The following is a 283095-nucleotide window of genomic DNA, read 5'->3' as shown; positions in this document are numbered from 1 at the left end:
ATATACTTTCTTTCAAATATAGAAAGCATATTATACTTGACTGCTGAGCTGAGTGCTGACCGATTCTGCAGCTGTCTTTTATCAGTGTAGGGACTGAGGGACAGTTTGGTGTTTGGAGCAGGGACAGTCTGCAAATCACTAGCTATTAGGTCCACAAAGGTCCTTTTAAGGACTGGTATAGGTGTACAGTATATAGGGTTGTACACATATAATATACTTTCTTTCAAATATAGAAAGCATATTATACTTGACTGCTGAGCTGAGTGCTGACCGATTCTGCAGCTGTCTTTTATCAGTGTAGGGACTGAGGGACAGTTTGGTGTTTGGAGCAGGGACAGTCTACAAATCACTAGCTACTAGGTCCACAAAGGTCCTTTTAAGGACTGGTATAGGTGTACGGTATATAGGGTTGTACACGTATAATATACTTTCTTTCAAATATAGAAAGCATATTATACTTCACTGCTGTAATGCTGAGTGCTGACCGCTTCTGCTGCTGTCTTTTATCAGTGTAGGGACTGAGGGACAGTTTGGTTTTTGGAGCAGGGACAGTCTGCAATTCACTAGCTACTAGGTCCACAAAGGTACTTTTAAGGACTGGTATAGGTGTACAGTATATAGGGTTGTATACGTATAATATACTTTCTTTCAAATATAGAAAGCATATTATACTTCACTGCTGTGCTGCTGAGTGCTGACCGATTCTGCAGCTATCTTTTATCAGTGTAGGGACTGAGGGACAGTTGGGTTTTTTGAGCAGGGACAGACTGCAATTCACTAGCTACTAGCTAGCTACTACTAGGTCCACAAAGGTCCTTTTAAGGACTGGTATAGGTGTACAGTATATAAGGTTGTAATACACGTATAATATCCTTTCTTTCAAATATAGAAAGCATATTATAGTGCACTCCATGCAGTGCCGCTGACCGATTTTGCCGCTGTCGTTTCTCAGTGTAGGGAGCGACAGTTTGGTTTTTGGAGCAAGGACAGTCTGCAATTCACTAGCTACTAGCTAGCTACTATTAGGTTCACAAAGGTCCTTTTAAGGATTGGTATAGGTGTACTATTTGGTGTGCAGTATATAGGGGTGTAATACACGTATAAAATACTTTCAAATATAGAAAGCATAGTATAGTGCATTTCCACTGTGCAGCATTGTGACTGCTGAGCGGTTCTGCAACTACAAAGAGCAACAAACACAATTAGAAAAAAGTATTATAACTAGTGTGATAGACCAGTGGCCCCCCAAAACGACAGATTGAAGCAGGGTGTTATTTACCTTTGTCCACATATACTGCGCTTCTCTAGAGACTTTTGCCACAGGGTCATTTAATAAATGACAGGCAGAGGAAGAGGCAGGCCCTTCTGCAGGGGTGGTAGGGTAAGGGCAGGAGCAATAGGCTTGAGCCAAAGTGGCAAATTGCAGAAGGTGCGTTCGATTACGTCAAAGGACACACCAGACTTGGTTGAGTGGCTCACTCAGCCTTACTCTTCTGCACCCTCGTCATCCTCTCGATCTGCACCCTCTTCTTCACTCTCTGCTGTGTGCACCCCCAAAGACACTACCACCAACACCACCACAACCATATACCCTCCGCTTGAGTCACAGGAATTATTTTCCGATCCATCACAAGACATTGCCAATGCGCAGCCACTCTTGGCATTGGATCAGGAAGAGGAGGTAGCAACAACTGCCACTCAGCAGTCTGACGACAGTACCCAGATCAGCCCAAGGAGGAGGTTGGTCCCCGGTGTTGTTGCCTACTCCGAGATCTCTAAATATAGCGGTGGGGAAGGTGGCGTTGAGGATGACGTGTCTAGTGATGTTACGTGGGTGCCCACAAGAGAGGAAGAGGAGGGGAGTTCAGAGGGAGATATGGACCAGCAGATAGGGAGGAGAAGCAGGCGGAACTTAGATTGCACAGGAGGAACAAACCAGACTGCTAATGTATGAGGAGCGAGGCATCAACCATGTACGGTCACATCTGCCGCTCCCAGGACACTGGGCACATGGCTCTGCAGTGTGGGCTTTTTTTAACGTGTCCGCTGCTGACAATAGTGTTGCCATCTGCAGCCTTTGCAGTCAACGCATAACTCACGGTAAGCCCAACACTCACCTAGGGATGACCGCCTTAAGAAGGCACATGAGCTGCCAACCCCCGAGCCCAGTGGGAGCAACGGAACCCACAAAGCTACAATCTCCTTCTCCTCTCTCCTCACAATTGTCCTACACTCCACCTTCCATCATGCCGTCCTCACGTTTTTCTGGTAATAAGGCAGGCTTCCGTGGGCCAAATGTTCGAGCGTAAAAAAATAATGACGCCGGATAACCCTCTTGCCCAACGGTTGACCGCTGGCTTGTCAGAACTGATAGCCCGCCAAATACTGGTGCACTCGGAGGCCTTTCGAAATTTTGTGGTCATTGGAACACCACAATGGAAGGTCCCAGGAAGGAAGTATTTCTCACAGAAGGGCATCCCAGAGCTATATGGCCATGTTTAGCGGCAAATGAATGTATCTCTGGCACACAGTGTCGGTGCCAAAATACATCTGACCACAGACACGTGGTCTAGCAAACACAGGCAGGGAAGGTATATAACTTTTACTGCCCACTGGGTGAACCTTCTAACGGCCGTCAAGCATGTAACCCGTGACACCCATGTAGATTTGGTTTTACCGCCATGGATTGCATGCAGGCCTGCCTCTTCTCCTCCTCCTCCTACTCCATCCTCCCTCTCCTCCTCAGCTGACTCCTCCTTTTCCACTGCTAGTGTCTCTTCCGCTGCGCCGCCCAAGATGCCCAGAACCTATTCAACCTGCCAGGTGAGACGTTACCATGCTGTGCTGTGTCGGTTGTGCCTGGAAGCCAAGAGCCACACTGGCCCTGCACTCCTTTCAGCTTTGCGTTCACAGGCAGATCAGTGGCTAACACCACTCAATTTGACAGTTGGTAAAGTGATGTGTGACAATGGTACCAATCTGCTTAGCGCATTGAAACAGGGCAAAATTACACACGCGCAATGCATGGCACACATCTTAAACTTGGTCGTGCAGCGATTCGTTGTCAAATACCCTGGGGTCCAGGACATCTTGCGGCAGGCAAAGAAAATCTCGGCCCATTTCAGGTTTTTAAGATCTTACACAGCCATGGCTCACCTTGCTGACATTCAGTGGCGACACAATCTGCCAGTCAGATGTGTTATTTGCGATTGCCCGACGCGATGGAACTCAACCTTCTATATGCTTGATAGGCTGCTCCAGCGGAAACGTGCAGTTAACGACTACCTGTACGAACTCTGTGGCAGAACAGGTTCTGGGGAGCTTGGTTTTTTTTCACCGCGCCAGTTGCTGCTCATGCGTGATGAATGCAGACTTCTGTGGCCATTTGATGAGATCACCAAACTGGTCAGTCGCAGCCATGGTGCCATCAGTGACATCGTACCTTATGCCTTCTTTATGGAGCGTGCATTGCATCGTGTCATTGATCAAGCTGTGGAGGAGCAGGAGCAGGAAGATGAGGAAGTCGCAATGCTGGATGAATTCCCAGGGGGGGCTACTCTATCTGAGACAAGTCAACAACAGGAGTCTGAAGAGGAGTCAGAGGTGGATGGTGCCGGGGCGGATGAGGAGGAGCAAGAAGAGCATGCTTTAAACCTTTCTGAGATCCCTGTTGTTGTCCGTGGATAAGGAGAGGAGAACGAGGAGGACGACATTATCCTGGATAATGAGCAGGAGCCAGGCCAACACACCACTTCCAGTTTTGTGCAAATGGGGGCCTTCATGCTCCAGTGTTTTAACAGGGACCCCCGTATAAAAAGCATAAAGGTCAAGGATCAGTGCTGGGTGGCAACGTACTTAGACCCCCGGTACAAACACAAAATGGTGGAAATGTTACCACCATCACAGAGGGCTGTCAGAATGGAGCACTTACAGGCCTTGCTTAGAGAAATGCTGCATTCTGCTTTTGCGTGCGCTGGCAGAGGAATTCCCACTCCCAGAGAAAGAGTTGCGGGTACCAATCCAACAGTGCCTGCAAGAAGAGGGTGGTTTGAAGATGTGTTGGTGACTTCTGATATGAGGTCATTCTTTCAGCCGACCCATCAACAGGTCTCATCCGGATCCAGCATCAGGGAATGCCTAGACCGACAGGTGTCCGACTACATCGGGTTAACGACCGATGTGGACGCTCTGAGAAGTGATGAACCCCTGGACTACTGAGTGGGCATGCTTGACCTCTGGCCAGAGCTTGCCCAATTTGCAATGGAACTGTTGGCTTGCCCCTCGTCCAGTGTCCTGTCCGAAAGGACGTTCAGCGCAGCAGGGGGGATTGTGACCGATAAGCGCACTCGCCTAGCTCACGACAGTGTTGACTACCTCACATTTATAAAAATGAATGAGGCATGGATCTTATAGGAATTCAACACATGTGACCAGTAGACCATGTATATGCATAACTCTATAAATTATTTGTTTAATCTAGCACACTGACCTTTTTTCTACCTTTGGCTCACTTCCTTGTACAAAAAAAGCACACCGTACTATATGCCCATACCCTCCTGTTTGAAGAGGTTGAGCGGTGTCATATTTTTGGGTCCCGCAGCGAGTTGCTGATATAAGTGCTGGTGTCAAAGCTCTCTATCTTGGTGCTGGTGTGGTGTCAGTGCTCTCTATCATGATTTTGGTGTGGTGTCAGTGCTCTCTATCACGGTGCTGGTGTCAGTGCTCTCTATCTCGGTGCTGGTGTCAGTGCTCTCTATCACGGTGCTGGTGTCAGTGCTCTCATGGTGCTGGTGTCAGTGCTCTCTATCACGGTGCTGGTGTCAGTTCTCTCTATCACAGTGCTGGTGTCAGTGCTATCACGGTGCTGGTGTCAGTGCTCTCTATCATGGTGCTGGTGTCAGTGCTCTCTATCACGGTGCTAGTGTCAGTGCTCTCTCTCTCGGTGCTGGTGTCAGTGCTCTCTATCTCGGTGCTGGTGTCAGTGCTCTCTATCTCGGTGCTGGTGTCAGTGCTCTCTATCACGGTGCTGGTGTCAGTGCTCTCACGTTGCTGGTGTCAGTGGTCTCTATCACGGTGCTGGTGTCAGTTCTCTCTATCACGGTGCTGGTGTCAGTGCTCTCATGGTGCTGGTGTCAGTGCTCTCTATCACGGTGCTGGTGTCAGTGCTCTCTATCACGGTGCTGGTGTCAGTGCTCTCTATCTCGGTGCTGGTGTCAGTGCTCTCACGGTGCTGGTGTCAGTGCTCTCTATCATGGTGCTGGTGTCAGTGCTCTCTATCTCAGTGCTGGTGTCAGTGCTCTCTATCACGGTGCTGGTGTCAGTGCTCAGTCTCTATCGCAGTCCTGGTTTCAGACAGTGAGGGTGATAGCAGCGGAGAAGCCAGCAGACAGTGCCATCACCATGGCTGAGGATCAGCACTGGACTGGCATCTCCAGACCACCGCAGTGGAGCCCTGCATAGGTGGGGGTAAAGGCCGGGCAGAGGGAGGGGCTCAAGCACAGGTTGGCACACTGGGACACTGGCACGGGACTGTGCTGCCCTGACTGTGGCACTGATCATCTCCTGCATCCCCTTCATAGCCTGCCCTGACCTTGCCTCTGCTCCATGGCCTTCATGCGCCCCTGAATTGTCAAAATTTCACAGATAAAAAAGGAATGCTTGTTGTCGTCGATCCCAGATTCACTGAATACTTTTGTTATGTCAGTGTCCATGTTGTGGGACTATGTGTGCACAGCTAGTAAGTATTTTGTGGCTGAAAATTTGACCTGGAGGCTTTTAAGGTTCGCCTGCCATTAAAGTCGATGGGGTCCGCCGCGAACTGCAAGGTTCGCAAACTTTTGGCCACGTTCGCAGTTCGCGAAACGTCCCATCGGAAGTTCGTCCATCACTAGATGTGACATTTAAAAAAAAATGATTCGGTTACATCAGCTTCAGGTGCTTGGTAGCTGGTGGTGATCCAAGACTGATTCATCTTTATGAAGGTCAGTCGATCAACCAAGTTGGTGGACAGGCGCACCCTGTGATCGGTTACAAAGCCACCAGCAGCACTGAAGGTGCGTTCCGAAAGAACACTGGATGCAGGACAGGCCAGTAGCTCAATTGCATACTGTGCAAGCTCTGGCCAGTGATCTATCCTCAAGACCCAGTAAGCCAGAGGATTTTCGGTGGGAAAGGTGTCCAAGTCTGACCTTGCCCCTAGGTATTCCTGCACCATGTAACTCAGACGCTGGCGATGGTTGCTGGAACCAATCATACCTTGGGGCTGCGGACTAAAAAATTGTCTGAACGCATCGGTCAGACGGCCACCTTCTCCACCGCTCCTTCTGTGACTGACCGAAGCCTCAGCAACACGTTGTCCAGGACCAGGAAATTGTAACCTCCCAGTCTCTGGGAACGCGTTGCACAGACCTTTCTGCAAGGCCTCCCGGAGATGTCTCATCCTCTGCTCCCTCTGCGGCGGCAAGATAAGATTCGCAACCTTACCCTTGTACCGTGGATCAAGGAGAGTGGCCAGCCAGTAATGGTCCCTCTCCTTAATCCGAAGAATACAAGGATCCTTCCGCAGGCTTTGCAGAATCAGAGAGGCCATGCAGCGTAGGTTAGCTGAGGCATTCGGTCCAGAGTCCTCTGGGTCACTAAGGACAACATGATCCGCAGCCACCTCCTCCCAGTCACGTACAAGTCCACGGGTTTCTTGGGATGGTAAATCATCCCTAAAAGACTGCTGATGCTGAGTGCCAGGCTCCACCTCCATGCTGACACAATCTTCCTCCTCCTCCTCGTCCTCTTCCTGTGTAATGGGTGGGACAGGAGGAATACTGAATGGATAAAGAGGGCCTTGAGAGGCAAGGAAGTCCTCACCTTCCTGCCTCTGTTCTGCCTCAAGTGCCCTGTCCATTATTCCACGCAGCGTATGCTCCAACAGGTTGACAAGAGGAACAGTGTCACTGATGCATGCACTGTCACTGCTTACCATCCTCGTGGCCTCCTCAAACGGTGACAGGACAGTGCATGCATCCCCGATCGTGCCCCACTGGTGTGGTGAGAAAAAACCGAGCTCCCCTGACCCTCTCCTGGTGCCATAGTCGCACAGGTACTCATTGATGGCCCTCTTCTGCGTGTGCAGCCGCTGCAGCATGGCCAACGTTGAGTTCCACCTGGTGGGCATGTCACATATAAGGCGGTTCTTGGGCAGGTTCAACTCCTTTTGGAGCTCAGCCAGCCGAGCACAGGCATTAAATGATTGGCAGAAATGCACACAGACTTTCCTGGCCTGCTTAAGGTCATCCTGTAAGCCCGGGTACCTGCCCAAGAACCACTGTACCACCAGGTTAAGGACGTGAGCTACACAGGGCACATGGGTCAGTTGTCCCTGTCGAAGGGCGGAGAGGAGGTTGGTGCCATTGTCGCAAACCACCGGTAATATGCACCTTACCGCTGACCGCCCTGTCCAGCGGGGCAAGGACATTGCCTTCCATATGCCAGTAGAGAGCTGGAATCGCCTTCCATGAGAAAAATTTTGGGGACCTGCCATTGAGGAACCGCACATTGCACAAACTCACGGAAGGGGGCCGAGTCTACCAACTGAAAAGGCAGCAGTTGAAGTGCTAGCAATTTAGCCAAGCTAGCATTCAACCGCTGGGCATGTAGATGGCTGGGAGTGAACTTCTTTTGACGGTCCAGCAGCTGGGGCAGGGAAATTTGATTGCTACAATCGGACGTGGGTGTACTGCTAGCAGAGTGCCCGCAAGTACTTGGCTGTGACACACCTAATTCTACACCTTCATTCCTCCCAGTGCAGGTTTCAGAGAGGACTGAAGGTCTAGTGGGGTTGGAGATCCCAGCTGATGAGGAGCAAGAAGAGGTCCGCTTTGTTCTTTGGTGTGGGTCTTTAAGGTACACTTGCCAAAGAGCTGAATGGCAGGTCAACATATGTCTGGTCAAGCATGTGGTGCCCAAGCGGCTGATGTTTTGGCCACGCGAGATACGCTTGAGACATATGTTGCAAATAGCAGCGGTGCGATCTGATGCACTCGTCTCAAAAAAGGCCCACACCAAAGAACTTTTAGAATAACGCGCAGAGGCAGCGCCCTGCACAGGCGGAGCTCTGCGGTGTGATTCAGTCGGTGTGCTGCCCCTAAGCTGCCCCCCGGAGGGCATCCTGCCTCGTTGGACATGTGCCGCCTCCTCCTCCTCCTCCTCCTCCTCCTCTCTCCTACCAGGCACCCACGTGGAGTCAGTGCCCTCATCATCCCCTCCCTCTTCATCGCTGTAGCAAACCTGGCAATATGCTGCAGCGGATGTTTTGTCAGCTTTGCAGGGGCAGGCCGAGAGGTGGTTGACGCCACGCCAGCTTAAGCCAGGAATGGTGGTTTGCGACAATGGCACCAACCTCCTCTCCGCCCTCCGACAGGGACAACTGACCCATGTGCCCTGTGTAGCTCACGTCCTTAACCTGGTGGTGCAGCGGTTCTTGGGCAGGTACCCGGGCTTACAGGATGTCCTGAAGCAGGCCAGGAAAGTCTGTGTGCATTTCCGCCGATCATTTAATGCCTGTGCTCGGCTGGCTGAGCTCCAAAAGGAGTTGAACCTGCCCAAGAACCGCCTTATATGTGACATGCCCACCAGGTGGAACTCAACGTTGGCCATGCTGCAGCGGCTGCACATGCAGCAGAGGGCCATCAATGAGTACCTGTGCGACTACGGCACCAGGACAGGGTCAGGGGAGCTCGGTTTTTTCTCACCACACCAGTGGGGCATGATCAGGGATGCATGCACTGTCCTGTCACCGTTTGAGGAGGCCACATGGATGGTGAGCAGTGACAGTGCATGCATCAGTGACACTGTACCTCTTGTCCACCTCTTGGAGCATACGCTGCGTGGAATAATGGACAGGGTACTTGAGGCAGAACAGAGGCAGGAAGAGGAGGACTTCCTTGCCTCTCAAGGCCCCCTTTATCCAGACAGTGTTCCTGCTGTGCCACCCATCACACAGGAAGAGGATGAGGAGGAGGAAGAGGAGGATGATTGTGTCAGCATGGAGGTGGAGGCTGGCACTCAGCATCAGCAGCAGCAGCAGTCTTGTAGGGAGGATTTACAGTCCCAAGAAACACGTGGACTTGTACGTGGCTGGGAGGAGGTAGCTGCGGATCATGTTGTCCTTAGTGACCCAGAGGACTCCGGACCGAATGTCTCAGCTAACCTACGCTGCATGGCCTCCCTGATCCTGCAAAGCCTGCGGAAGGATCCTCGTATTCTTCGGATCAAGGAGAGGGACCATTACTGGCTGGCCACTCTCCTTGATCCACGGTACAAGGGTAAGGTTGCCGACCTTATCTTGCCATCGCAGAGGGAGCAGAGGATGAGACATCTCCGGGAGGCCTTGCAGAAAGGTCTGTGCAACGCGTTCCCAGAGACTGGGAGGTTACAAACTCCTGGTCCTGGATAACGTGTTGCTGAGGCTTCGGTCAAAAGGAGCGGTGGAGAAGGTGGCCGTCTGACTGATGCTTTCAGACAATTTTTTAGTCCGCAGCCCCAAGGTATGATCGGTTCCAGCAACCATCACCAGCGTCTGATTTACATGGTGCAGGAATACCTAGGGGCAAGGGCAGACTTGGACACCTTTCCCACCGAAAATCCTCTGGCTTACTGGGTCTTGAGGATGGATCACTGGCCAGAGCTTGCACAGTATGCAATTGAGCTACTGGCCTGTCCTGCATCCAGCGTTCTTTCGGAACGCACCTTCAGTGCAGCTGGTGGCTTTGTTACCGATCACAGGGTGCGCCTGTCCACCGAATCAGTTGATCGACTGACCTTCATCAAGATGAATCAGTCTTGGATCACCCACAGCTACCAAGCACCTGAAGCTAATGTAACCGAATAATTTTTTTTGAAATATCACATCCCTTCAAGACTGCCTATGCTAATGCTGAGTGACTGTCCTGTTATGTTGATTGTCTATCCTCTTCCTCCTCTGCTGATATGTTGGAAGAACATTTCTGGTTCTGGGTGATGCCATCAGCCCAATTTTTCTGCCCCTGTTTAACAGGGGCGTTTAATTACAATTTTTGATGCAATGCTTTGCAGCAGGGCTAATTCCTGCAATAAAAATAGAGTATATGGGAGAGGCAGCACCAGTGCCTAAGGCCCAATTTTTCTGCCCCTGTTTAACAGGGACATGTAATTACAATTCTTGATATAATATTTCACAGGAGGGCCCGTTCCTGTGCCCACCCAGAGTAACTGTGTTGTGGCACCAGCACCACAACCACCAAAGGTCAATTTTTCTACCACTGTTCAACAATGGCATGTAATTACAATTCTTGATATAATCGTTCACAGCAGGGCGCTTCAGCACCCACCAAGAGTCACTTTGAGGGCTTACAATGTTGTGGCAAAACCAACACCTTGTTCTGCCATTTCTGCAGAGCATATAGGGCAGGCCCCTACTTTCAAACATCCAACTTACAAACATCTCCTACTTGCAAACGGAAGGAGACAACAGCAAGTGAGATGAAAAAAGATGTACGACAAAACAAATTATACAGGGGTGATAACCCTTCCCTATGTTTTCCAAAAAGCTTAAAAATAGTTTTTTTGACTGGAGCTACACTTTAAAAATGTACCGGTTGGAAATTACAAACAGATTCAACTTAACACAACAAACCTACACAGTCCCTGTCTTGTTTGCACCGCCTGTATACTGCTGTTCTGAGTATATAGGGCCTGGGGGCCACACGCATTTCCTTTTTTAATATGGGTACTGGGTTCCCCTTAATATGCGTACAAGACCCAAAGGGGCTGGTAATGGGCAGGGAGGGCTACCCATGTCATTTTTCTCAATGATTTTCAACCATATTGCAGGAACCAGATATAACATTAAAACCGCAAGCAGTTTTAAATGATGTTATTTCCGTTTAATGTCATTTTGTGCAGGGACTGTTCTAAACACAGGAAACATGTGGCACTTCACAAGCATACTACAGACACCCCCCAGGCACCATATTTAAAGGAATATTTCACTTTTTTTTTCACTTTAATCGTCATTAAAATCAGTGCTCCCGCCAAAACGGCCATTTTTAAAAACATTTTAGGCATTGACCCATGTCCCCTGGGGCAGGAGCCAGGTCCCCAAACCCTTTTTAGGACAGTATCTTGCATATTAGCCGTTAAAATTAGCACTTTTAATTTTGAAACGTTCGAGTCCCATAGACTTCAATGGGGTTCTAAAGTTCGTACGAATTTGGGGTCCGTTTGAAAGTTCTGGTGCGAACTGAACCAGGGGGTGTTCGGCTCATCCCTATCGAATTGTGAAAGATCCGATTTCCAGACTCCTCCTTATCCCAAAATGATTAATCCACATAAGGGTAACCATCCGTAGGCAAAAATAATAATTTTTTTTTCTCCCTTTGCACTTCTCAAACCTTCTTTAAAAGTGTGCTCAGAAAGGTTAATTTCTCCAATAGCCACATAAAAAATATAAAAAGGATGGTTTAATTGCGCAGACTTCATAAGTCAACCATCTTTTAATAAAAAAAAATTTAAACTCACATTTCAGATGAAATATAAACAGCATATAGATAATAGCAACATCCGGAATAAAGGATGGAAACCACTCTCGTGCTCCTTCAAATGTCACAGGTCCCTCTATCACCCAATGTTTCGTCACAAACGTGCGTTATCAGGGGCATCATGATGACGCACGTTTGTGACGAAACGTTGGGTGATAGAGGGACCTGTGACATTTGAAGGAGCACGAGAGTGGTTTCCATCCTTTATTCCGGATGTTGCTATTATCTATATGCTGTTTATATTTCATCTGAAATGTGAGTTTAAATTTTTTTTTATTAAAAGATGATTGACTTATCATGAAGTCTGCGCAATGAAACCATTCTTTTTATATTTTTTATGTGGCTATTGGAGAAATTAACCTTTCTGAGGACACTTTTGAGGAAGGTTTGAGAAGTGCAAAGGGAGAAATAAAAATATTTTTTTTGCCTACGGATGCTTCCCCTTATGTGGATTAATCATTTTGGGATAAGGAGGAGTCTGGAAATCGGATTTCTTTCACAATTCGATCTTATGTGCATATATTATGTGCACTGACGGTAAGAGTCAGTATTATCGGGTGTTGGTGGTGGTTCCTCCTGTCCCTTTCATGAATTGAAAGATAACGATTCAACTCTGACCGTTTTTTGTGGAATTCGTCCATCAATAATTTGAACTTTAAATTATTTTATTTGTTAAAGCGCTACACCATATTTTATATTTGTTTTCATATTGTATCCAGCAAAATTTGTGTTAGCTGCTGTATTTTCTTTGTTTATTTTCTTTTTGCTTTTAGCGCAACAAAATTTATTTTTTATTATATGTCTGGTCAAGCATGAGATATATGTTGCAAATAGCAGCGGTGCGAAAAGAACTTTTGGAATAACGCGCAGAAGCAGAACCCTGCACAGGCGGAGCTCTGCGGTGTGATTCAGTCGGTGTGCTGCCCCTAAGCTGGCCCCGGAGGGCATCCTGCCTCGTTGGAGATGTGCCTCTTCCTCCTCTTCCTCTCTCCTATCAGGCACCCACGTGGAGTCAGTGACGTCATCATCCCCTCCCTCTTCATCACTGAAGCAAACCTGGCAGTATGCTGCAGCTGGTGGAACATGACTGCCAGATTGCTGTCCTTCTTGAGCATCCCCTCTCTCTGTGCTCACGCTACTGCCTTCCTATAGCTGGGTATCATCATCAGAGCCTTCAAAACACTGAGCATCCTCCTGGAGCATGTACCCAACACTGTGCTCAAACAGTTCGGGGGGCTCCTCAGGAGGGCATGGTGGGTCTAGGGAAGGAGTGACTGATGATGACATTGAGACGAGGGAAGAGGATGTGTTGGCAGCTGCTTTGCTAGTACCCTGAGCCTGGGTGAGAGAGGATGAGGAGGATGAAGAGGGCTTGGTCATCCACTCTACCAAGTCTTCGACATGATGCGGCTCAGCACGTCCAGCTGCCAAAAATAAGGACAAGCATATCCCATGGCCATGTGCTGATGAAGATGCACCCTGTCCACGACCAGCACTGTTGTCTCTAGACACAGAGCCTGCTTGTCCTCTTTTATTGGCTTGTGACTGTCTGTCTCTCCTTGTTGGCCTTCCAGACATAGTAAAGGCCTGCAGGGAGATGGGAAAACCAGCAATTGGGTAGTGTATATTGTGCTGGAGGCACACAACACCCACTAACTCCTGCAGATGCCTGTATGATAGAACACCAGCAATAAAGGGTAGATACAGGTGTATACTGTGCTGGAGGCACACAACACCCACAAACTCCTGCAGATGCCTTTATTATAGAACACCAGCAATAAAGGGTAGATACAGGTGTATATTGTGCTGTGCTGGAGGCACACAACACCCACTAACTCCTGCAGATGGCTGTATTAGAGAACACCAGCAATAAACGGTAGATACAGGTGTATACTGTGCTCTGCTGGAGGCACACAACACCCACTAACTCCTGCAGATGCCTGTATGATAGAACACCAGCAATAAATGGTAGATACAGGTGTATACTGTGCTGGAGGCACACAACACCCACTAACTCCTGCAGATGCCTTTATTATAGAACACCAGCAATAAAGGGTAGATACGGGTGTATACTGTGCTGGAGGCACACAACACCCACTAACTCCTGCAGATGGCGGTATTAGAGAACACTAGCAATAAAGAGTAGATACAGGTGTATACTGTGCTGGAGGCACACAACACCCACTAACTCCTGCAGATGGCTATAATATAGAACACCAGCAATAAAGGGTAGATACAGGTGTATACTGTGCTGTGCTGGAGGCACACAACTCCTGCTAACTCCTGCAGATGCCTTTATTAGAGAACACCAGCAAAAAAGGGTAGATACAGGTGTATACTGTGCTGGAAGCACACAACACCCACTAACTCCTGCAGATGGCTGTATTAGAAAACACCAGCAATAAAGGGTAAATACAGGTGTATATTGTGCTGTGCTGGAGGCACACAACACCCACTAACTCCTGCAGATGGCTGTATTAGAGAACAACAGCAATAAAGGGTAGATACAGGTGTATACTGAGCTGGTGGCACACAACACCCACTAACTCCTGCAGATGGCTGTATTAGGGAACACCAGCAATAATGGGTAGATAAAGGTGTATACTGCACTGGAGGCATACAACATCCACTAACTCCTGCAGAAGGCTGTATTAGAGAACAACAGCAATAAAGGGTAGATACAGGTGTATACTGTGCTGTGCTGGAGGCACACAACTCCTGCTAACTCCTGCAGATGCCTTTATTAGAGAACACCAGCAAAAAAGGGTAGATACAGGTGTATACTATGCTGGAAGCACACAACACCCACTAACTCCTGCAGATGGCTGTATTAGAAAACACCAGCAATAAAGGGTAAATACAGGTGTATATTGTGCTGTGCTGGAGGCACACAACACCCACTAACTCCTGCAGGTGGCTGTATTAGAGAACAACAGCAATAAAGGGTAGATACAGGTGTATACTGAGCTGGAGGCACACAACACCCACTAACTCCTGCAGATGGCTGTATTAGGGAACACCAGCAATAATGGGTAGATAAAGGTGTATACTGCACTGGAGGCATACAACATCCACTAACTCCTGCAGAGGGCTGTATTAGAGAACAGCAATAAAGGGTAGATACAGGTGTATACTACGCTGGAGGCACACAACACCCACTAACTCCTGCAGATGCCTGAAAAAAGAACACACTGTCCCTGCCTATCTAGCTCTTTCCCTGCACGCCGGAACACACTACACAAGGCCGCCGTGCTGGCGGCCTTAGATAGTGTGGGGCGTGCACTAAAGCCCCTGAGCTATAATTGGCAACAGGCATCCTGCCTGTGGCCAATTATGGCTCTCCTCGCTGCCGGCGCTGTGATTGGCCAAGCATGTGGGGTCACAGTGCATGCTTGGCCAATCATGAGTCAGCAATGCACTGCGATGGCGCAGTGCATTGTGGGCCATGAGCGCCACAGGAATTTGGCGCGAACAGCCCACAGAGTTCTGGCTTCGCCGAACGGGCGAACAGCCGGTGTTCGAGTCGAACATGCGTTGGACTCGAACACCAAGCTCATCCCTACTGGTGACCCCACAATAGGGATAAAACTTTTTAGCAGAAGAGAGTTTAACAAGACACGTGGCCACTCATTAAAATTAGAAGAAAGGAGGTTTAACCTTAACCACCTCAATACAGTGCACTTACACCCGCTTCCTGACCAGATGAATTTTCAGCTTTCAGCACTCTCACAGTTTGAATGACAATTACTCAGTCCTGCAACACTGTACCCATATGAAACTTGCGTCCCCTTTTCCACACAAATAGAGCTTTCTTTTAGTGGTATTTAATCTTTTTCTTTGTTTCTGTCATAAAATTGTGCTAATTAGTAATTTTTCTTCATAAATGTTGGCCAAAATTTATACTGCTACATATCTTTTGTAAAAATAACCCACATTAGTGTATATTATTTGGTCTTTGTGAAAGTTATAGAGTCTACAAACTATGGTGCCAATCACTGAAAATTGATCACATCTGATCAGACCTTCAGTACATCAGGTGTATCTCATTTCTTGAGACACTAACAAGTCAGGAAAGTACAAATACCCCCCAAATGACCCCTTTTCAGAAAGTAGACATTCCAAGGTATTAAGTAAGTAGCATGGTGAGTTTTTTTTAAGTTGTCATTTTTCCCCACAATTCTTTGAAAAATTAAGATTTTTTTGTATTTTTAAGTTTCCTTTTACAAAATTGTCATATTATCAGGTTATTTCTCACACACAGAACATGCATACAACAAATTACACCCCAAAATACATTCTGCTACTCTTCCCGAGTATGACAATACCACATGTGTGAGGCTTTTACACAGCCTGGCCACATACAGAGCACCAACATTGAAGTAGCACCTTCAGGCATTCTACGAGCAAAAATGACACATCTCATTTCACAACCACCTATTACATTTTTGAAGGCCCTGGAGCACCAGGACAATGGAATTGCCCACAAAATTACCCAAATTTGGAAAGCAAAACACCCCAACGTATAATCTGTGAGACATAATGAGTCTTTTGTTTCAAATTACTTTTTATTAATTTTTTCAAAACATACGTCATATTACAACAATCAAACATACATTTCCATTCCCAACAACTACAACATCCATAACAAGAAAGAGAAAGAAAAAAAATGTTTTTTCCTATATTCCCTTCCCCCTCCCCTCCCTCTCCATCTCTCCCCCTTTTCTTTAAGTCCTCTATTTACAAATAATCCTTCAAACTCCTTGAGGTCCGAAATTCCTCCCATTTTTTCCATAGCCTTGATAATTGATTTTTTTTATATCCTTCCTCTTTTATCTGTTTTTCATTAACGGTTTTTCTCCGTTAATGAGTTCCCCATTTCTTCCTCCCACTTTTTTATTCCCTTTATTTCCTTAATATCTCCTGAGGGAAGTAATAAATTATGTATTTTAGATAATTTTTTGGACGCTTTATTTTTATCTATAACTATTTGTTCGAATTTAGTTATTTGTCTATTTATTTCTACCTCCATTGGTTCTATAAAAGTCCTAAGCTGAAGATATTGTAGTCATTTATTTTTAAATTCCTGCCCCAAATTTTGAAAACTTGCCAGTTTCCCATCCTCTAAAATCTGTATTACCCGTTCATGCTCCCATTTATTCCATTTTAGAAACGTTGTATCTTTCAATGTAGGCATACATTCTGGATTGGAAAACAATGAGGTTATATGTCCTATCATAGTGGACAGTTTACCTTTTTTTAATATATCATCCCATACTTTTAATGTGGCCTTTACAAAAATTGGTAGTTCATTTTCCTTTGGTCTTATTTTAGGTTTTATCCATGGCAATAATTTTATTTTTATCCCCACAATATCTTCCTCTAGGCTAACCCATTGTTTATTGTTCTCATTATGCTGCCAGTCTATTATTCTAATCAGTGATGCTGCTTGTAAATATTTAGTAAAGTCCGGTAATGCTAGTCCTCCATTTTTTTTTGATCAAATTTATATTTCTCTACTTAAGGGGTTGTAAAGGTTCGTTTTTTATTTTCTAAATAGATTCCTATAAGCTAGTGCATTGTTGGTTCACTTACCTTTTCCTTCGATTTCCCTTATAAATGTTTTTTTTTCTTTGTTTTCTTTGTCTGAATTTCTCACTTCCTGTTCTTCCTCAGTAAGCTGTTCAGTAAGCTGTTCTGGCTGACTAAACACCAGCTCGGATGATGGTGAGAAGATTACTGAGGAGAAACAGGAAGTGAGATATTCAGACAAAGAAAAAAAACATTTAGAAGGGAAATCGAAGGAAAAGGTAAGTGAACCAACAATGAACTAGCTTAGAGGAACCTATGTAGAAAATAAAAAACGAACCTTTACAACCCCTTTACTCTCTGGATTTTATGAGACCAAATAAAAATTCCCTCCACTTTTCTCAGTCCCCTCATGAGTTTTTTTGGAGGTATTATTGGTATCGTTTGAAAAATATACAACAATATTGGCAATATTTCCATCTTTACTATGTTTATTTTTCCTAACCATGAATAAGTTATTTTATTATGTTTTTGCAATATCTTCTTTATCTTATGAACTGTCATGTTATAATTCAATTCTTTAGATATTTTGGGATTTATATTCCCAAATATTTAACCTTTTCTTGTTTCCACTTAAATGGAAAATCCTTTTGTAATAATTTTTATGTTCTTTCTTCAAGCGTGATATTCATCAGCTCGGATTTGTCATAATTTACCTTAAAATTACTCAATTCCCCAAATCTATCAAATTCTTTCATTAAATTCAGAATTGTTATTATTGGATTTGTTATATATAATAGTAAGTCATCTGCATATGCAGCCATTTTATATTCCTTGTCCTTAAAGTGGTTGTAAACCCTTACAAACCACTTTGACCTACAGGTAAGCCTAGATTAAGGCTTACCTGTAGGTCCAAGCAATATCTCCTAAACCTATATGGTTTAGGAGATATTTTCCCGAAAACGGGTACCCCTGTCTATGGCGCATGCGCCGTAGACAGCGGCGCGCAGGCGCACTGAGTGCGGCATTTCCAAGAATGGAGCTGCCGCATGTGCCGCGGCTTCGCCGAATGACAGTTGCGGAGCTGCGAGACGCCACCAGCAAGATGGATGCGGCGGACTACAGGGGACAGCGGCAACTTCGCTGGCTCCTGTGTCAGGTAAGTGACACATAATGGGCTACTATGCGATGCATAGTAGTCCATTATGCTTTGCCTTTGCAGGGAATGAAAGAGGAAGTAAACCCATCAGGGTTTACTTCCTCTTTAATCATATCATCGTTTATCCCTTTGATATCCTCATTTTCTCCTATGGCTTTCATGAGATGTTCCATCACTATTATATATAACAATGGGGATAAAGGGCATCCCTGTCAGGTTCCATTTGATATTTTTATATACTCTGATAGTATGCCATTTGTCCTGACTTTAGCTCTTGAATTAGTGTATAGTGCTACAATCCTTCCTAGCATTTTTGGCCCCATTCCTATCTGTTTTAGTGCTTCTTCCAAGAACCGCCATCCCACCCTATGAAATGCCTTCTCAACATCTATGGTTAGAAGGCATGCTGGGGTGGCATTTCTCTGAGCATATTCCATCAATGTACAGGTTTTAGTAATATTGTCCCTTGTTTCTCTTCCTTTCATAAATCCTGTCTACTCCAAATTTACCGTATATACTCGAGTATAAGCCGAGATTTTCAGCCTCTTTTTTGAGGCTGAAAGTGCCCCCTCGGCTTATACTCGAGTCGCCGCTGTCTGACTGCTCGATCAGCGTATCGAGCAGACAGACGGCGGACATTAATTTTCAAAAGCCGCGCCTCCTTCTCCGCCTCCGCCTGTGATAGGCGGAACACTGAATTTCCCAGCAGTCAGTGTTCCGCCTATCACGCACATCCGCTCATTCTCATACTACGGACGAGTATGAGAGGATGTCCGTGATAGGCGGAACACAGGCTGCTGGGAAATTGAGTGTTCCGCCTATCACAGGCGGAGGCGGAATTTTGAATTGTAGAATGGCCGCCGAGAAGAGCGGCGATCCATCGGCACGGCACGGGACGGAGGAGGCACGGGACGGAGGAGGCACGGCACGGGACGGAGGAGGCACGGCACGGGACGGAGGAGACACGGGACGGAGGAGGCACGGCACGGGACGGAGGAGGCACGGCACGGGACGGAGGAGGCTCGGGACGACGGCGGCTCGGGACGGAGGCTTGGGACACAGGTAGGCTGGACACACACACAAGGCTGCACGGACACACACACACACACACACACACACACACACACACACACACACACACACAGGGATGGATGGATGGATGGATGGATACACACACACACACACACACATGGATGGATGGATGGATGGATACACACACACACACACACACACACAGGGATGGATGGATGGATGGATACACACACAGGGATGGATGGATGGATGGACACACACACAGGGATGGATGGACGGACACACACACAGGGATGGACGGACACACAGGGATGGACAGCCATGTCTCACCCTCGGCTTATACACGAGTCAATAAGTTTTCCAGTTTTTTGGGGGTAAATTGGGGGCCTCGGCTTATATTCGGGTCGGCCTATACTCGAGTATATACGGTATGTATTCTGGTATAATAGATGTTAATCTTTTAGATATGATCTTTGAGTATATTCTTATATCTATATTTGTCAGAGATATAGGTCTGTAGTTCTTACATAATGTATGATCCTTCTCTGTGACTCTTTTGAACACTTCATTTTTTTCCAGAAGTTTTTGAAAAATGTGGAAAAAAAATAAAAGCACTTTTTTTTTTACACAAAGTTGTCCATTTATAAGATATTTCAAACACATACCATCTATATAGCAAAAATTACACCCCAAAACACATTCTGCTACTCTTCCCGAGTATAGCAATACCACATGTGTCATACTTTTACACAACCTGGCCACATACAGAGGCCCAACATTGAAGAAGTACCTTCAAGCGTTCTACGAGCATAAATTACATATCTCATTTCATTCCTACCTATCACACTTTTGAAGGTCCAGGAGCACCAGGACAGTGGAATTACCCACAAAATTACCCCATTTTGGAAAGCAAACACCCCAACATATAATCTATGAGGCATGGGCTGCAAATAGGTACTCGGGTACTCTAATGGGCTGCAGATAGGTACTTGGGTACTCTGATGGGCTGGTGACAGATACTCGGGTACTCTGATGGATTGTGACAGGTACTCGGGTACTCTGATGGACTGTGACAGGTACTCTGATGGACTGTGAGTGACAGGTACTATGATGGGTGGTGACAGGTCCACTTTTTTTTGGGGGGGGATCAGTGTGATTGGTGTGTACTGTAAGCGGTAACGAGATGTTACCGCAATCTCCTTTTCGCACAAGATTGGTGTGTGAGGAGGAGAACCTGGTAACATCTCGTTACCGCGGCTTGTTTACATTTAGTGATCGGCTATGAAAGGATCACAGCTCGCAATCGCACCGTGCACAGTGGGGGTGGAACCATCTATGATCAGCCGTGACTTCATCACGGCTGATCACGTGGTAAACAGCCACACCCAATGGTTGTTCAGCCCCTCGGTGGCGAGTGGTGTCACGCAATCGCTTGCTTTCCCTGTTTAAATGGGAGGACGTCATATGACGTCCTCCCGCCACAAGAGCCACGCTGCCTGGCCGTCATTTGACAGCCGGTGGTCAGCAACCAATTAAACTACGTAGAGGGTTCTTTACTGTAAGAGCGGCAAGGATGTGGAATTCTCTTCCACAGGCGGTGGTCTCAGTGGGGAGCATCGATAGTTTCAAAAAAACTATTAGATAAGCATCTGAACAACCACAACATACAGGGATATACAATGTAATACTGACATATAATAGAGAGGGGTATTCCTGCGCCAACTTAAATGGCTATAGAGCATGTATTGCTGCACGCACTGAGGGAAATGTCTGAACCCAATGCAAATGGAGATAGAAAAGTAGTGGTGCGCTATACACATAAAATACAGAAATATAACGTGGTAAACATCCTAGTGTATCAGTATTACAGTAAAATAGATATCTAAAAGTGGGTGCTGGCTAACGCCGTGTAGAAAAAAAAAATACTGGCTAATCATAGGCAATTGGAAAATACAAACAAAAAAGAGGTTTCCCCATGGGGTTTTTTTTAGCAGCAAATGAGAAACAAACAAGAGTTATAAAAAAAAAAATTCTTGGTTTAATTATCCAAAACACTGATTAGTTAACATGAGGTACAAAAAGTATTTATTAAAACATGAGCTCTGGTATACATAGTGTGAAAAATTTATATTGGTAGAGGGAAGTGCATATACAATTTCACAGTTCAGAAAACAAATATATTAAATACAAGTAAATTCCCATAACATATAATTTGAATCACCATCTGGTATACAAGATACCCCAATGCATTTGACCTTGGAAGTATTGCAGTCTTCTTCGGGGGGGGGGGGGGGGGGGGAGAGGGAAAAATAATTTCCACATTTCCTATCCACCAAGGACTTTTTCGGCACTGACCAGAGACTTTCCTTTAACCTCTTCCTGCCCGCCCACTGTCATATGACGGCGGCAAGAAGCATCTGTTGTTCCTGGCCCCCGTGATATGACGGCATTTCCTTTGCGGCCACTATGGGGTGTGCGTGCCGTGTCGCTGGGGACCCGATGCACGTGTCCAGCGGCCGCGATGCCCCTTGTTATTAATTTGACTTTGTAATTTTGAAATGTACCTGCCTACTCACAAATAAACTGTCCTTTTTGAAGTAAAACACATAGGCAAGTATTTCTTTAACCAAAAAATAACTTTATTTAGGTGTCAAACAAATAAACAGGAAGGCAACGCTGGAGAAACTGGTCAATTTGGCGAAGCCTTTGGCCCCCAGGGCAGATATGAAATATTTTGAAAATGCAAAATTGGTGGCCTGAGGAGTACATATCTGAGAACAGTCTGGTCCAGAAGTCCAAGAGATCAGGAAGAGCAGATGCCATCTATGTCCCCAGGCTGTGGTCATACAAGAGGCTGCATCTTCTGTCAGACCGGACTGAACCCAGGCCATCACTCTCTGGCCTTCATTGGGCACTTCCCTCCAGACTTCCTTCCAGGCTGTGGCTCTGCTCTTGTAGTCGTGGCAGGAGGAGGAGGGCGATGGTCGACCTCCCGGCTGCCACTTGCCACAGCCTCCTCCCGGCTGAGGTCTTCCTGTGTATGAAAATGGGACATAGTTTTAGTTTTAGTTTTTTTGGTCATCAATCAGACAATTTTCAGGTCACTGATCAATAATCTAGTTAACATCATTAAATGTACGACAAGAAATATGTTCAACAATGCTATACCTGTCTCAAGCTGGGCCCCTCCACATGTTGCTGCCTGGAAGGCCCAGGTTGGACATTGAAAGCCTCAGCTGGGGGTGAAGGAAGCCTTGAAGGAAGACTGTAGAGTGGTGGCCTGGGTTCCCTCTGGTCTGCCAGAAAATGCAGCCTCTCGTAGTGCAACATCCTGGGGACATATATGGCACCTGGATCTCCTGATCTCAGGGAATGCTGGAACTTCTTGTGCTCCCTCAGATATGTACTCCTCAGGGCACCAATTTTGGCCTTCACATAGGTCATGTCTGCCGTGGGGACCATGATCTTAACCAAAGCAAGCAGTTTCTCCAGCGCTGCCTTCCTCTTTCTTAGGTCCTTATAAAAGGGGTTGTTCATCTGCCCCTGAGCATATCAATAATTAGCTCCATAAAATGTGTTTCCTTGAAAGGATCCATCTTGTCTGCAAAATACAACACAAGACAAACCCTAATAATGTCAGGCTAAACTCTACTAAGCTTGTCCCAACATAGGCCTATATAGAAGCAGTATAGGCTAGTGATGTACCAAGTTAAAATTGTACCTTCGTTTGAACGATCGGCGCGTCAGCTCCTCACTCTGCTCACAGATCGTACGTACAACACACGCGTGTTGCATTTTATATACAGTGCGCATGCGTGAAACTCTGCCTGCCCCTGACGTTCTTTCTAGACTATTCCTGCCCCTTCTCTTTTGGCGCAGTGGGGAGAGCACATGCAGGTGCGCACTAATAATTCCACTAACGAGGAGGAGGACGAGGAAAGCCTGGAGCCAGAAACGTCCCAATCCCAGAGGAGGAGATTTAAGGCCTCAAATATGTCTTTTGGAGAGATGTTGGAGATGGTGGACATATTGAAGAGGAACGACTATGAAGGGAAGTATGGACCTTTACCCAAACCCAAATATCAGAAAGGCCAAGATCATGACTAAAGTTGTGAAGAGTCTTCAGAAGAATTTTGGGGTACGACGATCCAAGGATCAACTAAGAAAATGCTGGTCAGGCCTGAAGGAGCACGATCAGTACAGAAGGATCAAGCGAGTTCTTCAAAAAAGTAAGTAGTTGTCTTGTGTTCATATTATTATTATTGCTTGCATACTGCTCCATATGCTTTGATTTAATGTTGTACAGTTTAAAATGGCCACTTTCATGTTCATGGGTTCAATCGTTCGTAAAAAAAACATCGTTCGTTAGCCCACTCCAAAAACAATGTTTAGCCAAGTTGCACTTGACTACATTTGTATAGTATTCCAGCTTTAGAAAGTGTCCAAAATAATGTTTTCACCTTTGAACTCTGCCAAAAACACAATAGTAAGACACTTCCAAGCAATGTTTCATATTACTATTTCTGCCCTCAAATATCTGTGTGCTAAGTATTCCTTTTTTACATTCTCATAGGAGAGAGAAGACTCGGGACGTCTGAGGACACCAGGGACCCCACACCTCCCAAAGAAGGGGAAATACCAACACCAGAAGCAGAGGAGGAGGAGGAAGGAGAGATTGGCGAAATTGGCGAAATTGTCACCACAACAGGTGAGTGTCGGAGACCACAGCTTCAGGTAAGCTAATCAATGTATGCCTGCATATTTATAATACATGGTGTGTTTTATTTTGTTTCTTTTTAGGTGATGTGGATGTTGTGGAAGAAGAATCACATTTTACCAGTGAAAGTGCCCAGATCCTCATTGGGGAGATAATGGGGTGCAATCGCGATTTAGAGAATATCCAGAAAAACATCAATGATGTTCAACAAAAAATGAAGAACATAATTGATGTTTTAGGGAGAGTCTGAAACACCCAAAACTAGCTAGCATACATTTTAAATTTTCAAAAACACTTTTATATTTTTAGAAAAGCTGAATTTGGAAGATGCACACAGTGTGTCAACATGTACTATCTCCAATCATGGAGGATCAATGTACGTGTTTTGTGGTTGCAACCCCTTCCTTGCTACTAAAGTGGCCGAGATGAAGAGGTTGCACCCCCAAAACACGTACATTGATACCCCATGATGGGAGATAACACATGTTGACATTAGGTATGGGAACAGGAGAAAACTGGACACTTTTTTATTCTCAATTTGTGTGCATCTTCCAAATTTGGCTTTTCCAGGGGTGTCACCCCATCTGATGAAGGCAATATCAGCACAGTTTGTACATACTCATGTCTGATATTGTCTTCACTTTTCAAAGTTGAACTTTGTAAGTTCCTGTGTTCTGTATGTTATGCTTTGATACATGCCTGTTTACACAAAAACGGGAAGTTAGAAAAATGTTACCCAAAATAATGTTTTATATAGACCAAATATGTTGGTTTGTTGTAAAACCCTTTTCTAAACACACATGTGAATGTACTTTGAGTAAAAAGTTAAGTTATCAACAATGTGTGGCTTCCTTTTTCAATGCGCAAAAGCAGTATTTGTAAAAAAAGTTGTTGTTTTCTGTGACAATGGGTGTTATTTACTAAAGGCAAATCCACTTTGTACTCCAAGTGCAGTTTCAGGTGCACTTTTGCACTGCACTTGTAGTGCATAGTCGATTTGACTTTAGTAACTAACACCCACAGTGATGTTTAAATTTCCCCAATCACGCCATTTTCATGACCCCACATATTTCTGCCATGGTGCTGAAAATGATCAATATTTTTGTCAGTAATGCACTACATACATTATCAACAAAAACAAGGTGTGTGTAGCAGACCCACAACATAATAAGATTATCTGAAGAGACTGTCACCTCATCTTGCACAAAGCCAAGTAGTAAATGAAAACAAAGATTATTGGAGTTTCAAAGAAAATTTTATTTAAAAAAATGCCTCTCAGACATTATCTGGCATCTCAATGGCCCCCCTACCCACAAAGTACTCCACATATCTGGATCTGACCTTGCGGGCGCTTTGGGGGGGCAAGCCAGGACGAGCAGCTTCAAGGGCCCTGAGGTTGACATTTTCCGGCAAGTCTGCATCAGGCCCAACTGAGGCCACATAGTTTGCTGAATGTTTTTTCAAAAAATTGGGCAGAACGCAGCACAAAAGCACAATATGATTTAGTTTATATTCCGCCATGTGGATTGGAGTAAAAAATAGGCAGAACCGGCTGGCCATTATCCCGAAAGTGTTCTCCACTACTCTTCTGGCTCTGGCCAGCCGCACATTAAAGATCCTCTGATCCGGGGTGAGGGTCAGCATCGGGAAAGGCCGCATCAGATGGTTTGCCAGAGCAAACGCCTCATCCGCGACGAAAACAAAGGGAATTCTTTTGACATTCTCCTCTGGAGGTGGCAAGCCCAGACTGCCACTCTGGAGATGCCAGTAGAACTCATGGAAGTCATACGTCGCTGACACCACCGCCAACATCACAATAATATTATACCCCTTGTAATTATAATAGTAGGACCCTGAGTTGGGGGGTGGGACGATGTGGATGTGTTTCCCATCAATTTCACCTCCACAATTGGGAAAGTCCCAATGGCTGGCAAAGTGGGAGGCTACAGTCTGCCATTCTTGTGACATTGAAGGAAACTGTGGAGTCAAACAAAAAAAAAAGAATTGTCATTTTGCACATCAACATTGCAAGTAGATTAGACACAAACATTTTTGGCCAAGATCAGTATAATGTTTTTGGAAATGAGTATTTAAAGCCTAAAGTATAAGGTCCCCTTATCAGATTCCTCACCCCCCCCCCCCCCCCAACTGATGGCCCATTACAAAAAATTAGGGGGGGGATGTTTTGGACAGGTAACCCTCTCCACTTCATTGAGAGCTGAATGCATAAATAATGTGTGATACTTTGGCCAGTCCCTCCTTACTTACACTATTGGCAGCCCACCAGACAGGTAAGAAGTGTCATAATACAAAAAAAAAGGAACAAATGGAAGCACATTTTGACATTCTGCTATTACCTATCAAGATAATAATAGGAGAAAAAAAAACTTTAAACAGTAGCATTTGAAAGTATTGAGGCAGGCCCTTGCACTACATGCTTTGGTGAATTCATCCATAAATCGGACCAGAAAAAAAAGGTAGGTATAGTGTGTATTGGGTTTGGCAAAGTCAGCAGATTGCTACCAGCTGACCTAGCAGTTGGGGAGAGGGGGGTTCCTAATGAGTGAAAAGAAAAACTCTGGCACTCTGCATGAATTTAAGCACACACATAACATTTGTACTCATTTTAGGGGGTGTTTAGGGCAAAGCAATACTATGGAGCTGACAAAATACATTGCTAAGTGACTAGGCTATAGGTTTATGGGCCCAGAAGAGCATGCTGGGAAAGTTAGTGAAGGCAAATATGCATGAAGGACAAAAAAGGAACTTGAAAAGCTTCCAGCATGCAGGAAGACAAAGGGGCACAACATATCAATTAGAGCATATTGCAATCATGGTAATTAGGGAATGAGGAAAGAAATCCAATACATTAGCAAACATTAAATACATAGAATGTGATGTTAAAGGAGAAAACTTACCTTAATATAGTCCTTCTGCAGGACCTGTATGATGGCAGAACAGGTCTCTGGAATAATGATTCCCAGAGCCTGGGGGGAGATGCCTGTTGAGAACTTCAGGTCCTGAAGACTTCTCCCTGTCGTCAAGTAGCGCAACGTGGCGATGAGCCTCTACTCCGGAGTGATGGCTTGCCGCATGCAGGTATCTTGCCTGCTGATATAAGGGGACAGTAAAGCCAGCAGACGGTGAAAAACAGGGTCCGTCATCCAGAGATAATTCCTGAAATCATCAGGATTATTCTCCCAGATCTCACAAAGCAAAGGCATGTGCGATAACTGGTCACCCTGTAGCAACCAATTCTTGGTTCACAAACTCCTCCTCGCCCTGTTCATGGACTGGGCTTGTGGCAAAGCTAAAAGCCCAACACCAAGCCCCTGCACAGCACGAACTCTACGACAAGTACGTACACGAAACATGGCTTAAAACGGTCGGCTGGTCAGAACAGACAACAGAAGGCATCGATAAACAGCAAGGCCTGAAAGAACGAACGGACAATAAGCACTGTAAATCAAAGCGTACTATATACCAAGATACAGTTCGCAATGACCAACAAATGCAAACTGACTACACGCACTGATAATCAGATATGCACGACAAGCACAAACTGAAGAGCAGTAACGATCTGAAACACAAATCTGAAAAGCGCGAATCGTCTCTAACCAAACTTCTACTAACACACGATAAACACGAGATCAGCAGAAGGAACCCAAAGGGTGCCGGACGTGCTGCTGAACTTTCCTTTTCTAGTCCCGTCATACGTGGTTTACGTCACTGCGTTCTTGTCAACCGGAAATTCCGCCAACTTTGTCCGACCGCATATATGCAACACGACCTCCGGACTAAATCCGTTGGAATTTATCCGACAGATTTTGTTGTCGGAATGTCCGACCGTGTGTACAAGGGAACATATTAACCCCTTGATCATCCCCTAGTGTTAACCCCTTCCCTTCCAGTCACATTTATACAATAATCAAGGCATTTTTATAGCACGGATTGCTGTATAAATGTGAATGGTCCCAAAAATGTGTCAAAAGTGTCAGATATGTCCGCCGCAATATCGCAGTCACAATAAAAATCACAGATTGCCGTCATTACTAGTAAAAAAGAAAAAAATAATAAAAATGCCAAAACTCTATCCCATATTTTGTAGACACTATAACTTTTGTGCAAACCAATCAATATACGCTTATTGCGTTTTTTTTTTTATACCAAAAATATGTAGAAGAATACGTATTGGCCTAAACTGAGGAAAACATTTGTTTAAAAAAAATTGGATATTTATTATAGCTAAAAGTAAAAAAATATTGTGTTTTTTCAAACTTGTCCCTCTTCTTTTGTTTATAGCGCAAGAAATAAAAATCGCAGAGGTGATCAAGTACCACCAAAAGAAAGCTCTATTTGTGGGGAAAAAAATTATATAATTTATTTGGGTACAGCGTTGCATATCCGCGCAATTTTCATTCAAAATGCAACAGTGCTGAAAGCTGAAAAATGGCTTGGGCAGGAAGGGGGGTGTTCGTGCCTGGTAGGCAAGTGGTTAAAAGAACCCCACATCTTTCTTTCTGGAGGTGGTCCTAGAGCTTGCCGCACACTGCCCCTCCCAAGGTGGGGGAAGCCAATTCTAGGGCCCAAAGACTTGCAGGGGGTGACAGGTTTAGTGAGATCTCCCCACAACCACTGGGGAACACCCCTTAATGGGGTGCGGCAGCACCTTATACTTGGCTGGATAACCAAACACAGTTCGTTCAGAGTGTATACAGCCTCTGGAATAGTACCAGTATGTCTGTTACATCTGTTTTTGCTCAGTGAATAATAATTTTTCCCTCTTCCCCCCTGAAGAAGACTGCAATACTTCCAAGGTCGAAATGCATTGGGGTATCTTGTATACCAGATGGTGATTCAAATGATATGTTATGGGAATTTACTTGTATTTAATATATTCGTTTTCTGAACGGTGAAATTGTATATGCATTTCCCTCTACCAATATTCATTTTTCGTACTATGCTCATGTTTTAATAAATAGTTTTTGTACCTCATGTTAACTAATCAGTGTTTTGGATAATAAAACCAAGAATTTTTTTTTTTTTATAACTCAGTGATTTTTTTATAACTCCTTTGTTTCTCATTTGCTGCTAAAAAAAAACCCATGGGGAAACCTCTTTTTGTTTGTATTTTCCAATTGCCTATTAGCCAGTATTTTGTTTTTTCTATACGTCGTTAGCCTGGTAATTGCCAGCACCCGCTTTTAGATATCTATTTTACTGTAATACTGATTGGGACATTTAGCACTTTATATTTCTGTATTTTATGTGTATGGTGCACCACTACTTTTCTATCTCCAATACTGACATATAATCACACACATAGGTTGGACTTGATGAACTTTTGTCTTTTTTTCAACCTCACTATGTAACTATGCAACTATGGGGTCATTGCATAAAAAATGTAAGTATAAGCATGTTTGTTATTTATATAAAAAAAAAAGCCCCAAGGCTTTATAACCACTTTAAGGCTTTACGGGGGCCAGACTGTGGTGAGTAGGAGTGGAAAATGCCCTATCATTGGTTATAATGAGAGGAATAATGCCCCATTGTTGATATAAATTAGAAGAATACTGCCCCATTGATGGTGTCAGTAGTGGGAATAGTTCTCCTTCGTTGGTGTCAGTTGGTGAAATAGTGCCCCAAGGGCCAGATAATGGCAAGCAAAGGGCCACAGTTTGGGGACCACTGCTTTAAGGGCATGATAGCTAGGGGAGAAATTCTGTGGTGCCCCCTTCCATTGGTGCATTAAGCACATACTTATTTTGCTTAATGGGTAAATCAGCCCTGGCTTTATAGCTTATATGGCTCTGCATGTAACAGAGAGGCATGAGGCACTGGATGTAATAGATAAGTATGAGACACTGTGTTTCAAAAAAGTACAAAACTTTACATGCAATATTCCCAATGCATACATTCCTGTGAAAATGGCTGTACTCAAGAATGGGTGCTGAAGCTGGAACCGTGTATAGTCAAAGGTAGTAATGTCACCAGCACATTAAGATCTCCAAAATTGGGTCCAAAACGTAATCAGTGATCACATAACTACAGCAGAAAGCAACGTTTCTGAGCCACGCAGGACCCCTTCATCAGGAATGTGACCTATGTTGAAGATCAGGGTGTGGCGGTGAAATGACTTCCTTTCACAAAAGTACTGTATGTAATTGGGCATGAAGGGTGGTCAGCTCTTGGAAGTTCTCAGTAAAAATACAGGGCACTTAAGAAGCTATAGGTATATGCACTGAGGAATACAAGGGTACTTGTATAAAGTTTGTGGGGACAGTGTGGGAACTTTAACCACCTCAATACAGTGCAGTTACACCCCCTTCCTGACCAGACCAATTTTCAGCTTTCAGCGCTCTCACAGTTTGAATGACAATTACTCAGTCATCCAACATTGTATCCATATGAAACTTCCGTCCTTTTTTCCACACAAATAGAGCTTTCTTTTAGTGGTATTTAATCACTAGTGGGTTTTTTATTTTTTGTGCTATAAATAAAAGAAAACGTACATTTTGTGAAAAAAATGCCTTTTTCTTTGTTTCTGTCATAAATTTTTGCTAATTAGTAATTTTTCTTCATAAATTTTGGCCAAAATTTATACTGCTACATATCTTTGGTAAAAATAACCCACATTAGTATATATTATTTGGTCTTTGTGAAAGTTATAGAGTCTACAAACTATGGTCAGGAAAGTACAAATACCCCCCAAATGACCCCTTTTTACAAAGTAGACATTCCAAGGTATTAAGTAAGTAGCATGGTGAGTTTTTTTAAGTTGTAATTTTTTCCCACAATTCTTTGCAAAATGAAGTTTTTTTTTATTATTATTTTTTTTTACAAAATTGTCATATTATCTGGTTATTTCTCACACACAGCATATGCATACAACAAATTACACCCCAAAATACATATTATTACACTTTTGAAGGCCCTGGAGTACCAGAACAATGGAATTTCCCATAAAATGACCCCATTTTGGAAAGCAAACACCCCAACGTATAATCTGTGAGGCATAATGAGTCTTTTGAATGGTTAATTTTTTTCCAGAAGTTTTTGGAATATGTGGAAAAAAATTAAAACGCTTTTTTTTTTTTTACACAAAATTGTCAATTTATAAGATATTTCTAACACATAGCATGTATATAGCAAAAATTACACCCCAAAATACATTCTGCTGCTCCTCCCGAGTGTGGCGATACCACATGTGTAGGACTTTTACACAGCCTGGCCACATAGAGAGGCCGAACATTGAAGTAGTACCTTCAGGCGTTCTAGGAGCATAAATGACACATCTCATTTCATTCCTACCCATCACACTTTTGAAGGTCCTGGACCACCAGGACAGTGAAATTACCCACAAAATGACCCCCTTTTGGAAAGCAAACACCCCAACGTATATTCTATGAGACATGGGCTGCAAATAGGTACTCGGGTACTCTGATGGGCTGGAGATAGGTACTCTGGTACTCTGGTACTCTGATGGCCTGGTGACAGGCACTCGGGTACTCTGATGGCCTGGTGACAGGTACTCGGGTACTCTGATGGCCTGGTGACAGGTACTCGGGTACTCTGATGGCCTGGTGACAAGTACTCAGGTACTCTGATGGCCTGGTAACAGGTACTCTGATGGTTTGGTGACTGGTATTTGGGTACTCTGAAGGGCGGTGACAGGTACTCATATGTACTGTGACAGGTACTCGGGTACTCAGATGAACTGTGACAGGTACTCGGGTACTCAGATGAACTGTGACAGGTACTCTGGTACACAGATGGACTGTGACAGGTACTTGGGTACTCAGATGGACTGGAACAGGTACTCGGGTACTCAGATGGACTGGAACAGGTACTCGGGTACCCTGATGGACTGTGACAGGTACTCGGGTACTCAGATGGGCTGTGACAGATACTCGGGTACCCTGATGGACTGTGACAGGTACTCGGTACTCTAATGGACTGTGACAGGTACTCTGTACTCTAATGGACTGTGACAGGTACTCGGGTACCCTGATGGACCGTGACAGGTACTCGGGTACCCTGATGGACCGTGACAGGTACTCGGGTACTCTGATGGGCCGTGACATTTACTCGGGTACTCTGATGTGCCGTGACAGGTACTCGGGTACTCTGATGTGCCGTGACAGGTACTCGGGTACTCTGATGTGCCGTGACAGGTATTCGGGTACTCTGATGTGCCGTGACAGGTACTCGGGTACTCTGATGGGCTGTGACAGGTACTCGGTACTCAGATGGGCTGGGACAGGTACTCGGGTACTCAGATGGGCTGGGACAGGTACTCGGGTACTCTGATGGGCTGTGACAGGTACTCGAGTACTCTGATGGGCTGGGACAGGTACTCGGGTACTCTGATGGGCTGTGACAGGTACTCGGGTACTCTGATGGGCTGTGACAGGTACTTAAATACTCTGATGGGCTGTGACAGGTACTCAAATACTCTGATGGGCTGTGACAGGTACTCTGATGGACTGTGATTGACAGGTACTATGAGGGGGGGGGCAGGCAGGCAATCAGTGTGATTGGTGTACACTAGGCGGTAACGAGATGTTACCGCAATCTCCTCCTCACACACGATCAGTGTGTGAGGAGGAGAACAACCCGGTAACATCTCGTTACCGCGGTTTGTTTACATTTTAGTGATCGGCTGTGAAAGGATCACAGCCGATCACGTGGGTAAACAGACGGCCAATGGCTGTTTACCAGCGTCGGTGACGAGCAGTGTTCCCGAGGAACATGCCGCCACCGACGTGCACGCGCGGCGTGCTCACGATCGCGCGCATGCGCCGTGCACAGTCGGGGTGTGACCATCTGTGATCGGCCGTGACTTCATCACGTGGTAAACAGCCATAACCAATGGCTGTTCACCCCCTTTGGTGGCGAGCGGTGTCTCCGTGACACGCCGCCATCGAAGAAACAGGGATGCGCGCGCACGATCGCGCGTATTCCCTGTTTAAACGGGAGGACGTCATATGACGGCCTCCCACCGCAATAGGTGCGCCGCCTGCCCATCATTTGACGGCCGGCGGTCAGCATCTAGTTAAAGAATTAAAAGTGTAGCCTGGCTGGAGTGCCTCTGCACAGTCTGGGCTGTCAGCCACCCACACAGTTGCCCAGCTCCGCTTTGTTGTAGCTGTTACCTCCCTCTTTTCTGCCGTGAGGGTGCAGATTGGCTGTTAGAATAGGAGATAGAAGATACAAGACACTGAGAGGTTGCATGGCTGGATGTCCCACTCATCAAACACAGGGGAAGAGGGAAGATAGATAGGCTGCAGGGTAGCCTGGGAAGAGGGAAGCCCATTGAGCCTGTGGGAAAGGCTCAAGGATTCATGGGAATGTAGTCCCCTGCCTGACTGTAAGAGAATTGTGTGGGATTACAAGTTCTAGAGTGGGAACAGTAGAGAGGAGTAAAGGACTGGCAAGCACAGGTTTAGGATCAGTCATTCTCATGTGGAGAGACAGGGTGAATCTGCTGGTGACTGCCCAGGTTCTCTGTGTTACCGGATTGGGACTGAACTGTTGTACCTGCCAGAAACCACAAACTGGAGTAACCACGGAGCATACCATGTAGCAGAAGGACCCACTATGCTGTGGGTGAGAACATCTGTACCCTGAACTTCTGCAGCTTGATGCCATTGCCCTCAGAGACTGCAGGAGGTAGCCTGATCATGTGTCCACTGTTCCAGATGGCCACATGAGAGGGGAGACGCCACAACAAACATATAGGTAGCTAGATGCTGCTGGCCAACATCTTTTCTACTCTCCTATTGAAAGTATCACCTAATTTTTCAACCCTCAGGAAGTTAATTTGAGGATTACTGCCTTTTCTGTTTGAATTACAAAAATACTCTGTTTAAGAGTGCTCCAAGACAGTCTTGGGCCCCAATGTTGGCTACAAATAGGTGCACCACTAGACAGTTGGATGGTGTAGCACCTTCTAGTGTGTGCTACTAGTAGTGGCAGTGTAGGAAAATATACTCTGACTCATGCCTAAAGCATGCGAGTCTTATTTGGATCAGGGTTGGATGACTCATCCTAGCAGCTGTCTGGTGCCTCCTCTGTTTTTGGGACATTGGAGAATGTTCTAGAGCTAGAGAGCGGAGGCTAGGAGGGACTGCTATGAATATTTATGGGCCCTCAGCCAATCCCCAGGTGTGGGCTGGCAGGGAACTGAGAATCTCCCATAAACAGACATGGACCATGGCAGCAGGGGGGTCAGGTGGAGGGTGGAAGATGGAAATGGAGTGCTGAGGACAGGCTGTCGGTGGCCCTTGAGGGACCCCTGCCGGGGAGGGGATTTACCTCGGACTGGAGCTCAGGAAAGCTGGCCTTTAAGGATCCCACCCTAGGGGGAAACTGGAGGGATTCATGCCGGGAAAGTGGGAAAGAGCAAGCAGAGACAGTCATAGCATCGCTCTCTGAAGACAGCGTTGTGCTTAACCACTTCCCAACCAGCGCATGCCAATGTACGTAGGCAGAATGGCATGGGCAGGCATATTGGCGTAAAGGTACGTCCAATCTTAAAGGCCGCCCTGCCATGACAAACGCACCGCCAGTGGCGCGCTCGCAAGCTGGTCGGGACCCCCGTGAGTCCGGTCGCGGGTCCCGTGGACTCGATCGCGGCGGACATACCCGCGATCGTCTCACGGGGCGGCTGAACTGGGAGATGCCATTGTAAACAGCATCTCCCCGTTCTGCCTAGCAACAAGTGATGCTGATCTCTGCTCCATGTGATTGGAGCAGAGATCAGTGTTCACTAAAAGAAAGCCCAGCCCCCAACAGTTAGTAACACACCCCTAGGAACACTTAACCCCTACACTGCCACCCACTGGTTAACCCCTTCACTGCCAGTGTCATTTACACAGGAATCACTGCATTTGTATAGCAGTGATTGCTGTATAAATGACAATGGTCCCAAAAATGTGTCAAAAATGTCTGACATAAAAATCGCTGATCGCTGCCATTACTAGTAAAAAAAAAAATTCTAATAAAAATGCCATAAAACTATCCCCTAAACGTAAACGCTATAACTTTTGCGCAAACCAATCAATAATCGCTTATTGTGATTTTACCAAAAATATGTATAAGAATACGTATCGGCCTAAACTGAGGGAAAAAAAAGTTTTTTTATATATTTTTGGGGGATATTTATTATAACAAAAAGTAAAAAATAATGCGTTTTTTTCAAAATTGTCGCTCTATTTTTGTTTATAGCACAAAAAATAAAAACCGCATGGGGTGATCAAATACCACTAAAAGAAAGCTCTATTTGTGGGGAAAAAAAAGACGTCAATTTTGTTTGGGAGCCACATCGCATGACCGCGCAATTGTCAGTCAAAGTGACACAGTGCCGAATCGCAAAAAGTGGTCTGGTCTTTGACCAGCAAAATGGTCCGGGCTGAAGTGGTTAAAGGAGTTGTAAAGTCTCAAGGTTTTTCACCTTAATACATTCTATGCATTAAGGTGAAAAACCTTCTCTGCTGCAGCTGCCCCCCAGAGCCCCCCTTTTCTCACCTGAACCCAATCTTTCCAGCGACGAGCACGAGCCAAGCAGCTCCAGCCACGGTCTCGGGTCCTCATTGGATAGATTGATAGCAGCAGGAGCCATTGATTCCCACTGCTGTCATTCAGATCCAGTGACACGGGAGCCTAATCTAGCTGTCGGTGTCAATGGACGCAGTAGCAGTACTCGGGAGCATCCCTGCACAGGTGCCCCCATGGAAAGCGTCTCTCCGTGGGGGCACCCAATGAAGAGGAGGGGCTGGGGATGCCACCAGGGGACCCCAGAAGAAGAGGATAGGGGCTGCTTTGTGCAAAACCCTTGCACAGAGCCGGTAAGTATAACATCTTTGTTATTTAAAAAAAAAACAAAAAAAACATTTACAATCACTTAGTCTTCATCCTTTGAAGGACTGGGCAAGCAAGCAGCCAGGTGGTCTGGTATCTGCTGCATCAGTTGAACTGGGCTCAGGGTCTAGATCAGTGATGGCGAACCTTGGCACCCCAGATGTTTTGGAACTACATTTCCCATGATGCTCATGCACTCTGCAGTGTAGTGGAGCATCATGGGAAATGTAGTTCCAAAACATCTGGGGTGCCAAGGTTCGCCATCACTGGTCTAGATGAAGGCAGAAGGAGTCTCTGTTTCACTCCATATTCTGCTACTTTATCCACAAAAAGACTGTAATGGGCAGTTTACTCCTCCTTTTGCCTTAGGCGGCCCCTCCCTGCCAGCGATCTTCTAGGACACAACACAGGTCCCAGAAGATTGGCTGGGCAATAGCAGTGTGCAGCGCGACTCGCGCATGTGCAGTGTGCACCCGGCCATGAAGCCATAAGCTGTCACGGCCAGGTGCCCACAGTTGCTATGACGGTGCCAAGGAGAGGAAGGGGAGAGGAGTGAGGCCCCGGCGGCCTCATCGCTCAACCTTGGGACATGTAAGTGTCGGTTTATTAAAAGTCAGCAGCTATGCTTTTTATAGCTGCTGACTAATAAACTAAAAAATGGGTGGAACTCAAGCTTTAACTCTAAAGTTCCCCTGGAGTGATCAACAGCAGTTGTACATGTGAACCAAGTTTGTGCAGGAGGAAGGAAGAAGAGGATTTTCCAGTGTACATAGTGAGGAGTTTTATCTCTCTGTTAATAGTTCCTGAACATTTTTCCAAGTTGGGCGTCTCATAATTTCCTACCCCATCCAAGTTATCAACCCCTAATAAAACAATAAAAGCAAGGCAAGGACTGTTTTCTGTGTTGGAGTGCATAAAGGAAATACTGTGTGCCTGGCCGTGTAGCAGTGGGGACTCCTAAATCTTGCAGCTCCTACATGGGGTGTGCTACATATGGGGATAAGGAGGAGTGTATGTATCCCATATTTAGGGCTCCCTCAAAAGTCATAGACTAGGAGGTGCGGACCTTACCATTGAGCCAGGTTTCGGGTACCCCGTAAAATTAGGTTTAAAGCGGAGTTCTGGCCGAAATATGACTTTTAAGATGAAATATCCCTAGAATACGGATGCCTCGGGCAATTTAACAAAGTTATGCTGTAAACTATGCACAGTTTTCTATCTGTGCAGTATTGTTTTCTTACTGTTTGAAGTTTCTGCACAGCACGGCTATCTCCAGTGTGGGCATCTGAAGCCACAGTGTCCTTTTTCCTGGATTCCGTGTATGCTGGCTACCCAGCATGCACCTGCCAATCTTGCGCATGTGCAGTGCAGTGCAAATTTGGTCAGCTTGGCATGGCACGGCCATGTGAGGGAGGGACGAGTGTATCACATGACTTTATCCATCTGCTGAAGGAATACCGATGTTATTGGGTAACGTGTGTGGATATCAGCCTCTACTGAGTAGGCATTGTTCGGTTCGGTTTGCATCCAGAACATGCGAACAGGCAAAAAATGTGTTCGAACGCGCGAACACCATTAAAGTCTATGGGACACGAACATGAATAATCAAAAGTGCTAATTTTAAAGGCTTATATGCAAGTTATTGTCATAAAAAGTGTTTGGGGACCTGGGGCCTGCCCCAGGCGACATGTATCAATGCAAAAAAAAAGTTTTAAAAACAACCGTTTTTTGAGGAGCAGTTATTTTAATAATGCTTAAAGTGAAACAATAAAAGTGTAATATTCCTTAAAATTTTGTACCTAGGGGGTGTCTGTAGTATGCTTGTAAAGTGGCGCATGTTTCCCGTGTTTAGAACAGTCTGAGAGTAAAATTACATTTCTAAAGGAAAAAAAGTCATTTAAAACTACTCGCGGCTATAATGAATTGTCGGTTTCGGCAATACACATAAAAGTCATTGAAAAAAATTGCATGGGATTCCCCCACAAGGCAACCCCGACCCAAAATTAAAGAAAAAAAATGCGTGGGGGTCCCCTCAAATTCCATACCAGGCCCTTCAGGCTTGGTATGGATTTTAAGGGGAACCCCGCACCAAATTAATTTTTAAAAATGGTGTGGGGTCCACCCAAAAATCCATAACAGACCCTTATCCGAGCATGCAGCCTGGCAGGCCGCAGGAAAAGAGGGGGGGGACAAGCGAGCGGCCCCCCTCCTGAACCGTACCAGTCCACATGCCCTCAACATTAGTAGGGTGCTTTGGGGTAGCCCCACAACCCTTGTCCGGTGGTTGTGGGGCTCTGCGGGCGGGGGGCTTATCGGAATCCTGAAGCCCCCTTTAATGGGGTACAAATGTACCCCTACAATTTCACAAAAAAAGTGTCAAAAATGTTAAAAAAGACAATAGCCGTTTTTTGACAATTCCTTTATTATTGTCTTCTTCTTTCCCCGCTTCTTCCTCTATCTTCCTCTGCTTCTTCCTCCAGTCTTCTCGTCTGGCATCTTCCTCTGGCTTTGTTCTCCGGACGATCCACATCAATGGGAGTCTCCCACTGTGTGACGCTTCTGTTCAGGTGACAGCTCTTATATAACGGAGTGGACCCACCCCCCTCTGACGCACGGGTACTTCACTATGGCATTTCCTCGTGGAGTCAGAGGGGGGCGGGGTCACCCGTTTACTTGCATATTAACCTTTAAAATTAGCACTTTTGATTTCTCCCATAGACTTTTAAAGGGTGTTCCATGGCTTTTGAATTTGCCGAGAACACCCCAAATTGTTCACTATTGGGCGAACAGGCGAACAGCCAATGTTCGAGTCAAACAAACTCATGTTCGACCTGAACATAAAGCCCATCCCTACGTGTGATTCGCTCGGTGAAGCCGCTACACCCTACACCTCCTTACAGGCCGGTGCTCCGTTTTTTTGGGGGCTGCAAACAAAAACCACTCGCCACCCCCCACCTCCCCCCCGGTCGGGTCAGTCGTTCGGTTCGTCAAAAGCCTGCTCTGCGCCCCCCAAGCCCACCCTTTTTTGAAGCCAATCAGGCACTAATCACCTGCTCCAAAGAAAAAAAAACTCTATTAAAATCCATGTGTCTGGTGCCCTGCATTAGGGGCCGGGCGCCATGGATTAGGGGAGCAGCGCCCATGCGCCCCGTATGGATGGGCCACCACTGATGCAACTGTTATTAGCCATTGTTTGCAGCTTCCAGTAGTTGCTCTGCGGGATGTTATTACTAGGACCAGGGAACCCAGACATCAGTGGCTTCTCTGGGGGGGTAGGCCCCAGAGGCGTACTAAGTGGGGGGGTGTCAGGCCAGCGCCCCCCCCCCCCCTCCGCAACTGAAGTGTCAGACAGCCGTGCCTCGGGTTCGCAGCCCACACAGAGAGAGCCCGAGGCACTGGCAGTAGGCGGCATTGCAGGGGGGGGGGGGTGACACCTACTGGCTCAGTGATCCGGGACCCGGCTCCCCTTCTCTCTGTGGTCGCGTCGCGCTGCCGTTCTGATCACTCTCGGGCAGCGGCTGTCACTCACAGCCGAGCAGAGTGAAGCCGCCTCCCCCTCCTCCATGCACAGCACTGTGTAGACAAGGAGGGGGAGGCGGCTTCATTCTGCTCGGCTGTGAGTGACAGCCGCTGCCCGAGAGTGATCAGAACGGCGCGACGTAAGTCACGTGACCACAGAGAAGAGGATTGTTGCGCCGGGTCCCGGATCACTGAGCCGACAGGTGACACTCCACTCGGGTGCTGCTCGCACCTCCCCCCCTGCAATGCCGCTGCCTTGGGCTCCAGGTACACTATGGGTCCTTAGGGGAGGCTGTGCACTGTAGGGGGGTTCTTTACTGTGGTGGGTCCTGCACTGTACGGGGGTCTGCTCTGTAGGGGGGGTCCTACACTGTAGGGAGGGTCCTGCACTGTAGGGGGTCCTGCACTGTAGGGGGGGTCCTGCACTGTAGGGGGGGTCCTGCACTGTAGGGGGTCCTGCACTGTAGGGGGGTCCTGCACTGTACGGGGTCTGCACTGTACGGGGTCTGCACTGTAGAGGGGGTCTGCACTGGGGGGGGGGGGTCCTGCACTGTGGGGGGGGTCCTGCACTGTGGGGGGGGTCCTGCACTGTGGGGGGGGTCCTGCACTGTAGAAGGGGTCCTGCACTGTACGGGGGTCCTGCACTGTACGGGGTCTGCACTGTAGGGGGGTCCTGCACTGTAGGGGGGTCCTGCACTGTAGAGGGGGTCCTGCACTGTAGAGGGGGTCTGCACTGTAGAAGGTGTCCTGCACTGTACGGGGGTCCTGCACTGTAGAGGGGTCCTGCACTGTAGAGGGGTCCTGCACTGTAGGGGGTCCTGCACTGTAGGGGGTCCTGCACTGTAGAAGGGGTCCTGCACTGTAGGGGGGGTCTGTACTGTAGGGGAAGATTTGGCACTGTAGGGGGGTCTGTACTGTAAGTGAGGATTCTGTACTGTAGGGGAGTCTGTACTGTAGAGGGGTGGGTCTGTACTGTAGGAGGGTCTGCACTGTAGGGGAGGATTCTGTACTGTAGGGGGGTCTACACTGTAGATGGGGGTCTGTATGGTAGGGAGGGGGGTCTGCACTGTAGGGGATCTGTGTAACATGCAGAGGGTCCAGAGCTGTGAGGGGCTGTGTAATGTAAAGGGGTCCAGAGGTGCAGGGGGCTGTGTAATGTAAAGGGGTCCAGAGGTGCAGGGGGCTGTGTAATGTAAAGGGGTCCAGAGATGCAGGGTGCTGTGTAATTTAAAGGGGTCCAGAGGTGCAGTTGTGGAGAGGGGGGGTACACAGTAGTGACAAAAAGATATTGAAGGATGCAGAGGTATGCAGGGGACACGGTGGGTGTTTTTACATTTTATGGTGGGGGGGGGGGGGTGCCAGATACAGGATCCGCCCCGGGTGCCAAATGCTCTAGGTACGCCCCTGGTAGGCCCTACAAAGGTTTACGTCTTCATCATTGGAAGAACCGAGCAGTGGTATGGTGGTTACAATACAAGTGATGTTTAATAATAATTTGTGCAGTTCCTGTTTGGACAAGTGGTTATTAGCTGCTGGTGTGATCTGTCACATAAATATATAACACATTTACCACTAAAACATTAACACAAGAAGTCTAAAGTGTACTTCCCTTGTTAATGCAATGCATCACTCCCACATCTCACATTTTGTTGCTTCCTTTGTTATTATATCGCTTTGCAAAGTTCTGTCACATAAAAAGACTATTAACCCCTTTATGGCTTCCAATACCAGCTGCTACATTTTCTTGTTGGGTGCTGGGTGGAAGCTTTCTAGATGTTCCGTGTGTTGTTTATCCAACGATAAAGAGCAGTGCTTAGTTTTCCCAAACTGTCCGATTATCGATGCTGGTAAGCGCTGGTTGTCATGTATTTGACCTTCATTATTTCACAAGACAAATATGACCAGCTGCATATTGTTGCGATTAGATGTCAGATCCTTATGTGACCTCAAGTGGTATTGTTGTAACACATTCTTTTCAAGAGATTACAATAGAAGTCAAATTATTTCTTCCCTGATTTGACCAAAAACCCTCTTTTTTTAACCACTTGCTTACTGGGCACCTAAACCCCACTCCTGCCCAGACCAATTTTCAGATTTTAGCACTGTCACTTTTTGAACGACAATTGCATGGTCATACAACACTTACACAAATGAATGAATTTTTAGCATTTTTTCCCCCACAAATAGTGCTTTCTTTTGGTGGTATTTGATCACCTCTTGGTTTTTTATTTTTTGTTAAAAAAAAAATTACAGACCGAAATCAAAAATAAAAAATTGTTTTATATTTTGTTAATACATTTTGCAAACAGGTAATTTTTCTACTTCATTGGTTTACGCTGATGAGGCTGCACTGATGGGCACTGATAGGCTGCATTGATGGGCACCGATGAGGCGGCACTGATGGGCACTAATAGGCGACACTGCTGGGCACTGATGAGGTGGCACTGGTGAGCACTGATAGGTAGCATTGGTGGGCACTGAGAGGTGGCACTGATGGGCGGCACAGATGGGCGGCACTGAAGGGCATTGATAGGTGCAACTGAATGACACTAATAGGTGGCACTGATAAACACTGAGGAAATGGCTCAAAATTCTTTAATAAACAAACATCCCAAGCGTTACAGACAGTTCAAATGATAGACGCATTTCAAACACTAACAGGTGCGCTTATTCATTACCATTACTAATGAATAAGCACACCTGTTAGTGTGTGAAATGTGTCTACCATTTGAACTGTCTGTAACACTTGGGATGTTCGTTTATTAAAAAATGTTGATGGATCTTGGAGTGCAGCCATTTCTTCAGTGTTGATTGTCTGCGGAGGTGAGCCAAGGCAGGCACCTGTGATATCATTGGACTTCCTGTCTCACCTGGAGCAGCGAGTTCTTTTGTTTGGAGGTGGCACTGATAGTTGGGACTGATAGCTGGCAGTGCTGGGTAGTGATGGGTGGCAGGGATGGGCACTGATCGGCACTGATAGGTGACATTGATAAGCAGCACTGCTAGGTGGCCCTGACGAGGCACTGATTGGCACCACTGATGGGCATTAATGGCACTCGTGGGCATTGATAGGTGGCACTGATTTCTGGCACTGTTATGCACTGGTGGGCACTGGTTCGTGGCACTGTGGGCACTAGCAGGTGGAACTGGTTGGCACAGATGAGGCGGCTTCACCTCTTCCTCTTCAGGACTGATGTCCCTTGCACAGAACGCAGTGATCGGCTTTTTTTTTTCTCCTCACGCTGTCATTGGCTGACAGCTGATCATGTGGTAAGGGGCGTAATCGACCCCTTACTCCGATCTTCGATCACTCGAGTCTCATTGACTTGGTGAGCACAGCGCACAAAGGGGAGGACGTCTATTGATGGCCTCCTAGCAAAGTAGGTCCACGTTGTAGTCGTCATTCGGCTATGGCGCAGATCTGAAGGGGTTAAAGGAAAATGTATGTGACGTCCTGTCGGTGCCATTTTGCTAACCCTGCACCCGCCCACAGTAAGGATACAGTGAGAAAGGGGCAAGCGGACATCTTGTTACACCCACCGGAGTTTTGCATTTTACACTTATTTATAACAGTAAACTGAGGTTATATAGTTAAATATAGAACTTAGAACTCCATCTGAATGTTTAGATGTTGAATGTTAAAAGCAGCTGTATCCTTACTGTGGATGGGTGCGGGGTATAGCAAGATGGCGGCGACGTCACTTCCGTCTGACGGGTCGCCTAATCTGACGGAACAGTGGCACTGATGGCCACTGATGAGGCAGCACTGATGGGCACGGATGAGTAGGCACTAATAAATGGCACTGATGAGGAGGCATAGATAGGAAGCACAGATGAGCACTGATGGGCAGTGATAGGCAGTTTTTTAAGGAGGTGGTAATAGGAATGTACTCTGTGTGTGACCGAATCAGCCAGAAGTGTACAACCTGCTTAGACCAATATAACTATGCATTTACCATACCTATGGGATCCCTCTAGGAGATGGAAATCAGTGTAGTAGACACTGCTACTCCAGTTATCTCCACTAGATTCCAGGTCCAGTGCTGAGTGGTTGCCCTGCTACATTGTAAACACAGGAGGTAACTCGTTTGGCTTGGGTGCCATTCAGATATCCCTTTGCATTTTCTCAATGAATGCAAAGTGTTGTCTGAATGGACGAGGTGGAGAGGCGGGCGGTGACATCACACTCTCCACCTGGTCCAATTAGAGAAGGCTTTGCATTCATTGAAAAAATGCAAATCATTCTCTGAATGGCGACCATGTTGAGCAGGTGAACTCATGTTAACAATGTAGCAGGGCAGCCGCTGAGCACTGGACCCAAAAGCAAGTGGAGACCACTGGAGTAGCGGTGCCTTTTGCAATGATGTCCAGCTTCCACAGAGATCCCACAAGTATGGCACATGCTGTACTTTGGTTCAAGCCGGACCAATGTAACTACCATATGTAAAATAATATCCATACCTGGAATTCTTCTTTAAAGCTTGCCACCTGCTGGCTGGAATTGATAAATTGATGATTTACTAAAGATTTTGAGAATCTTCACACAATAAACACAATAAACTGTGTGAATCTTCACTTCAATTATCCAATCATACAGAAAGCTAATTTTGGTTTGCTTTTTTTTTTTTTTAATCTTTAGCTATACAATTTTCAAAACAACAACAGCAAGACAATAAAGACCTACGGCAGAGGTAGGTAACCAGATACATGGAATCACAGGGTGTTTATATCCCCCAAACCCCAATTGTAACTATTGTATTATTTACATTTGTTATAGATGGCTATGCTGACACAATTTACATATGGGAGCTTATTACTGGGGACTGCTGGTCCCAGCTGTCCAATTCCATCCAGTTCCTGTGGGATATGCTACCTCAGCTCCCGTGGCCGGTGACCCTCCTGGCTCCCATGCTTGCACCCAGATCCACTGCTGGTCTGTAGGTATGATTGGATATATACCTATATCTTTATCATTTCCATCTTCTTTGTTTAGATGAATTTATTATAACTACCCCTATATCACTGTCATTTTAAATTTTTAATTCTAAATATCATTGTTATAGACCCCTGCTTTTCTTCTGCTCCTTAGAGTGGCAGTCAGCCACGAAACGTGTTGAGCTATTAGATGCTTTTCCTAATACAAGATAAACATCTAATCAATATTACATATGCAAGCTTTATTGGAGTGTACAGATTTAGATACAGATTTAGAGTCATCAGATGCCTTCCTTAATACAAAAAGCTAGGCTTATTGAAGTGTACCGATTTAATCAATACTTTAATTATTTTTACCATGGAGATACATGTCAATGAGTTTGACTTATATCCTTGCCTACAATATGAACTTACAGTATCTCACAAAAGTGAGTACACCCCTGACATTTGTGTAAATATTTTATTCTATGTTTTCATGTGACAACACTGAAAAAATGACACTTTGCTACAATGTAAAGTAGTGAGTGTACAGCTTGTATAACAGTGTAAATTTGCTGTCCTCTCAAAATAACTCAACGCACAGCCATTAATGTCTAAACTGCTGGAAACAAAAGTGAGTGCACCCCTAAGTGAAAATGTCCAAATTGGGCCCAAAGTGTAAATATTTTGCGTGGCCTCCATTTTTTTGCAGCACGGCCTTAACCCTCTTGGGCATGGAGTTCACCAGAGCTTCACAGGTTGCCAATGGAGTCCTCTTCCTCTCCTCCATGACGACATCACAGAGCTGGTAGATGTTAGTGACCTTGCGTTCCTCCACCTTCCATTTCAGGATGCCCCACATAGGGTTTAGGTCTGGAGACCTGCTTGGTCAGTCAATCACCTTTACCCTCAGCTTCTTTAGCAAGGCAGTGGTCGTCTTGGAGGTGTGTTTGGGGTAGTTATGTTGGAATACTGCCCTGTGGCCCAGTCTCCAAAGGGAGGGGATCGTGCTCTGCTGCAGTATGTCACAGTACATGTTGGCATTCATGGTTCCCTCAATGAACTGTAGCTCCCCAGTGCTGGCAGCACTCATGCAGCCCCAGACCATGACACTCCACCACCATGCTTGACTGTAGGCAAGACATACTTGGTTTGATCAGACCACAGGACATGGTTCCAGTAATCCATGTCCTTATTCTGCTTGTCTTCAGCAAACCGCTGGCTTTCTTGTGCATCATCTTTAGAAGAGGTTTCCTTCTGGGACAACAACCATGCAGACCAAAATGAATCAGTGTACGGTGTATGGTCTGAACACTTACAGGCTGACCCCCCACCCCCTTAACCTCTGCAGCAATACTGGCAGCACTCATACGTCTATTTCCCAAAAGAAAACCTCTGGATATGACACCTTTCTTTGGTCGACCATGGCGAGGCCTGTTGAGTATCACCTTTCCCGTGCTGCAGCTTAGTTTCAGGATTTGGCATTCTTCTTTTAGCTTAGGCCATCTTTATTTAGAGCAACAATTAATTTTTTTCAGATCCTCAGAGAGTTCTTTACCATGAGGTGCCATGTTGAACTTCCAGTGACCAGTATGAGAGAGTGAGAGCGATGACACCAAATTTAACACACCTGCTCCCTATTCACACCTGAGACCTTGTAACACTGAGTCACATGACACCAGGGGGAAAAAATGGCTAATTGGACATTGCACATGTGTTATGGCACGTGTTAGCATGCGTTGTGTTTAGGAAGCCCAGTCATTATGAATGGGCCGCTTCCAGCACATCACAGCAAATGGAAAACCGCACGTGACCCTTTTTTTAGCAACGCAACATACCACAGTACATAAGCTCCTTGATGGTAGGGACTGATGTGAATGTACAATGTATATGTAAAGCACTGCATAAATTAACGGCGCTATATAAGTACCACAAATAAATAAATAATAAATAAATAACTAGTATATGTATTATAACACACTGTGGTGCATTTTCTGTTGGGCTCTACTGTGCAATGTGCTGCGGTGCCATTCATAATGAAGAGCACCGCAATGTGTTTCCATATATTGTGGTAGCGCACATGTGTGAATGGGCCCTGAGTCTGATAAATTTGTTTTACCGTGCCAAACACTCAGGCCCCATTCACACCTGAGCGTAGCATTTTCAGGCAGAAAATCGTGCGATTTTACGGAAAATTTGCAGCGTTTTTTACCGTGATTTTGCAGCATTTTTTATGGCGTTTTTCCGCGATTTTGTTCAGGGCAAAAGATCACTAATGTACAAAGGAAGAAAAATGCCCAAATCTGCCTGATTCGAGTGACAAAAAAGGGTTCAGAACTTTGAGCTTTAGACATTCGGGTTCAGGCGACACGGAGTGGAGATGTGAACCTTCTCCATAGAGAATAATAGATTTTTTTTCCCCTCTAGCGTTTTGTAACTTCAGGCTTCAAGCTACGAAACGCTCAGGTGTGAATGGGGCCTATAATACTTTGCTTTTCATGGTACATGTAACAGCTAGAAAAATGATTTCTGCTCATTGTATACAGTATGGTATTTGGCTTATTGTGTGTTCATAGATATAAATTGATTTATTATACCCATTCATGTAGCGGTCACAGTTCTTGCAATGCAGAGAACTCTGAATTATTCACCCTGGTCTGATTCCGGTCTCTGCCACCTGCATAACCACAACCCACAGGAGGGCCAGATGGGTTGTTGGAAAAAAAACAGTTTGCACTCTGGCTGAGGAGGAACCCACACTACTACTACTGAAGAAATATACCGTATACTCACTGGCCACTTTATTAGGCTCACCTTGCTAGTACCGGTTTGCACCCCCTTTTGCCTTCATAACTGCCTTTAAAGTGTTTGTGAACCCATTTATATAAGACTATGCCACCCCTCTATTAGAGCCTGGCATAGCACACTATGTAAGTTGCTTTAAAAAACGAGTGTTCTAAATACTTATTTCGAGCGGTCTTCAGGCCGGTCACGTGACTCGCGGCCGCTTTACAGCTCCGATGGATGGCTTCTGGGGGAGGGGCCATGATTTCCCTCTGACGTCAGCCAGGGAGATCACCTGGCCGCTCGTTTCCTCCTGCAGAAGCTCTGTCTCATAGCTGTAAATCGGCCGCGGGTCACGTGACCGGCCTGAAGAAAGCTCAAAATTGGTATTTAGAACACTCCTTTTTTAAAACATCTTGCATAGTGTGCTATGCCAGCCTCCAATAGCAGTGACCATTTTGTGTTTTTTTTTTTTTCAAGAATAGCGGAGACAGGCACAGAGAGGGAACTGACAGGCAGGAAGGAGGTGGTGAGGGGTTGAGGGGGAGAGAGGAGAGCAGAGGAGACAGCAGCATACCTCCCATCATTTTGTCATGATAATGAGGGACACCTACTAGCAAACGTATGTAGGCATAGGATACGCCCCCTACCACGCCCCTTGAAGGGGACATAACCCACAAAAAAATAGGTTATTTAAATCCACAAGTGCTTTTTTTACCACTAATATTTCTTTATATTGGCTTTTAAAATTGGCAAATGCAGCAATTTAGAAATTTGATGAAAGGTTTAGCACTGGGAAACACTTTTTGAAAGATAAAAAGTGCATTTTATATACAACTATATAGATCAGACCAAAATGAGGGACAAATGAGGAGGAATGAGGGACAGAGGGACATTGCTCCTAATCAGGGACAGTCCCTCGAAATCAGGGACAGTTGGGAGCTATGCAGCAGCGTATGATGCTGGAACATACTCTGACCACGGGCCCTGATTTTCGTGGTCAGCGCAGAAAGGACATACAGGAAGTGGCAGGTTCAGGCAGGTTTTTTTTTTACAAATTAGAGGGGGGCAGATTATATAGCACAAGCATTGTGCTGTGGAATCTGCTTTAAGGGACCAGGATCTGTATTTTTTTTTTTTTGTGTTAAAGGGGAGTTCTAGGCTTAAAAGTCAGCAGCTACAAAAAGTGTAGTTGCTGACTTTCAAGAAACAGACACTTACCTGTTCCACAGTCCAGCGATGCAGCCAAACGGGGTGTCGCTCCTATCCCCCTTCTCTCTGCCGGTGCCTCCATTGCCACTCTGGGCACCTGGCGGTGACAGCTTTCGGCTTCATGGCTGGGCACACACGGTGCATGCCGGAGTGGACAGGCAATCTCCTGGGACTTGTCACGTGTCCCAGGAGATCGCCTAGAGGGAGGGGCCGCCTAAGGCAAAAAGAGGCGTCGCCTAGGTGGTCCCTGGGCGGAAGGAGGAAGTGGGACAGGAAGTCCCCCTCCTAATGAAGCCCCCACCCCCCAAAAAATGACATGCCAAATGTGGTAAGGGGGCGAGGAGTGCTTAAAGCGGAAGTTCCATTTTTGGGTGGAACTCCGATTTAACAAACACTTTAGTTCTTAATGGGATGGCATAGATTCAACAAGGTGTTGGAAACATTCCTCAGAGATTTTGCACATCCATGATGCCAATCTCCCATTCTACCACATCCCAAAGGTGCTCTATTGGATGAGATCTGGTGACTGTGGAGGCCATTGGGGTACAGTGATCTCATTGTCATGGTCAAGAAACTAGTGGTGAGATGATTGAGCTTTGTGACATGGTGCATTATCCTGCTGGAAGGGGCCATCTGTCAGAAATCATGAATCAGACTGAGACAGAAGTACAGTTAAATCACACTTGTTTAATAATAATAAAAAGGTAAACAGAGTAAACATAGTCAAAACATAGCCCGAGTTCAGGAACAAGTCAGACAAGCCAAAACATCAGGGAGCCAGAGATGAATGTAGTAGAAAAGCAAGCAGGATCTGGAGCCAGAAGGAATGTCAGCCAAGCAAGTCTTTAACAGGAACACAGGAGAGCGTCTCTAAAGATGTGACCAAGGCGAAGGCAGAGATCATCTGGGCTGGACAGCTTAAGGAGGCAGGACTGATGAGCAGGATATCATCAACAGTTGAGTCCCTGTGGGGAGAAAGGAGCTGGCAGTGGTAATTAGCCAACAGATGAGCGGTCAGCTTTGAGAAGGAAGGGCTGGGCCCAGCCCTGACACCATCAGAAGATGGGTAAACTGTAGTCATAAAGGGATGGACATGGTCCGCAACAATGCTCAGGTGGGCCATGGCATTTAAACAATGTTCAATCGGGACTAAAGGGCCCAAAGTGTGCCAAGAAAATATCCCCCACACCATTACCCTAACACCACCAGCCTGAACCGTTGATACAAGGCAGGATGGGTCCATGCTTTTATGCTGTTTAAACCAAATTCTGACCCAACCATCATTATATTGCAGCTAAAAACGAGACTCATCAGACCAAGCAACGTTTTTCCAATCCTCCCTTTAAAGTGTTTGTGAACCCATTTATATAAGACAATGCCACCCCTCTATTAGAGCCTGGCATAGCACACTGTGTAAGTTGTTTAAAAAAAGGAGTGTTCTAAATACAGATTTTGAACGGTCTTCAGGCTGGTCACGTGACTCGCGGGCGCTTTACAACTATGAGACAGAGCTTCTGCAGGAGGATCTCCTCCGGTGTGTACAGGGATCTCATTATCATGTTCAAGAAACCAGTGGTGAGATGACTTGAGCTTTGTGACATGGTGCATTATCCTGCTGGAAGGGGCCATCTGTCAGAAACCATGAATCAGACTGATCTTGGTGAGCCTGTGCAAATTGTAGCCTCAGTTTCCTTTTCTTAGCTGACAGGAGTGGCACCCAGTGTGGTCTCCTGCTGCTGTAGCCCATTTGCTTCAAGGTTCTATGTGTTGTTTATTCAGATTATATTCTGCATACCTTGGTTGTAACGAGTGGTAATTTGAGTTACTGTCTGCCCATTCTTCTCTGACATCCACAATGCATTTTGGTCCACACAACTGCCGCTCATTGGACATTTTCTCTTTTTTCTGACTATTCTCTGTAAACCCAAGAGATGGTTGGGCATGAAAATCCTGGTAGATCAACAGTTTTTGAAATACTCAGACCAGCCTGTCTGGCACCAACAACCATGCCACATTCAAAATCACTTAAACCCCTTTTCTTCCCCATTCTGATGGTCATCTTCACCACATTTAGATGCTTAAATGCATTGAGTTGCTGCCATGTGATTGGCTGGTTAGAAAATTTTGTTGCCGGGTAATTTCCTCCATCTTCTTCTTCCTCCATCTTCTTCCCCTGATCCTCTTCTTATTGCTCCGGTGTTCTCGTCCGGCATCTTCCTCCACGGCGTCTCTTCTTCGTTCTTGGGCCGCTCCGTGCAATGGGAGGCTCCCGCTGTGTGACGCTTCTCTTCTTCTGACACTTATATAACGGAACCGTGCATCAGAGGGGGTGGGGTCACCAGGTGGCCCCGCCCTCCGTTATATAAGACCTGTCAGAAGAAGAGAAGTGTCACACAGTGGGAGCCTCCCATTGCGTGGAGCGGCCCGAGAACGAAGAAGAGACGGCGTGGAGAAAGATGCCGGACGAGAACACCAGAGCAAGAAGAAGAGGATCGGAGGAAGAAGAAGATGGAGGAAGAAACCGAAGGATGAAGAAAGGAAGAAGGAAGAAGACCAGAAGAAAGAAGATGAAAGAAGACTTTAATAAAGGAATTGTCAAAAACTGTCTCTTGTCATTTTTAACACTTTTGTCACTTTTTTGTTGAAATGGTGGGGGTACATTTGTACCCCCTTACTATTTCACACGGGGGGGAGGCCAGGATCTGGGGGTCCCCTTGTTAAAGGGGGCTTCCAGATTCTGATAAACCCCCTGCCCGCAGACCCCCACAACCACCGGCCAGGGTTGTGGGGATGAGGCCCTTGTCCTCATCAACATGGGGACAAGGTGCTTTGGGGGGACCCCAAAGCATCCTCCCAATGTTGAGGGCATGTGGCCTGGTATGGTTCAGGAGGGGGGGTGCTCTCTCGTCCCCCCCTCTTTTCCTGCGGCCTGCCAGGTTGCGTGCTCGGATAATGGTCTGGTATGGATTTTGAGGGGGACCCCCACGCCATTTTTTTTTTGGCGCAAGGTTCCCGTTAAAATCCATGCCAGGCTCAGCTCCTCTCCAAGACAGTGCACCTGAGGGACGGCGACCTCCTCTCCAGCGTGTCTCCTCCGCTCCTCTTCCAATAGGATGGCCTAGTGCTTTAGCCAATCAGGAAACAGGCCTGACACCCTTCCTCCTGATTGGTGGGAGGAAGGTTAGTGTGAAAATAGCAAAAATGAATTCGTTATCATCAAACAATTGGGTGGGATCAGGGTGCACTCTCTGCACCCCGAGCCCAACCTATTTTGAAGCCTATTAGAGCCTCTGGCTCTTATCAGGTGCTTCAAAATGTACCACCTCCTCCTGCCCCGCCATAGAAATCCATGCGTACGGCGTCCTGAAAGGGGCCGAGTGCATGGATGGGGGGACGGTCACTGCTCCTGGCTGCTGAGACAAGGTGGGGGGCATAAAGAGAGGGGTGCCCCAGCTGCAGGAGAGGTGCAAGGGCCACATGAAATGGCCCACAGGCTTTGTGTTTGACACATGTGGTATAGAGTGGTGACCAGCAACTTAGGCTGGCAGATTAAGGCTAGGTACACACTAGATCAAGTTTCTCAACCAGGGTTCCTCCAGAGGTTTATAGGGGTTCCTTGAGCAAAGAACAAATTCTACCTCTCAGATAAGTTCCCACTGACAGCTTTGATCTTTCTAGCTATCTGTAAGGGGGTATTCTTTCCAATGACCACAAGTGTAAGGAGTATTCTTCCCACTGACCATCACACTAATGTATAATAGGTTGTAGACATAGTCATTGTTAGAAGGGGATCGCCGAGCCCGGAAAGTTATATCAAGGGTTCCCCTGTGTTGAAAAGGTTAAACTAGACCATGCTCTGCAAAGTTATCCACAGTAGATCGCTTTTCAGAATGTAGTAAAGCAGCTGCTATCAGGTGTTCAGTGATCTTGCCGCCTCTTGAATGTCTCTTGTTTTTTTTTTTTTTGCCAAACTGCAATTTACAATGGGACTCATGTGGACATGACCCCATTGACCAAGTTTGACAGACGGTGACACTTGTCATCTCTACATGCTGCATTAAATTTGTTTTGCTTTGCAGCCAGAGCAAGTGAATAACCCCTTCTGGATTGAGTGTAGACTTTAGGGGGTGTCACGGACCCCCGTACTCAAGAAGAGTCTGTCCGTCATATACGCTTCCTTTTTCAGGTGCCAGCACAATCTAAGGTCCCACCCAGTCACTTTTAGAGACATAGTTTAGGGTGGAAAACATAACACTCTTTATTCAAGCACATGCACAAAGGATATACACTCAGGGGACAACCTCCCTTCTTTACATATTGACACAGGGCGGAGTAAACTACATTCAGTAACAAGAGACACACAGGTGTAGTCAACTTTCCAGCAGTAGACCGTCTTTTTAGCAGGGAGGGCTGTTGGAGGAATTCCCCCCTCCCTCCACCCTGCCCCCTGGTCTACAAGCTAGAAAAAACATATAAATCCCAAAATAGGTTGCTCCCAAGGCAGACAAAAAATAGAACAATGGAACACAGCCACACATTAAACAAACTAGTAAAAAGTCTACAACAGATTATGAGACCAAGCTCATACAATATTGCAGCAGTTGGAAAGGTAGAATTTATCTTCAATTTTTTTTTTAGGGATATTGTTCAGAAATATTACTGTCCAAAGTGAAAGAGCCCCTTCATTCTTTCAACACAAACCACACATATAAGACCCTGGATAACAGGGGTTACATGAAATGCTGAGTCAGTTGTGGTAGTACGGTGAGTCTGATTTGTGCAGATCAGACTGGGGTTCTTGGTCACCCTGTGCCCCTAATAGACACAGGGTAACTTACACATAGGAGGGGCCGGGGGAGCTGGACAAGGAGTTTCCAGAGCTCTCTAAGGTTAGCTGGGTTCCATAAGCCCCCCCCCCCCCGCCCAAAGTGATTCCTGCCACACCTCTCCCCTTTTGGCAGGAAACTAACACAGAAGGAGACCCCAAACTGGTTGACTTTGAAGTTAGTTCGTAGTTCCAGTCCCCTGATGCCCATACCCACATAGTACCCCAAACACATTGTCCCAAACAGAGCATTACTCACCCAGCCAACCTCTGCCTCTCTCGTAGAACATACCTGTTGCTGGGGAGAATTGCGGACTGGTCCTTCCCCCTGGAGTCCTTTCAACCACTAGAGATAAGACAGGGTGGCTGTCACTCATCATGCCATTGGGGATCTGGGCCGACTGCACAGTATCCCTGGGGTATACACATAGAGACTGTAGTCCCATTCACTTTTACTAGATGAAAATCCCCCAGTGCTTGCAAAGCATGGCTGACATTCTCCTGTCTCAGTGCCGGACCATTTTCTGGGGTTGTGTCAAAGTCCCATCCACTTTCACAGGAACTCCATCTTCTGTTACATAGGGGCAGAGGCCAGCAGCACTCTGCCCTGTTGCCAGCCCTTCTGCTGGGTTGCTGTCAGTTGAGACCGAAGTCCCATCCGCCAATATCAGCTAAAGCTGCAGTTGTGAAATGCCGATTGTATTGTCTCCCTGGAGCTCTTGCAGAGTTGATTGTTATGGGCAGAGGTCAATAGCGCAATGCTCTGAAGCCAGCTCTTCCTCTTCTGCTGAAGGCTCACCGGGTGGTTCCTCAGCAGAAAAGTCTATCAAATCCCCAGTCTCTGAAACTGGTGTCTGGGGATTGAAGTTCACCATCTCCTGTCCATAGATCGAAGAAGATGTTAGTGGTGCTAGGCAGAGCTCAGTGATTTTCGGCCCTGATGCCAGCACTTCAGTTTTCGGGACGGCAATCTCCAGAGATTCTGGGGTATGCTGCTGTACGTGTTCTAGCAGTTTCCAGTATGCCTGTTCCAGATGTTGTTCTTTCCTTAGCAAATAGTCCAGATCAGGTTTAAGCTCTGAATCCCCCAAGAGACCAAGCATAGCCTCTCTGTATTTTTGCAGGTCCTCAAGGTTAGGTTCCCCTTCATCTTCAAACACAAAACCATCTTTAAGGCTCTCTCACAGCAATCCAGGGTCGCCAAAGTCATATCCCTTTGGAGAGCATTCTGTTGTCCCCTAAATATTCCTGCTCTTCTTGCCATTGCAGAGCCCGATATCGATTGTCCAGCTCTATCTCCTGCTGGACCAGCCTGTCCAACTGGGGCACCCATTGCTCCTGGGGACGCTCTCCCAGGAATGCCATCCACAACTCCCATTGGTCACTGGCCCATTGCTCTGGGGTTGGAAAGCATCTACCCTCATGTGTACCAGTGACCTGGAGGGCTCCAAGCCAGACCTGCACCTGATTTCGATGCCTGATCTCCAGGTATTGATCTGCAGACACACTCCTGGGGACTGCTGAAAGGGCCCTCCACAGGTAAGCTGGGTTCCACAAGCTCCCCGCCCAGAATGACCCCTGGCCACCCCTGTGAAAGAGGCCCTAAGGAAAAAATTGCCCTATGAAATGGAGAAATTTGAAAGATCTGAAAATACCCTGTACACCAGGGACTTGCAGTCAGGGGAGGCAGAGCTTCGAGGGTCGTAGCTTGGCAACCTAAGGTCACAGAGACTCCAAATTTGGGGGGTATGTAGCCTAAGTCCTACCTCACCATTGGGGCTCCTGCGACCTATGGTTTTGGAGATATGGGGCTCCATGAGCAGCCTGTCAGAAGCTACATACAGAGCGGCCAGTTTAAATACAAGTTGGCACACTCTGTTAGCAGCAGACTGTGAGGATGAGCCCACTGTGCCTCTCCTCACTTCTTGTCAGAGGCATTGACCTCACTAGACAGCTTGGAGTCTTGGTCCAATGCCTGGTAAATTACCATTAGCCCCAGCTGACCAATAAAAATGCTGCAGTGGAGGCACGCCTCTCACTGCAGTGTCATAGGAGGGGGCGTGTCTAAAAGACAAATTGTCCCTTCCAGCCCAGTCCTCTTAACTCAGGGGTCATCAACCCCCGGTCCGTGGCCCACTACCAGGCCGTAGCATCTTTGCAGCCGGGCCGCGGGAGGCTGTAAGACACCGGTGGATTGAGAGGAAAGCGGGTGGGTGAATAAGAGCAGCGGGCTGGTGAGCAGAGATGACATCTCTCTCCGCCCGCCTAGCATCCGAGCTCTCCACTCTTCCGCCCTCACAACGTGCGGAATGTCGGCGGTGCGGCGGGGAGCAGAGAGATGACATCATCTCTCCCTGCCCGCCTAGCATCACCGCTCTTCCGCCCTCACAGCATACAGAATGTCGGAGGTGCGGCGGGGAGCAGAGAGATGACATCTCTCTCTGCCCGCCCCGCATCTCTGCTCTCCTGCCCTCATTTAAGAAAGACCACTGAACCAGTGTCACCAATGCAGTGACAATCCTCATCTGGTGGCACTGGCGGTTGATGTGGCAAGTGGCATTCCTCAACTGGTGACAGGCAGGTGATGTGGCAAGTGGCATTCCTCAACTGGTGGCAGGCATCGTGGCAAGTGGCATTCCTCAACTGGTGGCAGGCAGCGCAGCAAGTGGCATTCCTCATCTGGTGGCACAGGCAGGTGATGTGGCAAGTGGCATTCCTCAACTGGTGACAGGCAGGTGATGTGGCAAGTGGCATTCCTCAACTGGTGGCAGGCAGCGTGGCAAGTGGCGTTCCTCAACTGGTGGCAGGGTGCGTGGCAAGTGGCATTTCTCATCTGGTGGCAGGCAAGTGTGGCAAGTGGCATTCCTCATCTGATGGCACAGGCAAGTGACGTGGCAAGTGGCATTCCTCATCTGGTCGCACAGACAGGCGATGTGGCAAATGGCATTCCTCAACTGGTGGCAGGCAGCGTGGCAAGTGGCACTCCTCAACTGGTGGCAGGCAGCATGGCAAGTGGCATTCCTCAACTGGTGGCAGGCAGCGTGACAAGTGGCATTTCTCTTCTGGTGGCAGGCGACTTGGAAAGTGACACACTCAGGGCTCCCACTGATTCTGCATTATGGTGAGTTGAACTATTTCATTTATATTACAATGTAATATAAGAAATAATGCGCTTCAATCATTCTGACACCATACCAACCATGGTGCCATGATGACTGAAGTACCAACAGCCGAAACACCAGCTATTGCCCGCAAAATTCGCTTACCCTCCCACGTGTGTGCGTACATCACCCCCATTCCTTTGCCGGGCCTTGGCACAATTTTCTTCCACGCAGCCGGACCCGGGGCCAAAAAGGTTGGGGACCACTGTCTTAACGAAGGAAATAACACAGGTTTATCTGTATAAGATTTACCCACAATCCCATATTTTTCTCACACAGTTAAGAGGAAGAATGAAAATCTGCTGCTATTGAAAAGGTACTGTTATAATCAAGCTAAATCATATATTATTATGCTATATTATATTATTATGCTATATGTTATAAGGTAATAATGTATTATTTAACCATTTACTGTGAAATTACTGGTTGGAAGTTATAGCTTCAAACTTCAGTAATTTGTCCGTTAAGCCACCCGCTTGAGTGCAGTTTTTGAAAATATAGTAAATTACCTTATAAATAATATATAATAATTATTTGTATATTACTTATGGTAATTAACCCCTTGCCACCCAGGCCCATTCTGACACTTCTCTCCTACATGTATTACCGTATATACTCGAGTATAGGCCGACCCGAATATAAGCCGAGGCCCCCAATTTACCCCCAAAAAACTGGAAAACTTATTGACTCGTGTATAAGCCGAGGGTGAGACATGGCTGTCCATCCCTGTGTGTCCGTCCATCCCTGTGTGTGTGTCCGTCCATCCATCCCTGTGTGTGTGTCCATCCATCCATCCATCCCTGTGTGTGTGTCCGTCCATCCATCCCTGTGTGTGTATCCATCCATCCATCCATCCCTGTGTGTGTGTGTGTGTGTGTGTATTCATCCATCCATCCATCCCTGTGTGTGTGTGTGTGTGTGTGTGTGTGTGTGTGTGTGTATCCATCCATCCATCCATCCCTGTGTGTGTATCCATCCATCCATCCATCCCTGTGTGTGTGTGTATTCATCCATCCATCCATCCCTGTGTGTGTGTGTGTGTGTGTGTGTGTGTATCCATCCATCCATCCGTGTGTGTGTGTGTGTGTGTGTGTGTGTGTGTGTGTGTGTGTGTGTGTGTGTCCGTGCAGCCTTGTGTGTGTGTCCAGCCTACCTGTGTCCCAAGCCTCCGTCCCGAGCCGCCGTCGTCCCGAGCCTCCTCCGTCCCGTGCCTCCTCCGTCCCGTGCCGTGCCGATGGATCGCCGCTCCAGGATCGCCGCTCTTCTCGGCGGCCATTCTACAATTCAAAAGCCGCGCCTCCGCCTCCGCCTGTGATAGGCGGAACACTCAATTTCCCAGCAGCCTGTGTTCCGCCTATCACGGACATCCTCTCATACTCGTCCGTAGTATGAGAATGAGCGGATGTCCGTGATAGGCGGAACACTGACTGCTGGGAAATTCAGTGTTCCGCCTATCACAGGCGGAGGCGGAGAAGGAGGCGCGGCTTTTGAATTTTAATGTCCGCCGTCTGTCTGCTCGATACGCTGATCGAGCAGTCAGACAGCGGTGACTCGAGTATAAGCCGAGGGGGCACTTTCAGCCTCAAAAAAGAGGCTGAAAATCTCGGCTTATACTCGAGTATATACGGTAATCATAATTTCTTTGCTAGAAAATTACTCAGAACCCCGAAACATTATATATATTTTTTTAGCAGACACCCTAGGGAATAAAATGGTGGTCATTGCAACTTTTTATTTTACACAGCAATTTTAAAAATGTGTTTTTGGAAAAAAACTGTTTCATGAATATGAAAAAAAGAAGCACTAAAGACAACCCAATTTGTTTTTGTATAATGTGAAAGATGATGTTACGCCAAATAAATAGATACCTAACATGTCACACTTTAAAATTACGCACACTCGTGGAATGGTGCCAAACTTCAGTACTTTAGACAAATGAGGGGTGTTCCTCTTATGGGACTTTAACCACTTAATAACCGCCCTATAGCCGAATGACGGCTTCAGGGCGGTTTCTTAACTCTGGGAGGCCGTCATATGACGTCCTCCCGGAATTCCGCTCTCGCGCACCCCCTGGGGCGCGCACTCGAGAGCATCCGTGACCGCCGGGTCCACAGGACCCGGCGCATCACGGATCACGGTAAACGGCCGCTCATAGCGGCCGTTTACCACGTGATCGCTCTGTCAAATGACGGAGTGATCACTTGTAAACAAACCGGCGTCATGTTATGACGCCGGTTCCTCCCTCCCCCTCTCTGTACCGATCGGAACAGCGGAGGGGGAGGAGATCGGTGTCAGCAGCGATGTGGGCTGCATCTGCAGTGCCCACATCGCTGCTCACCGAAAATTAACCCTGCAATAACCCTGCAATAACCCTGCAATAACCCTGCAATAACTCTGCAATAACTCTGCAATAACTCTGCAATAACCCTGCAATAACCCTGCAATAACTCTGCAATAACTGCAATAACTCTGCAATAACTCTGCAATACCCTGCAATACCCTGCAATACTCTGCAATACCCTGCAATACTCTGCAATACCCTGCAATACTCTGCATTACCCTGCAATACTCTGCATTACCGTGCAATACCGTGCATTACTCTGCATTACTCTGCAATACCGTGCATTACTCTGCATTACTCTGCAATACCCTGCAATACTCTGCAACACTCTGCAATACCCTGCAACACTCTGCAACACTCTGCGATGCTCTGCAATGCTCTGCAACGCTCTGCAATCCTCTGCAACACTCTGCAATGCTCTGCAACACTCTGCAATGCTCTGCAACGCTCTGCAATGCTCTGCAACACCCGCCAATGCCGTGCAACACTCTGCAATGCTCTGCAACACCCGCCAATATCTTGCAATGCTCTGCAACGCAATACTCTGCAACGCCATACTCTGAGATACCCAGCCATACTCTGATATACCCAGCCATAGTCGGTGATACCCTGCAATACCCAGCCATAGACACCCCCCCCTCCCGCCGCCCTCCTGTGCTTCTACCGACTCGCCAATACGATCAAATCCAGAATCTTTTTTTTTTTTCAGGCTTCCCAGCTTAGAGGTGAGATGTGGGTCGTATTGACCCCATATCTCACTGTAAAGAGGACCTGTCATGCCATATTCCTATTACAAGGGATGTTTACATTCCTTGTAATAGGAATAAAAGTGATCAAAAAATTTATTTTTGGGGAAAAAAATGTCGAACTAAAATAAATAAAGTAAAATGAACAATACATTTTTTTTATTTTTTTTTAAAGCGCCCCTGTCCCCATTTGCTCGCATGCAGAAGTGAACGCATATGTAAGTCCCGCCCACATATGAAAACGGTGTTCAAACCACACATGTGAGGTATCGCTGCGAACGTTAGAGCGAGAGCAATAATTCTAGCCCTAGACCTCCTCTGTAACTCAAAACATATAACCAGTAAAAAAAAATTTAATCGTCGCCTATGGGGATTTTTAAGTAGCGACGTTTGGCGCCATTCCACGAGCCTGTGCAATTTTGAAGAGTGACATGTTAGGTATTGATTTACTCGGTGTAACTTCATCTTTCACATTATGCAAAAATTGGGCTAACTTTACTGTGTTTTTTTTTTTTTAAGCACAAAACTGTTTTTTTTCCAAAAAAAAGCATTCGAAAAATTGCTGCGCAAATACCGTGCGAGATAAAAAGTTGCAACAACCACCATTGTATTCTCCAGGGTGTTTGCTAAAAAAACATATATAATGTTTTGGGATTCTATGTAATTTTCTAGCAAATAAATGATGATTTTTACATGTAGCAGAGAAATGTCAGAATTGTCCTGGGTGCTCCAGAACGCCTGATGGCGCTCCCTGCATGTTGGGCCTCTGTATGTGGCCACACTGTGTAAAAGTCTCACACATGTGGTATCGCCGTACTCGGGAGTAATAGCAGAATGTGTTTTGGGGTGTAATTTGTGGTATGCATATGCTGTGTGAGAAATAAACTGATAATATGACAATTTTGTGAAAAAAAAAAAAAAAAGTTAAAAAAATCTTGATTTTGCAAAGAATTGTGGGAAAAATGACAACTTCAAAAAACTCATCATGCCTCTTACTAAATACCTTGGAATGTCTTATTTCCAAAAAGGGGTCATTTGGGGGGTATTTGTACTTTTCTGGCATGTTAGGGTCTCAAGAATTGAAATAGGCCGTCAGTACTTCAGGTGTGATCAATTTCCAGATATTGGCACCACAGCTTGTGGACTCTATAACTTTCACAAAGACCAAATAATATCCACCAATTTGTACTTATTTTTACCAAAGATATGTAGTAGTATAAATTTTGGCCAAAATTTATGAAGAAAAAATTACTAATCTGCTAAATTTTATAACAGAAATGAAGAAAAATTCATTTTTTTACAGAATTTTCTGTATTTTTTCTTTTATAGCACAAAAAAATAAAAAACCCAGCGGTGATTAAATACCACCAAAAGAAAGCTCCATTTGTGTGAAAAAAGGACAAAAATTTCATATAGGTCCAGTGTTGCATGACTGAGTAATTGTCATTCAAAATGTGAGAGCACCGAAAGCTGAAAATTGGTCTGGTTATTAAGGGTGTTTAAGTGCCCAGTGGTCAAGTGGTTAAATGGGAAAAAAGCTACTTTGGAGTAGTGATGTGTATTTGTTTTTTTTAAACAAGGTGAGAGAAATATAAAAGTTAAAAAATTGCAAAATATACAAACATGGTTATACAAAGGAGAAGAATTTGTACAGGAGGCAAAATATAGCAAAAAAGTACAATACAATATGAAGAAAAGGTCACAATCATTGGCTCCGTTAGACATATAAACTACGTTTGCGGAGACTATCCGACGCGTTTCGAGTAAGAACTCTTCTTCAGGGGTACTGATTGGAAACAGCACGATACAGATGTGTCATACAGTAATGCTTGAGAGCATCATAGGTTCCTGCACCCATGTAAGAAACATATTTAAAAAACCACAAGGAAGGGGAAAAGCCGTAGGGACAGCTAGCCACTGGTCCAAGTGCGTCAGGCCTGGAGGGGCCCTGAGGGGAGGGAGGGAAAACCCCACAAAGGGCGCCAAGACACCCAAAAAATGGTGCTTCTTGAGGAATTGGCCTCTAAGCCCTGGGAGCATGTCCTATTATTGGGGTACCAGATCCTGCGGGGCGATGTTGAAAAATATGGGCAACAAGCGCTCCACACAAAACGGAGTGTGGTAACTTCCGGTGAGGGAGAACGGGGGAGATAGAGAGAAAGGGGACACAAGGGAAAAACAGGAATGATCCCGGTGTAGAGAGGCTGGTGAGATATACCTAAACCCCCTATGCACCCTGACCAATGAAATGAAGATGAGAGGTGGACTGGACACAAGGTCCGGTGAAGGACTGGAACACCAATCTCAAAAGGAGTCCAGGCTGAGACAGGAAGATGAATGAGGTAGATGACCTGGTGCACAGGCAGCGCAGATCCAGTACTTTAAAATCTCCATAGGCGATGCTTGAATTTTTTTTACAGATTATATGTTTAGCATTACAGAGGAGGTCTAGTTCTAGAATTATTGCTCTCGCTCTAAAGTTCACAACGTATGTAACGCGTGTGTATCTGGCTCTGATACTAGCCAGTGCCTCACCAGCCATGACCTCACCGCACGTCCCTGCTGTACACACCAATGTAATAGCAGGTCAACTAGAATGAAAACCGTGTGCAAGAAAGGTGGTGGTCTCTTTCCCTTTGTTCTCATTTAAGTATCTACTTGTCTATAGCTAAAAATCGGTGGAAGTACATTCTTACAAAATAATACTTTTATTGAGTCAAACGGTTCAGCATGTAGGCAGGTGCAGTCTAATTTCTTCACTGCAGGTGGTGCTCCCGCAGCTGCAGTGCAGAGGCAGAGAAAGTCAAGAGGAACATGGTTCCCCTATAGTTTCCTGGGTCACTGGGACATTAACCCTTTTGGATGCTGACAACCCATGTGACTCTGAAGGCCATCTTTGGTCAGGCAGAGTCTATTTAAGCGAAACAAAACCAAAGAAATTCCCGGCTCAAACTTACCAACCAGCCTGCTATCCAACCAAAATGTCTTGTCTAACAATATGTGTTAAAAACGGGTTTAGTTTGCACGCATTTGCAAATACATGTTTAAGCTACAGAGCCCTGCAAAGGCACCTCAGTATCTGTAGACTTAACTCTAAACTTTAAGAGCCTCCACAGTGGAAGCACATGCATTATAATGGATACTCAGGTAAGCCGGAGGGAGCTCACCCCTTCTTAAAGGCACAGAGGCACACTCAGGGCCACTGATAAGGCAGTACAGCCAGCCCTCCTATACTGGGCCGGGGACCCATCAGTTCAAAAGGGGGGCTCAGGCACTTTCTCAGCAGGAGGGTCAGTTGTACTGTCTTATTGCAGACACAGATCCTCTTCTGCCTCCCCCTGCAGCTCTGCCAGATTCTCCTCCTCTTTCTACCTCTGGCTACACTGCAGGGAGAGTTGTTCTAGCACATGAGCCCATTCCATCTGCATAGTTGCCAACATTCTAAAAAAAATAATAGGGGTACTTTTTGTATGTAGGCAGGGACGGGGCATTCATTTGTAGATGTGGCTTAGCAGTGAGAAAAACGCAGCAAGAAATGAGCGTGGCTTAAACTAAATATTGGGCTTGGCTTAACAGGGTGTGGTTAGAGTCTGAGATGAAAGAGGGATGGAAGAATAAGGATAGAGAGAAAGAATGAGAAAAAGAGGGAGAGAGAGAAAAAGAGAGAAAGTGGAAAAAAAGAGAGAAAATGAGAGGATCAAAGAGTGTGCAGATATGATACAAGAGATGGTCAGAGAGTGTCTGAAGTTGATACAAGAGACGGTCAGAGAGTGTGCAGAGATGATACAAGAGATGGTCAGAGAGTGTGCGGAGATGGTACAGTAGACTGTCAGAGAGGGTGCGGACATAGTACAGGGGAGGGTGAGAAGGTATAGACATGGTACAGGAGAGGGTGAGAGGGTGCAGACATGGTACATGAGAGGGTGCAGACATGGTACATGAGAGGGTGCAGGAGAGGGTGAGAGGGTGCAGACATGGTACATGAGAAAGTGAGAGGGTGCAGACATGGTACATGAGAGGATGAGAGGATGCAGACATGGTACAGGAGAGGGTGCAGACATGGTACAGGAGAGGGTGAGAGCGTGCAGACATGGTACATGAGTGGGTGCAGACATGGTACATGAGCAGGTGCAGACATGGTACATGAGAGGGTGAGAGGGTGCAGACATGGTAAATGAGAGGGTGTAGACATGGTATGTGAGAGGGTGAGAGGGTACAGACATGGTACGTGAAAATTGGGACTGTTGGCACCTATGGTCAGGGCTGGACTGGGACAGAAATTTGGCCGTGGACTTCATCCAGACGGGCCCACTTACATTATGAGCATCCCATCAGCATTCCCTTACATCAGAGTGTCCCATCACCAGCCCCCTTACAACAGAGTGTCCCATCAGCACCCCTTACATCAGAGTGTCCCATCAGCACCCCCTTACATCAGAGTGTCCCATCAGCACCCCCTTACATCAGAGTGTCTCATCAGAACCCCTTACATCAGAGTGTCCTATTACCAGCCCCCTTACATCAGAGTGTCCTATCAGCACCCCCTTACATTAGAGTGTCCTATCAGCACCCCCTTACATCAGAGTGTCCTATCAGCACCCCCTTACATCAGAGTGTCCTATCACCAGCCCCCTTACATCAGAGTGTCCCATCACCAGCCCCCTTACATCAGAGTGTCCTATCACCAGCCCCCTTACATCAGAGTGGCCCACTGAGCCATCGGCCCACCGGGAAACTCCCGGTAGTCCCAATGGCCAGTGCATGCCTGCCTATGGTTAGGGTGATATATAGTGCCAGGTTAGGTCATATAGAGCCAGGTTAGGGTAGTATTTAGAGCCAGGCTAGGTGATATAGAGCCAGGTTAGGTGATATAGAGCCAAGTTAGGGTGATATAGAGCCAGATTAGGGTGGTATATAGTGCCAGGCTAGTGTAGTATATAGAGCCAGGTTAGCATGGTATATAGTGCCGGGTTATGGTGGTATATAGTACCAGGTTAGGGTGGTATATAGTACCAGGTTAGGGTGGTATATAATGCCAGGTTGGGGTGGTATATAGAGCCAGGTTAGGGGGGTATATAGTGCCAGGTGAGAATGGTATATAAAGCCAGGTTAGGGTGGTATATAGAGCCAGGTTAGAACGTCCAGCAGGTCATCATCACCTCATGGCCACTCACCTGCAACATCCTGGTGCCTGCAGGAGGGGGGTGGATGGGAGCTCTGTTGCCCGCGGGATCTCCATGAGGTTAGCAGCTCTTGTCTGTGTGTACAGTGGAAAGGGGAGGGGCCTGGCTGGGCAGCTAATTGGCTGCAGTGTAAGTGAATTGCTCTGCTTGTACACTGAAGAGAGAAGCCGATTAGCTGCCCGGGCGTCGGAGGTCCCTCCCCTCTCCACTGTACACACACATAGACCTGCTAGCTGCATGGAGATCACCCGTAGCCATGTCTCTTCACAGCCGGGAGCTGCGGCCGGAGAAAGCCAATTTCCTGTGATTTTTTGGGAAAATCTGAACTGTTGGCACCTATGCATCTGCTGTCCGGGCCCCTTTGTGTGCCCCTTTCCCATGCAAAGCTGACGGCTTCCCTCCTCTCCCGCCATCAGCTGCTGCAGGCACACAGGGGACTTTTTCAGGATAAAGAGCAGGGGAAGAGGCCAGTAAATATGTAATTTACTGGCCCCTTCCTTTTCTGAATGAATACACCGAGCGATCGGTACCAATCGCTCCTGTATGTATTCATCGCTGAAGCATAGTAAACTGTGTTTACTATGCTTCAGTTTGTGAATGAGCAGGAAGCCTCAGAGCGCTTCCTATTCCTTCATCTGTGCATCTGAGGCTGGAGAGAAAGGGACTGATAAATCTATGCCCTCAGCAGCCAACTTCGACCGGGGGTGGTGGAGGCCCCTGTCAGGTAGGCTGTATGGGGCCCATCATTTTTAACAGCAGCCCTGGGCGCACTAGACACCCAGCCTATAGTATCATGGCAGCACAGGTATCCAGTGCGTCCCCTCACCAGTATTCCAACAGTACAAATAACTGGCCTCTCCCCTCACCTATAACTGGCCTTAGCAGCAAGGAGCACATGGAAGGGAAACTGAACCATTCAAAACACTCATTATGCCTTATAGCTTATACGTTGGGGTGTTAGCTTTCCAAAATGGGGTCATTTTCTGGATGTTTCCATTGTCCTGGTGTTCCAGGGCCTTCAAAACTCTAATAGGTGGTTGAGAAATGAAATGTGTACTTTATGCTCCTAGAACGCCTGAAGGTGCTACTTCAATCTTAGGCCTCTGTATGTGGTCAGGCTGTGTAAAAGTCTCACACATGTGGTATCGTTATACTCAGGAGGAGTAGCAGAATGTATTTTGGGGTATTATTTGTGGTATGCACATTCCGTGTGAGAGAAATAAGCTATTACAATGACAATTTTGTGAAAAAAAAATAAAAATAAAATAAAATCTTAATTTTGCAAAGAATTGTGGGAAAAATTACAACTTCAAATAACTCACCATGCCTCTTACTAAATACATGGGAATGTCTTCTTTCCAAAAAGGGATCATTTGTACTTTCCTGGCTTGTTAGGGCCTCAGTACATCAAATGTGATCATTTTTTATGATTTGCACCATAGCTTGTAGATTCTATATTATAATTTCACACAGATCACATAATATGCTCTAATTTGGGTTATTTTTACCAAAGATATGTAGCAGTATAAATTGTGGCCAAAATTTATGAAGAAAATTTGCTCCCGTGGGAGTCTATGCCCGGAAGTGGGTGCAAATACCTGTCTTAGACAGGTATCTGCACCCCCCTCCCCCCTGAAAGGTGTCAAATGTGACACCGAAGGGGGGGAGGGTTCCGATGAGCGGAAGTTCCACTTTAGGGTGGAACCCCGCTTTAAAGTGATTGTAAAGTCTCAATTTTTTTTCTATTAACCGGTTCCCGACCAGCGCACGACGATGTACGTCGGCAGAATGGCACGGGCAGGCATATTGGCGTACAGGTACGTCCAATCTTCAATGCCGCCCTGCCATCACGAGCATGCCGCCGGCGGCGCGCTCACGTGCCGGTCGGGACCCCCGTGAGTCCGGTCGCGGGTCCCGCGGACTCGATCGCCGCGGGCATACCCGCGATCGTCTCACGGGACGGCTGAATGGAGGAAATGCCGTGTAAACAGCATTTCCCCATTCTGCCTAGCAACTAGTGATGCTGATCTCTGCTCCATGTGATTGGAGCAGAGATCAGTGTTCACTAAATGAAAGCCCAACCCCCCCACAGTTAGTAACACACCCCTAGGAACACTTAACCCCTACACTGCCACTCACTGGTTAACCCCTTCATTGCCAGTGCCATTTACACAGGAATCACTGCATTTATATAGCAGTGATTACTGTAGAAATGACAATGGTCCCAAAAATGTGTCAAAAATGTCCGATGTGTCTGCCACAATGTCGCAGTCCCAATAAAAATCACTGATCCCCGCCATTACTAGTATAAAAAAAAATAATAAAAAATTATTAATAAAAATGCCATAAAAATATTTTGTAAACGCTATAACTTTTGCGCAAACCAATTAATAATCGCTTATTGTGATTTTTTTTACCAAAAATAGGTAGAAGAATACGTATCGGCCTAAACTGAGGGAAAAAAATGTTGTTTTATATATTTTTGGGGGATATTTATTATAACAAAAAGTAAAAAATAATGTGTTTTTTTCAAAATTGTCGCTCTATTTTTGTTTATAGCGCAAAAAATAAAAACCGCAGAGGTGATCAAATACCACCAAAAGAAAGCTCTATTTGTGGGGAAAAAAAGGACATCAATTTTGTTTGGGAGCCACTTCGCACGACCGCGCAATTGTCAGTTAAAGCGACGCAGTGCCGAATCGCAAAAAGTGGTCTGGTCTTTGACCAGCAAAATGGTCCGGTCTGTAAGTGGTTAAAATAACAAACATGTTATACTTATCTGCCCTGTGCAGCCCAGATCCTTCTCTTCTCGGGTCCCTGGTTGGAGCTCCTGGCCCTTCCCTCCAGTTGAGTGCCCCCACAGCAAGCAGCTTGCTATCAGGGCACCCGAGCCAAGCTGCAGAGCTGCAGCTCCGTGTACCCATTCCCCCTCTCTCTCCTGTTTATTTAACCCATAGTGCTCTGGGAATCCTTTGCCACATACTAAATGTTTGGAAGACAAAGCACCATGTACAGTATATATAGTTAAAAAAAAAATGGATCCTAACATATTGCATTTTCCTTTTAAAGCTAAATGTTAAAAATGTATAACTGGGCTTATTATGGTGTTTAGCCCATTACAATGCCATAACAAAGTCTTGGCATGTGTGTATAATGTGCAGCGAGCAAACATTGCCATAATAAAGATAACAATTACACAATTATAAATCATTTATAGTAGACTGTACACAGGAATTTAGGAGGAGGACGAGGGCTGAGTTCTGGGAAATTGAATGAATGTGGGTGTATACTGTCCATAGAACACACACATCAAAGCTGGATAACAGGACATAGCCCATGATTGTGGCACAGAAGACATAAAGGTGTAAATTGATAACATTTAAATTATATGTTCAGCCATAACTATTTTTTGTATTGGATAGAGCCCTATAGTTTTGTTTTTTTATTGCTCTTGGTTACTATTGCAGATTTTCTCTCACTTCTTTCTAGTGAAATAGCTGTTGGCAAGACAGCAAAGGAGGGGAACTATCGGCTTAGTTCACACCTATGGGTGCGACCATGCATGGGTGCCTTTTTTGTGCATCTCATGCATCACATATAGAACAGCCTATTAATTTCAATGGGCTGCCCTATGCCTGAGAAACACAAAAAAGAAATCTTTTTCCCAAAAATTGCACACTTTTGCAGATGCAAGGGGTGCCATTAACAATTATTGGCCGCGTGTCTGCAGATAGACATGTATGCATGTTGGGAAATGGCAAGATTTTGCGCATGTCCCAGGACTGAACTATGCCTGACAAATGACTTGAGGGTTTATATCTTGTTTTCTCAGCTTTGTTCACTAATGGGTTCACACATATGCGATGCGAGAACCTGCACGATTCCAGTGCGGGTCCCACATCGCATGTCACCCGCCAGCTTTTCACACTGCCCTATGTGAACCGCTGCTGGTGTCAATAGAAAGTTAATGACACCTCCTATCGCTGTGTGAATGGTCAAGTGGAGCAAAATCAGATCGCGTAGGTGTGAACACTCATGTGATCCGATTCCAGTGACTGTGTCTATCTGCTTCTGATGCTTATCTGGCATAAGGTCACCTTTTTCTTCATTATAAAGTTCCACTGCTGCTTACTCCTGATTTTTGTAATTTTTGTTTGCCTAGTTTGATCTGACCAGCTATTATTTGTCTTTATATCCTATTATTTCTACATAATAGTAATCTAAGACAAATACCAAAGATTCCCCGCATTTATCGTACATTCACAGAACATCTGTTGCATTGTATTGCATTGCATAGTGTTGCTAATGCCGCGTACACACGATCGGATTTTCCGACGGACCAGAGTCCACCGGACAATATGCCCGTGTGTGGGCTTAGAAAGAAATCTTCATTCAAAACTGTCCGCCGGACTTTTGAAATGAACAGACTTGCCACACACGGAGAAAAGTCAGTTCATTTTGAACGTGGCTCCAGGTAGATGGGACTAGCGCAGGAAGTCAATGTCGCCCCCTCCATCGAAGAGATTGACACCTCACAAGCCCCATTGCCTGGTATGGATTTAAAGGGGAACCCCTAAGCCCGAAAAAACGGCATGGGGGTCAACCCAAAGTCCATAGCAGACTCTTATCTAAGCACGTAGCCCAGCCGGGCAGGAAAGGGGGTGGGGACGAGCGAGCGCCCCGCCCCAAACCGTACCAGGCCGCGTGCCACAGCATTCTCCATGAATGTAACATCTCACGGGGCGGAGTCACCATGTGACATCACCTGGTGACCCCGCCCCTTATACCTATATAAGTCACTGCACAACGCGTCCCTGACATTACGGCCAGAGAGAGCGTTGTGTTAACATCGGAAGTAGAGAAGAAGAAGGAAGAAGCAGGAAGAAGCAGGAAGAAGAAGAAGCAGAAGGCGGCAGCGACAAGACCGGGCCAATGCTAGTAAAAGAGCTGGAAGAAGAAAGCAGAGGCCTGGCAAGAAGGACCGAAGAGCGGGACAAGACCCCCGAAGTCGGTAGAAGAACCCCAGATGGCAGTGGTGACGAAGGAGAAAGCCGGGCTCCTCCGCTAGTAAAAGAGCTAGCGGTAAAAGAGCAGAAGACGGCAGAGGATTCCGGCGAGAAGACCCCCAAAGATGGAAGAAGACCCCCGGAGCTGTCTAATAAAGTATTTTAAAAACCTGTGTTGTTTTTTTATTAACTCTTTTTTTCCCCCAGGTGAATGGGTAGGGGTACATCATACCCCATACTCATTCACATAGGGTGGGGGGCCGGAATCTGGGGGTCTCTTATTAAAAGGAGCTCCCGGATTCTGATAAGACCCACACTCGCAGACCCCGACAACCAACAGCGAGGGTTGTCGGGAAGAGGCCCTTGTCTTCATCAACATGGGGACAAGGTGCTTTGGAGTGGGGGGAGGGGGGGCGCTCGTCTCCACCCCTTTCCTGACTGGCCAGGCTGCGTGCTCGGATAAGGGTCTGCTATGGACTTTGAGGGGACCCCCACGCCGTTTTTTTGGCTTAGGCTTTCCCCCTTTAAATCCATACCAGGTGACGGGGCTAGCCAGGTGTCAATCTTGCAGATGGAGGCGGCACCATTGACTTCCTTCGCTAGTTCCGTCTACCTGGAGCCACGTTCAAAATGAACGGACTATACTTCGTGTGTGGGCAAGTCAACTAGTTCGGAAAGTCTGGCGGGTTGTCCGCCGGACTAAGTCCGCCGGATAGACTGATTGTGTGTATGCGGTATAAGTGTTATGTTTGCCATTTTTCACATATGCCAGTTTGTAACACTAAAGGCCCATACACACGATCAGAAAATCGTACAAAAAAATACCACTTTCGAATCGATTGTATGATAATATGATCGTTAATAAACAACTTTCGTCCAAAAGGGACATACATGAAAATTGTTCTCATACAATACCAGATGGTATGATTTTTGTTTAACCTCTTTGCGGCTGGCTACAGCACAGCCGTACTTTGCCTGGAGTCCATCATATGACATCCTCTCTGCTGACTGCCCCCTGCGGCACTGATTGGCAGTGATCTGTGATCGTTGTGTCCTTCAGGACTGAGCAGATCACAGATTGGGTTAAAGAGCCAATCACGGCGGCTCTTTACCTTATGATCAGCAATGCCCAATCACAGCTGATTCCAATGTAAACAGGATTTGCCAGTTATTGTCAATCCTCCCCTCACGCTGGCAGCGTGTGAGGGGAGGAGAGCCGAAAAATAAGGGACATCTGCATTGACAATCCGGGCACTAGTCATCAGTGGCCAACAGTGCTGCTAATCAGTACCCATCAGTGATGCCTGTCGGTACCAATCAGTGCAGCCTCATTAGCACACATCAGTGAAGGAGGAAAATTATTTATTTACAAAATGTTATAACAGAAATGAAGAAAAACTTTTTTTTTCACACTTTTCAGTCTTTTTTTGTTTATTTAGCAAAAAATAAAAAACCCAGTGGTGATTAACCGCTAGCCGACCAGCCACCGCAGTTGTACTGCAGCAGCATGGCTCGTCAGTAGCATAAACGGCCACTAGGGGGCGCTTGCGCACCGCCGAAGGCACGCCCCCTGCTCGCTCCCCGAGCCGATGCGAGTGCCCGGTGGTCTCAATCACCGCTGGGTTACAGCGATCGCTCGGGGCACACGAAGAACCAGGAGCTGTGTGTGTAAACACACCGTTTCTGGTTCTCTGAGCAGTGAACTGACAGATCGTCTGTTCATACAGAGTATGTCCAGATGTGCAGTCCCATCCCCCTTCAGTTAGAACACTCCCTAGGATACATATTAACCCCTCCCCTGCCCCCTAGTGTTAACCCCCTTCACTGACCCCTAGTGTTAACCCCTTCACTGCCAGTGGCATTTTTACAGTACAATGCAATTTTAATCGCACTGTTCGCTGTATTAATGCCAATGGACCCAAAAATGTGTCAAAATTGTCCGACGTGTCCGCCATAATGTCGCAGTCCTGATAAAAATCGCTGATCGCCACCATTACTAGTAAAAAAAAATTATAAAAATGCCATAAAACTATCACCTAGACGCTATAACTTTTGCGCAAACCAATCAATATACGTTTATTGCGATTTTTCTTTACCGAAAATATGTAGAAGAATATATATTGGCCTAAACTGAGGAAAAAAAATGTTTTTTTATATATTTTTTGGGGGTATTTATTATAGCAAAAAGTTAAAAATAATGCTTTTTTTCAAAATTGTCGCTCTTTGTTTGTTTATAGCGCAAAAAATAAAAACCGCATATGTAATCAAATACCACCAAAAGAAAGCTCTATTTGTGGGAAAAAAAGGATGTCAATTTTGTTTTGGAACCATGTCGCACGACCGCACAATTGTCAGTTAAAGCGATGCAGTGCTGAATCGCAAAAAGCGGTCTGGTCTTTGGCCAGCCAAATGGTCCGGGTCTTAAGCGGTTAAAGCAGTTGTATAGTCCAGAAGAAAAAAAAAAGCGCATACTAGCTCATTATGAAATACTTACTTTAGAAAGAAACCCCCCATACCGTCTCCCGTTCACCGCCGAGGAAGCTGACATTTTGCCTCAGCGATTCTTCTGGGTTGGTGGCTCCAGCGCTCTCAGTGGCCGGAGCCCCAATGACGTCATTCCCACGCATGCACGATGCACTGGACCTTTGCCGGTGTCCAATCACATTGTGTCCCCCATCGGATAGTGTCCGCTGTGTATTGTGCATGCGCAGTACCCAGGACACACAGATTCTGAAAATAGCCAAAGATGAACAGCGCCTGCACCGTGGGTCCAGGTTCTAGCCCCACCATCCAAGTGGACATAGAGCTGGAATAAAAAAAGCCGAGCGCAGCGAGGCCGTGCCCGAAGCGTGGCGAGCGAAGCGAGCCCACGAGGGGCCCTCTAATATTTGCAGCCCTATGTCCACTTAGATGGTGGGGCTAGCACCTCCACTCACGGCGCAGGCGCCATTCATCTTCGGAGATTTTCCAAATCTCCTTCTGCTCCGTACTGCGTAAGCGCTGTGCCTGCACAGTACGGGACGGACACTATCTGATGGATGGACGATATATGCCAGAACACCGGACCTTCACTGCGCATCCACTGCTGACATCAGCAGCTGCATGCAAAGTATAGGTAAAAATTTAAAAATGGAGTATACAACCGCTTTAAATACCACCAAAAGAAAGCTCTAGCTGTCTCAAAAAAATTATAAAAATGTTGTTTAGTTACTCTATTGCATGACCGTGCAATTGTCATTCAAAGTGCAACATGCAGTAGGCAAGTGGTTAATCAGTACAGTTTTCATACGAAAATACAATACAAATACACTACAACACATGACATCACTTCTGAACTTTTAATCTGTCGTATGAGAATTTTCGGAGTTGAGTAACCACTTCATTTTCGATCTGGAGATTAGCATGCAAAAAAAAAAAAAAAAGGATGATCATTTGTCCGATAATCTCATCGTGTGGGGTTGTAAAGGTATGTTTTTTTCACCTTAATGCATCCTATGCCTGTCAGTGACCGCCCTCCGGTTTTACTTACCTGAACGCTCGAACTTGTCCCACAGGGATGAGCCTTCTCTCCGCCCGGGGTTCTCGGCTGTTGATTGGATAGATTGATAGCAGCGCAGCCATTGGCTCCCACTGCTGTCAATCAAATCCAATGACGCAACCGCCAGGGGGGTGGGCCAAGTCCTGCATTCAGCATCTATGGACACCGAATGCTGGACTCGGGAGCACACCAGCAAGGTAACCCCCCCAGATGAGCGCTTCTCCTAGGGGGTTATCTGATGCGGGGAGGAGCTGAGACAGCCACCGAGGGACCCCAGAAGAGCAGGTTCGGGCGCCACTGTGTGCAAAACACGCTGCACAGTGAAGCTAAGTATGACATGTTTGTTATTTAAAAAAAAAAAATATATATATATATATATATATATATTATTATTATATTATACTAATATTATATGATATTCCTTATTTTATATTGTCTTTTTATCTACTTTTTTTTATACAACCCATAAATCGCGCTGCAATTGCAGCAAACAGCGTTGCTCGAAGCTTAACGCCCAAAAGAAGCTCCTGATCCTTTTTTGGGGGTGACGAGCTTCACGCGATGCAGTTTGCTGCATTTATCACATGACACCCGCGGCACAATCACAGTGCTTTTTTAGGTGGCATCTGAAATTTGCGTTGTGCGATTTGTCGTTTTAGCAGAGCCTTTTGAAATCGTGGGCAGAATTGTGGCACCGCAATTTAAAACATCCAGGTGCAAATGCAGCCCTGAGTGCCGGTTCACACTGCTGCGATGTGGAACCCTGCAAATCCATTGCAGGTTCCCGCATTGCATGTCTCCCGGTGGCAGTTCACACCGCCCTATGCGAACTGCTGGGAGTGTCAGTGAAAAGTTAATGGCACCCCCCCCCCCCCCTCAAACCTGTGTGCATATCGCAGTGTGATCTGAAAGTTCGGACAGGATTCGGATCGCATGGGTGTTCACAGCGAACCAAAAAAGCAAATTTGGTCCGCATGCTATGCAATTTCAGCCATACTATCTGTATGGCTGAAATCGCATGGCACAGAGATCGCATGTGATTTGCATTGCAGTGCGGTGCGAATCACATCCGATCTCGGACGTCGCAGAGGTGTGAACCGACACTAAGAGGTGACTAACAAGCTCTGTCAATAAGAAGAGGATCAAAGGAAGGAAATAAAATAATACAGGAGTGGGGAGATGAAAAAGGAAATAATAAAGGCAATATTACATAACAAATAAGAAGAAGCCGAGCACATGAGACGCTGTCTTTGGTTTCCTGGACTTTAAACACTGAAAATGCAGAGGAAGTGACAGCATGAAGGGAGGGGAGTGCAGGAGGGGGTGTTTTATTCCCGTATACAGATTAAAGCAAAGGGCCCCAGAGGGCTGGGAGAGTCATAGAGCCAGCAGATGAGAGCTGGAGGCAGATCAGGGTGCTAGGCTGGCTGGATAGGTGGGGGGTAAAAGTGTGGGAAGTGTATGACGGAGAGAGTGTGACAGCGGAAAAATAAAGAGGAAGTGAGAGGAGATCAAAAAAGCAAGAGAAAATCTCAAGAAAGTAAGACAGCGAACGCACACGCCTGCACCCAGCATGCTCCCAGGATAATGACAAGACCAGCTCCTGATAACAGGTGAGATACCAACCCAACTCTTATCTCTCTTTACCCTCTATGGACAGCTCCTAGATATTCCTGGGAATACGTTCTCCTGTTTTTTTCAGTAGCAATAAGCAAATTGATTTGGCCAATCCGAGACTTGCAACATTTTTGGGTCCTCCTAAATGCGTAAATGCAAGGCGGTACGGTCTGCGGAGAATTATACAATGCAGAAATATATTTTATTGATTACAGGTATTTCATATAACACTGACAATTTACACACATTCACATCCATCCTTGTGCTCAAGAAGCTTACAATCTAAAGTTGGCCCTAGATGGACTGAAATTCAGGTGGTTCAGCAGGGACCAGCCAAATTTCAATCCGTCAATGGCCATTCCCACTTGACAGAAATCAATCTATTGATCAACTTTTGTCAAATAAGAATATTGGAAATTTTTTATTCGATCAGCAGCTGCAGCGCTGATCAATGTATTCTGACAGCACGGGGGGTGGGCGGGAATGCGCTGTCAGAATACAATAGCAGCAGGGAAGATTCCTTCATCCACCTCACTTGTGTGGATGGGGGAATACTTTTTTTTTTTTTTTTAAATGACCTATTTATGGCCAGCTTAGCACAGCATTTCACAACCTTTTTAACACAGAGGAATCTTTGAAATAAGTTTGGGGGTCTCAGGGAATCCCTACTAATAGTTACTATATCTATAACTATATGGATAAGTAAAAGAATAAGAAATGAGCGATTCTTTGCCTATTTGACAGCCACCCTTTATGACAATTAGGTTCAGTAACAGCAATTATATAAAATCAAAACAATAAAGGAAAAGTAGACAGTGAAAATTGTAGCGTTCCTTCATATCAGTGGTTGAATTGGTGAAGTTGCCCCTTACAATGGTGGTTAAGAACCTTCTTAAATTGGTGGTCAGTGAGAAAAACTCATCATGTTGGCAGTAATTGGGAGAAGGGTTCCATTACACTGATGGCCAGTGAGAGAGAAAGACCCCATTACCTTGGTGTTTATTTGGAGAGAAGGACTATATTACACTAGTGGCCAGTAGGAGAGTAGGAACCCGTTACCTTTGTGGTCATTTGGAGGGAAGAACTATATTACACTGATGGCCAGTAGGAGAGAAGGAGCCATTACCTTGGTGGTCATTTGAAGAGGACTATATTACACTGATGGCCAGTAGGAGAAAAGGACCCCCCCATACCTTGGTGGTCATTTGGAGGGAAGGACTACAATACATTGGTGGCCAGTGGGAGAGAAGGACCCCGTTACTTTGGTGGTCATTTGGAGGGAAGGGCTACATTACACTGGGGGCTAGCGGGAGAAAAAGACCCCATTACCTTGTGGTCATTTGGAGGGAAGTACTACAATACACTGGTGGCCAGTGGGAGAGAATGACCCTATTACATTGGTGATCATTTGGTGGGAAGGACTACATTACACTGGTTGCCAGCGGGAGAGAAGGACTCCATTACTTTGGTGGTTGTTTAAAGGGAAGGGCTATATTACACTGTAGGCCAGTAGGAGAGAAGGACCCCGGTACCTTGGTGGTCATTTGGAGGGAAGGACTACAATACACTGGTGACCAGTGGGAGAGAAGAACCCCAGTACCTTGGTGGTCATTTGAAGAGAGGGACTATATTACACTGATGGCCAATAGGAGAGAAGGGCCCTGTTACCTTGGTGGTCCATTGGAGGGAAGGACTACATTACACTGGTAGCCAGCGGGTGAGAAGGACCCCATTACTGTGGTGGCCAGTGGTAGAAAACCATTGAGAACAGCGGGGGAGCAGGAGATCGACACTCTCAGAAGTATTGATTTCCAAAGAAAAATGTGGTACTTTCCTGACTCACTCTAGTCTGTATTAATGAATAACATTCAATGTGAAGAGACAATAGCCAAATGTACATGCAGTTTTGCAAGATGAATAGCTCTGCAATTTTTTTTTTATAAATACACCCCAATGTGCATATTTTATAGAGGATGATCTAATATAAAGTACTCAACCTTATACTTCCGCAGTCTTCCTGTTTGTAAAGATTTTTCCACGAAAGCAGAACTTTTCTGACTGGCCTCACCTCTGGCCGACATTATTCCGTACAATGCAGAACTAGTACACATGGCTGGCACAGTGGCACTGTATTGTATGTGATGGCATGGTGTAGGTGTGATCACTCAAAGTCTACTGCCATAGAAAAGAAGACTTGAGCGCTGGCTGCCATAGGACTGTGGAGCAAGGAAAATGTTTCTCCGACCTATTAGGTCATGCACTAGTGAAGCAATCTTTCGCTTTTGTATCAGCTGGGTGGGGACAATTCAGGAATACTGGACTGTGCTATAATCCCAGAGTAAAGTTTTTTTTCTTGTTTTGGATAGTGTGGGGAAGGGTTAGAACATGCATTGTGTTTTCATTTCTAGACCTTCTGCTCCAGAAACCAAGAAGAAAATGAGTAGAAGCCCCTGAACAGGTCACAACTGTCATTTTTCAACTGTCATTTTTTCCATTCTCTTCTCTTGCTGCTGACAATTTTTTTTCTCAACAAAAGTGATTACTCTTTAATCTTTAAAATCTCGAATTATTTTGGTTGGAGACACCTTTTAAACGGAATATGGAGAAGGCTGCATACTGTAATAAACCTGCTGTCATTGTTTACTATGGAGTGGCTTTCAGTGCTAATTTAGGGAGTTTTTTTTCTTTGTAGTTTCAGCAGAAAAACTTTGCTTACCTGTCTTTAAGGTTAATCCAACCCTAATATTATGGTCATTTTTTCAATTTTTTATGAGTATGTTTCCTGTTTTCTCTGTCTGTCCTAGGGTGGGGATGTCTGACGACACGTGGAATAAATCTCTCGTTGGAGGTCTTGTCATCCTAATTTTTGGCATCACTTCTTCCACAGGTAACCAATGTGCTCCTCTCTGCTTGTATTTTTTTAATTAATTTTATATAAGCTGACTATCACAGTGTTGGGTAGCTTCTCTGTACTGCCAGAGGTAGCAACCAACAACAGGTAGGACAAATGGTCAGTGGTGTAATCCCTCAGGCACATGGTCAGTTGTGTAAGTCCTCAGGCACATGGTCAGTGGTGTAAGCCCTTAGGCACATGGTCAGTGGTGTAAGCCCTCAGGCACATGGTCAGTGGTGTAAGCCCTCAGGCACATGGTCAGTTGTGTAAGCCCTTAGGCACATGGTCAGTGGTGTAAGCCCTCAGGCACATGGTCAGTGGTATAAGCCCTCAGGCACATGGTCAGTGGTGTAAGCCCTCAGGCACATGGTCAGTGGTGTAAGCCCTCAGGCACATGGTCAGTGGTGTAAGCCCTTAGGCACATGGTCAGTGGTGTAAGCCCTCAGGCACATGGTCAGTTGTGTAAGCCCTCAGGCACATGGTCAGTTGTGTAAGCCCTTAGGCACATGGTCAGTGGTGTAAGCCCTCAGGCACATGGTCAGTGGTGTAAGCCCTCAGGCACATGGTCAGTTGTGTAAGCCCTTAGGCACATGGTCAGTGGTGTAAGCCCTCAGGCACATGGTCAGTGGTATAAGCCCTCAGGCACATGGTCAGTGGTGTAAGCCCTCAGGCACATGGTCAGTGGTGTAAGCCCTCAGGCACATGGTCAGTGGTGTAAGCCCTTAGGCACATGGTCAGTGGTGTAAGCCCTCAGGCACATGGTCAGTTGTGTAAGCCCTCAGTCACATGGTCAGTTGTGTAAGCCCTTAGGCACATGGTCAGTGGTGTAAGCCCTCAGGCACATGGTCAGTGGTATAAGCCCTCAGGCACATGGTCAGTGGTGTAAGCCCTCAGGCACATGGTCAGTGGTGTAAGCCCTCAGGCACATGGTCACCACTGACCATGTGTCTGAGGGCTTACACTATTGACCATGTGCCTGAGGGCTTACACCACTGACCATGTGCCTGAGGGCTTATACCACTGACCATGTGCCTGAGGGCTTACACTATTGACCATGTGCCTGAGGGCTTACACCACTGACCATGTGCCTGAGGGCTTACACCACTGACCATGTGCCTGAGGGCTTATACCACTGACCATGTGCCTGAGGGCTTACACCACTGACCATGTGCCTGAGGGCTTACACCACTGACCATGTGCCTGAGGGCTTACACCACTGACCATGTGCCCACAAGTGTAAGGACCATTTCTCTCACTGACCATCCTACTAATGTATCATGAGTTGTAGATTTCTAATTTTTAGCAGGGGTTCCTTGAGACGGGAGAACTATTTCAAGGGTTCCCCTGTGTTTGAAAGGTTGAGAAAGGCTGGTTTAGTGTCTTCAGACACATGGTCAATAGTGGCAGTCTTCAGACACATGGTCAATAGTGGTAGTCTTCAGACACATGGTCAAGTCATCAGACACATGGTCAATAGTGGTAGTCTTCAGACATATGGTCAAGTCATCAGACACATGGTCAATAGTGGCAGTCTTCAGACACATGGTCAAGTCATCAGACACATGGTCAATAGTGGCAGTCTTCAGACACATGGTCAAAACAAACAGCAGACATTAAGGTCCTTTTTCAGATGGATGGTAAAAATGGATGGCTGAGCCATGGTTTTATTGCCCCCCGGCCGCCCACCCGAACTGTAAAATAACAGCTTTTTACATGCTGAGGCCAGGACATTTTTAAATTGGTGTACAGAATTTGACAAGCGGCACCACTTGTGAGTCTATCTCATTACGTTCAATGGGACTGCCTTGCAACCGTGTGCAATGCACATGATGGCAGCGTGGTAGTGTGGCTTTATAGGTTTTAATCAGGCTTTGAGGAGGCAACATAACACCTGTCCCATGCCCTCTGAAAAGCGATCTCAGCATGCAAGTCCACCACAAGTGTGAAAGAGCCCTAGCAGAGTCCGAAGGCTGACAGCTTTTGGCACAAATAGGTCTTAAACAGAGTCCAGAAACCAGGAAATTAGAACAATGGCTGACCACGGTAAACAATACAGAAGAATATTCCAAGGCATGAACAATCCTACAGAACTCATAGATAGACAGACATCTATTCAGGGCATAAGCATCAGGGCCGGATTAAGAGCATCATGGGCCTGGTGCTGAGGATTTTGGAGGGCCGTTTTTATGGTTAATAAATAAAATTAAAACTCAAACAAAATTTTATAAAAAAAAAAATTGGTATTTTTAACAAATTGCTCATTTACACTATGTGCAAGAGAACCTGTGCGAATGAGCAAAAATTTTCTGTATATTTATTTTTACATTTTTTTATTTTTTTTATTATTTGTTGCAATCTTTTATTGTTTACATTCTTATTTTTGTTTTTTTACAATTTTACTTTTTTATTACTTTTTTTTCCAGTGGGGGGCAGTGGACGATGTAAGTAGTGCAGTGGACGGTGTCAGCAGTTTTTTTTTTTAGTTTTTTTAATTGCATTTTTTTATAATTTATTTTTTATAATTTATTTTTTTTTCAAAATGCATTTGGGGCTGGGTTTTTGGCAGTGGACAGCATCAGTAGGGCAATGGCAGTGCCTAAATGGTCAGTCCAACCCTGCTGGGCCTATATTAAAGGTAGGGGCTTGGAGCTGCAGCTCCAACAGCCCCTACGTTAATCTGGCCATGATAAGCATAAAGACGAACCTGCTGACCAGGGACTAGGTGGAAGTTTGCTTTATAGGTCTTAGTGAAGGACGGGTGTGTGTAAAGTGTAAAATCGCATTGACTGTTCTAAGCCTGGTCTGAACTTATTCAAAGGGGTGCATGATGGTTCTGATTTATAAAAGTACTTGGGTCAGTTAAGCACATGCAGGGTATTAAGCAAAGCTACTGCAAAAGATCTACTTGGTAAGTCTAGCAGGAGGAGTAATACAGTTGCTACAAGTAACCAATTACTAGTTAGTGATGGCCGAACGGTTCGCCCGGCGGTCGTTTCGCGGCGAATTTCCGACTTTCGCCGTCCGCGGGTTCGAACGCCTTTTTCCGTCGTTCGCCCCGGCGGACTTACGTGTTTAATGTATACAAGAACTTTAACCTTTCGTGACACGTTTATCATGTGTTACAGGACAACCAATTGAGACATGACAGCTCATGGACACTTGGACATTCCCCCTAACCTATAAATACACCCGATCCGGTGGCCATTTTACATTCTTTCTTCTGTCACTGTAGGGAAAGGATCCTGTGTGGAGTAGGGACAGAGAAAACGCTAGCTATTTGGTACACAAAAGTTCTTTTCAGGACTGGTATAGGTGTTAGGTCAGCAGCCTGAGTTTCTTTTGTCAGTTTAGATAAAGGGACAGAGCGCTGTATGCTGCTATTTTAGGGACAGCTCAGCCAGATTAGTCTTTCTTCATCATCATCATCATCATCATCATTAGCTGTTACTATCAGGTCCACAAAAGAGCTGTTCCAGCTAATCGTTCCAGCCTACTCTTTTTTGCCAATTTGTATAGGGACAGGCAGGAAGCAGTGTGTCAGGCAGTGAGGATAATTTTAAAGACTTGCTGTTACTATTAGTTCCACAAAGGTTCTTTTCAGGACTGGTATCAGTGGTACGGTAATAGGCTTGTACACGTATAATATTCTTTCTTCCAAATATAGAAAGAATATTATACTTGACTGCTGCCCTTCTGCTGCAGTCTGCTAATCATTCACAACTCACTTGTTCCACAAAGCTCTTTATCAGGACTGGTAACTTGGTCTGTCTAGGGTGCTACGGTACATAGGCTTGGGTGCGGTACAGTCTGCTGTTCTGTAAGGACCGCTATCGGTCCACAATACATAGGGTTGCCGTGCACTACTGCTGACCGCTGCCCTATACTGCAGCAGTCCTTCAGCGGTATAGGGACTGACGCACAGTCTGCTAAACACTAATACACAACCTGCTTGGTCCACAAAAGTTCTTATAAGGACTGGTAACTTGGTATAGGGTGCTACGGTACATAGGCCTGAGTGCAGTACAGTCTGCTGTTCTGTAAGGACCGCTATCGGTCCACAATACATAGGGTTGCCGTGCACTACTGCTGACCGCTGCCCTATACTGCAGCAGTCCTTCATTGGTATAGGGACTGACGTACAGTCTGCTAATCACTAACACACAACCTGCTTGGTCCACAAAAGTTCTTATAAGGACTGGTAACTTGGTATAGGGTGCTACGGTACATAGGCCTGAGTGCAGTACAGTCTGCTGTTCTGTAAGGACCGCTATCGGTCCACAATACATAGGGTTGCCGTGCACTACTGCTGACCGCTGCCCTATACTGCAGCAGTCCTTCATTGGTATAGGGACTGACGTACAGTCTGCTAATCACTAACACACAACCTGCTTGGTCCACAAAAGTTCTTATAAGGACTGGTAACTTGGTATAGGGTGCTACGGTACATAGGCCTGAGTGCGTTACAGTCTGCTGTTCTGTAAGGACCGCTATCGGTCCACAATACATAGGGTTGCCGTGCACTACTGCTGACCGCTGCCCTATACTGCAGCAGTCCTTCATTGGTATAGGGACTGACGTACAGTCTGCTAATCACTAACACACAACCTGCTTGGTCCACAAAAGTTCTTATAAGGACTGGTAACTTGGTATAGGGTGCTACGGTACATAGGCCTGAGTGCAGTACAGTCTGCTGTTCTGTAAGGACCGCTATCGGTCCACAATACATAGGGTTGCCGTGCACTACTGCTGACCGCTGCCCTATACTGCAGCAGTCCTTCATTGGTATAGGGACTGACGTACAGTCTGCTAATCACTAACACACAACCTGCTTGGTCCACAAAAGTTCTTATAAGGACTGGTAACTTGGTATAGGGTGCTACGGTACATAGGCCTGAGTGCGTTACAGTCTGCTGTTCTGTAAGGACCGCTATCGGTCCACAATACATAGGGTTGCCGTGCACTACTGCTGACCGCTGCCCTATACTGCAGCAGTCCTTCAGCGGTATAGGGACTGACGCACAGTCTGCTAAACACTAACACACAACCTGCTTGGTCCACAAAAGTTTTTATAAGGACTGGTAACTTGGTATAGGGTGCTACGGTACATAGGCCTGAGTGCAGTACAGTCTGCTGTTCTGTAAGGACCGCTATCGGTCCACAATACATAGGGTTGCCGTGCACTACTGCTGACCGCTGCCCTATACTGCAGCAGTCCTTCATTGGTATAGGGACTGACGTACAGTCTGCTAATCACTAACACACAACCTGCTTGGTCCACAAAAGTTCTTATAAGGACTGGTAACTTGGTATAGGGTGCTACGGTACATAGGCCTGAGTGCGTTACAGTCTGCTGTTCTGTAAGGACCGCTATCGGTCCACAATACATAGGGTTGCCGTGCACTACTGCTGACCGCTGCCCTATACTGCAGCAGTCCTTCAGCGGTATAGGGACTGACGTACAGTCTGCTAAACACTAATACACAACCTGCTTGGTCCACAAAAGTTCTTATAAGGACTGGTAACTTGGTATAGGGTGCTACGGTACATAGGCTTGAGTGCGGTACAGTCTGCTGTTCTGTAAGGACCGCTATCGGTCCACAATAGATAGGGTTGACGTGCACCACTGCTGACCGCTCACCTATACTGCAGCAGTCCTTCAGCGGTATAGGGACTGACGTACAGTCTGCTAATCACTAACACACAACCTGCTTGGTCCACAAAAGTTCTTATAAGGACTGGTAACTTGGTATAGGGTGCTACGGTACATAGGCCTGAGTGCGTTACAGTCTGCTGTTCTGTAAGGACCGCTATCGGTCCACAATACATAGGGTTGCCGTGCACTACTGCTGACCGCTGCCCTATACTGCAGCAGTCCTTCAGCGGTATAGGGACTGACGCACAGTCTGCTAAACACTAACACACAACCTGCTTGGTCCACAAAAGTTTTTATAAGGACTGGTAACTTGGTATAGGGTGCTACGGTACATAGGCCTGAGTGCAGTACAGTCTGCTGTTCTGTAAGGACCGCTATCGGTCCACAATACATAGGGTTGCCGTGCACTACTGCTGACCGCTGCCCTATACTGCAGCAGTCCTTCATTGGTATAGGGACTGACGTACAGTCTGCTAATCACTAACACACAACCTGCTTGTTCCACAAAAGTTCTTATAAGGACTGGTAACTTGGTATAGGGTGCTACGGTACATAGGCTTGAGTGCGGTACAGTCTGCTGTTCTGTAAGGACCGCTATCGGTCCACAATAGATAGGGTTGACGTGCACCACTGCTGACCGCTGCCCTATACTGCAGCAGTCCTTCAGCGGTATAGGGACTGACGTACAGTCTGCTAAACACTAATACACAACCTGCTTGGTCCACAAAAGTTCTTATAAGGACTGGTAACTTGGTATAGGGTGCTACGGTACATAGGCTTGAGTGCGGTACAGTCTGCTGTTCTGTAAGGACCGCTATCGGTCCACAATAGATAGGGTTGACGTGCACCACTGCTGACCGCTGCCCTATACTGCAGCAGTCCTTCAGCGGTATAGGGACTGACGTACAGTCTGCTAAACACTAATACACAACCTGCTTGGTCCACAAAAGTTCTTATAAGGACTGGTAACTTGGTATAGGGTGCTACGGTACATAGGCTTGAGTGCGGTACAGTCTGCTGTTCTGTAAGGACCGCTATCGGTCCACAATAGATAGGGTTGACGTGCACCACTGCTGACCGCTGCCCTATACTGCAGCAGTCCTTCAGCGGTATAGGGACTGACGTACAGTCTGCTAAACACTAATACACAACCTGCTTGGTCCACAAAAGTTCTTATAAGGACTGGTAACTTGGTATAGGGTGCTACGGTACATAGGCTTGAGTGCGGTACAGTCTGCTGTTCTGTAAGGACCGCTATAGGTCCACAATAGATAGGGTTGACGTGCACCACTGCTGACCGCTCACCTATACTGCAGCAGTCCTTCAGCGGTATAGGGACTAAGAGTTTTGTCACAGGGTCATTTAAAAAATGACATGCAGAGGAAGAGGCAGGCCCTTCCGCAGGGGTGGTAGGGGTAGGGCAGGAGCAACAGGCTTGAGCCAAAGTGGGAAGTTGCAGAAGGTGCGTTCAATTACTTTAAAGGATGCACCAGACTTGGTTGAGTGGCTCGCTCAGCCTTACTCTTCTGCACCCTCCTCATCCTCTCGATCTGCACCCTCTTCTTCACTCTCTGCTATGTGCACCCCCAAAGACACTACCACCAACAACACGACCACCACCACCACCACCACATACCTTCCGCTTGAGTCACTGGAATTATTTTCCGATCCATATCAAGAGGACATTTCTGATGCGCAGCCACTCTTGGTATTGGATCAGGAAGAGGAGGTAGCAACAAGCGCTACTCAGCAGTCTGACGCCAGTACCCAGATCAGCCCAAGGAGGAGGTTGGTCCCCGGTGTTGCTGCCTACTCTACTTATAGCGGTGGGGAAGGTGACGTTGATGATGACGTGTCTAGTGATGTCACGTGGGTGCCCACAAGAGAGGAAGAGGAGGGGAGTTCAGAGGGAGATATGGACCAGCAGATAGGGAGGAGAAGCAGCAATGACTTACATTGCACAGCAGGGACAAAGCAGACTGCAAATGTATCAGGAGCGAGTCATCGACCATGTACGGTCACATCTGGCGCTCCCAGGACACCGGCACATGGCTCCGCAGTGTGGGCTTTTTTTAACGTGTCCGCTGCTGACAATAGCGTTGCCATCTGCAATCTTTGCAGTCAACGCGTTAGTCGCGGTAAGCCCAATACTCACCTAGGGACGACCGCCTTAAGAAGGCACATGAGCAGCCATCACCGAGCCCAGTGGGAGCAACGGAACACACAAAGCCACACTGCAGGCTCTCACCGTCCAGCCTCGTCTTCTACTTCTCCTTCTCCTCTCTCCTCACAATTGTCCTCCACTCCACCTTCCATCACGCCAAGCTCACATTTTTCTGCAAAAAGGCAGGCTTCCGTGGGCCTAATGTTTGAGCGTAAAAAAATGATGACGCCGGATAACCCTCTTGCCCAACGGTTGGCGGCTGGCTTGTCAGAACTCATAGCCCGCCAACTACTGCCATATAAACTGGTGGACTCGGAGGCCTTTCGCAAATTTGTGGCCATTGGAACACCACAATGGAAGGTCCCAGGAAGGAAGTATTTCTCAGAGAAGGGCATCCCAGAGCTATATGGCCATGTTCAGCGGCAAGTGAATGTATCTCTGGCACACAGTGTCGGTGCCAAGATACATCTGACCACAGACACGTGGTCTAGCAAACACGGGCAGGGAAGGTATATCAGTTTTACTGCCCACTGGGTGAACCTTCTGACGGCCGTCAAGCATGTAACCCGTGGCACCCGTGTAGATTTGGTTTTACCGCCACGGATTGCATGCAGGCCTGACTCTTCTTCTCCTCCTCCTACTCCATCCTCCTCCCTCTCCTCCTCAGCTGCCTCCTCCTTTTCCGCTGCTAGCGTCTCTTCCACTGCACCGCCCAAGCTCCCCAGAACCTATTCCACATGCCAGGTGAGACGTTGCCATGCCGTGCTGCGTCTGTTGTGCCTGGAAGCAAAGAGCCACACTGGCCCGGCACTCCTTTCAGCTTTGCGTTCACAGGCAGATGAGTGGCTAACACCGCTCAATTTGACAGTTGGTAAAGTGGTGTGTGACAACGGTGCCAATCTGCTTAGCGCATTGAAACAGGGCAAAATCACGCACGTGCCGTGCATGGCACACGTCTTAAACTTGGTCGTGCAGCGATTCCTTGTCAAATACCCTGGGGTCCAGGACATCTTGCGGCAGGCAAGGAAAATCTCGGCCCATTTCAGAAGATCTTACACGGCCATGGCTCGCCTTGCTGACATTCAGCGGCGACACCATCTGCCGGTCAGACGTCTTATTTGCGATTGCCCGACGCGATGGAACTCAACCTTCTATATGCTTGATAGGCTGCTCCAGCAGAAACGTGCAGTTAACGTCTACCTGTATGAACTCTGCGAAAGAAACGGTTCTGGGGAGCTGGGTTTTTTTTCACCGCGCCAGTGGCTGCTCATGCGCGACACATGCAGACTTCTGCGGCCATTTGAGGAGATCACCAAACTGGTCAGTCGCAGCCATGGCGCCATCAGTGACATGGTACCTTATGCCTTCTTTCTGGAGCGTGCATTGCGTCGTGTCATTGATCAGGCTGTGGAGGAGCAGGAGCGGGAAGATGAGGAAGTCGCAATGCTGGATGAATTCCCAGGGGGGGCTACTCTATCTGAGACAAGTCAACAACAGGAGTCTGATGAGGAGTCAGAGGAGGATGGTGCCGGGGCGGATGAGCAGGAGCAAGAAGAGCATGCTTTAAACCTTTCTGGGATCCCTGTTGTGCGAGGATGGGGAGAGGAGAATGAAGAGGACGACATTATCCTGGATGATGAGCAGGAGCCAGGCCACCACACCGCTTCCACTTTAGTGCAAATGGGGGCCTTCATGCTCCAGTGTTTTAATAGGGACCCCCGTATAAAAAGCATGAGGGTCAAGGACCAGTACTGGGTGGCAACGTACTTAGACCCCCGGTACAAACACAAAATGGCGGAAATGTTACCGCCGTCGCAGAGGGCTGTCAGAATGCAGCACTTCCAGGCCTTGCTTCGAGAAATGCTGCATTCTGCTTTTGCGTGCGCTGGCAGAGGAGCAATTCCCACTCCCAGAGAAGGATTTGCGGGTACCAATCCAACAGCGCCTGCAAGAAGAGGCCGGTTTGAAGATGTGTTGGTGACTTCGGATATGAGGTCATTCTTTCAGCCGACCCATCGACAGGTGTCATCCGGATCCAGCATCAGGGAACGCCTAGACCGTCAGGTGTCCGACTACATTGGGTTAACGGCCGATGTGGACGCTCTGAGGAGTGATGAACCCCTAGACTACTGGGTGGGCAGGCTTGACCTCTGGCCAGAGCTTGCCCAATTTGCAATCGAACTGTTGGCTTGCCCCTCATCCAGTGTCCTGTCCGAAAGGACGTTCAGCGCAGCAGGGGGGATTGTGACCGATAAGCGTACTCGCCTAGCTCACCACAGTGTTAACTACCTCACATTTCTAAAAATGAATGAGGCATGGATCTCGGAGGAATTCAACACATGTGATCAGTAGACCATGTATATGTCTATAAACAATTTTTGGAATCAAGCACACAGACCTTCTTAATTCATTTGGCTCACTTCCCTGACCCAAAAAAGCACACCGTACTATATGCCCCTACCCTCCTCTTTGAAGAGGTTGAGCGGTGTCATATTTCTACTGGGGCTGCTTATTATGAGGGGTTCCCACCATCCCTGTGCTGTGCTGACTTCCTCCTGGGTGTTCTTATTATGAGGGGCTCCCACCATCCCTGTGCTGTGCTGACTTCCTCCTGGGGGTTCTTATTATGAGGGGATCACACCATCCCTGTGCTGTGCTGACTTCCTCCTGGGGCTGCTTACGGTGCTGCTGTCAGCGCTGTATGTCACGGAGCTGCTGTCAGCGCTGTATGTCACGGAGCTGCTGTCAGCGCTGTATGTCACGGAGCTGCTGTCAGCGCTGTATGTCACGGAGCTGCTGTCAGCGCTGTATGTCACGGAGCTGCTGTCAGCGCTGTATGTCACGGAGCTGCTGTCAGCGCTGTATGTCACGGAGCTGCTGTCAGCGCTGTATGTCACGGAGCTGCTGTCAGCGCTGTATGTCACGGAGCTGCTGTCAGCGCTGTATGTCACGGAGCTGCTGTCAGCGCTGTATGTCACGGAGCTGCTGTCAGCGCTGTATGTCACGGAGCTGCTGTCAGCGCTGTATGTCACGGTGCTGCTGTCAGCGCTGTATGTCACGGAGCTGCTGTCAGCGCTGTATGTCACGGAGCTGCTGTCAGTGCTGTATGTCACGGAGCTGCTGTCAGCGCTGTATGTCACGGAGCTGCTGTCAGCGCTGTATGTCACGGAGCTGCTGTCAGCGCTGTATGTCACGGTGCTGCTGTCAGCGCTGTATGTCACGGAGCTGCTGTCAGCGCTGTATGTCACGGAGCTGCTGTCAGCGCTGTATGTCACGGAGCTGCTGTCAGCGCTGTATGTCACGGAGCTGCTGTCAGCGCTGTATGTCACGGAGCTGCTGTCAGCGCTGTATGTCACGGTGCTGATGTCAGTGCTCTGTATTACGGTGCTGCTGTCAGTGCTCTGTATCTCCTGCACCCTCTTGTTTGCCTACCCTGGTCCCTGACCTTCCCTCTCCTCCATTGCCTTCATTAGCTCCATAGTCCTGAATTGTCAGAACAATTTCCCAAATAAAAAAAAAATGCTTGTAGTTATCGATCCCAAATTCACCTCATACATGTATTATGCTATTGTCCAGGTGGTGGGACTACGTGCTACCCCCTAATAATTACCCCGTGGCCGCAAATTCGACCTAAAGGTTTGCGAAATTCGCCTCCCATTGAAGTCAATGGAGCCCGCGGCGAACGGTCGTTTTCGCGAACGTTTGTGTCCGTTCGCGTTTCGCGTTCGCGAAACGTCCCGTCGGAAGTTCGTCCATCACTATTACTAGTGCAAGGTATATGGCAGCCACCCCTGAAGAGCGTTCTTACACGAAACGCGTCGGACATTTGTGATGTTGAACCATGTCTGTATATGATATACCCATTGTCAATGTGGTGTTAAATATCGCCATGTTTTCTATATATCTTTTCATAATCAATAAATTTGTACTTTTTCAAATCTACCTCCACAATGTCAACAACCTCATTTAAAGTCCCACCTTTCCTTCTTTAGTACCTTAGGCAACAGTGTTTAGTAACACGGGGCAGCAGTGCAGGTAGTCGGAGAACTGCCTTAAAGCGGAGTTCCACCCGTTTTTTCGTTTATTAACCACTTGACCACTGGGCACTTAAACCCCCATCCTAACCAGACCAATTTTCAGCTTTCAGTGCTCTCACACTTTGAATGACAATTACTCAGTCATGTAATACTGTACCCAAATGAAATTTTTGTCCTTTTTTTCACACAAATAGAGCTTTCTTTTGGTGGTATTTAATCACCGCTGGGTTTTTATTTTTTTGCTCTATTAATCAAAAAAGACTGAAAATTTGGTAAAAAAAATAAATAAAATTAAGTTTCTTTTAAAATTTATTGCAGAGTATTGGCAGATTATTGCAGAGTATTGCAGTGTTGCAGAGTATTGCACAGTATGGGCAGAGTACTGAAGATTATTTGCACTGAGCAGCACTGTGGGCACTACACATCCAGCCCACAGCACTGCTGCCATCTCTCCCCCTCTGCCCTCTCAATGTACCGATCGGTACAGAGAGGGGAGGGAGGAACCGGTGTCATAATGTGACACCGGTTTGTTTACAAGTGATCGCTCCATCATTTGAATCAGCTATCAGCGGCCGTTTACCGCGATCCGTGATGTGGCGGGTCCGGACACGGATGTTCCCGTGTGCACGTTCCAGGGGGGCGGACGTCCACCCAGAATAAGCCGACCGCACTGTAACTGTCTTTCAGCTATGGCCCGGTCAGCATGTGGTTAAAAGTCAGCAGCTACAAAAAGTGTAGCTGCTGAATTTAAATAAACAGACACTCGCCTGTCCCACGGTCCAGTGATGCAGGTGCCCGGAGCCTCGCTCCTCCCCCCTCCTCTCCGCAGCACTGTCATAGCAACTGTGGCCACCTGGCTGTGACAGCTTACGGCTTCACGGCCGGGCACAAACTGCGCATGCACATGTCACACTGTGCTCTGCTATTGGCCATGCAATCTTCTGGGACCTGCGACGTGAAGATTGCTGCCAGGGAGGGGCTGCCTAGCGGGAGAGGAGGAGTCACCTAGGCAGCTGAGAAGAGGAAGCAGGAAGTGGGACAGGAAGTCCCTCGAAAAAGAAGGTACCCACTCCCACCCCAAAAAAATGACATTCCAAATATGGCATGTAAGGGGGCGAGGAGTGCTTAACTGCTTCCCGACCGGCGCAGGCAAATGGGCGTACAGGTATGTCCCTTTGAATTTGCCACCGTGCCATCGTGTGCACGCCGGTGCACCTCCGTGAGTCCGATCGCGGGTCCCGCGGACGTGATCGTCTCACGGGGAGGAAGAACGGGGAGATGCCGATGTAAACAGCATCTCCCCGTTCTGCCTAGCGACAAGTGATACTGATCTCTGCTCCCTGTGATTGGAGCAGAGATCAGTGATCTGTAAAACACAGCCACGCCCCCCACAGTTAGCAACGCGCCCCTAGGACACACTTAACCCCTACACTGCCACCTCCTGGTTAACCCCTTCACTGCCAGTGTCATTTACACAGGAATCAGTGCATTTGTATAGCACCGATTTCTGTATAAATGACAATGGTCCCAAAAATGTCCGATGTGTAAAAATCACTGATCGCCACCATTACTAGTAAAAAAAACGATTCATAAAAATGCCATAAAACTATCCCCTATTTTGTACACGCTATAACTTTTGCGCAAACTAATCAATAATCGCTTATTGCGATTTTTTTTTTACCAAAAGAATGTAGAATACGTATCGGCCTAAACTGAGGAAAAAAAAATATTTTTTTTATATATTTTTTGGGGATATTTATTCTAGCAAAAAGTAAAAAAATAACGCGTTTTTTAAAAAAAATTGTCGCTCCTTTTTTGTTTATAGCGCAAAAAAATAAAAACCGCAGAGGTGATCAAATACCACCAAAAGAAAGCTCTGTTTGTGGGAAAAAAAGGACGTCACTTTTGTTTGGGAGCCACATCGCACGGCCGTGCAATTGTCAGTTAAAACGACGCAGTGCTGAAACGCAAAAAGTGCTCTGGTTTTAAGCCAGCAAAATGGTCCGGTCTGAAAGTGGTTAAAGCAGAAGTTCTACTTTTGGGTGGAACTCCGCTTTAATGTTAGATTCTCACATGACTAGGGTATAAAAGATGCTTTGTTCTCCTAACTGCTGGACCACCATTTACCACTAACCTTTTCTTAATAAAAAACCCATGAAACCCATCATGGAGTTTAATGGCCATAGCAGTCTTTTATTAACATAAAAATTAACATATAAACATATGAACCTATAAACATATGCAACATATGAATAGGGTTGCCACCTGTCCGGGATTCACCCGGACATTTTGGGTTTGAAATCATGCGTCCGGGTCTCAGACTGCCTGAAACCCGGACACATTATTCAGACTGGACTATGGCTTCCCAGCAGGGTTGCTGGCTGCAGTTGTCTAAGCTGAGAGTGTTTGTTACACTCTTTTATGCTGCCCAACGCCAGCGCTAACAATCCCCCCCCCCCCCCAAATACACATACAGATGGGAGAGGAGAAAGGGCTCGTACCTCTTATGGAGTCACAAGGTCCTTGTGGGCTTCCACTTCTAGTACCGTCATAACCAAAGCAAATGTTTAGGCCTCCAGCCGCAAAAAACACTGACTCAGAGACAAACAACTACTCGCAGATACCACCAACCATATTAATGGGAGCCGTACCAAGGACAGGTCCCAGCCATAATAACGGGAGCCGTACTGAGGATGGGTCCTTACAAATTTACATATTTTTTCATAATCAACTCCATATGAGGACCTTTTACCCCACCAGCTGCCATGACAATGCCACCAGATCCTGGTCCAACCTCAGACCAAAAACCACTGAACTCATTAAGGGCAGGAGGGTGGGCAGTTGTCTCAAGCACACTCTCTTTCCACTGAAGACTCGAGACCCTCCTACAGATCCTCTTTCTGCAGCCCCACTTGCTACCGCCCACCCCACCAATCATGCAAGTGCTATTTTAATAATGCTTTAAACTGCCCTTTACCAAACCCCTTTTAACCCTGTCATGAAGGCCCTGAGTCATGCTTTTTTAAAACTCTGGGCCTTTTCTTGACCGCAGTCCCCGCCTGATCACAGCCATTGGTGAGCACATAAAGGTACCCTCACGTGCAGGGAAAGTGGTCCCACCCGCACGTGCACATCAAAGACAGAGCTATAGTTCTAAATAAAGACCAACAGAGGGAAACTGTTCAAGGATGATTATTACAATGATGCACTATTAGAATTTATAAGGCTGATTCAGGGAGTAACAACTGCAGAGAAATGCTGATTCTCAGCCATGGTAACGAGCCCGTAAAAGGACAGGTGTTCTTTAAGAAGAGATGCTACAAACCAACTACCTGTGCCTTCCAAATCTATTTCTAAATACATTTATACACCTCAAAAATAGACGTCACTGTCTTGTACCAGCTATAGAAGAGGTTATACGCAGCGTTTATATCAGGACCTTCCTGGGCAGGCCAGGTACTGAGAAGATGATGTCTATAATTGTATTTAGGAAATTCCTAAGGACATTGTTGGGGATGGTGGTGCATTGTGGAGGTTCTTAGCAAAAGGATCAATTAGAGAGAGACAGTCTGAAAGTAACCTCTGCTCTCTCTTTAAAATACTCATAATGCTTTGCGGCACCTGTGTCATAGGTGCTTTTTGTATTTTACAAATAGTAGAACAGAAAAAAAGATATACGTTTTAAAACATAATAAAAAAAAAAATATATATATATATATATATATATATATATTTTTTTTTTTTATTATGTTTTAAAACGTATATCTTTTTTTCTGTTCTACTATTTGTAAAATACAAAAAGCACCTATGACCTATATATATATATATATATATATATATATATATATATATATATATGTGACTCACTCCCCTTCCTCTCATGTAACTTCTCTGGTGCTTTATTATTGGCCCTGCATAGTCGCCCATCCCTGTGGAAGCTCTGAATAGAGGAACTTAGGGATGCCGCTCTTCTGATTCACACTTAAGTCGCTTTTCAGAGGTGTTTGACAGGCCATACATAGGCTCTTTATCTCCCGATAACCCTATAATTGCCGTAGTACTGCGCTGCAATTGCGTGCATTGCACATAGTTATAGTGCGATTGCATTGGCCCCATATAACTGCTTAAGTCACGTTCAGAGGTGGCACTGCTCACCAAAAGCAACATGAATGTCTACAGCCATGAAACTCACCTTTCTCATCACGTCTCCCTCTATCGCTGCTTGAAAGAAATAGGCCATGCTACTAGGTATGGGGAAACGTGATTTCCTCCCCCTAATATTGCTCGGGTTATTGTTCCATGACCCTGGGAGTAATGGACAAGGTGACAATGTCTCTTTAAATGTCTCTTTTTTTATCGGCAAACAAATAAATACAGTAGAGCCCAAACTGTTACAGTCCGTCACCTCTGCCTGTTCCACTTTGCACACACTACGCACATTTTACCCCATGAGAGCGAAGGGGGCCTTTTCATTTTCCTTTTAAATAATAAACTTGCACATGGATGTACATCAGATATAAAAGAGCAAAATCATGAGATTTGCATTTTATATAAGAAATACTTGTATAGTACAAGCATTATAATGCAAAGGGCTGCAAACCACCCCACCCTCCTGATCTTGTGTTGTTCTGTCCTTTCTACAAATCTGAGCCAAAGTGAATTCCCTATGCTCAGAAAGTACCGTAATTGCAGAGTCCAATGTCCGCAAACAATAGTTCACGGAAATTCCCTGATAACGGCATGGATCATTTTAGGGCTTGTCTTCTGCCAACAACTACCCAGGTGGAGCAATACAAAAATGCTGCTCATAGATCTGTAATTAAACAAGTTAAACTACTGAAATATAGAAGCTCCATCATAGGACCCAATGTTATAACCAGGGCAGGGACAAGAGGGGGGCGTGAGGAGCAGCCGCCCCAGGTGAAGCAATACAAGAATACCATTTAGAGATCTCCAGAAAAACAAGTCAGGTAACTTCTGAAATATAAAAGCTCCATCATAGGATCCAATGTTATAACCAGGGCGGGGACAAGAGAAGGGTATGAGGAGCAGTCGCCCCAGGTGAAGCAATGCAAGAATACCATTTATAGATCTCCAGCAAAACAAATCAGGTAACTCCTGAAATATAGAAGCTCCATCATAGGATCCACTTCTATAACCAGGGCCAGGGCAAAGGAGGGTCAAGAAGGACAGTCACCCCAAGTGAAGCAATACCAGAAAGCCATTTAGAGATCTCCAAAAAAAAAAGTCAGGTAACCCCTGAAATATAGAAGCTCCATCATAGGATCCACTGTTATAACCAGGGTCGGGGCGAGGGAGGGGCAAGCGGGGAAGTCATCTAGGTGAAGAAATGCAAGAATGCCATTTATAGGTCTCCTCCAACAAAACAAGTCAGGTAACTCCTGAAATATAGAAGCTTCATCATAGAATCCACTGCTATAACCAGGGCCGGGACAAGGGAGGGTCAAGAAGGGCAGTCGCCCCAAATGAAGCAATACAAGTACACCATTTAGAGATCTCCAACAAAACAAGTCAGGTAACCCCTGAAATATAGAAGCTCCATCATAGGATCCACATCTATAACCAGGGCCGGGGCAAGGGAGGGGCAAGAGGTAGAGTCGCCTAGGTGAAGAAATGCAAGAATGCCATTTATAGATCTCCAACAAAACAAGTTGGGTAACTCCTGAAATGTTGAAGCTCCATCATAGGATCCACTGATATAACCGGGGCCAGGGAAAGGGAGGGTCAAGAAGGACAGTTGCCCCAAGTGAAGCAATACAAGAATTCCATTTAGAGATCTCCAACAAAACAAGTCAGGTAACTCCTGAAATATAGAAGCTCTATCATAGGATCCACTTCTATAACCAGGGTCGGGGCAGTGAAGAAATGCAAGAATGCCATTTATAGATCTCCAACAAAACAAGTTGGGTAACTTCTGAAATATTGAAGCTCCATCATAGGATCCACTGATATAGCCAGGGTCGGGGCAAGGGAGGGGCAAGAGAGGTAGTCGCCAAGGTGAAGAAATGCAAGAATGCCATTTATAGATCTCCAACAAAACAAGTCAGGTAACTCCTGAAATATAAAAGCTCCATCATAGGATTCACTGGTATAACCAGGGCCGGGGGAAGGGAGGTTCAAGAAGGACAGTCGCCCCAAATGAAGCAATACAAGAATTCCATTTAGAGATCTCCAACAAAACAAGTCAGGTAATTCCTGAAATATAGAAGCTCTATCATAGGATCCGCTTCTATAACCAGGGCCGGGGCAAGGGAGGGGCAAGAGGAACAGTCGCCTAGGTGAAGAAATGCAAGAATGCCATTTATAGATCTCCAACAAAACAAGACAGGTAACTCCTGAAATATAATTGCTCCATCATAGGATTCACTGGTATAACCATGGTCGGGGCAAAGGAGGGTCAAGAAGGACAGTAGCCCCAAGTGAAGCAATACAAGAATGCCATTTAGAGAACTCCAACAAAACAAGTCAGGTAACTCCTGAAATATAGAAGCTCCATTATAGGATCCACTGCTATAACCAGGGGCAGCCGCCTGAGGTGTAGCGCCTTCCTGCGAGGGTGGGGGCGAGGGTACTGTGCAGTGAGCACTGCACCCCATGCACTCTCCAGATCAATGGTGGGAATGGTAGGATGGTTCCTTCTACTGGACACCATGTTTCTATCTGCTTTGACCCCAGTTGTTGATGGAAGCTCTTTGAGGAAGTCATATGATGAGTGACGGGGCGGAGTTAGTAACATCATCACGCCGCAACAGGAAGATTGAATGGTATCTCCCTGGACCGAGCTGCAGATGCATTTTTAAGGGGATAGGCATCCCAAATGTTCTGAGCGGTTTACCTAAGTGCACTGCATGATGTACACATATAAATGTGAGTTTGAATCGTAATATTTTAATAAAGATAGAGTTATACAGTTCAACACTATGTTGGTCCTCTATACTTTTTGAGCAATTCCAATCTGAGGGTCACTGCACACCTGATGAAGATAGACGCCCCACCACAGGAGGAGAGCCGCCAGCCAAGGGGTACTGTCCCCTGAGGGGAAGGCTTATATAGACCTGGGTCAAGTCTATAACTAAGATGAGCGCACACACAGACTGGTGGAGGTGCATAAGGTGCCATGCTTATTGAGCACACAGAATCCATGAAAGAGTACCTGTCTTGGGATCTGCACAGGTTTACCACTTGATTTGAACATTGTTACACTATTCACCATGAATTGGAATGTTTGGTGTTATTGATATCTTTGTGAAGTTTTATCATTTATTACACTTGACTTGTCACTTATTCCTTTAATATTTAATTAAGTTTAGTTGTCATTGAAGGGATTGTAGATTTCACTCTGCACTTAAGACTTTGGATAAGAGTCACTATCACCATTAATTAGTTCAAATGTTTCATCAGAATTTTTTTCACATATAATGCCGCGTACACACGACCGGTTTTCCCGTCGGAATAAACTCCGAAGGTTTCGCTTCGCATCTTCATAGGTATTAGCAGCAAAACCCACAAATATTTATATAGTATAGTTTTTTTTTTTTTTACTGTATGTACACATAGTAGCGCAGGGGATCAAACACACTAAATTACCAAAAGTATTGGGACACCTGCCTTTACACGCACATGAACTTTAATGGCATTCTAGTCTTAGTCCGTAGGGTTCAATATTGAGTTGGCCCGCTCTTTGCAGCTATAACAGATCCAACTCTTCTGGGAAGGCTGTCCACAAGGTGAGATCAGGACTCTGTTCAGGCCAGTCATGTTCCTCCACCCCAAACTCACTCATCCATGTCTTTGTGGACCTTGCTTTGTACACTGGTTCAAATCATTTGGTGGAGGGGGATTATAATGTGGGGTTGTTTTTCAGGGGTTGGGCTTGGCCCCTTAGTTCCAGTGAAGGGAACTCTCAAGACATTTTGGACAATTTCATGCTCCCAACTTCATGGGAACAGTTTGGAGATGGTCCCTTCCTGTTCCAACATGACTGTGCACCAGTGCACAAAGCAAGGTCCATTAAGACATGGATGAGTGAGTTTGGAGTGGAAGAACTTGACTGGCGTGCACGGAATCCTGACTTCAACTTGATAGAACACCTTTCGGATGAATTAGAGCAGAGACTGCTAGCCAGGCCTTCTCGCCCAACATCAGTGCCTGACCTCACAAATGCGCTTCTGGAAGAATGGTCAAACATTCCCATAGATACACTCCTAAACCTTGTAGAAAGCCTTCCCAGAAGAGTTGAAGCTGTTATAGCTGCATAGGGTGGGCCTAAAAAATATTGAACCCTACAGACTAAGACTAGGATGTCATAAAAGTTTATGTATCAAGTTGTAAGGCGCTATATAAATCCTGTATAATAATAATAATGCATGTAAAGGCAGGTGTCCCAATACTTTTGGTAAATTAATGTATATGTGCATAAGTATTATAAGTTGGGTACCAGCTCCATACCACACCAAGCAGTCCCTGCCTGCTCATTCCTGGGTGAACACGTGTCACTTCCCTAGGGTTGAGGGCTAGGGTTAAATGTTGGGGCTAGGGTTAGGGTTAAGGGTTAGTGTTAGGGTTAAATGTTAGAGTTAGGGTTAGAGTTAGAGTTAGAGTTAGGTTTAGCGTTAGGGTTAGGGTTAGGGTGAAGGTTAGGGTTAGAGTTAGGGTTAGGGTTAGAGCTGGGGTTAGAGTTAGGGTTAGGGTTAGGGTTAGAGTTAGAGTTAGGGTTCGAGTTAGGGTTCGAGTTAGGGTTCGAGTTAGGGTAAGGGTTAGGGTTAGGGTTAGAGTTAGAGTTAGAGTTAGAGTTATGGTTAGAGTTAGGTTTAGCGTTAGGGTTGGGGTTAGAGTTAAGCCGCGTACACACGGGCAGACTGTCTGGCCAACTTAGTCCGCCGAAACACATTTCAGCGGACAGTCCGCTCGTGTGTGGGCTTCAGCGGACTTTTTCAGCGTGCAGTCTGGCGGACTAAGTATTTCGGAATTTCCGTAATACTGTCCGTCGGACTCGCATTTCGGCGGACAATCCGCCCGTGTGTATGCCAGTCCGCCGTACTTTTGAAATGAGCAGACTTTTCCCGCCCGGAGAAAAGTCCGCTCATTTCGAGCACGTCTCCAGGTAGGCGGGGCCTGCGAAGGAGACGTCGCTGGCCCCGCCGCCTGGTATGGACTTAAAGGGGAACCCCAACGCCGAAAAAAACTAACTCTAACCCTAACCCAAACTCTAACTTTAACCCTAAAGCCGCGTACACACGGGCGGACTGTCTGGCCAACTTAGTCCGTCAGACAATCTGACGGACAGTCCGTCATACTTTCGAATGAACGGACTTGACCACACACACCACTTTTTGAGCGGACTAATACGGCGTACTAAGTCCGCCATACTATCCGCCCTACTTTTGAAATGAACGGACTCGCCCACACACGCGGAGGAAAGTCCGCTCATTTCGAGCGGGTCTCCAGGTAGGCGGGGCCCGTGAAGGAGACGTCGCTGGCCCCGCCGCCTGGTATGAACTTAAAGGGGTACCCCAACGCCGAAAAAAATCGGCTTGGGGGTCCCCCAAGGTCCACAACAGACCCTTGTCCGAGCACGCTACCCGGCCGGCCAGGAAAGGGGGGCGAGCGAGCGCCCCCCCTCCTGAGCCGTACCAGGCCGCGTGCCCTCAACATGGGGGGGCCCCCCCACCCCAAAGCACCTTTTCCCCATGTTGATGAGGACAAGGGCCTCTTCCCGACAACCCTGGCCGTTGGTTGTCAGGGTCTGCGGGCGGGGGGCTTATCGGAATCCGGGAGCCCCCTTTAATAAGGGGGCCCCCGGATACCGGCCCCCCACCCTATGTGAATGAGTATGGGGTACAATGTACCCCTACCCATTCACTTGTAAAATAAAAGTACAAAAAAAAACACAACACACGAGATAAAATACTTTATTGCACAGCTCCGGGGGTCTTCCGTCTTCGGGGGTCTTCTCGCCGGACTCCTCCGCTATCTCTTGTAGCTCTTTTGCTAGCGGAGGAGTCCGGCTTTCTTCCTCGCCGCCGGCCTCTTCTCCCGACTTCGGGGGTCTTGTCCCCCTCTTCGGTTCTTCTGCCGGGCCACCGCGCCGTCTTATAGCTCTTTTACAGGCGGTGGCCCGGTCTTCTGTCGCCGCCGCCTTCTGTTCTTCTTCTTCTTCTTCTTCTTCTTCTTCTCCAGGAGATGTTGCCTCGACGATCTCTCCGGCCGGAATGCCAGGGACGCACTGCGCGGCCACTTATATAGGGACAAGGGGCGGTGTCACATGGCTTTATGTCACATGGGTTGGTGTCACATGGTGACCCCGCCCTCTTACGATGTCATAGTCCCCATGTGACATCAACCCATGTGACCAACCCATGTGACATAAAGCCATGTGACACCGCCCCTTGTCCCTATATAAGTGGCCGCGCAGTGCGTCCCTGGCATTCCGGCCGGAGAGATCGTCGAGGCAACATCTCCTGGAGAAGAAGAAGAAGAAGAAGAACGGAAGGCGGCGGCGGCGACAGAAGACCGGGCCACCGCCTGTAAAAGAGCTATAAGAAGGCGCGGTGGCCCGGCAGAAGAACCAAAGAGGGGGACAAGACCCCCGAAGTCGGGAGAAGAGGCCGGCGGCGAGGAAGAAAGCCGGACTCCTCCGCTAGCAAAAGAGCTACAAGAAGATGGCGGAGGAGTCCGGCGAGAAGACCCCCGAAGACGGAAGACCCCCGGAGCTGTGCAATAAAGTATTTTATCTCGTGTGTTGTGTTTTTTTTGTACTTTTATTTTACAGGTGAATGGGTAGGGGTACATTGTACCCCATACTCATTCACATAGGGTGGGGGGCCGGTATCCGGGGGCCCCCTTATTAAAGGGGGCTCCCGGATTCCGATAAGCCCCCCACCCGCAGACCCCGACAACCAACGGCCAGGGTTGTCGGGAAGAGGCCCTTGTCCTCATCAACATGGGGACAAGGTGCTTTGGGGTGGGGGGGCCGCGCGGCCCCCCCTTCCTCAAGGCACCCCCCCATGTTGAGGGCACGCGGCCTGGTACGGTTTAGGAGGGGGGGGCGCTCGCTCGCCCCCCTTTCCTGGCCGGCCGGGTAGCGTGCTCGGACAAGGGTCTGTTGTGGACTTGGGGGGACCCCCACGCCGATTTTTTTCGGCGTTGGGGTTCCCCTTTAAGTCCATACCAGGCGGCGGGGCCAGCGACGTCTCCTTCACGGGCCCCGCCTACCTGGAGACCCGCTCGAAATGAGCGGACTTTCCTCCGCGTGTGTGGGCGAGTCCGTTCATTTCAAAAGTAGGGCGGATAGTATGGCGGACTTAGTACGCCGTATTAGTCCGCTCAAAAAGTGGTGTGTGTGGTCAAGTCCGTTCATTCGAAAGTATGACGGACTGTCCGTCTGATTGTCTGACGGACTAAGTTGGCCAGACAGTCCGCCCGTGTGTACGCGGCTTTAGGGTTAAAGTTAGAGTTAGGGTTAGGGTTAGAGTTAGGGTTAAAACACGTGTCACTTCCCTAGGGTTGAGAGCTAGGGTTAAATGGTGGGGCTAGGGTTAGGCTAATGTTAGGGTTAGAGTTAGGGTTAGAGTTAGAGATAGGGTTGGAATTAAATATTAGAGTTAGGGCTAGAGTTAGAGATAGGATTGGAATTAAATGTTAGAGTTAGCGTTAGGGTTAGAGTTAGGTTTATAGTTAGAATTAGGGTTAGAATTAGAGATAGGATTGGAATTAAATGTTAGGGTTAGATTTAGGGTTCGAGTTAGAGATAGAGTTGGAATTAAATGTTAGAGTTAGGCCGCGTACACACGGGCGGACTGTTCGCCCAACTTAGTTTGTCAAACAATCCGACAAACAGTCGATGAACGAACAGTCCGCTGAAAGCGTGCGCGATGACGTGAACGGCACGTACGACGGGACTAGAAAAACGACGTCCTATACACTGCAATGCAACCTTCGGCGTGTAAATCCTTTCTGAGCATGCGCGGAACTTAGTTTGACGAACAAGCCTACACACGAGCGGACTGTCCGCTCAAACCAAGTTTCAGCGGACTGTCTTACGGGAATTTCCGAAAAACTTTGTTCGTCAGACTGTCCGCTGAAGCCCACACACGAGCGGACTGTCCGCTGAAACACTGTTCAGCGGGCAAAGTTGGGCGAACAGTCGGCCCGTGTGTACGCGGCCTTAGGGTTAGATTTAGGGTTAGAGTTAGGCCGCGTACACACGGGCGGATTGTCTGCCCAACTAAGTTCGTCAGACAATCCGACAGACAGTCCGTTCAAGTTTTGAATGAACGGACTTGACCACACACGATGAACAGACAGTCCGCTGAAAGCTTGCGCGATGACGTGTACAGCACGTACAACAGGACTAGAAAAACGACGTCCAATACACAGCAATGCAATCTTCGGCCGTGTAAATCCTTTCTGAGCATGCACCATACTTAGTCCGTCCAACTTGCCTACACACGAGCGGACTGTCCGCTGAAACCAAGTTTGGACGGACAAAATTACGGAGATTCCGAAAGACTAAGTCCGTCAGACTGTCCGCTGAAAAAGTCCGCTGAAGCCCACACACGAGCGGATTGTCCGCTGAAACACGGTTCAGCGGACTAAGTTGGGCAGACAATCCGCCCGTGTGTACGCGGCCTTAGAGATAGGGTTGGAATTAAATGTTATAGTTAGGGTTAGATTTAGGGTTAGAGTTAGAGATAGGGTTGGAATTAAATGTTAGAGTTAGGGTTAGAGTTAGAGTAACGATAGTAACAATTACCGATATTCTGAATGATTACAGGTAACCCTAACCCTAACATTTAACCCTAACCCTTAAAATTTAACCCTAATCCTAGTCCTTAACCTTAATTATAGTCCCTAACTCTAGCCCTGATCCTTAACCCTAGCCCTTAACTTTAGTGCTAGCCCTTAACCCTAAGGCCGCGTACACACGGGCGGATTGTCTGCCCAACTAAGTTCGGCAGACAATCCGACAGACAGTCCGTTCAAAATTTGCATGAACGGACTTGACCACACACGATGAGCAGACAGTCCGCTGAAAGCGTGCGTGATGACGTGTACAGCACGTACGACGGGACTAGAAAAACGACGTCCTATACACTGCAATGCAACCTTCGGCCGTGTAAACCCTTTCTGAGCATGCGCCATACTTAGTCCGTCCAACTTGCCTACACACGAGCGGACTGTCCGCTGAAACCAAGTTTGGACGGACAAAACCAAGTTTGAACGGACTGTCTTACGGAAATTCCATAAGACTTTGTTCGTCAGACTGTCCGCTGGAAAAGTCAGCTGAAGCCCACACACGAGCGGATTGTCCGCTGAAACACGGTTCAGCGGACTAAGTTGGGCAGACAATCCGCCCGTGTGTACGCGGCCTAACGCTAACATGCGACTTTGGACACATAAAAGTTCCTGCACAACTTTGATGCTACTTGAGTGCCAGAGAGTGTAAAGTCGCACCCATGTCACACTACATGAAAAGAACTGTCATCCTCTCATATTAGCCAAAAAAAGCATCAAAAATGCATCATTTTGGTGTGGGTCCATTGAAGTCTATTATACCCAAAACGTAATCTGCTGTGTGGAAAAAAGTCCCAGACCCTTTACAAAAAGCACATCGGCTGAAAACGCACAGATGTGAACTAGATCCATAGAACACCTTGTTGAATGGACTGTACTGTGTTTCTGCAAAGCGCACTAAAAAACGCATAGGTGTGAACCAAGGGTTAGATTTCATTTACACTTGTGGTTGGAGGGCTGTAAAAACACACGGTTGAGCCATATTTTGACTGCCTCTATTCCCCCTGCACCCCAACTGCCCCAATTTTTACCAAGCTCCCACTGCTCCCTACAGAGGAAGGTGTACATATACCACAGCTGCAATACTTTACATTGTGGCGCAAAAAAAAATGACCCTTTCTGTTATGTTTTGTGGACAGTACCGCCCGCCAAACACAACCCATTCAACTGAAAGCTCCCCCCGCAACTGCATGCAATGGTTAAGGGGGTTAAAACAGGAGGTGGCATAATATAAGTCAAATGCCCTCTGAAGAGCGATCCAAAATAATGAGCCTTTTTTTTGCTAAAATCAACCCGGCAGTTGTATCTGAGACGGGTTTAGAAAGAGTTAAACAGTTTTTTGGAGCGGCAGAAAGAAAGTTCTTTGCTTCTTTTAAGGTCACTGTAACCGTCATCCGTTATCGCCCAGGAGGGAGTTCACCGCCCCCCCCCCTCCCCCCACACACCACCACCACCACCATGCAACCCCAGCCTCGTGCCTCTGCCCCCTTCTCATTTCTATTTCTGTCACCAAAATCGAAACAGAGCCGTCTAACCACAAAAGAGGATCAGAACTTTCACACATTCTTTCGTGGGCTGTAAACTCACAATACAACTTCATAAAAGAGAAGACATAAAGTCGGCCCAGCCTATGGACTTTACAATCAGCGGCAAGTGAGAAGTAGCATAAAGTTTCCTCTCTTCATTCACATTTGAGTTGCTTATGTCTTAGATGCTCATAACTGAGTTTATTGTGTACTGCCCCACTTTTATGTCATTTTTCTGTTTTATTGCATTGCATAAGGTTATTATTGTTCTGACTGTAGTGTGCTGACATCTAGTGGCAGTTTTGGTCCATTACAACTTGTTTACTATGTGATTTTTGTTGCTCCCTCTGCCTACCCTCCTGTTTGGTGCTAGTTGGTGGAGTTCTGCCAAGACCCTCCATGTTTCTTTCATGTTCCCTCAGTCAGTGTTAGTGCTTTTGCAGAGACCTCATCCTCTCGCTTCACCTCCTCTCCCGCACTGTATAGGCAAATGACGGGACACGCGGGATCCCATCTCGTTCTGGGATGACGTCACTCCCAGTCTCACTCATAGTTGCCAACGTTGCAAAAAAAATTTGTGGGACACTTTTTTGCTGCAGGCGGAGCCGTATTATAATTAGAGGGTGGGGTATGCATTCGTAGGCGTGGCATAGCAAAAAAAAGAGAAAACTCTGGCATGCTTTGCGTGCTGTGACAATAAATGGGCGTGGTTTACGTTAAATAGTGGGTGTGGCTTAAATGGGCGTGGCTCAAAGGGGTTGTGGTTAGAGTCTGAGATGAATGAGGGATAGAGAGGGAAAGGGGGAGAGAGGAATGAACGGACAGCAGGCCCAGATCCTACACAGCAATAGAAATATGTGTATTCTAGAAAGTTTAACAATCAGCAGATAAAGATACTCCAAACACCTGGTGTTAGCACTTCAATCATCCCGGCACCATGGTTGTTATGGTGTCAGGATGATTGAAGTGCATTATTTCTATTATTACATTGTAATAGAAAATGAAATTATTCAACTTACCATAATGCCGATTCAGTGGGATCCCTGAGCGTGTCACTAGCCACATTTCCTGCCACCAGAAGAGTCCGTCTTTGCATCAGGTGCCCCCAGCAGAGCCCGTCCTTGCATCAGGTGCCCCCAGCAGAGTCCATCCTTGCATCAGGTTTCCCCAGCAGAGTCCATCCTTGCATCAGGTGTCCTCAACAGAGTCCGTCCTTGCATCACATGCCCCCAGCAGAGTCCATTCTTGTATCAGATGTCCCCAGCAGAGTCCGTCCTTGCATCAGGTGTCCCCAACAGTGTATGTGCTTGCATCAGGTGCCACCAGCAGAGCCCTTCCTTGCATTAGGCGCCACCAGCAGAGTCCTTCCTTACATCAGGTGCCCCCAGCAGAGCCCGTCCTTGCATCAGGTGCCCACAGCAGAGTCCATCCTTGCATCAGGTGCCCACAGCAGAGTCCATCCTTGCATCAGGTGCCCCCAGCAGAGTCCATCCTAGCATCAGGTGCCCCCAGCAGAGTCCGTCCTTGCATCAGGTGCCCCCAGCAGATTCCGTCCTTGCATCAGGTGCCCCCAGCAGATTCCGTCCTTGCATCAGGTGCCCCCAGCAGAGTCCATCCTTGCATCAGGTGCCCCCAGCAGAGTCCCTCCTTGCATCAGGTTCCGCCAGCAGAGTCAGTCCTTACACCAGTGTTCCCAGCCTCTGTCTTTACATCAGTGTCCCAGGCAGAGCCATAGTTAACCCCCCCTGTACATAGTTACCCCCTCCCCCTGTACATAGCTATCCCTCTCCCCCTAGTTACCCCCCTGTGCATAGTTACCCCCCTGTACATAGTAACCCCCCCATGCATTGTTACCCCCCCTGTACATAGTATCCCCCCTGTACATAGTTTCCCCCTGTGCATAGTAACTTCTCCTGTACATAGTTAACCCCCTCCTGTAAATAGTTAACCCTCTCCTGTATATAGTTAATCCCCCTCCTGTAAATAGTTAACCCCCTGTATATAGTTAACCCCCTCCTCCTGTATATAGTTAACCCCCCTCCTGTATATAGTTAACCCCCCTCTCCTGTATATAGTTAACCCCCTCCCCTGTATATAGTTAACACCCCTCCTGTACATAGTTAACCCTCCCCCTCCTGTATATAGTTAACCCTCCTCCTCCTATATATAGTTAACCCCCTCCTGTATATAGTTAGCCCCTCTCCCCCTGTATATAGTTAACCCTCCCCTTCCTGTATATAGTTACCCCCCTCCCCCTGTATATAGTTAACACCCCTCCTGTACATAGTTAACCCCCTCCTCCTGTATATAGTTAACCCCCCTCCAGTATATAGTTAACCCCCTCCCCCCTTACATCAGGGTTCCCAGAGCATCCCTTATGTTAGAGTCCCCAGAGTTCTCCCTTACACCAGAGTCTGGACAGTCCCCCCTTACAGTGAAAGGGAACTCAGTGAGTTCAGATGTAAAAAGGGGAGCTCTGTGGGCTCTGATGTAAAGGGGAACTCTTGTTATTAACTTCATATGATTAGAAATGTCATTTAATAGCAAAATATATGTATAGTTTTTACTATAAAACAAAAATTGGCGTGCTCCGCTAAAGTGTTCGGGTTTGACTTGAACAAAAGGTGGCAACCCTACTAACCCCCCTCCTCCTGTATGTAGTTAACCCCCTCCTTCTGTATATAGTTTACCCCCTCCTCCTGTATATAATTAACCCCCCTGTATATAGTTAACCCCCCTCCTCCTGTATATAGTTAACCCCCCTCCTGTGCATTAAAGTTAAATTGCTGCACTGAGACAAGAGCAGAAGGAACTTGGCATGAGCGGCCGGCGCTGTGTGTTCAGTGGAGAGGGGAGGGGCCGATCCATGTAGCTAACCTCGGCTTCAGTATTGTGAGAGGAGAAGCTGATTCATTGGCTGCACGGATCGAGCCCCCTTCCTCTCTCCACTGAACACAAGGGTAAACGATCTAGCGGCGGTGTTGGCGGACATTTTGTTGAAGCCAGCTGTTCCAAAAATGTAAAAGCAAACATTTCCGATTTCCCTGGGCAAAATCCCAAATCAGGACAGCCTCTGATCGGGACGAGGATCCCAAAATTGGGATTGTCCCAGGAAAATCGGGACTGTTGGCAACTATGGTCTCACTGCGCTTGCGTGCCCATAGGGGTGCACCGCACGGCAATCGTGGCTCTTTAACCATGTGATCGGTTGCGTCCAATCACAGCTGATCACATGTAAACAGGGAAGTGCTGTTAATCGTCTCTCCTGGCCTCCCACTGACAGAATGAGAGGAGAGCCGATCAGCGGCAACTCTTCACAGGGGAGGACTGTACAAATAATCAGGGCACTGATTATCTGTGCAGCCCCAACAGTGCCCAGCAGTGATGCCAGTCAGTGCCCATCAGAGATATACCAATTTGTGCCCATCAGAAATGCCAGTTAGTGCTGCCTTTCAGTGTCCATCAGTGCCCTCTCATCAGTGCTGCCCATCAGAAATGCCCATCAGTGCTGCCGCCTATCATTGCCCATATGTGCTGCCTATCAGTGCCCATCAGTGCCACCTATCAGTGTCACTTTTCAGTGCTATTAATGCTCATCAGTGCTGCATATCAGTGGCTCCTATCAGTGTTGCATATTTCTGCCTCTTCATCAGTGCGGCCTCATCAGCGGAGAAAAACTACTTATTTAAAAAAAATTCTGCCAGAAACGAAGGAAAATTTTTGTTCCCACATTTTTAGTTTAGCAAAAAATTAAAATCAGCGGTGATTAAATACCACCAAAATAAATCATTTTTGGGGAAGAAAATGATTAAAATGTAATTTGGGTACAGTGTAGCATCACAGTGTAGCATCACACGCAATTTTCTTTGTGACAGCGCTGAAAGCTGAAAATTTGCCTGGGTAGGAAGGGGGTAAAAGTGCCCAGTATTGAAGCGATTAAAGTGATATTAAAACCATTTCCGGACCGACTTGGAAGAGGAATATCATTGTCATGGCAGCAGCTGCCGTAACCCCGGTATCCTCTTCTTCAGCGAGCGGTCCGCTTCAAGATAAAAGTGGTCTCTGCTGCGTGTTCGCCACAAGACCACTTTTATCAGCGGCGGGACCCGCTGCGCCCAGGTGATGGACTGTGACAGGTACTCGGGTACTCAGATGGACTGACAGGTACTCGGGTACTCTAATGGATTGTGACAGGTACTCAGGTACTCAGATGGACTGACAGGTACTCGGGTACTCTAATGGATTGTGACAGGTACTCAGATGGACTGACAGGTACTCGGGTACTCTAATGGATTGTGACAGGTACTCGGGTATTCTGATAGACTGTGACAGGTAATGTTTCATATGTTGAAATAGCCATATACTGTCTGGCAGCACGAGGCAACCTTCTGACAAGAAGCACTCAGAATATACACTGAAGTATCTGCCCCTATATATATATTTTTTGTGCAGACTTCTGTTGCTGTTATTGAAGGCTCTGATGAAGAGGACATCCTCGAAACGCGTTAGCCTACTTTTTTGATCACTTGTTCTTGTATGGGCATGACTTTTATGTGAATAAATTGCATACATTCTTTAATCAAAGCGTCGGATCACGCGCCTCCCTTATTTTTTCTTTTTTTCTCAACCTGGACTGTGACAGGTACTCAGGTATTCTGATGGACTGTGACAGATACTGAGGTATTCTGATGGACTGTGACAGGTACTCGGGTACTCAGATGGACTGTGACAGGTATTTGGTTACTCAGATGGACTGTGACAGTTACTTGGGTACTCAGATGGACTGTGACAGGTACTCAGATGGACTGTGACAGGTACTTGGGTACTCAGATGGACTGTGACAGGTACTCAGATGGACTGTGACAGGTACTTGGGTACTCAGATGGACTGTGACAGGTACTCAGATGGACTGTGACAGGTACTTGGGTACTCAGATGGACTGTGACAGGTACTCAGATGGACTGACAGGTACTTGGGTACTCAAATGGACTGCGACAGGTACTTGGGTACTCAGATGGACTGTGACAGGTACTTGGGTACTCTGATGGACTGTGAGTGACAGGTACTTTGATGGGTGGTGACAGGTCCTCTTTATTGGGGGGGGGGGGCAATCAGTGTGATTTGTGTACACTGTGTACAAGATGTTACCGCAATCACCTTCTTACACACGATCGGTTTGTGAGGAAGAGAAGCCAGTAACATCTCGTTACCGTGGTTTGTTTACATTTAGTGATCGGCTGTGAAAGGATCACAGCCGATCACAAATAGCGACTGGCCGATGGCCGTTTACCACCGTCGGTGACGAGCAGTGTTCCCGGGAACACGTAGCCACCTACGTGCACAGGCAGCGTGCTCCCAATCGCGCACATGCGCCGTGCAAAGTGGGGCGGTATCACCTGGGATCGGCCATGATTTCATCACGGCCGATCACGTGGTAAACAGACATGCCCAATGGCTGTTCACCCCCCTCGGTGGCGAGCAGTGTCTCCATGACACGGCGCCACCAAAGGAACAGGGATGTGCGCGCACAATCGTGCACATTCCCTGTCTAAATGTGAGGCCGTCATATGATGCCCTCCCAGAACGAGAGCCCCTGTGCCTGGCCGTCACATGACGGCCGGCGGGTGGCAAGCGGTTAATAGCGATTCAAACCCCTTTGTGTCATACTGTATGCATGTTATCAGTCCAAAATCACTAGGGTATGTAAACTTTTGATCAGGGCCATTTGGGTAGTTTCTGTTGCCATTATGATTTAAAAAGAGTAAACAGAGTTGATTGATAATAAATGGCTTCAGCCTAACACTAACCATGAGTGAAAGAAATGTTTTTGTGTTATCATTCATATTCTCTGAATAATGGGCAAGAAATCCTAAATTATGCCAGGGTATGTAAACTTATGAGCACAATTGTATGTATTTCAACTGTGTATTTTTTCATTAAAGCGGAGGTCCACCCTAAAGTGGAGCTTCCGCTCATTGGAACCCTCCCCCCCTCCGGCGCCACAATTGGCACCTTTCTGGGGGGAGGGGGTGCAGGTACCTGTACAGTACAGGTATCTGCACCCACTTCTGGCATAGATATCTGCAGAATATACGCCCCTTTCCACAGATATCTACGCCCCTTTCCGAAGGTCCCCCGCTGTCTGCTGGGAAACACACGGATCCCAGAGACAGCGGGGACCATCCTTATTGCGCAGCGCGACTCGCGCATGCGCGGTAGGGAACCGGGAAATGAAGCCGCAAGGTTCCACTTCCTGATTCCCATAGCCAAGATGGCGGTGGCAGCACCCGAGAGACGATCGAGAGATCGGCTTCGGGTGCCGACATCGCGGGCGTGCTGGGCGGGTAAGTGTCATTATTTTAAAAGTCAGCAGCTGCAGTATTTGTAGCTGCTGGCTTTAAAGCGGGAGTCCACCGGGACTCCGCGTTTTTTTTTTTTTTTAAAAGCCAGCAGCTACAAATACTGCAGCTGCTGACTGGGTGCCGGCGGTGTGGTCTGTAACATGGATTGTGGATAATACTCCATATGACGATACCTGTGACCGGGGCTTTTTCTCAGTGGAAATGCTCTGATATGCAGCTCTAGCTAGGAATGTATGTACTGGAAAGGGGTGATGGGCTGTGCTGGAGCATTTATTAAAGCTGAGGGGGGCTATTGCTGCTGGTGAGTGTAGGTTTATTGATGGGGGCTGCTGGGTTATCTATTGTTGCTGGGGTGGATCTATTTGGCTAGGAGGGTTGTTTTGTTGATCGGGGGATCTAATGTTGATAGGGGGGGCTAATGTTGCTGGGGATCTATTGTTGCGTTGCGATCTATTGTTGCTGGGTAGGTCTATTGTTGCTGGATGGGTCAATTGTTGATGGGGGGATCTAATGTTGCTGGGGGGGTCTATTGTTACTGAGGGGATCTACTGTTGATGGGGGGTGTAGCTAACATTGTTGGGGGATCTATTGTTGCTGGGCATGGGGAGCTATTGTTGGTGGGAGCAAGGGATCCATTTTACTACTTTCCCTCTTATTATTAACAAATTCCATACAAATGACTTATCTATTGTTGCTGGGGTATCTAATGTTGCCGTGTTACCTACTGTTGCTGGAGTGGATCTATTTAGCTGGAAGGGTTATTGTATTGGAAGGGTTATTTTGTTGGGGGTGATCTATTGTTGCTGGATGGGTCTATTGGTGCTAGGGAGATCCATTGTTGGTGAATGAGTCTATTGTTGCTGGATGATCTATTGTTGCCGGGGGGTCTGTTGTTGTAAAAGGGATCTATTTTTAATGGGGGGGCCTAATGTTTCTGAGGGTTGTCTATTGTTGGTGGCTGCAGGGGATCCATTTTACTACTTTTCTTGTTATCAATAGCAAATTCCATACACAATTACTTAGCAACACAAAATGATTCAGATACTCCTTGTTTAACGACTTACCTGTTTATCGACCACTCAGACTTATGACCAGCCCGAACAACGCGCTATACATCATTGTATTGTGCAGTACAGTGCAGAATTTGTATTTGTGTTCTGTACTTATGCAAATTAAAACAATGATATTGAGCTGTAGTTTTGTGTTTAGACCTTTTTTTCACAATATAGTACAGTAGTTAAGAATGCTTAAAATATTGATTACTTGTTTAACGACCAATTTTTTTAATGACCTGGTTGTTGGAACGGAACCTGGTCATTAAGTGAGGAGAGCCTGTATTTTGTTCTGTCTTCTCTAAATGGGGCGGCACTGGAAGGTGGGTATGGGGTGGAGACAAGGGACAATGCTCGTAGTTGAGTAGGGCGCAGAGACAAGGGACAGTGCTAAGAGGTGGTTAGGAGGCGGAGACAAGCGACGGTGCTCAGAGGTGGGTAGGAGGCGGAGACAAGTGACAGTTCTCAGAGGTGGGTAGGGGGTGGAGACAAGGGACAGTGCTCAGAGGTGGGTAGGGGTGGAGACAAGGCACAGTGCTCAGAGGTGGGTAGGGGGTGGAGACAAGGGATAGTGCTCTGAGTTGAGCAGGGGCCCGAGACAAGGGACGATGCTTGGAGGTGGTTAGAGGGTGGAGACAAAAAACAGTGCTCAGAGGTCGATAGGAGGTAGAGACAAGGGATAGTGTTCTAAGTTGGGTAGGGGTGGAGACAAGTGACTGTGCTCAGGAGGTTGGTAGGGGGTGGAGACAAAGGACAATGCTTGGAGGTGGGTAAGGGGCGGAGACAAGGGACAGTGCTCAGAGGTGGTTAGGGGGTGGAGACAAGAGACAGTTCTCAGAGTTGGGTAAGAGGCAGAGACAAGGGACTGTGCTTGGAGGTGGGTAGGAGCAGAGACCAGGGACAGTTCTCTGAGTTGGGTAGGGGGGAGAGACAAGGGACGATGCTCGGAGGTGGGTAGGGAGTGGAGACAAGGGATAGTACTCCGAGTTGGGTAGAAGGTGGAGACAAGGGACTGTGCTCAGGAGGTTGGTATGGGATGGAGACAAGGGACTGTGCACAGGAGATTGGTAGGGGGTGGAGACAAGGGACTATGCTCAGGAGGTGGTTAGGGGCAGAGACAAAGGACAATGCTTGGAGGTGGGTAAGGCGCAGAGACAATTGATAATGCTCGGAGGTGGGTAGGGGGCAGAAACAAAGGACGATGCTTGGAGGTGGGTAAGGGGCAGAGACAAGGAACAGTGCTTTGAGTTGGGTAGGGGTAGAGACAAGGGACAGTTCTCAGAGTTGGGTAGGAGGCAGAGACAAGGGACAATACTTGGAGGTGGGTAGGGGGTGGAGAAAAGGGACAGTACACGGAGGTGGGTAGGGGGCAGACACAAGGGACAATGCTTGGAGGTGGGTAAGGGGCGGAGACAAGGGACGATGCTCGGAGGTGGGTAGGGAGTGAAGACAAGGGACAGTGCTCAAAGGTGGGTAGGGGGTGGAGACAAGGGACGGTGCTCGGAGGTGGGTAGGGAGTGGAGACAAGGGACAGTGCTCAAAGGTGGGTAGGGGGTGCAGACAAGGGATGGTGCTCGGAGGTGGCTAAGGAGTAGAGACAAGAGGTGATTTGGGGTAGGATGAAGTACCTGCACCTATTCTCTGCCTGTAACACTGTATTTTATATCACCCCAACAGGTAACATTGACCAATGTAGTCTGTGCTGCCTCCTACAAAGGACCAGTGAAGACCTGAACTGCACATGGACAAAAGACAGCAGCGTACAGCTCAATGTATCCCTACAAAAAATCTCGTAAGTTTACCAGACATCCCAACCCTCCATTCCAGACCCGATCTCTGGCTCTCCCACGCCACGTTTCTAGGTGAACTATATACAGGGCCATTTGTACAGCATGCAATAATTTTGCCATTGATTTTGCCATTGAATGGAAGGGTCAGCCCTCATTATAACCACCTCATCATTCTCAGTATTGTAATGAGAAACGTTGCAGGGTCTGCATCCCTTTAGGAATAGAAGAGCCTGAGGATCATTATACACGTTGCAATCTGACATACAATAGTTGTACAATCAACTTCAGAGCTACTAACACTATGTACAATGCAAGATGTAAGAATGCAAGATATGAAAAGTGGCTTGGTGGTCTCACGCTTATTTTCCATCTCTCTCTATCTTTCATGTTTTGACACTTCAGAGGAAATACTAAAAAGTGCAATCAATCAGCTTCTAGCATTCAAGTTTGTTTTTGTTTTTTTAGACAAACAGAATGTAAGACCTGATTGGCTACGCTCCAGTTAGGACAACGTTTTTTCTCAGACACTTTTATGAATTCCCCCTCCCTTTTTTTTTTTTTTGCTCTCTCACATTCTGGTTCCCACTCTCAAATTTTAGGGTATTTAAAAAAAACGCTGTAAATCTGACACCTCTTGTCTCCACCAGGGGCGGACTGACCATTCGGGCACTCGGGCACTGCCCGAGGGCCCCATGCCACTAAGGGGCCCCATCAGGGTTGCCAGCCTCAATGCCAGCCTCAATAAAACCAGGTGTGTGTGTATATTGGGTGTCTGTGTGTGTATACTGTATGTGTGTGTGTGTGTGTGTGTATACTGTGTGGCCCCATAATATATTGCCTGGGGGCCCCATAATCTCCTATTGCCTGGGGGCCCCATAATCTCCTATTGCCTGGGGGCCCCATAATCTTCTCCTATTGCCCGGGGGCCCCATGAACTCCTATTGCCCGGGGGCCCTGTGAGTTGTCAGTCCACCCCTGGTTTCCACCCACTACCCCCCCCCCCCCCCCACTGTGACCAATGACAGCAGATTACATGACAATTGTATGCAATAGATAGCTTCCTTTCATGCCATTTATTGTGTACTACTGTGTTCCTCGCTGTGATTGGTCACAGTGATCACATGGCCCAGACAGGGCCAATCACAGCCCATCTGTACTATGTGATTAACTGTGGCTAATAACAGCTAATCAAAACAATACACACTGAATCAATTTCATTTGGAAAAAAAATGGTTGCTTATAACAGTGAATATCACTGTTATAAGCAATCATAAAGTGTAATGAAAAAAAAAAATCCTGATCACTTCCCCAGAGTATTAGTATGGTAACACACTATTGCTCTGGGCCCAATATGTAAAAAAATTCCTAAAAAAATAAAATAAATTCGATTTTTACATATTGTCGCCAGTCAGCGTCCCTGATTATCAGCACACTAATCATATGATGATGCTGTACTGCACTGGTGACAGTATTTAAAAAATATATTTTTTTATTTTTTCATTGTCCAAAAAATTGTGACAAAAAAACGAATTCCAAAAACTCAACATGCCTTTTATTAAATACCTTGGACTGTCTACTTTTCCCCAAAAAAGGGGGGGGGTCATTTGGGGGACATTTGTCAGATATATGCCATCGTTTATGGACTCTATGACTTTCACCAAGATGAAATAATATGATTTGCTTTATTTTTACCAAAGAAATGTAGCAGAATACATTTTGGCCTAAATTTATGAAGAAAGATTATTTATCTTTTTTAACAGAAACATTTTTTTTCAAACTTTTTTGACTTTTTTCATTAATTTAGCAAACAAATAAAAAAAAACCTAGTTGTGATTAAATAAAAAGATCTATTTGTGTGAACAAAAAAATAAAAATATAATTTGGGTGCAGTGTTGCATGACCACAAAATTGTCATTCGAAGTGTGACAGCTCTGAAAGCTGAAAATTGGCCTAGGCAGGAAGGTGTGGAAAATGCCCTGTATTTAAGTAGTTAAAAAAAAAAATTGCAGAGCTATTTGTCCTGTGAAACGTCATGTACGTCATGTACATTTGTTCTGTGTGAATCTGGCAAAATTGAATGTTACCAGGCTATTTTGTCTCTAAGTTGGATGTTCTTCGTTCATAAGAAAAACATGAATTCAGGAACATACCACATTGTGGTCACTAGATGGAGCTAGGGATCTTACAAAAAATATAATACTCAGCTCCATCTAGTGGTCGAGATGTGGAATTCCCCTGATTCTTAAGAATAGAGAACATCCAACCTGGTGAGAAAAGCCAATAACTCTTAATTGTGCCTTTTCACATAGAATGAATGTACATGCAGTTTTGTGGGACTAATAGCTCTGCAATTTTTTTGTTAATGCACCCCATTGTGTCTCTCTCTTTCTTTTATGCTCATATGCATCATATGTCTTTTTCTCCTTGTTTCTCCACCTTCTCTTCTTCTTTCTGTCTCCTTTCTCTATCTTCTACCTAATGTCATGTTTTGTCTCTCTTCAGTCCTCGTGATTCTCCCCAACATTACACCATAGCGCCTGGTCAGAACTGGCTGCTGATTCCCCGGAAAAACCTAACCCTCTATGACAATTATCAGCTCAGCGTACATGGAGAAACCTGGATGGAGACCATGAACTTCACCTATTGCCATGGATGTGAGAACGGTATGGCAGCATGATATTGTATGCAAAGAGAACCATCTTTTGTTTCATGGGTACATTCTCCACCCAGGAAGGACGAGTCTGGGGATTGGTGGGCATGTTCCCCCTAAATGGGCCCACATTTTGAACTGTACAGCCAGCCCAGTACATGAGGGCTGGCTGTACTTCCTTATCAGCACAGTGGCCTAGTGGTTAGCACTCACGTCTTTCAGCATTGGGGTCCTTGATTTGAATCTCATCCAGAACACAATCTGCATGGAGTTTGCATGGGTTTCCTACCACACTTCAAAGACATGCTGGTAGGTTAATTGGCTCCTGTCTAAATTAGCCATGCACTTGTGTTATCACATTCTACATGCTGGTCCAAAGCTGAACAACTAGGAAGGGTTAATGAAAGACCCGGTGCCCCACCTTGTAAAAAAAAAATCTAAGACCCCTTTCACACTGGGGCGTTTTTCAGGCGTTTTTCAAGCGCTTTAGCGTTAAAAAAGCGCCTGTGAAGCGCTTGAAAGAAGCCTCATCTGTAATCCCAATGTGAAAGCCCAAGTGCTTTAAGAGCCCTTTCACAATGTCAGCGCCCGAAAATCACTCGTAAAGCGCCGCTTAAACTAGCAGCGCTTTACCAGTGTTTTTCGAGCGCTATTGGGGCGCTTTTAAGACCCCTTTCACACCACACCGCCCATAGCTTCGGCGGTAAAACGCTGCTATTTTTAGCGATGTTTTACAGCCGGATTTGCGGCGCATTTCGGACGCTAGCGGGACACTTTTAACCCCCCCGCTAGCGGCCGAGAAAGGGTTAAAACCGCCAGCAATATGCCTCAATAGCTGCGTTTTGCCAGCGGTATTACAGCGCTGCCCCATTGATTTCAATGGGGAGCAGCGATGGAGGAGCGGTAAACACACCGCTCCTTCACCGCTCCAAAGAAGCTGCTGGCAGGACTTTTCCCTGACGTCCTGCCAGCGCACCGCTGTAATGTGAAAGCCCTCGGGCTTTCACACTACAGACAATGGTGCAGCTTTTTTAGGGCGGATTGCAGGCGCTATTTCTAACGCTATAGCGCCTGCAAAACGCCCTGGTGTGAAAGGGGTCTAACCCCTGCTAGTGGCCAAATAAAGGGTTAAAAGCGCCCACAAAATGCGGCTGCCAAAAGCGGTTTTCAGGCGCTTTTCAGGCTTTTTTCAGGCACTTTCCATTGAGTTCAATGGGAAGGGGCACTTTAGGAGTGGTGTATTCACCGCTCCAAAAGCGCTGCAAAGAAGCTGCTTGCAGGAATTTATTTGACGCCCTGCAAGCGCGAAAGTGTGAAAGCACTCGGGCTTTTACATTGGGATTGCAGTTGCGGCTTCTTTCAGGTGCTTTTTTTAACACTAAAGTGTCTGAAAAACGCCCCAGTGTGAAAGCACTCGGGCTTTTACATTGGGATTGCAGTTGCAGCTTCTTTCAAGCGCTTTGCAGGCGTTTTTTATAACGCTAAAGCACCTGAAAAACGCCCCAGTGTGAAAGGGGTCTAAGGAAGAAGACTTTCAAGTATATCAGACATGGTCCTCAAAGAGCCGGCCCATAGTCACCAAAGGTTGGATATGACTGAACGGACCTATACATACATAGCTGACTATAGGAAAATACCTGCCCAATAAAACAACTTATTTCCGACATAAGTTTTAAAAAAAAAATTATTCTTTTCAAAATGTAATTTATTATGATTTTGTTCCAACCTTTTAACAGTCCCTCTTTATTTGTCAGTGTTCATTGGGGCTCCAATCCTCAATTCAACTAACTATGAAGAAGAGGACATGCTGATTGTGGAAATTACATGGCAAGACATAATAGATTTCTCCAACCCTCCAAGGGTAGAATTGAGGTATCGCACCCTGGGAGCCAGTGACTGGATTACGGTAGGAGTATGGCAAAACTGACAATATTTGAGACAGGCAGCTGAACAAATATTGAACCATGCTTTGTGGTTCAGGTTTGCAACAATTTGTTGATCTTGTTTAACAACAACAATTTAACCACTTGTCTACCGGGGATTTTTTTTTTACATTTTTCATAGATACACTATATTGTCAAAAGTATTGGGACACCTGCCTTTACCACAAAATTAGGCTAACTGTTTTGTTTTTTTTTTTGTTTTTTGTTTTTCCCCAAAAAATTGTGTTTGAAAAACCACTGCGCAAATATTTTGTGACTTAAAAAATTGCAACACCCACCATTTTATTCTATAGAGTCTCTGCTAACAAATATTGATAATGTTTGGGGGTTCTAAGTCATTTTCTAGCAAAAAAAAGTATTTTTTTACATGTAGAAAAGGAAGTGCCAAAATTGGCACGGATGGCAAGTAGTTTACGTGTGGCATCACAGCTTGCTGTAGTGGGTTGCCATTCATTTTCATTGGATTCCAATGGACATACATTAATTAAACAAATGTACCCCTCCCTCAGCAAGTGAGATGGATGCTTTTTTTGCCCCAGACGCACACTGAAGACTCCTTTAAAATGAATTGGCAATGAAATGCATGGCATCACGACAGACAATGCGCACCCTTGTGCGTGCAAAATATGCACATAGGTGTGAAGGGTCCCATAAAGAAGTATATTTTTTTACAGATATGGTCTAGATATGAAACTAATGATCCTGAATCTTTGCATGCTGTCTTATGTCGTCTAAAGCCCCATACACACGAGCGGACTTTTCAACATCCAAAGTCTGACGGAATGATTCCGGCAGACTATTCGATCGTGTGTGGGCTGCAACGGACTTCTGATTCGCAAAAGTCTGACAGACTTTAGAAATGGAACATGCTTCAAATTTTTCCACCAGAACTCTGCCGGACCCAGTTCCTACCGAAAAATTCGCTCGTGTGTATGCTATTCCGATGGACTAAAACCGACGCTAGGGCAGCTATTGGCTACTGGCTATGAACTTCCTGATTCGAGTCCAGTCGTACGTCATCACGTTCAAATCCGTCGGAGTTTAGTGTAATTGTGTGTGGCCAAGTCCGCTCATTCGGAAAGTCCGTCAGAACTCTGTCAGAACTCCGGCAGAACTCCTTCGAAAGTCTGTCGGACATAAGTCTGGTCGTGTGTACGCGGCATAAGCTTTATAGCCAAAGGTATTTGAATGGCCCTTCAAATGATTAAGTTTAAATGTTTTCAGTGAAGGATACTGCTAATGCAATAGCATACAATGACATTTTGAACAACTGTGTGCTTCCAACCTTGTGATAACAGTTTGGGGGAAGGCCTTTTCTGATCAGGCCTGATTATGCTCTTGTGTACAAAAGCCAGCTCCATGAAGACATGGTGTAATACCCTGTTTCCCCTAAAATAAGACCTAGTGTGATTGTCGGTGATAGCTGCAATAAAAGCCCTACCCCCAAATAAGCCCTAGTTAAAGTCCTTGTAGGTCTTCTTTTCAGGGTAGGGCTTATTTTTGAGGAAACAGAGTAGGGCTTATTTGGGTGGTAGGGCTTATATTGCAGCCAACACCGACAATCACGCTAGGTCTTATTTTAGGGGAAACAGGGTAAGTTAGGTGTGGAGGAACTCGAGGGTTCTGCACAAAGTCCTGAACTCAACTCTACTGAACAGCTTTGTCATAAGTTGGAACACCTATTGCAAGCCCAGGTCTTCTCATCCAACATAAGTACCTGACCTCACAAATGCTCTTTTGGCTAAATGGGCAAAAAATTCCCGCAGACGCACTCCAAAATCTTGTGGAAAGCCTTCCCAGAGGAGTGGAGGCTTTTATAGTGGTAAAGGTGGGACCAGTTCCATACTAATGCAGATGATTGTGGAATGGGATGTCCAACAGGCTCCTGTAAAGATGGTCTAATGGCCACAAACCTTTGGCCTTATAGTATATATAGAGTTTTCATGTAGCAGGGCCCCTTCTTATGAGGTTTTTAATGTATATCATTACAATATGCAGAATATTGTTCTGATTTCAAGCCATCTCTCCTAACAATGTTTAGGTGGACAGTAGTGACCTGCAACCCAATTCCTATGAGATGACAGACCGAGAGCCGGGCACAGACTATGAATTTCAGATCCGATACATTCCAGATGAGCGGCAGAAAAACAGAGGTCTGTGGAGTGAAAGTTATGTGTTCACCACTCCAGAAGAAGGTAAAGAACTTGGATTGACCACTTAAGACCATCCTAGCAGATAATACCTGGGCGTTTTTACGCATGTAGTGTGCCTGATGGCATTCTCTCCCTGCAATTTTCCAACTTATTGACATGTATTTTCTGCATAATGTATTGCACTAGATATACAGTCACCAAGATTTCATTCAGAAAATGTGCTTTGTACCTTGAAAATGATTTATATTGACTTTGTTAGACACATCAAGTTCATTAATTGGTGTTTTGGGAGTGTTTAAATGCAATTTTATAGATATGTATAAAAACAGTGTGTCAGCACACTGTAGATACCCTGGATTTCTCTTGTCTTTACTCACATTTAGAAAACTGGAGCATCGCGGTGTGTTTAGGGGTACATGTGGTACAGGGACGACTGTGATAGAATTGGCCCTTTCTAACCTCCTTCACCTTTAGACAGATGCTGTTAGTACACCCTATGTGCTCCTCTCACACTCTTCACATCCATCCATCCACATTAGGGTGGCGCAGTGGTGTAGTGGTTAGCACTCTCCCCTAGCAGAAAGAAGGGTTACTGGTTTGAATCCCAACCATGACACTACCTGCCTGGAATTTGCATGTTCTCCCTGTGCCTGTGTGGGTTTCCTCTAAGTACTCTGGTTTCCTCCCACACTCCAAAGACATGCAGGTAGGTTAATTGGCTTCTGTCCAAAATTGGCCCTAGTATATGAATGGGGACCTTGGATTGTGGGCTCCTTGAGGGTAGGGACTGATGTGAGTGTGCAACATACAGGGATAGGGGCAATTGTAGACACTCACTCAGGTTGGACTGGTGTCTTTAGTCAACCTTACTAACTATGTAACATCCACATCTGTTCTCCTGTTTTTTTCTTCCCATCTACATCTATGTGCTCTACTGACTACATGACTTCCTCTCGCCTATACAGTAACTGTCTTTTGTTTCCTTCTCTTCATTTCATTACTCCATCTGTTGTTCTTCTGGATCACTATTCTTTGCATTCAATTCAATCTCTTGTGTCCTCCACTCTATCATATCACCTCTTTCCTGCCCTTCTTCACATCTTCATGTCTTGTGTTCTACAACCTATCCCATTACACTTTCTCCTGTCCTCCTCCCTAATCTCCATTTATTGTGTCCTACACATGTTCCCATTACCCTCTCTCCTGTACTCCTCATTATCTCCATTTTTTCCTCTATCCTGTTACACTCTGTCTTGTCCACCTCCCTAATTTCTATCTCTTGTGTCTTCCACTCTATCCTGTTACCTCCTTCCCCATTCTTCTCCACATTTTAATTGCTTGTGACCTTTACTCTATTCCATTACCCTTTCTGCTGTCCTCACTAATACCAATCTATTGTTTCCCTTGGTCTTTTCCATTACCCTGTCTCCTGTCGGGTCCTTCCTTCCCCATCTCTTGTGTCCTCCACACTGTTCCAGTCTTTCTTGTCCTTCTCTCCCTTCTCCACCTCTTGTGTCCCTCAGTCCATCCCATTAGTCTCTCCCATACTGATATTCCACCTCTATTGTTCTCAACCCTATCCTATCATCCCCAATCTGGTTCTCCTCTCCTATCTCCACCTCCTTGCATCCTTCAGTCTGTTCATTACCCTTCCTCTGGTTCTCCTCTCCTATCCCCACTACTTGTGTCCCTCAGTCTGTTCCACAAGTCTCTTCTGTACTCATCTTCTATCTCTACTTCTTGTGTCCTCAACTCTGTCCTATTACCATCCCTTTCATCCTCCTCTCCCATCTCCACCTTTTGTGTGCTAGGCAGAAGGGGAAACCTGCGCTTCACTGGGTGACTAGGGTGTGCCCAGGCACACCGGTACACCCCGTGCGCATGCCTATGATTCGGGTCTTTTAGATTTTTAAAATTTTTTTATCAATTTATAATTTATGGATTCTTATTCTTGTTTTCCGTACACTTTTTGTTCCCCTGTAGTACCTGTTGGGGCACCAGATGTTTGGAGGAATTTTCACTGGGAAAGCTCTCTGCATGTGACATGGAAGGTACGACTGCTTGGGAGGTTTGTAGGTCCAGCACTAGAAACAGGTAGACCTAGCCGTGAGCAGAAATAATAACAGGTAGGAGGTTTATAACACCTCATGTCATAAAATCAACAATTAGAATTTAGCTAATATTAGGATGATTTCCAGTTCTAGTAAAAGATCTTGTTCTGCCAGGATTGTATATAGGCAGAACAGTAAAATAATGTCTGCCTATGGTAAAACTATAACATACCGGGGCAATTTAAATTGATTATTGTCAGAAACCAGACCGAGACAGAAGTACTGTTAAATCGCACTTGTTTAATAATAAAAGTAAAAAGAATAAACGTAGTCAAAACATTGCCAAAGTTCAGTAACCGGAACGGATATTCAGTCAAGCCAGAAGTCAGGGATCAAAGTAGTGGAACACCAAGCAGGATCTGGAGCCAGAAGGGATGTCAGCAAAACCAGTCTTAAAACAGGAATGCAGGAGATGTTTCTTGTGATGTTGACCAAGGCAAAGGCAGTGCTCCTCTGAACTGGATGGCTTCAGTAGGCCCAGACAATTATATGGTGAAAAATGTCATAAGCAGAAATAAATGTATGTTCAGTTGATCAGTATATACAGGTATCTGAAATTATATCAATAGCTTAGCTTTCCCTATGAAACTGAGATTGCCTGGGTTCCCTTACACATGTCTCTATAGGCCAATAATGCTACCCATCCTATTAAAGGACCAACAAAAAGGCTTGATTGATGGTAAGGGTGGGGGTATGCTTGACTTTTACAGGAAAGGTTCAGATTTAACTATATTTCAGCCTCTTATATTTGGATCAGTTGCTTTGATCATTTTTAATGAAGATGTCCGTTACTAATGTTTGTATCAAGTTTACCGTAAAAAGGTATACAGGTAAAAAGGTTGGACAGTCCAATCAAACTTGAACATTCTTCATTTAATAATTTCTATAGATCAAAGTCTATTCATGACTATGATTTATCTTAGGATTTGTCTTGTTTATCTGGCTGACATTGTAGCAGAATCCTTGTAGTAGTCCAACTACCCTCTCCCTGAGCTGTATACACTTACAAGGGGTGTTTGAGGAAGAAACTGCAGGGATCGCTTTGATAGACTTCAGTGTCATCCAGAAGCCCTATGGGAGGCTTTCTAAATCTGTCTGCAATAGATACTGTGGATTGTCTGGCTTTGCTATGGATGTGCAGTATTTTCAGCTTTAGCATTCCACTGATGGATTTTGTTTGCTGCCTTGTGTTCCAGTTTATAAGTGAACTAAAATATAATTTATATTGATAGCTGTTTATTCTGTGTGTGTTTGCAGCCATTGAGCCATCACTCTGCCAGAGGTAAAATCCTCAGTTACAATGTGATCTACAACAATAACGATACACCTCAATCCATTGAGGAGCCATGTTGTAACATATCATTGCCTGCTCAGTCTACTCATGTGTGTGTCAGTGCCAGGAATTCCAAGGGACATGGACCACACGGCTGTGTTATCCCCCTGTGTTCAGGTAACCTGATAATATCCCATCGTAAAAAATATTTAACATTTGAATTCCATCCAGCCTAACTGCTATTACTTTGACGTATCCTTACAGTGGCTACAGACATGGACAATTTTGATGCCAAAGCCTGGGGTGACCCCTCAGGACATATCGTAGTCTGGTGGAAAGAGTTGATGAATTATGGCTTTCCTGTAAATTACGTGGTGGAGTGGAGAAAAGACAACAGCTCAGAGATGAACTGGACCAGAAGTCAGATGTCAGAGATGAACTGGACCAAAAGTGAGATTTCAGAGATGAACTGGACCAGAAGTCAGACATTAGTACTACCAGGTAAAGGTTAATACAGATCTTGATGCTCTTCGATCAATGGTCTGACCACTGCACAAACACTGACATTTGCCCTAAATTTCCATGTCCAAATTATTATTTGCCATGTTCAAATAGTTTAGTTGTTCAGTCAGACTCAAGAGATTTCAACCTTCCTTCCTACCTTTCCTAGTCTTCCCTTTCCTTTCCTCCCTTTTCTTTTTCCCTTTCCTTTCCTCTCTTCTTTCTATTTGCCTTTCCTTTCCTCCCTTCTTTCTATTTCCCTTTCCTTTACGTTTCCCTACCTCTTAATTTCCTTTTTTGTTTTCTTTTCTTTCCTTTTCATTTCTTTTCTTTTCCTTTTCTTTCCTTTCCAATTCCATTCATTTGTATTTCTATTCCTTTTCCTTCTCATTTTCCCTTTCCCTTTTTTCTTTAATTACCCATTTAATTTCCCTTTTCTTTTCCTTTCATTTCCCTTTTTCTTTTCTCATTCCTTTTTCCTTCCCCTTTCCCTCATCTTCCACTTCATTTCCTTTCCAATTTTGCCTTTCTCTTCCCCTTCATTTATTTTTCTTTCATTTCCCACTTCCTTTCCTTTCCCTTTCTCCTTCCTTTTTCTTCTGCTTTCTTTCCCTTTCTCTTCCCATTTCCCTTTCTCTTCTCATTTCACTTTCTCTTCCCTCTTTCCCTTTCTTTTTCTTTTATTACCCATTTCCTTTCTTTGTTCTTCTTTTGCCTTTTCATTTCCCTTCTCTTCCCCTCTTTCCCTTTAATTTCCCATTTAATTTCCTTTCATTTTCCTTTTCTTTTTAGTTCCCCTTTCCCTCTGTCTTCCAATCATTTGTTTTCTTTTCCCACTTTCCCTTGCAATTTTTTTATTTTTCTTCCATTTCCCCTTTCCTCTCCCTTCTCTTTCCCTTTCCTTTCCCTTCATTTCTTTTTCTTTTCTTCCCATTGCTTTGCCGTCTCTTCCCCATCAAATCTTTTTTCTTTCTATTACCTTTCTTTCAATTTTCCCTTCATTTGGCCTTGTAAAAACCTTTGCATTTATCCTGGAGTCATTCAACTTTCATTGTAAAGGTTGCTTCGATCCCTTTTGAGCCCTAACACCCCCAGGTCAAGACACAGCAGAAAAGGACAAGAGAACATTCAAACCAAAAATAATCAGATTGATTTAATCTATGAATGGGCCGATGCTTTGGTATGCTTTTGCACACATACTGTATACTCAGACATGGATAATCCAATTCTTGTCTCCTGATTGCCCGGATTTCAGAACTGGGAGATTCCCAGCATATCAGATCATAGATCTCTAAGCAAATCTTCAGGTAGATCAAACATTTGTGAATCACTGATTGGATTAAACTAAAGGAGGCCATACACCAGCAAACTCCATCTGACGAGGACATCCACCGGACAGATCATGACAAGCTGTGTCCTTATAGAGGCCCCATGCCCCACATCTGATATATTTTTGTGATACGTTCTCATCATTTCCTTTCATATATCATCAGTAAATTCATTTATTTCACTCTACAGGTAAATTCTCATCCGGAGTCCTCTACCACATTTCCATCCATGCCCTGTATAACGACTGCTATACCAAGATCTTTTCTACTGAAGCCTATGCCCGAGAGGAAGGTGAGCTAACATCATATGTCGTTTTTTTTATTATAAAATATAACAGCGTGAAAGCACACTTACAGGATTGCCTAAAGAGAACCATTTACATCTGGGCTTATGCAAGATTCCCAGCATTGAGTCTAATGCCGCGTACACACGATCGGAATTCCGGCCAGAAAAAGACAAATGAGAGCTTTTCATCGGAAAATGCGACCGCGTGTATGCTCCCGGAATTTAGCTGACCGAATTTCCGCCAGCCAAAAATTGATAGCATGTTCTCAATTTTCCAGATGGAAAAACGTTCTATCGGAAATTCCGATCCTGTGTATGCAATTCCAACATGCCAAAAATCACGCATGCTCAGATTCAACTACAAGACAGAAGCTATTGGCTACTGGCTATTGAACTTCCTTTTTCTAGTCCCGTTGTACGTGTTGTATTTCACCACGTTCTAAACGATCGGAATTTGGTGTGACCGTGTGTAGGCAAGACAGCTTGAGCCGAATTCTGTCGGAATTCCATCGGGAAAACCATCAGAGCTTTTTCTGACGAGAGTGGATCTTGGGTGAGAGTTCCCACACTTTTTTCCCCAGGACTTGACCCCTGGTCACCAGTATCTATCTTTTTTTTATAGAACTTGGCAATTTTAAAAGAATTAAGTTTTCACTGATAATTTACCCCAAACAAAACCTGGCAAAATCAGTTATTTTTTTTTGTTCCACTTTCCCATATTGCACCAATATTTTAACCAATCTGTCCACTTTTTACTTTTTTACACTCTCTCGTGATGGCTTGACATACCAGCCACTTGTAAACTGGATAAAATAGGTGACAATTTAGTGGCGCATAGGGCAGCAAAATGATAAGCAATTACTGTACGACTCTGATGTGTGTAGTGCATTCTGTACTTCCGACAGCAGGTGGTGCTGTTGAATTCGCTTAACTAATGTCTAACTAAAGGCAAAGCTTTTATTAATTTTGGATAGAGTGGAAAGGAATTGGAAGACCTGTCTGTTTTTTTTTTTTTTTGTTTTTTTTTGCCGTCTGTGCTGTCGTCTCTATTTGTTTACCTTTATTATCGAAAGTGAAAGAAATTTTTTGGGAATAGAGGCGAAATCTTCCAATGGGGTCACTAGATCTGGTGGTTCCCTTACTTTGAAGGGATTTCCTTTCACTTCCTGTTTTGGGTATGAGCCAGTAAGCGAAGGAAAATCTCTGCAATGGGACACCGATGGGAAAAAAAAACCTGACAGGGGTTATAACCCTCCCCTAATCTATCTAAAATGAAAGCAAAAACGCTTTGCTGTTAGTTCTACTTTAAACACAATAATAAATAGTTTTGTCTACTTAGTTAATATTATATTATCATTACAACTAGAATGATCACACACAGAATGCTATGGTATATGTATTTAAATCAATCGAAATAGGTTATATTTGTACAGATCACTGTATAACTTCACTTGCTGACTGGAGTTGCTCTTTAGGACATAATTAATTTATTACCTAAATTAATATTTTTAATTCGCCATTTTCCTGTCTTTTGAATGGCAATGATGGCACATATTTTTAGACCCCTTTCACATAGACACAGTTGGATCAGAATGAAAATGTATATCCATGTCCATTTCCAATTTGTTCCCTTTTTCCTTTGTTGTGATGAAGGGAAAATGGACCCATGTAATCCCTTTGGGCAGCCAGATATAAATGGACCTATATCCGCCCACATCCAAAGCAGATCTGGATGCAAACTCGTTGCGTTTTGGTCTGAAAAAACGTAAATGAAGTAAATTTTTGGACAAAGACAAATAATGTGGCGCATATTAAGTGTAAATAGTAATAAATATAAAGTGCAACGTTCAAAAGTGCAAAAAATCTGAAGAACTTCATATAATATGATCTTGCATATAACTGTGCAAAGAAATTTCCAAAAGTGCAAAGGTGCATCAAAGTATTAATAAGTACATAAAAATGAATGTCTAATCAAAAAGTGACAAAAAATAATATATAACGCGCTTGTGCAAATAAACAGGAAACATCCAATTCATCCAAAGTGTTGTCACCATTCACTCAATAATGTCCAATCATGGATAATAGATAGTTAATAAAGACAAGTGCTTTGTGCACGAAAAAATGGAAGACATCCAATTCATCCAAGTGTTGTCACCATCCACTGTGTACGAAAAAACACAGAATACGTCCATTTTTAGGTACTTTTTTGCAGTGTGAGTGGGGGAATCTTGGGTGAGTTCCCACACTTTTTTTTCCAGGACTTGACCCCTGCACCACTTGTTCTTCTTTTCCCTGATGATAGTTCTTTATGACTTTGGCTGCATGTTTTGGTCGTTGTCCTGCTGCAGAATGAATTTGCGACTGATCAGATGCCTCCCCGATGGCATTGTATGATGTCTAAGGTTCTGCCTGTACTTTATTAAGCATTGAGGATACCATTCATTCTAACCAAATCTTCAACTATCTGTACAGAACCTCTGCCATCCTTTACTGTTGCCTGCAGCCACTCATCCTTGTACCGATCTCCAGGCCATTGGCAAACAAAGTGCCTTCTGTTACAGCCAAATTTATTTTAAATTTTGATATATCAGTCCAGAGCACCCACTGCCATTTTTCTGCACACAAGGTCTTGTGTTCTATTTATTTTATTTTCTTTGTGGATAAAGTGCTTTCAAAAAGTATTCATACCCCTTGAAATTTTCCAAATTTTGTCATGTTACAACCAAAAACGTAAATATTGAGATTTTATGTAATAGACCAACACAAAGCGGCACATAATTGTGAAGTGGAAGGAAAACGATAAATGGTTTTCCAAATTTTTTACAACTAAATATGTGAAAAGTGTGGTGTGCATTTGTATTCAGCCCCCCTGAGTCAATACTTTGTAGAACCACCTTTCACTACAAAAGAGTGAAATTGTTGCCCATTCTTCTTTGCAAAATAGCTCAAGCTCTGTCAGATTGGATGGAGAGCGTCCGTGAACAGCAATTGTCAAGTCTTGCCACAGATTCCCAATTGGATTTAGGTCTGGACTTTGACTGGGCCATTCTAACACCTGAATATGCTTTGATCTAAACCATTCCATTGTAGCTCTGGCTGTATGTTTAGGGTTGTTGTCCTGCTGGAAGTTGAACCTCTAATGCCGTGTACACATGGTCGGACTTTCCGGCTGAAAAAGTCAGACGGAATCTTTTCATCGTATGTTCCGATCGTGTGTGGGCCTCATCGGATTTTTTTTTTTCGAAAATTCTGACGGACTTAGAAATAGAACATGTTTTAAATCTTTCCGACAGAATCAATTCCTACCGGGAAAACTGTTCGTCTGTATGCTGTTCCAAAAATTACGCATGGGCAGCTATTGGCTACTGGCTATTGAACTTCCTTTTTCTAGTCCCGTCGTACGTGTTGTACGTCAATGCGTTATAGACGATCGGACTTTGGTGCGATCGTGTGTAGGCAAGTCCGCTTCAGCAGAACTCTGTTGGAACGCCGTCGGAACTCCATCGGAAAAAACGCCAGAGTTTATTCTGTCGTGTGTATGCGGCATTACAGGTTTTCTTATCAGATTGCCCTGTATTTGACTCCATCCATCTTCCCATTAACTCTGACCAGCTTCCCTGTCTCTCCCGAAGGAAAGCATCCACACAACATGATGCTGCCACCACCATGTTTCAAGGTGGAGATGGTGTATTCAGGATGATGTGCAGTGTTAGTTTTCTGCCACACACTGCATTTTGCTTTTAGGCTGAAAATTAAAATTTTGGACTCATCTGACCAGAGCCCCTTCTTCCACATGTTTGCTGTGTCCCCCACATGGCTTCTCGCAAACTGCAAACAGGAATTTGTATTTGGCTTTCTTTCAACAATGTCTGTCTTCTTGCCACTCTTCCATAAAGGCCTGATTTGTGGAGTGCACAACTAATAGTTGTCCTGTGGACAGATTCTCCCACCTGAGCTGTGGATCTCTGCACCAATGCTCTGTGAGATGTTCAAAACTTGGGATATTTTTCATAACCTAACCCTGGTGTGTTCCTTGGCCTTCATGATGATCTCTGGCAAACCTCTGAGGGCTTTACAGAATAGCTGTATTTATACTGAGATTAAATTACACACAGGTTGACTCTATTTACTAATTAAGTGATTTCGGAAGGCAATCGGTTCCATTAGAATTTAGTTAAGGGTATCAGAGTAAAGGAGGCTGAATACAAATGCATGACACATTTTTCAGATAATTATTTGTAAAAAAATTTGAAAACCATTTATCATTTTCCTTCCACTTCACAGTTATGTGCCACTTTGTGTCACATAAAATCCCAATAAAATACAGTTCAATTTTTGGTTATAATATGACAAAATGTGGAACATTTCAAGGGGTATGAATACTTTTTCAAGGCACTGTAGATAAGTTGTTTGATCTAATTTCCAAGTCAAATGTATAGTTGTTTAGTAACAATTCTTCCAGGAAGACCTCCTCTGGCTGGACTTCTCTGGACTATAGATGTGTGTACCTGGGTCCCGCTGGCTTCTGCCAAGTCTGATCTGATGGTGTCACATTGTGAAAGGAAGTCGGCATGATGTGTCTTCCATCTGCTGCAATACGTTTTCTTGACTGACCACTGCATTTTTGGTATTCAACGTTGCCTTTTCCTTTGTGCTTCTGAAGAAGAGATTGGGCACCACATCGGGAAACACTTTGAATATTTGCTTTGTAATGCAGTAAGACCACCCCATATCATGCTGGGTACTCAGTTTTGCTATACTGTAAGATTTTTCCATTGTCTTCAGTAACCTCAACCATTTAGTAGAGCATAGCTTTTCATCACTCAGTTTCATTCCTCCTGATTCGGTTTGATTTCATTATTTGGTTTGAATTGAATTCGATTTGAATTTTAACTTCATGTTATCATGTTGATCATTGTACCTTTGAGAACTGACGCAGTTTTAAGGGTAAAGGTCAGACACACCGCATATTTTATTATAACATTTCCTTTAATTGGGGGGTACACTATACACTGCAAGAAAATCAGGCGATTGATTGTCTGATTTTCCTCGTTGCTTCACACCAAATTGGTGCCGATGAATGAAAATTCGTACAAATATTCTCGTACGACAAGGGCTTTTTTGTTGTTGTTTATTGTTTCTGATCATGTGCAGTCCATCTTTTCTGATTTTTCAAAATTACAAAATTGGTACACATGAAACAAAAATCGTTCCTTCTGTTCCCGTCCAAGAACATTTTTGGAGTTTGTCCCTTCAGGAATTTTCGTACAAAAATTAGGAATCGGATGTCGAAAATTGTGTATACACTACACTATACGAAAATTGACTGAAAATTCTTTGGACGAAAATGTTTTCCTGATTTTATTATAGTGTGAATGAGCCTTTAAGCTTGTCTCTGTACTTTGTAAGCTGTTAAATGATAACAAAAACTAAAATGTCATCATATTTGAAAGCATCCTCAGTTTACAGCATTTTTCACAAGTGCCTAAAACATTTTTACAGTGCTGTGTGTGTTTGTATATATAGATAGATATACATATACATATATATATATATATATATATATATATATATACAGCATGTAATGTCATCTTACTTTAATGTAATGAGCAAATTCAAGGTCAATTTCTCAATTTCTCATAGAATTAAAGCCTATATCTTTTTTTTTTTTTTTTTTTGTTTCTGTTAGTTCCTTTGGCAGGTCCCTCTTTTTCCATTCACGTTTCTTCATCAGAAGTCTTAATTTCATGGGATGAGATACCAAGGCATGCTTTAAGAGGAAAACTGAAACATTACACCATCTATGTAAAGAATGAAACAAGTTTTCAGCGGCACACAGGTACTCATTGTTATTCCATCTTACTATGTCTAAACACAGGTGATATCAGCACTATAGAGGTACCCACTACTGTTCCTTTTCGCACTGTGTAACCAGAGGTAGGATCAGAACTACATGGGTGACTATTAGTGCCTTCAATGACACTGTAAAACTAGAAGTAGGATCAGCCACACCTGGGTACCCATTACTGTCCTTTTTGATGCTGTAGAACCAGAAGTAGTATTGGCACTACATAGGTGCCCATTACTGCTCCATCTCACACTGTCTATTTAGAGAAAAGATCAGTACCCATTATTGTCCCTACTTATTATGTCTAATCAGTGATAATACCAGTACTACACAGATGTTGAATACTTCCATTCTAACATCGGCTAAATAGAGCTCATATGAGCACTCATGCATATTATTAATTTGTAATTTCATGTTAAAATTATATTAAAGCCAATAAAAAAAAACACATTCCATACCAGTATATCATACCAAATATCAGTTTATTGATCTGTGACTCTTGTAACAGCATACTTCAATCGGAGTTCCACCCAAAAGTGGAAGCTCTGCTTATCAGCCTCCCCCTCCCCTATTTTGACAGGTACCTGTCCCCACTTCTGAGAGATCTCACAGCAATGAGATCAATCAGAAGTTCAGACCCCCTCCTCCTTCCCCTGCCGCCGGGCCATTCAGAAAGTGTGGTGTGCTTCACGCATGCACACTAGGGAACTGCCGGGTTCCTTTACTACAAAGGCGGTAGCAGCACCTGAGAACTGATGGAAACATTGGCTGGGGTGCCGACATCGGTGGATCCCAGGACAGGTAAGTGTCCTAATATTAAAAGTCAGCAGCTACAGTATGTGTGGCTGCTGACTTTAATTTTTTTGCTGGGGGGCAGAACTCCACTTTAAGTAGCAATTCTTTAAAGTTTAAAAAAAATGTATTATTATTTTTTGTTTTAATTCATCCCTGTTCCACTGCTTCAACTTCTTTAGGAGTTTAAGCAGCCTCATTGGTGCACTCCTGAAATGGACTACCTAATGAGATTCTACTGCGCACATGTCCCTAAAACTGGCTGTAGATGGATCAAAATTCAGCAGGAACCAGCCCAATTTTCATCTATGGGCAGGCTTCTTATACTGATTTTGATCAATTGATTGACTTTGGTACAATCAGCCTGTCAGGTTTTATTTGTCCGAACACTGCGGAAGTGATTACCACTACCTATCAGATTGTGTAACGGAAGTGACGTTCTGACCAAAAAATACTTACTGCACATATGCTAAGCGTTTCAACATGTGTTCCAAACACTTTCTAATCTGATGGGTAGTGGTAATCTGACAGAACACCCATGCAGACATTTTACTACACACAGCTATGTCTTGGATTTTAGAGTAATTTTGGCAATAAAGTGAACGTATATAAATAAATATACTATATTGATATCTGTGATGCTGTTTGGATGTTTAACCACTACAGATCCGCGCTATTGCCAAATGACGGCATCAGCGCGGACCTACATTTCCGGGACGACGTCTATTGACGTCGTCCCGGATACGAGCGGCCTGCGCGCCCCCTGAGGGGCGCGCGCGGCGCGCTCTGTGATCGGCGAGTCCGTGAGACTCGCCTGATCACCGATCCGTGCAAGGGGTCGATCCCGACCCCTTATCACATGATCAGCTGTCAGCCAATGACAGCTGATCATGTGATAGAACGGAGCCGGTAATCGGCTATTATTCCTCCTCGCGCTGACAGCGCGAGGAGAAAAAAAAAAAGCCGATCACCGGCGGCCGTGATCGGGACATCAGTCCCGATCACGGCCATCAATACAAGGGACCACCTGCCACCTGCCAGTGCCCACCTGCCTCCCGCAGTGCCATCCTGAAGTAAAATAAAACGCAAAAGTAAGTGCCCCCCGTCAGTGCCCATAGTGCCCACAGTGCCACCCACAGTGCCACCCACAGTGCCACCCACAGTGCCACCCCACAGTGCCACCCACAGTGCCACCCAATCTGCCTCAAAGGTGCTGCACCCCAGTGCCGCCCATCAGTGCCCAGCAGTGCCGCCCATCAGTGCCCAGCAGTGCCACCTATCAGAGCCACCTATCAGTGCCACCTATCAGTGCCCATCAGTCCCATCTATCTGTGGTACCTATCAGTGCCCATCCGTGCCACCCATCCGTGCCACCCATCTGTGCCACCCATCCGTGCCATCTTATGTGCCCATCTTTGCCCATCAGTGCCGCCTTATCTGTGCCCATCGGTTTTTTTTTTTGCATCTTTTTTTGTTTGTTTAGCAAAAAATAAAACTCCGAGCTGTAACTAAATACCACCAAAAGAAAGCTCTATTTGTGGGAAAAAAATGATAAAAATTTCATTTGGGTACAGTGTTGTATGCCCGCGCAATTGTCATTCAAAGTGCATCAGCGCTGAAAGCTGAAAATTGGTCTGGGACTGAGGGGGGTTTAAGTGCCCAGTAAGCAAGTGGTTAAACAGCATCACAGATATCAATATACAATATTTATTTATATATGCTCACTTTATTGCTAAAATTACTCTGAAATTCAAGACGTAGCTGGGTGTAGTAAGATGTCCGCTGCCGTTGTTTTCAAACAATCTGATGGGCTCTGTTGGTAGCGGAATGCATATCGCGCCATGGAACACATGTTGGAATGCATAGCGCATTCGCATTATTTTTTTATTTTGAAAGTATTTTTTGGTGGGAACGTCACTTCCATTAAACAATCGGATGGGTATCGGTAATCTTCTGGCAGCTACAGTGGCGGAATTATAGGGGTCGCCAAGATCGCCATGGCGACCGGGCCCCTTGCTGCAGGGGGCCCGAGGGCCCCCTGTACTTCTGCGATAGGAGGGAAGGCTGAGAGGAGCTCACAATCATCAGCCGAACTGAAATCGGCACTGTGCGGCAGCTCCTCACATTAGGCTTAGTGAAAGCAGTGTGTGCTCTTTGTCTCCCCCTAGAGTGCAGTACCCGCCAGGAAGAGGTAAATGTCTGCTGTTTTTTTTTAATAAGCCTATCTACTGTATTTGTGATTGTATGTGTGTGTGTGAGCATGCTTGTATGAGTGAACATGCTTGTATGTGTGTGTGTGAGCATGCTTGTATGAGTGAACATGCTTGTATGAGTGAACATGCTTGTATGTGTGTGTGTGTGTAAGCATGCTTGTATGAGTGAACATGCTTTTATGTGTGTGTGTGAGCATGCTTGTATTAGTGATGGGAAGTCCGGATCTTTTAACTGAATCGGTTCATTTCGAACTACTCAGTGAAATGAACCGATTCAATGAACCGATTCTTCGGTTCACTTGCTGAGTCTACTGACAAGCAAGTGAACCGAAGCTCTGACTCAGCCTTCTTAAATGATTAGAATCAAAAGAATGATTCTTCTCAGAAGGCTGGCAGGTCCTGGGGAGGTTTATTTGCATTTAGTTCCTTGCTAGTAGCACAATCCTATTATTCTGTCAGATCAGCCGCGTCATCAATTTTGGTGACACATAAAGCTGTGAAAATGAAAAGCGGATTTTTGTGCATATGATGGGCTAACTACACAGCTAACATTGCTAGACATATTTTTCCGTTCTCTTTACAGCGCATGCACAGGAAAAATGATTGTATTTTACTTCCATGTGCAGGCGAAGTGTCCACGGTAGTAAAATCCAATCGTTCGGCTCCTTTCATACTTGTGTGACTTGAAAGTCATGCAATTTTTGCGACGATTTTTACCGTGACTTTGATGCGATTTTGATGTGACTTGAAGGAATACTTATGTAATCTTGAGGTCTCTGCCTCAAGTCGCATCAAAATCGTACCAAAGTAGTGCAGTAACTACTTTGAAGTCGCTGTGACTGGAAGACCCACAGATATGAACGGTACTCATTGGAAATCTTGGGGTGCGACTGTAGTCCCAAGTTGCATGATAAGTCACACAAGTGTAAAAGGAGCCTCATTATGCACTGTAAAGACTACGGACAAATCTGATAGCTAGCAATCTTACCTTTGAAGTTGGCCCATCAGAATGCAGAAAATACACACAAAAACACGCTTTTCATTTACACGACTGTTTGGGCATCACCAAAAGTCGCAATATTGGCTGCTCCTATAGATCGCTTGATCTGACAGAACACCTGCTACCCAGGTCACTGAGCACAATCCTATACTCATATAATCATATACCAGACCCCATATGCAATAAAGAGAACCTGTCACTTCAACAAACGATCACATAGGGGCTTGTTAAGTGAAAAAATGTATAAAATAAAAACTAAAACCATCCCCACCAACCCTGATATCTGCATGTGAATAAATGTGTTTTTTTATCGTAATTATCCAGTACTTTCAAATAGTTTTATATTGTTCTATTAAAAACTTGATTTTTTTCCTATTTTGTCTGTTATTTTTTATACCACTATTTAAAAATGGTCATGGTTGGAGGAATTAAAATAAATAATAATCTAAGGATCCAGGGGGCATAGAAATCTCAGGACCAGAACGCAGAAAAATATTACCATAAAGCAGGATAAAATGTATTTTTGTGTTATAAAAATTAGACAGCTCTCTCATTCAGTTATATAGCTACTAAATTAGACACATGTCCCAGAAGGCATTCCTGTCCTTCTTAACATGAATATCTTCTTTAGCATAAGCCAACTAAATATTAAAGGGTTAAATAATTAATCTGAATGAGGATATCTTCTTATCCTGACTCTGTCCTCTCTGTCTATAAAGCAGTCTGTAAGTGTACTACTGCTAGCTGATCATTGATTTAGTGTAGTGTTCTCTACTGGTGGTGACTCATGGTTCTTAGTGTACTGTGTTCTAAAAACTGATATGATTCTTTCACTCGGTAACTCGGTAACTTGTACGATTCTTTAACTCGGTAACTTGTACGATTCTTTAACTCGGTGTACTGTTCGATTCTTTAACTCGGTGTACTGTGTACTCCTGGCTCTTGTTTTAAGTTTGTATCCAGTTCCTGAGTGTCACTGTGCTGTGAGTCAGCTAATTGGTTGCAGGGAGGGGCCGAGCTCTCTCACTCTAGGATCATATTACCACTGCCAGCTCTGCTACTCTGCTATGTACTGAGTGCAGAGTGAACTGTTTCAAACGAATCAGTTCACTGAAAAGAATCGATTCATCCAGTTCACTAAAAAGAACCGGTTCAAAAGAACGATTCGTTCATGAACTGGACATCACTAGCTTGTATGTGTGAACATGCTTGTATGTGTGTGTGTGAGCATGCTTGTATGAGTGAACATGCTTGTATGAGTGAACATGCTTGTATGTGTGTGTGTGAGCATGCTTGTATGAGTGAACATGCTTGTATGTGTGTGTGTGAGCATGCTTGTATGAGTGAACATGCTTGTATGTGTGTGTGTGAGCATGCTTGTATGAGTGAACATGCTTGTATGAGTGAACATGCTTGTATGTGTGTGTGTGAGCATGCTTGTATGAGTGAACATGCTTGTATGAGTGAACATGCTTGTATGTGTGTGTGTGAGCATGCTTGTATGAGTGAACATGCTTGTATGAGTGAACATGCTTGTATGTGTGTGTGTGAGCATGCTTGTATGAGTGAACATGCTTGTATGAGTGAACATGCTTGTATGTGTGTGTGTGAGCATGCTTGTATGAGTGAACATGCTTGTATGAGTGAACATGCTTGTATGTGTGTGTGTGAGCATGCTTGTATGAGTGAACATGCTTTTATGTGTGTGTGTGTAAGCATGCTTGTATGAGTGAACATGCTTTTATGTGTGTGTGTGAGCATGCTTGTATGTGTGAACATGCTTTTATGTATGTGTGTGTGAGCATGCTCGTATGTGCGTGTGTGTGAGCATGCTTGTATGTATGTGTGTGAGCATGCTTGTATGAGTGAACATGCTTGTATGTGTGTGTGTGAGCATGCTTGTATGAGTGAACATGCTTGTATGAGTGAACATGCTTGTATGAGTGAACATGCTTGTATGTGTGTGTGTGAGCATGCTTGTATGAGTGAACATGCTTGTATGAGTGAACATGCTTGTATGTGTGTGTGTGAGCATGCTTGTATGAGTGAACATGCTTGTATGTGTGTGTGTGAGCATGCTTGTATGAGTGAACATGCTTGTATGAGTGAACATGCTTGTATGAGTGAACATGCTTGTATGTGTGTGTGTGAGCATGCTTGTATGAGTGAACATGCTTTTATGTGTGTGTGTGTAAGCATGCTTGTATGAGTGAACATGCTTTTATGTGTGTGTGTGAGCATGCTTGTATGTGTGAACATGCTTTTATGTATGTGTGTGTGAGCATGCTCGTATGTGCGTGTGTGTGAGCATGCTTGTATGTATGTGTGTGAGCATGCTTGTATGTGTGTGTGAGCATGCTTGTATGTGTGTGTGAGCATGCTTGTATGTGCATGTGTGTGAGCATGCTTGTGTGTGCGTGAGCATGCTTGTGTGTGAGCATGCTTGTATGTGTGTGTGTGTGTGAGCATGCTTGTATGTGTGTGTGAGCATGTATGTGTGTGTGTGTGTGAGCATGCATGTGTGTGAGCATGCATGTATGTGTGTGAGAGCATGCATGTATGTGTGTGTGTGCGAGCATGCTTGTATCTGTGTGCGTGCATGCTTATATCTGTGTGCGTGAGCATGCTTGTATGTATGTGTGTGTGTGTGTGAGCATGTATGTGTGTGTGTGTGAGCATTAATGTATGTGTGTGTGTGTGAGCATGCTTGTGTGTGTGCGTGTGAGCATGCTTGTATGTGTGTGAGTGTGTGTGAGCATGCTTGTGTGTGTGCGTGTGAGCATGCTTGTATGTGTGTGAGTGTGTGTGAGCATGCTTATATGTGTGTGTGTGTGAACATGCTTGTATGTGTGTGTGAGAGCATGCATGTATGTATGTGTGTGTGTTTTCATATATGTATGTGTATGTATGTATGTGAATGTGCATGTGTTTATCAGTGGCGGTGCATCCAAAAGGGTGCACAGGTTCCACCCCCTCTATGACCAATGGATAGATTCATGCATAGCATAGCATGAATCTATCCATGGCCACCGCTGCCACCCCCATATTTAGGTGTCTGGTTCCTTTTGGGGTGCCGGGTGCCTGAATTACAGCGGCGGGGGGTGTTTTTGTAGCGCCTGATTACAGCCATGGGCTATAATAGGCTTCAAAATAGGTGAACTGCGAGCGCCATGCTTGGCGCTCACAGTCTACCCAGCCAGGTGTGTTAGAAAAGTGAATTAATATTCACTTTCCTAACACTGAACCGCCTCTCCACCAATCAGGTGTGCGGGTCTTTTACCCATCACTTGATTGGCTGAAACGATAGACACAGCTATTGGACGCCCATCAGGAGGAGAGGACGGGAGATGAGGATGGCAGTAGCTGCATGGAGGACCCCGCTCATGGCCGTTACCCGCTGCCCCACCAAGACAGGGTAAGTGGCGGGCAGACAGTGAGCGGGCAGTGGGGATTCACAGTGGCAGCATTTGATGGGCACAGTAGCAGCATTTGATGGGCACAGTGGTAGCATTTGATGGGCACAGTGGCGGCATTTGATGGGCACAGCGGTGGCATTTGATGGGCACAGCAGTGGCATTTGGGCACAGCGGCAGAGTTTGATGGGCACAGTAGTGACATTTGATGGTACAGTGGTGGCATTAGATGGTACAGTGGTGGCGTTTGATGGGCACAGTGGCTGTAATTGATGTTTTTTAAATCGGTTCCTTTATATGCAGCCACCCACTTGGGACTGGGCCCTGGTGTTCCACCATCGGGCTCGGAGAAAAGAGCCCTGTCCGGAGGTCTGGGGGGGGGGGGGGGGCCCGCCATGGTTTCCTGCATCGGGGCCCTGAAGGTTCTAGTTACGCCACTGGGCAGCTACAGTGCCTTGAAAAAGTATTCATACCCCTTGAAATATTTCACATTTTGTCATGGTAGAACCACCTTTCAGTGCAATTACAGCTGCAAGTCTTTTTGGGGATGTCTCTACTAGTGATGGACGAACTTCCGACGGGACGTTTCGCGAACGCGGACCACGAACGCGGCCGATAGTTCGCGAACCGGAACGTTCGCGGCGGGCCCCATTGACTTCAATGGGAGGCGAACTTCGCAAACCTATAGGTCAAATTTGCAGCCACAAAATAATTATTAGCTGGGCAAACATAGTCTCACCACATGGCCAATGACATAACACATGTATGAGGTGAATCTGGGATCGACAACTGCAAGCATTCTTTTTTTATATGGGAAATTGTTCTGACAATTCAGGACTGTGGAGCGCATGAAGGCAATGGAGGAGAGGGAAGGTCAGGGACCAGGGTAGGCAAAGAAGAGGGTGCAGGAGATGATCACCAGCAGCGTCACATACAGCAATGACACCTGCACCGTGATAGAGTCATCTGACAACAGCACCGTGATAGAGAGCACTGACATCAGCAGCGTGACATAAAGCACTAACACCAGCACCATGATATACAGCACTGACAGCAGCACCGTGATAGAGAGCACCGACATCAGCAGCGTGACATAAAGCACTCACACCAGCACCGTGATATACAGCACTGACAGCAGCACCTTGATAGAGAGCACTGACATCAGCAGCGTGACATAAAGCACTCACACCAGCCCCGTGATATACAGCACTGACAGCAGCACCGTGATAGAGAGCACTGACATCAGCAGCGTGACATGAAGCACTCACACCAGCACCGTGATATACAGCACTGACAGCAGCACCGTGATAGAGAGCACTGACATCAGCAGCGTGAGAGTGGCTGCGCATCAGAAATGTCCTCTTGATATGGATCGGAAAATAATTCCTGTGACTCAACCGGAAGGTATGTGGTGGTGGTGGTGTTGTTGGTGGTAGTGTCTTTGGGGGTGCACATAGCAGAGAGTGAAGAGGGTGCAGATCGAGAGGATGAGGAGGGTGCAGAAGAGTAAGGCTGAGCGAGCCATTCAACCAAGTCTGGTGCTTCCTTTAAAGTAATTGAACGCACCTTCTGCAACTTCCCACTTTGGCTCAAGCCTGTTGCTCCTGCCCTACCCCTACCACCCCTGCGGAAGGGCCTGCCTCTTCCTCTGCCTGTCATTTTTTAAATGACCCTGTGACAAAGCTCTCAGTCCCTATACCAATGAAGGACTGCTGCAGTATAGGGCAGCGGTCAGCAGTAGTGCACCTCAACCCTATGTATTGTGGACCGATACCAGTCCTTATAGAATAGCAGACTGTACCTCACTCAACCCTATGTACTGTAGCACCCTAGACCAAGTTACCAGTCCTTATAAGGACTTTTGTGGACCAAGTAGGTTGTGTGTGAGTGATTAGCAGACTGTACGTCAGTCCCTATACCAATGAAGGACTGCTGCAGTATAGGGCAGCGGTCAGCAGTAGTGCACCTCAACCCTATGTATTGTGGACCGATACCAGTCCTTATAGAATAGCAGACTGTACCTCACTTAACCCTATGTACTGTAGCACCCTAGACCAAGTTACCAGTCCTTATAAGGACTTTTGTGGACCAAGTAGGTTGTGTGTGAGTGATTAGCAGACTGTACGTCAGTCCCTATACCAATGAAGGACTGCTGCAGTATAGGGCAGCGGTCAGCAGTAGTGCACCTCAACCCTATGTATTGTGGACCAATAACAGTCCTTATAGAATAGCAGACTGTACCTCACTCAACCCTATGTACTGTAGCACCCTAGACCAAGTTACCAGTCCTGATAAAGAGCTTTGTGGAACAAGTGAGTTGTGAATGATTAGCAGACTGCAGCAGAAGGGCAGCAGTCAAGTATAATATTCTTTCTATATTTGGAAGAAAGAATATTATACGTGTACAAACCTATTACCATACCACTGATACCAGTCCTGAAAAGAACCTTTGTGGAACTAATAGTAACAGCTACTGTTTAAACTGACCCTCACTGCCTGACACACTGCTTCCTGCCTGTCCCTATATAAACTGGCAAAACAGAGGCTGCTGGAACAATAACTGGTTACTGGAATAGCACTTTTGTGGACCTGATAGTAACAGCTAATGATGATGACTAATCTGGCTGTCCCTGCAGCAGCACACAGCGCCCTGTCCCTTTCTCTAAACTGACAAAAGACACTCAGGCTGCTGCAACAATCAGTAGCACAGCAAACCTATATACACCTAACACCTATACCAGTCCTGAAAAGAACTTTTGTGTACCAAATAGCTAGCGATTTATCTCTCCCTGCTCCACACAGCAACCTTTCCCTATAGTGACAGAAGAAAGAATGTAAAATGGCCGCCGGATCGGGTGTATTTATAGGTTAGGGGGAATGTCCAAGTGTCCATGTCCTATAATGTCTCAATTGGCTGTCCTGTACCCCATGATGGATGTGTCATCAGGTCAAAGTTCTTTTACACAGTAAAAACATGGAAGTCCGCCGGGCGAACGGCGCCAATAGTCCGCCGAACGGGCAGACCGCGAACAGCCAAAATTCGCCGCAAAACGACCGCCGGGCGAACCGTTCGGCCATCACTAGTCTCTACCAGCTTTGCACATCTAAAAAGTGAAATTTGTGCCCATTCTTCTTAGAAAATAGCTCAAGTGCTGTCAGATTGAATGGAGAGCGTCTGTGAACGGCACTTTTCAAGTCTTGCTACAGATTCTCATTTGGATTTAGGTCTGGACTTTGGCTGGGCTGATCTAACACATGAATAAGCTTTTCTATAATCCATTCCATTGTAGCTCTGTCTGTATGTTTAGGGTTGTTGTCCTGTTGAAAGGTTGACCAAAGCCCCAGTCTCAAGTCTTTTGCAGACTAACAGGTTTGCTTCTAAGATTGCCCTGTATTTGGCTCCTTCCATCTTCCCATCTACCTGACCAGCTTCCCTGTCGCTGCTGAAGAAATGCATCCCCACAGCATGATCTTGGCACCACCATGTTTCACAGTGGGGATGGTGTCTTCAGGGTGATGTGCAGTTTTAGTTTTCCACCACACATAGCGTTTTCCATTTAGACCAAAAATGTTTATTTTGGTCTCATCTGACCAGAAAATCTTCTTTCACATGTTTGCTGTGTTCCCCAGATGGCTTCATTCAAACTGCAAAGGGGACTTCTTATGGCTTTCTGCCCACAATGACTTCCTTCTTGCCACTCTTCCATAAAGGCCAGATTTGTGAAGTGCACGACTAATAGTTGTCCTGTGGACAGATTCTCCCACGTGTATTTTCTAGTCCTTTTTAGAATGTGAAGGATTGGAATGTCTGTTTATCTTTGATTGTATGGTGTCACTTTAAAATATTACCAGTATTAGCATTACCCAACTAACCATGATCATAGTATTTAATCCTGTCAGAGGTCAGGCTTGGAGGACAGTAACTATAGCAGGAGAGAGGCTTCCACCAACCAGCTGGATAATTGAACAAGCAAGTCACCCTGGCAGATGACGCGGGCTTACCCAGGGTGTGTGGTCTAAGCACTAACCAGTATTCACCCAAGCTCCTGATAGTTGAGATGGGTCTTGCTGCGTGTTAGCACCAGGTCACAGTCTTTAGGAACACCCTACCAGGAAATGAGCAAGTCAGGGTCCAGTAGCAGATATAGCAGGTTGGGATCAAGCAGAAGCGTCGTCAGTAAACAAGCCAAAGGTTGGTGGTTGCAGGTTGTAAACAAGCAGAAGCGTAGTTGAGGAACAAGCCAAAGGTCAGTAACGAGTGGTAGCCACGATACGCATGGCCGCAAAAGTGACAAGAGGGAGATACTGGCTGGAGAGCACAATAATATGGCTGATGCAGAGACATGGCTTTAATCAGGAAGTTCTCGGGAGGAGCAAAGAGTTCAAGGTGCACGAAAAGCAAGACATAAGGCAAGGTTGTCTAAGCAATCGAGCAGGGAGCTGTCCAGCATCTTAAGGGACTCAGTGAGAGGAGTTACTGTCAGACGCAGCAGAGTCCTGAGGTTAGGCCCTGGCCTTGACATACACTGTATCTTCTAACACTGTCTAACCAGAAGTAGCGTCAGCATGACAAAGGTGCTCAGCTCTGCCTTCTCTCACACTGTCTATCTAGAGATGGGTTAAACATTACAGAGATGCCCATTATCATTCCTTCTTACAATATCCAAGAAGAGATAAACTTTGTCCAAAATTCAAGCCATGGGTGGCCCTTCAAGCACCCCCTGGCTTGACAAAAAAATTGACCGAACCGTGTGGAAAATGATCAGAGGAACAGTGACTGCAACAATAGTCAGTAGTGGAGATTCCTCCATCAATACTGTTAGCATGCTGGAATCACTCAGGTGCCCATGACTATCCCATCCTCATGTATATGGATTTTTATGGCTACTGATTCTTCGTCTTTTATGGTAGATTTATCTTCAGTTCTGTGGTGTTTATTTGGTGGAATATTTTGTTTTCTTTTTCTTGTCATGTCATCTTTTTGTATTTTGAACCTGTTTTTCATATATGTCTATTTACCATTTGCACAGTATATGGCAGGAATTTCACCCTCTCAGGACTGTCACCACATGGAGCGTACACCACCTTCATAACAGCATCCACAGCAGCAGGAGAAGGGGTGCCAAGTGCCAACCAGACATTTCAGACTAACATAAGTATGTATATAAGAATGAAGAAACAGTGGTTCTTTATCTTATATTTGGTTACATTTTTTAGAATTGTTTAGGCTTTACTCATCGACTACTCTACTAGAATTTGTTTAACCATCTCCCGACCAGCGCACGACGATGTACGTCGACAGAATGGCACGGGCAGGCATATTGGCGTACAGGTACATCCAATATTCAATGCCGCCCTGCCATCGGGAGCACGCCGCCGGCAGCGCGCTGGTCGGGACCCCCGTGAGTCCGGTCGCGGGACCCGCGGACTCAATCGCCGCGGGCATCCCCGCGATCGTCTCACGGAGCGGCCGAATGGAGGAAATGCTGTGTAAACAACATTTCTCCATTCTGCCTAGCAACTAGTGACGCTGATCTCTGCTCCATGTGATTGGAGCAGAGATCAGTGTTCACTAAATGAAAGCCCAACCCCCCCACAGTTAGTAACACACCCCTAGGAACACTTAACCCCTACACTGCCACCCACTGGTTAACCCTTTCACTGCCAGTGTCATTTACACAGGAATCACTGCATTTATATAGCAGTGATTATTGTATAAATGACAATGGTCCCAAAAATGTGTCAAAAATGTCCGATGTGTCCGCCATAATGTCGCAGTCACAATAAAAATCGCTGATCGCCGCCATTACTAGTAAAAAAAAAATAATAAAAAATTATTAATAAAAATGCTATAAAACTATCCCTATTTTGTAAACGCTATAACTTTTGTGCAAACCAATCAATAATCGCTTATTGCGATTTTTTTTTTACCAAAAATATGTAGAAGAATACGTATCGGCCTAAACTGAGGGAAAAAAATGTTTTTTTATATATTTTTGGGGGATATTTATTATAACAAAAAGTAAAAAATAATGCGTTTTTTTCAAAATTGTCACGTTTTAAAAAAAAATTGTTGCTCCTTTTTTGTTTATAGCGCAAAAAATAAAAACCGCAGAGGTGATCAAATACCACCAAAAGAAAGCTCTATTTGTGGGAAAAAAAGGACGTCAATTTTGTTTGGGAGCCACGTCGCACGACCGCGCAATTGTCAGTTAAAGCGATGCAGTGCCGAATCGCAAAAAGTGGTCTGGTCTTTGACCAGCAAAATGGTCCGGTCTGCAAGTGGTTAAAGATTCAGTCCATTCATAACTGATACCACCACTCTGGGAGATGTTAGTGTGTTGGGTAATCTTCAGCTGCAGCCATTACTAGGAGGTCCCACTTTACCTGCTGGGTTTTCCATTTATTTTTTTTATGCTGAAGGCAGCAACAGAAGTGGGAAAACCCAAGATGGAGAAGGACATAAGAAATTCCAAGATTGTTAAGCGCAAAGCCGGGAACTATAGTGGGAGATCTCATTTCTTAAAGCTGAACTCCAGCCTTACCTTTAGTCTTGCACGGTTTTACATGCCCCCCTTTCCTGTAATGAAAACGCTTACTCTGATTTCACTGCACACTGAGAGCTTTTTACAGTGTGCATTAGAGTCTGCAGCAAGTAAGAGCCCGCCTCTTTTAAGAAGATTTTTCCTCTTCAACATTCCTGACACCTTTTATTTAATGGATTTCATGGAGGCTTGGCATCACACGTGTGTCTTTATCTAGGGAGGTAGCCTGACTAGGACTTCCAACTCTTCTGGACTTTTTTGCTTTTGGTGCCCTATGCAAGGGCACAACAGGAAATAATAGAATAACTTTTCTTAGAAATTTTCTGACTGCAATACGTATCTATACATTGTAGTTTACAAGTGGTTTACTGGGGTTATGGCTGAAGCCATCAGCCATAACCCGTTAATTTTTTTTTATTCAGCCAGCTGCTGGTTTTCTCATGAAAGCAGTCCAAGCAGCTCATTAGCCACTAGATCATTTTCAGAAGCGGCGGGGGGCATCCCCTCCCACCACTTGCAGGTGTTTATTGGGCTTACTGTTCTTGCTGGCACACATGAGTAGCAGTACGGCCGGCTGGTCACAGAGGCGAACAAAGACTAGAGTCACTCCCAGTCCAGGGTGAAAGTGAACAATGTTTTTTAAAGCAAGATCAAATTTTATTTTGTATCTTTTGCTTTTAAAGGTAAAGAAGAGATCTCTAAATAAAGAGGACCTGCCATCCTTATTTCTATTACAATGGATGTTTACGTCCCTTGCAATAGAAAAAATTAATTGTGTAAAAATAAATAATAATAATAAAAAAATTAAAGCACCCCTGTCCCTCCGTGCTGGCATGCAAAAGCGAACACATGCATAGGGTCAGGCACGCATATGTAAATGGTGTTCACACCACACATGTGAGATATCCCTGTGAATGTTAGAGTGAGAGTAATAATTCTAGTATCTCTAAACAGGTAACCTGAATTTATTTTTAAAGTACCGTAGTTTGTCGCCATTCCATGAGCGTGCACAATTTTAAAGCTTGACATGTTAGGTATTTACCCGGCATAACACCATCTTTCATATTTTACAAAAAAAACAACGTGGCTGGCCAAAGACCAGAGCACGTTTTGCAATTCAGCACTGCGGTGCTTTAACTGACAATTGCGCTGTTGTGCGACACGGCTCCCAAACAGAACTGACGTCCTTTTTTCCCACAAATAGAGCTTTCTTTTGGTGGTATTTGATCACCTCTGCGGTTTTTATTTTTTGCACTATAAACAAAAACAGAGCGACAATTTTGAAAAAAACTCATTTTTTTACTTTTTGCTATAATAAATATCCCCAAAACATATATATATATATATATATATATATATATATATATATAAATTTTCCTCTGTTTAGGCTGATACGTATTCTTCTACATATTTTTGGTAAAAAAAAAACCACATTGAGCGTATATGGATTGGTTTGCGCAAAAGTTATAGTGTCTACAAAATAGGGGATAGTTTTATGGCATTTTTATTAATATTTTTTTTTTACTAGTAATGGTGGCAATCAGCGATTTTTATCATGAATGTGACATTATGGGGGACACATCAGACAATTTTGACACATTTTTGGGACCATTCACACCTATACAGCGATCAGTGCGATTAAAAATGCATTGATTACTGTGTAAATGGGACTTGCAGTGAAGGGGTTAACCACTAGGTGGCAGTGTTGGGGCTAAGTGTGTCCTAGGGAGTGATTCTAACTGTGGGATGGAGGGGCCTACGTGTGACACATCACTGATCACCACTCCCAATTACAGGGAGCTGTGATCAGTGACAGTGTCACTAGGCAGAACAGGGAAATGCTTGTTTACATTGGCATTTCCCTGTTCTTCCTCTCCGTGAGACTATCGCGACCCCACTCACGGAGTTTGCGGCGGATGCACACACGATGGCACGGCAGCAAATTCAAAGGGACATACAGGTACGCCCATTTGAGCAGCCCGTCCCATTCTTTTGATCTAAATATACAGGCGGCGGTCAGCAAGCGGTTAATGTGTAATTTTTTTTTCTAAAAAATCGCGTTTGAAAAACCACTGCACAAATACTGTGTGACATAATAAATTGCAACGGTCGCCATTTTATTCCTTAGGGTCTCTGATATATATATATATATATATATATATATATATATATATATATATTTGGGGGTTCTAAATAATTTTCTAGCAAAGAAAAAATACTGAAACTTATAAACAAAGTGCCAGGAAAATCACCGGAACGGATGTCCCCTTTGGAATACTTGTCACCTTTTTCTGTGATTACCGTAAAAAATTGGATTTCCAGTCAATTTCTGCTATGTGACAGTGATCACTGAGACACTTCCAAAGTGAGAATCTTCCCAGCAGGGACACAGTGAAAAAAAGAATTCTGTATACAAGGCTATTTCCCTTACTTTAGATATATTTCCCTTTGCTTCCAGTTGTAATTACAAGACAGGAAGTGAAGGGAAAATTTCCCAAAGAGATACACATGACAAATTCTTTTAAGGATTGTAATCACACCCTACTGTATCAAATATAAATTGTCTTCATATATACTTTAATATATAACTGTTTGGTTCATTGTCCCTTTTGTATTCAAATGGCTTCATGGTTTCTTTATGTCTATGGTATCTCAGGAGGGCGGATTCATCCACTGGCTTTGATTTCAGTGTCTCTGCTCAGCGTAGGCATTCTTGCAATGGCAATCTTCATACATCCCTTCCTTCTGGTCTTGTGGCCAAAGATCCCGAAGCCAGAGAATAAATTTATTGGTGCCACTGTCAGCACTACGTTTTTGGAACCACAGCAGGTATGGTAACCCCATTGTATGTATGTTTTTTTTTTTATTTTTTTTTATAATTTCTACAAATGTTTCCTTGTAACTTTCTAAAACCATAGAGGCTATTTCAATTAAGGCTTAGAAAAGTCAAAGTACACAAGTTCAAAAATTCACTCCAAAAAAAAATGATGTGCAGGTCTTTAAATCAAGCCTTCACTTACCTCTGTAGCTGTGAGAAATGTGGAGAAATTCATCTCTAGTGTTCACAACAGAGGCACTGATATCCAGACCCCCCATTACTTCCAATGGAAAATCTTGACAGGCCTGCCAGCCCTCCAGTGTAAACACACTGCAGGCTTTGTAATCTGTTAAAACTCACATTATAATTTAGAGACTAGGTAGTGATCTTTGATGATAAATTGCTTCACAGTGCCTGCAGGGGAAGAGGTTACTGAGGGCTTGTTTTAAAGAGGAACTAACCTCTGGAAGGTGTACTCAATAGGTAAAAGAGGACTAGGGATGACTAGTCACTAGTATTGCCTATGGTCTCCCTGTAGCTGATCTTTCCCCATTACTGACTTACCATGCCTTGTTCTGGCTAGTGTTCCTGTATGGAGGGGGCCATCTTGGCAGAAGTAGGTAGCAAGGAGATCAGTGAGCAACACAGTAGGGGCCTCACCAAATCTCACTCCAAATCTGCTGAGATTAACAAAAGTAGTTGTGCCTGAGATTTGTTTTTTCATTTTTTTTTTCTTCATAATACTGCTTAGGTAAAGTTAACCCTCTCCAGCCGACTGCCTCCCAGCCCTTTAAGGGTTCTAAAAGCCGGGAGGCAGAGGCGGGCATTCGGGTCATGTGACCACTGTGATTGGCTGTCACAGTGGTCACATGATTGGAAAGGCTCCCGATTGCTAGTATGCATTGGGAGCTTTCCGGTGCCCGCCAGTTACCATGCTGGGAGCACTCAGGGAGTGTGCCCTCAGTATGGTAAGTGGTTTACACAGCACCATAAATATGTGGCCACTTAGTGTAAAGGCCCACACGCCAAGAGGCTGTATATACAGTATCTCACAAAAGTGAGTACACCCCTCACATTTTTGTAAATATTTTAATATATATTTTCATGTGACAACACTGAAGAAATGACACTTTGCTACAATGTAAAGTAGTGAGTGTAAAGCTTGTATAACATTGTAAATTATCTGTCCCCTCAAAATAACTCAACACACAGCCATTAATGTCTAAACCGCTGGCAACAAAAGTAATTACACCCCTAATTGGAAAATGTCCAAATCGGACCCAACTTAGCCATTTTCCCTCCCCGATGTCATGTGACTCATTAGTGTTAAAAGGTCTCAGTTGTGAATGGGAAGCAGGTGTTTTAAATTTGGTGTTATCGCTCTTACTCTCTCATACTGGTGGTCACTGGAAGTTCAACATGGCACCTCATGGCAAAGAACTCTCTGAGGATCTGAAAAAAGAATTGTTGCTTTACATAAAGATGGCCTAGGCTATAAGAAGATTGCCAAGACCCTGAAACTGAGCTGCAGCACGGTGGCCAAGACCATACAGTGGTTTAACAGGACAGGTTCCACTCAGAACAGGCCTCCCCATGGTCAACCAAAGATGTTGAGTGCACGTGCTCAGCGTCACATCCAGAGGTTGTCTTTGGGAAACAGATGTATGAGTACTGCCAGCATTGCTGCAGAGGTTAAAGGGGTGAGGGGGTCAGCCTGCCAGTGCTCAGACCATACGCCACACACTGCATCAAATTGGTCTGCATGGCTGTCATCCCAAAAGGAAGCCTCTTCTAAAGATGATGCACAAGAAAACCCGCAAACAGTTTGCAGAAGACAAGCAGACTAATGACATGGATTACTGGAACCATGTCCTGTGGTCTGATAAGATAAACTTATTTGGTTCAGATGGTGTCAGGTCACCTGGAGCCCAGGTGACAGGTGCACACCGTAGGGTTGGGGGTGCACCGCTAGGCTGTGGACCCTACGGCTGACGGCTGCAGACGGGGGACAGATCCCACTGGGGTAAGAGCGTAAGATTCCCCGGGGCGCGGAGTCTAAGAGCCAGCTGGTGTTCACCAGAGCTTCGAGTGGTGAAGATGGTCTTGGCTGCAACTGGCTCCAGGTCGCTACCCCCAGGGTCCCCCAGCTCACACCCACAGTAGGGAACAGGAGGATAGGGATGGTGAGACACAAGCCAAAGTCGGGGTCACAAGCAGAACAGAATAGTCGGGTACACGCCAATAGGTCAGGGTCACAGGCAAGCAGGGATGGTCAGAACACGCCAAGGTCGGTAACGGAAATCAGTAGCAGAGCACACGACAGGAAACAGGAAGCTAATACACAAAGGAATACACAATGGTTGATCAGCACTGAGCCCTGCAGTGCACAGGTTTATATAGGCTCCCTGATAGGGCCTGGGGTGGAGCCATGCTTAGAGGAGAGGTTATAAAAACCACCAGGTGGAAGTAGCTGGCTTCTTAGTCTGAAGACATGAGGGAAGGTAAGCAAACACAGGAAGATCACTGCATAACCATGACAGTACCCTCCCTCTTACGAGGCCTCCCCCTTCCCTGCCTGGGTCCAGGCTTAAAGGGAAACTCCAGATGGAACCTCCTTAACAGACAGGGAGCAAAGACCTCAGATGCAGTGATCCAAGACCTCTCCTCAGAACCCAACCCTTTCCAAAGTACGAGGTATTGAAGAATGCCTTTACGGAGCCGGGAATCCAAAACTTGACTAACCTCGTATTTTAGATTATACTCAGAAACCAAAGCAGAGGTAGGGAGAGGACGAGAGGACTTGAGGACTAAAGGCTTTTTAGGAATGGGTAAGGGCATGAGAAGATCAGGAGTCTGAGCAGGGACCCCCTCACCCTTAAAGTTGAGTTGGGCATCCATCACAGGACCACCAAACTGGGCAGAGGTCAGTGGATCCCTGAGGTCAGGTTGGTTAGAGGGTGACATGTCGCAAGATTTAAGCTGGATAGCAGAAACACAAACAGAACCCAGAGAAAAAGATTGAAAACCCCTCTTGGCCGAATGAGGTATTCTATCCAAAGGATGGATTGAGCCTCTTAAATGGGTTTGAACGGACATAGTAGTAGTAGGGTGAGACTGGGTCACAGAAGGTCCTGAACAAGAAGCAGGAAGCTCATGGGGCATGGGCTGGACTGGCATAAGTGGTGTGGAGGCCGACTGATTAGTATTGTCAGATGTAGCGACCATCTCAATCGCATCACAAGACATAGCGACTCTGGAACTTGCAGACAAGTTAGCCTGGCTGTGCGTCCAAGGGAGCTTAGGGACAGGCAGAGGTAAATGGTTATGCGAACTGGAGCGAATGATCGACTCAGGTTCATAGGTGGGCTCCTCATCCAGAGTATCACATGACCCAGAGAGTGCACCAGTCCGACTATTGCAGGACGCGTCCCAGAGATCGCCATATACAGCAGGAAAAGCAGAAGATACTGGGGTGGTGGTAACGGGAAGTCTCTCCTTTGGGGTACCCTTGAGTAGGCAGGAAGAGGAACAGGAGGAACCCCAAGCCAGGATCCGTCCAGCAGACCAGTCAACGTGTGGAGAATGGAGCCGAAACCAAGGAAGACCTAATATGATAGGAGATGAAGCCTTAGGTAAGACAAGGAAGGATATCCACTCCTGGTGGAGTGTCCCTACTGACATCTTAACAGGAATAGTCTGGAAGCGGATAGGACCCCCTGGGAGAACCGTGCCATCAATCGCCAAGACCACCAATGGTGTTGTAAGGGGCAAAAGGGTAAGTCTCATGGAGGATGCAGTTTCCCAATCCATGAAATTGGCAGCGGCTCCGGAATCAAGATGTGCTGAGACCGAACGAGAGGAAGCACCGACATGAAGCAACACAGAAAGGAGAAGACGAGACGGTGAAGGTGATATTTCAGGGTCTAATACTCCACCTTCCAGATGTATTAGCCCTGAGCGTTTTTCCGGACGAAGAGAACAAGTGTCACGGAAATGACCTTTAGCCCCACAATAGAGGCATAGGCCCAGAGTTCTGCGCCTATCGCGTTCCTCGGGAGATAACTTAGTCCAGCCCAACTGCATAGGTTCCTCGGTAGGCAGGGGGTGCTCCTCGAATCGAGGAGAAGGGACTGGGGACTCAGAATGCCTAAAGAACGGGGAGTGCTGGCGTCTTTTTTCCAGGGCCCTCTCCTGAAAGCGAATATCGATCTGGTTACACAAGGTGATGACACTGTCCAGATCAGCAGGAAGGGATCTTCCTGCTAATTCATCCTTCACTCTATCAGAGAGGCCATGTAAAAAGGTTGCAACTAGGGCCTCATTATTCCAGCTCAATTCAGCTGAGAGGATACGGAACTGAAGAGCATACTGTCCCACAGAAGCGGCCTCTTGACGGAGACGTAAAAGAGCGCTAGCCGCTGAGGAGACACGACCTGGTTCCTCGAAGATATTCCGAAAAAGTTTCAAGAAATCAGACAGGCTAGAAACCACTGGATCATTCAGTTCCCACAGAGGGGCGGCCCAAGCCAACGCCTCGCTGGACAGGAGGGATATGATATATGCGACTTTTGCCCGATCGGACAGGAAGTTTTGGGGCTGAAGTTCAAAATGAATTGTGCATTGGCTGAGGAAGCCCCTGCAGGCCTTGGAGTCCCCAGAGAAACGGGACGGAGCTGGCAGTACTAATGAATGCGTGGATGCGACTGGTGCGATAGGTGCAGTCACAGATAGCGGTTGAGGTTGTTGAACTGGGGGTCCTAATGAGGCCTGAACCTGTTCAAAACGGGATGCCAAATCCTGAAGGAATTGCATCACCTGCGTCTGATGCGATTCTTGGGTCTCAAGTCGCCGAACTAAGCTCTGCAATGGATCATCTGCAGGAAGCGGCACGTCAGCTGGGTCCATGTTGATCAAACTGTCAGGTCACCTGGAGCCCAGGTGACAGGTGCACACCGTAGGGTTGGGGGTGCACCGCTAGGCTGTGGACCCTACGGCTGACGGCTGCAGACGGGGGACAGATCCCACTGGGGTAAGAGCGTAAGATTCCCCGGGGCGCGGAGTCTAAGAGCCAGCTGGTGTTCACCAGAGCTTCGAGTGGTGAAGATGGTCTTGGCTGCAACTGGCTCCAGGTCGCGACCCCCAGGGTCCCCCAGCTCACACCCACAGTAGGGAACAGGAGGATAGGGATGGTGAGACACAAGCCAAAGTCGGGGTCACAAGCAGAACAGAATAGTCGGGTACACGCCAATAGGTCAGGGTCACAGGCAAGCAGGGATGGTCAGAACACGCCAAGGTCGGTAACGGAAATCAGTAGCAGAGCACACGACAGGAAACAGGAAGCTAATACACAAAGGTTGATCAGCACTGAGCCCTGCAGTGCACAGGTTTATATAGGCTCCCTGATAGGGCCTGGGGTGGAGCCATGCTTAGAGGAGAGGTTATAAAAACCACCAGGTGGAAGTAGCTGGCTTCTTAGTCTGAAGACATGAGGGAAGGTAAGCAAACACAGGAAGATCACTGCATAACCATGACAGATGGTGTCAAGCATGTGTGGCAGCAACCAGGTGAGGAGGACAAAGACAAGTGTGTCTTGCCTACAGTCAAGCATGGTGGTGGAGTGTCATGGTCTGGGGCTGCATGAGTGCTGCCGGCACTGAGGAGCTACAGTTCATTGAGGGAACCATGAAGGCATACATGTACTGTGACATACTGAAGCAGAGCATGATCTCCTCCCTTCGGAGACTGGGCCGCATTGCAGTACTCCAACATAACGACCCCAAACACACCTCCAAGATAACCACTTCCTTGCTAAAGAAGCTGAGGGTAAAGGTGATAGACTGTTCAAGCATGTCTCCAGACCTAAACCCTATTGAGCATCTGTGGGGCATCCTCAAAGAGAAGGTGGAGGAGCACATGTCTCTAACATCCACCAGCTCGGTGATGTCGTCATGGAGGAGTGGAAGAGAACTCCAGTGACAACCTGTGGAAGCTCTGATGAACTTCATGCCCAAGAGGGTTAAGGCAGTGCTGGAAAATAATGGTGGCCACACAAAATATTGACACTTTGGGCCAAACTTTCACTTTCAATTAGGGGTGTACTCACTTTTGTTGCCAGCGGTTTATACATTAATGTGTTGAGTATTTTGAGGGGACAGCAAATTTACACTGTTATACAAGCATTTAGATTTGTAGAAAAGAGTAATTTTTTCAGTGTTATCACATGAAAAAATAGAATAAAATATTTACAAAAATGTGAGGGGTGTACTTTGTAAGTGTGTGGCCAAAATGAAGAGGTTAATATTCCTTTTATTTCTAATAAGGTCTTCACTTTTTAAAATTAGAACGACTTTTAAGGATGCTTTACTGCTTGTTAACCACTTGAATATATTAAATGTAAAATATTTGTCTTAAAAAAGACTTCAACGTTTTTATGACATCTCTCTATGTTCAGCCCCTCTCCTCCTGCCACTGCTCCCCCTATGGCTATTACTGGCAACTGCTAGCTGTCAAAATGACAGCCTGGAATTCCTATGTAATACATAGCAGGAGCAGCTTTCAAAACTGCAGGTGCTATTGAGCAGGGGAGGGCTGGGCCAGGGGGCAGGGATGCAATTGCCCCCTGGGCTGCTCTGATATGCGATGGCAAAGGCTGCTGTGTCGTCAGCTCAAAACCGCAACATGCACAGTTCTTGAGCTGGCCGAGTCCAGTACTGTGAGCCAGCGATGTCTTCATGTCAGGGCTGACAGCCTGTGTTACACAGCACAGCCCCGCCCAGCCCCTCCCTACTCCACACCATTGGCTGGCAGAGGCTGGACCTGCTCTCTGCTCAATCTGAGCAGTTGGCTGGAATCCAGTGAGGCTCCTGGGAGGCTGGGACCATCCAAGTAAGTGAGCTCCTCCTCTCTGCAGCCAAAGAGTTTTTTTCTAGAAGCCTGTGCCAGTACCTTGCCCTCCTAGGGCTAGGTGGTATGATGTGGGCTCTCACTGACATGCTGCAGTTTGGCTGCAGTGCTGGTGTACTAGCAGTCATCCTGCATGTTGCCCCTGGACATAGAGGATGCACATTTTTACTGCATGTTCTGAAAGGGCACAAAACATCCTGCATGCTGCATGTTTGGTGCACTTTCAGAACATGCAGCAACAATGAGTAACCTAAAAGAAGTCTGAGGGGGTGTGACACCCGCCAGTACACCCGCACTGCAGCCAAACTGCAGCACACCAGTGTGAGCCTAAATGCTTGTATTCACTTGCAGCAGCCACTGCCACTCCTCTGAAAAGTGATCCATGCTCAGTTCACTTTCAGAGGCATTTGACAGGCAGTAAATAGTTGATATCGCATTTCATCCCTGCCTGCTTTAACCCCCCTAAATGCCAATCCCTGCAGGTCATGACACAGTTCACTTTGAACTCCACCTTATTTCCATTACTCTCTGTAGGTATTAGATGTGGTCTCACCTTTTTGTTTGCACATCTAATACCAAAGGGTACTTTCACACTGGGGCGATGTGGGCGGTAGTGGTACAGCGCTACTCGTTTTAGTGGCGCTTTACCATTGTTTTAGTGGCGCTAGCGGGGCACTTTTAACCCCCACTAGTGGCCAAAGAAAGTGTTAAAAACGGCCATGTTGCATTCATTTCAATGGGCTGGGCACCTCTCCCAAACCGCCCCAATAATGCTGCTTGCTGGACTTTTCAGAATGTCCTTCAAGTGCACCGCCCCAGTGGGAAACCTGGGGTGGCATAAGAAGCGCTTTACAGGTGCTATTTTTTAGCACTAAAACGCCTGTACAGTGCCTTCGGTGTTAAAGGACCCTAAAGAGAGTTCTGGAAATAAGGTGGAGTTCAAAGTGAATTTCTACACCTAAGTGGAGCCCCCCTTTCAGAAGATTTGAGGATATTATTAAACCCAGAGACTGGTGGACTTAGGCCACAATAGACAGATTGAAATTCTGCCGGTTCAGCAGACATTTCAATCTATTTCTGTGCAGACTGGCTGTACAGAATTTGACTCCATTAACTGACAGTACAACCAGCGTGTCTTTATGCTTTTTAGAGATCAGTGCTGGCTGCTATAGCTGCCAGCAGTGATCACTATATTCTGATGGCTTGGAAACTTTCACCTCAGAGCACACACCGACACACGGCTCTTACGGAAGCTTGGTAATTCAAGTTCTGGGCTTCCCTAACATTACAGCCCTGTGGGGCTGTGACCAAGTCTGGGCAAGAGCTGGGATATGACATTAACTCATATCCCTGCCTCTCCTAAACCTGCTCCACTGCAGCACCAGGCCCACAATGCCCTTAATCTGGCCTGTGCTACAGCATGCGCCTTCATGTGCATTTCTTATTATCCCCAATTGAGACAGGAGGAACCTGCACCCTGGTGAATCTGGTGTTCATGCCGGGGAGACAGCAGGACTTGCGTGTTTAGCCTGCTGCGCTCACTGTGACTCTCAGCTACTCTGCTTGCTTGGCTTGCCCAGTGGTGTGGTGCTCACTACCCAGAGAAGCTCCGGACTCCACAGGTAGTGCTTAGTGTGGTGGCAGTGACAGCACAGTCTTTAGTCTTCATCTTCCTGCAGTCTCGTTGGTCTGTGTACTGGGTGTGGGGAAGGGGCAAGCTCTTTTTCTCAGTCTCTCTGGGGGCAATCATGCAGTTTCTTTCTGAGAGACTGCTCCATTCTCTGAGAGACTGCTCCACTTCACACTGCCTGTACAGAGACTGACTGCTTCACAGTGCCTGCACAGAAAGTGACTGCTCTCTCTGTGCAGGCAGTGTGAAGCGGGGTCTGTGCAGGCAGTGTGAAGCGGGGTCTCTCTCTGTGGAGGCAGTGTGAAGCGGGGTCTCTCTCTGTGCAGGCAGTGTGAAGCGGTCTCTCTCTGTGGAGGCAGTGTGAAGCGGGGTCTCTCTCTGTGGAGGCAGTGTGAAGCGGGGTCTCTCTCTGTGGAGGCAGTGTGAAGCGGGGTCTCTCTCTGTGGAGGCAGTGTGAAGCGGGGTCTCTCTCTGTGGAGGCAGTGTGAAGCGGGGTCTCTCTCTGTGCAGGCAGTGTGAAGCGGTCTCTCTCTGTGCAGGCAGTGTGAAGCGGGGTCTCTCTCTGTGGAGGCAGTGTGAAGCGGGGTCTCTCTCTGTGGAGGCAGTGTGAAGCGGGGTCTCTCTCTGTGGAGGCAGTGTGAAGCGGGGTCTCTCTCTGTGCAGGCAGTGTGAAGCGGTCTCTCTCTGTGGAGGCAGTGTGAAGCAGTCTCTCTCTCTTTGCAGGCAGTGTCAAGCAGTCTCTCTCTCTTTGGGGCAATGTGGAGCAGTCTCCCCCTCTCTCTGTACGGGGAATGTGGTGTAGATGGGTGGTGAGCTGATTCAGTGATTCAATGGGCCACTTGACTGGACTTGCCCCCCAGGCCTAAGGCTGCCAGCCCTCCCCTGCTATTGAGTATAATGACATGTGCAGCTAGCCTGCAAGTAATACAGTGTCTTGTTTCATTGCATTTAAAATGTCATTCCTATGCAGATAAAATGTTTTTACTAACACTAGAAAGTAAAATACGCAAATGAATTGTTTTTTGTAGCTCTGCTTGGAATTCAACTTTAAAGTGGACCTTATTCCCAAAATACATGTTATTTGCACCTGGCTCTAGCTCCCTCCCTGCAATTAGATTCACTTTTTTTAAGGGTTAGTTCACTTTTTCATTTTTTTTTTCTGTAAAGGTAAATTAACACTGGAATCCGTCCACCCTTGCCACAGTCCCTGCTGTACTTACCTCCAGGCTTGCTGAGCTGTCGGCCCCCCCACAGCCGGTTCAGTGGTCCAAGGTTTTCTTCTCCATTCAGCACTTCTGGGCCAGACAGTGAATCAATCATGTCCATCCTGTAAGCACTGCATGGAGAAAAGAGGAGATTTCAAACCCTTGGACTGCTGGAACAGCTGTGGGGGGTGCTGACAGCTCAGCAAACCTGGAGGTAAGTACAGTGGGAATTGTGAGTAGGATATCCAGTGTTAGTTCACTTTTACTGTACATTTTTTATGACCCCTTAGATGTTTTAGACTTTTTGTGCTGTGCAGCACTTTATTTATGCCTAGGCAGGAATGACGTTGCACTCGTGGTGCCTTATGGTGCATGCATGTCACCATTGCCAATCATATACTTATATGGCAAAGCTCCCTGCCCGACTACAAGACCCAGCAGAGACCTGCAGCACATCTGCACACATGCAGGGTGTTCCATGTGCACGCATAAAGATGTTGCAGTTATGGATGTCCCAGATCTCGGTTATCTGTGCATGCACAGTGAAATGTGGCATGTGCAAAGATTTAAACTTGCATAAAAATTTTTTGGTGGGGCGAAACACATCGGGGAGGCATGGCCTGAATAACACCAGGCTGACGCTGCTTTTACTATACCGGCTGTTAGGTTGGGTTGTATGCGGTGATTGGGACCTTTCTTTCTTGCATGTGCAAATATGTGCCAGGAGGGGCAGACACCTTTGGCATATCTGGATTTTTAAAGATTGTGATGCTTATGAAGAGGGTGGAGCCAGCATTATGAGGACTGAAGTTCCTCTATAACCGTGATGGCAAACCTTGGCATCCAGATGTTTTAGAACTACATTTCCCATGATGCTCCTGCACTCTGCAGTGTAGTTGAACGTCATGGGAAATGTAGTTCCAAAACATCTGGAGTGCCAAGGATCACCATCACTGCTCTATAAGGTGCCGACAGACAAGCTTTGACAGTTACCCAACAATAAAAGTAAGCCAATGAAGCCAGCACTTATCAGTACAACCAAACGTATTCAGTGCCTTGAAAAAATATTCATACCCCTTGAAATTTTGCACATTTTGTCATATTACAGCCAAAAATGAAAATGTATTTTATTGGGATTTTATGTGACAGACCAACACAAAGTGGCACATAATTGTGAAGTAAAAGGAAAATAATAAATGTTTTAAATTAAAAAAAAATACATATGTTAAAAGTGTGGCGTGCATTTGTATTCAGCCCCCTTTACTCTGATAACCCTAGCGAAAATCTAGTGGAACCAATTGCCTTCAGAAGTCACCTAATTAGTAAATAGAATTCATCTGTGTGTAATTTAATCTCAGTATAAATACAACTGTTCTGTGAAGCTCTCAGAGGTTTGTTAGAGAACCTTAGTGAACAAACAGCCTCACGAAGGCCAAGGAACACACCAGACAGGTCAGGAGTAAAGTTGTGGAGAAGTTTAATGCAGGCTTAGGTTATAAAACAATATCCCAAGCTTTGAACATCTCACGGAGCACTGTTCAATCCATCATCCGAAAATAGAAAGAGTATGGCACAACTGCAAACCTACCAAGATATGCCCGACAAAATGTGGAAAATTTCAAGGGGGGTGAATACTTTTCCAAGGCACTCTACACCTATTTATTAGTGCAATGTTGCATTAGATAAATAAACTAACATTTTAGACCGCACAGGATTTTGATGTGGAAATTCCACTATCGTAATCCATGTCACTTTCAGCCTTTTGGTATAATGCATCTTAGTACGACCCTGTTTCTCGTACCTTCCCAAGTAACACAGTCATGAAAACCATTCTTACATCCTTAGCTCCACAGCTCGATTCCCTGCCCTCACGAGCACAGGCACCTTTTATTTATTGGCAACAAAAGGAATGACAAACAGGAAGTCTTGGCCCCAACAGCCAATTGCTTCCTCCATGCAAAATGACATTACAGGAAATGACAACAGTACAGGGGAGAGCATCCACAGGAGTGTGGGGGGGATGCACATGGCCCACCCACTTGAGGCATGTACACTGCCCCAGGCCCAGCTACATGCATGCACATCCACCATTTTGATTAGCATGGAGCCTATTCAATACTGCTCAGAGTAACCAGTAACTAGTAAGATCATTCTACTTGTTCTTACAGGCTTGAGAAGATCTGCGGGGACATTGCTACTGCTGTTGTCAATATACGGTACGGGTATACCAACAAGGCAGATATCAATGTCCTCTTATAAAAGCAGATATGTATCCAAAGGGGATAGCATTGCCATAACAGAGATATAATAATATGTTTCTCTCATAATACGGACTTCGCTTCTCTAATGTGCATAGACATTTGAAGGGAAAAAGCCTTGTGCATTGCGCTTGATACTTACAAACCAGCAAATGCCCACAGACCCAGAGAACACGTCTCCAAGCCCATGAGAAGGTTTTCATACTGACGGTTTTACCGCTGGTCCCGATTCAACCCAAGTGCGCTCCTCGGTTAAATCAGACACAGGGAGACAGATGACAATCTATAAAACACACATCCTAGAGTCCATATAACAAAATTTCCACAACAACTTCTTCCCCCAAGGTGACATACAGTAGTAACCCAAAAAATACCATCTGTGGCTGGGTCAGGTCTATGGGAGGGCCCTTGACGGTCAATTAACCAGCCTGCGCTGAACCCAAAAACCACCTGCAACATCAGACCAGCTCTCCTTATCTCTGCCCCCTCTGCATTCCCTTAAACACAAATGCTCAGCCAACTCGAACGGTCCTGCTTATGACATCACTGTAAGACAGCTTTGCCGGAGGGCGGTCATATGACGCATTTCCCATCCTGTCGTGAGAAGCTTTAATACAATAACTTACACTACGTACTCACTGAACCCACACTATATTTCCCCATTAATATTCACACCACCTGCTGAGATTTGCACAGCACGGCCTTCAGTTGACACAATGATCACAGCGCTGGCAGGCACAGTTAATGTTTAATCTGTGGTTTTCTTAAACACACAGACGTGGCACGGATTTTATGTCCCCAATTCTGTCGGTTCAGCTGCTCCTGCGGGCTGTGCTGGGATACGAGGAATAAAGGGGCCGCTCGCCTCTAACCACCCACTTCGCTCATTGTTGCAAATCCGTATCAAATGCTGATTCATCAAATTCATTGTCCCATCCGGAAACTTCTGATGAGCCCGGCAAAACGCAGACTTAAATTTCACCAGCCGGGGGAGGGGTCGGGGTGACTAATTGTTTATGGAGGACACAAATAGTTTTGCCCTTCAGCGCCACAATGCACCGAGGCCAAGGTAAACCTTCTGCAGGGGAAAACAGTTTTGTCATTAACTGGAAGGAGATTGTGTAACGTCACCAGTTTCATATTTATAGTAGAACGCCAAGATTTTTATTTTTTTTACAACTCCTCCCCCCTATAAAAAAAGGATTGAATTTTTACCTTAAGTTCCGTTACACATCTGCACGTTTCTTGTGCATTTTAGGTGCAGTGCTTTAAAAAAAAAAAGTTCTGCATGCTGCATCTTTGGTGCGCTTTATAAAGTTTTATAGCGTTCAATGGTAGCGCTCCTAAAACGCACCTAAAATGCAACACAGCCAAATTGTGCTGCACATACATAGACCAGTCCTTACCCTCTCCGCGCTCTACCTCCTTGACTTCATCTTCGGTCCAGTGCTGGCGGTCCTCTTCTGGCCGAAAAACATTTGAGTTATTCTACCCAATTCTTGTGAGCCAAATCTGTTGTTTGCATACCCCCCCTAAATGGGGCACCATCATGCAGGCTGGGCTCACATTATTCCACACACATCATTATGTGAGCACCGCTTAGTTCTGAAAGAACACTATACCCCTACCACTGTCAAAAGAAGAGAAAGTATTGGTGAAGTTGCCGGACCAGCTAGAAGACTATAGACCAGTGATTTTCAACCAGGGTTCCTCCAGAGGTTCCTCGAGGTTCCTTCAGCATTGGGCAATTTCTGCCTCTCAGATAAGTTCCCACTGACACCATTGATCTTTTAGCTATCTGTAAGGAGGTAATTCTTCCCAATGACCACAAGTGTAAGGATCATTCTTCCCACTGACCATCACAGTAATGTATCATGAGTTGTAGATTTCTAATTTTTAGCAGGGGTTCCCTGAGACCGCAGGACTATTTCAAGGGTTCCTCTGTGTTGTAAAGGTTGAGAAAGGCTGCTATAGACTGTATAGAGATTATTTTAAAGAGGGGCTTCAGGGGAAGAAAGGTGGCAGGTTTAAAAGTAGGAGTTCCCCTTTATTGTGAATAATTTCCGAATTTCTAGCTATATTAAAGCCAAAAACTCTGGGCAAAAAAAAAAGTTTTCCTATGCAATTGGGCTGTGCCCGCACTGCACGGGTCAACTGCTTGTTTTTGTCTAGGGGATTGGAGGAAGCTTATACTCACCCGATCCTCCACTCCACCTGCAAAACCATGCTCCCCCACGATCCAACTGTGGACTGTCCCTGATGTACTCACGTCCAGAGCAGGTCTATGGGCATGATGATGTCAGGAACAGACCACCGCACATGTCTGCTACACCACACGAGGGTAGTAGGCACAGGGACTGGTCTTGTGTGGGGAGGAACGGAGGATTAGGCCAGTATATCTAACCTTTCCAATCCCCTAAAAAAACATTTTTTTGCCTTGGGTTTGGCATTAGGCTGGGTTAACGCTAATGGCGGATGCGGCTTGCAGCAGGGGGTCCGGTGCATCCCTGTTCTCCGTTGCTGGGGCGAATCGGGGCTGAATTTTTGCCTGAATTTGGCCCTGATATGGAGCCAAAGACGCACAAGACTCCATTGAGAGCAGGTCACAATCTCCCGTCATGCAGCTTGGATGCAGAGAAAACTGCATCCAATTCGATCTAGTATGAATCTGGCCTTAAAGAACGAATCCAACAAAAGTGCTGATTGGAACAAGAAAGATAGCCACTAACAATTTGTATCTAGCAGGGCCAGCTCCTGATCATGTGACCACTATGACAGCCAATCATAGTGGTCACATGATCACCAATACTTACTACCCCCTTCCCCCATGCTGGGTGGGAAGGTATTAAACTTGAACTCCAGGCAGATATAAAATTAAATGTATATTTTAAAGCCAAGCAGTGTTAGTACCTGAATTTGACCAGGTATCAGCCTTCTGCAATCATATCATGTATAACAGAGCTGGCGTGTGAAAGGAAAAAGCAGTATAAGGAGTCAATCAATTCATGTGCAGACAATAAGCATGCTGATAGGAGGAGAGAGAGCGGAGTGAAGGGGAGATGAGCTCATCACTGTGCTGCTTCTCTTTTCACTGTCCAGTCACAGGTGGGTCCAGTGGGTTGAATGATGCTAGCCATCAGATTAAGGACATCTAGTGGCAGAAAATAAGTACTGCAGATCAAAATGAGGATCATTTTGGGGGTCACTAGTGGAATAAAAGAAATACTGTGGATCAGATTGAGGATCTGAGTGAGGACACCTAGTGGTAGAAAAGACGTACTGTGGGTATGAGTAACCCTATGGATTTAAGGTGAAAGTTGCTGCAAAGGTTTTATCTATTAAAGCAGTGTTCCCCCCAAAAGTGTAACTTCCACTCATTGTACTCCTCCCCCTCCTCCGGTGCCACATTTGACACCTTTTGGGGTGGAAGAGGTACACCATACCTGTCTTTCACAGGTATGCTTTCCCCACTTCTGGGAGCCTCAGCCATGGGTATTGACGTCACAGCTGGGGCTCCCTCCACCTCCCCCTGTTGCCGGGCCAGTAGGAGAGAGGAGCGGAGCCTCACGCATGCGCAGTAGGGTGTGAAGCCAAAAGGCTATACTGTCGGTTCCCTTACTCACAATGGAGGTGGCAGCACCCAACAACTGATGGATACATCAGCTGCATTGCCGACGTGGCAGGACTCTAGGATAGGTAAGTGTCCGATTATTAAAAGTCAGCAGCTGTAGTATGTGAAGCTGCTGGCTTTTAATTTTTGCAGCATTGGGCGGACCTCTGCTTTAATAGGCTATTCATTTTTATCTTGATGTTTTTGCCTGTAGTTTTGTTTTAAACTGTATGTAAAGTAGTACACTGTGATGGAAGCAATCAGAAAAAAGCACCAGGGGGGACTATAGGAATAGATTGTGCTCTTTACACTGTTGCCCTACTAGTAACTAAAGCAGGTCCCTATGGAAGGCAGGTGGGACTGCAGATGTAAGTGACATTATACACATTGTAATGTATGTACTTTGTTTTTTGTTTTCCAAAATAGACTCCTTCTAACCCTCCCATCGTAGAGGTTGAAGAAATGGAACCAGTTTCCCCACCATCGCCCCCACCATCACCCCCACCATTACCCCCACCGGCACCCCCGCAAGACCATTTTAAGCCCATAACGTCCGGCTACGAGAAGCACTTCATGCCGACCCTCGAGGAAGTGCTGGGTTTGTGCTAATAAGGAAACAAATGAAACCTATTCAACAATGATGCCAAAAACACAAGTGATGGAATCCCTCACAGAGGTGGAAGAAATGGAACCAGTTTCCCCTCCATCACCCTCACCAGTGCCCCCACCAGACCAGTGTGGGGTCATAGCATCAGACTGAAAGTAGCACTTCGTGCCAGCTCCTTAAAAAGTGATGGATTTGTGCTAATAATGTGGATTTGTGCTTTCCCCACCATCACCCTCAACGGCACCCCCGATCGGACCAATGTAAGCCCATAACCTCCAGCTACAAGAAGCACTTCATGCTGACCCCCGAGGAAGTGATGGGTTTGTAATGATTATAATGAAAAAATGAAACCTACTCCATACTGATGCCACAAACACAAGTGATGGAGTTCTCTCATCACAGAGGTGGAAGAAATGGAACCAGTTTCCCCACATCACCCTCTCCGGTACCCCTGCCAGACCAGCGTAAGCCTATAAAGTCTGGCTTCAAGAAGGACTTCATGCCGAACTCTGAGTGAGTGATGAGTTTGTGCCAATAATGAAAAAAGTGAAACCTACTCCGCAACAATGCCACAAGCACAACTGATGGAGTTCTCCTATCACAGAGGTGGAAGAAATGGAACCATTTTCCCCACCATGACCCTCTCCAGCGCCCCAGCCAGACCAGTGCAAGTCCATAACATCCGGCTATGAGAAGCACTTAATGCCAACCCCCGAGGAAGTGATGAGTTTTTGCTAATAATGAAAAAAATGAAACCTACTCCACAATGATGCCACAAACACAAGTGATGGAGTTCTCCCATCACAGAGGTGTAAGAAATAGAACAAGTTGCCTCACCATCACCCTCACCGGCACCCCAACCAGACCAGTGTAAGCCCATAACATCTGGCTCTGAGAAGCACTTCACGTCGACCCCCGAGGAAGTGATGGGTTTGTGATAATGAAAAAAATTAAACCTACTCCACAATAATGCCACAAACGCAAGTGATGGAGTTCTGCCATCACAGAGGTGGAAGAAATGGAGCCAGTTTCCCCACCATCACCCTCAACAGCACCCTCCCCAGACCAGTGCAAGCCTATAACCTCTGGCTATGAGAAGCACTTCATGCGGACCCCTGAGAAACTGACGGGTTTATGATAATAATAAAATATATTAAACCTACTCCACAATGATGCCACAAACACAAGGGATGGAGTTCTGTTTTCACAGAGGTGGAAGAAATGGAACAAGTTTCCCCACCATCACCCTCAACAGCGCCCCCACCAGACCAGTGTAAGTGCATAATGTGCCAACTCTTGAGGAAGTGATGGGTTTGTGTCATTAATGAAAAATTGAGTCCTACTCCACAATGGTGCCACAAACACAGCCGATGGAGTGAAGCTGGAGAGAAGAGTGAGGAGGACACATCAAATTATCAGATCTTTACGGTTTCAGCAGTTTACAGAGGTGTGAGGTTTCCTGCTTACTCTCGCTCTCACTGCCTCCATACTGTTTGTCTATTAGCAGGCATGCATGTCAGGACAGGGTTATTATGGCTGTCATACAGCTTCACGGTATACAAGTAAAATAGAGGGTGCTCAACCTGTCCAACAAGACTGTCTCCTGATTTATAATGCCTTGGATATGTGCTTTATGCACCAAACTCTAGAATCCTGTTTACCCGCTCAGTCATGGTTACCTCATTGCACAAATTTCTCAAAGCAGACAGTGACAAAAATGACAAGAATGACTGCTTATTGCTCCAGGCACAAAACGTTCAATAAAATATATTGCATTCAAAATGGACATAATGTAACTTAATGTATGTGGAATTGTGAAGGGGCCCTAAAATTCTTGTCAGGCATATCCCATATTGGGACACTCCAAAATCTGCAATTTGCACCAATGCCCTGTTGGTCCTAGACCTTTTCTTACCTGCGTTTTTGTAATGCCCTAAAGGCACATGTCGTTGTTGGATTTATAGTGTGAGTGGGCAATTCTGCGTCACAGGTCCATGGCGCGTGTGCCCGATCTTTTCCTTTGTGGGAATACAAATGAGCTTTTCTTTACAAAAAAGGTTCTATTTTTTTAAACTTTTTAAATTTTCTTATTTACATTTTCAAACTTTTTCTTAGGCAAAACAGCAACAGTGAATTATTTTTATGTACACATTGCTATCTGCCTTACTAAGCCAGTTTATGTATAGAGGAATGCAAGCGCTTCCACTCTTGGAGAGCGTAGCTTTGTATTGTGCACTGTGTAATTTTACTCACAATGTCGTTTTTTTTGTTGTTGTTGCAAATAAACAGTTTTTATAAGATCTTCAGATAACTCGTTAATCAGATATTTTGAAGTCTCTACCTAAGGTCCCCGTGCTACTGAATCAGCTGAAATTCAAGACGTGGAACTGGAAACAACACCCGGCTCGAAAAAGTTAATTTAACCAGTTAAGGACTGCCCTATAGTAGATTTACTGTATATATACAAGATTCTGCACTTCTGCCTAGTGGGCACATGTGCACACAGCCAGTGGGCCTCTTCTGCTGTAATGACTTACAGAAGAAGCCGATCTGCGGGCGCCGGGCACTGGATGTCCTCCGGAACCTGCCGGTCCTTGGACAGAAACACAGAATAGAGCTTTGCATATGTAAACACAGCAGATCTCCGTTTTGCCAGGGGGGAAGAGATGGATTTTGTGTCCCTGCAAAGCAGGGAATAAAATCCATCACTTCCCTAAGTAAAAGCAGCACACATAGCATAGTAAAACACAGGCTAGGCACACAGATAACCCTTTGATTGACCTGGACCAGTGGTTCTCAACTCTTGTGCTCAGGGCCCACTAACAGGCTAGATTTGAAATATTACCTTGGGGAGATGCAGACTAGAATACTGCAATCACTGAGCAGCAAATGATATCACCTGTGATTCATTTCAATTATCTTGCAAACCTGGCCTGTTAGTGGGTCTTAAAGGGGTTGTAAAGTTATTTTTTTTAAATAACAGACATGTTATACTTACCTCCACTGTGCAGATCGTTTTGCACAGAGTGGCCCCGAACCTGGTCTTCTGTGGTCCCTCAGTGGCTGATTCCTCTGTGGCTGTCTCAGCTTCCTCCCGCAAGTACTTCTCATGTTCATGCGAACTCCCTCACATGGTGAGAAGCACTTGCGTGCGCGCTCCCGTGATACAGCCGGCGGCTACAGCCACTTGCTGTATGACTCGGCCCCGCTCCCCGGCATGCTGCGTCATTCGATGTGATTGACAGCAGCTCAAGATGTCAATCACTGCGCTGCTTTCAATCCATCCACTCCAGCCAATCAGCAGCTAGGCTGAGTGGCGAAGAGGACGTCAGGGTGCGAGCGCGGGACTTGAAAAAGGTGAAAAAATATTTACCTTTACAACTCCTTTAAGGACAGGAGTTGAGAACCACTCCCCTAGATGTTTAACCCCTGTGATTAGTACAGCCACAGTGCATATTTTTAGCACTGGTCACTCTATTAGTGCCACTGGTTCCCACAAAGTGTCAAAGGTTACAGTTAGTCTGTCTGCCACAATATCGCAGTCCTGCTATAAGTGGCTGATCGCAACTTAAAATGTAATTTTTCTGCAAGCTAATCCCAATAGGAACATGTCTAAAGGGATGCAAGCCCAGCAGATTTCCTCATTAGTGCTCTGCAGCTGCACAGCAGACTGATAATTATGAAACCACTCCAATGAGATCCACCCAGCACAAAGGCACAGAAAAGCAAACAGGGATTTCTTCAGAATAACAAAAGATAGGAATCTGCAACAAAGGTTGGTATAATCCTTGCAATGTACATAGATCACCCAGAGGGGAAGGTTTTTTTCCTCAACAAAAGGGGGGTTACGCTTTGATTTTTGAGAAAAAGAAAATGGAAGCTGATTAGTTTGTATGCTGAGCTGCACCAGATTTTGCACTCTCCAGTCTTAGTAAATCAACCCCTATAGGTTAACATGGAGGGGCACAAAAATAATCATCAGACCCCTAAAAGCATTATTTTTTGAACTCACAAGGCCAAAAACAGACAGAATAATTGACTAAGTGAATAAATATTTCTTAAAAAAATATATATTGATATCGTTAATTACATTTTTCTTCTTCCTAACTATTGTATGTGCGTTATTATCTAATTAAAATAGGCAAAGAGTATCTGTCTCTCATAAACAGCTTATTGGGCAGAACAAATGTTCAACCAACATATCAGGAAGAAAAACATGACTGTGAACGAAACAACTTGCCCATAAAAAGCAATCATAATTTTCAGAAATTGACTGAAGAAATGGCAGTTGGATGCTAATTGCTTTGAGTAATGGGAATTTGTTTTGAAGCACGTTTTCATATGTTCATCCATGTGTTTCATGCTATAGTGACGGGCTTTATTAAGGGGGAGTTGAATGGAGCAATCTTCTGAAATATCAGGCGTTTTTAGTCCCATATTTATACAGCACCAACATTGAATGCAAGACTTGATAGTTCAAAGACCATTTACATCATTCCTTGCCCCAGAGGAGCTTACAATCAATTGTCTCTTCATGGCATAGTCGAAATACATCTATAAGCAATAACCTTATGACCATCCACCTAATATTGAGTAGGTCTTCCTTTTAACACTAAAACAGCCCTGACCCATTGAGGCACGGACTCCACTGGGCCTTTGAAGCTATGCTGTGATGTATCTGGCACCAGGCTGTCAGTAGCAGATCCTCTAAGTCCTGTAAATTGCAAGGTGTGGTCTCCGTGGATCAGACTTGTTTTTCCAGCACATGCCACAGATGCTCAGTTGGACTTGGATCTGGAGAATTTAGAGGCCAAGAAAACACCTCAAACTTGTTGTTGTGCTCCTAAAACCATTCTTGAATCATTTTTCAGTGCGGCAGGGCGCATTATCCTGCTGAAAGAGGCCACTGCCATCAGGGAATACCATTTTCATGAAGGGTTGTACTTGGTCAACAACAATGTTTAGGTAGGTGGTACTTTTCAAGTAACATCCACACGAACAGCGGGAGGCGAAGTCTCTCAGCAGAACATTGCTCAAAACATCACACTGCCTCTGCCGGCTTGCCTTCATCCCATACTGCATCCTGGTGCCATATTATCCCCAGGTAAGTGATGCATACACACCCAGCCATCCACATGATGTAAAAGAAAACATGATTAATCAGACCAGGCCACCTTCTTCCATTTCTGTGTGGTCCAGTTCTGATCCGTGCCCATTGTAGGCACTTTAGGCTGTGGACACGAGTCAACATGGGTACCCTTACTGGTCTGCTGCTATGCAGCACCATATGCAGCAAACTGAAATGCCCATTTCTTTCTGCTTTCAACACATCTACTTCATGGACAACATGCTTACTTGCTACGTAATATACTCCACCAACTTTCAGATGTCATTGTAATAAAACAATAAATGTTCTTCACTTAACCTGTCAGTGGTCATAAGGTTATGGCTGATCGGTGTATATACACTATATAGGGATGAATTGTTCTTAAAGTGAACCTGCCACTTCTCTGGAAAAAAAACAGCCAGCAGTAACCGTACTTGCCAACTGTCCCGGATTTTCCGGGACAGTCCCATATTTTGGTTCTCTGTCTTGATGGTGTTGTGCCTTGGGATCACAGCATAACCCTTATTTAAGTTACTGAACATGCATAGTAATTTAGAAAGGGGTAACTGAGGGGATTGTGGCTGAAAGTGGGGTGAACATCCAGATTTTCCGGGACAGTCCCATATTTTGGTTCTCTGTCTTAATGGTGTTGTGCCTTGGGATCACAGCATAACCCTTATTTAAGTTACTGAACATGCATAGTAATTTAGAATGGGGTAACTGAGGGGATTGTGGCTGAAAGTGGGGTGAACACCCAGAAAATGAGCGTGATCTGGACAGGATAGCCCAGAAGGTGGGCATGTCAAGTGTGGGCTGTAGGTAGGAGTAACAGTTTTCCATGGACTGGGACTAATATATTGGTAAGGGTGAGTGAACCATAACGGAAGAAGCAGATTACTTACCTCCCCAGTAGGCGACACATACATTTTTGTCTGTCTTCATGGGTGCCGCTGTCATCTGATACTAACAGGTGTGTCAGATAGGGTGTCCCCACTGAGCACCCAGGTTCCTCACACTGGCCACAACAGGGAACAATGGTTGTGTAGTGGCCAGGGAAAATGGGGACTATGATGCCAAGAGGAGTCCACAGGCAGAGTTAACAGTGTTTTGGCATCCAGGATCATAAATCTGGTAAGTATGTAAGCCTAGACCACAAAATGGCCACCTTCTTTGTGTATGGCTTGCAAACTGGATGCTACCAGTTGTGCCAAGGTAGCAAATCAGTGATCTGGTTTTTATATACCTTTGAAAGCAGCGGCGTTATGTGGCACAGTAAGCAGACATCTGCAACCAACACCACCTTCACCCACTCAACAAGGCTGCCTCTACCACCAATCTGTAGCAGCCTTGTATTCCTGAAAGCTCGTGTCACCTATTCCTAGTGAAAAAAAAATCATATATCAGCCAGAAAATGCCCACTTAGACTTCATATAGCACTTTTAATAATAATTTTGTAAAACAAACATTTAGATTTGAAAGTTTTGTTTTAATTCATACTGTAGACAAAGCCTTGCTCATTTAAAGAAGAACTCTGAAGATAATAAAACAACCCAGTTATCATTTCTGAAAAACGACAAGATTTATGTATTCAAAATTTTTTGGGGTTTGCTAGTGCGGTATTGAAAAATTGGCTTGTGGATGTCAGTGGTCACTTCACCCCAACATGTCAAACCTGAGCAAGAGCCAGTGTGGACGGGCTTAGGGCATGTGTTGATGACTTTGGTTTGAGATGCTTCTAAGATCATCATTGACAGGTGCATTTGACTTGCTTCAAGCAGGTTCTGCATTTCCATAGGATTGAACGGGAAGGCAAAACCCAGTTGAAGGAATCTACAAACAATACAATCTCATTGTACAATGTCCTTTAAACTGGTCATACTCCTACAAATCTGATTGTACAATATCCTTTAGAATTACTATAAGTATGTAATTTGATGGTCTACCTTAACAACTCCAATTTAGATCTACTCAAGTAGATCCTTGTACTACATAGTCTTTGATATACCTAAAGTAGATACACAGTTTGTAAGATGTATGGTCAGCTTTAGTTTACTAACATTTATGTAAGGTGAGGACCCACCTCAATAATCCTTTAGGTTTTTAAGTTAGCCATACACAGCTGGATTAACTCTCATTCAACCCTTGAGTGCTTGCAGGGCAAATTTGAGCTGATCTAGCAGGAGTTGGCCAAACTTCCAGCTGTCTATGATCAGCCTTCAGCCCCTTTCACACGGGTGGACTGATCAGGTCCGCCAGTCATTTTTTTCGGCAGACCTGATCAGACCATCCAATGCCCTCTATGGAGCAGCAGGAGTCAATGGACATGTGTCAGTCGACACCCAATCCGATCCTTTCCACTAAAAACAGACGTTCCCCACCCATTTGGTGGATCAGATGGCAGTCGGATGTAAACTAACAGACAGTCCATTTACATCCAACCACCCATAGAGGACAATGGGCCAGGTCCGTCCTGCATAGGCAGAGCTGACACAGACAAGCCACCCGCCTGCTCAGCAGACAGATTCCTAGAGGAGTACACCCCATGTGAAATGGGACTTATCCAGGCTAAACACACAGGCCTTTGCACTACAATAGTTGGTAGATCTACAGGAGACTGTACATCCATATTGTGGGTGGTCAGCGTAAAGTTGACCAAGATAGATATACTAAGACTAGGGCTGGGACAAGGGGTGGGCGGGGGGCTCCACTAGGAGCTTTGGGGGGGAGCATTTGTGCTGAAAGGGGGAATATGGGGGGGGGTTGCAGGGGGTAAGTATTATACTAGTTTGGGAGATTCGGTGGGGGGTGCTATGAGTGATGATTTTGGAGGATTTGTGTTAGGAGGGGGGATGGGGGTAAGAGAATTTGTGCTGGGGGGGAGGAGTTAGGGGGGAATTGGGCTGGGATGGGGTATTTGAAGTGGGGAGGAGAAGATTTGTGCTAGGAGGGGTGAGTTTTTTTGGGGTGGACACTGAACTCCCCTGACAGAACGGGGATCTGCTTTGTTTACTTTGGCAGATCCCCATTCTGTCTCTCTGTGGAGCGATCGCGGGTGGCCGTCTGGCATCGCGGCAACACACATCCATCAGCTTGGGCGCCACACCGCGTGAGCCTGCTGTATCTAATACATGAAGCGCCATAGCGCAATAGAGCCACCCTGCCGCAGTATATCTGCAGCGGCTGGTCAGGAAGTGGTTAAGCTGGGGGGGATTAGGGGATGGGGGGCAAAGATTTGTGCTGAGAGAGGGATTTTAGTGGGGGGGGGGGGGGGTTGTACTGGGAGGATGGGGAATTTATGTGCTCAGTGTTTTTGTGGGGGGATTTCTGCTGACACATAATGCTCATACATCTTGGGAGGGGAGCACAATTTGGTTAGCTTGCCCTATGCTCTAAATGACCTTGTCCTGGCACTGACCAAGACCTATGTTGTGCAAGGGTCTGCTCGACTGGATACAAATTGAATGGATTGTTTAGGTCTTTCCACATATTACATAGTTTTTGTAACTTTAAATAAAATTGTGCAAATTTAGTACAATCAGATTGTATTGTGTATTGTCACCCTAAGCCCGACTCAAACAAAAAGCTGTTCATAAGAGTTTTCCCAGCTTTGCTCCTGCATAAGCTGTGCTGTCAGTCAACATGATGAAGTAGAGGAGGGGGCAAAGACATGCTGGCAGCAAGGGAGTTGTGCTTGAGAAGTTATATAATTTGAATATTAAAGTGTATTTAAACCCAAGAACAAAAATATAATATATTGCATTCCTTAAATGAGGTTGCTGCATTCGTTTTCCTTTTCCAGGCATTTTTCCCCCCTTATTCTTCACCTGGTGATCCTCCCTGTAACACACTTCCTGTCTTAGGGTGACAGCACTCACTGTACCATTTCAATGGAGAAGCAGCGTTGACACCCTACGACAGCACTACAGAACACCTCTGTATCTGCTCAATTCCATAACAAAGGGGAAAGGTGTTCTGTAGTTCACAGAAGTGACTTAGACAGTCCTGATAACACTGCTTGAGATAATACTGCAGAATTCACACTCACTGGATTTCAGGCAGGACCAATCGGTATCGAACAGATATAACAAAACACTTTTGATGGTATATTTAAAGTGCAACTTTACTCTCTCAATCAACATTGACTACATGTAATCCTTAGGCTGCTAGCATTAGTAAATAGATATGAAAGTAAATCAGAGTTTAAGCTTTTTTTTTTTGTTTTACATTTCTACTATTAATTCCTGGTTTCCAGACCTAGGCACATACATCCCAGGCATCATCAGGAAGGGAGGAGGGATTTTCTCATTTAAGAATGTCCTCCTGCCTGCATGCCTCAACTAAGGGCAGATGGACTCCAGGAAGTATATGGTAGGTGAATCATCTGCCCTTAGTCAAGATGGCCATTGCCAGAAATGCTACGGGGTGTTTAGGGTGATTTGTTTAGCAAAATAAAGCACAGACACATGAATAGATGGGTGGCAGGTTTGCTTTAAATAATAAAACTGTGCTTGTGGTGCTCAGATGCAGTGTAGTGCCCCTTTACCAGAACATAAGGAGGCAAATAAGAGAAGTTTATTGTTAGGGTTTACAGACACTTTAACTTCTCTACCACGGCAACAATAAAATGTATATTGCTACATGATGGTATTTTGTGGATAACACACCATATAGCACGCTTCAATTAAACCAGAGTTCTTCTTTAAAAAAAAAAAAAAGTTAGACCAATGCTAGATTAAAAATTCTATAAAATGAGAGATCATTCTTCTATATAATGTATGTTACAGTTCCCTGACCTATATATACACACTATTTATCAGAGCTGGGTTTGCTCACAATTGTCATGGATCATGTTTAGGGTATTTCTGAACCTCTACGGCATCATTGTTCATCTCACATGACCACGCAACACTGGCATGACTTCTTTTTCGTCGGAGTGCTCTTATCCCGTGTCTCGGCCGTGTTGGTCCCGTGGTTGGCATCAGTCTCTTGAGATTTGTGTAATAGGGGCTGGCTTTCAGGGGCAGTGCTGGTTTCTCTGGTCCCAGGCTGGTTGGAGGCTGAGGGGCCTTGTGGAGGATTGGAAGAGCGTTGCTCATGTCCCGAGGGCGTTACCACTATGACTTGAGATATCTGAGCTTGGTTAACTTGATTCTGACCTTCAGATGACAGTGACTGGCTGGGAATTGTATCTGTACATGGCAGTGTTGTGCATACCTCCTGGTCACTAGGTGGCAGCACTGAGCTCTGAGTGTTTTCTAAAGGCATGGATGCTGAATCCTGAGTCTGGTCCTCAAAATGCAATATTGAGCCCTGATTTAAGCCATCTGGTGTCTCAGATTCTGTGCTAGATGCCACAGGCTGCTCTGCTTCCTCTTGGATGTCCAGTAAAACAGGATGTGCTCTTTCTGTCTCTAAAGACAATAGAAGCGCTTCATCTGCGGAGTGACCTTGTTCATGGCTAATCAACACTGAAAATTTGCCTTCCTCCAGACTCTGGCTATCATCTTCACTGTTGTGCATCTGTGACTCTGGGCCGAGCTGTTTCTTAGATATAGATGGCTTGTCGCCATCCTGGTTCTGTTGATCGGCTATTTGTTGGTCTCCAAGGTCTACCAGTTTTGTAATTTCATCCAGTAGTGATTCCCTGCCGTTCTCATTAGGTTTGAACAAATCGTTGTTCAAGTCTTCCATTGGTTGTGAGTCATCTGTTGTCTGACTAACACTTTCTAATTCCTTTGTAGGACTCGTTAAGTTTTGGTCTTCCTGCTCCAAAGTCTTCTCCAGGGAATCAAGCTTCTGGTTTGGAATATTTTGGACTTCATCACCAGCATCTTCATCCAGGCTGACTTCTTGAGGATTCCCGCCTGGATCCTGATGTTCTCCTTTCTGATCTTGAGGTTCCTGGCTGTGTCCTGAATTTTGGATTTCGTTTTCTTCTTTGGGAAAATTGTGGCTACCATGTGCATCTTTTTCAACAAAACCATCCACATTTTGGCTTGGATGTGTCTGTTTATCATCAGGTTCCTTTGAGTCTGAAAGTTCTACATCTGGGTTGTGTTCGGCTTTATGGTTTTCGGATACATTTTTAGATCGAGGAGCCGGGACAGGATGTCCATCTTTCTCTGTGCTAGAGGTGGGGTCTTGTTGGGATACAGTGGGCTTTTCTCCATGACTGTCACCCGGTTGGTTGGCTTCTTCTGTAATTGGATGTTCTTTGAGATTTTCATTTTGATCAACTTGTTTCAAGCTTCTTTCACCATTCACAAGTTCTTTGTGCACTGTAATATCCTGAAATGAAATTTAAGTACATTTTAGTCAAAAGCAAAAAACAGTTACAAGGCAGGTTTATGTGCCATGGCATTTTGTTAATATGGTACAACAGGCCACCCTGCTGTGTTAAAGCAGAACTTTACCCACAACAACTTGTTTCTTGGTGGAAGCTGCCATTTTGCTGAAGCCCAGAGCCCCAAAACAGCAGCCCATTGATATAACGGTTTCAAAAACAGTTACATTCCTTGAATGCTGGGATTGCTAACTGTCACATTTGCTTGTGTCCTCAACCAAACTGTCAAACCATCAAATGGCTGGTGTCATAACTGATCACATGTGCAGCACCATGGCAGATGCAGATAAAACAGAAGCAGTGTCCTTGGCTGTAAAAGATAAGAGGATTTATCTCTGCTTTAAGGCTGTCATCAGATTGGCCTCTACAAATTCAGCAGTGCCTAAAAATGGAGAGCAACTGAGCATGTGCAGAGCAGGGTGAGACAGTGTATTACTAGATTTGAACCACTTGCCTACCAGGCACAAACACCTCCTTCCTGCCCAGGCCATTTTTCAGCTTTCAGCGCTGTCGCACTTTGAATGACAGTTGCGCGGTTGTGCTACACTGTACCCAAACAATTTTGTTATCATTTTCTGCACAGAAATAGAGCTTTCCTTTGGTGGTTTTTAATCACTGCTGTATTTTTATTTTTTTTTACAAAAAAAAGACCAAAAATTTTGGAAAAAAAACGATTTTTACTTTTTTGTCAGTAAATTTTGTAACAGGTTGAACTGTTGGGCATTGATGAGGTGGCACTTATGAGCACTGATGAGGCGGCACTTATGAGCACTGATGAGGCGGCACTTATGGGCACTGATGAGGTGGCACTGATAAGGAGGCACTAATATGCTGCACTTATGGGCACTGATATGCGACACTGGTGGGCACGGATAGGTGGCATGGGTAGGCAGTACAGATGGGCACTGATGGGCATTGATGGGTGGCACTGATAGGAGACACTGACAGGCATTGATGGACAGCAGTGATGGGCATTGATGGGCAGCACTGATAGGCGCCACTGATTGCCAGCACTGACTGGTGGCACTTGTGGGCAGTGTGGGTACTGATTGCTGCCATTATTGGGCACTGTGTTTTAACACTTTTTTTCTATATTGTAATCAGGGTGCTGATGATCAGCGCCCTGATTACTTCCCTAGCTGTCCCCCTGTGAGGAGATGCCGCTGATCGGCTCTCCTGTCCTCACACTCAGTGTGAGACGAGGAGAGCCGATTACTGGCATCTCCGTGTTTACATGTGACCGGCCGTGTGTGAGAACACCGCCGATCACATGGTTAAAGAGCCGCGGACGCGGCTTTTTACACAGATCAGGGTCGCGCTGTATCCTAGCAACACGGCGCGGCCATGATCGCCACACTGTTCGCCACACTGTTCGCCCCCGCGGGCCGCCTTCATATCAAGAGCTGCACCGCTCCACCATCATTTGTCTGTGTGCAGGTGGCAAGCAGTTAAACAGTATAGACATTTATTTTTAATGCTATACATAGCTATGCCTGCGAAATTAGCCAGCCTGAAGTGATCTAGCAGGATTTCATTTTCTGACTCAAGAGCTACTTTAAAGTCATATAGCCATACCTCCCAACTTTTTGAGATGGGAAAGAGGGACACCTATTAGCAAATGTACACAGACATAGGACACACCCCCTATAACAACCCCCCCCCCCCTCATAGTGTCCCACCCACCTGCAATGTACCACGGACTGCTGCTGTAGGTAAAGCAATGTAATCCCGCCTGGCCCCCGCTGTGATTGTACACAGCGGGAGCCTGTCAGAAAATCCCAGCCAGTGATCCACAGCCGGGACCTGCTGATTGGCTGTGTACAATCATTGCCCAGAGCTCTGTGTGGGTAAACAATGCACAGCTCTGTACAATGGGAGCGATCTGTGAGTTTCTTATTCAGGGATGAGAAACAGAGATCTTTGGTAAAAATCAGCATGCATCGCGCATAGTTAGGCACACATTTAACCCCTCTAGGGTTAAAGCTAGGGTACTAGGGTACTAAGCTCTAGCTAGGGTACTTAGTACAGTGACAGTGCATCAGTATTATCATAATGTCATATACAGTGGTGTGAAAAAGTGTTTGCCCCCTTCCTCATTTCCTGTTCCTTTGCATGCTTGTCACACTTAAGTGTTTCGGAACATCAAACCAATTTAAACAATAGTCAAGGACAACACAAGTAAACACAAAATGCAATTTGTAAATGAAGGTGTTTATTATTAAAGGTGAAAAAAATCCAAACCATCATGGCCCTGTGTGAAAAAGTGATTGCCCCCCTTGTTAAAACATACTATAACTGTGGTTGTCCACACCTGAGTTCAATTTCTCTAGCCACACCCAGGCCTGATTATTGCCACACCTGTTCACAATCAAGGCATCACTTAAATAGGAGCTGCTTGACACAGTAAGGTCCACCAGAAGATCCTTAAAAGCTACACATCATGCCGAGACCCAAAGAAATTCAGGAACAATTGAGAAAGAAAGTAATTGAGATCTATCAGTCTGGAAAGGGTTATAAAGCCATTTCCAAAGCTTTGGGAATCCAGCGAACCACAGTGAGAGCCATTATCCACAAATGGCGAAGACATGGAACAGTGGTGAACCTTCCCAGGAGTGGCCGGCCGCCCAAAATTACCCCAAGAGCGCAGCGACGACTCATCCAAGAGGTCACAAAAGACCCCACAACAACATCCAAGGAACTGCAGGCCTCACTTGCCTCAGTTAAGGTCAGCGTTCATGCCTCCACCATCAGGAAAAGACTGGGCAAAAATGGCCTGCATGGCAGAGTTCCAAGGAGAAAACCACTGCTGAGCAAAAAGAACATCAAAGCTCGTCTCAATTTCTCCACAACACATCTTGATGATCCCCAAGACTTTTGGGACAACATTCTGTGGACCGATGAGACAAAAGTGGAACTCTTTGGAAGGTGTGTGTCCAAGTATATCTGGCGTAGAAGGAACACTGCATTTCATAAAAAGAACATTATACCAACAGTAAAATATGGTGGTGGTAGTGTGATGGTCTGGGGCTGTTTTGCTGCTTCAGGACCTGGAAGACTTGCCGTGATAAAAGGAACTATGAATTCTGCTGTCTACCAAGAGATCCTGAAGGAGAATGTCCGACCATCTGTTCGTGTACTCAAGCTGAAACGAACTTGGGTTCTGCAGCAGGACAATGATCCTAAACACACCAGCAAGTCCACCACCGAATGGCTGAAGAAAAACAAAATGAAGACTTTGGAGTGGCCTAGCCAAAGTCCTGACCTGAATCCTACTGAGATGTTGTTGTATGACCTTAAAAAGGCCGTTCATGCTCGAAAACCCTCTAATGTAACTGAATTAGGACAATTCTGCAAAGATGAGTGGGCCAAAATTCCTCCAGGACGCTGTAAAAGCCTCATTGCACGTTATCGCAAACGCTTGGTTGCAGTTGTTGCTGCTAAGGGTGGCCCAACCAGTTATTAGGTTTAGGGGCAATCACTTTTTCACACAGGGCCATGATGGTTTGGATTTTTTTTCACCTTTAATAATAAACACCTTCATTTACAAATTGCATTTTGTGTTTACTTGTGTTGTCCTTGACTATTGTTTAAATTGGTTTGATGTTCCGAAACACTTAAGTGTGACAAACATGCAAAGGAACAGGAAACGAGGAAGGGGGCAAACACTTTTTCACACCACTGTAATGTCACTGGTGATGTCAGTGGTTCCCCCCCAGCGTCAGTGTCAGATTACCCGCCGCACTGTCCCGTCCTGTCGCTGTTCCATTCTAAGTTGCTGATCGCCGCCATTAGTAGTATAAAATAGTAAATAAAATTTCCAGTATATTTATCATAGTTTGTAGGCGCTATAACTTCCATGCAAGCCAATAAATATACACTTATTGTGATTTTTTTTTTAAGCAATAGTATGTAGCAGAATACAATTTGGCCAACATTTAAGAAGAAATAATTTTTTTTTATTGGATAGGTTTTAAAGCAGAAAGTAAAAAATTGTTTTCTCTTCGTCTTCAAGTTTTCTTTTTTTTCATTTATATGGCAAAAAATAAATAAATAAAACAACCCAGAGGTGATCAAAAACCACCAAAAGAAAGCGCTATTTGTGTGAAAAAAAATTATATATATTTGGTTTGGGTAGAGAGTTGCATGACCGCATAATTACCAGTTAAAATAGCGCAGTGCCGAATAGCAAAAAATGCCCTGGTCATGAAGGAGGTAAAATCTTCTGGAGCTCAAGTAGTTAAAGAAGGATAAAACAAAACAAAATAAATGAATGAAACTCACAAGTGCTTGTGTTTTTTTTTATTTTTTTTTTTTTTTTTTAACACTAATATTCCTTTTATACTGGTTTTTGAAATTTACAAATGTAGCCATTTAGAAATTGGATGGCAGGTTTAGCACTGGGAAAAACTTTTTGAAAGACAAAAAGTGCATTTTATATACAACTATATAGATCAGACCAAAATGAGAGACAAATGAGGAGGAATGAGGGACAGAGGGACTTTGTTCCAAATCAGGGACAGTTGGGAGCTTTGCTTATGGTTACTGTACTGGTGTTTTCGGAACATCTTGTCCTGTGCAAGTCAGACATTCCCAGCTCCACTACACGTGTCTATCTGCAGGTTCTGTAATTATGTATGCCCCAAGAGCCTCCTGTGACTTGGCTGATTATATAATTATATAACAAAATAAATCTACATTAGGGTGGCAAGCAGTGGCAGTGCGTCCATAAGGGCACACGGGCACCGCCCCCTCTCTCCTGCCATCCCCCCTAGCACCAATAGATAGATTCATGCAATGCATGAATCTATCTATGGCCACCCCCTATTCAAGCGCCCGGTCCCTTTTCGCAGAATGCCTGATTTACAGTGGCGGGGGTGTTTTTGAAGAACCTGATTAGAGCAATAGGCGTAAAAAAAGTGAACTGTGAGCGCCATGCATGGCGCTCGCAGGTCACTCAACTGTGTTAGAAAAGCGAATGAATATTCGCTTTCCTAACACTAAACTACCTCTCCGCCAATCAGGTGCTCGGATCCGTTACTCTTCACCTGATTAGCTGAAACGACAGCTGCTGTGATTGGACGCCAGGCGTCCAATCATAGCAGAGGACGGGAAGAGAGGACGGGAGAAGACATCGAGGAGCTGTCCCACCGAGACAGGTGCAGACGGCGGGCACACTGGCAGAATGTGATATGGCACAGTGGCTGCGTTTGATGGGGCACAGTGGCGGCAATTGATTGGCACAGAGGGGAAGCAATTGATGGGCACAGAGAGGCGGCAATTGATGGGGGGGGTTCAGTATTTTTCCGTTTGTTTGCGCCCCCCCCAAAAATTTTGAGCACCGGCCGCCACTGGTGCCAAGAGTGATGTAACAGGACTTGTATATGCTCCTTGTGCCCTACTTCATGTAGATGGACTGCGTGCCTTGCCGGCAATGTGCATAAGAAAAATTGTAAGTGGGATTATAGATTTAAAGCTGAACTCCAGGAATTTAAGCTACTTTGAAAAAAACTACAAACATACTTTGAGTTAGCTCCAACAAGGTGCATGCCACCTCCTGAACTTATCACTAATACATACAGTATATCAGACAGGTCTATGAAGCTCCCAGAACACAGCTAGTACTACAGTTCACAGAGCTCTAAACCTTCTTGTCTCAGCTCCTTCAAAAAGAGATCCAGCCTGTAAAAAAAAAAAGAAAATGTAAGTCAGAAGCTACAAATACTGTGGCTGCTGACTTTTAAAATGACACTTAACTGTCCAGGGATACCGCAATCTTGGCACCCCAAGCCAATCCATCCATCAGCTTCGGGGTGCAGGCGCCAGCATCTTCAATAAGGGAAACCGGAAGTGAAGCTCTGTTTCCTACTGCGCATGTGCGAGTCGCGCTGCACTTTCTGAATGGTCCCGCTGTCTTCTGTACCAGAAATTTTGTAGATCGCCGCACAATGATTGTGTCGATCTTACCTGGAAGTGGGAGCGGGTATCTGGTTTTGACAGGTGCCAAATGTGACAGCGGAGGGGGGGGGGGGGGGGGGGGAGTACCAAACAAGCGGAGCTTCCCCTTTTGGGTGGAGCTCCGCTTTCAACAGCAGAGTTGATGCTTCTCATATTACAGAAGCCTTTGTATTATGTGAACTCATTCACAAAATACAAAGGCTTCAAGCGGTTGTAAACCACTGGACGTTTTTTTCTTTGTTCCTTAACTGCAAGTAGAGATGGACGAACTTCTTTCGCGAACCGCAAACGCGGCCAAAAGTTTGCGAACTGCAAAGATCGCGGCGGGCCCCATTGACTTCAATGACAATTCAGGGCTCAGGAGCGCATGAAGGCAATTGAGGAGAGGAAAGGTCAGGGTAGGCTATGAAGAGGGTGCAGGAGATGATCACCAGCACCGTGATAGAGAGCACTGACACCAGCACCAAGATAGAGAGCACTGACACCAGCACCCGAGATAGAGAGCACTGACACCTGCACCCGAGATAGAGAGCACTGACACCTGCACCCGAGATAGAGAGCACTGACACCTGCACCCGAGATAGAGAGCACTGACACCTGCACCGTGATAGAGAGCACTGACACCAGCACTGTGATAGAGAGCACTGACACCAGCAACGTGATATAGAGCACTGACCTCCAGCACCGAGATAGAGAGCACTGACACCAGCACCGTCATAGAGAGCACTGAGCGGAGGGTGCAGAAGAGTAAGGCTGAGTGAGCCACTCAACCAAGTCTGGTGCGTCCTTTGCTGTAATCGCATGCACCTTCTGCAATTTGTCACTTTGGCTCAAGCCTGTTGCTCCTGCCCTACCCCTACCACCCCAGCGGAAGGGCCTGTCTCTTCCACTGCCTGTCATTTTTTAAATGACCCTATGATAAAAGTCTCTAGAGAAGTGCAGTATGTATGTGGAAGAAGGTATATAACACCCCGCTTCAATCTGTCATTTTTGGGGGCCACTGGTCTATCACACCAGTTATAATACTTTTTTTTTTGCGTTTGTCACTCTTTGTAGTATCGCTGCAGAACCACTTAGCAGTCACAACGCTGCACAGTGGAAATGCACTATACTATGCTTTCTATATGTGCAAGTATTTTATATGTGTATTACACACCTATATACTGCACACCAAATAGTACACCTATACCAGTCCTTAAAAGGACCTTTGTGGCCCTAGTAGCTAGTGATTTGCAGACTGTCCCTCAGTCCCTACACTGATAAAAGACAGCTGCAGAATCAGGCAGCTGTCAGCAGCAATGCACCAGCACCCTATATACTGTACACCTATACCAGTCCTTAAAAGGACCTTTGTGGACCTAATAGTAATAGCTAGTGATTAAACTGACTGTCCCTGTTCCACACAGCGTCCTGTCCCTACACTGACAAAAGACAGCTGAAATTACCAGCACAGCAGTGAACCGAACCCTATATACTGTACTACACCTATACCAGTCCTTAAAAGGACTTTTGTGGACCTAATAGCTAGTGATTTGTGTCACTACAGTCTCTCCCTGCTCCACACAGCGTCCTGTCCCTACACTGACATAAGACAGAATGTAAAATGGCTGCCAGATCAGGTTTATTTATAAGGTAGGGGGAATGTCCAATTGTCCATGTGCTGAAATGTCTCAATTGGCTGTCCTGTACCCCATGATGGATGTGTCATCATGGGTCAAAGTTCTTTCACACTGTAAACGCATATGTCCGCCAGGCAAACAGCGCCAAAAGTCTGCCCATTTTGGCGAATTGGGAGCACGCAAAATTCGCCGCAAACCGACCGCTGGGCGAACCGCAAGGCCATCCCTACCTGCAAGGTAATGTCATAATGTGCTAGTATGCATCTTATACTATCACATTATGTGAAACATGCCTGAAAATGAAGCATTCCAGTGATATAATGAAACTCAAACCAAAGTGTATATGTCAAAAAGGATGCAGCGCTAAATTGGTTCATAAACAAATATTGAATAAATATAAAATCTAATATCAAAATACCAAAGTGAAAAGAAAAAAGTGAAAAAATTGCTGCAGACAGGGGGGGGCTCTCCGTACTCAGATATGGAAGGATTGTAAAAAAAATTTAAATAAAAAAATGAAATTATATATATATATATATATATATATATATATATATATATATATATATATATATATATATATATATATATATATATATATATATATATATATATATATATATATATATATATATATATATATATATATCACACAAACACACCTTGAGAGTAACTTGATTTGAGAGCGTTTTGCAAGACAAGCTACATTTTTTTAAATAAATTTTGACTTGATATACAAGCGATGTCTTGATATACAAGTATTTTCATGTCACAACTGAGTATAAAAGAGAAGAGAGGTGCCTCCAAGTGTAGCAATATGGTTACATTTAATGAAGGTACAACATTTAGCAACATATTGCTACACGTAGAGGTGCCTCTCTTCTCTTTTATACTCTGTAGCTGGATTTTGCTTCTAATCCCATTATGGAGGCTTCCATTTGTGGATGGATGTTTTATGGTTACCCAACCAGGTTACACTGACTATAATCCTTTTAAATGGACTATAAACTGAAGGATTTATGAATAAATGGTTGTGGAACGAATCATTTTAATTTCCATTATTTCTTATGGGGAAATTTGCTTTGATATCCAGTTCCCGACCGGCGCACAACGATGTACGACGGCAGAATGGCACGGGCAGGCAAACTGCAGGCACGTCCTGTTAAAATTACCACCCTGCCATCACGTGCGCGCCGCGGGTGACGCACGCATGTGCCAGTCGGGACTCCCGTGAGTACGGTCGCAGGTCCCGCGGACTCGATCGCCACGGGGATACCCACGATCGTTCCACGGGGAGGGAGAACGGGGAGATGCAGTTGTAAACAGCATCTCCCCGTTCTGCCTAGCAACAAGTGACACTGATCTCTGCTCCCTGTGATTGGAGCAGAGATCAGTGTTCACTAACACACAGCCTAGCCCCTCACAGTTAGTAACACGCCCCTAGGACACACTTAACCCCTACACTGCCACCCCTTGGTTAACCCCTTCACTGCCAGTGTCATTTACACAGGAATCAGTGCATTTGTATAGCACTGATTGCTGTATAAATGACAATGGTCCCAAAAATGTGTCAAAAATGGCCGATGTGTCCGCCATAATGTCGCAGTCACAATAAAAATCGCTGATCGCCATCATTACTAGTAAAAAAAAAAATATTAATAAAAATAAAAATGCCATAAAACTATCCCCTATTTTGTAAACGGTATAAATTGTGTGCAAACCAATCAATAATCGCTTATTGTGACTTTTTTTTTTACCAAAAATATGTAAAAGAATACATATCAGCCTAAACTGAGGGATAAAAATGTTTTTTTTATATATTTTTGGGGGATATTTATTATAGCAAAAAGTAAAAAATAATGTTTTTTTCAAAATTGTCGCTCTTTTTTTGTTCATAGCGCAAAAAATAAAAACTGCAGGGGTGATCAAATACCACCAAAAGAAAGCTCTATTTGTGGGAAAAAAGGACATCAATTTTGTTTGGGAGCCATGTCGCACGACCGCACAATTGTCAGTTAAAGCGACGCAGTGCCGAATCGCAAAAAGTGGTCTGGTCTTAAGCCAGCAAAATGGTCCGGTCTGAAAGTGGATATACAAGTGCTTTGAATTACAAGCAGGCTTTTAGAATGAATTATGCTACATTACATAGATGTGTATGCCTCTCCAAGCGTATGACTTTCTTTACTTCGCTGCTATGGGCTCTAGCCCCAGATATTTTGTAGCCCTAGCAATGCCCCTGCCTATAGGCAAGCCTTATTATGGGCTTACCTATAGGTAAAACTTAGTTTACTTCTACTTTCAGTAAAACAGCATGAGAGGAGAGGCTCAGGCAGAACTGCTGTGTGTGCTTCTCTCCTCTTAGAGCCTGAGTGTCTCCTCCAGGAGCTCTATAAACCTGTCAGATGTAAATAATAGAGCTAAGCCCAGGAGGTGATATGCAAAATTTAGTAAAAAACACCTGTTGTAATTCCCCGAGGTGCTGAGCGGACCTTGCACTGGCTTGAAGTGTTCTTCTAGCACCCACGCAAGCATATAGGTAAAAAGAAAGCCGGCAGTTCAATTTTCCGCAATTAATTTGTTTATTAATCTGGGTATAGTACAAAATACAGGGCTTATGCGTTTTGGCATGTTGCCTTAAAATCGTACCTTGTTTGACTTAAAGTGACACTAAAGGTTCGGGTTTAAAAAAATAAAAATAAATAAATAATAACAAACATATCATACTTACTTCCACTGTGCAGCTCACAGAGTGGCCCCGAACCTCCTCTTCTGGGGTCCCTCGGCGGCTCTCCCAGCTCCTCCCCACATCAGCTACCCCCTGGGAGAAGCACTCTCGAAGCGGGCTGCCTTGCGGGTGTGCTCCCAAGTTCAGCATTCGGTGTCCATAGACGCTGAATACAGGACTCGGCCCCGCCCCCCGCATCATTGGATTTGATTGACAGAAGCGGGAGCCAATGGCTGTGATGCTATCAATCTATCCAATCAACAGCCGAGAACCCCAGACAGAGAGACAGCACATTCCGTGGGACAAGTTTGAGGGGTCGGGTAAGTATAATGGGGGGGGCTGGGGGGCCGGTCACTGACAGGTGTTTTTTCACCTTAACCACTACAATACAGGGCACTTTCACCTCCTTCCTTCCCAGCCCAATTTTCAGCTTTCATCGCTCTAGCGCTTTCAATGACAATTGCGCGGTCATGCTACACTGTACCCAAATGAAATTGTTATCATTTTGTTCGCACAAATAGAGCTTTATTTAGGTGTTATTTATTCACGACTCCGTTTTTTTTTTTTTTGCGATATAAGCGCAAAAAAGCGGAAATTTGGAAAAAAAAACAATATTTTCTCTTTTCTATTTGAAAAGAAATCCAATAAAATCAAATTTTGTCATAAATTTAAGCCAAAATTTATTCTGCTACATGTTTTTGGTAAAAAAAATTCCATTAAGTGTATAATAATTGGTTTGTGTGATCAGGGACATATGTACGCAAATGATCATGTACATATGTGTGCAGGTGATCACGTACATATGTGTGCAGATAATCATTGGGACATGTGATTTTAGTGGGACATATGTGGGGGACATGTTTTTATTATTAGGGACATGTGTTTTTATTATTTGGGGACATGTATGGGGACTGTGTTTGTACTGTGTGGTGTGTTGTGTGTTGACACTAGACTGATGATCAGTGAGTAAAAAGCTGTAAAAAGCAGCTCATACTCACTGATCATCAGCCGGCTGCAGCGTTCTGCTCTCCTCTCCTCAGCGATGACTTCCGTGTGAGGAGAGGAGAGCCGATTGCCTAGCAACCGGCTGTTTGTTTACATCACATGACGGCCGTGATTGGACACGGCCGTCATGTGATCAGGAGGGCCAATCACAGAGCCCTCCTGCCGATCTGAGATGTGCCGTGTCCGGGTGACACGAGCGCATCGGGATCGCACCGCTGCGCGGGCACGCGCGCGTGCGATCCCGCTACTTCTGAAGGACGTTCCTGAACGTCCTATCAGGAGTAGACGGCTCCCACCTGGCCGTATATATGCATTGGCCGGGTGGGAAGTGGTTAATGCATAGGATGCATTAAGGTGACAAAACACGAACGTTTACAACCCATTTAATTCATTGGATGCTTGCACATTTTACAAAGTGTCTGAACTCCTAGAATTCAGCTTAAAGGGTATACATAGCTCCCAACTGTCCCCATTTGGAACAAGATCCCTCTGTCCCTCTTTCCTCCTCATTTGTCCCTCATTTTGGTCTCATCTGTATAGTGGTATATGAAATAAAAATTTTATTTTTAAGGTGCTAAACCTTTCATCTGATTTATAAATTGCTGCATTTGTACATTTCAAAAGTCACTGTAAAAAGGAATAATAGTGGCAAGGGGGGTGTGCCCTATGCCTACATACTTTTGCTAATTGGTGTCCCTCATTCCCATCTCAAAAAATTGGGAATATGAAATGATAAAACACCACACCTAATTGGACATTCACTCTTTGGAACAATTATACTTTGTTGCCTCAACAAAAAAAAAAAAAAGTAAAAGAAGCATCTTGCAAAAGAAGAAGACTCCTGATACTTTGATTCCATCCACCAGTTAATATATGAATACAGAACACAACAGCAGATGCCAAAGTGTGCAGTGGGGACCAGACATTCACCACACACACACACACATATACACACACACACACTGACAAGTGTTGGATGCAGAATACTCTGCCAGATCACTAAGCCCTCAAAGAAAGCAAAGTTATGACATGCTGTCAGCTGGACAGGTAAGTCTTAAAATGGAACTAAACCCTCCTATCTTTTACAGCCAATGAAGCTGCTAGTGTTACCTCTGTTTGGGCTGCAAGTTGCCATGATGGCGTATCCACTTGAAGACCTGGCCTTTTCTGGCACTATTTACAGGTTTAAATCAGTATTTTTTTGCTAGAAAATTACTTGTAACCCTCAAACATCACATATATATATATATATATATATATATATATATATATATATATATATATATATATATATATATATATATATATATATATATATATATATATATATATATATATATATATATATATATATATTTTTTTTTTTTTTTTTTTTTTAAGAGACCCTAGGGAACAAAATGGAACTTGTTGCAATTTTTATGTCACGCGTTATTTGCAAAGAAATACATTTTAATTAATTAAAAAACAAAACACAATGTATACCCCAATGTTTTTGTAAAATACAAAAGATGACGTTACCCCGATTAAATAGACACCCAACATGTCATGCTTTAAAATTGCACATGCTTGTGGAATGGTTACAAGTTACGGTACTTTACATTTTTTTATAGGTTACCCGTTTAGAGTTACAAAGAAGGTCTAGCGCTTGAATTATTGCTCTCGCTCTAACCGTTTCAGTCATACATCACACGTGTGGTGCAAACACAGTTTACATATGCATGTACGACTTATGTATGCACTCGCGAGCACGGAGTGATGGGGATTTAATTTTTTTATTTTTACACTGTCTCAATTTTTTTTATACATTCTTTGTAATAGGAATAAAAGTAAACATCCCTTGTTCCTCCCTTGTTCCCATCCCTTGATCTAGTCTCTCACTGCTTCTGTGACCAGTCTGCCACACCGCTGAATAATTTCTCAGGTGCCTGCAAAAACGATTAGTCAAAAAAACAGCGTTGAGTGGCTTCGGAGAGCGATCCAGTGGCTAATGACCCGCTCAGACCACTTTCATGAGAAAACTAGCCACTGGCTGAAAAAAAAATGGGGTTATGGCTAACAGCTTCAAGTGATTAGCTTGTTCCTTCGCAAATGTTTGTTCAGAAGGTCCGAATTGGTTGTAGAAAGTTGTGTACACACTATACAAAAAATCGTACGAAAGTTCCTCTGATGAAAAAATGTTTGTCTGTCTTAATGCCCTGTACACACAGTCGGAAATTCAGATGGAAAATGTCTGATCGGATTATATTGTCCGAAAATCCGCTCCTGTGTGGGCTCCATATGACGGAAAAAAATTGAGAGCAGGATCTAAAATTTTCTGGCAAAAAAATCTGATCGGACTTTTTCCGATTGTTTGTAGAGAATTCCGATCGGACAAAGTGCCATGAATGCTCAGATCAAATTACGAGACCAAAGCTATTGGCTACTAGCCTCTACGTAGTCCCATTGTATGCAACAAACGTCAGCACGTTCCAAACAACTTTGTCCAACCGTGTTTATGCAAGTTTTGGACAAAATCCGTCAGAAACAATCAGACGGATTTTGTTGTCGGAATGTCCAACCGTGTGTACAGGGCATAAGAGTTCAATGTTGGGGTTTTTTTCATGCACTTTATAACTTCAGGAAAAAAAGCTTTATATTACTGGTTTAGTTCTTCCGAATAGAAAGTGAGATGTTACCTGGACTTTCGCTACTTTCGAAGGCCTCAGTTGTGGATTTTCCAGATACACCAGTTCTGATTGAAGACTAGAATGAAAATAGGGGCAAAATAAGTATTTAAAAAAAAATCACCAAATTAAATTATTAATAAACATTACTTCAAACCCTTGTGCCTGAAATCGTGGTCCTCAGACCCTAATTTGCATGGGTCATTGCAGCAACACTTTACAGGCAGCACAGTGCAAAGGAGATATAGATGCACCTCCTATTAGAGCAGGCTTTAGATAGCTGATATGACCGCTTGCTGTAATGCCCAGATTAGAGGAGAGTGCTTAGTGTCAAAGTAATGTGGGGGAGGGAGTACACAAGCGATCAGCGTATGAGGGGATGAGGGGTGTGGGAGTGCACGTGATCCTTGTAAGAGGGGAAAGAGGATGCACAGGTTATCAGAGTGGGGGCATGGGTGATCCGCATAAGAGGGGTACAAAAGGGAGTTCACAAGTGATCATTGTAATTGTGGGCAGGGAGGGTTCAAAGGTCACCTGTGTAAGCATAGGGCAGGAGAGGTACAGAGGTGATCAATGTAAGAGGAGTGCAAGGAGGAAAGGAGAGGTGCAGATGTGATCAATGTAAGAGGAGTACAGATGTGATCAATGTAAGAGGAGTGCAGGGAGGAAAGGAGAGGTGCAGGTGTGATCAATGTAAGAGGAGTGCAGGGGGGAAAGGAGAGGTACAGAGATGATCAATGTAAGAGGAGGGCAGATGTGATCAATGTAAGAGGAGAGGCATGGAGGAGGCAGGTACAGAGGTGATCAATGTAAGAGGAGTGCAGGGAGGAAAGGAGAGGTACAGAGGTGATCAATGTAAGAGGAGTGCAGGGAGGAAAGGAGAGGTACAGAGGTGATCAATGTAAGAGGAGTACAGGGAGGAAAGGAGAGGTACAGAGGTGATCAATGTAAGAGGAGTGCAGGGAGGAAAGGAGAGGTGCATAGGTGATCAATGTAAGAGGAGTGCAGGGAGGAAAGGAGAGGTGCAGATGCGATCAATGTAAGAGAAGTGCAGGGAGGAAAGGAGAGGTGCAGATGCGATCAATGTAAGAGAAGTGCAGGGTGGAAAGGAGAGGTGCAGATGCGATCAATGTAAGAGGAGTGCAGGGAGGAAAGGAGAGGTGCAGAGGTGATCAATGTAAGAGGAGTGCAGGAAGGAAAGGAGAAGTGCAGATGTGATCAATGTAAGGAGTGCAGGGAGGAAAGGAGAGGTACAGAGGTGATCAATGTAAGGAGTGCAGGGAGGAAAGGAGAGGTACAGAGGTGATCAATGTAAGAGGAGTGCAGGGAGGAAAGGAGAGGTGCAGATGCGATCAATGTAAGAGGAGTGCAGGGAGGAAAGGAGAGGTGCAGATGCGATCAATGTAAGAGGAGTGCAGGGAGGAAAGGAGAGGTGTAGATGCGATCAATGTAAGAGGAGTGCAGGGAGGAAAGGAGAGGTGCAGAGGTGATCAATGTAAGAGGAGTGCTGGGAGGAAAGGAGAGGTGCAGAGGTGATCAATGTAAGAGGAGTGCAGGGAGGAAAGGAGAGGTGCAGATGCGATCAATGTAAGAGGAGTGCAGGGTGGAAAGGAGAGGTGCAGATGCGATCAATGTAAGAGGAGTGCAGGGAGGAAGGAGAGGTGCAAAGGTGATCAATGTAAGAGGAGTGCAGGAAGGAAAGGAGAAGTGCAGATGTGATCAATGTAAGGAGTGCAGGGAGGAAAGGAGAGGTACAGAGGTGATCAATGTAAGGCCGCGTACACACGGGCGGATTGTCTGCCCAACTTAGTCCGCTGAACCGTGTTTCAGCGGACAATCCGCTCGTGTGTGGGCTTCAGCTGACTTTTTCAGCGGACAGTCCGACGGACTTTGTCTTTCGGAATTTCCGTAATTTTGTCCGCTGAAACTTGGTTTTGTCCGTCCAAACTTGGTTTCAGCGGACAGTCCGCTCGTGTGTAGGCAAGTTGGACGGACTAAGTATGGCGCATGCTCAGAAAGGGTTTACACGGCCGAAGGTTGCATTGCAGTGTATTGGACGTTTTTCTAGTCCCGTCGTACATGCTGTACACGTCATCGCGCACGTTTTCAGCGGACTGTCTGTTCATCGTGTGTGGTCAAGTCCGTTCATTCAAAAGTTGAACGGACTGTCTGTCGGATTGTCTGACGAACTTAGTTGGGCAGACAATCCACCCGTGTGTACTCGCCCTCAGAGGAGTGCAGGGAGGAAAGGAGAGGTGCAGATGCGATCAATGTAAGAGGAGTGCAGGGAGGAAAGGAGAGGTGCAGATGCGATCAATGTAAGAGGAGTGCAGGGAGGAAAGGAGAGGTACAGATGTGATCAATGTAAGAGAAGTGCAGGGAGAAAAGGAGAGGTGCAGAGGTAAGCAGTGACAGAGGTGCAGAAGTGAACATAATAAAAGGGGTGCAACTGTAAATAGTGTAAGAGAGGTGCAGAAGGGGGCTAAAGTGCTAAGCGTGTAGGCAGGTGTAGTTCCCACGTCATCAAGCAGGTGGCGTCTTGGATTTATGTTGATGGATGGGAGATTTAGAGAAACATTGATCCTCTGAAGCCTCTGCAGGTGTCACATATGAAACAGCTGTCTGATTGGAAGCTGTGAACCCTGGTGACCTTCTGCGGCCACCTTGGTTGGGACAGCCCTTTTAAATAATGGTGCGCATTTGTGAGTATACAGTGTATAGTGTAGGGAGTGGAACCCCACCAGGCAGGGACCGAGAATCAGTGAAAGGGAGAGGTCCAGTGTAAGTAAGTAAAGAATAGGGGATACTGCTGCACACCCAACATAGCCACCAGTGGGGGTCTAGCAGCCAATCAGTGAGGAGCAGAGCTGACCGGAGGAGAATGAGGTCCTAGGGTAAGGCTACCTTGATAGATCTGCCCTAATTACATTAGGACAAAGATTATATCAGTGCAAGTGTCCCTGTAGGGTGCCCCATCCAAATTGACTAGACAAGAGAGAGATCCCCCAAGTGGACTTTTAAAGGCACTAACATTATTTGTAGAGAAAATATCTATTTTATTAAACACAATAAAAACAAGATATATTGGAATGGTTACAATAGCTGTATGCTAGGTACAAGATCACCAAAATGATTGACTGTAAAGTTCTTGTAATTCACCCAACGCGTTTCAGAGTATAATATATATATATATATATATATATATATATATATATATATAATCTTCTTCAGGGATGTTTATAAGAAGGTCAATCATACATCTAAAGTATAGCAGTAGCAAATATAAGATATACAGAGATGTACAATGAACCATGTCTTTTATAGATCATATCTTGCAATAATAATGATAATGAATAATGTATAGACTCACATATTTTGTGGAGATATTGTAGAGGAGACATTCCAATAAAGCTATTAAAAACAAATAATATAACCGGAAGTGTGTCTCCAGAGATCTGCCTGTAAAAGTAGCTTGTCTATCACAGCGTGTTAGACTATACCAGTGATGGCGAACCTTGGCACCCCAGATGTTTTGGAACTACATTTCCCATGATGCTCATGCACTCTGCAGTGTAGGTAATCATCATGGGAAATGTAGTTCCAAAACATCTGGGGTGCCAAGGTTCGCCATCACTGGACTATACCATCAATTAAGGATTGAATAGAGCCGGCCAGCATGAGAGCCATTGAACAGCTGACAATACTGAAGCCGAACGAGGGCGTAGCCCTGTAAGTAAAGAGTAATAAATTGTAGTGAGGGGCGCATTAAATGGTGAGGTTCAGCTCAGCCTACAAAACAAATGTGCAAGTACGGTGCATACAAAGATAATAATAAGAAGATAATATAAATTATATATATATATGTAAGATAATGGAAATAATGTGTATTTGTATGTATCCTATCTGCACTCAATGAGAACAAATAATTGTTGTCGAGTTGATATAGGGCACTGTATAGTTGGTATCAAACTGAAAAGTAATAAATACATGGCAGAGTCATGTATGCATGTATGTATGTATGTATGTGTATACCCACAGGTATTATAGTAGGATTTGATAATTTTAGAAGATTAAAATCATTATTCATAAGCCAACCTCCACCTTGTTTGGCTATCATTAAAAAAGCCATATGGGACTGATAGAGCAGATTTAAACAGGTGATCTAGAGTCACATTGTAGGCAACATGTAGCATTCAATTAATGTCAAAAGGTAGGTAGGATACATACGTATACACATTATTTCCATTATCTTCTTATTATCTTTGTATACACGGTGCACATTTTTTGTAGGCAAAGCTGAACCTCACCATTTATTGTACCCCTCACTACACTTTATTACTCTTTACCTACAGGGCTATGCCCTCCTTCGGCTTCAGTATTGTCAGCTGTCCAATGGCTCTCATGCTGGCCCGGCTATATTCAATCCTTAATTGATGGTATAGTCTAACACGCTGTGAAAGACAAGCTATTTTTCAGGCAGATCTCTGGAGACACACTTCCGGTTATATTCTTTGTTTTAATTGGCCTTATTGGAATGTCTCGTTTACAAAATATGTGAGTCTATACATTACTCATCATTATTATTATTGCAAGATATGCTATATATAAAACATTGTTCTTTGTACATCTCTGTATATCTTATATTTGACTGTTTGCTATTACTACATTTTAGATGTACGATTGACCTTCTTATAAACACCCCTGAAGAAGGAGACATAGATACTCTGAAACGCGTTGGGTTAATTACGAGAACTTTACAGTCAATCATTGTGGTGACCTTGTACCTAGCATACGGCTATTGTAACCATTCAAATATACCTTATTTTTATTGTGTTTACTGTGTTTAATAAAATACATATTTTCTCTACAAATTATGGTAGTGCCTTAAAAGTCCACCTAGGGGATCTCTCTCTTGTCTAATTATATTAGGAAGAAGCCGGGATACTGCATGGGAGATTGAGGCTGGATATGATCAGGGATATATAGAGCTGATGCTTTCTCCTTGGGCAATTCTATCGTTAGACTTTTTACCATGGGGGAGATGAAGTCCCTACCCCCAATAAACCCTGGATATCTCTCTATAATATATATATATATATATATATATATATATATATATATATATATATATATATACACACATACACACATATATATCTCCATCCCTTTTGTTGTGTATCCCTATTTCTACTTCAACAATCATATGGGGAGGGTCATGCCTTCCACTGACCTTTGTGGTCCACACATTTTGCTTGGTTTAACACTAATTAACCCTTTACGCTCCCAAAGAAGCATTAATTGTCAACGCGAAACATGTTAAGCACAGCACTGTCCACTTGTGTGAGGCGACGCACCCCTCTACAGGGATAACCCCCCCCCCCGCTATATTATTTGTCCTTGGGAAAGTGTTTGTTTCATTACGTATATGCCAGTGTCAATACTTTGGAGGCTCCCTATCTGTATACAGACTAGTTTGGGTTAATACTACTTAATGGTTTTAATTTGTTTTTAATCAATTTTCTAAAAAAAAAGAGTAACACATACATATATTATATATATTACACACACACACGCATACATACACATGATTATGTGTGTTTGATACGTTGCCTAAAAAGTCCCACTTTTTGTGGTCTCTATTTTATTGTGTACTATTTCGGGATGAGGCATAGTGTATTACTTTTTTATGTCCATGATAGCCATGTCATGGTGACATAAGTTAATTAATTGTTTTAGCCTAGCTATATTGCCTTATTACTTCAGTGCCATTAAAGTGGTAGTAAACTCTGCTTTTGAACTTGTACCTACAGGTAAGCCTATAATAAGGCCTGTAGGCATAGTACTGATTTCGAGGGACTGTCCCTGATTTGGAACAATGTCCCTCTGTCCCTTAGTCCTCCTCATTTTGGTCTGATCTATATAGTTGTATATAAAATGCACTTTTTTTCTATCAAAAAGTGTTTCCTAGTGCTAAACCATTCATCTGATTTCTAAATTGCTGCCTTTGTATATTCCAAAAGCCAAAATAGTAGTGGTCAAAAGTAGTAGTAGTTAAAAAAAAAAAGCACTTATGGGTTTAACCAATCTTGTTTTTTTGTACAATTCTCCTTTAAGGGGGTGTGGCAATGGGTGTGTCCTATGCCTGCATATGTTTGCTGATAGAGTTCCTTCATTTTTATTTCAAAAAGTTGGGAAGGGGGGGGGTATGTCTGTAGGTACAGTAAATATCTCCTAAATTTGCCGTGTTTAGGAGTTATTCACACTGGATACAGCTGGTGATGTCACCGCAAATGCGCTCTGAAGGGACAGCATACCCGTGACGTTCCTTCAGAGCTCTGTACCACAAGCCGTGACTCCCATCCACATGTTACATATTACATAGTTACATAGTCACATAGTCAGTAAGGCTGAATAAAGACACCAGTCTAACCTGTGGTGTGTGCATTTGCCCTTATGTTAAGTAAATCCTGTATGTTGCGATCTTTAAGATGCCCATCTAATAGTTTTTTTAAACTATCAACACTCCCTGCTAATACAACTGTCTGTGGAAGAGAATTCCACATCCTTACCACTCTGACAGTGAAGAACCCTGTACGCAGTTAAACCGCTTCTCTTCCAATTTCAATGAATGGCTGCGTGTCTTTTAAAACTCCCTTCTACTGAAAAGTTTTCCCTATGCTAAGGTCACCAGTTAGGCATTTGTATATCACTATCATATGCCCTCTCAAGCATCTCCTCTCCAGAGAGAATAAGTTCAATGCTTTTAGTCTTTCCTCATAACTAAGGTCCTCCAATCCCTTATTAGCTTTGCTGCCCTTCTCTGGACTCTCTCCAGTTCCGACACATCCTTCCTGAGGACTGGTGCCCAGAACTGGACAGCATACTCAAGATGGGGCCGGACCAGAGTCTTGTAGAACAGTGGTCATCAACCCTGTCCTCAGGGCCCACTAACCAGCCAGGTTTGCAAGATAACTGAAATACGGTACATCACAGGTGATATAATTTGCTGCTCAGTGATTGCAGTATTTTAGTCTGCATCTCCCCAAGGCAATACATAAAACCACGCCTGTTAGTGGGCCCTGAGGACAGTGTTGATAACCACTGTTGTAGAGTGACAGAATGATCGTATTATCTCTGGACTAAATCCCTTTTTGATGCATGCCAATATTCTGCTGACTTTGCTTGCAGCAGTTTGGATGCCATTGCTGTGCCTGTCATCTACTAGGACCCTCAGATCTTTTTCCATCCTGGGATTCCCCCAGAGGTTCTCCCCCTAGCGAGTAACTTTCATCTTCCTTGTCTTTTGTAACCAAATTCCCTTCATCATCCCTTATGGGGCCAATATGTTCTGGCTTCCCTTTCTTACTGTGAATATATTTAAAAAAATTCTTGGAATTTTTTACTCTCCACATACAGATGTGCCGTTTGTCTATTTTACCTGCCCTGATTGCGCACGTACCCTTCTTATTGCATTCTTTGTAGTGTTGGAATGCTAACAATGACCCTTGAGCTTTATATTTTTAAGGCCTTTTTTTCACTTTTAAATGCATTTTTAAATTATAGTTTAGCCACACAGGTTTAATCCTAGCTGTTTTATATTTATTGCCCATGGGAATACACTGGCCAATAACTTTAATATATTCTTAAAGCACTCCCATTTTTTCCTCAGTGTTTCTTGTCTCTATGATTTTATCCCATTTAATATCATGCAGCATAGAGTGCAGATTAGGTAAGTTGACTCTTTTGAAATTCAGTGTCCTTGTATTGCCCTTGTTCTTCCTTTTCCTGTGGTTTATACTGAATGTAATTGATCTGTGGTAGATTTTTCCTAAGTTTCCCCGTTATTTCCACATCCATGATCAGGTCTATGTTGTTTGTAATCAGCAGGTCTAGTAATGCATTATCTTCTCTCCCAGCAGAGCTGCACCATCCCCATTTAGGTGTAGTCCGTCCCTGCTAAAGAGCCGGTAATCGACTGAAAATTCAACCCAGTTCTCCAGGAACCTGAACTCCCCTTTCTACACCAATTCCTCAGCCACTTGTTTCTTCTCGTGTCTTCCTGGGTCCCAGTTACATAGTTAATCTGGTTGAAAAAAGACCATCTAGTTCAACCAATAAAGGGGGGGGGGGAATTCAGTAACAATTTTCTTATTTGGGTCCTCGGAATAAAAAGAACCTCAAGCAAACCAATCTTGTGTACAAAGATATGAGCTCTTGTAAATCTACTTTGTTGAGCCATCAAATGGTCCATGGCCTCACCTTTCAAGCTGTAGTTCGAGGTCCTTTATATGACCTTCTGTCTCACTCAATGGATTCTCTGCTTCCACTCCTGCTGTCGGAACCAGGCCATCCATCAACCAGCGATCTCGTAGGGACTTTCTCTGTGGACACGAGGGAAAAACAAAAGGGAAACACCATCACTGTGACTACTGAGGGAGGATAAACTAGTTTGTAGAACATAGGAACACAGAAAAGCAGAACAGAAGCTCTTATGCCCCATACACACGGTCGGAAATTCCGACGGAAAAAGGCGGTTCGGATTATGTTGTCGGAAAATCCGATCGTGTGTGGGCTCTATCGGACTTTTTCCGTCGGATTTTCCGACGCACAAAGTTTGAGAGCAAGATCTAAAATTTTCCGACAACAAAATCCAATCATTTAAATTCGGATCATGTGTTAGCAATTCCGACGGACAACGTGGCACGCATGCTCAGAATAAACTAAGAGACGAAAAATATTGGCTATTGGCCCGTTTATACTCCCGATGTACGTGTTTGACGTAACCTCGTTCCGTGCGATCGGATTTTCCAACAACTTTGTGCGACCGTGTGTATGCAAGACAAGTTTGGCCCAAAATCCGTCTGAAAAAATCAGACAGATTTTGTGGTCGCAATGTCCGACCGTGTGTATGGGGCATAATGGAACCAGGTACATTCTGAAATTAAATGGGTTGCCAGTTCCGACACAAGTGTGGAACAGTCTAGGACCTGATGGCTGTGCCATGGTGGACAAGCAGGAATCTACATGCTCAGAATCCCCACCAATCACCTGTATGAACAGTGATTAAAACAGCTGGGTGTCCTGGTGTGTACAATATATAGGCTTCTTTTTTAGGACAGAACCAGGAATCACTAGTCTATGAGCACCCCAAGAAGATCCATGACCAAGCAAGAAATGGTAACCAAATTTGCTGCATGGCTAACCAAGGACAACAATGGATGTACAACTCGCACACATCACAAAAGGTACAAAATACACACCTGTAATAGAATCTCAGAAGAACACCGACAGTTTGTCTCATTACCTTTAACTGTTGCAGTTTAATTTTTTGCTGGTCGAGCTCTCTCTGGATTCTGTCCACCTCACTCAGGATCCTGCGCTTCTCCTGTCAAAGCAATGCAAGAAATCAGATCGTCTATCCAGCATGTAAAAGGTTTTAGGGTGTATTATTTATTTATTACTGGCATTTATATAGTTTAACTTTTAGTCCATGGTTCATGTTCCAGTTTAAGCTGGTGCCATGACACCTGCCCCAGATTTCAAGTCTCAGATTCGCTCTTTACTCTTGCAGACACCCTTGTATGCAGGGACTATATTTGTGTCTCCCGACACTGTGTGTATCAATAGAAACACACAACCCTGTAACCTAGGATGGCTACGCTTATGCATTTGGGTGGAATGTGGAAGAGTTAGAATCTCTGTCACATTTTAACTATGGCTGCCTGTGTCTCTGCTTGGGGAGGGGGGATCACTATTTATCCTTTTGCCCATTGTGACCAAGACAAAAAGATAAATCCAAAATATTTCAGTTGTAACCAGAATAAGAGGTGATGGGGTGACCTCTCTGTAGGGACATCTGTTCCAGTGACAACTGTTTAAGAAGGGATTCCTCCTCACTTTTGGAGAGCTCTCCTTTCACATTCTGTTGTGTCTGAGACAGGAAGTGAAGGAAAATTTCTACCAAACGGGACACAGACAGTAAAAAGGACTTCAAAGGTTTTAACACTTTCCTAGTCTATCCAAAATTAAAACAAAAGGTTTTGATTTTAGATACAGTTTAATTTTCTGGGACTGTGTTAGTCATCAAAAGCATAGAATAGGATGTTTTCATCATACTTACCTGTAAAATCCTTGTCATACATCATGGGACACCATATTCATTACCTGCTGGGTTATACTTCATCTCCAGGTAGGGTTGCCACCTGTCCAGGATTCACCTGGACAGTCCGGGTTTTGAATCATGTGTCCAGGTTTCAGACGGACTGAAACCCGGACACATTTAACCAGACCAGGCTGTGGCTCCCCAAGCAACTGAGATAGTCACACACAAATCTCTTGCTGTTCAGGAGCCACGGGCAGCTTTCTGGGTGCAGGTTCGTAATCACTGGGGGACAGGGTGATGATGTCAGCAAAAGCAATTTGGCCACACCCACATGTGGCTGCGGCACTCTAGGTGCACCGCATTACTACTCTCCTTGGGGCACCAAGTGTTCGGGTTTGGCTTGAAGAAAAGGTGGCAACCCTATCTCCAGGTGAATGGACACTGGTAGACAAAAAGGTTATCCCCTATATAACCCCTCCCATACAGGAAGTACTTCAGTTTTGTAGCAAGCACTGAATCCTCAAAAAAGAGGGGAGGGATCTCTGTGTCCCATGATGTACTCAACGAAAAGGATTTTACAGGTAAGTATCATGAAAAAATAATTTTTTCTATTTAATACATCATGGGACAAAGTCAGGCTAATATTCATTACCTGCCAAGGGAGGGAGACACCCTGCCAAACAATAGCCATCAGACCTTATATGACAGCCCGCAGTATACTGCGGCCGAAAGCCAAATCCAGTCGTCTCTCTTCCGCCGAGCGAGGCTGAGAGAAAAAAGGCAAAATAATGTCCAGATTTAAAATGAAAGGCCAACACCACTTTTGGCAAAAAAGGATGGAACAGGTCGTAACACAACCCTGTCGTGGTGAAGGATCAAGTACGGTTCCCTGCATGAAAGGGCCGCCAACTCCTACACCCTTCTAGCCGAGGTGATAGCCATCAGGAAGGCTAGCTTGCGTGCGATAGCAAGTCTAATGGAATTTCCTTGATAATTTCAAATGGTTGTTTCTGTAACACAGACAGCACCAAGTTCAAGTCCCAAGGACACATAGGTGCCTTATAGGGGGGAAGCAAGTGAGTTGCCCCCTGCATAAAAGATTCAGACCAGTGAATGGGAGGCTAAAGGCCTTTGGAAGAATGATAGGGCCGAAACTTGACCACTGATTGTACTCAAAGCCAATTTGATTTCTACAGCTCACTGTAGAAAAGAGAATTCTCCCAATCACGTATTTCCGAGAATGCCATTTTTTGGCTTCACACCAAGCAATATAAGTCTTCCAGACCCTATGATAGATCTTCCTAGTGACAGCTTTTCTACCATTCACTAGGGTAGACACCACTGGTCCCGAGATGCCATGGTCCTTTAACACCCTGGCTTCAATAGCCATGCCGTCAAATTTAGAGACTGTAAATTGGGGTGGAATATAGGACCTTAAGACAGTAGATTGGGGTGATGTGGAAGTGTCTATGGCCTGTCTATTGTTAGTCTCACAATCTCCAGGAACCAGGGCCTTCTGGGCCAGGCTGGTGCCACCAGCATGGATGGAACCCCCTCTCTCCAAATCCTGCGCAACTAAATGTGGAAGGAGAGGGATCGGAGGAAAAGCATTAAACAGCGAGCACTGGCTCCATTGAACTACCAGAGGATCTGCTCCGATTGCCAGAGGATCTCTTGTTCAAGACACAAACTGCTGTAGCTTGTTGAACCTGGATGCCAGTAGGTCAACCGCTGGCCATCCCCAACATTGGCAAATTTCCTGGAACACCCCTGGATGTAGGGACCATTGGAAGGCAGATCTGCTGGCGGGTGAGATAATCTGTCTTTCAGTTCTCTACTCCCGGGATATGAGCTGCCGATAGCTGATTGGCTGGAGTGGATGGATGGAAAGCAGCGCAGCCATTGGCTCGCGCTGCTGTCAATCACATCCACTGACGCGGAGCGCCGGGGGGCGGGGAAGTGTGATACAGCGAGCGGCTATAGCTATAGGCTGTATCACGGGAGCGTGCCTGCAGATGCTTCTCACCATGCGAGGGAGCTCGCATGAACGTGAGAAGCATCTGCGGGAGGAAGCCGAGACAGCCGCCGAGGGACCCCAGAAGAGCAGGTTCGGGGTCACTCTGTGCCAAACGAGCTGCACAGTGGAGGTAAGTATAACATGTTTGTTATTTTAACCACTTGCCGCCCGCCCTATTACAAATAGACGGCGGCAAAGTGGTTTGATAATCCTGACCGGACGTCATATGACGTCCTCAGGATTATGAGCCGCTGCGCGCCCCCGGGGGCGCGAATCGCGGCGATCGTTGTTGCGGGGTGTCAGTCTGACACCCGGCAACTACGATCTCGGTAAAGAGTCTCCGACGGAGATCACAGTGTAAATGGAAAGAGCCGGTGATCGGCTTTTCCTCACTCGCGTCTGTCAGACGCGAGTAGAGGAGAGCCGATCGGCTGCTCCTCTGACGGGGGGGGTCTGTGCTGATCGATTATCAGCACAGCCCCCCGAGGATGCCCACACTGGACCACCAGGGACACCACCAGGGAAAAGGTAATCCTCCCTAGACCACCAGGGATGCCCATGGTAAGCACAATGGATGCCAATCAGTGCCCATAATGGATGCCAATCAGTGCCCACGATGGGCATCACTGATTGGCATGCATTATTGTTTGGCACTGATTGGCATCCATTAGTACAGTATAAAACCAATGCCGCCTATGAGTGCCCACCCGTGCCGCCTATGAGTGCCCACCTGTTATGAGTGCCCACCTGTGCCGCCTATGAGTGCCCACCTGTGCCGCCTATGAGTGCCCACCTGTGCCGCCTATGAGTGCCCACCCATGCCCATCTGTGCCGCCTACCCATGCCCATCTGTGCCGCCTATCCATGCCAATCCGTGCCAGCTATCAATGCCAATTTGTGCCACCTATCCGTGTCGCCCATCCGTGTCGCCCATCCGTGTCGCCCATCCAAATCAATCAAATACCACCAAAAGAAAGCTCTATTTGTGGGAAAAAAATGATAAAAATTTAATTTGGGTACAGTGTAGCATGACCGCGTAATTGTCATTCAAAGTGCGACAGCGCTGAAAGCTCAAAATTGGTCTGGGCAGGAAGGTGTTTAAGTGCCCAGTATTGAAGTGGTTAAATAAATTAAAAAAATCACTTTACAATCCCTTTAAGTGTGCTCAAGGTGATAAGAACACTGGATAATCCAGGGCTTGTCCTCTTCTGTTCCAAGCCAACAAGATGTCTTGTTGTAGAGGCCTGGAATGGAACTGGGCATAGGGCACTGCCTCGGAGGATACCATTCTCCCTAGAAGGCTCATACAGAGCTGAATGGAGGTTTGTCTGGTGCCCCCCATCTGAGGTACCTGATTCATCAGGGAACAGATCCTTGCAGGTGGCAAGAATACTCTTGTTTGGACTGTATCTAGGATCAGACCTAAATACTTTAGACCTTGAGTGTGTTTCAAGGCTGACTTTTCGGTATTTCTGATCCAGCCTAAGCTTTTTAAATACCGCACTGTGCATGTTATTCTCTGTTCTAGAGCCTATAATGAGTGATCTCTGAGCAGGAGGTTGTCCAGATACCCAAGCACCAGGATCCTTTGGGCCCCTAAAAGACACAGTACTTGAGCTAGGACCATTGTGAACACCCGGGGGGGCTGTAGCAAGCCCGAAGAGTAGAGCCACAAACAGAAAATGACGTTCCTCTACTGCAAACCACAGGAACCTCTGATGAGGCTGAAAGATAGGTACATGTAAATACGCATCTTTTATATTGATGGAGGCTAAAAAGTCTTCCATCTGGAGCGAGGCTACAACTGAGCGAACAGACTCCATCCAAAAAGGACTGGATTAGTAGATACTGGTTCAGGGATCTTAGGTCCAAAAAAATGGGCCTTGTGACCCAGTTTTGTTTTTTTAAACTGTAAAACGGGTTTGCTCTTTCGGATACAGGAACCTGTACAATCACTCCTTGATGCACTAAATGATGTAGTGCCTGAAGCAATAAGTCTTTTTGGAGAATCCCAGGGAACGCTGGATCTTTAAAACCTCTGAGGGGTAACCCCCGCAATTCCAGCTTGTAACTGCGAGATACAATTGAGGTGACCCATTTGTCCTGAATTATCGTTCTCCAAATGTCCGCAAAGTGCAGCAGCCTTCCCCCCACCTGCTGCAGTGGGGGCGTCGCCTCAAAAGGAGGGCTTGATGCTGGGTTTAGAAGAATTTTCGACCCAGGACTTTTTTTCCTAGCCCTGACCTTGCGGCTTGCCCCTGGCCCTAGCACCCTGTTGGCGGCGGAACTGCCTTGGCACTGAGACATTTGAGGAAGCAGTCCCTGGTTTTTAAAAACGAGGGACGTCTGATGCTTTTCTTCACGGGAAGTAGAGAACTCTTCCCTCCGAACATTTCTTGGATATATTTGTCCAAATGATCACCAAATATACTTTCCCTCTGAAAAGGGAAACCTGCCAATAACTTTTCACTAGAAGCTGACTAGTTCTTAAGACACCCTGCAGGATGGAGGCCATCATGCCAGCAATCCTGTGCTCTAACCTGGCTAGGGCAGAGGACAGTTCATCCTTGGTGATAAATGGTGAAGCAGCAGCGTTGACTGTAGGCACAATACCAGGTAGGTGCAGTGGCTCAGATTGCCCGGATGCCTTTGGTCTTTCAGGGGATACAACTAGGTTCATCAGGAACTACTGATGACATAGGTGTGCCCTTCGCTGTAGCGTTAGTCCCACTCCTCTTTTTTGAAGACATTTACTAGCCACAAAAAGAGAGTACTTGGGTGTAGTATTAAAACACCTCAGAAGGGAGACCCCTTAATAGAGCTCACCACCCCCTATGCAACAATCCTGCTAAGCTACTTTAGCCTGCCAAGCAACACTTGGTGACTGTCGTGACCCAGGTAAGGAGAAATGAACCGCTGCAAGTGTCTGTTCAGAGTGCGTGGTCCCAGCGAATGGGCGTGGCTGTATTTGCACAAGGAGCGAATATTTGTGCTCCCAGATAAAGGCTACTGCGCATGTGTGGCAAAGCTGCATGCGCCATGGCCGCCAAACAAGCTGCTAAGCTTGGAAACTAAGATCCCAAACTTCACCCATCACGGGGGTTCCTGTCACTTGAGGACCTTCAAGGACTGGGTACCCTTTTCATGTTTAGGGTCCACTCCCTTGGACCAGTACAGCACCCTGCAGGAATGCCTTAGCACTGTGGTGTCCAGGATTCCACTTCGCAGGGTCCAGTGCCCGGAGGCCGCATTACAGGCAAAACCTTGCAGGATCTTGAGTCTTCTTTGCGAGGCTTGGGTACCATTTATCTAAGCATATAATGCCTGTGTCAAATAGATCCGATTGGTCTATCCCTTGATTCATTTAAGAACCGTTTGTGGGACTAGAGACCTGGAGCTCAGAGAGCTCAAACAAACCATGCCATCCATCTTGCAGACGCTGGTAAAAAAAAAAATTAAGTACTTCCTGTATAGGAGGGGTTATTTAGGGGATTACATCCTGTCTAAAGACCTTTGGTCTACCAGTGTCCATTCACCTGGAGATGAATTATAACCCAGCAGGTAATGAATATTAGTCTGACTCTGTGTCTCATGATGTATGAAAAAGAAACTCTTATGCTGTGTACACACAGCCGGACTTTTTGACAGCAAAGATTCGTTCCATCGGACCTTTGCTGACGAAAAGTCAGGCCGTGTGTACACAGCATAAGTGTGTGGGCTTCATTGGACCTTTGTTGTCGAAAAATCAGACGGACTTTAGATTTAGCACATGTTTCAAATATTTCCGACGGACTCGAGTCCGGTCGAAAAATCTGTTAGTCTGTATGCTAGTCCGACGGACGAAAACTGACGCTAGGGCAGCTATTGGCTACTGGCTATGAACTTCCTTATTCTAGTCCGGTCGTACGTCATCGCGGTCCGTCGGACTTTGGTGTGATTGAGTCCGATTCGACGGAAGTCCATCAAAAGTCCATCGAAAAGTCAGACGGAATTGAGAAAAGTCCGGTTGTGTGTACACAGCATTACTCTAAGGATCCTTCCACACTAATCAATTTCTGATGCACTTTTGGTGTTTAAAAAGCGGAACAAAAATGCATGAAAAAGGTATCCCTTATCCTATGGAACTCTTCACACCAATGTGATGTGGGTGCATTTTTAAAAATTCCACTCGCGGTGAGCTTTTGGTACATTTTGAGTCACAATTCCAAGTCTTACAGGTGCATGCTGGCAGACAGGAATCCAGAAAAAACACTGAATTAAAAAAAAAAAAACACATGCCATGTTTTAAAGCGCACCAGTGTCAAAAGGCCCAAGCTCTCTTCCATATATGCAATGTCCTCTGAAAGGCAACCTGCTTTTGGATCCCTTTCAGAGGACATTTGGCAAGCGGTGAGGAGGCGTTATGATGCGCCTCAGCGCTTGATTTAACCCTGTAAATGCCGCATTATGGGTAAATTTCACATGGGGGTGTAAAAACAGGTGGCTGCACTGCACTGCAGTTTTAACACACACACACCCCAACCCCACCCTCCCCCCTTACCGCCCACCCACACCGATTCTAACATAACAGCCAGTCAAAGTCGCCCATTGAGATCAATGAGGCCCCACCGCAACTGTGAATCCAATGGTCCCGCAATGTAAAATTGCCGTTCGTCAATTGACAAAAAATAAATAAAAATAGGGGCATCAGGAGGCAACCGTAGCACCTACTGAATGCCCATCAGCCACTGCTAAATCGCCCTTTGAAAAACTATCCATTACAGATGACTTTTCAGAGGACAGTATGCATAGTTGCCAACTGTCCTGAATTTCCCGGGACATTCCCGGGATTAGGACCCTTTTCCCGATTTAATTGTTTCCCAAGAAATGTCCCGGGAAATTCGGCTATTCACGATTTTCGCCGCCGACCCGCTAGAGGTCTGCGGCCGGCAGAGACCCCCATTTTAAAGAAGACCAGAAGGCATGGCAGACGCCAAGTCCCGCCCCGCTGCCAGTGTCTGTGAACTGTAATGGAAAGGGGCGAAAGGTGGGCGGCGCCGCAGCTCAATCTTTTTCCGTAAAGGCAACGTCTGGATGTCAGAGGGGGCAGTCTGGATGTCAGAGGGGGCAGTCTGGATGTCGGGGGGCCAGTCTGGATGTCAAAGGGGGCAGTCTGGATGTCAGAGGGGGCATTCTGGATGTCAGAGGGGGGCCAGTCTGGATGTCAGAGGGGGGCCAGTCTGGATGTCAGAGGGGGGCCAGTCTGGATGTCAGAGGGGGGCCAGTCTGGATGTCAGAGGGGGGCCAGTCTGGATGTCAGAGGGGGGCCAGTCTGGATGTCAGAGGGGGGCCAGTCTGGATGTCAGAGGGGGGCCAGTCTGGATGTCAGAGGGAGGCCAGTCTGCATGTCAGAGGGAGGCCAGTCTGGATGTCAGAGGGAGGCCAGTCTGGATGTCAGAGGGGGGGCAGTCTGGATGTTAGAGGGGGGGCCAGTCTGGATGTCGGGGACCAGTCTGGATGTCAGAGGGGCCAGTCTGGATGTCGGGGGCAGTCTAGATGTGGGGGGCCAGTCTGGATGTGGGGGGCCAGTCTGGATGTGGGGGGCCAGTCTGGTGTCAGAGGGGGGGCCAGCCTGGATGTCAGAGGGGGCAGTCTGGATGTCAGGGGGCAGTCTGGATGTCAGGGGGGGCCAGTCTGGATGTCGGGGGGGCACCAGATCTACGGAGGACTGATGGGGACACCAGATGTTAGGAGGACTGATGGGGACACCAGATGTAAGGAGGGCTGATGGGGACACCAGATGTTAGGAGGACTGATGGGGACACCAGATGTTAGGAGGACTGATGGGGACACCAGATGTAAGGAGCACTGATGGGGACACCAGATGTAAGGAGCACTGATGGGGACACCAGATGATAGGAGGACTGATGGGGACACCAGATGTTAGGAGGACTGATGGGGACACCAAATGTAAGGAGGACGGATGGGGACACCAGATGTAAGGAGGACTGATGGGGACACCAGATGTAAGGAGGACTGATGGGGACACCAGATGTAAGGAGGACTGACGGGGACACCAGATGTAAGGAGGGGCTCCGCTGATGGAGACACAGATGTGAGGAAGGCTGCTCTGATGGGGCACCTGATGTAAGGAGGGACTCTGCTGGGGGCACCTGATGGCATCTGGTGGCAGGCAACGTGGCTAGTGACACGCTCATGGCTCCCACTGATTCTGCATTATGGTGAGTTGAATGATTTCATTTAATATTACAATGTAATAATAGAAATAATGCGCTTCAATCATCCTGACACCATAACAATCATGGCCCTGGGATGATTGAAGCGCTAACACCAGGTATTTGGAGTATCTTTATCTGCTGATTGTCAAACTCTGTAAAACACATATTGCTATTGTGGTGTAGGATCTGGGGCTGCTGTCCCTCCATCCCCCTCCCCTTTCCCTCTCCATACCGCATTCATCTCAGACTCTAACCACACCCCTTTGAGCAACGCCCATTTAAGCCACGCCCACTATTTTACGTAACCCACGCCCATATTTCACCTTTCCCTATGTCATGCCTATAACCACATGCCCCGTCCCCTAATTATAATACAACTCTGCCTACAGACAAAAAAGTGTCCCGGAATTTTTTTTTTACTATGTTGGCAACTATGCAGTATGCTGCCTGATAGAAACCTATGTGCCACAATTGTGTGCACTGAATGTGGTTGTAGTGTGGCCCTATAGACTTCCATAGATCAAGGTCAGCTGCGATAATGCCTATTGAATGCTACATGCCAATTTCTGTCGCCACAACAAAGCAAAATATCGTGGCCTCCGCATGCGTACAGCATTGAGCAGCTGCATGTCAGTGTTCAGGCGGGCAGTCAGTGGACAGAAAAACTGCAGCTCAACCACCTGCTTTTACTGACCCCCTTGCTGCTCCTGTGAATGAGCCCTTAGCCTGCAATTCTTGCTCTGACCTCCTATAGTGAATCCATACAGGACGCATGCTGGTGGAATAGCCAGCTCTCTTCCTGCGCAGTGGAGCGTTAGCTCTGCAGGACAAATCTGACATGTTTTGCTTACCGTGATTCCATGCAGGCGCTGGCTGTAGATCTGAGTCTCCTCCATCTTGACACTGTAGAGGAAAAAAGAAATATGTATGAAACGGTACACAGTGTCACCACTTCCTGTCACAGCTGAGAGCGCCGGCTACAGATTCTTCCTGCCACAAAACTCTTCTATTTACTAGATGAGCACCAGATCTTCTATTTATTGTATTCAGGTGGATTAGAAGGTTGCACAGAGCAAAGATATAAAGCCCAGCCTCATAACACTAAGCCCCACCCCCATTTCATATGTATGTTACCATGGCAACTATAAGAGGTCGGGCTGTGCTATACGCTGGCCTGATGAAGGGCAGAAAATAGGATGGAGATGTACTAAAACAGCTGTGCTGGTCACACCTAACCCCCCTCCCCACACAACCTAATTTCCTAGTGTTTCCATGGCAACATGCAGCAAAACACAAAGCAGGCCTCACAGACACAACTCTAAAGCCCTGTACACACAATCTGATTTTCCGACAACAAAACCGTGGATTTTTTTCGGAAGGATTTTGGCTCAAACTTGTCTTGCATACACACGGTCACACAAATGTTGGCCCAAAATTGCGAACGTGAGAACGCAGTGACGTACAACACTTATGATGGGACTCTAAAAAGGAAGTTCAATAGCCAGTGTGGCTCCTTCTGCTTGATTCAGAGCATGCGTGAAGTTTTGTGCGACGGGCTTTTGTACACACGATTGGACTTTTCTAAACAGTTTTGATAGCGGAAAATTTGAGAACCTGCTCTCAAACATTTGTGGGCAGAAATTCGGACAGCAAATGTTCGATAGAGCATACATACGGTCGGACTTTCCGACAACAAACTCACATCGAACATTTTCCATCGGAAAGTCTGACCGTGTGTACGTGGCATAAAAGTCACTCACAAAAAAAGAAATATGAAATCATTGCTTGTGTGTGTTAGATAACATCACGTCCTATCTGGGATTTCTACCCAACTTCCAGCGTGTCTCCAATGTCTGACCATTTCCGGTAACATGTCCACCACCTTCTCTAGTTATATGTCCCCAGTGTCTGACTATTTCCTGTAACTTGTCCTCTGTCTCCTCCACCATGTCCTCAGTGTCTGACCATTTCCTGTAACATGTCCTCCAGTATGTCCTCAATGTCTGACCATTTCCTGTAACATGTCCTCCATCTCCTCCAGCATGTCTCCAATTTCTGACCCTTTCCTGTAACATGTGCTCCATCTCCTCCAGTATGTTCCCGAATGTCTGATCGTTTCCTGCAACATGTCCTCCATCTCCTCCAGTACATCCCCAGTGTCTGACCATTTCCTGCAACATGCCCTCCATCTCCTCCAGTACGTCCCCAGTGTTTGACCATTTCCTGCAACATGTCCTTCATCTCCTCCAGTATGTCCCCAGTGTATGACCATTTCTTATAGCATGTCCTCAGTCTCCTCCAGTACGTCCCCAGTGTTTGACCATTTCCTACAACATGTCCTCCATCTCCTCCAGTACATCCCCAGTGTCTGACCATTTCCTGCAACATGCCCTCCATCTTCTCCGGTACGTCCCCAGTGTTTGACCATTTCCTGCAACATGTCCTTCATCTCCTCCAGTATGTCCCCAGTGTATGACCATTTCTTATAGCATGTCCTCAGTCTCCTCCAGTATGTCCCCAGTGTCTGACCATTTCCTGTAACATGTCCTCCGTCTCCTACAGTACATCCCAATGGTTTACCACTTCCTGTAACATATCCACCATCTTCTCTAGCATGTCCCTAGTGTCTGACCATTTCCTTTAATAAGTCCTCCATCTCCTCCAGTATGTCCCCAATGTCTGACCATTTCCTGTAACATACTTGTGGCAAGCACTATTCATATAGTCACTGAGATCGTCTTGTGGATAGTTGGGTTGGGTGGAATTCTGGTCAGATTATTATTATTCTCTTTACTACATTGACTCATCCCTATTATTAATGGTCTTCTTCTGGAGGCAGAATGTCTGGGTCAGGTCTGAGTGCAGACATACGTGGTACACTGTATTTTCATAGCACTGTACTAAGCAGTAGTGACATCTACTCATTGGAACCAACAAGCTGTAGGGTTAAATCAGACTTATGCCTGGTACACATAATCAGAAAATCAGAGAAAAAAATAACTCTTTCAAAGCAATCGTTCAACAGTCTGATCGTTGGTACACAGCTTTCCAGAGCTGATGATGACAGTTAATGCAAAATTATCCGAAGGGTCAAACACAAAAAAGGTTCTCGTATGACATTAGAACGAACGATTTTCATTTAATCAGTATGTAGCACCCTCTAGTGCCAGTGTAGGCAAATTTAAGCTTATGGCGCATGGTAAGTTTTGTGAGTCAGAAATTGGGTGGAGTTACCGCAGGTCAGGCTGAATGGTTCTACAGAAAGGGGGGGGGGGGGGGGGCTCTGGTACCTCCCTCTGGATCTAGAAGCTTGAAGAAGCTTATGTGAGTTAGTTGGCGGAGGCACAATTATCCTCCCCCTGTACCATATCACGTTAGCACAAATCCCCCCTCCTAGCACACATCCTCTTCCCTTAACCCCCCTCCCAAAACAAATCACCATAAATCACCACTCCTAGCATCCCCCCCCCTCAAATTTCCCCTCCTAGAACAATTCTTGCCCACTCCTGCCCCCCCAAATCCCCCCTTCCAACACCTATCCCCCCCATCTCCTCCTGGTGCCCCCCACCTCATATGATACCACGGTGCCCAGGGCAGCAGCCCCTCCTGCCTACCCTTGTTCCAGCCTAGGTGTCTAGGAAGGAAAAACAGTCCAGGATCCTTGTTGTGTACAGAGGGTGGAAGCTACCCCCACAAATTTTTCATCAAGTTGGGCATCCCATAACCCCTCTACCCCATCCAAGTTATTGCCCCTAATAAAGCACAGAGACTGACTTCTTGTGTCTGAATGCAAGTGAAAAAATGCAAAGTGCCAGGCTGCACAGGAATAGGGGAGACAGTTACCAGAAGCCCCTGCGGGGGTAGTGTTACAAGTAAAGTATTTGTCTAAAAAAAATCTGCACAAGACCACGCATGCGCAGAAACAAAAGAATACATTACAATACAACACAGTACATCACTTCCGAAGTTGTATTCTGTCCTACGAGAATTTTCTTAAATTTAGTAGTCTCTTCATTTTTGATAAGAGACCAGCATGCAAAAAGAAAAAAGGATGATCATTCGTCCGATAATCTCATCGTCATAGGCATGCGCACAGGGGGTGCCGGGTGTGCCTGGGCACACCCTAATCACCCCACGCTGTGACGATTCCCCCCCCCCCCCCCATAGGGCTGGTTGACACCAACACAGTCTGGATACGTTCCATATGCTTTTCTGGTGAAATGTGAATACAAAAGGTCATCCACTCAGCATGGGCACCATTCAGAGCATGTCATCACTGCCCCGTCTCTCCACCTCGTCCAATCAGAGAATGCTTTGCATTTATTCAGAAAACACAAAACATTCTCAGAATGGTGCCCGTGTCAAGTAGCCAACCTCCTGTATTTACAAAGCAGTAGGGCAGCCACTCCGCAAAGGACCTGGAAGCAAGTGGAGCAGTGTCAGTCCTGTGTGATGACATGCCCCCTAGGGGTGGCATGTATATGACAGGCTGGGCTAACAGGAAAATTGGCATAAAGACCATTTAAGATTGGGACAGCCCTGGAACATGGAGAGGGTAAGTAGTGATTGGAATTTTTTTTTACATTTTTATATCTAAAAATAATTTCTATTTTTATGGTGCTTTCCTTTTTCAGAAGATAAATTTAAAAAACACCTAAAACTCTGACAACTTTACTTGCAAGTGGTATCCCCCTCCCCCATCACAGACATCAGCAGTTTTCGAAACCCAGCCTGATTTTCGTGTGCTGTAGCTTATAATTACAGAAACCACAATGCTCAGATCACCTGCCTTGGACTCGGGGAAAACACATTAACCTCTGCTGAGCACAATATCAGCCAAGTCATTGGACAGGGTTCCTATACTGAGTCCTGCAAATCATTATTTTAAATAAAGCAATAAAGCTGAACTCCAGGTAGTAATACACATATTATTAGAGCTCTGTATTTATCAATGCATATAGGGCCGGTTCACACCATAATGTGGTGCAGGAAAGGTGCGTTCCATACATATTTCATGCACCTCATCTGAACATATTGCCCTTGCCATATGCATGGGGGCAGGGCCGGGACAAGGGGTGGGCAGGAGGGACGGCTGCCGTGGGCGCAATGGTTTATTGCAGGCATGGGGGCTCACCCTGAACCTAACCATATGGGAAGGGGGGGCCACACTTTGGCATCCTTGCCCTGGACCAGTGATGGCGAACCCTGGCACCCCAGATGTTTTAAAACTACATTTCCCATGATGCTCCACTACACTGCAGAATGCATAAGCATTATGGGAAATGTAGTTCCAAAACATCTGGGGTGCCAAGGTTTGCCATCACTGCCCTGGACGCTGGATGACCTTGTCCCTGCACTGCATGCGGGTGCCAAAGTACAGTATTGTTAATGGTACTCCAAAAGCAGATTCAGATTTGGTTCAGTACAATTCAATAAGGATTGCTTGCTCTACATTTTCTGTATTCCAATGCAATTTGCAGCCCATTAGGGCTGTAAAAATCACACCACATCGAAACGCACGGGATCACATGGGAAAACACACGTTCTAGTGTAAGCCGGCCCTAAGTGTATTTTTTTTACACCTAAACAGTACAAGGAATTAAATTTGACTTGAGACCAGCTTCTTGCAATCCCTATGCAGTAGAGCTCAGACTGCCCGAGAGAGAACAAGCCCATGAAGCCTATCTGCCACACAATGCTAATGTGCCAACAAGGGGGGGGGGGGGGGAGGGAGAGAGAGAGGCCCACCAGTCCTCATCTCGGCCTGGTGGGCATTCATCCTCCTGTGGTGTGGGTGCCATATTAGTTCCACTGAGCTGTCTGGATCATTAGGCAACATCTTTAGGCATAGTTTCTGGAAGGCATGATATACAGCCATTAGTGGTAAATATAAATTTCCAGATTTATTTGGTATTCTTCTGGAATCAGCATACTTTATTGTTTGGTTTTCAATGTACTCATTTACATATTGTATTTTTAGAAATTGTAGTTTCTCCCCCTGAAGAAGACCTCTACTATATATGGTCGAAACACGTTGGGGCTTTCCTTGTATGATTCTCTACAATTACTATGTCCATTGCACAACTGTATAATTATGCATATTATGTAAGCCTGCCAGTCTTTGTCATAGAGCTCATGTTTTAATAGACAGCTGTGCTTCTGTATATTATTTTTTGTAATAAACTATTTTTATAAAAATGATTTCGGACTTGTTTGCTGCAACAGAAAACCCCATAGGGAAATTCTTTCTATTTTTTGTACTTTCATCAGGGCGTGCAGCTAATCCTTGCTCATTTATTGTATCGCTTTTTTGTCTATTACATACTGTATACTATCTGTGTATTTATTGGGTTACCCATAGAAACCAGTTACTGAATTTTCTGATTGTTTGGTATCCATTCCTTTCTTGAACTATAAGGTTTTAAACCTGGACAATTCACGCTGAATTCAGAGAGCGGGAGATTGTCACCGGCTCTCTATGGAGCCAGTTCACATATATCCGCAGCGGCTCCAATGCAAAGAATCATACAAGGAAAGACCCAATGCGTTTCGGCCATATATAGTAAAGGTCTTCTTCAGGGGGGAAAACTACAATTTCTAAAAATACAATATGTAAATGAGTACATTGAAAACCAAACAATAAAGTATGCTGATTCCAAAAGAGTACCAAATAAATCTGGAAATGTATATTTACCACTGACGGCTGTATATCATGCCTTCCAGAAACTATTCCTAAAGATGTTGCCGAATGAGCCAGACAGCACAGCAGAACTAATATGGCACCCACACCACAGGAGGATGGATACCCACCAGGCCGAGATGAGGACTGGTGGGCCTCTCTCTATCTCTCTCCCCCCCTTGTTGGCACATTAGCATTGTGCGGCAGATAGGCTTCATGGGCTTGTTCTCTCTCGGGCAGTCTGAGCTCTGCTGCATGGGGATTGCATGAAGCTGGTTTCAAGTCAAATTTAATTCCTTGTTCTGTATAGGTACAGGGGGCCGGTGTGTCTTTTGGTCAGTTTCAGGTCAGAATTCAGCCAAAAAATTTGAGCTGAAATCGGATCCGAGACGGTGAACGAGGACGTACTGGACTGAGCTGATGCATGCTCATATGTGAACCCAGCTTCAGTCCGTAGGGTTCAATATTGAGTTGACCCACCCTTTGCTGCTATAACAGCTTCAACTCTTCTGGGAAGGCTGTCCACAAGGTTTAGGAGTGTGTCTATGGGAAGGTTTGACCATTCTTCCAGAAGCGCATTTGTGGGGTCACGCACGTTGGACGAGAAGGCCTGGCTCTCATTCTCCACTCCACATCTCCACTCTAATTCATCCCAAAGGTGAATTAGGTTAAGACCAGGACTCAGGTCTGTCAAGTTCCTCCACCCCAAACTCGCTCATCCATGTCTTTATGGACCTTGCTTTGTGCACTGGTCCAAATCATTTAGTGGAAGGGGGATTATGGTGTGGGGTTGTTTTTCAGAGGTTGGGTTTGGCTCCTTAGTTCCAGTGAAGGGAACTCTTAAGGTGTCATCATACCAAGACATTTTGGACAATTTCATGCTCCCAACTTTGTGGGAACAGTTTGGGGACGACCCCTTCCTGTTCCAACATGACTGCACACCAGTACACAAAGCACATAAAGACATGAATGAGTGAGTTTGGGGTGGAGGAACTTGACTGATCTGCACAGAGACCTGACCTCAACCCGATAGAACACCTTTGGGATGAATTAGAGTGGGACTAAAAACACCCCCTTCATCGGGGCTCACAATCGGAAAAAATGTGTTGGGACTGAATATTAACTGGAACTTAAATAGTATTTTATCCAGTGTGATAATCTGTACAAATCTTGTCAGTTGCCTTTTATTTGCCATTTGACCCTTACTGGAATAAAATTGTGTCTGGACTACTAAGCAGTGGTGTGGCACTTCAGTGCTTAAAGCTGTATTAAATGCAAAACCAAAAATATAATTGCAGCTTACCAATCATCAGATGTGGCCGCATTAGTTTTTTTATTTTTATTTTTTTCTGACCAGTTAAATACCTTCTGTATTAGAGTACCCCCACTCTGGATGGAGGAGCACAGGAGGCACCTCTGGATAGCTGCATTGTCAGTCTGGGGGGAGGGAAGTGTTATGCCCTGTACACACAGATGGACATTCCGACCACAAAATCCATCGGATTTTTTCCGATGGATTTTGTCCGAAACTTGTGTTGCATACACACGGTCGGACACAGTTGTCGGAAAATACGATCGTTCAAAACGTGGTGACGTTCGTTGCGTATGACGGGACTATGTAGAGGCTAGTAGCCAATAGCTTTGGTCTCCTAATTAGATCTGTTCATGCGTGGCACTTTGTCCGATCGGAATTCTCTACAAATGATTGGAAAAAGTCAGATCTGATTTTTTTGTCGGAAAATTTTAGATCCTGCTCTCAAATTTTTTCAGTCAGAGTTCCCGACGGGAAAAAGCCCGATAGAGCACACACATGATCGGATTTTCCGGCAATATAATCTGATTGGACCTTTTCCGTCTGAATTTGACCGTGTGTACAGGGCATTAGATGTACTAGCAGATTTAGTCCCCTTCACACGGGCGCCTCCATTTAGCAGATTCCTCTTACTCAGCAGGTGTTCTCTCCGCTGATCCGCTGAGCAGGCGGATGACAGGTCTGTGTCCGTGTCCGCACACTGTGCAGAGTAGACATGGACACAGTCCCGCTCTCCTCTATGGGAATTTTTTTTATTGAAAACGGACCCCCGGTCTGTTTCCATTCGATCCCCCGGAAGGATAGAAAACAGGACCATCAGTCTGTTTTTTTCTGTGGGCAGGATCGGATCGGATGGTGGCGGTTGTCAGCGGACATATGTGTCCGTTGACATCCGCGGCTCCATAAGACCTCTTTCAGACTGAGGCGCTTTTCAGGTGTTTTAATACAAAAAAATAGCACCTGAAAAGCACCTCTCAAGCCACCCAAGTGTGAAATACCGAGTGATTCACACTGGGGTGGTGCACTTGCAGGACGGGGAAAAAAAAGTCCTGCAAGCCGCATCTTTGGGTCGGTGCGGGAGCGTTGTATAGTACGACAGCGGCGTTTTACCGCTTAAGCCCACTCCGGCTCAGTGTGAAAGGGGTTTAAAAGGTGACTGGAGGGTCCGATCAGGTCCGCCCGAAAAACTGACAGGTGGACCTGATCAGACAGTCCATGTAAAAGGGGCCTAAGCCCAGGTTCACACTGACAGCGGGTATGAAGCCGTGTGGGTTCAGCTGAACTCACACGCTTTCACTCCCGATTTCGGCTGTGAATTCAGTGACAGGTTTGTAAATCGCAGCCCGAAATCGCAAAAAGTAGTATTGAAGCGACTTTTTGAAATCGGCGCAACTGCAGCGTTGTACCGATCAGGGCGGTGCCATTGCCAGAAATTGCCACCGATTTGACATGTCGAATCGCATGTCAAATCATACTAATGTGAACCAGGGCTTAAATACACTAACAAATTGAAGGCCAATTTCTACTCACATTTTATAGGCAGCTACTGCAATCGTTTTTCTTTTCTCCTAATGAGGATAAAGGTTTTACATATATAAATAAAAGCTGATCATTGTAAGCACCCCTGCCAGTGGTTTGTCTCATCTCTGTAACATTCTGCTGGAGAGCTTGTTCTTTTGAAATACAACAGAGGTGGATCACCAGATGAAATCAGAAGATTGAACGGCTGAAAAAAGAAAACAAATGCAGCCATCACATCTAAGAATCGGTAAGCTGCAATCTAAAAAAAAATGGTGGCTCTCGGGTTTAATATTGCTTTAATTTGGCCATACACTGAACGGGTTTTGTCCAGTTTCCGATGAACCATCTGAAATGAACTCCATGGGTGGCCCGGTTGGCGTCCATCAACTGAAAAATCAAAGTAAGGCGAAAATTTGGCTACTGAACAGAGACTGTAGTCCAATCAGATGCAGGCACTGTTTGGGTAGCAGCACAGTTTCCTGCATTTAACACCAAGGCATTTGAAAAGATAGCCCTATGACTTTACTGCACCACACAGCGCTAATCACAAGCAGTGAGACATTGTCCCGATGCGCGGCTGCAGAGATCCCACTGCTTGTGATTAGCACTGTGCAGTTCCGACTTCCTGGCGGCTCTGCACGTGCGGCTTGCGAACACGCCTGAGCGCATCCTTATTCAGCAGGGATGATTTTTGCATATTTTAAAGCTGAGCTCCACCCAAAAGGGGAAGCTCCACTTGTTCGCACCCTCCACTGCCACTGTCAAAACCAGGTACCCGCTCCCACTTCCAGGTAAGTTCGCCGCACAACGATTGTGTGATCTGCAAAATTTACAGACCCCCCCCCCCCGCTGCCTTCTAGGAGACACGCAGGTTCCAGAAGACAGCAGGGACCATTCAGAAAGCACAGCACGACTTGTGCATGCACAGTAGGAAACAGGTTGTGAAGCCGCAAGGCACCCTAAGTCGATGGGCGAATTGGCTCAGGGTGCTGACATTGTGGGATACCTAGGAACAAAATGATGCTGGATAGCCCCACTCTAATATGCACCTTTATTTTGTAAAAACAGAATTCAAAGCATAACAAGTAGATACAGACCAACTGCGCACTAACGCGTTTCACACCGGATGTGGTGCTTAATCATAGCTAGAGTGCTACACACAAAAAAAAAAAATGAGATAAATGATTATATATATATATATACATACACACACACACACACACACACACACACACACACACAATATCTCTCACATTTTTGTAAATATTTTTTTATATCTTTTCATATGACAACACTGAAGAAATGACACTTTGCTACAATGTAAAGTAGTGAGTGTACAGCTTGTATAACAGTGTAGATTTGCTTTTTCCTCAAAATAACTCAACACACAGCCATTAATGTCTAAACCACTGGCAACAAAAGTGGGTACAGCCCTGAGTGAAAATGTCCAAATTGGGCCTAATTATCCATTTTCCCTCCCCGGTGTCATGTGACTAGTTAGTGTTACAAGGTCCCGGGTGTGAATGGGGAGCAGGTGTGTTAAATTGGGTGTTATCGCTCTCACTCTCTCATACTGGTCACTGGAAGTGCAACATGGCAAAGAACTCTCTGAGGATCTGAAAAAAAGAATTGTTGCTTTGCATAAAGGTGGCCTAGGCTATACGAAGATTGCCAAGACCCTGAAACTGAGCTGCAGCACAATGGCCAAGACCATACAGTGGTTTAAAAGGACAGGTTCCACTCAGAACAGGCCTCACCATGGTCGACCAAAGAAGTTGAGTGCACGTGCTCAGCGTCATATCCAGGGTTGTCTTTGGGAAATAGATGTATGAGTGCTGCCAGCATTGCTGCAGAGGTTGAAGGGGTGGGGGGGTCAGCCTGTCAGTGCTCAGACCATACACCGCACACTGCATCAAATTGGTCTGCATGGCTGTTATCCCAGAAGGAAGCCTCTTCTAAAGATGATGCACAAGAAAACCCGCAGTTTGCTGAAGACAACCAGACTAAGGACATGGATTACTGGAACCATATCCTGTGGTCTGATGAGACCAAGATAAACTTCTTTAGTTCAGATGGTGTCAAGCGTGTGTGGCGGCAACCAGATGAGGAATACAAAGACAAGTGTGTCTTGCCTACAGGCAAGCATGGTGGTGGGAGTGTCATGGTCTGGGGCTGAATGAGTGCTGCCGGCACTGGGGAGCTACAGTTCTTTGAGGGAACCATGAAGGCATACATGTACTGTGATATACTGAAGCAGAGCATGATCTCCTCCCTTCGGAGACTGGGCTGCAGGGCAGTATTCCAACATGATAACGACCCCGAACACACCTCCAAGATGACCACTGCCTTGTTAAGAAGAAGCTGAGGGTAAAGGTGATGGACTGGCCAAGCATGTCTCCAGACCTAAACCCTATTGGAGCATCTGTGGAGCATCCTCAAACGGAAGGTGGAGGAGCTCAAGGTCTCTAACATCCACCAGCTCCGTGATGTCATCAAGGAGGAGTGGAAGAGGACTCCAGTGGCAACCTGTGAAGCTCTGGTGAACTCCATGCCCAAGGGGGTTAAGGCAGTACTAGAAAATAATGGCGGCCACACAAAATATTGACACTTTGGGCCCAATTTGGACATTTTCACTTAGGGGTGTACTCACTTTTGTTGCCAGTGGTTTAGACATTAATGGCTGTGTGTTGAGTTATTTTGAGGGGACAGCAAATTTACACTGTTATACAAGCTGTACACTCACTACTTTACATTGTAGCAAAGTGTCATTTCTTCAGTGTTGTCACATGAAAAGATATAATAAAATATTTACAAAAATGTGAGGGGTGTACTCACTTTTGAGAGATGCTGTATATATGTGTGAATAAATGATTATAATTGAACGTATCATATAAATCGTGATGGCACATGTATATAGCTCCAAGACTCCTAATTTAAACAAAAACTAAAAATGCAACTACCAAAACAAAACAAAAGTGGAGAGTAAAAAAGGAGGTGGGGGGGGGGGGGGGGGGGAGAAAACGAGAAGGAGCGATGAGCAGAACAAAACCCAGATGGAAAGATACAGCACTACACAAACAACAAAATTCCCTATCAAGGAAATTTAACACATAACTAACCAATTTTTAGGGAATATTACATGGAAACCTCTGACCGTAACCTCCTGACATCGGGCTCCCTGGGCAGGTAAGTGTCCTTATATTAAAAGTCAGCAGCTACAGTATTTGAAGCTGCTGACTTTTCATTTTTTTTTTTTTACTCCGCTTTACGGGGGAGCGGTTGAGGGGGGCGGCGTAAAAAGTGCAAAGTTCTCTGATTGGACAAGGTAGAGATTGTGATGTCACCGCCCTGCCTCTCCATATCATCCAATCGGAGAATGCTTTACATTCATTGAGGAATCGGAAGGTGCCGAGCACCTACATATGCATTACCTATGCGCTGCATACATGCAGAACAGTGTAAATCCAGATTAAAATAAGGTATTTACTGTAAATTGCGATTTATTAGAAAATACATGCAGGGAATAGAAGAGCAAAAGAGCAAATTATTGTATTGACTTTCAGGCAGACCCTAACCTTAGACCCCCCGGCGCTGTGTGTAGTCCCTGTACAGTGCACATCTACTGCTCAGTGTCAGGCAGTGCATGGGTTAAGAGCACGCTGCACATGAACGCCTGTGTCCCTGCATGGTCCATATCCCCCAGGAATGCGTGACATGCAGAACATGTGACCGGGGCCCACACAGACAGCCAGCACATGATGTACCTGCCAACCTGACTCCTTCCAGCTATGATCAGCCCAAGTGAAGTCTTACCTGGAGGCCAACAGTCATTGCTGTAATCCTGCCCAATCACGTCCTAAACACACTTCATCTTAGCCTATATTATTTTATTCTTTTTTATAGGCATTTGCACCCTCCCTGGCCACTTTATTAGGTACACCTTTCCGGCAGACTAGGTCTGACGGTCTTCCCGACGGACTTCCGGCTGAGTTCCAACGGACTTTCCAAACGAACGGACTTGACCACACACGAACGGACAAAGTCAGTTTGTTTTGAAGATGATGAAGTAAGAGGGGACTAAAAAAGGAAGTTCAATAGCCAGTAGCCAATAACTTCCCTTGCATCGTATTTGGTCCGTTGGACCAGCATACAGACGAACGATTTTCCCAATAGGAATTGAGTCCGTCGGACAGATTTGAAACATGTTCTATTTCTAGGTCTATCGGATTTTTAAAACGAAAAACAATCGGATTAGCCTACACACGATCGGATTGTCTGACGGACTGATTCCGTCGGATCTAGTCTGACGGAAAGTCCGGTCGTGTGTATGCGGCATTAGAAACATTCCTCAGAGATTTTGCTCCATACTGACATGATAGCATCGCCATGATCACCATTCCACCACATCCCAAAGGTGCTCTATTGGATGAGATCTGGTGACTGTGGAGGCCATTGGAGTACATTGACCTCAATGTCATGGTCAAGAAACCAGTGGTGAGATGATTTGAGCTTTGTGACATGGTGCATTATCCTGCTGGAAGGAGCCATCAGAAGATGGGTACACTATAGTCATAAAAGGATGGACATGGTCAGCAACAATACTCAGGAAGGTCGTGGTTTTTAAACAATGCTCAATGACATGGAAATTTAGATTGGCAATTCCTATCTTCATATTAGTTAGTGGTTCCAAATTAATAATAACTACTGCAGTAGGGAACAGACACAAAAGATACACTCTCATCTTTCCAAATAACTGTTCTACTTTATTATGACGCAATTTAAGGTTTTTATACACATGATTACTTAGGTATCACATTAATATTTCAATTGTACTTTTATTGTAACAAGGGGCGTAACATAGGCAGGCTAATTCTAATCAGGACTAAAATGAATGCAGACATGTAATGAAAACATTATTAGTCCCGTGTGCACTACATACAAAATAGAATACAATTATATACAGAACTTACAAATTTCCTTTACAGTACTATGGGGCCCAAAGTGTGCCAAGAAAATCTCCCCCACACCATTACCCCACCACCACCAGCCTGAACCGTTGATACAAGGCAGGATGGATCCATGCTTTCATGTTGTTTAAGCCAAATTCTGACCCTACCATCTGAATGTCGCAGCTGAAATCGAGACCAAGCAACGTTTTTCCAATCTTCTACTGTCCTATTTCCGTGACCATGCGCAAATTGTAGCCTCAGTTTCCTGTTCTTAACTGACAGGAGTAGCATCCGGTGTGGTCTTCTGCTGCTATTGCCCATCTGATTCAAGGTTCGATGTGTTGTGCGTTCAGAGATGGTATTCTGCATACCTTGGTTGTAATTAGTGGTTATTTGAGTCACTGTTGCCTATCATCTCAAATCAGTCTGCCCATTCTCCTCTGACCTCCGACATCAACAAGGCACTTTTCCTCCACACAACTGCCGCTCACTAAATATATTCTCTTTTCCTGACCATTCTCTGTAAACCCGAGAGATGGTTGTGCGTGAAAATCCCAGTAGATCAGTAGTTTCTGAAATACTCAGACCAGCTCGTCTGGCACCAACAACCATGCCACATTCACTTAAATCCCCTTTCTTCCCCCTTCTGATGCTCGGTTTGAACTTCAGCGAGTCGTCTTCACCACATCTAGATGCCTAAATGCATTGAGTTGCTGCCGTGTGATTGGCTGATTACCAATTTGTGTTACCAAACAATTGAACAGGTGTACCTAATAAAGTGGCCGGTGAGTGCAGAATGCCAGCAATTTACACAGCACTTTACATACAGATCTTTCCATCAGTCCCTGACTTTATGGAGCTTACAATCTAAGTTCCCTATCTCGCACATACACAAACTAGGGCCAGTTTACACAGGAGCCAAGTAACCTACCAGCATGTCTTTGGAATGTGAGGGGGAAACCCACACAGGCACAGGGAGAACATGCAAACTCCATGCAGACAGTGTTCTTGTCGGGATTCGACTCAAGGACACCAGTGCTGCGAGGCTTAGCACTGTGCTGCCCAGCACTTGTTATAAAGTATCAGCTTTATCTAGCTTTCTAACAGAGTTTAAAGTGGAACTACCAGGTAAATCTGTTACTCTGCTCTTTCCTCCAGTCAGCATGTCCCTTATTAGTACAATGACTGGCTAGTGTTGCTACTCCCTCTCCCAGGCTGAGCCCTGCTGTATATGGAATTACAAGACGCCGATACCTTGTTGAATTTGGGTACACCAAAAAAAACTAAAAGCATGTAATCAGGGTTTGTTTTCCCAGAATATAGGTGCAGGTACTGCCCTCTCCCAAGTCACCCCTTGTCTCCACCCCCTACCTACCCCTGAGCACCGTCTCTTGGTTCCACTTCCCAGTACCACCCCTCAGTATCAATTTATCAATTATCAGTATCAACCAAGTATCAATTTGTGGTGTAATTTGTATGGAATTTGTTAATGATAATAAACTAATATAATATACTATTGTTTTTACTGATGACACAGATTAGCGAGAGCTTGTTTCTTCTGGTTTAGCCATTCCCAGACACCTCTGCTTTCATCCTCATTTACATATATCCAGCCCATTATTGAATAGAAGGATGTTACCATGGTTACTAGTATTATATAAGCAATTTTCTGTTATTCAGCTCCCATACCCATGATTAAGTCACGTGTGCAGTGACGCAACGCGTAGGGGGAGCAGCTTATGAACGTCACTTCCGGTCACGGCCACGACCAGAAGTCTTTACCTTTTAGAGCTGTTTTTTTTTTGTTTGGCATGTGTTGCCGTTTTTATTGCTGTATGTTTGGTAAATAAACACTGTATTTTTAAATGATATCATACCATGGAGAATCTCCTTTTCTGTTCCTGATCCTCTGGACCTGGAGACATTCTTTTACAGGACACAGGGTCGCGGAGACTAAAGGAAGATTGGAGTGATCTTTATTCACTGGATCAGACTTAGGGTCCTTTCACACGGGGCGGATCAGTTCTGATCCGCCCCGTGGATGTCCGTTTGCTCAGCGGGGATCACTCCGCCGATCCCCGCTGAGCAGGGAGATGACAGCTCCGTCTCTGCACAGGGACGGACCTGTCACAGCGCCGCTCTCCCCTATGGGAGATCGGATGACGACGGACCGCAGTGCCCGTCGTCACCCGATCCGATCCGCAGACGGATGGAAAAATAGCTTTTTCCTCCGTCACACTTTTTCGGATCGGAGCGGGTCGGATGTCAGCGGACATGTCACCGCTGACATCCGACGCTCCATAGACCTCTATGGAGCACCCGTTCAGGTCCGCCTGAAAAACTGACAGGCGGGCCTGAACGGGACGTTAGTGTGAAAGAGGCCTTATTCGTATTTTGAATGTTTTATTTATCACTTTAATTGTTTGTTAATAATTGTTTGTGCCAAGACACAATTTCAGGAGGAATCAGTGTATTTCTAAGCACATTTGCACTTTTTTTTTGAGTTGTTAGCGCTACTTCATTATTTATCCACAGATCATATAAAAAGGACTAATAGATTTCCCCCCCAGCAACAATAGCCACTAAGAACAACAGTTCCACCCCAGGAACCATCGACCCCCCCCCACAACAACAATAGATCTCCCAACAGCCGGCATTCATAGACCCCTCGCTCAACAGCAAACCCCCTCCCCAGCAATAATTGACCCTCACCTAGCAACAAGAATCCCCCCCAGCAATGATAGATCCCCCCAGCAACGATAGATCCCCCAGCAATGATAGATCCCCAGAAGCAAGCATCAATGGATCCTTCAGCACACCCCAGCACTAATAAAAAAATAATAAAAATGCCATAAAATGATCCCCTATTTTGTAGACGCTATAAATTTTGCGCAAACCAATCAATATACGCTTATTGCAAATTTTTTTTTATTTTATTTACCAAAAATATGTAGAACAATACACATCGGCCTAAACTGAGGGGGAAAAAATGTTTTTTTATATATTTTGGGGGGATATTTATTATAGCAAAAAGTAAAAAATATTGCTTTTTTTTTTCAAAATTGACGCTCTTTTTTTGTTTATAGCGCAAAAAATAAAAACCGCAGAGGTGATCTTATACCACCAAAAGAAAGCTCTATTTGTGGGGAAAAAAGGACGTCAATTTTGTTTGGGTGCAATGTGGCAGGACCACGCAATTGTCAGTTAAAGCGAAGCAGTGCCGAATCGCAAAAAGTGCTCTGATCAGGAAGGGGGTAAAATCTTCCGGGGCTGAAGTGGTTAAGGACTGCATGCGGTCCTCAGGCCATACAGTAGGTTGGGCTCTAGAGGTCTATAGGCTCTTTATCGAGCTTGTCCCACATCCAGGTATACATGAAGCAGGGCTCAGAGATGGGGTAAGGGATACGCCTTCAATGGAACAAAGAAACCATGAACTTTAGGAGCAGATCACTTACAAAAGGCAATCAGTTATTCACTTTTTTATGCAAGTCCCTATCTAGAGGCCATATTCATCTATAGGTAGGTGGCCCAGAGAAGTTGTCTGCCATGGGGTGCCACGTTGGCACTCCACACCAATCTCTACCTGCCTGAATCCCAGAAGCAGTGCCGGTTCCGGGGCAGGGACGTGGCTGTACATGAAGCTCCAGGGGTGTGCTCTGCCGTCGTTAAAGTATAACTAAAGACAAAACTTTTTTTTTTGACAGAGTGGAGATGAATTAGAGCACCTGCCAGTTTTTATTTTTGTCTGTGTCCCCTTTAGGGAGATTCCTCCTCCCAATTAGGCCTGTTTACCATTATCATTGAAAGTAAGGCTGGGTTCACACCAGTGCGATTTGGATGTGGGTTTCACCGCATCCAATTTGCATGTCAGGAGATTGTGACTGACTCTCTATGGAGCAGGCTGCGAATTGCACAGGAGTCCTGTGCGTCTTTTAGTCCGTTTCCGGTCCAAATTCAGCCCAAACTTTGGGCTGAAATCGCACTGGAAACGGTGAATGGAGACATACCGGACCCCGGCTGTGAGCCGCCGCTTTCTCCAGTGTGTACCCAGCCTCAAAGAAAATCCTAAATGTTGGGTTGTCCCCAGAAAAGTAATAGAAGGGAAATCTTCCACCAGTGACACTAATTCTTGTCCCCATGAGATTCCTTTAATAAGCAAGGATTTCCTCTCACTTCCTGTATTGGCTATGGGACAGGAAGTGAAGGGAAATTTTGCAATTGGACACAGATTGCAAAAATAAACCTTACAGGGGTTATGACCCTCCCTTACTCTATTCAAAATGAAAAAAATCCTTATAGTTATACTTTAACATAGAGCATTTCCAGCCATTGGGCAGTAGTATCCTCCTCTTTCACCAGGGCTTGCATATTATTATTATTATTATTATTCAGGATTTATGTAACACCAACAGTTTATGCAGCACCCACCAGGAACCTCTACCTGCACTATGCCCTTTACAGGAACCTCTTCCTGCACTATGCCCTTTCCAGGAACCTCTCCCTGCACTATGCCCTTTCCAGGAACCTCTCCCTGCACTATGCCCTTTCCAGGAACCTCTCCCTGCACTATGCCCTTTCCAGGAACCTCTCCCAGCGCTATACCCTTTCCAGGAACATCTCCCTGCGCTATACCCTTTCAAGGAACCTCTCCCTGTGCTATGCCCTTTCCAGGAACCTCTCCCTGCACTATGCACTTGCCAAGAACCTCTCCCTGCACTATGCACCTGCCAGGAACCTCTCCCTGTGCTATGCACCCGCCAGGAACCTCTCCCTGCGCTATGCACCCGCCAGGAACCTCTATCTGCCCTATGCACCCGCTAGGAACCTCTCCCTGCGCTATGCCCTTTCCAGGAACCTCTCCCTATGCTATGCCCTTTCCAGGAACCTCTCCCTGCACAATGCCCTTTCCAGGAACCTCTCCCTGCACAATGCCCTTTCCAGGAACCTCTCCCTATGCTATGCCCTTTCCAGGAACCGCTCCCTGCACAATGCCCTTTCCAGGAACCTCGTGGCTGCGCTATGCACTTGCCAGGAACCTTTCCCTATGCTATGCACTCTCCCTAACAAGCATTGTCTCTGTTTCTGACCTCTAAGGCCGCGTACACACGGGCGGACTGTATGGCCTACTTAGTCCGTCGAAACACATTTCAGCGGACAGTCCGCTCGTGTGTGGGCTTCAGCGGACTTTTTCAGCGTGCAGTCTGGCATACTAAGTATTTCGGATTTTCCGTAATTCTGTCCGTCATACTTTGGTTTCAGCGGACAATCCGCTCGTCAGTATGCTAGTTCGACGGACTAAGAATGGCGCATGCTCAGAAAGGATTTACACGGCGGAAGGGTGCTTTGCTGTGTATTGGACTTCCTATTTCTAGTCCCGTCGTACGTGCTGTACACGTCATCGCGCAAGCTTTCGACTGACTGTTTGTGCATCCGTGTGTGGTCAAGTCCGTTCATTCGAAAGTATGATGGACTGTCCGTCGGATTGTATGACGGACTAAGTAGGCCATACAGTCCGCTCGTGTGTACGCGGCCTAACTCACTCTAGGTGTGCTCAAATGGCCCTGGTCCCTTAATTTATAAGGTCCTACACCAAAATGGCTGCCATAGATCACCAGAAGTTGAGACATTCAACTAGACAGCTGGTTCCCCTGAGACACCAATAGTCCATGGTGGAACAATTCCCCTAACAGACTCCACTCCATCTGTATAATGACACAGTGCTACCTGCAGGATGGAGGGGGGATATGCACTTGCCTACACCCTGGTTGTCTATGCAGTGTCCCACTTGAGATTTTTTGTCAGGCCTATCCCAATTACTATTGGGCCAGGAAAGGAGGATAAACCCTCTTCAGAGGAGTTCTAACTCTTACCTTACTCTTAGGAGTTACCAACTCTGTCCAAGACTGAAAGAAAAACGCTTGGCCTGGAGTTTACAAGCAATGGTCTTATCTGTCTGTGACTTATCACTAGAGGCCATAAAATGACACCTCTGCATGCTTAATGGTTATACATAGTATGAAACACAAAGGCCTGAAAGACGTAAAGCCGCCACCTATACATTCCGAGCCACAAGCCCTCCAGGCAGAAGTTTCCTTGTATCCGCCCAGCCATTGGAAACATGTACAGTATGTCTCCCTCCCCGTGTATATGATGTGTAAACACACTTGTTGTGTGACCTTTTCTCATATATAGGAACATCGCAGACACATCATGCTGGTTTTCACATTGTATTCAGAAGTAAGCCAATTACAGTAGAATGAGGGATCCTGACATGGGCACTTACAGCAGGACTAAAGTAGAATCACAAACCCTTGTAAAAAAAAGTGAATGCATGCTTGCAAATATGTGCTAGCTTTTATCTATACATATATTATAACACATATACAGCGCCTTGAAAAAGTATTCATACCCGTTGACATTTTCCACATTTTGTCATGTTACAACCAAGAATGTAAATGTATTTTATTGGGATTTTATGTGATAGACCAACACAAAGTGGCACATAATTGTGAAGTGGAAGGAAAATGATAAATGGTTTTCAATTTTTTTTACAAATAAATATGTGAAAAGTGTGGTGTGCATTTGTATTGAGCCCCCTTTATTTTGATACCCCTAACTAAAATCTAGTGGAACCAATTGCCTTCAGAAGTCACCTAATTAGTAAATACTGTGTGTAATTAAATTTCTGTAAAAAGACAGCTGTTCTGTGAAGCCCTCAGAGGTTTGTTAGAGAACCTTAGTGAACAAATAGCATCATGAAGGCCAAGGAACACACCAGACAGGTCAGGGATAAAGTTGTGGAGAAGTTTAAAGCAGGGTTAGGTTATAAAAAAAGGTATCTCAAGCTTTGAACATCTCACGGAGCACTGTTCAATCCATCATCCGAAAAAGGAAAGACTATGGCAGAACTGCAAACCTACCAAGACATGGCCATCCACCTAAATTGACAGGCCAGGCAAGGAGAGCATTAATCAGAGAAGCAGCCAAGAGGCCCATGGTAACTCTGGAGGAGCTGCAGAGATCCACAGCTCAGGTGGGAGAATCTGTCCACAGGACAACTATTAGTAGTGCACTCCACAAATCTGGTCTTTATGGAAGAGTGGCAAGAAGTAAGCCATTGTTGGAAGAATGCCATAAGAGGTCTCATTTGTAGTTTGCAAGAAGCAATGTGGCGGACACAGCAAACATGTGGAAGAAGGTGCTCTGGTCAGATGAGATCAAAGTTGAACTTTTTGGCCTAAAATTAAAAGGCTATGTGTGGCGGAAAACTAACACTGCACATCACCCCAAACACACCATGGTGGTGGCAGCATCATGTTGTGGATATACTTTTCTTCAGAAGGGACAGGGAAGCTGGTCAGAGTTTATAGGAAGATGGATGGAGCCAAATACAAGACAATTTTAGAAGAAAACCTGTTATGCCCCGTACACACGAGCGGACTTTTCAACATCCAAAGTCCGAAGGACCGAGTCCGCCAGACTATCCGATCGTGTGTGGGCTGCAACGGACTTTTGATTCGCCAAAGTCTGACGGACTTTAGAAATGAAGCATGCTTCAAATTTTCCCGAAGGAACTCCGCCGGACCCGGTCCCCTTCGAAAACTCCGCTCGTGTGTATGCTACTCCGACGGACTAAAACCGACGCTAGGGCAGCTATTGGCTACTGGCTATGAACTTCCTTATTCGAGTCGGGTCGTACGTCATCACGTTCGAATCCGTCAGAGTTTAGTGTGATCGTGTGTGGCCAAGTCCGTTCGGCCGAAAAGTCTGTCAGAACTCCGTCGGAACTCCGGCGGAACTCCGGCGGAACTCCTTTGGAAGTCTGTCGGACATAACTCCTCTCGTGTGTACGGGGCATTAGAGTCTGCAAGAGACTTGAGACTGGGGCGGAGGTTCAGCTTCCAGCAGAACAACAACCCTAAACATACAGCCAGAGATACAATGAAATGGTTTTGATCAAAGCATATCCATGCGTTACAATGGCCCAGTCAAAGACCAGACCTAAATCCAATTGAGAATCTGTGGCAAGACTTAAAAATTGCTGTTCACAGACGCTCTCCATCCAATCTGACAGAGACTGAGCTATTTTGCAAAAAAAAGAATGGGAAAAAATGTCACTCTCTAGATGTGCAAAGCTGGTAGAGACATCCCCAAAAAGACTTGCAGCTGTAATTGCAGTGAAAGGAGGTTCTACAAAGTATTGACTCAGGGGGGCGCCATACAAATGTACACCACACTTTTCACATATTTATTTGTAAAAAAAATTGAAAACCATTTATCATTTTCCTTCCACTTCACAATTATGTGTCACTTTGTGTTGGTCTATCACATAAAATCCCAATAAAATACATTTACATTTTTGGTTGTAAAATGTGGAAAATGTCAAGGGGTATGAATACTTTTTCAAGGCACTGTATATATAATATGTCATCCTGTATAGTGGGATCTGTTTATATCCTAAGCATTGGGGTGGGTTCACGCCACAACGCACGGCACAGCAAAGCGTAGTATTTGCATAATATATTGTGGCGCTCGTTTTATTTCCTCACTCTTTTTAGTGAATAATAACCACAGAAATATGATTCTCTGGCTCGTCTAGAAATTCAGACACGTAGGCCAATCACACTACTCTATCAAATGACACACAATGACTGTTCCACTTCTTCAATGGGGGGGGGAACGGGGCACGGGAGGCTTGGCACCTGCTCTTAATTAGCCACCTGTTACTGGTTTTACTACATGTATATATCAGTTAAAGCAGAAGGCAGGACTGGGAGGGACCATCATGTTCTGTGCAGTGCTGGTCTCTGCCTTTTATGCATATATATAATGGAGGAGTGAAAAAACCTATGACCTCTGAGCTGTGCAGCCAGCAAAGCTTGTCTCATGCCTGTCATACTTGTAGCACCCTGGTGTTAGGCAGGGTTGCTAAGTAAATTTAGTTTGCCAGGCAGTAGTTGCCCTGGTTAATTGTTAGTGGGTCCAATGATTCCTCTCTAGTTCTGGACAAGAGACCTTCACCTTCTCTCTTCTGTTGCTAGGTGGCGTTATGCTGGTGACATTAGATAGACAAGGGCTTAGCAAGGTCAGGTTATGAATGGATGGGGTGTCTAAGCCAAAATGGTGGGGGTTTCTATAGTCCCTTGGCCTGCTGGGAGAGCCTATTTATCTGGGTGGAGTCAGGTGATTGGGGTTCTGTGCCACCTGGACAGCTGTCTGGGTTGACGTGTGTTATGCTGCCCCGGGCTGCTAGGCCGGAAAGCCTGAGGCACATCTGAATGCTAGGCTGTCTGAGGGCCTATCCAGAAGCAGCGCAGGGTTGGGACTGCAGGATTGGAGTTCAACCAAGAGTAACGGTTCAGCTGGCCAGGGAACCAGATGTGGCTGGAGGTAGAGGGGAGGCTGTCGCCACTAAGGGACCATCCACCTTGTTACCGGAGACCATTGTGTATAAGCGGGAGCCAGTACCAGAGCAGTCTTCTCATCAGCTGGGGACGGTGAAGAAGTAGGAAAACTTCAGCAAGTGCCAAGCCAGGGACCCAGCAGGATAGCAGAGGTGATGCTTGAGGAGCATCAGTGAGTGCCAAGCCAGGGACCTAGCGGGTCAGCAGGGGTGACGCTTGAGGAGCATCGAGTGCCAAGCCAAGGACCTAGTGGGTCAGCAGGGGAGACGCTTGAGGAGCATCAGTGAGTGCCAAGCCAGGGACCTAGAGGGTCAGCAGGGGTGACGCTTGAGGAGCATTGAGTGCCAAGCCAAGAATCTAGTGGGTCAGCAGGGGTGACACTTGAGGAGCATCAGTGAGTGCCAAGCCAAGAATCTAGTGGGTCAGCAGGGGTGACATTTGAGGAAGATACTGAGTAATGGAATTAGAAGAGTTTAGGGGATCCGGTTGTGATTGGGTCTGAGAGTCTAATGTGACTGGGAGCATAGTGAGTGAAGACCTACAGTAGGAGACTGTGGCGTGCGAGGAGAACTATTCTGTGTTACCAATAGTCAAGTACAATTACCATTAGTGACTGTTACAAGATTTCTTCCCATAGGATACCACCTATACAGAATTGATTTCCAACTGGAGGCCTTCCACTATATAGCTGTCTACCCATAGAAGTGCCAGAGTCTGCCAATTATCATTGCATCTACTTAAGGGTGTCCTGGGCCTAACCCTCACCCCCACAGTTCTTGTTCAAGAGACAATAAATCTCTTTGCATTCACAAAGTGTCTGGCACCCATCACTTCAGCTTGTATTACACCCACCATGCCTTTTAACCAACTCTACCAAGAGGAATGTTAGCTCTCGCTGACTCTGGAGATCAACATTGGGCCTCTAGAGGTCCGGGACCTTGCTACATACTATTTGTAACTTACAATCTTATTGTATTTGCATTAAAAAAAGAAACCTTAGTTGTTCTTTAAAGCGGAGTTCCACTGAAAAGTGGAACTTTCACTTTAAAGGACTCCTAACCCCCTGACATGCCACATTTGGTATGTCATTTTTTTGGGTGGGGGTGGGAGTGGGTATCTGGTTTTTGACAGATATCCAGCTCCCACTATTGCCAGTGCTGCCTAGGCTAGGGAACTCCTCCCCCCACACGTCACAAGTCCCAGAAGATTGCTCGGCCATTCATGACGCGTAGCTCGACTTGCTCATGAGCAGTCTACCCATAGAAGGGTCAGAGTCTGCCAATTATCATTGCATCTACTTAAGGGTGTCCTGGGCCTAACCCTCACCCCCACAGTTCTTATTCAAGAGACAATAAATCTCTTTGCATTCAAAAAGTGTCTGGCACCCATCACTTCAGCTTGTATTACACCCACCATGCCTTTTAACCAACTCTACCAAGAGGAATGTTAGCTCTCGCTGACTCTGGAGATCAACATTGGGCCTCTAGAGGTCCGGGACCTTGCTACATACTATTTGTAACTTACAATCTTATTGTATTTGCATTAAAAAAAGAAACCTTAGTTGTTCTTTAAAGCTGAGTTCCACCGAAAAGTGTAACTTCCACTTTAAGGACTCCTAACCCCCTGACATGCCACATTTGGTATGTCATTTTTTTTGGGGGGGGGGAGTGGGTACCTGTTTTTTGACAGGTATCCAGCTCCCACTTCTACCAGCGCCACCTAGGCTAGGGGACTCCTCCCTCCCCCCCCCCTGCAACCTTCTGGGACACGTCACAGGTCCCAGAAGATTGCTCGGCCATTCAGTGTGCAGTGTGCACCCAGCTTTGAAGGCGCAAGCTGTCATAGCTGGGTGCCCACACTAGAGATGCTGGTGCCAGGGAGAGAACCGAGGCTTTGGGCGGCCACATCCCTGGACTGGGGGACAGGTGATTGTGTGCTTATTAAATGTCAGCGGCTACACTTTTTGTAGCTGCTGACCTTTAATAAACAGAAAAACTTGTGGAACTCCGCTTAAGTTTTTTTTCTTTTAAATATCATCATCTATAGTGGTGGACAACTTGCTAGATATAAAGGTTCTCAACTGCAGCCCCTGACATCACCAAGGGGCCGCTCATGATATTTAGAATACGTAATGTTATGGTAGAGTGTCAGAGGCTGCAGACTGCTTCAGGGGATAGTCAGAGACCTCAGACCTACTACAGTAGAGAGTCAGAGCCTGCAGACATGCCACAGATGTGGCTGGAGACATAATATTTGTATATTTAATGCTACAGTAGACTGTCAGAGGCTGACTGCCAACGTACTACAGATGAGGGTCAGAGACCTCAGAGATACTAGAGTAGACTGTCAGAGACTGCAGACATACTAGAATGATGGTCAGAGACTGCAGACATAATACAGACGATGGCCAGAGACTGCATGCATACTACAGTAGACAGTCAGACTGCAGACATACTAGAAATGATGGTCAGGGACCTCAAACATACTAGAGATGATGGTCATAGATTGCAGACATAGTACAGATGATGGTCAGGGACCTCAGATATACTACAGTAGACAATCAGACACTGCAGACATGCCACAGGTGTGGCTGGAGACATAATATGTGTATATTTAAAGTGGATGTAAACCCCATTCATTAAATTTGATCTATCTGTAGTGTTTACTTATCTCTCTCCAACGCCCTAAGTCCTGTGTCTTTCTGCTGCTCTGTTCTTCTGTTAACAGCATGATAACTTCTGACAAGCTCTCCAACAACAGAGATAAAACCAGCCTGAAATTTGTGTTGGGGATGGTGCATAGAAATAGATTAGCAGACAGCTGGTCTATTCACAGCTCTGCATATTTCTTCCTTCCTCTGCCTATGCGGAGGGGGGTGTGTGCCTTTCCTCCAATCGGCTGTCACACAGTGTATGCAAAGAATCCACTCCCTGTGCTGAACAGGAAGAAAAAATCCCGAACACAATGTTCACTTTCGAAACAGTCTAGAAAGTTGAAGACAGGAGATATACACGTAAAACTTATGTAGGGACATTTGTTTCATCCTTGTGTATAGTCTGAGTATACAGTGCCTTGCAAAAGTATTCACCCCCCCCTTGGCTTTTTACCTATTTTGTTACATGACAGCATTTAGTTCAATGTTTTTTTTTATCTGAATTATATGTGATGGATCAGACCACAATAGTTTAAGTTGGTGAAATAAACATCCAAATCTTTGATGACCCCTAGGAGCACCATCAAATCTATCATAACCAAATGGAAAGAACATGGCAAAACAGCAAACTTGCCAAGAGTCAGCCACACACCAAAACTCACGGACCGGGCAAGGAGGGCATTAATCAGAGAGGCAGCACAGAGACTTAACGTAACCCTGGAGGAGCTGCAGAGCTCCACAGCAGAGACTGGAGTATCTGTACATAGGACGACAATAAGCCGTACACTCCATAGAGTTGGGCTTTATGGCAGAGTGGCCAGGAGAAGGCCATTACTTTCAGCAAAAAAAAAAATTTCACGTTTTGAGTTTGCAAAAAGACACGTGGAAGACTTCCAAAATGTATGGAGGAAGGTGCTCTGGTCTGGTGAGGCAAAAATTTTACTTTTTGGCCATCAAAGAAAACGCTATGTCTGGCGCAAACCCAACACATCACATCACCCACAGAACATCATCCCCACAGTGAAACATGGTGGTGGCCGCATCATGCTGTGGGGATGTGTTTCAGCAGTCAGGACTGGGAAACTGGTCAGGGTTGAGGGAAAAGGTGGATGGTGCTAAATACAGGAATATTCTTGAGCAAAACCTGTACCACTCTGTGTGTGATTTGAGGCTAGGATGGAGGTTCACCTTCCAGCAGGACAATGACCCCAAACACACTGCTAAAGCAACACTTGAGTGGTTTAAGGGGAAACATGTAAATGTGTTGGAATGGCCTAGTCAAAGCCCAGACCTCAATCCAATAGAAAAACTGTGGTCAGACTTAAAGATTGCTGTTCACAAGTGCAACCCATCCAACTTGAAGTTGCTGGAGAAGTTTTGCAAGGGGGAATGGGCAAAAATGGTAAGATGTGGCAAGCTCATAGAGACTTATCCAAAGAGACTTGGAGCTGTGATAGCCGCAAAAGGTGGCACTACAAAGTATTGACTTTAGGGGGGTGAATAGTTATGCACATTGACTTCTTCTGTTATTTTGTCCTATTTGTTGCTTGCTTCACAATAAAAAAAAAAATCTTCAAAGTTGTGAGCATTTTCTGTAAATTAAATGATGCAAATCCTCAAACAATCCATGTTAATTCCAGGTTGTGAGGCAACAAAACACGAAAAATGTCTAGGGGGTAAATACATTTGCAAGGCACTGTATGTGAGGGTTTACATCCACTTTAATGCTATAGTAGACTGTCAGAGACTGCAGACATGTGGCGGAGACTGAAGACAGTCAGAGACTCAGAACATGTAACATGAGACTGCTAGAGATCACCATCATTACAGCCTCCTTCCAAATAACGTTCCTACTCCTCCTATAGGCTGTTAGGCCTCAAGGTCTACACAACAGCCACCAAACGGCCCTATGTGGCCCCCCGGGCTGCAGGTTGAGCACCAAGGATCTAGAGTAACAGCAATGTGCAGTGAACGTCATACACAGAACAAGAGGAAGCAATGCAAATTATTAAGCAATGATGTGTGAAATGCGTGTTCTACTGGCTGTCCTGGGACAGTGTGGTTCCTGTATTTTAATTAGGGCTGGTGAAAAAAATTTATTAAAATCTTGAATCAAGTTGAGAGGTCAAATCGTTTAAAAATTTCAGAAAATAGATTTTTTTTTAGATTTTTAATTTAATTTAGGTCCTGAGGTGCTGTGGGCAGGAGTTTTTAGGCAAGGCCGCGGCTTCGGCCTAGTCCGCGAACTCAGACGCCGCGGACTAGGCCCAGGTCTCGCCTAAAAACTCCTGCCTGCAGCTCCCCAGGACTGACGCTGACACCGCACCGGTCCTGAGGAGCTGTGGGCAGGAGTTTTTAGGCGAGCCCATGGCTTTGGCCTAGTCCGCGAGCTCGGATGCGTGGACTAGGCCCAGGCCGCGGTCTCGCCTAAAAACTCCTGCTCCTCAAGACTGGCGCAGTATCCATCAAAAAAAAAAAGAAACTCGATTTGAATCGCCAATCTAGTTTTTTTTTTAAAATCGCTGATTTATTAAATTTTTTTTGAGAAAATCGCCCAGCTCTAATTTTAATAGGATATTTTCAATAATATGGAGTGCCGCCATCTTCCTGATTCCTTCATACTGACAACGGATACAAATGGTGCACAAACGTACCCAGGGTGTAATGTCTGATTCTGCAAGGTCACAACCTTCCAAGATTAAAAAAAAATGCAAAATTCCGCTTGTTACCATTCTTCCAGCACACCATGACGAAATGCCGTATATAGGTGTTCGTTTTTTGTACACCTGTCATGTTTATAACACATGATGAATCATTCCACTTCTCTAGGTGGTGATCGTTTATTTTACGAGCAGCATTTTTGTCACAAATGTTTGGTCATGGTCATAGATGTCAATTTAAAGAGAACCAGTCACCAACAGGTAATAATCCAGATCTCCACTCTGGAATTGCTAGAACAGTGCAGTCCCACCTCCCAGAGATGACTTGGTTTTTATTTGCTTGTATTCTCTCCCTGTCAGACCAGAAAGGTCAGGATGTAAGGTCCTACTTGAGCTCAGACACAGAAACGCGGTCATATAACATACAGCGCTGTCAGGATTACAAGAAGGAATATGAAATGGTTTGGAGCACTGAGCTCAGGCAGGAGACAGGTCAACCTCAATGGGGGCATCATAGCCTTAATCCCCATACACACTATACAACTTTTGTTGTCAGATTTACAAAAACCATGCAGTGCAAGGGCCTACCTGATTGCACACAAATTGAAACTCCTAAGGTTTGACCTTGTATTATATGGTTTCGGTAAATCTGAAGGAAACATCTACAGAAAATTGGATACAATAGTGTGTATCCAGCTTAACACTGGGATGGCATGTCTGTTCTGACAGGGAGAGAATACAATTAAATAACAGCACACACACCCATTTTTTTCCAATAATTTTTTTTTTTACGAATTTTAAACAATTTTTTTTTTTGGTGGAAACACCACTTTAAAAACTACGGGATAATGGTGTTGTGGTAATTTGCCCAAATAAAAAAAAATGTAAAATACATAATAATATTATTCTTGATATCACTAGAAAAAAAAAGCCTTTGAAAATGTGTTTGCAATAAATCCATCAGTATCACCAGCAAAGCAGCTTCATTATTATCCCATTAACCACTAGGTTCCCACCCACTGTCATGTGATGGCTGGACGAGGCCGCTCTAATTGTGGGCCGCCGTGATTTCCTTCCTGGGCCACTAGGGGCGCTCGATATGTCGCTGGGGAGCCGATGCGTGTGCCTGGCGGGCCGCAATGTCCGCCGGGCATCCGCAATTGCCTAGTAACTGAGCAGGACCGTGGATCTGTGTGTGTAAACACAGATCCATGTCCTGTCAGAGGACAGGAGACCGATAGTGTGTCCCTTGTACATAGGGACACCGATCGGTCACCTCTCCCAGTCAGTCCCCTCCCCCCACAGTTAGAATGACTCCACACATTTAACCCCTAAATCACCCCCTAGTGTTAACCCCTTCCCTGCCAGTCACATTTACACAGTAATCAATGCTTTTTCATAGCACGGATCGCTGTATAAATGTGAATGGTCCCGAAAATCTGTCAAAAGTGTCCGATATGTCCGCCGCAATGTCGCAGTCACGATAAAAATCGCAGATCGCCGCCATTACTAGTACAAAAAATAATAATTAAAAATGCTATAAATATATCCCCTGTTTTGTAGACGCTATAACTTTTGCACAAACCAATCAATATACGCTTATTTCTTATTTTTTTTTTCTTTTTTTTTACCAAAAATATCCAGAAAAAGACATATTGCCCTAAACTGAGGAAAAAATTTGTTTAAAAAAAAAAAAATGGATTTTTTTTATAGCACAAGAAATAAAAAACACAGAGGTGATCAAATACCACCAAAGGAAAGCTCTATTTGTAGGGAAAGAAATAATAAAAATTTGGGTACAGCGTTGCATGACCGCGCAATTGTCATTCAAAGTGCGACAGCGCAGAAAGTTGAAAAATGGCCTGGGCAGGAAGGGGGTGTTCGTGCCTGGTAGGCAAGTGGTTAAAGAAGAAGAGAATGTACACTGCATTTCGAGATTTCATAATTTGCTGCGTCACCAATGTTAATTCTCCATTACGAACGCTAGTTTACAAGACCGACCGCTTGTGGGTCGTCCTTGCTTCCGAGCATGCGTGTTTGTACTTTGGACTTTTGTCCGACGGACTTGTGTACACACGATCAGAAAATCCGACAACAGACATTTGTTGGTGGAAAATTTGAAGACATGCTAGCCAACATTTGTCCATGGAAATTCCGACAACATACATTTGTTTGCGTAAAATTTGAAGGCACGCTAGCCAACATTTGTCCACGGAAAATCCGACAACAGACATTTGTCCGCGGTAAATTTGAAGACACGCTAGCCAACATTTGTCCACGGACAATCCGACAACAGACATTTGTTGGCGGAAAATTTGAAGACATGCTAGCCAACATTTGTCCACGGAAAATCCGACAACAGACATTTGTCCGCGGAAAATTTGAAGACACGCTAGCCAACATTTGTCCACGGAAAATCCAACAACAGACATTTGTTGGTGGTAAATTTGAAGACACGCTAGCCAACATTTGTCCACGGAAAATCCAACAACAATTTGTCCGATGCAGCGTACACACGATCGGATTTTCCACCAACAGCCTGCCATCCAACATTTTCTGTCGGAAAATCCGATCGTGTGTACGGGCCTTAACAGGTGCACAGACAGCAATAAAAACTGACTGTTCTAATCCTTGGGTACAAGTCTTGCCGTTTAATTATAGTTTCAGACTTTTGTGGGTCCTTGAAAACAAACTAGCCATTCCACACAGTGCGATTTCACCAAGGACAAAACCCTCCTGCTAAAAACAGAACACCTGTTCCAGCGGGAATGAACTGACTTGCAATGTTCAGGTCATGGCCTGCCGTAATCCACACAGTGTCATTTCACTGGCATCTGGGCTGACAGGACTGTAGAATCCAGTCAGTGTAATATTGCGGCTCATTAGCAGGAGCATGACACTGTGTAATTTACTAAAACCCACACACCCTGTCCTGCTTGGGGCATTCTATAATCCCCAGACACACAATGCCGAAATGCCAGATTAATAAAATTGACAGAGCAGCAGGAAGTAACAAAACTCTAAACCCGGCCTAATCCGGACACTCCATCCCTCCACAGGCCCAGCCATACACAGCAGGCCAATCACTCCAAACTCATTATAGCAATACAAACCAGATGTCCTGTGTGGGGTTAGAATTGCTATCTGTGTCTTCAAATAATGCTTTTATCTGCTTTTATTGTCATCATTAACCACTTCAGCCCCAGGAAGATTTTACCCCCTTCCTGACCAGAGCACTTTTTGCGCACTATGTCGCTTTAATTGACAATTGCACGGTCGTGCGGCGTTGCACCCAAACAAAGTTGACATCCTTTTTTTCCCACAAATAAAGCTTTCTTTTGGTGGTTATTTGATCACCTCTGCGGTTTTTATTTTTTGTGCTATAAACAAAAAAGAGCGACAATTTTGAAAAAAAAGCAACATTTATTTTACTTTTTGCTATAATAAATATCCCCAAAAAATATATAAAAAAACACATTTCTTTCTCAGTTTAGGCCCATATGTATTCTTCTACATATTTTTGGTTAAAAAAAAATCGCAATAAGCATATATTGATTGGTTTGCGCAAAAGTTATAGCATCTACAAAATGGGGGATAGTTTTATGGCATTTTTATTATTAATTTTTTTTTTTATTCGTAATGTCTGCGATTTTTACCAGGGCTGTGACATTATGGCCGGCACATCAGACACTTTTGACACCGTTTTGGGACCATTGTAATTTATACAGAAATCAGTGCTATAAAAATGTACTGATTACTGTGTAAATTACACTAGCAGGAAAGGGGTTAACACTAGGGGGTTAAGTGTGTCCTAGGGAGGTGTTCTAACTGTGGGGGGATGGGCTACCACTGACATGACAGCGATCACTGCTCCTGATCACAGATCTCTGTCACGTTGCTAGGCAGAACGGGGAAATGCCTTGTTTACAAAGGCATCTTCCCGTTCTTCCACTCTGTGACACGATTGCGGGCCCCCGTTGGACATCGGGACCCACGGCACAGTCACGGAGTATGCTTTGGGTGCGCACGCCCACAATGCCGTGATTTAAAGGGGACGTACCTGTACGCCCATTTGCCCAGCCGTGCCATTGTGCTGACGTACATCATCGTGCGCTGGTCAGCTAATGGTTAAAGAGGAACTGCAGTCTGCTCACATAATTTGTAATAAAAACATCTCTACTATTCTGAAGCTTCCCTCCAACCACTTTGCATATTATTTTATATATACTGGGATTCTGTACTTGCCAAATATGCTGCAGAAATCTCCTTCCACTGAGTCTGGCTGCAGCCATTTTAACTGTGGGCAGCTGAAGCTGCTGCCTGTTCACTTCCTGGATTTACACAGACACACAGAGACACACCTCCAGCTCTGCCTCTCTCATTGTCTCTCTTAGGACTGCCCCTCCCTTCTTGGCAAACTCTCACAAGAGTTATGCCGGTGTTCTGCCCAATTGAGTCCGACCATCGATATGTGTCCGTTCCGTACTGCGCATGCGCAGTACGGAGCAGACGAAGCTTCGGAAAATCTCCGAAGCTGAACGGCGCCTGCGCCGTGAGTGGAGGAGGTAGCCCCACTATCCAAGCGGACATAGGGTTTAGAATTTTAGAGGGCCCCTCGCGGGCGAGCTTCGCTCGCCATGCTTCGGGCTCGGCCTCGCTGCGCTCGGCTCTTTTTTATTCTAACTCTATGTCCACTTGGATAGTGGGGATAGAACCTGGACTCACGGCGCAGGCGCCGTTCGTCCTCGGCAATTTTCGGAATCTGTGCTCCTGTGTGCTGCGCATGCGCAGTACGCAGAGGACAGCATCTGATGGAGGACCCTATTTTACAAGACACCGGCCATACATTATACAATTTTTTTGTACAATTTCCATTTAGATTTACCAAAACCATATAATATATGGTCAAACCTGAAGATAAATCTAAAGGAAATAGAATAAGAAAATTTGTATAATGTGTGGCCAGTTTTAGAGAGAGAGCTGTGCATGATGTCATAAGCCTAGGCTTTTTATTAGACAGGAAACAGGAACTTTTTGCTATAAAAACATCCAATTAAAAATGTAAAATATCAAATTTCTTCATCAATTTTTGTCCAATATGTATTCTGCTACATGTTTTTTGGTAAAAAACAAAACAAAAAACCCAATAAGTGTATATTGATTGGTTTGCGCAAAAGTAATAGCTTCTTTAAACTATGGGATAGAGTTATGGAATTTGTATTTGTTTTTTACTAGTAATGGCAGCGATCAGCGACTTGTAGTGAGACTGCGATATTGCGGCAGACAAATCGGACACTAACTGGCACTTTTGACACTTTTTGGGTGCCAGCGGACATTGAGTCTGTTGTACCTGCCGATTGACTCCCACTGTGAATAATCACAGTGGGAGCAAATCGGCAGCGGCGTGCATTTTTGCCCGCTACCTGGAAGGGCAGGATCATGTATATATACGAAATATGATATGATGATATATGATCCTGTGGACAACGGCCACCCTGTAGCAGCAAAACTGCTATAGGGCGGTAGGCAAGTGGTTAAAGTAGAACTATAGCCAAAATCTTTTTTTTTTTGTTTTTGTTTTTTTATTTTGGATAGAGAAAGGGACGGTTATAACCCCAGTCAATTTATTTTTTGCCATCTGTGTCCCATTGGTAGGATTTCCCTTCACTTCCTGTCCCATAGCCAAACAGGAAGTGAGAAAAAAAATCCTGTAAATTAAGGGAATCCATTGGGTACCCCGAGGTCACCAGAACTAGTGTCCCCATTAGAAGATTTCCCCTCTATTACTTTTCTGGGGACAACCCAAAATTTTGGATTTTCTTTTACTTTCACTTTCAATGATAATGGTAAACAGGACAAATAGAGAGGGGGAATCTCCCTAACGGGGGCACAGACAGCAATAAAAACTGGCAGGGGTTCTAAACCATGTTCACTCTGTCCAAAACAAAAAAAAAATGTTTGCCTTTTTAGTTGTACTTCAACATTTTTCTTTTTAGATTGTCCTACTAGTGGCAATCACATCCACATAGACCACCTATTGTTTTCAGTTGGTCGGATCTGACTGGTAGACTTGCATTGAGAGGGGGATCAGTATGGTACAATGATCATATAACACTACTGAGTAGGAAGCAGGACCTGTCTATGGAATAAGCAAATATGGCTGCCCCCGTGTATATTTAGCATTTTAAACTATACATAGAAACAAGGTTTATATTGTTATATTCTCCAAGTCAACATTCTCATTGCATTTTGCTATATATGACATACTCTGAGCAACCCCGCTCTGTACTGTGTGCTGTAGGTGATATACTCCAGGCTGTCACAGACTATACAGGACATACTCAGAGCCACCCCGCTTTGTACTGTGTGCTGTATGTAATATACTCAAGGCTGTCCCAGACTATACATAGTTCTATACATGGCATGCTCTGAGCCACCCCGCTCTGTACTGTGTGCTGTATGTAATATACTCAAGGCTGTCCCAGACTATACATAGTTCTATACATGGCATACTCTGAGCCACCCCGCTCTGTACTGTGTGCTGTATGTAATATACTCAAGGCTGTCCCAGACTATACATAGTTCTATACATGGCATACTCTGAGCCACCCCGCTCTGTACTGTGTGCTGTATGTAATATACTCAAGGCTGTCCCAGATTATACATAGTTCTATACATGGCATACTCTGAGCCACCTCGCTCTGTACTGTGTGCTGTATGTAATATACTCAAGGCTGTCCCAGACTATACATAGTTCTATACATGGCATGCTCTGAGCCACCCCGCTCTGTACTATGTGCTGTATGTGATATACTCCAGGCTGTCATAGACTATACACTGCTATAAAGGACATACTCTGAGCCACCCCTCTTTGCACTATGCGCTGTATGTGATTATACTCCAGGCTGTCACAGACTACACACTGCTATACAGGACATACTCAGAGCCACCCCGCTCTGTACTGTGTGCTGTATGTAATATACTCAAGGCTGTCCCAGACTATACATAGTGCTATACATGGCATACTCTGAGCCACCCCTCTCTGTACTATGTGCTGTAGGTGATATACTCCAGGCTGTCACAGATAATACACTGCTATACAGGACATACTCTGAGCCACCCCTCTCTGTACTGTGTGCTGTATGTAATTATACTCCAGGCTGTCACAGATTATACATAGTGCTATACATGGCATACTCTGAGCCACCTCGCTCTGTACTTTGTGCTGTAGATGATATACCCAAGGCTGTCCCAGACTATACTGTAAGGATTGAGGTATGTTGAAACAAAATGGCTGACCGTATGTCATACTAAATACATGTATTTTTCTATCCTTCTCTGTAAAATAAGGATTCGTCATCTATTGTCACGTACTCATCAAGAAGAGGCCGCATCAGCCCTAAAAAGCAGTCTACGCCCAGAAGATTGTCTTATCAGCTGATAACACCCGGAGAATTGTCTTTACTTTGAAAATGTTGTTTTTTTTACATTTGCTGATGTTTGCCCTTTTCTGTCTATAAAAGATGTAATAAACAAGCCTCAGAGCCAGGGCTCGAGTCCTGCGGGAACGCATGGGAACGGCGTTCCCGTACTATTTCCACAACGGGAACGCCGTTCCCATTAGCAGCCGGAGGAGCCTGCTGCTCGTGCGTAGCCCGCCGCTCCTCTGCCGCCCGAGTCAGTGACTGGTTGCTAGGCTAGGGCCGCTCCCCGTCTAGCAACCGGTCACATGACATCGGCCGTACACGCGGGCACGCACTGGAGTCAGTGCGCATGCGCCCTCCAGCGCAGCCAGCGGCAGACACACGCCGCTGGCATACGGACTGTCTCCTCCCTCCCCTCTACCCAGTTCTATCCCGAGCGAGAAGACTAGTAAACCAGGTTAGTCACTCAATACTCTGCAATACTCTGCATTACCCCGCAAATACTCTGCATTACCCCGCCAATACTCTGCATTACCCCGCCAATACTCTGCATTACCCCTCCGCCAATACTCTGCATTACCCCTCCGCCAATACTCTAAATTACTCTGCCAATACTCTGCATTACTCTGCATTACTCTGCATTACTCCGCCCATACTCTGCATTACTCCGCCAATACTCTGCATTACTCCGCCAATACTCTGCATTACTCCGCCAATACTCTGCATTACTCTACCAATACTCTGCATTACTCTACCAATACTCTGCATTACTCTACCAATACTCTGCATTACTCCACCAATACTCCGCCAATACTCTGCATTACTCCGCCAATACTCTGCATTACTCTACCAATACTCTGCATTACTCTACCAATACTCTGCATTACTCTACCAATACTCTGCATTACTCCACCAATACTCCGCCAATACTCTGCATTACTCCACCAATACTCTGCATTACTCTACCAATACTCTGCATTACTCCACCAATACTCTGCATTACTCCACCAATACTCTGCATTACTCCACCAATACTCTGCATTACTCCACCAATACTCCGCCAATACTCTGCATTACTCCGCCAATACTCTGCATTACTCCACCAATACTCTGCATTACTCCACCAATACTCTGCATTACTCCACCAATACTCTGCATTACTCCACCAATACTCTGCATTACTCCACCAATACTCCGCCAATACTCCACCAATACTCTGCATTACTCTACCAATACTCTGCATTACTCTACCAATACTCTGCATTACTCCACCAATACTCTGCCAATACTCTGCATTACTCCACCAATACTCCGCCAATACTCTGCATTACTCCACCAATACTCCGCCAATACTCTGCATTACCCCGCCAATACTCTGCATTACCCAATACTCTGCAATACCCCGCCAATACTCTGCATTACTCCGCCAATACTCTGCATTACTCCAACAATACTCTGCATTACTCCAACAATACTCTGCATTACTCCAACAATACTCCGCCAATACTCTGCATTACTCCACCAATACTCTGCATTACTCCACCAATACTCTGCATTACTCCACCAATACTCTGCTATACCCTGCCAATACTCTGCAATACATAACCTGCCGATACTTACTCTGCAATACTTACCCTGCCAAGACTCTGCAATACTTACCCTGCAATGCCCTGCCAATAATCTGCAATACCCAGCAGTAATCTGCCATACCCTGCCAATACTCTGCAATACCTTGCCAATACTTATCCTGCCAATATTCTGCAATACCCTGCCAATACTTACCCTGCCAATACATATTCTGCTAATACCCAGCCATACCCATCCATGCTCAGCCAAAATATTATTGGGGGAGATGACGTGGATATTACAGTAGGGGAGATGTATATTGCAGTGGGGACTATATGGTGGTGACATTTTTCACAGGTTTTTGCAAATTTATTATTTGCTGATCCGAAAAAAGATCCGATCTGTGACTCAGATCCAAGGAATGATCCGATCCATGAGTTTTTTGATCCGTTGCCAATAATCTTGCACGGCAAGGGCAACGTTATTCCAGTTTGTGTGATATTTTCTAATTTGCTGTATTTGAATTTGGAACAGGGTGTATTTGTGTTAGAAATTCCCTGCGAGGGAAAGATCATCAACCATTGTGTTGATTATTCTGTTTGACAAGTTAACTTATTTTGTATTTGTAAACTGGCACTTTACTATATATGTACTGTATTTTCTGTGAAATATATATGCATATGAGCGTACCTTTATTTATTTATTTATTTTTTTGGTGGGGGAGTGGATCTTGGGTGAGAGTTCCCACACTTTTTTCCCCAGCACTTGACCCCTGCTCAGAGCCACAGTCAGTCAGAGACAGTCAGAGTTAACGACGGACTTCTGAGCAGAAATACTGAATAATATCTCTGTGTCTCTTTGCTTGGATAAGAACTCTAACTAACAATTGGGAAACGGTAACATAACCTGACAAATAGGTGACTTGTTGAGGTCACACCTAACATTTCTGGCGCCGCGAATAGGGACTCGCTGAAGACACTACAAGAGGCGAACGAACATAAGGACGGAACGAAATGGTCGGGCACATCAAAGAACCACAGACAAATCCTGCGCAGGTAAGAAAAGCTTTATTTTCTTATAAACTCTGTGCTTCTTAGATTTGTGCCCACCTGATCTGTCTGAATTGTTCTTCAGGTAAACACCAACCTCTGTAGTAAGTGGGTCTTGAACTTAATATTTTGGCTTATGTTACCGTTGTTTCTTGTCTGTCTACTTGTCATCTGTCTGTTGTGAATGAGATAAGCCCTGTTTGTATGGTGTGAATTGAAACATATATCATCCCAATGGGTAACGGAATGCGCCCTTAACTCGTAAGAGTACTTTGGGGGTCCGACACTTAAGTTTGATATACGCTTTTTGATTCATGAGCCTAAAAACGGGTTGAAAGTATAAGTCCTGACTGCCTCAATAAAGCAGGAATAAGAAACGAATGCTGAGAGATTCCATGGTAATGGGAAGGGAAATAAGGTCTCCACAAAGTCCCGGAGACCTAGTCATATGTGTTTGGCCACCAAAAGGGAATGCTTGTATATGTTGTAGCCGTCAGTCTGGTCATAATATTTGTCAGTTGGCTAGCATATAAGGTAATTCGATTTCAGAAATCTCATCTAGGAGAGGTTTTTAGTATTTTGGCACCCTAGGAGGAGAAGGCAACGAGACACTTAGTAAGTGATCCAAACGCCACCTAGGCAGGACTGTCAAAATGGGCCAGACACATGGTAAACCCCAGGAGGAATCTCAGAAATGTTATGCTGTTAAAGACATAATTACAATGTTGTATGGGAAGGATAAGGCACAGGGCACAAATAGGATTCTCAAGAAATTGGGGATGGATGGAGAAAATGGATTAAGTGTAGAAGGTTGGGAAGAAATAAAGAAAGACAGACAGGGAGAGATATTGCAGAACAGATGGGTATCACAAATACAATGTTTAATTAAGGTTTCCAACAGGGCTAAAGAGGAGGGATGGGAGTATTGTCAGGAAAAGGGTGGATGGGATATGAAGGTCCGACACAAAAGTCTTCCTTCTGCTCCCGGCGATAGGGTAAATACGGGAGATACTCCACCTCCTTATAACACTACCACACCAGGTAGCGAAAGACCAAAACTTTATCCTTCCTTAAGAGGAAGAGGATGGGTATGCCGAGTATGCGGTACCCAGAACCCAGACTGGGCACAGGAATGTGTGCATTGCGGCGCTCAAAGACCAGAGCCCGTAGCTCCAGTCCATAGTCGGACTAGGGTAATACAAGTAAATAATCCAAATGCGGGTCAAGCAGGACAGCCACCTACAGTGACCCGACAAGTCGTTCTGAGGACATGGACACCTTGGTCGGCTGACACTCTTATGGCATTAATACAGAATGCTCCTGATCCCGTAGCAAAACCTGCCGCATTCTGTAGATTCGTGACACAATTACTAGACACACATGAAGCAACTTGGCAAGATGGGGAAGATATATGTAGACATAAAATGACACTGACAATGTTTAATCAATTTATGAATGAAATTGCTCCACATAGACCACAAGGGGATCCAGCGGCAGATCCACCAGGAATACATCCTCGTCATATAGACTCTAGACCCCTGTTTATTGCTCAGTTACAAGAATTTTGCCAAGGGAAACAGCAGGAAAGGGGTTCGACAGCGCCCATAAAACAGGCCCCAGGTCAGACTGTTACAGAATTTTACCTCAACATGGAAAGCATGATGGCTGACGAAGGTCTAGATTTAGCCTTACCCGTCACCATTAGGGCTTTCAATCGACAGTTTATGGAAGGACTAGTACCCCAAATAGGTGACAAACTGAAGGCATGTACTCCCGAATGGAGAGCCATACGGGACAGAGGAACATTGTTGCAGAAAGCACAAGGCATAGAGGCTGATTTAGCAGAAACTAAACCCAGAAGGACACCGGGAGTTAACACTGTTGCCCGGGTCAATGAAGGAGGGAATTCCTCCCGTAAACCTCTTACCTGTTATTACTGCAACAAGGTGGGACATATAAAAAGAGACTGTAGGAAAAGGATAAAAGATGAACAGGAAGGAAACACGGACAGAGACACGAGGGACTACAGACAGAGGCGTACCAATGATAGGGACGATCCGACCGCATGACTTGCCCCAGTCCTAGCTGAATCAGAGAACAAAATGCTCCACATGTTGATGAAGGTGGAAGGTAAACATATTCCTTGTTTGGTTGACACAGGAGCGTCACGCAGTCTGTTGTCTGATTCAGTAGTCCCTCCACACATGACGTCCCGTGACACCATACCCATAAGTGGTTATGACGGTCTTCTGACTGATGCCCCACTGACTAAACCTTAAAAGGTAAAAATAGGGAGAATGGCTACCGCCTGACACTTGTGTATTGTTGCAATATGTAGATGACCTATTGTTATGTTGTCCAGATAACGATACTTGTTTAAAAGCCACTCTATCATTGTTACAATTCCTGGCTGAAAAAGGGTGCAAGGTGAATAGAACTAAGTTACAGGTATGTCAGAAAAAGGTTGTCTTTTTGGGCCACTGTATATCCCAGGGTACTCGACATCTCACTGAAGACCGAGTCCAGGCCATAAGACAAATGAATATCCCACGCAATTTTAAGCAACTTCGTATGTTTCTGGGAATGGTATCATATTGTAGACAATGGATACCACATGCCAGTTCTCTGATGCAGCCATTATATGATTGCTTGAAAATAGTACCCTATGTACTCACAGAAGCAGGTCATGAATCTTTTAGCACCTTAAAAAGGTTACTGATTTCGGCACCTGCGATCGGGATCCCTGATTATACCAAAACATTTCATTTGTACATTGCTGAAATCACGGGACACGCAACAGGGGTGTTGACACAACAACACATCAAACAAAGGCCGGTAGCATACTTCTCGGCGGCTCTCGATCCTGTCTCTAGAGGATCACCGTCCTGTGTACGAGCAGTTGCAGCAGTGTCAATTATCATTGACAAATCCTCAGAAATTGTCTTAGACAATCCTGTAGTGGTACATACCACACATGACATACACGCCATCTTATCACAGGTCCAACCAAAACACATATCAATGGCAAGGCAGCTGCGTCTACAATGCACTTTGCTCCTACCCCCCAATGTTACCTTTCAGCGATGCACTTCTTTTAACTTAGCACAGCTTTTACCATTACAGACAGATTTGACAGGGGGGAGTAATGATGATAATGGTGTAGATACAGCACAAGATACTCAGGATTCTGACACACTTTCATTTCATGACATAACATCTGATGAACACGATTGTTTTCAACTTATGGAACAAGAAACCACGGGGTTCCCACATGTCACAGACATACCCATTGCAAATGCAGAACACACACTGTACATAGATGGTAGTAGATTTGCCGATGACAAAGGTAAATATCACACAGGTTATGCTGTGGTAACGGACACACAGGTAATTGAGGCAAAGTCATTACCAGCACACATGTCGGCACAAGAAGCGGAACTAACCGCTCTAGAGAAAGCCCTAGAACACTTGGAGGGACAAGAAGGGAACATTTACACTGATTCCGCATACGCCTACGGTGTGGCACATGATTATGGCCACATATGGAAAGCTAGAGGTTACCTTACAGCAGCAGGCACACCTGTTAAACATGGTGAAGGAATCAAAAGAGTCCTGAACAATCTTCAAAAGGTTATAAGAGTAGCCATCATGAAGATAGCGGCACACACGAGCGCAAAAACAACTGAGGCAAAAGGAAACGCATTTGCAGATTTAACTGCAAAGAAGGCAGCTCTAGGGGAAGTAAGCCCTGAGACCTTAGCCACGGTACAGGTGAGTATGCCCGAAACCACATGGCAGCAGCTAATGGAACTACAGGAACAAGCAGGGGCTATTGAGAAGGACCGTTGGGTTAAGGAGGGAGCTGCACCAGGCCTTGACAATGTATGGAGAGAAGGAGACAAAATATGTCTACCCGCTTCTCTATACCCAGCAATGGCAGCGGCTGTTCACTTACCCACTCATGTCAGCTCCAATTCTATGTATAGGATTGTAAGCCAAGGATGGCTAGCCCCTGGATTCAGTAGTACTGCAAGGAACTACTGTGCTGCATGCCAAATCTGTCTGATTAATAACCCAGGACAGAGAGTGAAAACCCCACGTAAACATCAGGTCCGGGCCCAATATCCCTTTCAGAGACTGCAGATTGACTACATACAAATGCCTAAGAGCGGCCCCTTTGAATTTGTTCTCGTGTGCATCTGCCTATTTTCAGGCTGGCCCGAAAGTTATCCTGTGAAATCAGCTACGGCAAAAGCCACCGCCAAGAAACTGATTACTGAGCTGATACCTAGGTTTGGTCTCCCAGAAACAATAGAATCAGATAGGGGGACACATTTCACGGGAGAAATAATGCAAAATGTGATGGCAATGTTAGGGGTTCAACAAAGTTTTCATACTCCTTACCACCCACAGAGTTCAGGATCAGTAGAAAGAGTAAATGGTACAATCAAGCTGAAAATACAAAAAGCTATGCAGGAGTTGAACAAACCATGGCCTGAGTGCCTAGCTTTAGCTTTGTTCTCTATTAGGTACACCCCAACAGGAAAAACAGGGTTATCCCCATATGAAATACTGTTTGGAAGTGCACCTAGATTAGGTTTATATTTTCCTCAAAGTATGCAATTACAATGTGATAGTTTAACTACGTATGTAATACAGTTGCAACAACGTCTGACTAAAATCCACAAGAGTGTGTATTCTTCTCTTCCAGACCCTAATTCTGTCACAGGTACACACGATCTACAACCAGGAGACTATGTGTATGTAAAGAAACATACCAGAAAGACACTGGAACCAAGGTTTGAAGGTCCTTTCCAGGTGCTATTGATTACAGCAACCTCAGTGAAATTGGAAGGGAAACCTACCTGGATCCACGCTTCTCATTGTAAAAAGGAGCCAGTTGGCAAATGACAACATGTATCTTTTTATTGTTTCAGTAATTCTGGCTAATAGTTTGGTTACCTCACAGAATAAAATACACAAGGATGAAGGATTTTCTAAAAAAATGTTATTACTGAAGTTTAAATATGCTTATGCCCAGAAGTCAGGATATGAGAAATGTTGGATCTGTAGCAAATTACACCCCAGCACAGCAAGTATACCACTGATGGCAGTTCCTATAAACTATACTGATCTTGCTAACAGTAGCATTAACATAATTAGAACAAATACCAGTGAGACAGTAATGTTTAAGTCAAATGGTCTCGCCTTTTTCCCTGATTGGTGTTTCAACTTAGGGAACACAACGGGAGGAAATGGAGAATGCCAAGACAGCAAGTTTAATTTGTCCATTGTCGTATTAAATGGAAGCTTCTATCCCAGTAATTCCAGCACACACCAGACATTATCTGACTTCCTCACTAACATTGTGGATAATAATGTTAGGTGGTTAGTATCCAACTTATCCCTCTATGGATACACCTCTCGTTATAGAAATGATATCAGTTCAAGATCAGTAGCTCTAGGAAATAATATATACATCTGTTGTGAGGATAAATGTTATACTTGGATACCTAGAAGAGCTCAGGGATGGTGCTACCTCGCAAGTTTAGTACCAGTAATGGGAGTAGTAGGTGATGAACGAGGTGATCACCTATTAGAAGCTAGCATGCATCCTAGATATCCCCTCAGGTATCGTAGTAAAAGAGAAATATTCCTGAAGAAGGACATGGCATGGGCTTGGTTCCCGTCCTGGACAGGATGGGGTATAGACTTAATGAAACGACTAAATAATTATACAGGAATTATTAATGATGTTTTGGAGAAAAACTCTGATGACATTACTAAGTTAAATCTGGAGACCAGAGCCATCAGACAACAATTAGAATTACATGAATTAGCAATTGAAAGTATGAGTGCAGCACTGACAGGACTTTGTGAAACTACTGAGGACTATGAGTGCTGTACTTGGATACATAACACCAGCATTGAGGTACCTGACTATTATGACATCATTGCACAACACCGTACGGAAGTAAAGAATTTACAAGAGAAGGCCCGAAATATTGGTCGCGACTGGGATCCGTTTGGTGGAACTTTTAGTTTCTCAGGGTTATTCTCTTGGGTTAAGAAGGCAGCAATGACGATTATAGTGGTGCTCTTATTCGTATTTTTCTTTTATGCATGCTTTAAACTGCTCATATGCTTTTGCAAGAAAGCCAAGGTAAATGATGCGGAAAAGATGGAACTTTTGTGAAGATAGGTAGATTTAGATCCTTGACATCACCCATCTGTCAGAAAAGCCACTCTTCCTGAATTTTAGATGTTGGTACTGTCCAGGGGGATGGGTGTATACCCCTCTGACAACTCGCGGTCAGGGAGAGTACTCTGGATATAGGCTGACTAGAACTTGTTCAGGTGGACCCAGGGCAAGAGGGAGGGGTGATGTCAAAGGGGGAAATGTAAGGATTGAGGTATGTTGAAACAAAATGGCTGACCGTATGTCATACTAAATACATGTATTTTTCTATCCTTCTCTGTAAAATAAGGATTCGTCATCTATTGTCACGTACTCATCAAGAAGAGGCCGCATCAGCCCTAAAAAGCAGTCTACGCCCAGAAGATTGTCTTATCAGCTGATAACACCCGGAGAATTGTCTTTACTTTGAAAATGTTGTTTTTTTTACATTTGCTGATGTTTGCCCTTTTCTGTCTATAAAAGATGTAATAAACAAGCCTCAGAGCCACAGTCAGTCAGAGACAGTCAGAGTTAACGACGGACTTCTGAGCAGAAATACTGAATAATATCTCTGTGTCTCTTTGCTTGGATAAGAACTCTAACTAACAATTGGGAAACGGTAACATAACCTGACAAATAGGTGACTTGTTGAGGTCACACCTAACAATACATAGTGCTATACATAGCATACTCTGAGCCATCCCGCTCTGTACTGTGTGCTGTAGGTGATATACTCAAGGCTGTCACAGATTATACACTGCTATACTGGCCATGCTCTGTACTATTTGCTGTATGTGATATACTCCAGGCTCTCCCAGAGTATACATAGTGCTGTACATGACATAATCTGAGCAACCCCACTCTGTACTATGGGCTGTATGTCATATACTCCAAGCTGTCCCAGAGTACACATAGTGCTGTACATGACATACTCTGAACCTCCCCGCTCTATACTGTGTGCTGTAGGTGATATACTCCAGGCTGTCACAGATTATACACTGCTCTACTGGACATGCTCTGTACTATATGCTGTATGTGATATACTCCAGGCTGTCCCAGAGTATACATAGTGCTGTACATGACATACTATGGACCACCTCGCTCTGTCCTGTGTGTTTTAGGTGATATATTCCAGGCTGTGGCAGACCATACAGACAGGTTTACTTTATTTATGCAACAACAGTATACAACATATTTGCCTTGTGTTGTTTTAGGCTGAATGCTGCTTGTGGCTGGAGCAGTGGGTAATAGACAAACACATCCCGTCCTGGCAGGCTTTGTGCCCATTGTGAGGAAGGTAACCTGAGTAGAGGTAAGCAGGCGGGAGGGGAGAAGCTGCGATAGAGGAGCCAACAAAAGATGGAGGCAGAAGAGCCAGAAACAGACAGAGGCGCTCTGTACAGGCTGCAGATATAGCTGGACCACAAATCCCAGCATGCTCACGTCTATTAATTCAAGGGACATTTCACTCACAATGTTGAGCCCACCAACCACTGCATTGTAGTAATGCGTGTTACCATAATGTGCATTACATGTGTTGATGTGATGCGGTGCCTTTCATTCTGCACCCTGCCAACAGACACGTTGCAGCGCCATGCTAGGAGAGGCACTGACCTGCATTGTGGTGCCTTGGGCTGTCAAAATGGTGCATGTACCGTTACCGATGCATTTTGGTGCATTGGCAGACCATTTTAAATGGCCCGACATCATTCGCCAAGGTTTATGCACAGCATGACACATTCATCCACATGAGTTAACACACTAATTAAAAGCATCTGCTTTTAATTAGTAAAGCTTGGATATCTAAAGCCCAATGTGTTTTTTTTTTTTAATTTTGGGTGAAGAAGAGTAAATAAATGCTGTCTTACTGAAGAAATTTCCTCTCACCCGCTAGTCTGCCTGACAACTGTCACCTGGACAGGAAGTGATGGGAAATCTCCCTGGTGGGGGCATGGACATGTTTATCACTATACTAAAAAGTGCATTTCTATTACTCTCTGTCTCCTTGTGGGAGGGGTTTAACTGAACATCCAGTTCTGACACCCATCAAAATATACAGAAATCAGGGAGATTTTTCTTTCCTTCCTGCTCTGCCTGACACCCCAAGAAACAGACAGGAAGTGATGGAAAATTTCCCTCATGGGAACATAGACAGCAATGACAGTTCTACATTATCTCACTATACTAGAAAGTGTGTTTCTATTACTGTCTCCTCATTGGAGGGATGGGGAGTGCAGCACGTTTTGCACAGAGTGGCCCCCGATCATCCTCATTTTGGGTCCTCCGCCGGCGCTGGTAGCTACTACCCGCATCAGATAACCCCCTAGGACAGTGATGGCGAACCTTGGCACTCCAGATCTTTTGAAACTACATTTTCCATGATGCTCAACTACACTTCAGAGTGCAAGAGCATCATGGCAAATGTAGTTCCAAGACATCTGGGGTGCCAAGGTTCGCCATCACTGCACTAGGAGAAGAACTCTCCTGGGCGCTCCCGAGTCCAGCATTCGGCGTCCATAGACACGAGTGCCGGACTCGGCCCCACCCCCTCACCGTGGGGGGTGAAGGACACGGGGGACACCATGGCGGGTAGAGAACACAGCAGCGGGTCATGGGGGGGGTGCAGGACACTGGGGGTCACCGTGGAGCCCTGGCGCCCGCATCATTGGATTTGATTGACAATGACAGCAGCGGGAGCCATGCAGAGAGGGAGAGCATGTCTCCAGCGTGGGAATTACGGGGCTCAGGTAAGTAAAATGGGGGGCTGGGAGGCCGGTCACTGCTAGGTGTTTTTTCACCTTAATGCATAGGATGCATTAAAGCGGAGTTCCACCCAAAAATGGAAGTTCCGCTTTAAGGGAAGGTGACCCCCTGACATGCCACATTTGGCATGTCATTTTTTTTGGGGGGGGGGGGGCAGATGCCCTCTTTTTAGAGGGTTCCAGCTCCCACTTCCTCCCGGGGCCCTGTGGCGCCAGAAGTAAGTTCCCCTCTCCCCCCTCCCTCCCTCTCGGCAATCATCTGGGACACGGTCCCAGATGATTGCCTAGCCAGTCACAGAGCACGGCTCGCGCATGCGCAGTGCGTTCCCGGTTGTGAAGCTACAGCCAGGCTCCTGCAGTGACAATGTGGAGGCCGCAGAGAGGAGGGGGAGACGAGCGGGGGGCTTCATTCCCCCACATCGCTGGACCCTAGGACGGGTAAGTGTCCGATTATTAAAAGTTAGCAGCTGCAGTATTTGTGGCTGCTGACTTTTAATTTTAATTTTTTTTTTGTTGGAACTCCGCTTTAAGGTGAAAAAAACACGGGGGTTTCCAACCCCTTTAACTTTGTTGTCTGACTATAGATCTATGTTTATCCGAAGCATGTTTGAAGCCATTTACTGTTGACCTCTGCTGCTAGTTTATGCCAATTGTCAACTACCCTTTCAGTAAAAAGGGTGCCCAATGCACTAAGGCAACAGCTCCATGCTGTAGCGAATCACAACCCATGGTAACACAATACTGTGCATTTTGTTGGGCTACCTCAGATAAAAAAAGGTCGGGTTAAATTTTCAACGTGTTAAGGGTGTGTTGGCAGCAACTTCATAATGAATGGGCTACATTCACTGAACTCTAGAAACAAAAACTTTCACTTGAATACATTCCTCAATAGCCACAAAGGATAGAAATCTTCTTTGTGTGCAGCAAATATCTTTACAATCCCCAAATATACCTTGTGAACGTAGACAGTGACATCATCGCTGTGTTGTGCATAGCCTGTGCAGTGAGCAGAGCTGTGGGAGGGGCCCAGGAGCTCCACCCACTGCAAGCTGCCTGCAGAAAACTGCAGGAGGGGGCGGATACAAGACCAGTCACTCTGCACAAGTAGAGAGAGCAGCAGTGAGCGGTCTTTATTACAGGAAGGTCTTACACAGGGTAAAAGTTTCACACTTACTACACAGATCTGGAAGGAATACACAAAGCACACCAGGATTCAAGGAAGAAAACACATGATAAACTTATTTAGACAATATTTTCTTATCCTAAAGTTCAACTTTAGCCAAGGTTCACATTATATCGATCTCAGACATCGCATGCGATTCACACATGCATAGTAGGTGCCGATCACATGCGATGTGTGTGCGATGCAAGTTCAGCCGTACAGTTGTAAGGCTGAACTCGCATTGGATTTGCAGAAAAAAGGTGGGGGGACTTTTTTTTTTCCTGCACTGGAATCGAATTGCATGGCTGTTCCCATGCAATCAGATTCCTGTCCGAATCCACATTTCGCACTGCGAACTGTGAATCGATCTGGGGGCGTCATTAACATTGTATTGACACCCGCAGCGGTTCTCAGAGGGCAGTGTGAACCGCCTGCGGGAGAGATGCGATGCGGGAACCGGCGCTGGTTCCCGCATCGCTATAGTGTGAACCCAGGCTTAATGCATTACACATTTTTACAAAGCGATTTTATTTGTGCGCAGTGTGCAAAGGTGAGAAGGGGCCTTCAGATTCATTTTAAGGTCATTATTTTACATATGGCCGGTTCACACCAGGAATCGCGCAGGAATGTGCTGTGCGCTTCACGTGCAGTTCTGTGCGGTGTGATCTCAGCCCATTCACTTTGAAATCGCACCGCACCATAAGTAGTGCAAGCACTACTTTTTGAAAACTCACTGCAACTACTTTGCATAGTCCTCCTGTACCATGGGAACCGATCTGGACAAACACACTGCGCTTGCGACTTGCATTTGAGGTGTCAATAATCGCTTGGCGACCTGCCGCAATACACTTATGCCCTGTACACACGGTCAGAAATTCCAACAGAAAAGGTCTGATTGGATTATGTTGTCGGAAAATCCAATTGTGTGTGGACTCTATCTGAATTTTTCCGACGTAAAAAGTTTGAGAGCTGGATTTAATGTTTTACGACAACAAAATCCGATCGGACCTTTTTCGAACGTTTGTACAAAGTGCCATGCATGCTCAGATTAAATTACGAGACCAAAGCTATTGGCTACTAGCCTCTATGTAATCCCGTTGTACGCAACGAACGTCACCTCGTTCCAAACGACAACTTTGTCCGATCATGTGTATGCAACACAAGTTGGACACACAAGGAAAAATCCAGATGGATTTTGTGGTCGGAATGTCCGACCGTGTGTATGGGGCATTAATCGTACAATCGGCTCGTACAATCATGTGCCTGTACGTTGTGGCTTTCTTTCAGATCAGCCGGCTTATGCACGCGGACCCTGGAGACTGTGCTGTCATTCGCTGCAGCACAAGTCAATCAGCAGATACCAGCCACTAATTTATGGCCGGCACTCACTGATTGGCTGAATGAATGACAGAAGAGCGCTCTCTGTTGGTAATCAACACAGGGCTCTCTATAGAAAGCAGTAATGTGTCTTTTTTTTTTTTCCTCACTGCAAAACAGGAAGTAAAAACTGATACATTGCCTAGTAAAAGCACAACATACTATACACATTACACTTGTTAGGCAAACATTTAACCCCTTGATAATCCTTTCCCAGCCAGTGTCGCACTATCGCAGTCCCACTATAATGCCCCGTACACAAGATCGGACTGTGCTGTCGGAAATTCCGATTGTGTGTGGGCTCCATCTGACTTTTTCTGTCGGAATTTCCGGCACACAAAGTTTGAGATCTGGATCTAAAGTTTCCCGACAACAAAATCCGATCGTTTAAATTCCGAACGTGTATAGACAATTCAGACACAAAGTGCCGCGCATGCTCAGAATAAATTACGAGACAAAGCTATTGGCTACTGGCCTCTTTGTAGTCCAGTTGTACGTCACCTCTTTCTGAACGATCGGAATTTCCGACAACATTGTGCGACCGTGTGTATGCAAGACAAGTTTGGGCCAAAAAAAAGTTATAGCATCTACAAACTAACGTATAAATACTGGCTTTTTTATTTATTTATATATACTAGTAATGGTGGTGATCAGCGACTTATGCCCTGTACACACGATCGGACTTTCCGACGACAAAATCTTGAAGAGATTTTTTTCTGACGGATTTTGTTGTTGAAATGTCCGATCGTGTGTACAGGGCATAAGGTCGCTAATAACCACCATTACTAGTATAAAAAAAAAAGACAATATTTATACCATAGTTTGTAGATGCTATAACTTTCACACAAACCAATCAATATTAAATGTACTGTCGCAAAACACATTTTGTCCTATATTTATGACGAAATTTCAATATTTTTTATCGGATATGTTTTATAGCAGAAGTAGAAAATACTGTTTTTTGTTTTTTTTTGTTTGCTTTTCTTTTTTTTTTTACATTTTGGGTCTTTTTTTGTTTATATTGCAAAAAAAGAGAAAATAAAACCCAGTGGTGATCAAATGCCACGAAAAGAAAGCTCTATTTGTTTAAATAAAAATGACATACATTTTGTTTGGGTGCAGCATTGCATGACTGCGCAATTACCAGTTAAATTAGCACAGTGCTAAATGGGGGGGAAAAAAATGGCCTAGTCATGAAGGGGGCAAAACCTTCCGGAGCTCAAGTGGTTAATCTAATATTGACACCCGCAGCAGATCGCAACTGCAGTGTGTTTTGAACGTGGTGTGGGAAACACACACAGAACGCAGGTTTCCTGCACCGCGTTCTGGTGTGAGCTGGCTCTTAATGCTAAATATATCTAGCTGTGAAGGTCCTAGTGAAAGTCACCTAATTATAGTTTTGTGTGCCAGCGGTTTTGCAAAATGACAATAATAAATGTATACATATGTGTAATACATTTTTTGTGATTAAGTTGTATTGCTGAGCACTAACATTTCTTTTATAAACTTTTGCACACAAGCCGCGGGACATTACTGATGAACAGAACAATGTTTCAATTCTTTAGATCCGGCATTTCCAGAAAATATATGGTTTGGGAGGTCTTTCAAAAAAAAATTCTGTCTGTAATTCAAGTCTGTAGTGTGTACACTATATTACCAAAAGTATTGGGACGCCTGCCTTTACATGCACATGAAACTTAATGGTATCCCAGTCTTTTGCCACGTACACACGATTGGATTTTCCGACTGAAAATGTACGATGGGAGCTTTTTGTCGAAAATTCTGACTGTGTGTGGGCTTGTGCAGACATTTTCCATCGGAATTTCCGACACACAAAATTTGAGATCTGGATCTCAAATTTTCCGACAACGGAATCCGTTGTCGGAAATTCCGATCGCGTGTACACAATTCCGACGCACAAAGTTCTACGCATGCTCGGAATCAAGCAGAAGAGCCGCACTGGCTATTGAATTTCAATTTTCTCGCCTCGTTGAACGTCACTGCGTTCTTGACGTTCGGAAATTCCGACAACTTTGTTAACTCCCTGAAAGTCTGAAAAAAATGGTGTCGGAATGTTTGATCGTGTGTTCATGGCATTGGTCCGTAGGGTTCAATATTGAGTTGGCCCACCCTTTGCAGCTATAACAGCTTCAATTCTCTTCTGGGAAGGCTGTCCACAAGGTTTAGTAGAGTGTCTATGGGAATGTTTTTTTTTATCTGATTTTTTTTAATGATTAAACAAAGAAAACATATATAGATGATATCTGTCCTTTCCTAGACGATGATGTTACTAGTGGTGTGAGCACCGAGGGTCTAGTTAAGCCCTTATACACACGGTCGGATATTCCGACGGAAAATGTCCGATCGGACCATGTTGTCGGGTAATCCGACCGTGTGTGGGCTCCATCGGATTGTTTCCGTCTGAATATCCGACCAACAAAGTTTTAGAGCAGGGCTATAAAACTTTCCGACAACATGGTCCGATCGGACTTTGTCCGATCGTTTGTAGAGAATTCCGATCGGACAAAGTGCCACGCATGCTCAGATCAAATTCCTACACCAAAGCTATTGGCTACTAGCCTGAACGTAGTGCTATCATAACGAAATAACGTCACCATGTTCTGAACGATCGGATTTTCCGACAACTTTGTCCAACCGTGTGTATACAACAGTTTCGGATAAAATCCGTCAGACAAAATCCAATGGATTTGGTTGTCAGAATGTCCGACCGTGTGTACAAGGGCTAAGTTGTAGGTATTTGAAAAACAGGACGTTTGGTAGACCATATTCCTTCCTCAGGGAATGAAAATCCCATAGGAGGTCGCCTTGGTATTTATGGGAATGTTTGACCAGTCTTCCAGAAGCGCATTTGTGAGGTCAAGCGCTGATGTTGGACAAGAAGGCCTGGCTCGCATTCTCCACTCTAATTCATTCCAAAGGTGTTTTATCGGGTTGAGATCAGGACTCAGGCACTGGTCCAAATCATTTGATGGAAGGGAGATTATAATGTGGGGTTGTTTTTCAGGGGTTGGGTTTGGCCCCTTCCTTCCAGTGAAGGGAAGTCATAAGGCGTCAGCATACCAAGACATTTTGGACAATTCCATGCTCCTAACTTTGTGGGAACAGTTTGGGGATGGCCTCTTCCTGTTCCAAAATGACTGCACACCAGTGCACAAAGCAAGGTATATAAAGACAAGGATGAGCGAGTTTAGGGTGAAGGAACTTGACTGGCCTGCAAAGGTGTTCTATCGGGTTGAGTCCTGACCTCAACCTGATAGAACACCTTTGGGACAAATTAGAGTGGAGCCTGCAAGCCAGGCCTTATTTTCCAACATCAGTGCCTGATCTCACAAATGCACTTCTGGAAGAATAGTCAAACATTCCCATAGACACACTCCTAAACCTTGTGAACGGCCTTCCCAGAAGAGTTGAAGCTGTTATAGCTGTAAAGGGTGGATCAACTCCATATTGAACCCTACGGACTAAGACTGGGATGCCATCAAAGTTCACGTGTATTGGCAATATAGTTTATATAAAAAAAAAAAAAAGCACTGGTCATCTAATGTGCTAAAGTGAAGGTGGTGCCCAGCAGTGAAGGGGTAAACATCTAACCAGGCTTCAGTAACAGGAACAATGCTGGGGCAGATTACCGTCTTATTTCTTTGGTTGGGTTATATTCAGATGCATACAAAAAATCTGTAATATTTTGACTTATTTTATTCTTGAACCTTGGGGTAAAAAACCTTAAACGGATAGAGCTGTTTATGGACAGTCTGTAGATTTCTGTTTGCTTATCCTGTTTACTCAAGCAAGATTTTCCTGCATGTAGACACGCATAAATCAAGAAGGTAAAAAGTAAAAAGTTTTTCTTTTCTTTTTTGCTAAATGTATGTGTGTGTGTGGGCTTTTGTTTTTGTTATTATTTGCTTATTTGAACACATTTTACAGCAGTCTTTCTCAACCAGGGTTCCATGGAACCTTAGGGATCCTCCAGAGGTTCCAAGGGGTATAGTGAGAAGTGGCAGACCGATCTCCTGTCTACAATGACCACCAGTCCGTTTAGTTTACTCCACTAACCCCTCTCCACTGTCCACAAATGTTAGATGCACCTTTTCCACTCATCACAAATATTAGGGGGGAGGGGGGAATCTCTACTGACAACCACTATTGGGGGCTTTCTCCACTGACCATTTATGTTAGGGGGGACTTTCTCCACTGACCACCAATATCATTGGGCCTTTCTCCACTGACCAGCAATGTCAGAAGGCCCTTCTCCTCTGAAACCCAATGTAAGTGGGCCCCTCACCACTGCCCATCCAATGTTAGGTGGGCCTTCTCAACTGACCACCAATGTTAGGTAACCTTTCTCTGCTGACCACCAATGTTGGGTGAACCTTCTCCACTGACCACCAATGTTGGGTGAACCTTCTCCACTGACCACCAATGTTGAGTGGACCTTCTCCACTGACCCCCAATGTTGGGTGGACCTTCTCCACTGACCCCCAATGTTGGGTGGACCTTCTCCACTGACCACCAATGTTGGGTGGACCTTCTCCACTGACCACCAATGTTGAGTGGACCTTTTCCACTGACCACCAATGTTGGGTGGACCTTCTTCACTGATCACCATCATTGGCAGGCCCTACTCCACTTACCACCAATAGCAGTGGGCCCTTCCCCACACTGACCACCATTTTTAGGGGGCACTACAATATTCACTGTCTAGGAGTTGACCGATTTTTGGAATAGGCTATTATTAGGGGGGCCGATATTCACATTTTTAAAAGTATCGGTATCAGTCAGAATCATACCGATATACTGATATTGCTTCAAAGGGTTGTACCGGGGTGAAGCATGTAGCTGCAGGCATCTCTCTGGTACCTTTCTTTAGAGCAGATGGTTGGCTTTCTTGTAATAACAACCGATGCGGCTCAGCAGCCGCTTGGCCGTTATCACAAGCAACGGGAGGTGGTGCCCCCCCGCCACCTTTCACCACTCCGCACTGGTCTCCCACCCCTCCGAGAAGCCCGAGCAACCAGCCGGCACGTCCGCTGGCTGGCCAGAGACCTGAACAATGCTGCAATCGGCTTTGATCGGGTCTTGGATCTAGAAACCCGGAAGCGATGTCATGACATCACTTCCAGATTAATGGCATCCTAAAGACGCCAACTTTAAAAAATAGAAAGTATTCAAAAACACTGATCTTGGCGTTTTGAATACATTCAAGTGCAGAGGCGGGGTCTGGGGTCTTTTAGACCCCAGATCTCTCCAGAAAGAGTACCTGTCACGCCTATTACTGTCACAAGGGATGTTACCTTAAATGTTAAAACATTTTTTTTTTTAAAGGGCCGTGTAAAAATAATAAACTTGTACAGAAAATCGGCACCTGATATCGGCTATGGGCCTGAAAGGCAGCCAAAAAATCGGTATCGGCCCTGAAAAAATGAGATCGGTCAACCCCTACCACTGTCTGCACTGGCTTTCTTTCACTCTAGATATGCCATATTTATTATTTTTTCTACATTTTATACTAATTACATATTACTCTAATGAACTGTAAGCTATAGTTATCCCTTGGAAAAAGGTTGAGAGGGCCTTTTGGAGTGTTGCAAATTAATTCTTTATTTGTAATAATCAGATCAAAAAATGGGTGGAATCATCTTCATGTACAGCCCAAGTAGAAGTAACACAGAAACAGAGAAATATAGAAGCTTAATAGCAGAAAAAAACCAAGTAGTTCATCTGACCTGCCCCTTTTGATGTATGATTGTACACACGGTCGGACATTCCAACGGAAAATGTCCGATCGGACCGTGTTGTCGGATAATCCAACCATGTGTGGGCTCCATCGGACTGTTTTTCCGTCGGAATATCCGACCGACAAAGTTTTAGAGCTGGGCTATAAAATTTTCCGACAACATGATCCGATCGGACTTTGTCCAATCATTTGTAGAGAATTCCGATCGGACAAAGTTCCACGCATGCTCAGATCAAATTCCTAAACCAAAGCTATTGGCTACTAGCCTGAACGTAGTCCCGTTGTAACGAAATAACGTCATCACGTTACGAACGATAGGATTTTCCGACAACTTTGTCTGACCGTGTGTATGCAACACCAGTTTCGGACAAAATCTGTCGGACAAAATCCAATGGATTTTGTTGTCGGAATGTCCGACCGTGTGTACAAGGGCTAAGGCAGCCTTTCTCAACCTTTTCAACACAGAGGAACCCTTGAAATAGTTCTCCAGTCTCAAGGAACCCCGCTAAAAATGAGAAATCTACAACTAATGATACATTAGTGTGATGGTCAGTGGGAAGAATGGTCCTTACACTTGTGGTCATTGGGAAGAATTACATCCTTACAGATAACTAAAAAGATCAATGGTGTCAGTGGGAACTTATCCGAGAGGCAGAAATTGCCCAATGCTGAAGGAACCCCTAGCAACCTCTGGAGGAACCCTAGGGTTCCACGGGACCCTGGTTGAGAATCACTGTTCTAAGGTGAGTTTGGAATTGTCCTCCTAGTTGGAGATCATGTCCTCGTGATTTTGACGTTCATATTGAAAGTATTGCACACATTGTATCCCCTGACATTGCACAATAACACAGGTGCAGCGTGGGGGGGAGTGTGTTGGGACAGAGTGTAAAAACTCCTGACAGCGGTGGAGTGATGAATAGAAGATGGAGAATGGCAGAAATGTTATCACTGTCTTGGCTAACAAAAACATTGCAAATTGTTCACATACCAAAAATACCAATAACAGCGGCCTACTGCGTACTACTCCTACGACATCACAATGTCAATAAACATTGAAACACAGCCAATACCTTCCCCGTGTGACATCAATGACTAATTGATCAACTTAGGTAATTAGGCAAGGATGGCTTTAATAAACAAACAAGAATAAAGCTGGAAGACTTTCCATCCAATGTGAGGAAGATTCAACCTTTCCTGGATGCAATAATAATAATATGGTTGGAACAAGATGGCTTTCCTATGGACATGACAATTTTTTTTCCAATACAATGAAGATTTATTCGATACAATGGGAATACATTGAGAATGGGATAGTCATCCCAGAAGTGACGACGTTATAGATCAGGGGTTGCCAGAATTTCTAAGCAAAGGGCCCGCTTACTGTCCTTCAGGCTTTATGGGGGCCAGACTGTGGCTGGTGAGAGTAAACCTTCATCATCATTTTGAAATTTTGCCCTATTGTCAGTGGGAGGAATTTTGCCCCATTGGTGGTCTCACTGGAAGGAATGGTGCCCCATCATTGGGGTCAGTTGAAGATATAATGCCTCATTGTTGGTATCAATGGGAGGAATGGTGTACTATCTTTGGTGTTAGTGGGGGGAATGGTGGCCCATCATTGGTGTCATTTAGAGAAATAATGCCCCATTGTTGGTATCGGTAGGAGGAATAGTGTGCCATCTTTGGATTAGTGGGAGGAATGGTGGCCCATCATTGGTGTCATTTGGAGAAATAATGCCCCATTGTTGTTATCGTGGGAGGAATAGTGCGCCATCTTTGGTGTTAGTGGGAGGAATGGTGGCCCATCATTGGTGTCATTTGGAGAAATAATGCCCCATTGTTGTTATCGGTGGGAGGAATAGTGCGCCATCTTTGGTGTTAGTGAGGAATGGTGGCACATCATTGGTGTCATTTGGAGACATAATGCCCCATTGTTGGTATCGGTGGGAGGAATAGTGTGCCATCTTTGGGTTAGTGGGAGGAATGGTGACCCATCATTGGTGTCATTTGGAGAAATAATGCCCCATTGTTGTTATCGGTGGGAGGAATAGTGCGCCATCTTTGGTGTTAGTGGGAGGAATGGTGGCCCATCATTGGTGTCATTTGGAGGAATAGTTCTCCAAGGGCTGGATAAAGGCAAGCAAAGGGCCACAGTTTGGAGACCACTGGTATAGATAGACAATTTGTTTGCCCAATACAATAAATATTCAATCTTTATAGGATACAATCAGAATGGAATGGGTATACTAGGGACTATAAACAGGAATATTTTCTCAGTACGATGAAAAGCAAACCTCTATATGATACAATGGTAATACGATGAGAATGGAATGGTTATCGCAAAGATTATAGACCGGGCAATTTTTTGCCCAATATGGCGAATATTTAACATTCATCATATAATACAATAGTGATAGGATGAGCGTGTGATGGAGCAGAGTGACGAGACTATAGATGGGATAAATTGTTCTCCAATATGGTGAACATTCAACCTTTAAAAGATACAATAATGTTTTTCTGTCTGATGTCTCAGTCACATGTCTGAATTGCTATGTTATGCTTAATTTTCAATAAAATATTTGTAAAAGAAAAGATACAATAATGATATGATGAAACAAGAACAACGGACCCATAGATTAAGGAGATTATAGGTGGGTCCATTTTTTATTTTTTTTGCCCAATATCACAAAGATTCAACATTCATATGATATCACGGTGATACAATGAGAATGGTATAGAGATCTCAGAGGTGATGAGATTATAGACGAGACAAATTGTTGCCTGTTACGGTGAAGATTCAACCTTTATAAGATAAAATTGTGATCTCGTAGATTGGGATAACTATACGTTGAACAAACTTTTATAAGAAACAATGGTGATTTCATAGATTGGTGAGACTATAAAGATACAGTGAGATTGGGATGGTAATCCCATAGATTGGAAGACTATAGATGGGACAATAAAGAGAGATAAAGATACAATGAGAATGGGTTTGGCGATTGGAGACACTATAAACAGGCACTTTTTTGGCTTGTACAGTGATAATTCAACTCATCTGCTATAGTGATGTTATGATGGGAATGGAACAGTGATCCCAGAAGTGACAAGACTATAGACCAGCCTTTCTCAACCTTTTCAACATAGAGGAACCCTTGAAATAGTTCTCCGGTCTCAAGGAACCCCTGCTAAAAATGAGTAATCTACGACTCATGATACATTAGTGTGATGGTCAGTGGGAGGAATGCTCCTTACACTTGTGGTCATTGGGAAGAATTATCTCCTTACAGATAGCTAAAAAGATCAATGGTGTTCGTGGGAACTTATCTGAGAGGCAGAAATTGCTCAATGCTGAAGGAACCCCTAGCAACCTCTGGAGGAACCCTGGTTTAGAATCACTGCTATAGATGGACAACTTTCTTTCCCAATACAATAAACATTCAATCTGAATAAAATCCAATGACAATGGGATGGGTATACTAGAGACTATATAGATATTAGACAATTTTTCTTAATACAATGAAGGATAAACCTTTATACTGTAAATGGGACAATTTTTTGCCTGATATGAAGAATCAGCCATTGTAAGATACAATGAGATTGGGATGGTAATCCCGTAGATTGGAGAGACTACAGATGTGACAATATCCAACCTTATCCGACAACAAAGCTATCATTTTATTTCCAAGTTCAACCAATAAAATGTAGGTGGTCCATCAAGCTAATGGGTGGTAGATTGCTTGGTGTTCGGGAACCAGATTTGATCATATGCTAGATTTCCTGACGATCAAAAGTGTTAGAAATTTACAGAAAAAAAAAAGTGTGACTTAAGGAATACAGGAAATAGGTGGGTGGTTTAGACCATCTGCACCCACCCAAAATGGGAATATCGGTCTAGAACTCCTCACATAAAAGCAAAACGTATAACCGCCAGCCAACTGCCACAACACTTTAATAATCCATAACCACAGAGTGACACGTTATACTGTGAAATCAATCCGGCTGTGTACTAGAGGTGTGTGGCTCCACTACGTGCCCTCTACATGCCAGCCATAACACACGCACATACTGCCACCATACGCCAAGCCGATGTCATACGCTCCCATATTAATAGCATTTTCTGTTACATTATTGGGTGTTAATGAATGACATATGGGAGGGGTGTAATTATCTATCTGTCACTTGCTACAGGTGTGTGCAAGTATACAGGGTGTGCTGGATCAGCATTCAGGTATACAATGCAAAATGTCATATAGAAAATGATAGACTTACATGTATAGACTCCTCACCTTCCAAATAATACCTCTTCACAAATAGCACCAGATCCTACTCATAGATAATACATGACCCCCCCTCTTCACCACTTCACAAATACAACTAGACCCCCCTTCACAGCAATGTTCTCCCCCTCCCATTCCAGATAATATCAAATTCCTGCAGCAAAAGTTCCAGATAACACCAGACTTCCTGTACCCTCCCACTAGAAGATAATACCAAAACCCCTGTAGCCCCTATTCTTACATCACACCGGATCCCTATACCCCTCTAAACCTACACTCTTAGATAACATCAGAACCCCTGTACAACCAGACCCCATAAACCCCCTATTCCTAGATAACACCACACCCCCTATAGTCCCAACTCTTAGGTAAAACCAGACCCTCTATACCCCCTACTCATAGTTAACAGCGGACCCCCTATACCCCTCACTTCTAGATAACACCAGAACCACTATACCCCCCCTAATCCTAGGTGACACCAGAACCGCTATACCCCCCCCCCCCCCCATTCCTAGATAACACTAGACCCCTTATACCCCCCACTCCTAGGTAACACCATACCCCCCCACTCTAAAATAACACCAGAACCAATATACCCCCATTCCTTGATAACACTAGACCCCCTATACCCCCCATTCCTAGATAACACCAGCCCCCTATACCCCCCACTCCTAGATAATTACTACACCCCCAGTACTAGATAATACCAGAACCACTATACCCCCATTACTAGATAATACCAGAACCACTATACCCCCATTACTAGATAATACCAGAACCACTATACCCCCCATTACTAGATAATACCAGAACCACTACCCCCCCCCCCCCCCCCCACCCACCCATTACTAGATAAAACCAGAACGACTATAACCCCCACTCCTAGATAATACCATAACCACCATACCTCCCATTACCAGATAATACCAGAACCACTATACCCCCCCAAACCCAATTCCTAGATAATACCAGAACCACTAAATCCCCCACTCATAGATAACACCAGAATCACTATACCCTCCATTCTTGATAATACCAGAACCAATATACCCCCATTCCAAGATACACCGGACCACTTAATTCCCCACTTGACCCCCTGTACTCCATACCAGGCCCCCTGCACTCCCCGATAGTACCCTGCTCCTTCCCGGAGTAAGAGCCCCCAAAGTGTTGTTAGAGCCCCCAACTATCATAATCGGAGCCCCCTATGATCGGAGTCCGATCCCCGATATTAGCGGAGTGGTGCCCCTTGTCTCACCTGCTCTCCGGGCGGTGTCGGTGCGGAGAGTGATGGCAGGGATCGGGACTGGTCCGGGAGGGAGGAGGAGGAGGAGGTGACACCTGAGCTGGTCTCACCGGTTCCAGGACTGGGAGGGAGGAGGAGGAGGGGGAGGGAGGAGGAGGAGGAGAGCCATGAATGTCCCTGCTGTCCTCCGCTCTCCGCCTGTCATCACCGACCCACCCGACTGCCTGTGACTGCATACATCCCACTCCTCACCCCCTCTATAGAGCGCCGGGCACCGTGCCACCCTCTACCCACTCACTACACTGCACTCTACTCATCTTCTTCTATCCATCATATAATACATTGTTATAATGTGATACATAATTTACTACACTGCACTGAACTCATCTTCTTTTAGCCATCATATAATACTTTGTTATAATGTGATACATAATTTACTACACTGAACTCTACTCTTTATCTTCTATCCATCATAATATATTGTTATATTATACAATTTACTGCACTGTACTCATCATCTTCTATCCATAGTATAATACATTGTTATAATGTGATACATCATTTACTACACAGCACTCTACTCATCTTCTTCTATCTATCATATGATATATTATTATCATATGATACAATGTATGGTATGCCTGCATACATCGTACATCATCTTCTTCTATAACCCTGGCACCCAGCCACCTACCACTTACTATTCATATCATACAGGTAGATTATTTACTATTCAATATAACTTACTATACTGCATTGTGTTGATCATTATTTCTATATATACCTGGGATGTCCAACTATTCCCAATTATCTAATCATATCAATTATTGCTATTATATGATGTTATGTACTATACTGCCTGCATACATCATACTGCTCATTGTCTTCTATAGATAACAGGAACATCCTCCTGACATCTTTTATTCACTATTCATATTATATGTTGTTACTATATAATAACATTTACTATACTGCGTTGTAGTGCTCATTGTCTTCTATACATAGAGTAGCTGGGATACCGATCCATCCACAACTATTCACATTATATGTTATTATATGACATCATTTATTATACCGCCTGCATTCATCATGCTTCTCATCATCTTCTATATAAATCTGGAACACCCACCCTGCCATCTGCCACTTACTATTCCTATCATATATTGTTAGTTGTAATAAATATACCAGATTCATATATTATATTGCCAATGATCTATCAGAGAGAAATTTAACACCCAGCTATCCATAACTTGCTTTTCATATCAGTTGCTGTTTTTATTGCTATCAGTTACTATGACTTACTATACACACAGATAAGCACATGCTCTACAGAACACATCTTATTATTCATATCACACATCACTATCATTGATATGATATATCAATATATATCATTAACCAGAGAATAGGTGAAGGTACTCCCACCTTTCCTAGTCACCCCTTGTCTCCATCCCCTACCCACCTCCAAACACAATCCCCTGGAGCCAGCAACAATAGATCCCCCTTGGAAACATTATATCCTCCAGCAACAATAGACCCTCAGCCACAAAATACCCCCCAGTAATAATACTCCCCCATCAACAATAGACCCTCAGCCACAAAATACCCCCCAGTAATAAGATACACCCAGCAACAATAGACCCTCAGCCTCAAAAAACCGCAGTAATAAGACTCCCCCCCATCAACAATAGACCCTCAGCCACAAAATACCCCCCCCCGGCAATAATACCACCCCCAGAAACAACAGATCCCCCACCAGTAACAAAATACCCCCCCAGAAACAAAATAACCCTGCTAGCAACAATAGACCCCCCAATGTAATGATACACTAGATCTCCCAACAGCCAGCAGCAATAGACCTGCCAGCAGCAACAGACCCCGCCCTCAATAGCAGACCCCTCCCAGCAACAATTGACCTCCTAGCAACATAAGATCCCCATCAGTAACAATAGATTCTCAGACAGCAACAATATTTCCCCCCAACAGCAATAGATCTCCGTAGCAACAATAAATCTTCGCCAGTAACAAACAGTAGATCTCCCAGCATCAATATACCCCTCAGCCCTCTGATCCCTCCTGTATTGATTTGTATTGTAAGTGTACTGTCTGCCCTCATTTTGTAAAGCGCTGCGCAAACTGTTGGCGCTATATACAGTAAATCCTGTATAATTTTAATAATAATAACAATAGATTCCTCCCTTCAACTGAGCTCCTAGCATAATAAGACCCCTTCAGCAAAAATAGATCCCCCTGCAACAATAGAACCTCAGCAACAAAATACCCCCCCCCCCCCCAGCAATAAGACCCCCCCCTAGCTATAATAGATCCCTCCCATCACCAGCAACAAAATATCCCCTAGAAACAAAAAAAACTCCCAGCAACAATAGATTTAGTCCAGCAACAATTAAGCCGTCCGCAACAATAGATCCCCAATGTAATGATACAGTAGCTCTCCCAACAGCCAGCATTAATACACCTTCCAGCAGCCAGCAACAATAGGCCCCTCCCTTAACAGTAGACCCCTCCTTGCAACAATTCACCCCCTAGCAACATAAGAACCCATCAACAACAATATATCACCCACCAGCAACAATAGTTAACCCCCAACAATAGATCTCCCCAGCAACAATAAAATCCTCGCCAGTAACAATACAGTAGATCTCCCAGCAGCGAGCATTGATATATCCCTCCCTCAACAATAGATCCCTTCCTGCAACTGAGCTCCTAGCATAATAATATCATGTATATCATATAATGCTGTGTTATAGATTATAGATACATCGTATTATACGTGTCTACATAGACGAGGCCAGAGTTTCTCCACCCCTTGTAAATCGTGGCCCTCTTTAAAACTATGCAAAATCTCAATACACCCATGCAGTCTAAATTGTAAAAAAACATAAATGGTACCAATCAACCACACACAACCACCTTGATGAATTACCTTCACAGCCCCCCCTCCCCCCCCCCATTCACATAAGAGGTCCTCCATCACATCAGACCCACCCCTTTCCTTCAAATGAGAGCCCCTCCTACAAGTCAGAGTCCCCCGATCACATCAAACCCCCCCCCCCCCCATACATCAGCTGCACCCATTCACATCAAAGTCTCCCCTAGGGTTGCCACCTGTCCAGGATTCACCCGGACCCAGACTGGACTATGGCTTCCTAGCCTGGTTGCTGGCTGCAGTTGTCTAAGCCGAGAGTGTCTGTTACACTGTATTTCCCACTGCCCAAAGCCAGCACTAACAAACCCCCCCCAAACACACACACATATAGGAAACTCACTCCCGCCCTACTCCTCTGTGTCTGCCCACACTTTAATCCCCAGCACTGTGCCTCAGAAAAGGAAAGCGCGGGCTGGAAATTTGAAGTCCAGAAGCCTCAGATACATCTGGATGAGAGGTGCTGACTGCCAAGGGGTGAGTGAGCTCACCATCCTTCTCTCTCCTGCCTCTGAGTGAGCACACTAAGGTAAATCAGGGTTCTCAGAGCACCCCTTACATCAGAGCTTCCCTTTACACCAGAAGCCATAGTGTTCCCCCTTACATCAGCTTTCTCAGTGTTCCCCCTTAAATCAGGGTTCCCAGAGCATCCCTTATGTTGGAGTCCCCAGAGTTCTCCCTCACATCAGAGTCTGTGGAGTCCCCCCTTACAGTGAAAGGGAACTATTAGGGGAACTCTGCAGATTCAGATATAAAAGGGGAACTCTGTGGATTCAGATGTAAAAAGGGAACTCTGTGAACTCTGATGTAAAGGGGGAGTCTTGCGATTAACTTCATATGATCAGAAATGTTATTTAATTGCAAATCATATGTATAGTATATACGTTTATACGCTAATGTGTTCGGGTTTGACTTGAAGAAAAGTTGGCAGCTCTAGTCTCCCCATCAAATGAGGGTCCCACCTTCACCACAGAGTCCCCCTTCACCACGGAGTCCCCCTTCACCACGGAGTCCTCTCCTTTATCTCTGATCCAGAGCAAACTGGGTCTCCTCTGCTTGCGGCATTCTGGGGAAACCCAAAGGGCACCCCGATTAAAAAAACAATGCATTAGACTTCTAATGATCTTTAATGCACTGCTAATGTTCTTATAAAATGAAACATTCCACCAGCTACAACTTCCTAATCTCATAAAATTGTGTTCTAGATACACCTTACCATACACGTCTGAATACATTATAGGGCTAATTATCTTCATGATCCTGCTAATGGTCTTCTATGTATATATAACTACATACACTGCACTATTTATAACTACGTATTCATAATTCTGGTAATATTGATATAACTTTTACACTTATTACACATACCTGCATACATTATAGAGCTAATTATCCTCTATGTAGATGTTCAGCATTCCAAAGTATGCATCTCATGATTCATATCACTATTAATTCCTATGACTTACTCTGCATATATTATACAGCTAATTATCTTGCATATATAACTGCAGCACCCCCACCATCATCATCACCCCTCGTGTTTTTGTAAATATTTAATTGTATCTTTTTATGTGGCAACACTAAAGAAATAACACTTTGCTACAATGTAAAGTAGTGAGTGTACAGCTTGTATAATACAGAGTAAATTTGCTGTCCCCTCAAAATAACACAATACACGGCCATTAATGTCTAAACCACTGGCAACAAAGGTGAGTTCAGCCCTAAGTGAAAATGTCCAAAATGTCACCATTATTTTCCAGCACTGTCTTAACCCTCTTGGGCATGAAGTTCACCAGAGCTTCACAGGTTGCCACTGAAGTCCTCTTCCACTCCTCCATGATGACATCACAGAGCTGGTGGTTGTTAGAGACCTTGCGCTCCTCCCCCTTCTATTTGAGGACACCCCACAGATGCTGAATAGGGTTTAGGTCTGGAGACATGCTTGGCCAGTCCATCATCTTTACCCTCAGCTTCTTTAGCAAGTCAGTGGTCATCTTGGAGGTGTGTTTGGGGTCATTATCATGTGAGAATACTGCCCTGTGGCCCAGTCTTCGAAGGGAGGAGATCATGCTCTGCTTCAGTATGTCACAGTACATATTGGCATTCATGGTTCCCTCAATGAACTGTAGCTCCCCAGTGCCGGCAGCACTCATGCAGCCCCAGACCATGACACTCCCACCACCATGTTTGACTGCAGGCAAGACACACTTGTCTTTGTCCTCCTCACCTGACACCATCTGAACCAAATAAGTTTATCTTGGTCTCATCAGACCACAAGACATGGTTCCAGTAATCCATGTCCTTAGTCTGCTCGTCTAGCAAACGGTTTGTGGGCTTTCTTGTGCATCATCTTTAGAAGAGGCTTCCTTCTGGGACAACAGTCATATACAGACCAATTCGATATAGTGTGCGGCGTATGGTCTGAGCAGCACTGACAGGCTGACCCCCCCCTCCTTTAACCTCTGCAGCAATGCTGGGAGCACTCATACGTCTAATTCCAAAAGACAACCTCTGGATATGACACTGATCATGTGCACTTAACTTCTTTGGTCAACCATGGTGAGACCTGTTCTGAGTGGAACCTGTCCTGTTAAACCGCTGTATGGTCTTGGCTACCATGCTGCAGCTCAGTTTCAGGGTCTTGGCCATCTTCTTATAGTCTAAGTGAGGCTTTCTCAACCTTTTAACCCTAGAGGAACCCCAAAAATAATTTTGATGTCTCGAGGAACCCTTACTAAAACCGAATCGTCAGGGCTAAATAGGAACAATGCTCCTTATATTAGTGGTCAGTAGGAAGAATGTCCTCCTGAAAGTGGTGTTTAGAATGCCACCCTCAAAAACAGCTAAAAAGATATTTGGTGTCATGGTGCTGAACCTTGAACTCTGTAGGCATCATCAAATAGGTGCTTCATCAGCCACAGCTCAAGGAACCCCTAGCAACATCTGAAGGAACCCTGGTTGAGAATGGCTGGTCTAGCCCATCTTTATGTAGAGCAACAATACTTTTTTTCAGATCCTCAGAGTTCTTTGTCATGAGGTGCCATGTTGAATTTCCAGTGACCAGTATGAGAGAGTGAGAGCAATAACACCAAATTTAACACACCTGCTCCACATTCACACCTGAGACCTTGTAACACTAACGAGTCACATGACACCGGGGAGGGATAATAGCTACTTGGGCCCAACTAGGACATTTCCACTTAGGGGTGTACACACTTTAATTGCTAGCTGTTTAGACATTAATGGCTGTGTGTTGAGTTATTTTGAGGGGACAGCAAATTTACACTGTTATACAAGCTGTACACTCACTACTTTACATTGTAGCAAAGTGTCATTTCTTCAGTGTTGTTACATGAAAATATAGAATAAAATATTTACAAAAATGTGAGGGGCGTACTCACTTTTGTGAGATACTGTATATAAATTGAATTATAACAATTGGCCAAGGCAAATTTAATAACCACCCTGCCTAAACCTCAGGGTGCTACATGTACTTATGTGAGTGTAGGGTGTAGGGCGCAGGGTGACAGAGCGTACATGTGTGAACAGGGACAGGTAGAAAGAATGGGATTCTGCATGCTGAGCGCAGCCAGGTATAGGGAAATGAACTGTTAAACCCTGAAGTGTCAATGGAGGCTAAGAAACAACATGGATACTTAGGTGGTAACTTGCATTACAAACTCAGAGATAGTCCCCCAAAAAGTTTTAATTATGGGATAAGTACAAATCACTCAGTGCATCTCCATGTCTCCAGCTGAATGGGCTGCCTTACCGCAATGCATGTTAATGTGCAATAAAACACAGTAACTTGTATGCAGTATTTCGGCCTGAGGGTTGAGGAAGCTCCAATCAACTACCCATCAACTATTTGTCAGCCCAAAAATTCAGCCTCATTACTTTACATTTATTGACACAGAAAAAAAAAAAAAAAAAACAGACAGTAGCAACAATGTAAAATTACAACATTTTAAAGCAACACTACACAAATAAGGATCAAATGCACAAAATGGTTAAAACCAAAAATACAAAAGAAATTAAAATTATTATACAATATTATATTATTATTATTATTATACACAATTTATATAGCGCCAACAGTTTACACAGTGCTTTACAATGTAGAGGGGGACAGCACAATTAGAGTACAGTTTAATACAGAAGGAACAGGAGGGCCTTGCTCGTAGAGCTTACATTCTAAAGGGAATTGGTGGTGGTACAAAAGGTAATAGATGCGGGGAATGATTAGTGCCCCCAGTTTGAGCAGTGCTTTACAAACTAAAGGGAAATCGTACAGTTGTAGTATGAGACGACCAGTGCTCATGAGGGCTTACCACCTAAAAGGGAAGGCAAGTAACACATAAGGTAATAATTGTGGGGGGGGGAGAAAGTTTTTAGGTAGAGGCAGGATAGGCTTCCCTGAAAAGATGAGTTCTCAGGGATCACTATAGGTGGCAGGGGCGGCCCATCCATTAAGGGCTCACAGGCGCCACCCCCAATCCATCTCCGCCCCCTCTATCCATGCATCCGGCCCCGTTCAGTCAGGACACCAGCGCATGGATTCCAATGCGGGGGGGGGGGGGGGGGAGGCTTCAAAATAGAGTGTGCTCTGATCCCACCCAGGTGTGTTACAACAGCGAATGAATATTTGCTGTTGTAACACTGATCCTCCTCCTGGCCAATCAGAAAGCAGGTTTTGACACTGGTCACCCGATTGGCTAAAAGGACAAAAGGACAGGGGATCCTATTGTAAGCCTAGTAGGAGGAGGGGAGGAGCTGGAAGCTGCCATGAAGGATAGGACACAGAGCCACTGCACCATGCTGCCTGCCACCCGCTACAATAGGGTAAGTGCCAGACCGACCGGCAAACTGTGCAGGGGGGTGGCTGCCACTCGTGAGGATGGGTGCCGCTGGGGGGGGCGGCAAACAACCACGCCCGCCCCCCCCAGCAGCACCCATCCCCACGAGCGCCCCCCCCCTGCTGTTTGTACTTACCACCACTGATATGTGGAAAGAGTAGGACATAGCCAGGGAGATTGGGGTAAGGAGTTGCAGAGGATGGGGGAGGGTCAGGAGAAGTCCTGGAGTTGAGAATGGGAGGAGGTAATGGGGGGTGAACAAAAAGGACAGTTTGGGTGATATTTTGAGATGAGGTTGGTGATGAAATGTGGCATTTTTACCTTAAATAAACTCTCCATATATTAAGAAAAAATATATAATTGTTTTGAAAGTACGACTGAACAGTTCAATGAGCAAAATTGAGGGTTCCACTCCAGTAAATTTACTGACAGTTTGTAAATATTAGTGATTTTTTTTACAACTGTCAGTAAATATCAGGGGCTGGTTATTTCATGCTGTGTTGACTTTTTACGTGTAAATCAAGCAAATGACTTTGTTCTAGGTATTGTCAGTGTGTTCCATATCATGTTTATACTGTTTAATTAATTCACTACGTTCGTTTTTAATAGGAGTTCTGTAATTTCTCAGGTTGCCAGGAAAAAATTTGCTCCGCCAGTAAATTTTGCATGTTTTGTCAGTAAAACATGTTGCAGGAGGTTGGCAACCCTGGTTCCACTTTCGGAGCAAAATAAATGTATTCAAAAAAAAAATCACATCCCCCAATCCCTAATGATAATAATATAAAAGACAATTCCAGGGCCAGATCTCAAATGCCAGAGATTGTCCCTGGAAATCGGGAACAGTGAGCGGCTTTGTGTAAGACGGAGCGTGGCTAAAACCAGAGCAGGAGGAGGTGAGGGAAGGCGGGAGATGGCAACGGACAAGGATGGATTGAATTGCTTTGCATTATTCATCTCTTGTTGGGTATTGATCCTTCCCCACCTCTTTCCTGACTCCGCAGCTTTGACTCCCCAGAGATGGGCACAGCCATACAGCATACAGAACCTACCCCCTGCCGCACACAGAGATCAGCACCTTCCAGGAAGACAAAACTTATTACAGGACAATGATTGCCAATTTCTGACAATTCTACAGAATGGTCTATTGTGATATTAACCACTTGACCACTGGGCACTTAAACACCCTTAATAACCAGACCAATTTTCAGCTTTCGGTGCTCTCGCATTTTGAATGACAATTACTCAGTCATGCAACACTGGACCTATATGAAATTTTTGTCCTTTTTTTCACACAAATAGAGCTTTCTTTTGGTGGTATTTAATCACCGCTGGGTTTTATTTTTTTTGTGCTATAAAAGAAAAAATACCGAAAATTCTGTAAAAAAACGAATTTTTCTTTGTTTCTGTTAGAAAATTTAGCAGATTAGTAATTTTTTCTTCATAAATTTTGGCCAAAATTTATACTACTACATATCTTTGGTAAAAATAAGTACAAATTGGTGGATATTATTTGGTCTTTGTGAAAGTTATAGAGTCCACAAGCTATGGTGCCAATATCTGAAAATTGATCACACCTGAAGGACTGACGGCCTATTTCAATTCTTGAGACCCTAACATGCCAGAAAAGTACAAATACCCCCCAAATGACCCCTTTTTGGAAAGAAGACATTCCAAGGTATTTAGTAAGAGGCATGATGAGTTTTTTGAAGTTGTCATTTTTTCCCACAATTCTTTGCAAAATCAAGATTCTTTTTACTTTTTTTTTTTTTTTCACAAAATTGTCATATTATCAGGTTATTTCTCACACACAGCATATGCATACCACAAATTACACCCCAAAACACATTCTTCTATTACTCCCGAGTATGGTGATACCACATGTGTGAGACTTTTACACAGCGTGGCCACATACAGAGGCCCAACATGCATGGAGCGCCATCAGGTGTTCTGGAGCACCCAGGACAATTCTGACATTTCTCTCCTACATGAAAAAATCATAATTTATTTGCTAGAAAATTACATAGAACTCCAAAACATTATATATGTTTTTTTAGCAAACACCCTGGAGAATACAATGGTGGTCTTTGCAACTTTTTATCTCGCACGGTATTTGCGCAGTAATTTTTCGAATGCTTTTTTTTGGAAAAAAAACTGTTTTGTGCTTAAAAAAAAAAAAAACACAGTAAAGTTAGCCCAATTTTTGCATAATGTGAAAGATGAAGTTACGCTGAGTAAATAGATACCTAACATGTCACTCTTCAAAATTGCACACGCTCGTGGAATGGCGGCAAACGTCGCTACTTAAAAATCCCCATAGGCGACGATTTACATTTTTTTTACTGGTTATATGTTTTGAGTTACAGAGGAGGTCTAGGGCTAGAATTATTGCTCTCGCTCTAACGTTCGCAGCGATACCTCACATGTGTGGTTTGAACACCGTTTTCATATGTGGGCGGGACTTACGCATGCGTTCGCTTCTGCATGCGAGCACATGGGGACAGGGGCGCTTTAAAAAAAACATTTTTTTTTATTGTTCATTTTACTTTATTTATTTAGTTTGACATTTTTTTCCCCAAAAATAATTTTTTTGATCACTTTTATTCCTATTACAAGGAATGTAAACATCCCTTGTAATAGGAATATGGCATGACAGGTCCTCTTTACAGTGAGATGTGGGGTCAATAAGACCCACATCTCACCTCTAAGCTGGGAAGCCTGAAAAAAAAAAAAAGATTCTGGCTTTGATCGTATTAGCGATTCGGTAGAAGCACCGGAGGGCGGAGGGCGGCGGGAGATGTCTATGGCTGGGTATTGCAGGGTATCACCGACTATGGCTGGGTATCTCAGAGCATGGTGTTGCAGAGTACTGCGTTGCAGAGCATTGCAGGGTATTGGCGGGTGTTGCAGAGCATTGCAGAGTGTTGCAGGGTATTGGCGGGTGTTGCAGAGCATTGCAGAGTGTTGCAGGGTATCGGCGGGGGTTGCAGAGCATTGCAGAGTGTTGCAGGGTATCGGCGGGGGTTGCAGAGCATTGCAGAGTGTTGCAGGGTATCGGCGGGGGTTGCAGAGCATTGCAGAGTGTTGCAGGGTATTGGCGGGTGTTGCAGAGTGTTGCAGGGTATTGCAGAGCGTTGCAGAGTGTTGCAGGGCATTGCGGAGTGTTGCAGGGCATTGCAGAGTGTTGCAGGGCATTGCGGAGTGTTGCAGGGCATTGCGGAGTGTTGCAGGGCATTGCGGAGTGTTGCAGGGCAATGCAGAGTGTTGCAGGGCAATGCAGAGTGTTGCAGGGCAATGCAGAGTGTTGCAGGGCATTGCAGAGTGTTGCAGGGCATTGCAGAGTATTTGCAGGGAATTGCAGAGTATTTGCAGGGAATTGCAGAGTAATGCAGAGTATTTGCAGGGAATTGCAGAGTAATGCAGAGTATTTGCAGGGAATTGCAGAGTAATGCAGAGTATTTGCAGGGAATTGCAGAGTAATGCAGAGTATTTGCAGGGAATTGCAGAGTAATGCAGAGTATTTGCAGGGAATTGCAGAGTAATGCAGAGTATTTGCAGGGAATTGCAGAGTAATGCAGAGTATTTGCAGGGATTTGAGGGGTTAATTTTCGGTGAGCAGCGATGTGGGCACTGCAGATGCAGCCCACATCGCTGCTGACACCGATCTCTTCCCCCTCCGCTGTACCAATCGGTACAGAGAGGGGGAGGGAGGAACCGGCGTCATAACATGACGCCGGCTTGTTTACAAGTGATCACTCCGTCATTTGACGGAGCGATCACGTGGTAAACGGCCGCGATGAGCGGCCGTTTACCGTGATTCGTGATGCGCCGGGTCCACTGGACCCAGCGGTCACGGATGCTCTCGTGTGCGCGCCCCAGGGGGCGCGCGAGAGCAGAATTCTGGGAGGCCGTTAATTAACGGCCTCTTAGAGTTAAACAACCGCCCTGATGCCGTTAATCGGCAATGGGCGGTTGTTAAGTGGTTAAAGAACAGGGCTGGGCTAATGAATGCCAACTCTTCCTGGTACAGCAATGCCAAGACAAGGGGGGTCCAATGTCTATAGTAAAGCCAGACAAGACTATTGTCTATAATACCAAGTCAAGGGTCAGATTTCTATCCTCTGACCTGCAGGGGGAAATGTAAATGATAGGTAATAGATTATAAAGGTGTAGTAGTAGAATGGACATATTTTGCTATATTGAGAATAAGGCTCCGTTCACACCTGAGCGTATTGTTTTCAGGCAGAAAGTCGCATCATTTTTACTGCAATTTCTGCTGCGATTTTACGATTTTGTGATATTGTACAGGTCAAAAGGTCACCAATGTAAAAGAATGAAAAACTCCTGTAATCTGCCAAAAAAAGAAGCTCATGTACTTTTTTGAGTGACGGGCGTTTTGATTTAGGTGACAGAACGCTCAGATGTAAAAAGGGGCCATTGAAATGAATGGGATTTGTCTTGATTTTTTTTTTTTTTTTTTTTTGCGAGCTGAGGCTTAGAGCAGAAAAATGCCCCAAAAACACCTAGGTGTGAACAGAGCCTAAAGGTCTCACCATCACTTTTTAGCAAATGTCCTTATCTTATGAGGATGGGACTTTGGGGTTGCACATCATTAACCGCATGCCGACCAGCCGCCGCAGTTGTACTGTGGCAGCATGGCTCGGCTGCGCAAATCATACGTTCGTAGCATAAACGGGTCTCGATCGCCGCCGGGCTCCCGCGCTCGCTCGGAGCACACGGACAACCGGCAGCTGTGTTTTTAAACACACAGTTTCTGGTTCTCTGAGCAGTGAACTGACAAATCGTCTGCCCATACAGAGTATGAACAGCGATCTGTTAGTTTCCCTGCACAGTCCCATCCCCCTTCAGTTAGAACACAAAATAGGATACATATTAACCCCTCCCCTGCCCCCTAGTGTTAACCCTTTCACTGCCACTGACATTTTTACAGTAATCAATGCAATTTTAATCGCACTGATCGCTGTATTAATGCCAATGGTCCCAAAAGAGTGTCAAAAGTGTCCGATGTGTCCGCCATAATGTCGCAGTCACAATCAAAATCGCTGATTGCCGTCATTACTGGTAAAAAAAAAAAAAAATATTAATAAAAATGCCATAAAACTATCCCCTATTTTGTAGACGCTATAACTTTTGCGCAAACCAATCAATATACACTTATTGTGGGGTTTTTTTACCAAAAAAATGTAGAAGAATACATCCATAAACAGAGGGAAAAAATTTTTTTTTTTTTATATTTTTGGGGGATATTTATTATAGCAAAAAGTTAAAAATAATGCGTTTTTTTTTTTTAATTGGTGCTTTTTTTGTTTATAGCACAAAAAATAAAAACAGCAGAGGTGATCAAATACCACCAAATGAAAGCTCTATTTGTGGGAAAAAAAAGGACGTCAATTTTGTTTGGGAGCTACATCATACTACCCCGCAATTTTCAGTTAAAGCGACGCTGTGCCAAATCGC

General features: G+C 45.2%; 2 protein-coding genes across 3 annotated transcripts; one reads left to right on the top strand and one right to left on the bottom strand.

Moving 5' to 3' along the window:
- Window positions 1–74416: 74416 nt before the first annotated feature.
- On the top strand, window positions 74417–166392 carry IL27RA (interleukin 27 receptor subunit alpha). The gene is made up of 14 exons (XM_077470440.1): window positions 74417–74708; window positions 77517–77599; window positions 112893–113007; window positions 115508–115668; window positions 117410–117561; window positions 119640–119793; window positions 121735–121802; window positions 123120–123312; window positions 123400–123636; window positions 125155–125256; window positions 130940–131089; window positions 143547–143672; window positions 147718–147890; window positions 163912–166392. The coding sequence occupies exons 1-14, from the start codon at window positions 74683–74685 to the stop codon at window positions 164092–164094; spliced, it is 1923 nt and encodes a 640-aa protein (XP_077326566.1). The 5' UTR covers window positions 74417–74682; the 3' UTR covers window positions 164095–166392.
- Window positions 166393–170618: 4226 nt separating this feature from the next.
- Window positions 170619–269949, bottom strand: PALM3 (paralemmin 3). Of its 2 annotated transcripts, none has more exons than XM_077470438.1 (6): window positions 269833–269949; window positions 208698–208749; window positions 198814–198894; window positions 197769–197890; window positions 189522–189588; window positions 170619–175487 (listed from the first exon to the last, which is right to left on the bottom strand). In XM_077470438.1, exons 2-6 carry the CDS (start codon window positions 208740–208742, stop codon window positions 174090–174092), a joined length of 1713 nt encoding a protein of 570 aa, XP_077326564.1. In that variant the 5' UTR covers window positions 208743–208749; window positions 269833–269949; the 3' UTR covers window positions 170619–174089. The 2 variants fall into 2 exon arrangements, with proteins under 2 accessions (XP_077326564.1, XP_077326565.1); XM_077470439.1 differs by lacking the exon at window positions 269833–269949 and adding an exon at window positions 268567–268589.
- Window positions 269950–283095: the final 13146 nt, after the last annotated feature.

Source organism: Lithobates pipiens, unplaced genomic scaffold, assembly GCF_037356315.1.
Source record: "Lithobates pipiens isolate NorthernLeopardFrog02 unplaced genomic scaffold, aLitPip1_a1.2 Scaffold_8, whole genome shotgun sequence".
NCBI lineage: Eukaryota > Metazoa > Chordata > Amphibia > Anura > Ranidae > Lithobates > Lithobates pipiens.
Note: the sequence above shows the minus strand (reverse complement) of the source record. Positions and strands in the feature narration are given on the sequence as shown.

Coding starts and splice junctions, on each gene's coding strand:
- IL27RA (XM_077470440.1), top strand. CDS start 74,683: ATGACAAGACCAGCTCCTGATAACAG. Junction 123,313..123,399: donor TGTTATCCCCCTGTGTTCAG/GTAACCTGATAA, acceptor GTATCCTTACAG/TGGCTACAGACATGGACAAT. Junction 131,090..143,546: donor AAGTTTTCAGCGGCACACAG/GTACTCATTGTT, acceptor CCATTTGCACAG/TATATGGCAGGAATTTCACC.
- PALM3 (XM_077470438.1), bottom strand. CDS start 208,742: ATGGAGGAGACTCAGATCTACAGCCAGCGCCTGCATGGAATCACG. Junction 198,895..208,697: donor AGCGCCTGCATGGAATCACG/GTAAGCAAAACA, acceptor TTGCTTTGACAG/GAGAAGCGCAGGATCCTGAG. Junction 175,488..189,521: donor CGAAAGTAGCGAAAGTCCAG/GTAACATCTCAC, acceptor ATTTCATTTCAG/GATATTACAGTGCACAAAGA.